General features: G+C 43.5%; 2 protein-coding genes across 3 annotated transcripts; one reads left to right on the forward strand and one right to left on the reverse strand.

The window, feature by feature from the left end:
- The first annotated feature begins 3,269 nt into the window (after nucleotides 1–3,269).
- On the forward strand, nucleotides 3,270–82,386 carry pitrm1 (pitrilysin metallopeptidase 1). Its single transcript, XM_068014886.1, has 27 exons — nucleotides 3,270–3,392; nucleotides 5,756–5,858; nucleotides 13,534–13,640; nucleotides 19,132–19,283; nucleotides 20,476–20,590; nucleotides 20,672–20,768; nucleotides 21,437–21,597; nucleotides 26,743–26,869; nucleotides 30,188–30,276; nucleotides 31,664–31,792; nucleotides 32,007–32,120; nucleotides 32,796–32,892; nucleotides 38,879–39,013; nucleotides 40,611–40,749; nucleotides 42,362–42,478; nucleotides 43,400–43,532; nucleotides 43,679–43,799; nucleotides 46,617–46,693; nucleotides 47,064–47,229; nucleotides 51,076–51,176; nucleotides 55,176–55,305; nucleotides 57,570–57,641; nucleotides 58,602–58,714; nucleotides 59,807–59,932; nucleotides 61,630–61,775; nucleotides 72,723–72,825; nucleotides 81,630–82,386. Exons 1-27 carry the CDS (start codon nucleotides 3,337–3,339, stop codon nucleotides 81,721–81,723), a joined length of 3,120 nt encoding a protein of 1,039 aa, XP_067870987.1. The 5' UTR covers nucleotides 3,270–3,336; the 3' UTR covers nucleotides 81,724–82,386.
- A 3,111-nt stretch (nucleotides 82,387–85,497) lies between these two features.
- Nucleotides 85,498–239,985, reverse strand: LOC137349379 (ATP-dependent 6-phosphofructokinase, platelet type-like). 2 transcript variants are annotated; one of them, XM_068014901.1, is made up of 22 exons: nucleotides 239,673–239,985; nucleotides 212,451–212,524; nucleotides 201,704–201,781; nucleotides 191,889–192,078; nucleotides 183,290–183,455; nucleotides 177,621–177,665; nucleotides 177,403–177,511; nucleotides 174,334–174,429; nucleotides 167,488–167,580; nucleotides 166,083–166,208; nucleotides 160,899–160,963; nucleotides 150,973–151,042; nucleotides 145,264–145,410; nucleotides 134,982–135,052; nucleotides 132,211–132,298; nucleotides 126,692–126,844; nucleotides 122,112–122,276; nucleotides 109,949–110,010; nucleotides 108,474–108,585; nucleotides 98,122–98,221; nucleotides 88,973–89,078; nucleotides 85,498–86,142 (listed from the first exon to the last, which is right to left on the reverse strand). In XM_068014901.1, exons 1-22 carry the CDS (start codon nucleotides 239,779–239,781, stop codon nucleotides 85,986–85,988), a joined length of 2,382 nt encoding a protein of 793 aa, XP_067871002.1. In that variant the 5' UTR covers nucleotides 239,782–239,985; the 3' UTR covers nucleotides 85,498–85,985. The 2 variants fall into 2 exon arrangements, with proteins under 2 accessions (XP_067871002.1, XP_067870991.1); XM_068014890.1 differs by lacking the exon at nucleotides 174,334–174,429 and adding an exon at nucleotides 173,961–174,056 and having other exon boundaries at nucleotides 239,673–239,984.
- Between the last annotated feature and the right edge of the window lie 48,373 nt (nucleotides 239,986–288,358).

Raw genomic sequence — 288,358 nt, forward strand, 5'->3', positions numbered from 1 at the left:
GAAAGGTTTCTTCTGTTTATTATTGCAGTGAAATCAGAAACACATTTTCTTCTCAGATTTACAATCACTTCGACAAATTTGCTACAAAAAGCAAACTGAGAAATTCTTCTATATAAATAAATCATAAAAGCATTTAAGGGGAAGCCAGATAAGTACATGAGGGAGAAAGCAATAGAAGGATATGTTGATAGGGTGAGATGAAGTAAAGTAGGGGGAGCCTCGTGTTGGAGCATTAACACCAGCTTTAACCTATTGGGCCAAATGGCCTGTTTCTGTACTGCAATATTGTATGTAATTCTATACAAGTAAACATAATGGAAAATGCTGGAAATTTGCAACTGGCACATAGGGACAGGTGGGGATGTGGTAGGAATATGGAATTAGTGTAGGATTAGTATAAATGGGTGGTTGATGGTCGGCACAGACCCGGTGGGCCGAAGGGCCTGTTTCAGTGCTGTATCTCTGAACTGAACTGAACATTAACATCCGACAATAGAAAATGTAAGTTCACTTTGCATGTAGAGCCCATTCAACACATCTGCTCTCACGCCCACATTTCTGTCTTAGGCCTGCTACAGTGTTTCAGTGAACATCAACGCAAGCTCAAGGAGCAGCACCTGAGCTTTCTATTAGGCACTCTACAGCCTTGCGCTCTCAATCTGAATTCAACAATTTCAGAGCACGGCTGGCCTTCTTTATATTTTTCTATTTTCTTGATTATTTTATTTTTTAACCATGTGCCTGGTTTTCATGTGGACAGAGCTGCTCATTATTCCGCCATTAAGACTCTCTCTGGACTTTGTCCTTCACCACAAGCATTAACACTTTCTTTGCCTTTGTCCCAGCATAGCTTTGGTATTTAACCTCTCCTGCCCTCTGCCCTATCACACACCTTCCCTTTTGTTCTCTTCTCCACCACCCACCATCCTTCACTTGCTTAAAACCTAATTCTTTTCTAACCTTTGCCAGTTCTGATGAAAGGTCACAGACCTGAAACATTAACTCTGCTTCTCTCGCCACAGATGCTGCCTGACCTGCTGAGTATTTCCAGCACTTTCTGTTGTTATTTCAGATTTCTAACATCCGCAGTATTTTGCTTTTATTTCCGTCTCTCTACCTCACTTTCCTCCTTTAAGACAGTCCATAAAACCTACTTCTTTGACCAAGCATTTGGTCATCTGACCTAATATCTCATGTGGCCCGGTGTCATATTTTGTTTTATAATGCTGCTGTGAAACATCTTGTAAAGGCCTGCTCAGGTCACGAAAAAAGAAACCCGACCTGAACCCAACAGAACCACATCGGACTCGAGCACGACCTGGCCCGTGTCCCTCCATTTTTTTCCGCGCCTGACCCGACCCGAGTCTGACCCGACCCGACCCAAGCCTGACCCGAACACCGGAATGTTCACTTTACCTACCTTCCCATTCCGAATCTGCAGGAAGCTGCAGCATAAGCTTGATGACATCATAGAGACGCTCACTTGCTCACTACGCAGACTCAGAGTTTCCTTCCTTGATAGCCCGGACTCCCAGCTCAGGTAGGCTTTTCAACTTTTGACACTTACCAGCAGAGCAAAATGCAATACTTACTGTGTGTGTCTGACCCGGACCCGGCCCGACCCGAATCCAAAAGCCGGGCCTGGAAGAGCCACCCGACTCAACCCAAACCCGACACATGTTGTTGGGTCCCATCGGGTTCGGGTTGGGTAGCAGGCCTTTATCACCTTGGGAAGTTTAATTATGTTTAAGGCACAATATAAATAAGTTGTTGTTGTAAGTTAATTTGTTTTGCACGGGCTGGATTTTACGACGGGCAGATGGGAGCTGGCCACCAACGTAAAAGTCGGTGGTGAACCCGCATCCGCCCAGCCCGGGGATCCAACCCACATTTGACATCTGCTTGAGGGAGGAAGTCCTGCTTCATTTAGCTGCTGGCTAATCACCAGGCCGGCAGTTCTTAGTCCCAGCAGCGCCACAGGAGCGGTGGCCACTACTGGGACTGCAGTCCAGCCGAGGACATGGAGCCAGGACCGAGGTAAGTTTGGTTTGCCTCGCTGGGCAGATCGTTCGCGGCCCGGTGAGGCAAGGGTGGTCTTTTGGGGAGAAGGGGGGGTCTTGGGTCCTGGGGGTGGTTGGGGAAGTGGAGGGAGCACTCAATCGGGCACTCTGTTGCCGATTGTCAGGCCCCCCCCCATACCCGGTGTACCGGAAGGCTGCCCGGTACCACCTTTCACGTCTACCTGACACCCGCTTGCCACAGGTAAAATACCCATGGAGCCGGGCGAAGGCCCTTAAGTGGCCACTCAGGGCCTCGATTGGTCTGGGGCGGCGGCCAGTTTCTTGCCCTCCCGTGGCCCGCATAACGTGGGGCAGAGGCAGGAGGGGCCAGGAAGGCCTCCCGGAGCCTCCCGCTCCATTTTACGTCACCCCTACGCCTCCATCCGGATCACTGGGGTGGTGTAAAATTCTGGCCTACATTTAATAAAACATCTAATAACCCTTTTTTAAATTATTTCATGGGATGTGGGTGTCGCTGGCTAGGCCAGCATTTATTGCCCATCCCTAATTGCCCTTGAGGTGGTGGTGAGCTGCCTTCTTGAACTGCTGCAGTCCATGTGAGGTAGGTACACCCACAGTATTACACCTACACTTTAAAAAGGTATCAACACCGGACCTGCATTCTATAGGTTCAATATGCATGTATATAGTGCCTTTGTGCATCCCCAATTTTAATTGCTCCACCATTGCTGTGCTGTCAGCTGCTGCGGCTGGGATGTTTCACTATGCTAACAACAAAAAGTACAAATTGCATTTATATCACACCATGAACATAGTCAAACGTCCCAAGGTGTTTTGCATGAGTGTTCATAACCAAAACGTGGCACCTTGCCACATGAGGAGATATTAGGACAGGTGAGAATAAAACTTGGTCAAAGAGGTAGATTATAAGCAGCATGTAGGATTATGTGCACAAAGTCTAAATAAAAATGCAAACAGAAAAGAACTGCAGTTGCTGGTAACATTCAGCAGGTCAAGCAGTATGGAAAAGGACAGCAAAGCAGCTGCACTGTGGGATATTCCCCATTTGCTGACAGGCCAACACACACTACACGCACGCGCACAACAGCTCCGCTCGTTACTACACGCCACGCCCACTCCATTGGGAACATCACGAGGAGGCGGGGCAGTCTGCTTCCCCCACCGCAGCCAATCGACGCCGCTGTTCTGAGGGTGGCTCGGACCAATGAGGGAGCTGGATGTTGGTGAGTGTGGTGGGCAGGCTGTGTGAGCCGGTGCTTGGTAACTGCGTGAGGTTTAGGTGCCGGGAAGGAGGATGGTTTTGCGGGCGGCTTGTGTCCGGGTCCTGTTGCAGAGGTTGCGGAGCAGGAGGTGAGGCTGCTCTCAGCTGTCAGTCGCTGGATTTGATCCCGGCTCCCATCTCTTTGCCTGTTGGAGCAGAGCTTGCGCTGTTCCAACCTCAGTGCAGATCGATCTGGGCTCTAGGGCCGCGGGTGATGCCTGGCCCCGGTGTGCAGATCTGCCTGTGCTCTGGCCTAAGCACAGCCTGACCTTAAGGATAGTGATGGCGTGGTTCATTCAATGGGTACAGCTTGGCCCTGGCTGGCTTTAGTACAGCTTGAGCCCAGTAGTACAGAGTGCACTTGGACTATGGTTACATCTTGGCCCAAGCTCTGGGTCGAGTACAGCATGGCCCACCCAGAGGTACCGCCTGGTTTGGGCCCTGGGTCTATGGGTGCAGCTTTGCTTGGGCGCAAATGCACTGGTTATGACCTGGCCCCTAAAGTACAGATCAACCTGGCTGTGGATTTGTTGGGGCAGAGACTTCACTGCTGTGTGCTGGGTAAGTCATTGCTGTCTGACTGGAGCCACCTTTTTTTATTATTTCATGGGATGTGAGCATCGCTGGCTCGGCCAGCATTTATTGCCCATCCCTCGTTTTTTTGAGAAGGTGGTGGTGAGCTGCCTTCTTGAACCGCTGCAGTCCACGTGAGGTAGGTACACCCACAGTGCTGTTAGGAAGGGAGTTCCAGGATTTTGACCCAGTGAAGGTGAAATAGTTCCAAATCAGGATGGTATGTGACTTAGAGGAGAACTTGCAGGTGGTGGTGTTCCCATGCATTTGTTGCCCTTTTCTTTCTAGTTGGTAGAGGTTGTGGGTTTGGAAGGTGCTGTCTGAGGAGCCTTGGTGAGTTGCTGCAGGGCGTCTTGTGGATGGTACACACTGCTGCCACTGTGTGTCGGTGGTGAAGGGAGTGAATGTTTGTAGATGGGGTGCCAATCAAGCGGGCTGCTTTGTCCTGGATAGTGTCGAGCTTCTTGAGTGTTGTTGGAGCTGCGCCCATCCAGGCAAGTGGAGAGTGTTCCATCATACTCCTGACTTGTGCCTTGTAGATGGTGGACAGGCTTTGGGAAGTCAGGAGGTGAGTTACTCGCCACAAGATTCCTAGCCTCTGACCTGCTGTTGTAGCCACGGTATTTATGTGGCTACTTCAGTTCAGTTTCTGGTCAATGGTAGCCCCTAGGATGTTGATAGTGGGGGATTCAGCAATGGTAATGCCATTGAATGTCAAGGGGAGATGTTCAGATTCTCTCTTGTTTCAGATGGTCATTGCCTGGCACTTGTGTGACGCGAATGTTACTTGCCACTTATCAGCCCAAGCCTGGATATTGTCCAGAGCTTGCTGCATTTCTACACGGACTGCTTCAGTATCTGAAGAGTCGCAAATGGTGCTGAAAATAGTGCAATCAACAGCGAACATCCCCACTTCTGACCTTATGATTGAAGGAAGCTCATTGATGAAGCAGCTGAAGATGGTTGGGCCTAGGACGCTACCCTGAGGAACTCCTGCAGTGATGTCCTGGAGCTCAGATGATTGACCTCCAATGACCACAACCATCCTCCTTTGCATTAGGTATGACTCCAACCAGTGGAGAGTTTTCCCCCTGATTCCCATTGACCTCAGTTTTGCTCGGACTCATTGGTGCCATACTCTGTCAAATGCTGCCTTGATGTCAAGGGCAGTCATTCTCACCTCACCTCTTGAGTTCAGTTCTTTTGTCCATGTTTGAAGCAAGGCTGCAGTGAGGTCAGGAGCTGAGTGGCCCTGGTGGAACCCAAACTGAGCGTCACTGAGCAGGTTATTGCTAAGCAAGTGCTGCTTGATGGCACTGTTGATGACACCTTCCATCACTTTACTGATGATTGAGAGTAGACTGATGTGGCAGTAATTGGCCAGGTTGGACCTGTCCTGAATTTTGTGTACAGGGCATACCTGGGCAATTTTTCACATTGCCGTGTAGTTGCTACTGTTACAGCTGTACTGTACTAGTGCAGTGACAATACCACTATGCCACCGCCTCCCCTTAGTCCCTGAAGCAGGTTCTGCACTGGGTATGTTTGTACTGCTTCTCCACAGTGAGTTCTTGCGTATTTTTGATGCTGCCTATCCTAACATGGCTTCACTCCAGCTGTGTGGGTTAGTGGCCCAGCTAGGTCCCAGCTACTATGGTTATTGTATTATGGGACCTGCTCTGCTTTTCATATGTCATCCCAACTTGACTGTTGAAAAGAATTGTTCAGGTTGCAGGCTTTAATTTGGAAAAGTGCCTAAAATTAAATGCATCACTTTATTCTTTAAACCTGCTTTTCATCATCCATTTTACACTTATTTAAGTTATGCTTTCATATAGATTAAGTTTTACTGTCATCCCAACATCCTTTTGCTTAACAGATCTGTCAGTAATTGTTCATGGCGATGGAAGAGCAGCTCTGCGAGAGAGAGAGCCATACAGTACACAGTTGGGGAGAAAATTCATGGGTTTACTGTAAACAAGGTAATTTACTAACTTGTTAACTATTATTCACTCTGAACAATGGAGCTGTATTCTACCAATATAGTAAAACCTTGACAGACTTGTACAGTTAATATCTCTCCATTTTTATTATGCTTTAAAACTGCTGGTTGCATGTAGCCTGAAAACAAATGTCATTTAGAAAATTTGTGAAGTACTGCTCTATTTAAAAGAAATAGGCTTGCATTTATATAAAGCCTTTCATGTCCTTGGGGTAACTCAAAGCACCTCACGGCCAATGAATTACTTTAAAGTGTAATCACTCTTGCTTCTGTAGACACAAACATGGTAGACAATTTGTGCAGAATGAGGCCCATCTACCAGCAGTGAATGACTGGTTAAATTGGTTTTGGTGGTGTTGGTTGAGGGATAAATGATTGGCAGGAAACTGGGAGAACTCCCTACTTTTCATCAAAAAATCGCCATAGGATTTGTTAGGTTCACTTAGACAGTGACTTGTTTTAATGTCTCATCCGACAAATGGCAGCTCTGCCAATGCAGCATTCCCTCAATGCTGCAGTAAATGAAATGTCAGCCTAGATAATGGTGTCAAGTCCTAGAGTAGGAGTTGAACCCACACTCTTCTGATTTGAGGTAAGACTCTGTCACGTAGTCCAATAACCCACTGCTCAGAATGTCAGCGGGACTCCACTCCAAAATTTCTGTCGGGGTTTACTCCCTACGCTGTCTTCTCTCCCAAGACACCCACAAGGCAGTGAGGCTATTTACCCATAGCTGGGAGTCTGTTTCTTGGCACTAGGACAGAATCACACGCCAGTGGGCCTGTAGAGAGCTTAGGAAGTAAACCCTGACAGAAAATCCAGAGTGAAATCCAGTAGGCGGTTACCTGTGTAAGGCATTTGGATATTTCTTGTATTTTTGTTATGCTGTGAGGCATTTGTGAATACGTCCTGTACTTCTGTTCATAAGTAAAATGTAACCAGTTGTGGTGTGGACCAGCGTGTGGAGCTCACCCGGATTGTGAGGACGTGGAGGCGAAGGAGGTCGGGACGAAGGGAGAAAATTCTGACCGAAGACTTCACCGCTTGGGTTCATATTGGACTTTTTAAAAATAAAAGACAATGTAAGTGACCAAGGACCCCCACACATACATACACACAGACTGACAAATCAGGACATGCCAATGATGTGGTAGCCTGGGCTGTTACATCAAACAGCATGTCTACAGCCACACTTGGGGACAATGGCCTTTTGAAATATGTGTGAATGTTTTCCTTGCTTTATCAAGATGCAGATATCACATCCATGGATGGTATGCACCCAAGACCCTCCCCCCTCCCACCCCCCCCTGCTTCTGAGAGCAGGGTATGACACAGCTCAAGGACATTGTTGCTACAGTCAGGCATTATGACTTGGTCAGTCACAGGAAGTCATGCGGAAGAATTCATTTAGCGGATCTGATCACCCGGGAACGAGCTTCTGTTCGCCGGTCTACTAAGCAACTGGTGTAAGTATATAATATTGTTTGGTGAGTTAATAAAGGTGTTCCACATAAAGTGGAAATTGCATCCAAAGTTTGTTTCGTGCCATTGATATTCAGTATGGGGGAGGTGACACCCCCTGTTAAGAGTCTTACACGTGTTACTCATCAGGCAGTTTTCCAGCAGCTTCTGTAGCAGAGCTGGTACAAAACAGTACCTTTTTTTTTGTCTTTCCTTCGGACAATACTAGCAATACCGGGGGTTGTTGGTGGTGGTGTGGGGGGACTGCGTCCTGATGCTTGGGCAACTCGGTCTCCATATTCTATTTGCCCAGGTCTGCGCCCTGGAGAGAATGCACAAAGTTCATGGTTAAACGTTGGCACAACGCAGGAAGAAAGAGTTACTGGTTATCAGCTCTTGCTCGATTGGCATAGAGTAAGTGTGCCAGCGGTTACTTCCGACGGTGGGAGAGATCATTGTATCTCATTGGGTAGCTACCGCCCGCCCCAAGCTAGGCAGCCTCGCGTCAGTTAGGTTCTGTCCACCATGACCTGCTTGCTTCAATGGGTGCTTGGAGCTCAGAGAGCCATCTCGTGACAGGTGGGTCGATAATTGATAAGACGCCAGTCGTTTGCATCGCAAATTGGAACGTTGGAACCATGCGTCTTGGCCTTACTGGTGACCTTTTGCAGGTTGAGGATGCACGCAAGACAGCTGTGAACGACAAAGAGCTTACAAGGCTCAATGTGGGCATTGCTGCGCTGCGAGAAATTAGGCTCGTACAGAGCAGTTCCTTTAAAGAGAAACAGTACACATTCTAATGGCAGGGAAAGCCCAAGAGGCAACACATGACCATGGAGTGTGTTTCGTATTAAAAAACACACTACTTGCGATGATTGAACCCCACCCCCCCCACAGAAGGCTTAGAAAGATTACTTACTCTTTGCTTGTCGACAAGTGCGGGCCCTGTTAATCTCATGTGTATCTATGCCCTGACACTCTACTCCAACCCAGATGTCAAGGATCAGTTTTGAGAGTTATTTGATGCTGCCATCCGTAGAATTCCCAGCACCGAGGGACTGTACCTTCTAGGGGACTTCAAGTTGCTGGAGCTATGATGTCACAATGGACTCTGTGTGACACAAAGCTACTTCCGAGTCAAGCCGTGCCACAAGGTGTGCTGGCAACATCTGAGATCAAACCACTGGCACCAGTTAGACCTTTTCACCAAATGTACCATCCTCAATAGTGTCCCTATCACTCTCAGCTATCACAGCCCTGACTGTGACACTGATCACTCCCTGGTGTACAGCAAGGTCAAGCTTCAGGTCGAGCTACACCACTCCAAAAAGAAAGGTCATTGTCGGATCAACACTTGCTGTACCATTGACCCAAAAAAGACCCTCTGCTCCTCAACATCCTTGATCAGGCTCTTTTGGACAAAAATGCCCAAGGTCAGAGTGCAGTGTCAAAATGGGATCATCTGTGCATCACCATCTATAACTCTGCACTCACTGCAAATGGGAAAAGAGATCAGAGGGATGTTGACTAGTTTGAGGCTTGTTGGACTTAGAGCCAGTTACTGCAACCAAGAGGAGAGCCCTCATGAACTACAAACAAGTCCCCAGCAAACAAAACCTAGATGCTCTCAGAGCTGCTAGAAACAAATCTCAGCAGACTGCTTGGCACTGCACCAGTCAATATGGGTTGAAACTCTGCAACAGCATACAATCTGCTGCTGAATCCAGGGATGCTAGAAGGATGTATGAAGAAATTAAGGAAGTAACTGGCCCAACAGTAACTATATCAGTTCCCTGACGACAAAGATAGGGGTGGTCATCATTGAACCTAGCAAGCAATGGAAAGGTGGGTTGAGCATTACCTTGAAGTCTGCGCAACGGAAACGTTGTCACTGATGTAGCTCAGCGCCATTCCAGACTTCCCTGTTTTCCAGGAGCTGGACAGCTAGTCCACCATAGTAGAGCTCAACAAGGCCATCAACTGTCTTGCTCGTGGTAAAGCCCTGGGAAATGATGGTATTTCACCTGAAATCATCAAAAATGGAAAACTGGCACTGCTGCAGCATCTCCATGAACTTCTGTGTCTCTGTTGAAAGTAAAGATCTGTGCCTCAAGACATGCATGATGCAAATATAGTCACCTTGTACAAAATTAAGGGGGATAAAAGTGACTGCAACAATTACTGAGGTATCTCATTGCTAAGACGGTCTTTTGCTCATGTTGCTCTGACCAGATTGAAGACCCTGGCATAACGCATCTATCCTGAGTCTCCGTGTGGCTTCAGAGCTGGCAGATCGACAGTCGACATGATTTTATCACTTTGACAGTCACGAACAGCGCAGAACACTCTACATTGCGTTCATAGACCTTACCAAGGCCTTCGATCTGGTCAGCAGAGGCGGATTCTTCAAACTGCTACGGAAAATAAGCTGCCCTTTTGAACTCTTGGGTGTCATTTCTTCTTTCCATGAGAACGTGCACAGTTCTGTCAGTTACAATGGAGCAACATCAGGTGCTTTCAAGATCAGCAGTGGGGTAAAGCAGGGCTGCATCCTGGCGCCAACTCTCTATAGCATATTCTTCTCTATTCTGCTATTGAATGCTTTCGGCAACTCAAATGGGGTGATCCCTACATACCAGAGCTCAACTTGGCAAGACAGCATGCCAAGACCAAAGTGTGTAAAGTCCTAGTGCGTGAGTTGGTGTTTGCTGATGACGCTGCGCTGACAACCCATAATGAAGTTCACTTGCAGCAGCTTGTAGATCGGTTCTCCGGGCCTGCAAGGAGTTTGGACCGTAATCAGCGTCAGGAAGACAAAAGTTATGGACCAGGAGGTAGAGACTACATCTTTCATCAGCATCGACAACCTCACTTTGGAGGTCGTCGACAGCTTCACATACCTTGGATCAACAATCACCAGCAATCTGTCTCTCGATGCCGAAATCAGCACCAGAATTGCCAAGGCTGCAGCTGTCATGTGAAAGTTGAGAAGATAAGTGTGGACCAACAGCAAACTAACCAAAATACAAAGCTCCACCTGTACCAGGCTTGTGTTCTTAGCACCCTTTATCGTAGTGAAGCATGGACAACTTATGGAAGCCAAGAAAAACAGCTGAACACTATTCACCTCAGATGGATATTGGGAATCTCTTGGCAGGACAGAGTGCCAAATACAGAAGTACACCAGTATGTAGGGATCCCCAGATGTTTGCCATCTTGAGTCAGCGGTGACTCCGTTGGCTAAGTCATGGCTGCAGAATAGATCAGGGCCGCATCTCCAAAGACATGCTGTATGGTGAGCTTGCTATTGGCACGATACCAACAGGCCGCCCACATCTGCGATACAAGATGTCTGCAAGCAAGACCTTCATTTGACCGGGATCAGTGTCAATGCAGGGGAAGTCCTTGCTGTTGACTGGAGTTCCTGGAGAATGGCAGAGGACAAAAGAAACGACCAGATGGTGGAAAAGAGAGCCCAGCGGAATGAAGAAATATCAGTCGACCTCTGGCCAACGATATTCATCTGTGTCAGCTGTGGAGGGGATTGCCACTCACAAGTAGGCCTCGACAGCCACAACAGGCAATGTTCAACTCAGAAGTGACATACACCCCAGTCGCAGTCCATTGTCTTACGAGATGGACGGATGACTACTACTAGAATGTCAACAGAATTTCATGTCACAGAAGGGAGACTGGACTGCTACAGGATGTTACTGATCATCTGAAGAAAATATGGCATGTAATTTTTTTTGATTAATTTCATGGGATGTTGGGGTTGCTGGCAAGGCCAGCATGTGTTACTCATCCCTAATTGCACTTGGGAAGGAAGTGGTAAGCTGCCTTCTTGAACCGCTACAGTCCATCTGGTGCGGGTACACCCATAGGGTTGTTTGGTAGGGTGTTCCATGATTTTGATCCAGCAATAGTGAAGGAATGGTGATATATTTCCAGTCAATAGCTGCCTCCTATGCTGTATCATTTTATGATTCTAGGAGATCTTTATAAGAGTTTTTTTGAGGCTGGGAGAGGAGTTTGTGTTTCGTCTGTTTGTGCTTTAGAGGAGGCCATCTCCCAATATAGGGTCATTTGAGATCTCGGAAGGTGGCCGTCCCTGCCCTTTTGCAAGTGGCCCCAGGCCCAGGTAAGGGCTCTCTGCTCAGGGTTTCAAGCCATGGCCAGTGGTGGAGCCAGCAATTTTTTTTTTACTCATACATGGGACGTGGGCTTTGCTGGCTATGGCAGTATTTATTGCCCATCACTAATTGCCCTTGAGAAGGTGATGGTGAGCCATCTTCTTGAGCTGCTGCAGTCCATGTGGGATAGGTACATCCACAGTGCTGGTAGGAAGGAAGTTCTAGGATTTTGACCCAGTGACAGTAAAGGAACAATGATATAGTTCCAAGTCAGGATGTTCACCATTCGCCACTCCTCAGATACTGAAGCAGGATGGTGTGTGACTTGGAGGGGAACTTGCAGGTGGTGGTGTTCCCATGCATCTGCTGCCCTTGTGTTTTAGGTGGTAGAGGTTGTGGGTTTGGAAGGTGCTGTCTAAGGAGCCTTGGTGCATTGCTGCAGTGCATCTTGTAGATGCTACCTACTGCTGCCACTGTGAATCAGTGCTAGATGGAGCGAACGTTAGTGGATGGGGTGCCAATCAAGCGGGCTGCTTTATCCTGGATGGTTTCGAGCTTCCTTTGGAGCTGCACCCATCCAGGCAAGTGGAGAGTATTCCATCACACTCCTGACTTGTACCTTGTAGATGGAGGACAGACTTTGAATCAGGAGGCGAGTTACTCGCCACAGGATTCCTAGCCTCTGACCTCTTTTATAGCCATGGTATTTATATGGCTACTCCCGTTCAGTTTCTGGTCAATGGTAGCCCCTAGGATGTTGATAGTGGGGGATTCAGCGATGGTAATGTCATTGAAATTCATGGGGGGATGGTTTGATTCTCTCTTGTTAGAGATGGTCATTGCCTGGCACTTTTGTGGCGTGAATGTTACTTGCCAGCCCAAGCCTGGATATTGTCCAGGTCTTGCTGCATTTCTGCATGGACTGTTTCAGTTTCTGAGGGGTCACGAATGGTGCTGAACATTGTGCAATCATCAACGAACATCCCCACTTTGGACCTTATGATTGAAGGCAGGTGATGATGGCAGAAGAGCTAGAACCTCAAGGGATAGTGGCTGCTTACAGTTGGAGGATCCTTCAGGAAGAGGGTTTGTTTTTCCTTTAAAGCACACATGAGGAAGGCAATGGGAAAATACCTTTTTCCCTAGTGATATTGCTAATTTCTCATGGAAGTTAAAAAAGGGAGGCTCTAATGCGCAACTGAAGAGGAAAGTGCAGGACCGTAAGGTGTGGAGAAATGAACAGAAGACCTGCGCTTGGGCAGATCACCACCACTACTACTTGTCAGAGTAACCTCCAAGCTTGTTCGTGAAGAAAACACTGAGACTTTTGGATGCTTTGCTGGAGACTGTTTATTGCTTGCCACAGAGCTTACTACTCCACATCTAATACGCTCCATCCAGTGCTAGCTGGCTCTTTATATATACATCTGAGTACAATTAACTAATCAGCACCAACTCCTGTTCACCCTATTACCTTCAACTACGAGGTAGTTAACATCCATCAACAGAACTTATTAGACACTAACTACTACCTCTTATATAATCAGGATATATAGTCAGAAGGTTGTGCATTCAAGTCCCATTCCAGAGAGTTGAGCACAAAAATCTAGGCTGCCATTCCAGTGCACGACTGAGGTGTCAGAGGTGCTGTCTTTTCGGATGAGACATTAAACCGAGACCCTTTCTGCCTCCTCAGATGGATGCAAAAGATCCCATAGCCCTATTTTGAAGAAGAGCAGGGATCTATCCCTGGTGTCCTCAATTAACATCACTTTTTAAAAAAAAAAACATTCACATTGCTGTTTGTGGGAATTTGCTGTGTGCAAACTGGCTACCATGTTTCCTACATTGCAACAGTGACTGTGCTTTAAAAATACTTCATTGGCTGGAAAGTACTTTGGGATTTTCTGAGGTCGTGGCAGGGCTTTACTCTTCAGATTATTTTATTCTCTAACTCAGGTCACATTGGTGCTGTCTTTGCAACTAACTTTAAAAGAATTGAAAATACAGTCACACTCAAAATTGCTACATTTGTACGGTAACAATCTTTCCTTCCCACAGGTGACTGCTGTTCCTGATCTCTTCCTGACAGCTGTTAAACTTAACCATGATAATACGGGGGCTCAGTACTTGCATATAGCAAGGGATGATCCAAACAATCTGTTCAGGTGCTTTTATTATTTATCATTTGGAGTAATGGCTCATTTACTATGCCTGATTGTTTGTTTGTTTGTTTATATAGTCTTATTTATTAAGCCTTCCCTGGTGCTCGTTTTTTTTAAATCAACTCTAGACAGTTCAGCAGTACAGAAGCAAAATACTGCAGATGCTTGAAATTTGAAATGAAAACAGAATATGCTGAAAATAGCAGGTCTGGCATCATCTATGGAGAGCAGCGAGTTTATGTTTCTGGTTTCCGAACTTTCAGTCAGTTCTGATAAAAGGTCACCGACCTGAAATGTTCACTCTGTTTCTCTCTTCTCAGTTGCTGCCAGACCTGCTGAATGTTTCCCAGCATTTTTTTATTTCAAGACAGTTCAGCATTTAAAAATAGGAACATAAAAGAAATGACTGATATTCTCTGCAAAAACCTACATGGGTAAAATTTTTACAATTGATTTAACGACAACTGAAGCAGTATTGAAAAAGGTGTGTATATGATGTAGAAGATTTAAGATCTGATTGGCTGTTTGACTTTTGCTGATTATGAAGATTTAGGTTGATTTTTTTTTAATTATTCCTTTCGTGGGATGTGGGCGTCGCTGGCAAGACCAGCATTTGTTGGCCATCCCTAATTACTTTGAGAAGGTGGTGGTGAGCCGCCGCTTTGAACCACTACAGTCCATCTGGTGTGGGTACACTCTCAGTGCTGTCAGGGAGGAAGTTCCAGGATTTCGATCCAGTGACAGTGAAGGAACTACAATATATTTCCAAGTGAGGATGGTATGTGGCTTGGAGGGGAACTTGCAAGTGGTGGTGTTCCCATGTGTCTGCTGCCCTTGTCCTAGGTGGAAGAGGTTGCAAGTTTGAAAAATGCTGTCGAAGGAGGTGTGGTTATTTGCTGCAGTGCATCTTGCATATGGTACACACTGCTGCCACCGTGCATCGGTGGTGGCGGAAGTGAATGTTCAAAGTGGTGGATGGGCTGCTTTTTCCTGGATGGTGTCAAGCGTCCTGAGTGTTGGAGCTGCACTCATCCAGGTAAGTGGAGAGTATTCCATCACATTCCTGGCTTGTGCCTTGTAGATGGGGAGTCAGGAGGTGGATTAATTGCCTCAGAATTCCTAGCTTCTGACCTCTCGTAGCCACAGTATTTATATGACTGCTGCAGTACAGTGTTTGGTCAGTGGTAACCCCCAGGATTTTGATAGTTGGGGTTGGTGGGTGATGGTAATGCCGTTGAATGTCAAGGGGAGATGGTTAGAGTCTCTCTTGTTGGAGATGGTCATTGCCTGGCACTTGTGTGGCACAAATGTTACTTGCCACTTATCAGCCCAAGCCTGAATGTTGTCCAGGCCTTGTTCCAAATGGACACGGACTGCTTCAGTATCTGAGAAGTTATGAATGGTACTGAACGTCATACAATCATTAGCAAACATCCCCGCTTCTGACCTTATAATGGAGGGAAGGTCATTGATGAAGCAGGGAAGATGGTTAGACCTAGGACACTACCGTGAGGAACTCCTGCAGTGATGTCCTGGGGCTGAGATGATTGACCTCCAACAAACACAACCATCATCCTTCGTGCTAGGTATGACTCCAACCAGTGGGAGGTTTTCCCCTGATTCCCATTGACTTCAGTGCAGCTGGGGCTCCTTGATGCCACACTTAGTCAAATGCTGCCTTGGTATCAAGGGCAATCACTCACCTCAGCCCTTTTGTTTATGTTTGGACCAAGGCTGTAATGAGGTCAGGATCCGTGTGACTCTGGTGGAACCCAAACTCCGCATCAGTGAGCAGGTGGTTGCTGTTTAAGTGGCACTTGATAACACTGTTGACACCTTCCGTCACTTTGCTGATGATCGAGTAGGCTGCTAAGGCGGTAATTGGGAGAATTTGATTTGTGCTGCTTTTTGTGGACAGGACATATATTGGCAATTTTCCACATTGGTGGATTCCAGTGTTGTAGCTGTACTGGAACAGCTTGGCTAGGGATGTGGCTAGTTTATACAGTGCAAGTCTTCAGTACTGCAGCCTGGATGTTGTTAGGGCCCTTAGCCTTTGCAATATCCAGTGCTTTCTGCTGTTTCTTGATATCACATGGAGTGAATCAGTTTGGCTAAAGACTGGCATCTGTGATGCTGGAGACCCCAGGAGGAGGCTGAAATGGAACATCTACTTGGCACTTTTGGCTAAAGATGGTCACAAATGCTTCAGTCTTTTGCACTGATGTGCTGGGCTCCACCGTAATTCAGGATGGGGATATTTGTGGAGCCTCCTCCTTTTCGTTGTTAATTGTCCACCGTCATTCATGACTGGATGTGGCAGGACTGCAGAGTTTTGATCTGATCCGTTGGTTGCGGGCTCAATTAGCTCTATCTATTGCATGTTGCCTCTGCTGCTTGGCATGTAAGTAGTCCTGTGTTGTAGCTTCACCAGGTTGACAACCATTTTTAGGTATGCCTGGTGTTGCACCTGGAATGCTCTCCTGCACTCTTTATTGAACCAGGATTGATCCCTTGGCTTGATAATGGCAGAGTGAGGGATATGCTGGATTATGAGGTTTCAGATTGTGGTTGAATACAATTCTGTTGCTGATAGTCTATGGATGCCCAGTTTTGAGCTGTCAGATCTATTCTGAATCTATCCCATTTAGCACGGTGGTAGTTCCACACTAATAGGTATTACAACCAGGTGAGAGTGGGGTCTAGGGCTCCCCCTCTCAGCCACTTCCTGGTTTGACCATAAATCGGGTTTAGTTTTTTAAAACCACCGTGTTTTTAGCTTCCCCTCAGCGAATCCTTGTTCACTGCCCTCTAAATGTAATGGCAAAGAAATCAACCAGACAGGTTTTCTTCGATTTAAACAAGAAAGGTGTAAGTTTAAAACTCTAATTCAATTAAAAATACTAAAAATGCGTGACACGACCATGCTAGGATACGTACGCGATAAACGCACACACAAATAGAGATAGAGGAGGAGAAAGAATTAAAGAGGAGAAGTTTGAAGTAATAGAGTTCAGTTACTCGTTTTGGGATTAGATGTCAAGCCCTTGATTGCAGTTAAGTCTTACAGTTCTTGTTGGGGCCCAGTACACACTTTCACTTATTTAGCTGGTACCTGAAGGCTGCAGGAGTCTTCTCTCTTGAGGCAGGAGTTACTTCCATGGATCCCTGGAACTTTTCAAGAGAGTGAGAGAGATGCTCTTTCTCCAAGTTAGTTGCAGTCTGTTCTCTTTCTGTGTGGCACAATTCAAAAATCTCTAATATAAAAGCAAAATACTGTGGGTGTTGGAAATCTGAAATAAAAACAAGAAATGCTGGAAATACTCAGCAGGGCTGGCAGCATCTGTGGAGAGATAGGTTGTCTACTAATATCCATTATAAGCCCACTGACTCCCACAGCTACCTCGACTACACTTCTTCACACCCTGCCTCCTGTAAGGACTCCATTCCATTCTCCCAGTTTCTCCGTCTCTGACGCATCTGCTCTGATGATGCTACCTTCCATGACAACGATTCTGATATGTTTTCCTTAACCGAGGATTCCCCCCCATTCTCTCCCCCCCCCCCCCCCCCACTGTTGTTGACAGGGCCCTCAACAGTGTCCGACCCATTTCCCCCATCTCTACCCTCACCCCTTCCTCTCCCTCCCAGAACTGTGACAGGGTTCCCCTTGTCCTCACTTTCCATCTCATCAGCCTCCATATCCAAAGGATCATCCTCTGCCATTTCTACCACTACCAAAAGCACCTCCCCCTCCCTTCCCCTGTCAGCATTCCGAAGGGATTGTTTCCTCCGCGACACCCTGGTCCACTCCTCCATTACCCCCACCACCTCGTTCCCTTCCCATGGCACCTTCCCCTGCAATCGCAGAAGGTATAATACCTGCCCATTTACCTCCTCTCTCCTCACTATCCCAGGCCGCAAACACTCCTTTCAGGTGAAGCAGCAATTTACTTGTACTTCTTTCAATGTAGTATACTGTATTCACTGCTCACAATGTGGTCTCCTCTACATTGGGGAGACCAAACGCAGACTGGGTGACTGCTTTGCGGAACACCTCCACTCAAGTCCGCAAGCAGGACCCTGTCCGGTTGCTTGCCTTTTCAACACTTCCCCCAACCCCCCACCCCGCTCTCATGCTCGCATCTCTGTCCTGGGCTTGTTGCAGTGTTCCAGTGAACATCAACGCAAGCTTGAGGAACAGCATCTCATTTACCGATTAGGCACACTACAGCCTGCCGGACTGAACATTGAGTTCAATAATTTCAGAGCATGACGGGCCCCCCATTTTACTTTTATTTTTATTCTTTGTTACATTTTTTTTGTATGTTTATTTTCTTTCATCTTCGTTTGTTCAGTTTGCTTACCCACTGTTTTTTTTCATGTTTGTACTTGCTGCTGTTCAATCTCCAGTCCATTAACACCCTATCTGTACTAATGCTTTGTCTTTCAACATACCATTAACATATTGTTTGCCTTTACTCCATGACCTTCTGATCAGCTAATCTGTGACCTTGTCCAATGTACACCTCCTTTGTTATCTCTTGCCCCACCCCCGCTTTACTTGCCTATAACCTTTTACATTTCTAATATTTGCCAGTTCCGAAGAAGGGTCACTGATCCGAAATGTTAACCCTGCTTCTCTCTCCACAGATGCTGCCAGACCTGCTGAGTATTTCCAGCATTTCTTGTTTGTATTTCAAAAATCTCTAAGTTGGCCTGCAGGTTAGTCATGTGACTAGCTCCTTATTTGGAAAAACCTGCCTGGGTGAAGTTTGTGGATTTTCCCACAAGCTTGGCAGACACACTCAGTTGCTGGGGGGGTGGGGGTAATGCTGGCCTTTTACACATTCAATGTCTCTTGATCAAAATCCATCTGGTTAATTGAATCAGGGTGCAGTTCCATTGTGTTCCTTCCACTGTCTTTTAGAATGCAAATGTGCATCCACGTTTCCAGCCACTGTCCTTTAGGATGAAAATGTGCAGCCATGTTTTCAGCCACTGCTGTGGTCTTGTACTGCTTGCGCGGAGTTTGCAAGTTCTCCCTGTGTCTGCGTGGATTTTCGCCGGGTGCTCCGGTTTCCTCCCACATACAAAGACTTGCAGGTGATAGGTAAATTGGCCGTTGTAAATTGCCCCTAGTGTAGGGAGGTGATAGGGAATATGGGATTACTGTAGGGTTAGTATAAATGGGTGGTTGTTGGTCGGCACAGACTCGGTGGGCCGAAGGGCCTGTTTCAGTGCTGTATCTCTAAATAAAAATAAAAGTAAAAAAAATAAAAAGTTATTTCAAATCCAGTAACGGTTCAAAACTTTCCGCAAGATGAAATTAATATGTCCCATTTTTGGTAGGTGTGGTTTCCACCACATGGGTGAGAGATTAAATGAAGCTTTAGTGAGAGTATATGAAAATCCTAATTTTGTTTTCTTTTAGCAGTAGTATTGTCACATAATTAACTTACATTGAGGTATTATGTGTATTCTTACATTTCAGTGTGCAGTTTCGTACTACACCACTCAACAGTACTGGTGTTCCTCACATTCTGGAACATGTGGTACTTTGTGGGTCTGAGAAGTACCAATGTCGAGACCCCTTCTTCAAAATGTTGACCCGATCACTTGCCACCTTCATGAATGCCTTCACAGGTCAGGACCGATGAATTGTATAGTCATGTAGAGGATGGTGGGGTGGGTGAGTTTGCTCGTGATTGTGATTTGACTGAACAACTTTTGTGATTTTTGTGTTCAGTTGACTGTGGTCTCTTTCTGTATATGTTTTGTAAAGGTAACATTAAATATAGCATTTTCAGAGAAATTACAACATGGAAACACTGTTCAGCCTAATCAATCCAATGTTGGTTTTATCCTCCACACAAGCAGTGTTCCTAATCCTATTATCTTGCCCCTTTCCCATATCCGTTATTTATCTTTCCTTCAACTGTCTATCTAACCTATTCTTAAATGTTGACATGATCCTTGCTTTAATCACTAACTGGGAGTGCATTCTACAGCCCCTCAGCCGTCTTTTTATAAATAAAAGTTTCCGCTCTCTATCCTAAATCTCTGATATTTAGTCTTTTACCTTCAACGACTGGAAACAATCTGTTCCTATTTACTTTTTTTTTTCATAATTTTGAACACCTCCTTGAAATCACCCCCTTTTGATCAAAACCGTCACAATTTTTCAAGTCTGTCTTCATGTTTGTAATTCCTTATATCAGGGAGCACGCTTGTGAATCTCCATTGTGACATGCCTGTTCCTCTATTTCATTAGATTCTGACTTATCTAATATACAGCTTTATATAGTGTGGTGCCCAAAGCCACATAAAGTAGTTCAACTATGGTCATATTAAGATTTTACACAGATTCACCATTCATTATATCTTGATGTTTATGTTCTATACCTGCAATAAAACTCAGTATTCCATTTGCTTATTTTTATTGCCTTGTCCACTTGAAGTATTGCTTTTAATGTGTTGTGAACTTGAACACTCTATTTTCTGCTTTTCCATTCAAAGTAGAATTTTTAATTTTTTTTTAACCAAAATGTATGACCTCACATTTACTGACATTGATAGCTCCATCTATTGATAGGTATCCTGAGTAATCAAATGCCTATGATCATCGAGTGCTACTGTGTTTCTGTAAAATAGCATCCAGCAGTATTATAGACCCTTGCCGTGATCAACAGTATATTAAGTTACTGATGCCTACAAAGCAGGGTGGCTTGTTGAGGTTAATTGTGGATACTAAGTGAGAATGGTGCTGTTAATGTGGATAACTTGGCAACATCAAGGCAAGCTAACAGTTGTGAATTTTTCTTTTGCTCCTTTATAGCTAGTGACTATACAATGTATCCATTTTCCACTCAAAATTCGAAGGATTTTCAGAATCTTCTCTCTGTTTACCTGGATGCTGTATTTTTTCCATGCCTAAGGGAATTGGACTTCTGGTAAAGTGATCAATTTTTTACATATGCATATGGCGATATTTTGTATTGTAGCATTGCATTTCACCTTGTCTTCTGTCACAGGCAGGAAGGGTGGCGACTGGAACACGAAACCCCCGATGATCCATGTTCACCACTTGTCTTTAAAGGAGTCGTGTTCAATGAAATGAAGGGTGTATTTGTAAGTGTTTTGTATAAGATGTAATTTGACTTGAATATTTTTTAAATGTATATTCGTGGCACTGTAATGCAAGATTTAATTTTATAGAGATGTGACCACTGTCGCATGCATTGCAAAGTTTAAAGCTTTGAAATATACTCTGAAAATATTTGCACGAGTTTCTTGTGGAGTTCAATTTAGAGTTCATTTCAGCTACCTGATTATGTTAAAATTTATAGCTGTTGTTCTATCCATTGTTGTGCATTACGGCAGCCAAACATTTTGGGCCTGTGTTGACCATAGTTTAGCAAATTAGCTAATCGTGTATAGAACATCAAATAGGAAAATGCAGCTTATGCTGTTAGAATTTTCTTTGAGGTAAGTATACAGTAGATCGCAACAATGTATTTCAAAATAGTCACCTTTTCAAGTAAAAGATGCAGTGAAGTGCAGGTTTGTATCTTTGATGCCTCATTCTTTCTTGTGCTTAGGATTTGTTGGATGTTTGAGCAATTTTTTAATATTAGATAATAACACTAGGGAAAGTGGAAAAATTAAACACTTTCGTTATCAAATATTTTTGGTGTGCATTTTTTAGTACAAGTCTGTTTCAAGTTTATGCAGATCAGCAAAAAATCTGTTTCCATTTTGTATTTAAACAGAAAATAGCTATATCTCTGTTGTTTCAGGCAAACAATGAGAACCTATATGCTCAGCATCTACAGAACCAGCTTCTACCGGACCATACCTACTCAGTAGTATCTGGTGGTGACCCACTACATATACCCAAGCTTACTTGGGAAGAATTGAAAAGCTTCCATGCTACACATTACCATCCTAGCAATGCCAGGTATAGTAATGCCACTAAATTGAGTGATGTGAATCCTTCATTTAAGGGGAGCTCAAACATTATTTGTATATGATAGTAGATCTTGCTCTTTTCAGAGGGGGAGAATATTGCAGTTGGGATACTGGTAAATTGGACTAGAACAAGAACAAAGAACAGTACAGCATAGGAACAGGCCATTCGGCCCTCCAAGCCTGCGCCGATCTTGATGCCTGTCTAAACTAAAACCTTCTGCACTTCCGGGGACTGTATCCCTCTATTCCCATCCTATTCATGTATTTGTCAAGATGCCTCTTAAACTTCGCTATCGTACCTGCTTCCACCACCTCCCCCGACAGCAAGTTCCAGGCACTCACCACCCTCTGTGTAAAGAACTTGCCTCGCACAGCCCCTCTAAACTTTGTCCATCGCACCTTAAACCTATGTCCCCTAGTGACTGACTCTTCCACCCTGGGAAAAAGCTTCTGTCTATCCACTCTGTCCATGCCACTCATAACTTTGTGAACCTCTATCATGTCGCCCCTCCACCTCCATCGTTCCAGTGAAAGCATTCCGAGTTTTTCCAACATCTCCTCATAGCTAATGCCCTCCAGACCAGGCAACATCCTGGTAAACCTCCTCTGTACCCTCACCAAAGCGTCTACGTCCTTCTGGTAGTGTGGCGACCAGAGTTGCACGCAATATTCTAAGTGTGGCGTAACTAAAGTTCTGTACAGCTGCAGCATGACTTGCCAATTTTTATACTCTATGCCCCGACCGATGAAGGCAAGCATGCCGTATGCCTTCTTGACTACCTTATCCACCTGCATTGCCACTTTCAGTGACCTGTGGACCTGTACGCCCAGATCTCTCTGCCTGTCCCAATACTCCTAAGGGTTCATACTTCCCACCTGTATTAGATCTTCCAAAATGCATTACCTCATATTTGTCCGGATTAAACTCCATCTGCCATTTCTCCACCCAAGTCTCCAACTGCTCTATATCCTGCTGTATCCTCTGACAATCTTCATCACTATCTGCAACTCCACCAACCTTTGTGTCGTCCGCAAACTAATCAGACCAGCTACATTTTCCTCCAAATCATTTATATATAATACAAACAGCAAAGGTCCCAGCACTGATCCCTGCGGAACAGCACTAGTCACAGCCCTCTATTCAGAAAAGCACCCTTCCGCTGTTGCCCTCTGTCTTCTATGACCGAGCCAGTTCTATATTCATCTTGCCAGCTCACCTCTGATCCCGTGTGACTTCAACTTTTGTACCAGTCTGCCATGAGGGACCTTGTCAAAGGCTTTACTGAAGTCCATATAGAGAACATCCACTGCCCTTCCTTCATCAGTCATCTTCGTCACTTCCTCAAAAAACTCAATCAAGTTAGTGAGACACGACCTCCCCTTCAGAAAATCATGCTGTCTCTCGCTAATAAGTTCATTTGTTTCCAAATGGGAGTAAATCCTGTCCCGAAGAATCCTCTCTAATAATTTCCCTACCACTGACGTAAGGCTCACCAGCCTATAATTTCCTGGATTATCCTTGCTACCCTTCTTAAACAAAGGAACAACATTGGCTGTTCTCCAGTCCTCTGGGACCTCACCTGTAGCCAATGAGGATGCAAAGATTTCTGTCAAGGCCCCAGCAATTTCTTCCCTTGCCTCCCTCAGTATTCTGGGGTAGATCCCATCAGGCCCTGGGGACTTATCTACCTTAATGCTTTGCAAGACTCCTAATACCACCTCCTTTTTGATAATGAGATGACTGAGACTATCTACACTCCCTTCCCTAGACTCATCATCCACCAAGTCCTTCTCTTTGGTGAATACTGATGCAAAGTACTCATTTAGTACCTCGCCCATTTCCTCTGGATCCACACATAGATTCCCTCCTCTGTCTTTGAGTGGGCCAACCCTTTCCCTGGTTACCCTCTTGCTCTTTATATACGTATAAAAAGCCTTGGGATTCTCCTTCGTCCTGTTTGCCAATGACTTTTCATGACTCCTTTTAGCCCTCCTGACTCCTTGCTTAAGTTCCTTCCTACTTTCTTTATATTCCTCAAGGGCTTTGTCTGTTCCCAGCCTTCTAGCCCTTACGAATGCTTCCTTTTACTTTTTGACTAGGCTCACAATATCCCTCCAAGGTTCCCGAAACTTGCCAAACTTATCCTTCTTCCTCACAGGAACATGCCGGTCCTGGATACTAATCAACTGACGTTTGAAAGACTCCCACGTCAGATGTTGATTTACTCTTAAACAGCCGCCCCCAATCTAAATTCTTCAGTCCTACCTAATATTATAATTACCCTTCCCCCAATTTAGCACCTTCACCCGAGGACTACTATCCTTATCCACAAGTATCTTAAAACGTACGGAATTATGGTCACTGTTCCCAAAATGCTCCCCTCCTGAGACTTCAACCACTTGGCCGGGCTCATTCCCCAATACCAGGTCCAGTACGGCCTCTTCCCTAGTTGGACTATCTACATATTGTTTCAAGAAGCTCTTCTGGATGCTCCTTACAAATTCTGCCCCATCCAAGCCCCTAGCACTAAGTGAGTCCCAGTCAATATAAGGGGTTAAAATCACCTACCACTACAACCCTGTGACCTTTACATCTTTCCAAAATCTGTCTACATATCTGCTCCTCTACCTCCCGCTGGCTGTTGGGAGGCCTGTAGTAAACCCCCAACATTGTGACTGCACCCTTCCTATTTCTGATCTCCACCCATATTGCCTTACTGCATGACCCCTCTGAGGTGTCCTCCCTAAGTACAGCTGTGATATTCTCCTTAACCAGTAATGCAACTCTCCCACCCCTTTTTCATCCCCCTCTATCCCGCCTGGAGCTGCTAAATCCCAGAACATTTAGCTGCCAATCCTGTCCTTCCCTCAACCAAGTCTCTGTAATAGCAACAACATCATATTTCCAAGTACTAATCCAAGCTCTAAATTCATCTGCCTTACCTGTTTTACTTCTCGCATTGAAACAAATGAACTTCAGACCACCAGTCCCGCTGTGCTGTGCAACATCTCCCTGCCTGCTCTTCCTCTTAGTCTTACTGGCCTTATTTACTCATTCCCCCTCAGTTATTGTACCTGCTGTCTTGCTGCTCTGGTTCCCACCCCCCTGCCACACTAGTTTAAACCCTCCCAAGTGCCGCTAGCAAACCTCGCAGCCAGGATATTTGTGCCCCTCCAGTTTAGATGCAACCCGTCCTCCTTGTACAGTTCCCACCTGTCCCTGAAGAGATCCCAATGATCCGGATATCTGAAACCTTCCCTCCTACACCAGCTGTTCAGCCACGTGTTTCGCTGCACTAACCTCCCATTTCTGGCCTCACTGGCACGTGGCACAGGGAGTAATCCCGAGATTACAACCCTAGAGGTCCTTTCTTTTAACTTTGACTATCCCCACACCTCCCTGTCTCAAACTTTAATTAGTTAGACTTTTACCTTTGTGAACCCTGTGTTTTTGTGATAATTGGACATTTTAAGGTCCAATTTACAGTTTACAACATCCATATGTTCGGTTTGTCAGTGCCTCTAGCTCAATTGAAAGATTTTTTTACACTTATGGATGCTGAACTGAAGCTATCAATTCATTTCCAATTAAGGTGGCATTTTTTGCGGTTTGTCATTCCTGGAGCAGCAGATAGGGATTGTGCTAACGTGGTCTCGCAGTCTACTCTTGCAAGATTGTTTTTTTCAGTTGAAAAAGTTCAAATTATTTATTGGTCCAAATTAGGCAAGTTTAATACAATAGCTTTGCCTAATTTTATTTGCACAATGTCAGTTCAAATGTCTATCTACTGCCTTATGCACTTTTTTTTGCTATTACGTGATTGGTAGCATTTCACCGGCAAGAATAAAACTCTTTATCTGCTTTATAAATGTTTTAAAAGTATATATTTTTGCTTGCTGATCCAGAATGAAGAATCTATGCTGTCTATAGCATTTATGAAAATTATTACTGGTTACAATGCAACTGGGAAATGTCTTAAGAATAAACTACAAAGATAATTAGGAGTATATAATGGGTGTCCAATTTTGCTACTGAATTGCTGATTATCACTGTCATAACAGCACAGACGGAGGCTGTTCAGCTCATCATGTCCATACCAGCTTTCTGGAGGGCAATTCAGTCAATCCCATTCCTCTGCTCTATGCCGGTAACCCTGCAAATTTATTTCCCTCAAGTGCCTACCCAATTTCCTTTTGAAATTATTGATTATCTTCGATTCTACCACCGTCATAGGCAGCAAGATCCAGGTCATTACCACTCGCTGCATAAAAAAAGTTCTTCCTCCCATCCGCCCTTTACCTCTTGCCAAAACCTTAAATATATATGTCCCCTTTGTCCTTTTATCATCAGCTAATGGGAACAGCTTTTCTTTGTCTACCTGATCTAAACCTGTCATAATCTTGTACAGCTCTATCTATTGTAATTGAGTTAATATTGTCGAGTCTTCAAGCGTGCATATCATGTTTCCACATGCATTGTATTCCAAAAGTCTGTAGAAGGTATAGAACTGTCCCCTTTTGGTTGATGTCTTTGTGGATGCGATGATGAGGTTACTCATAATCCACTAATTAGTGTTCTTTAATATGTAAGGCATATATGATGACATTCCTGACAAGTTTTTCACTATATTATGCATACCACTTCTCCTGCAGTACATGGGCAAGTAGCTAACATCTTTAAATGGCTTAACTTCATTATTTTTTTCCTTTGCAGAAGGCATTGCCTCTCAGCTGTGGTATAGTTACGTAAATATTGATGGCAATCTCGTACTTTGCCCTTTAGTAGACTTCAGTTTGGTCTGAACGATGACGGCAAGAATCCAGGCTGTTTGGGGCATCTTAGCTAAGCCCAATCATGTTTTCACTGGTATCCATATAAGTTCATTTCCATCAGATTTCTCCCCCAACCAAGAGATTCTGGAGGCAATTGCGTTATTTCTAGCAGCTCTCTGGTTGAGGTCACAGCATAAATTTCAGATTGAACTGGTAATCTTCCTTGTCTGTTTGACTGAACTTGCTGAGCCATTCTGGGAGCCAGTATCAAAAGTTTCATTCAATTCAAATCTAGGCTCTGCAAATGCATTGATTGCATAATGGCCTGGAAGTCTTATTGGTACAAATTTATCCATTCCAGATTCTTTACCTACGGTGATCTGCCACTGGAGCAACACCTCAAACAAATCCAGGGAGAGGCACTTTGCAAATTCCACAAAATTGAACCTGCTACTTCAGTTCCCTTACAGCCACGGTGGAGTGAACCGGTAAGTAAAGACACCGGGCTGGATTTTGTGCTGGAGCCGAGGCTGCTGGCACTGGGCTGAAAAGGCAGGGGGATTCCCACCTCGGCTTTTTCGTGCCCCCTGGGAATGATCCTCCAGTCTTTTTCAATCAAATTTTCAAGAGCTGGGATCTCCATCCCTTTTAAAGACTGGCAGCTGAATTTTACTGGCCCCTTGACGGTGTGGGTTGGGGGGTGGGGGGGGCGTAAAGTGTTGGGGAGAGGCCCGCCTTGATCTCCCACGTCGAGACTGGCCCGCTGCATATTACTGGTGGTGGTGGGAGGGGCTGGGCCTCGGTGTGGCCCCCGGCCTTCATCTAAATATTTAAATGAACAAAAATCAGATGTAAATGAGCTTACCTGCTGGTGGCAGCCATCCACGCCAATTTTACGGCTGCCCATCGCACCTCATGCGCCTTTGGAACACTGTATAGAGTTCCGAGGTGAGAACCCGGTGGGGAGGGGGAAGGAGGAAATTTTCAGGGCGGGAAGGGTGGGGGAGCAGGGAAACCATTTTTTTTGGCTGTGGGGATGGTGGGAAGGGGTTGAGAGTCAAAGGGAGCAAATTTTGGGGGGTAAAGTTTGGGATATCAATAAAAGTTTATTATGTGGAGAGAGGGCAGTTTAAATATAAATTACCCACTGGTGGGTGGGAGATGGGATTTAGAGTTGAAATAAAATTTATCTTTATTTCCCGGTGACAGGGGCATTTAAATAGTAAAATGTTACTGAAGAGCTTGAAGCCCTTTAAATATGGTGCCGTGCTGGATGCCGTTACCGGGGACACGGCGGCTACCCCTTCTATATTATGGGGGCCGGCTGCTCTATTTAAATGAGCCCCCGTGCGTAATATCGCGGGGTCTCAGTGACGGCACATGCGTGTTGGAAGGCTGCTGAGTTCAAAGCGGCCGCCGCAGATCGCGGCGCGCTAATAAAACTCCTGGTACTCCACCTCCAAGAGCTTCCGGCAAATCAGAGGTTGGCAGCTCAGCAGTATTGGCAGCGCCACCGGAAGCAGTTGCCACTGCCAGTACTGCAGAGGCCTCAGACCCAGTGCTGGAACCCCGGGCCAGAGGTATGTGAGGTGGGGTCGCCGGGGCCAGTCTGGAAGGCACCCGTGAGGGGTGGCTGGGATGTTGTCATGCAGGTCAGGGGTGGGGGGTTCCCAGGGGTAGACTAGTTCCCAGTGTGCATCCTCCGTGAGCCATAAATTGCCCATGAAGAAGGGAAACCAAGCCTGCAGGGAGGGTACTTCGTGTTTGACGGCGTCCGCCCCGAGCAGCGGAGGCATGTCCTGCTGCTGGTAATATCCCAGCGGTGGCAGGAAGAGACCCTTAATTGGACATTGATAGGCCACTTAAGGACCTCAGTTGGCCTCTGGGAAGTTTGCTTGACGATGGGCCCTCTGAACCTCCTGTTGCAAAACTCCATATCCACCCACCCCCTCAGCTGCAGGAGGCCACACAAAATCCCGGCCACTGTCTTGCTGTTTTTGGACTAATGTCTACATTTGCCTGCGTAGCAACAGTGGCTAAACGCCAAAGTAATTCGTTTGCTTTGAAGTGATTGGCTGAAGATGTGAAAGACACTATATAAACGCAAGTTCTTTCTTTACATACAAGATATTAAACACAATATTAATTATACATTTTTATAGTAATTATTTTAAAAAAATTATGTTTTAAAAAACATGGTGATGGTTGGTCACACTCTTCATTGTTGCTTCAATAACCTGAAATTTCTTATCTAATGTCATTGTGGGATCACATCAAGACTGATAGTGGTTCATTGAAAATGGCCACAGCTACCTGGTCTAAGCTTCTGTCCCTCTTAGCTTGCTGGTAGGCCAAGAAATAGGAAATAATTGCATATCTGTTGTAAGCAAATATTCTATGGAGCAAGAAGCAGGCAATGCTTGTTCAATTTATGTATACTGTTCATTTTTTTACATATCAAACCTATCTTGAGAAGGCTGGCAGCCAAAGTGCTTCTAGGCCTTTGGCAATGGCAGTCTATAGTTGACTAGTGTGAAAAATGAAAGTTGTCATGGGGACATGACTGTCCAATTCCCCATGCAAATGAAACATCGAATCCTCAATTAAGTCTCAATCCTCACACTCAATTTTGATCTCATATTAACTGTAACGCACTCCCTTAAACACACTAATTACTGATCTCTGATGTGGCCATTGGTAACTCTACACTAGTGGCTAATAGGTTTTAAATAATTATTTAAGCCAGTATTCAAATACGATACCATGAAGATTAAAAGCAATAAGTAGCAAATTAGCTGATGCAGAAACATTTTACAGAACTGTCATTTTTAAAAAATTTTGCTCAACATTAAAAATTTATACACAAGCATTATATCAGTGGCCCTGGGCATTTGTAAGTGTTGCTTTAGGCTAGCCTTGGCTCAGTGGCAGCATTCTTGGCTCTGAAACAGAAGGTTGTGGGTTCAAGTTCCACTCCAGAGATTTGAGTGCATAATCTAGGCTGATAATTTAGTGCAGCACTGAGGGAGTGCTGCACTGCTGGAGCACTCCTCTTTCAGATGAGGCATTCAGCTGAGGCCCAGGTTGCATACTCAAGTGGATAATTTGATGGCATTATTCATAAAAGGATTTGGGAGTTCACCCAAAAGCAGAACGTCTGCTAATTTATCTTACTGCTGTTCACATTTTTCACTGCTGTTCATGCTGTATGCAAATTGGGCTGTCACTCTTTTCCATATTACAGCAATGTCTGCACTTCATCAGCATTTCCTCTAAGCTGCGCATCAGTCTTAAGGGAACAGTGCAGTGCAAGAAACAAGCCATGCACAGTGATGGGAAATGAGAGGGAACATTGCACATTTAAAGTACTTAATTGGCTGGGAAGCACTTTGGGATGTCCTGAAGTCATGAAAGGCTTTATATAAGTGGATGCTGTTAATATTTAAGTATATAGAAACCTGGAGAGGCCATGCAGAAATGCTTAAGAGAAATTAATATAAGTTGACTTTTCTATTTGATGTAACAATCAAAAATTATGTATTGTGTCCAAATTAACTCATAACTTTTATTCATTGCCATTTATACTTCTGATTTTGGGTGGTTTTGCTACCCATTTTGGTTAAAAAAAAATTAAAACTAGAGAATGTGTAAAATAATGAAGAACGCTGTGAATTGTCATTGGGTGCAACTTATACCAGTGGTAGAAAAAGATTATTAATCTTACCACAAATACTAAATATTTTCTTTTTTTAAAAAATGCAGTGCAATATTTTGATTTTTGTTCTTGCTGTGGTACTTTTTTCTAGAGGGAGTCTCATGTTACTTGCGGGCCCGACTCAATGGCTCCTGATCCTGCCAAACAAACCACGTACAGTGTGAGCTTCTTATTGGGCGAGTAAGCATATTTATAATTCTATTCCTATTTCTTGATTGCAATAAGAAATTAAAATATGCATTCCAGTAAACATTCTATATCGTAACCCAGTTATGATATTGACCGTAACAGGATACATTTCTTCCTTTGAATTATGGCACATAGGGACTGAAGCCTCTTCTCTAATTACATTAAATTGCGCAGAGCATTTAGAATATTTCCATAAATGTATTCTACATTTTCAGTGGTATTATTCAAAGTATTAAAATGGGGCTTATATTCTGTAGCTATTTTTAAAACCAATGTAACATTTCATTGATTAGATCAATGTCATACAAAGAAGTTTCACAAATTAAAGTTCTGTCTTTAATCCATTTAATTTTGTGTCGACTATGATCATAGTACCCAGTGAATGTCCTGGAAGCAATTGCAAATAATTTATCAAGCTTCCAGTAATTCATCGCAAACTGTTGTAAGGAATTGTTTTTAGCCTATTTTAAAATAAATAATTGGAATATGTGCTGACATCTGTAGTCCATCCCTTAACTCTTGTTTGACCTGGACAAATGGCTTTAGAGTTCTTCCAAACATCCTGGCTGGAATAGGGATTGATTTTCATCACAATGGCCTAAGATGTTCAGAAACCCCTTTTTGCTAAGTTGTTGTGGCGAGGAACTGCATGGCCTTTTGTTATTCCTACGTTCCTATGGTGTGAGCAATATCTATAATTTGTGTGTGTTACTGTTTCTTCCCTTTCTTCCCTCCCCACCTCTTTTCCCCCCCCCCCTCCCCCCCCCCCCACCCAACCTGTTTAAAACCTAACCTGGTCAATCTTCTTTCCTTTTTCTGTAGTTCATGCATTTCTGGTTGTACTTTAAGTATATTTTTTTAAAATGTAAAATGCAAGTATGTCTTAGTCTTTCACCCCTATTGTTTATTTTCTTAGTTCCAACCTGCTAATAACATTGCGAATGTTTTTCAGTAATGTAGGTAAAAATGGTAACCAATTTATGTTTGTGATGGTCAATGAAGAAATATTGCCAGGACATCCAAACACCCCTGCTCATCCTTGAATTGTGTCATGGGATCTTTTATGTTCATCTGAGAGATTAGGTGGGGCCTCAGGTGCTGTCTTTTGGATAAGACATTAGACTCAGTGCAGTGCTCACCCTCAGTGCTCACTGAAGTACCTGCCTGGATTATGTGCTGAAGCCACTGGAGTGGGGCTTGAATCTGGCACTTTATTCAGTTGGGAATGTTACCAGTCGGCCAAGCCGATTAAAATTAACTGGTTCTGTGGCACTGGAAAGCAATATGTCAAGAGCATTATTTTCATTTTTCTGAAGAATGTTTGGGTGAAATAGTTTATTATTTCAAATGTATGTTTAACTGAAATGTCTTCCTGTAGCATCACTGATAGCTTTGAAGCATTCACACTGAGTCTTCTGTCATTTCTGCTGATATCTGGACCCAATTCTCCCTTTTACAAAGCTTTGATCGACGCCCGGATTGGGACTGACTTTGCTCCTGTTGTTGGGTAAGTGATGAGTTTTGGTGTATTTGTTCTTGTTTTCGTTTAATTCTCTTAAGCTATAACCATTAGTTTTGTTATAAATAAGATAATTCAATATGAAACAGCTTGCAAAATAGATCTGAAGTTTTAATTTCAAAAGAAATTGCCAAACAAGAAAATACCAGCTCACTTTTGTGATTTCTATGGCCACTTATGGGACATGTGTTTTGTTTTCCAGATATGATGGCAGCACAAGAGAGGCTTGCTTTAGTGTGGGGCTGCAGGGCATTGCAGCACAAGACATTAAAGTTGTGAAACAGATCATCCCCAAAATAATAGATGAAGTAATTGAGTATGTACCTATTCTATAAACTTAGAGTTAATCGTTTAATTACAGTAACACAATGTATTGGAGTTATAGCATGTAATACATAGTGATGCCACATATTAGTATGTTACTTTTCTGTCTCAATTTTCCCTGTTTCAGGATGATGCTGAGAGAGGGCAGTGTCTTCCTTAGTGGAGGAAAGAAGCTTGGAAGAGTAGTTAATCGGTCTTCTCTTCTGCACTTCCTCCTGTCAAACATTATTGACATAAATATGCCATCAGGTCTGCTGCTGTTGCCAAAGAAAGCCTGACAATTGGAGCCTGAAAATCATACATACCTGTGATGGACTCTGTGCTGTGTTATGTTATGAAATATGTATTTGTTACATCTTTTCATATGCTAACCAAGCCCAATGTCCAATATTAGGCAAACCCAACTCTGGCCTATCCATTCAGGCACAGGGACTGTTTCCTGCACCCAGTTCACAAATACAGGTCTGCGCCATTGAATTTCTAGGCATGGTCTGAAAGCAGTAAATGAATGAGGAAGAAAACTGACTGCCTTGACAATCACCGGATAGACTTGATAATTTGTCATGATACAGATTTGACGTTGATGATAGAAAAATAATTATTGTAAAGATTTGCTTGAGTGTTTATTCATGCGATTAAAATTGCATCTGTTCTTTCTAAATAAAAGGAATGGCTTTGAGGAAGAGAGGGTAGAAGCAGTCCTTCACAAGATTGAAATTCAGTTGAAACACCAGACTACCAATTTTGGGCTTGCATTGACATCAGTAAGTTTTTTTTTACCTCTGCCACAGGATGGCGTTCCAACTAGACATTACAACACAGTGTTTACTATGTGTTGAGAATATTTCCAGTCAATGTACCACAAGGTGGTGCTATAATCTAACTAATTTATGGTGAACGCTGTTTAATGGTGCTTAATGTGGTCAGAATGTGTTAATTGTGAAGTGTTGATTAACAGTATTTTAAAGTTGTTGGAATTCATCTTTCAACTACACATTGTAAACTGATGTTCAGTAGCGGTGTGGATACAAAAACTGGTTGAGACAGAAAGCAAAGTAGCAGTAAACATTTTTTCAGACTGGAAAGACGTATAGAGTGGTGTCCCCTACAAGGGGGACTTTGAGACTGCTGCTCTGTTTGATTTATATTCATGACCTAGACTTGTTTGTAGGGCATAATTTTAAAGTTTGCAGGTGACAAAAAGCTTGGAAATGTAGTAAACAATGACGAGGATAATAACAGACTAGGGCATAGACAGACTTGTGAACTGGGCAGGCACAGTGAAGATGAAATTTGATGCTGGGAAGTGTGAAATAATGCATTTTGGAAGGAGTAATGAGAATAGGCAGTATAAACTAAATTGTACAATTTTAAAGCTGATGCAGGAGCATACACAATGCCCATACACACAACTTTGAAGGTGGCAGGGCAAGTTGATAAAACTATTATTTTTTAGAAAAAGCATATGGGATCCTTGACTTTATAAATAGAGGCATGGGGGTCATTTTAACCTCCATGGCAGGTGAAAGGTTAAAAGAAACATGGCCAACCTGCCCCTTCTGGTTTTCAAGGAGATGGGTTGGGGGGCAGGTGACCAACCCATTTTCAGAAGGCAGGTCAGTCACTAAAATATTTTAAGGAGGCTGGATGCCTTTAACTTAGCTTTTAGTTTTAGCGCTTGCAGGCCAGGTTTCTGAGAAACTAGCAACTGTGGGGCTGAATCCATCAAGTAAGTGCCTCCTGAGGTTGTACAACACTGCTTGTGAATAAAACAGTAATCTGAAATGAAAACAAAGTGCTGGAAATGCAAAGCGGTCAAGCAGCATCTGTGGAGAGAGAAGCAGAATTGATGTTTCGGGTCTGTGACCTTTCATCAGAACTAGTCACAGACTTGAAACGTTAACTCTGCTTCTCTCCACAGATGCCGCCTGACCTGCTGAGTATCTCCATCACTTTCTGTTTCTATTTCAGATACCCAGCATCTGCAGTATCTTGCTTTTATTGATAATCTCAAGTTGGGCATAATTTCAAGGTTTGCAGATGACAGAAATCTTAACTGCACAGCTCGGACTTCCCCTCCATCCCCCAAATTCAGACTTGCCTCTGCTCTGTTTGGCTGTTTTCCCACTTGACAGCCAGCTAGACTGTCGATCTTGCTGACTGTGGCTGGGAAACCGAATTGAACAATTTAAAATGGGTTTTGCTGTTAAATTTTCAGGACCTGCAGCCACCAATCCTCTTGTCCTCCCAATCCCTGCTGTCTTCCTACCTTAGTTTTTATCAGGGCTATGGAATGCAAAAGCAAAGAAATTACTGTGTCATGTCCAAATCTGGGCATCAAACTTGAGAAAGGATGTCAAGAGAGATTGCAGAGGAGATTTACCAGATTGATACCAAGGATGATGGAATTCCGTTACGTGGACAGACTGGAGAAGTTGGGATTGTTCTGCTCAGAGTAAAGAAGGTTAAGGGGGCATTTAGTAGAAGTGTTCATAGTTTCAGGGTTTTGATAGGGTAGTTCGAGAAAAACGGATTCCACTAGCAGGACACATGTGCCACCTCTTGCCATGCTTGTTCAACTTGTCTTGCACTCACCAGCCAGCTTGGGGGGGGAGGAGGGGGTAAGAGGAACTCTCACCTTACACAAACTTGTTCTTCCAACATCTCCATGGCTAAATGCAAAAGTATAGGGACATACCCATTCTATTTATATAGTGCATCTAAAATATATATTTTCCTAATATACTTTTATGCAATCTTTATAAAGCAGTAGTGTAAACCTCAGCAGGTGGGGCATGCAAAGTAAACTGACCGGGATAATGCTGCATAAGTAGATCATAAACTCTAGCAGTGCTTCAGTGGATTGAGAAAAAATGTAGTTAGTACAAACTTGGATGACTAATCTTCAATCCTACTGGGTAACAAAATATCTCATTTAAAATTTTTGCATAGGTTTGACTTGACATGGTCCTGTAGGTTTTTTTCGGGAATATGTGGTTTGCCATTAAGGTTCGCAGAGGATCAGTATTGCTTTAAGAATCAGCAAGCCTCGGGAGTTATAGAAAGGTGCATTTTCAGTTGTCTTTAGAAACAGCCATTTGGAGACTGCGATTCAAAGGGTGCATTCTTGCTACCATAGATACAGCCACTGGGAGTGAGTCTCGTGCAATACATTTGTTACAATTCAGTTTTGAACTGGCTTTTAGTGGAAGACAGTTTGTTCTAACAGAACACACAGACAAAGGATACTGCACTGAAACAGGCCCATCGGCCAACCGAGTCTGTGCCGACCAACAACCACCCATTTATACTTTTTTGCTTTTGGACCTCCTTATCTCGAGAGACAATGGATACGCGCCTGGAGGTGGTCAGTGGTTTGTGAAGCAGCGCCTGGAGTGGCTATAAAGGCCAATTCTGGAGTGACAGGCTCTTCCACAGGTGCTGCAGAGAAATTTGTTTGTCAGGGCTGTTGCACAGTTGGCTCTCCCCTTGCGCCTCTGTCTTTTTTCCTGCCAACTACTAAGTCTCTTCGACTCGCCACAATTTAGCCCTGTCTTTATGGCTGCCCGCCAGCTCTGGCGAATGCTGGCAACTGACTCCCACGACTTGTGATCAATGTCACAGGATTTCATGTCGCGTTTGCAGACGTCTTTAAAGCGGAGACATGGACGGCCGGTGGGTCTGATACCAGTGGCGAGCTCGCTGTACAATGTGTCTTTGGGGATCCTGCCATCTTCCATGCGGCTCACATGGCCAAGCCATCTCAAGCGCAGCTGACTCAGTAGTGTGTGTATAAGCTGGGGGTGTTGGCCGCTTCAAGGACTTCTGTGTTGGAGATATAGTCCTGCCACCTGATGCCAATTATTCTCCGGAGGCAGCGAAGATGGAATGAATTGAGACGTCGCTCTTGGCTGGCATACGTTGTCCAGGCCTCGCTGCCATAGAGCAAGGTACTGAGGACACAGGCCTGATACACTCGGACTTTTGTGTTCCGTGTCAGTGCGCCATTTTCCCACACTCTCTTGGCCAGTCTGGACATAGCAGTGGAAGCCTTACCCATGCGCTTGTTGATTTCTGCATCTAGAGACAGGTTACTGGTGATAGTTGAGCCTAGGTAGGTGAACTCTTGAACCACTTCCAGAGCGTGGTCGCCAATATTGATGGATGGAGAATTTCTGACGTCCTGCCCCATGATGTTCGTTTTCTTGAGGCTGATGGTTAGGCCAAATTCATTGCAGGCAGCCGCAAACCTGTCGATGAGACTCTGCAGGCACTCTTCAGTGTGAGATGTTAAAGCAGCATCGTCAGCAAAGAGGAGTTCTCTGATGAGGACTTTCCGTACTTTGGACTTCGCTCTTAGACGGGCAAGGTTGAACAACCTGCCCCCTGATCTTGCGTGGAGGAAAATTCCTTCTTCAGAGGATTTGAACGCATGTGAAAGCAGCAGGGAGAAAAAAATCCCAAAAAGTGTGGGTGCGAGAACACAGCCCTGTTTCACACCACTCAGGATAGGAATGGGCTCTGATGAGGAGCCACCATGTTGAATTGTGCCTTTCATATTGTCATGGAATGAGGTGATGATACTTAGTAGCTTTGGTGGACATCCAATCTTTTCTAGTAGTCTGAAGAGACCACGTCTGCTGACGAGGTCAAAGGCTTTGGTGAGATCAATGAAAGCAATGTAGAGGGGCATCTGTTGTTCACGGCATTTCTCCTGTATCTGACGAAGGGAGAACAGCATGTCAATGGTCGATCTCTCTGCACGAAAGCCAGACTGTGCCTCAGGGTAGACGCGCTCGGCCAGCTTCTGGAGCCTGTTCAGAGCGACTCGAGCAAAGACTTTCCCCACTATGCTGAGCAGGGAGAATCCACGGTAGTTGTTGCAGTCACCGCGGTCACCTTTGTTTTTATAGAAGGTGATGATATTGGCATCGTGCATGTCCTGGGGTGCTGCTCCCTCGTCCCAGCACAGGCATAGCAGTTCATGTAGTGCTGTGAGTATAGCAGGCTTGGCACTCTTTATTATTTCAGGGGTAATGCTGTCCTTCCCAGGGGCTTTTCCGCTGGCTAGAGAATCAATGGCATCACTGAGTTCCGATTTGGTTGGCTGTATATCCAGCTCATCCATGACTGGTAGAGGCTGGGCTGCATTGAGGGCAGTCTCAGTGACAGCATTCTCCCTGGAGTACAGTTCTAGGTAGTGCTCAACCCAGCGGTCCATTTGTTTGCGTTGGTCAGTGATTATGTCCCCTGATTTAGATTTGAGGGGGGCGATCTTCTTGATGGTTGGCCCAAGAGCTCTCTTAATGCCATCATACATTCCTCGGATGTTTCCGGTGTCTGAGGCCAGCTGAATATGACTGCATAGGTGTTGCCAGTAGTCATTTGCGCAACGCCTAGCTGTTCTTTGTGCAGTACTTCTGGCTGCTTTAAGTGCTGCGGATGTTAAATCGCTGGGGGCTTTCTTGTAGTTCAACAGTGCAATGCGCTTAGCGGCTATGACAGGTTCCAGCTCTTCATTATGAGATTGAAACCAGTCTGCATTTCTCTTCGCACTTTTGCCGTAGGTGGTCAAAGCTGACTCATAGATGGCGTCTCTGATGTGGGCCCACTTGGTCTCAGCATCCCCTGTGGGAGTGTTTTGAAGGGCTGTTACAAGTGAATTTAGAAATTTTTGTAACAGCTGTGGGTGAGAAATTCTGCTCGTGTTGATGCGCGGGTGGCCCTTCTGCTTGGAATGATGCAACTTCTTTGGTCTGAGTCTAACCTTGCTGCACACCAGGGAGTGGTCGGTGTCGCAGTCCACACTGTGGAAGCTGCGTGTGATTTGAACACTGCTTAAGGTGGCTCGCCTTGTGACAATGAGGTCTAGCTGGTGCCAACGACGCGATCTTGGGTGCCTCCATGAAACCTGGTGACAGGGTTTAGTGTGAAAGAACGAGTTGGTGATGCAGAGGTTATGATAGGTACACAACTCAAGCAGTCTCTGCCAGTTCTCATTCATCCTTCCAACGCCATAGCGCCCAAGGCAGGAGGGCCATGAGTCATGGTTGGCCCCAACCCTGGCATTAATTATACTAATCCTACAATAATCCCATATTCCCTACCACATCCCCACCATTCTCCTACCACCTACCTACACTAGGGGCAATTTACAATGGCCAATTTACCTATCAACCTGCAAGTCTTTGGCTGTGGGAGGAAACCGGAGCACCCGGCGGAAACCCACGAGGTCACAGGGAGAACTTGCAAACTCCGCACAAGCAGTACCCAGAACTGAACCCGGGTCGCTGGAGCTGTGAGGCTGTGGTGCTAACCACTGTGCCGCCCAAGCAACTTCAAGCAGCATTTTACTGTAAATTTGCAAGGACTCTTAATTTTTTCTATTTTAAATGTTGTTTATATCTTCATAGTGTTTAAGAATTTAGTTATTCTAATTAAACAGTTAATTTGTTGATTATCGACACCTGGTTTGGTTAGCCTCATTCGGGGGTTAATAGATGGTACAATTTGGCTGGGTCTTTAATTTGGAAAGTTTTAAATGATATGTTAGCCAATCTGTGGAGTGACAGGATTGAATTAACAGTGCGTTGGTCCCACCACAATCAGAATCATATATTTTGATTGGGGGCTTTGACGGGAGCAGTCGGTCGTTACAGGCTTTATTATGATTCAAGTTTCTATCAAATATATGTTCTACTTTAATAGTTGTTCCATGATTTCTCTGCTTTGTGCATCTCTGGTATCTAGTATATTGCCACAAACTGGAATCATGATGGCGATCCTGTGGAGATGCTGCAGATTAGTGAAAAGGTGGCTAGGTTTAAACAATCCCTGAAAGATAATCCACACTTCCTACAGGATAAAGTCAAGCACTATTTCAAGGTAAATGCATTAAGTTGAACATTTTCTCCCCATTCTTTTCTGCCAGTTTAGTTGAGATCTCAAGTGGTAACTATTATTATACATGCTGCTCTTAAAATTAAATAGCTATTAAGAATTGGCAGTAAATTTTAACTGTTTCTGACAGTTCATAAGTTGTTTTTAAAAATAATTTTATTTAAGTAATTTTTTTAATGATTGAAGGAACTTGGCATAAGGAGTTACTGTGAGCTGACTTAGGATCTTTGGATACAGCTGTTAACCTATTTCAGCTGCTAACCTATTTCAGCTGCATATTCAGCTTACCTCATATGTTGTGCTCAGCCAGTTTTCCAAAGTGAAGATCACCTATATAAACAAGGGAAATTGTCACTTGAGCTGAATATTCACCTTCATTTGCACAATAAACATTTTTAATTGTTTTGATATTGAGCAGTTTTATTTTCTGTAAATGTTCAGGATTATTTACAGTGGCTTTTTCTTTGTGCTGTTACACCCTGTACTCCAGTTTATTCGATGGGTAATATATTTTGAATCTATGTTGGAATTTGTATATAAATTTGAAATATGCAGAAGCTATGCTTTAAAGCATTATTAAGTTGCTAAATTTCTCAGCTGCATGAATGTTCTGGAACATATATTCTAATTAAATTTATTTTGCACAATGGTGTTTCCTAGAACTTTGTAAAAAGACATTGAAAATATGATGAGCTTTTGTATGTTATGTGAAAGGGAGACCTAAATGCTGACTTTTATTGAATTGACAAATTTAAACAAATCAATATTTTTATTCAGAGGATGTGTATGATGACACTGCCAAGGCTGCATTTAATGTTCTAAGAAGGCGATGGTGGCATTCTTTTGTAGTGATTTTTTTTTTACAACTTAAGGTTGCTTGGCCACTTCAGAGTCAACCACACTGTATGGTGCTGGGGTCACATGTAGGCCAGACAAGGAAGGAGTAGCAGGTTCCCTTCCCTGAAGGTTGTTAGTAAACCAGTAGTTTTTTTTAAAATGACAGAGATAGCAGATTCTATGACCATTTTATTTTTTGTTGCCAGTCCACAAATGACCAGATTATTTGAATTAATTTTCTGAACTTGACATAATAGATTTGAATTTGTGATCTCCAGATTGCTAAGTCTAATACCATAAATACTACACTACTGTATGGTTTCCTAATGTAGTACCATTTAAACCACATGCAGGCATTACTTTTATCTGTAATTTCTTCAAAGACTCCTGTCAAGTTGGTCAAATGCAATCTACCAATTAATTTTTATATCTATGCTGATTAATATTTCTCATTGCTTAGTAATTTCGCCCTGACTGGAATTTCCTGGCTTATCCCTTATCCATTTTCGAGTCCTCCAGTACCGTTTTCTTCTCAAAAGTCATTATTAAAAATTTAAAGCTTAAGCCCCGCTTTCATCAGAATCCTTGGATGTAAGCCATCAGCTCCTGTTATTTTCAAAATAGGTCATTGTCTCACTGTGAAAACTGCATTTTAAAATAAAAGGCATGTATTTCTCAAGAGAAATTATCTCTTGTAATAATCCCAAAATTATTATAGTCATTATTTGTGATTATTGCATTACAGGAAAACCCACACCAACTGGCCTTGTCGATGAGTCCAGATGAAGTTTATTTGGAGAATCAAGCTAAAGTTGAGAAAGGAAAGCTACAAGAGAAAATTAGTTCTCTTTCTATGGAGGAAAAGAAAGAGATATATGAAAAAGGTGTGACTTTTTGTCGAGATTGGGATAATGTTGCCAAATCTAACTATATTCCTAGTTTAGTTTCAAAAATCATATTAAAATTTTATTGAGCTAAACATTTTTTAAATCACTTTCTTCTGGTCCTGAAGGTGCTCTCTTGTACTGGTGCACTTTTGCATGGGTATCAGGAACCCTATAGTACCTCACCTAAGTGGCTGGCCTTTGTGCTGGTCTAGGCTGAGAGTATCAGCAGGCTGTTTAATCCTGGAGGGCACTGTCGTTGAGTTGTTATCACCTGACATCTGCGTGCATACATTGCAGCGGGTGTCACTGATCAGTAGAGCTGCACATCAGTCAAATCTGGGACATACTGGTCTATGGGGTCAAGGACGATACCAGTTATGCCTTTATCCACCAGGCCATTTCGGGGAAGACTGAAGGAAACATTAAAGTTGTGTGCACAGCAGATTACTCATTACAAATTTGGAATGCGTTCCAGGTTTTCTAGTTGGATTCACATTTTGGTTTGTCTTTAGGGCGTTGGCACGGGCTGCTGCAGAAGCACATCAGGTGTTCAAAATGTTGTTTTCCACTAACATTGTATTTTCTTTAATTCATCAACAATTCAGAGTTAACGTACTGCTTTCTGGGCAATGATCAAAAATTGTGTTTAATTGTAGGGTTGCTGGAGAGTAAAGTGTCTCATAGAAAATAGAAAACGTAGAAAATTTATGGCACAGAAGGAGGCTGGTCACCCATGCTGGCCAAAAAAGAGTTATCCACCTTAATCCCACTTTTTGACTCTGTAGCCCTATAAGCTACTTCAATTGCATTTACAAGTAGTTTTTTTAAATGTGATGAGGGTTTCAGCCTCTGCCACCCTTCCAGGCAATGAGTTCCAGATCCTCACCAACCTCCGGGTGAAAGAAATTCTCCTCAACCCCTCTTTAATCCTTCCACCAATTATTTTAAAGCTATGTTCCCTACTTATTGATCTGTCTACTAAGGGAATTAGGTCCTTCCTATCCACTTTATCTAGGCACCTCATAATCTCAAACATCTCAATTAAATCTCTCCTCAGCCTCCTTTGCTCCAAAGAAAACAACTGCAGCCTATCCAATCTTTCCTGGTAGCTCAAATTCTCCATTCCTGGCAACATCTCCTCTGTACCCTCTCTAGTATGATAACATCCTTCCTGTAATGTGACAGGAACGATACGCACTACTTTAGCTATGGCCTAACTAGTTTTTTTTTATACAGTTCTAGCATAACCTTACTGTTCTTCCATGCCTGGACTTGCTGTTACTTGTATAGGTAACACTTTTTTTAAAAACAAAAACTCGTCTCCCACTAAGATATATTGACTCTGATCTGCAGACACTATATCTGCAGGGTTTAAAAAATATATTCCAGTGTACAGTTCAATGAGAAATATGGGACATAGTAGTGGTTCTTGAAGACAATGCTGTTATAAAGCCTTATTCTGAATGATTCCAGCAGTTTGCTTTTGATTATTACTATAGTAAAATGCTTGTTTGTTTTTGCATTTCTCAGAGCTGATGTTTGTAGATTTATTACTGTTCCTCCTCCACATGCACATTGAGTTATTGCACAAATCATTTTATTTCCTCAGGGCTGGAACTGATTGCTGCACAGAGCACACCTCAGGATGTGTCCAGTCTCCCAGCACTCAAAGTTTCAGATATTCAACAGACATTTCCATTGACACCTACAGAGATGGCATATGTAGGTAAGACTGTTAATAACCAGATTATTATGCAGGAACTGCCGTCTTTTAAACCTCCAGTATCGTGCAAACCTTGATACTTTGCTGGTTCAAAATGTGCATGGACAGTCTACCAAAGGCCACACTTGCACTCTGTATGTGCTCCATTATTTCTATATCGATCCTTCAGTAGTAAACCTTCAAGATAGATGAACTCCTTGATCACATCCAATTCAGTTTTGCCAGTGGTGAAAGGTGGTGTAACATGACTTCCCAGGACTGGTCGATACATTACTTCAGTCTCCAGACTAGTAGTAGGCCGTAGATACTTAGCAGAAACTAAAAATCTAGCTGTCATCTGCAGCTCCTTTTTTTAGGATGTGTGCAAGGGTGCAGTCATCAGCATGTGTATGTTTTTGTATAATTTCTTTGGAGAATAGGTGATGATCACAATCTTGATTTTTATTTAAATAGATTATATTAAAACTACATTTTGAATGAAAAGGAACCCCAGAAACAAGGTTATGGCAAGGTTTGAAACCTCACTTAAAACGCCTTATGATAAAAATAGATGACTATTTGATTATGAAAAACCTAATATGAAACTTGAGTGGAACAGATCATGACTGAGTGGACAGAAATCTTATCAATGACAAAAGAGGATACAGAGGCAGCAAGAAAAATGTTAGAGAGTTTGAGTTATGGATAAAGAGTGAAAGTAGTTGACATTGGAAATCAAACAGAACAAGTGACACAGATGTTGGAAGAGAAAAAAGTTTAAATCTTGGGAGATGAACTCCTGTTTTTAAATTTGAAGTAAAATCTTAGAAATAAAGTTGATTTCCTTAGTAAGCTATTATAGGACTGCAAACTGTAAATGTATCTTTGAAACTTGCTATGTTTTGGCTGTAGATAAAATCTTCATTCTGCTATATTTCCTTTTAGGAGGAGAGGTACCTGTTCAGTATTGTAGTCAGCCAACCAATGGAATTGTTTCTTTCAAGGCTTTCACTAGCCTTAACACATTGCCTGAGGAGCTGAAGCCATATGTGCCACTGTTCTGCAGTGTGATTACAAGGTAAGTTAGTGAAGCACCCAGTCGTGCAATGACATAGTTCTACTAATTAAACACTGACGATGTGATTTGTTGCAGGATTTTATAAGTCAGTAATGCAGTTTAAAAATTGACGGTCTGTTCTATTAAAAATGTATTTTCTCATTCAGAATGGGCTGTGGGAGCCTTGACTACAGACAGCAGGATCAGCAGGTTGAGTTGAAGACAGGAGGAATGACTGCTTCACCTAAGATTCTTCAAGATAATGATAACTTGGATATGTATGAACAGGTATAGCGATTAATATATTTTAGTGAATAAATTATAGCAGAAAGTAGTACAGGAGTAAAATAGCCAAGAAAAACTTCACACATCTATCTGTAGTTATATCTCACAATGCTGTGGGATTATTGATGAGGGCTATCCAGTGAATAAAATGTAAGTCCTTAAAAGAAGACTATTCTGTTTCTTCTCTTTGGCCTCCTTGTCTCGAGAGACAATGGGTAAGTGCCTTGAGGTGGTCAGTGGTTTGAGAAGCAGCGCCGGAGTGGCTATAAAGGCCAATTCTAGAGTGACAGACTCTTCCACAGGTGTTGCAGATACAATTGGTTGTCGGGGCTGTTACACAGTTGGTTCTCCCCTTGCGCTTCTGTTTTCCTGCCAACTGCTAAGTCTCTTCGACTTGCCACACTTTAGCCCCGCCTTTACGGCTGTCCGCCAGCTCTGGCGATCACTGGCAACTGACTCCCACGACTTATGATCAATGTCACAGGACTAAGGCTGATGGAATTTGTGGAAAATTATCTGGCTAATTGCAAGAGGAAGTTGATAAATTGGGAAAAAACTGTGTAAAGGCATCCCAGGCATCTTGTGTTTGTTCCCTAATACCTATATTCTTGGATACTTTGTGAGGGTAGTTGTAAGATAAGATGTGACATTAGACTTGTGGTCAGATGATAAGCATAAGGGAAATTGATACTATTTAAAGGGAACTGCACCAATTATAAGTCAAAGGCTGGAATTTTACGTCACCGAAAGAGTGGGATGGGGGTGGTGAGGGTCTGTAAAATGGGGTGGGAGAGTGGGGGGGGGCCCTTCCTGACTGCTGCCGCCTCCTCCGCCATTTCATGCAGGGTGGCAGCAGGAAATGGCCCCGCCCTCCCCAGGCCAATCAAGGACCTTAAGTGGCCAGTTGACGACCACTTAAGGGCCTTCGCCCGCCGACACGGGGATTTTACCCTTGGCCGGCCAGTTGGGCAGCCCAGGCCTGAGAAAAGCCACCTGACAAAAGCGGGCAGCTCTCTGATGGCCTGGGGGAGGGCAATCCTGGTCAGGCACCCTGTGCCTGACGGACAGCTACCCCTGATGCCCCAACCACCCCCAACATCCAGCACGCCGCTCCTCTTTCCCCCCCCCCCCCCCCCCCAATCGACCACCCTTGCCTTGCCAGGGCCCAACCAGTCAACCTCAACGAAGCCCTAAAACTTATCTTTTCCCGGGGCCGTCCTTCCTCCTCTTCGCGAAGCTGGGTTGCAGTCCCAGCAGTGGCCATGGCTCCCGGTGGCGCTGCTGGGACTAAGAGCTGCCAGCCCACTGATTGGCTGGCAGCTCCATTAGGCAGGACTTCCTGTTCAATGAGGTGGAAGTTCTGTCTCAGACCTATTAAAGGCCTGGAGATCATAAAAGCCGGCCTGGATCCCCAGGCGGAGGCGGGTTCGCCACCGACTTTTCGGTCTGTGGATGGCTCCCATCCAAGGGTAAAATTCAGCCCAAAGAAGGGTTGTTGTAATGTTATTATTGATTATACTGCTGAGCCTAATTTTGGGCATTGCATTCTGAAGGATGTGTGATAATTGTTTTAATAAGGATAGTAGGGATGATATTTGGACTTGGGAATTCCAATTTAACTGGAAGTTTTACAAAGTTGATCTTTTCACTGGAAAAAAAGAATTCAGCAACCTTAGATGATCTAGGTCTTTAAAAATGTTGAGAGGCACAAATAATGTATATGGGCGTGCGATTTAACTTGAGCAGTAAGCATAGCCTTAGAAGAAGCAAGTACAAAATTAACTAGTCTGGAGAGCGAGATATGAGGAATCTTTGTTCCTCCCTCCTCTGATGTGGAAAGGTTCCTATTAAAAGCAATTTTTTTTTATGTGGGGGACGGGTGTTGCTGAGAAAGGAAATTGGGTAAATGTCTGGTTTGGAAAGAGTTTTAATACTATATGGATAAGTTTAATCCAAGATCATGAACGCAATGGGTTCAGTGAAATGTCATCTGTGAAAAACAATTGGTTAGAGTTGAATGGATTGAATGTGGAAATGGATAGGTATTCTGGAGAAGTAGAACAAAATGGAAAAAGGGGAAACAAACATTATAAATAAAAGTCAATGGTTCAAATTGTCAGAAGTTTTGATAAGCTAAGTTATATTTTTCTACACTTGAGGGATTTAATTGCAAGTTTTTCAGAGTACAGCAGGATCTTGACTATGTTAGGGTGCTTCAGGGGAAAAAAGCTCATCACATTAATATATAATTAAAATGTTTGTGTCTAGCACATGTTCATTGCATCTCATATCTATTGGGTAAAGTACTTGGATGTGCACTAAGCTCATAAAAGAAGGGTATGAGCTATCCAAAAAAATTCAGTTGAAATTTAGGTTAACTGTGCCTCTTGTAATTGGTCTTGAATTTTAATAATTGCATACATTAATAAAACGTTTTTGGCCTTTACTTGTTTCCTTGAGTTTGTGTTGTTCCAAATAAGCAATGCATTTTTAACTATTTTCTTTGCATTTATACAAGCCAAATTTTTAGGTCAACAATCCCAAAATAATCTTAATAATCTTCATATCGGCCACTTTCTCAGCCTTTTCAATAACCTGTCCTGACGGATCCTTCGGGGGATTTTTTGCTGCCTCTGAACATAAAAAAAAATACCCTACTGCTATTCTAATTGCTTTTCATTCGCATTTTTCCAGCGGCATCTTAGCTTCCTAGTACTATTTTTAGTATTTTACTGCTTTTAAAATTTGTCTCTTTTTCTGCATATGTTAAATGTTTACTGTCAAATCAAAATTTCTCTCAAACTCTTTTCTTTACAATAGGGGGTGTTATTTACTTCTCTGTGTTTGAACAGAAATCTGCCTGACATGATGCAGCTCTGGATGGACATTTTTAACAGGCGAGAACAGATTAACACTTGTATGTTCCAAACGCATGTGGGGACAGTTTGTATTAATGGCATGGTTTTCTTTTGTAGTTCTGACATCATTTAACAGGTACTGATAGTGGACAGATTGGATATAGAATATACTATTATGCTTAAAGTACAAATAGCTTGGGCGGAGAAGAATAATTAAATTATGCCTATCCTACGCAATCAGGCATCTTAAACACTCCTTTTGGATGATGTGCAATTCTGAACGAACACATATTTGAAAGATTCCTATTAAAAACTGGATCTGTAAATTTTAAACATTAAGCTGTTTAAACATTGAACTGTTCTGTGACTGAATAGACTTTGGTGTAAATCACATACCTGCATTTTGCAGCCCACGGTTTGATGATGAGGAACATTTAAGAGTATTAGTCATGATGGCTGCCCAGGAACTGTCCAATGGAATTCCGGACTCTGGACACCAATATGCAGCAGTTCGAGCTGGCAAGTCACTAACACCAGCAGGAAGGCTGCACGAAATGTTTAATGGAATAAGCCAGGTAGGATGACAAACTATTCAATCAATCATTCCTCCTTTATCCACTCCACACCACCACCCCCCCCACCGCCTGGTTTCGCACCCTCACCCCATGACAGGTTTTCTATACACAAGTAACAAAAAAGGCCAATAATTGGCCTGAATAAAACCATTTCTCCCTTTTTTGCTTTTGAATAGTACATAATTATTAATTATTAACATGTTTTCAGCATTAAGATTTATTACCTAATGGTGAAAAATTTGGTGTGAATTTAACTTGCCAAACCGAAACTGAAGTTCACTTATTTCAATTGCTTGATAACCTATAGGTTTGTTGCTCAGCAAAAACCTGTGGAAGCATTATGCTGTAACCATATTAAGTGGATGTAGCTTCTTGTTGCTAGTAATGAGAATTGCACTAATCTGTTATGTAGAGAGTGATCTTAATCTTCAGGAAGTAGACCCAGAAGACTGCATCTGAGGATAGAGGGACTGTGAAGCCAGTCATTTCTTTGCGGTCTCCTAAATTGCTGACTTGAATGATTAGTTTGATGAGATCTGATTAGAGCATCTGTTATAGCGTATCATGCAACTCTTGTCACCTTGTACAGCCTCTGCTATATCTGCAGACCTAGGCACGCTACACAAACTTTAGGGGCTGGTTTTTACCAGCCCCTCAGCGTCATTGATTGTAGCGGGGAGGCCCGTAAAATGCTTGCGGGAGCGGCCCGCCACGCCCGTGACATCGAGAAGGCCCCGCCGGATATTAGTGGTGGTAGTGGCTTTTCATTAAAGTATTAAACTGAGGTTAATTAAAATGCGGATGAACTTACCTGCTGCCGCCGGCCGTCCCATGCCAATTTTACAGTGGAGTTCCGAGGCAAGAAACTAGTGGGGGGAGAATAAAATTATCAGGGCGGGGATGGGGTAGGGAGCGGGGAAACCTGTTCCTGTTGGTTGTGGGGATGATGGGAAGGGGTTGAGGGTCAAAGATGCTGAAGCTCGGGGGAAAGTTCGGAAGTTCAAAAAGTTTTTTTTGGGGGGTGGTGGGGGAGATAGGTCCATTTATGTATTGTGTACCCAGTTTTGGGGGGGGGGGGGGGTGGGGAGGATAGAGGAGATTCAAAGTTAAATTAAACTTTTATTGACATTTTTATCAAATCGGCACCTTTAAATATTGAAATCTCTCCTGAAGGACTTGAAGCCATTTAAAAATGGCACCGGACACCGTTGCCAGGACGTGGTGGCCGCCCCCGGTGACATCATCGGGCGCGGCCGCTCCATCACCTCCCTTTAAATGAGCCACCGCACATAATATTGCGGGGGCTCAGCGGCGGCACGTCCGTGTAGGAAGGCCACCGACGCGCTGATAAAATTCAGCCCTAGCACTCCGAATTCTAAACTCCACAAGATAGAAAAACCTCATCTCCATCCAATTTTCACCAGGTTTGCCTCCATGCTAGCAAATGGCACGCAAAGTCTAAAGAAGGCCTGGAAAAGAGACTGCCAGATTTGGAAGATGAATGGGAAGAACTGTGAAGGCAAATATTCCAGGGCTTTGCATTCAGCAGATTAGGGGAGGCCCAACTCAAAATCATTGACCTAAGTATATTGCACCGCACAGTCCATGTCTTTCTTGTGTCCAGTTCAGAACTAACTTGTACGGCTTCAAGACTGCGATTTCTGGTTCAGAAAAATAGAGTGATCGAATATTCTTAAAAAAAAATTGAACAGCTTCTTTAATTGATAATTTCACAGCAAAATATTTGGAATGTCACAATGTACAAATAAACTGGACGTTTTTATTTCCAAATCAAAAAAAAATTGAAAGCTTGGACTGATGAGTGGCAAGTAACGTCTGTGTCACTCGAGTGTCAGGCAATGGGATTAGAATAGATAGGTGCTGTATGGACACGATGGGCCTGATTCTGTGCTGTATAACTCTATGGCTCTATCTCCAGCAAAAGAGAGCATGATCACCTCCTCTTGACATTTAACGGTTTTACCATTCCCGAATCCTCGAGCACCGATGTCCTGGGGTTCTCCATTGGTCAGAAATGTAATTGGACCAGCTACATAAATACCATGGCTACTAAAGCCGGTCAGATGGTGAGTATTCTGCAGTGAGTGGCTTACCTCCTGACTTCCCAAAACCTTTCTCCCACCAATACAGCACAAGTCAGGAGCGTGATGCAATATTCTCCACTTGCTTGGATGGGTGCATCTACAACAATACTCAAGAAGCTGGACACTATTCAGTCCGCGTGATTGGCATCCCATCCACTGACCTAAGCATCTACCTCCTCCACCACCTGCATACGATGACCGTAGGATGCTCGGCAGCAACTGAAGAAGACTTCTTCAGCATCTCCCAAATCACAGCATTCACCACCTAGAAGGGCAAGGTGAATGGGAACATTGTCACTGTCATGTTCCCCTTCATATCAAATGCTTTCCTGACCAGGGCATGTATTACCATTCCTTCATTGCTTTGTGGGTCTAAATCTTGAAGTTCCCTGCCCAACAGCACTGTGGCAGTACCTTTATCACATGGACTGCAGTGGTTCAAGAAAATAGCCCATCACCACCTTCTCAAGAGCAAGTAGGGATTGGCCATAAATGCTGACCTTGCCAATGAAGCCTATATCCTGCAAAATTTATTTTAATGTAATATAGAAATATTTACAGCACAGAATGAAGCCTTGCAGCCCATGGTATCTGTGTTGGCCGTAAAATAGCTATTCGGCCTAATCCCACTTTCCAGCTCTTGGTCCATAGCACTGTAGGTGACGGCACCTCAAGTGCACATACAAGTGTTTTTTTAATGTGAAGGAGGGTATCTGCCTCTACCACCCTTTTCAGGCAGTGAGTTGCAGACCCCCGCCAACCTCTGCTTGAAAAAAAATTACTCCTCAATCTCCTCTAATCCTTCTACCAATTACTTTAAATTTTTGCCCCCTGGTTATTGACTTCTCTGTTAACAGAAATAGATCCTTCCTACCCACTATATCTAGGCTCCTCATAATTTTATACAATTCAATTCAATCTCCCTTCAGCCTCCTCTGCTACAAAGAAAACAACCCCAGCTTATCAGTCTTCCCTTGTAGCTAAAATTCTTCATTCCTGGCAACATCCTTGTAACTCTTTTTACCCTCTCTCGTGCAAACACATTCTTCCAGTAATGCGGTGACCAGAACTGTGCGCAATACTCTAGCTACAGTCTAACCAGCGTTTTATACAGTTCCAGCTTAACCTCCCTGCTCTTATACACTATGTCTTGGCCAGTAAAGGAAAGTGCCCTGTGTGCCGCCTTGACCACCTTATCTACCTGTCGTCCAACTATCAGGGATCTGCGGAATGCATTCCAAGATCCTTCTGCTTCTCCAGAATCCTGCTATTTATTGTGTATTCCCTTGCCTTGTTCTCCCCAAATGCATTACCACACACTTAGTAGCCTGGGACACGTTTCATCCACGCCTGGTGATTTATCCATTTTCAAGGATGCTAAACATCTTAATATTTCCTCCCTCACTATGTTTATCCCATCCAATATTTCACACTTAAGTACAATGTCTGTTTTGCCCTCCTTATTTGTGAAAACAGATGTGAAGTATTAAGAATCATGCCAATGCCTTGCGCCTCCATACACAAGTTACATCTTTGGTCTCTAGTCTGCCCTACATTTTCTGTGTCTCTTGCTCTTCATGTATTTAGGAAACATCTTTGGGCTTTCCTTGATTTTAATTACCAATATATTTTCATGCCCTCCCTTTGATTTCCTAATTTTGGTTTTTTGTACGTAGGGAATTGAAGGTGTATTTCCAGAAATTTCCAAAAACTTTATGTACAAAATATTCTTCCTCCAAAGGTGCATCACATGAAAAGAATTGCAGAAAAGCCTGAACTCTTGACTGTTCTCCGCAAGCTGCCTCGAATTAAGATGCACTTATTGAGCAATGAGAACATGAGGTGAGTTTTAATGTTTAAAAACACATATTAGCTGATTGAAATAAAGTGTAGCTAACTTTAAATTTACTATTCTCTGGCATGTTCTGATAGGCACAATATACAGTGGTAACCTCACTAAGATCATTTCTGTAAGGCAATAAAAGCCATTTTTATTATTTCACTTTGCAAGAACACTTTGTAGACTTGATCTTCTGAGTTGGAATTTTGTTTTCTTTCTCCCTACAGTGGCCACTTGTGCCAACTCTGGCATTGCAATGGTCCACATACAATTTAGTGGTTATGTTCGTGCTTCCAATACAAAAAATGTAGCACCTCAAAGGTAGTAATCCCTGGTTTATTCCCAGGGCCGCGTGCAAGCAAAAGTAGAAATAGGAAGGTAGGGAGGATCAATGCATGGCTTGAGGCATGGTGCAGGAGGGAGGGCTTAAGATTTTTGCGGCATTGGGACCAGGTCTAGGGCGCAGGAGGCACCTAATTCTGCGGGGAGAAGCTCGCCACGGCCCCCGCCATACAGAAGGCCCCGCCACATATTACCAGCGTAAAGCGGTGGGTCCTTCATCTAAATGTTGGCGGGGGGGCGGTGGCGGTCGCACCAAGGTCCCCTCACCGCTGGTAATATGTGGCGGGGCCTTCTGTATGGCGTTCTTAGTCTGCGTCTAATATGGTATTACTTCCTTCTCTAGTACTATCCAACACACTCCTTTATGCACCGCATTACTCTTTTCTACTTCTCTATGCTGTTGCTCACCCCCCTGCCAATTTAGTTTAAACCCTCCCCAACCACACTCGTAAACCTCCCCGCAAGCACATTGGTCTCAGTTCTGCTGAGGTGCAACATGCCCCTTGTAAGTAGGTGCCTCCTGCCCTAGACCTGGTCCCAATACTCCAAAAATCTTAAGCCCTCCCTCCTGCTGGCGGCGGCCGTCCCATGCTGATTTTATAGCCGCCCCTTGCACGAGTTCCGAGGCGAGAACCTGGTGGGAGGGGGGAGGAGTAAAATTTTTATGGCCGGAGGGGTGGAGAAGCAGGGAAAACATTTTTTTATTGGCTGTGCAGTTGGTGGGAAGGTGTTGAAGGGCAAAGAGTGCAAAGTTTGGGGTTTAAAGGTCAGGACTATCTAAAATGGTTTTTTGGGGGGTGGGGAGAGGGAAATAAATTTAGTCTGTGATCATGGCGGGGGGTGGTTGGAAGTAGTGCTTTTGTGTTAAATTTAATGCTTTTATTGACATTTAAAGTGCTGGTCCCTTTAAAATTTAAAATCAGCTGTCAGGGCTTGAAGCCCTTTAATAATGCCGGTGGCGCCGGATGCGGTTACCGGGGACAAGTAGTCACTATGTCATCAGGGGCAGCCGCCCCGCCCCCTCTATTTATTCAGCCCCCGTGTGTAATATCACGGGGGCTATGCGGCAGCACTTCCATGTTGGAACGCTGTCACGCGCTCAGTGTGCCGCCGCGGTTCGTGACACACTAATATAATCCAGCCCCATGTATGTAAATGCACAAAGTGTGGTGAATTAAGTTGTTGAGCTACAAACACAAATAGTCATGTGGCGATAACAGAAACGTGGCTTAAAAATGGCAAGGACAGGGTGCGTAATATTCAAGGATGCAAAGTGTTAAGAAAAGATAGGGAAGGAAAAAAAGAGAGGTGGAATGGCAGTACTACTTAAGGAAGGCATTGTCGTGTTGGAAATAGAGGATGTCCTTCAGAAGATGAGGATAGAATCCATTTGGTTAGAGTTGTGAGAAAAAAGGATATGATCACACTACTGGTGGTATTCTATAGGCCTCCAAATAGTGAGAGATAGAAGAACAAATCGGCAGGGAAATCACAGAGCTATGCAAGAACTATAGAGTGGGGGATATTGAGGGACTTTAATTACCCAAATATTGGGACAATAGAGTAAAGTGTAAAGTGGTGGGGGGGGGGGGGAAAGGAATTTCTGAAATATGTTCAGGAGAACATCCTTGACCAGTATGTTACCGTTCCAATTAGGAACGAGGCATTGCTTGATCTGGTGTTGGGGAATGTGGTGGGCCAAGTTGGCCAAGTGACTGTGGGGGAACACTTGGGGTAAGAATGATCCTAACGTTTAGATGAGTAATGGCAAAGAGCAAGGACTAGTCTAAAGTAGAACTTCTAAATTGGAAGAGGACTAACTTCAAGGGAATGAGAGGGGATCTAGCCAAGGTAAAATGGAACTAAAGACTGAATGGAAAAACTAACCGAACAATGGGTAATCTTTGAGGAGATGCCATAATCTTCCAATCCTCCCTAGATATGGGGGAGATCCCAGAGGCTTGGGAAGTCATAAATGTGATACCTTGTTCAAGAAAGGCTGTAAGGACATTCCTAGTAACAACAGGCCGGTTAGTTTAATATCAGCCGTGGATAAAGTTTTAGAAACAATAATCAGGGGAAAAATAGCCAGGTACTTGCAGAGGTTTCAGTTAATTAAGAATAGCCAACAGATTTGTAAAAGGCAGATCATTCTTGACTAATCTAATTGATTTTTTTTTCATGAAGTAATTGAGAAGGTTGACGAGGGGAATGTGATGGATGTTGTCTATATGAATTTTAAGAATGTGTCAAAGTACTACATAAAAGGCTCGCTAGCATCATTTAAGGCTCATGGAATAGGATGGTCAATGTAAATGACTTCGATATTGGAATACAAAGTGAAATTTCAAAATTTGCCAATGATACCAAACTTGAAGGTGTGGCGGGATGATAACAATTGACTGCAACAGGACATAGATAGGCTAGCAGAATGGGCAGACCAGTGGTAGATTGAATTTAATAGAGAAGTGTGAGGTGATGCATTTTGGCAGAAAGGATAGGGAGGCGCTTACCCATTGTCTCTCGAGACAAGGAGGCCAAAGAAGAAGAAGAAGATAGGGAGAGGCAATATGGACTGAATAGCACAGTTCTAAAGAGTGTGCAGGAACAGAGGGACCTGAGGGTTCATGTGCATAGATGTTTGAAGGTGGCAGGACATATTGAGAGAGTAATTAGAAAAGCATATGGGATCTTAGTCTTCATAAATAGAGGCATTGAGTACAAAAGCAGGCAAGTTATGCTGAACCTTATAATCTTTGGTTAGGCCCAACTGGAGTGTTGCATCCAATTCTGGTCACCACACTTTAGGAAGGATGTAAGGATCCTTGAGAGGGTGCAGATGAAATTTCCCAGAATGGTCCTAAGGACAAGGGAATTTGGCTACACGGTTAGGTTCGAGAAGCTGGGTTGTTTTCTTTCGAGCAAAGGAGGTTGAAGGGAAACCTGATAGAGGTGTACAGGTTTAGGTAAGGTAGATGAAGAAAAGCTGTTCCCATTAGCTGATCGTACAAGGAGAAGGTAACACAGATTTAAGGTCATGTGCAAGAGGTGTGGGGGGCTGTGAGGAAGAACTTTTTTACACAGCGAGTGGTAGTGACCTGGAACTCGCTGCCCATGAGGATGGTGGAAGCAGAAACAATGAATGATTTCAAAAGGAAGTTGATGGACATTTGAGGGAAATAAAGGTGCAGAGTTATGGGAATAGAGCGGGGGAATGGAACTGACTGGATTGCTTTGTGGAGAGCCGGAATGGCCTCAATGGGCCAAATGGCGGCCTCCTGTGCCGTAATCACTCTATGACCATAAAAGTTGCAACAATTACAATCGCAAAATTACTTGACAATGATAATGTTGTGAGGATGCAAGCAGTTTTAAAAGTTTTGTACTTTTCAAACTGCTGACCATTGGAATCGAAAAAAAACATGCCCTTTAAGTTTATGCTGATTTTAAAAAAAAAGATGCAGATGATGCATTCTTTCTGAGCTTATGTAAAAATTAAATTTCCATCTTGTTTCGGGAATGACAGTAAGAGCTACTTTTGAATACATCACAGAAGACCGCATTTTCTCGTACCAGTTCGCATTGAGCCTATTTTTATATGGGTGAGTGAAGATTAGATTATTGCAGGTATTTCATTTATTCACACTGTCTTGTGATAGATGTGCGGTGAATGCTACTCCTGAAGCCATTCCAGCAGTGTCAAAGGAAGTTGAAAAGTTCATAAGAAATATTCCTGGATTTGGAAAGAAGAAGAAAGACAAGAAACTTATCCGTTCAAATATTACTGAGGTACTATGTTAAGAACATTAAAAGTCTATTGGGAGAAAAGACCATTTGGTCCATCAACTCAGAGGTCTATGATAGAATAATGTACTGGTTTGTAAAGAGGGAGAGGGACTTTTAAATTTGGTCGCGACTTGAATTTTTTTTGATAAAGTTAAATTACTTGCGTATTTAGTTCATTTTGGAATGTGTACCTATATACTCCTTTCCCCTTTCTTTGTGATGACAGTAGAAACTTGATTACTCATCTCGATTACCCAACAGATTTTACAAGGTAAAAGCCCTGTTTGAAACACCACCACCTTGCACAGCCCACTAACCAGAAAATTTAAATTAATTTTTTGTGCTTTGCTTATGCTTTACCATTTAAAAAAAAACTAGAGAACAATTTCTATTATTCACCACGTGAGTGTGTCTCATTTTAACAGACAATGGAGATTCTATTGTATCAGGAATTTAAATTTGTAGAAACTCCTTTAGTTATTTATTGGAAGAAGCCAGCTGTGTATGTCCAGTCACATGCTAGCGAAGAGCATGGTGACATCGAGAGTAATTTTCCCGACCCTATGGAGGCAGGAGGGCCGAGAACGTAGTGGAAAACCCGGTTGGGACGGTTCCCCGATGTGGTCCTGCCTTTGGATGCATTTCCCAGGGGCAGGTTGCCACTGGAATCAGCAACCTGCTCAATGGAGGCCGGCAGGTAATAAAGGCCTCAATTATGGATTATTTTCTAAATGTGATGAAAGTTTGCCGTTGTCGCACGAGCTCCCCCACTGTATCGGGAGCCTGGCTATGCTTCGGGGGCGGCCTCTCAGCAAGAGGTTGGAGGGTCACCAGTGGCTACTGCAAATGGCGGTGTGCCTCCACACTGAGGATCCATGCAGTTCTGTGCCTTGTTTTTTATTCCTCCCTCTGGACCCTTTCATGAGCGCATCCATTTTAAGGTCCCCCTCTTCCTCAGCAGCACTCACCTCTCAGCGAATGCGGACGCAGCCAATTAGTAGGCCACCTCCCGAGGCCAAAAAGCCCGGGCTCGAGACCCACAGATGGGAAATTGCACCCTATAATTTGAGGTTTTTGGAAAGAGTATACAAGTCAAAGGTGAGCTTCAGTATCCCTCCACCTTTGGTATCATAGCTCATAATAAAACTCATCAATTAAGTTTTATATTACTTGAATTCCAGCATAACAGATGTTTGCAAGTTTTTTTTTCTTGAATCCAGCAGAAAGTTTATAGTTCCACATTGACCATTTGCAGTTCTAATCAAGTTAATGGATGGAAGTTGAGTGTAAAACTTTGTGCTGACCACCAAGCTGAAGTATTACTCAAAAGATTCATATTTTGCCTGATGCAACTGACTTTATTCATGTGAAAGCACCAATCATGTTCTTGCCACCTTTTATCTACAGCATCGCTCTGTAAAATGTTTCCGATATGTTGTAAGATAATTATCATTTTAAGGAAGTTGGGTAATTGGCTGCAATGTTTGAAATGAGGCCTTTTATTATTGAGAAGTGAGCATCGACCATAAATGGCTGACTAATCGCTGCTGGTGCAATTAGTGTGCCTTTTATGTGTAAATCAGAGAATGTGGTAGTCCTCTGTTTAACCTTTTGTTTAATTTCATAAACAGTAAAGTGAACTTCATTCAATAAAGTGTCTTCAGTGGAGAGTGGGTTCTTGTTTAATTAGAGTTATAGTTATACAGCACAGAAACAGGCCCTTCGGCCCATCGTGTCTGTGCCGGCCATCAAGCATGTAACTATACTAATCCCATTTTCAAACACTTGACCGTAGCCTTGTATGCTGTGGTGTTTCAAGTACTTATCTAAATACTTCTTAAATGTTGTGAGGATTCCTGCCTCTGCCACCTCTTCAGGCAGTGCATTCCAGATTCCAACCAACCTCTGGGTGAACAAATTTTCCTTAAATCCCCTCTAAACCTCCTGCCCCTTACCTTAAATCTATGCCCCCTGGTTATTGACCCCTCCGCTAAAGGAAAAAGTTTCTTACTATCTAACCTATCAATGCCCCTCATAATTTTGTATACCTCAATTATGTCCCCCCTCAGCCTTCTCTGCTCTAAGGAATACAACCCTAGCCTATCCAGTCACTCTTCATTGCTGAAATGCATGGTTATTTAGAATTTTAGATTACGTTTTTGAATGCAGGTAAGCAAATGTGTTTATTTCAAATTTCAATTTGAAAGATTAATATTTAATATTACTATTTAATTAAAATCAATTTATTTTTATTTATTTCATTACAGAAGCCACTCAATCCTGAAGAAGCTGGGGATGAAATATCTGAAGACTCGAGAGTTACCAAAAAGCTTGTGTTTGTAAGAGTAATATAGTGTTGGCAGGCACAATAACTAATGGAACTTCTGAGAATGTTGGCCTTTGCCCAGATAGATACCAAATATCTTGTGCGTTAACATTATTGGGTCTGGCCTTTATAGTGGATTCATCTGATGAATCAACCCATTGTATATCTTCTTTCAGTAGAAATGACTAAATATTTCTACTATCTTGTTGATAGGCAAACTCTGCTTATGTTACTCCCCTCCATCTTGAGTTGGATACAGCACTTGAAGATAATATTTTTTTTTAAACTGATCTATATTGACGTATACTAGAAAAGTGATCAGTGGTATGCAAGTGCGTCCATTTTTTGATATTGATATTTGAATTTTGAAAAACTAATCCAGAATTAGGTATATATCTGCTTCAGAAATATTAAATCCATAATTTTATACGTGCAATAACATACGACAGAAGAATGACAAAAGACCATTTGGCCTTGTTGTATAAAAATAGTACAGCCTTGGATGTACTACAGAATAGTAATAGATCTCCAACTCAGTTGGTGGTATTCATGAAGCTTCAGTCTAAGCCATTCACAATGCTCTGAACTCCTGAATGTATTGCTGTGGTGATATGTACTCTACATTATATATTATGGTTATATGTTTCACTGTCTATTTCCTGGCAACTGACACAGGTCTTAGTTGTAGTGCCAAATTTTGGGTTTTGTTAACTTATTTTAAAAACCTAGTTCAGGAGAAAACTAGATATAAAAATGGTATTTTAAATTTATACCATTCGGCAATGTTTTTAGTTTAGGTGCTTTCTTGTGAGATTTTTAAAAAACTTTTATAAGTTTGAGATATAAGATGGTGTAGTTGTTTAGTCAGCTAAATGCTCGAGTCCCCCTTAGATACAGATAACTCAGTTCTACATATTTTTGAAACCATTAGAGAAAATTTAATTAAAGCTTTATTGGCTTTCTTTTCTATTAGGAACCCACCTTCAAAGCTTGTCAAATGAAGACCCATTTCCAGCTTCCGTTCCCTGTGAATTATGTGAGTGAATGTGTTCGCACCGTTCCCTACATGAATCCAGACTTTGCCAGGTAAGTTGCATTGAAATTAAATTGCACACATTTGTGTTAAGTTTTAAACACTAGTTTCATATTGGGCTTTGAATATGGATTAAAGTAAGGACTAAAACAAAATGAAGGAGATAAAAAGAACGTGTTTGAAAAACTCCTAAAGCTTTTCACTGAAGGTGAGTACCAGTCTTGGATACATTCAGGGAAAGGAATGAAATTAACATCAGCTGCAGCTGGTTAAGTAACTATATTAGTACATTCAGGGAAGGGAGTGAAATTAACATCAGCTCACCATGGTTTTTAAGCAAATGAATGTATTCAGCGAAGAGAGTAAACTTATAATATCAGCTTCTGGAATGGCTTTGGAGATAAGTTCGTCTAATGAAATGAAAGTTCCAGGTTCAATTCCTGGTCTGTGCTGAGTTGACCATTATCAGCGAGTTGATAGGGGCGTGAAATTTGCTTAGGAAGGAGAATAAAGTCAACTAGATTGCTGTCCACATGGAGAATGGACATTGCAAAAGGTATAACAGGGTCGATGGCCCCATACAGCCCTATCCCAACATGAGTTTGCGCCTTCAGAAGAAAAATAAAAATATGAGGCGATGTTTTTGAGCTGTACTATCCTGCCATCACGAATAGTTTTTTGAGGGGATGGTAAATAACTAAGACATCCATTCCAAATGAAGATGGTTGCTATCATCTCTTGTGTTTTAGGGCCTAAAAACAGGAGGAGGATGGGTTTATTCATCAGCCTCACTTACCTGTCTTCTCTATATCTCTCAATCCCTTCTTTATCTACAAATGCATCACAATTTACTCTTGAACCCTTCTATACTGTCCACTTCAGTGGCCTTCCCTGGTAACCTAACTTATTCCAGCATTTGAGAGATGGGGCAAGAAAGGAAAAATGATGCTAATTAGTGTCTTACTGATTCTTGCCACAGGATACTGATTAATGTAGTAATGAGCTGTGTCACCAGAGTATCTCCATTATTTTCAATGTTTGTATAAAACGTTCCTGTGGGTACTGAATTATCTGATCTAGACAGTAAACTGGTATTTTATATTTGCACTTGAGTACATGTGCTGTTAACTATTTTTTATTTATAGTCTTCATGTTCTTGCACGGCTATTGACGACTAAATTCCTGCACCGGGAAATTCGAGAGAAAGGTGGTGCATATGGAGGAGGTGCCAACCTAAGCCATAGTGGCCTGTTTTCATTCTATTCTTACAGGTATATACATCAGTTACAAATTGACAATTTAGAATAGCAAACATTTGGATAAGTAGAAAACAGAATGAAACATCCAAAGTTTCCTTTTCCAGACTTGTATCAGCTGATCCTTTTTCTGTTTTTTAATTTGAAGAAAATTGATCTTCCGAAGAAGGGTCACTGACCCGAAACGTTAACTCTGCTTCTCTTTCCACAGATGCTGCCAGACCTGCTGAGTGGTTCCAGCATTTCTTGTTTTTATTTCAGATTTCCAGCATCTGCAGTATTTTGCTTTTATTATATTGATCTATTGGGTATTGACAAATCTTTTAATCTGTTCCCTGTCAGATTTGAAAGTATAAACTTAACTTAGAACCATTGAAGTCCACAGCAACGTATGTGACAATTCACCCCATCATGTCATCATTAACTCTTTGAGACAATTTTCCATTCCTAGATTGAGTTTTAATAAATTTTCATTTATCAAATAATTGCATTTATGCATTTTGTCCTTATAACTTGGTCTAACTATCAAATGAGTGGGCTCCACATTTGCTAAAATGCATTTTAAAAAAAAAAGAGGATCCTCAACAATTTAGAAAGTACACTTAATCTTTCCTAGACAGTGCTAAGAATACCTTGATCTGCATGACCACATCTCTGCATTAAAATCATTAAAGATAGACCTGGCCATATGAAATGGACTCAAATGGGTGAAAAGTAAGCCTGCCTGCCGGCCAGCCAGGGCCAATTATTTCTTCAAATTGGATACAGAAGTTAAAGTGAAATATTTAAAATCTAATTTTAACAAAATGCATGGACCATGATTACAAGGCAGGGTAAACTTCCTGATGCCAGTGCACCCACAGTTGCCAACCCTGAGTGGCTGGGGGGTGTGGGGCTGGTGGTCAAGGCTCCCTGCCACAAAGGTACAGTAGGAAAATGGCCCTTGTATATTAGATTGTATAAATGTAGGTTATACTGTAAAGAAACTAATGTTAGAAAACAGTGTAAACATAAGTGAAAGCAGTGGTAAAATTCTGATTAATTTATTTTCTGTTGGTATTGTAGGATTATATAGCAATGAAACTAGTCATAATAAATGAGTAACGTTATTATAAAAGCAAAATACTGTGGATGTTGGAAATCCGAAATAAAAACAAAGTGCTGGAAATAATCAGGTCTAGCAGCATCTGTGAAGAGAGAAACGGAATTAACATTTCAGGTCGATGGTTCTGATGAAAAGTCATTCTGATTGTTTGTCTCGGAGCCACAGTGTGAGCTGAAAGTTGCAGAAAAAATGTGGCTGGCCTAGGGAGCTAGAAATGTCCCAGCAGCAGATAAGATTTAATTGTATAGGATCAAAGCTATTTTGAATCTGAAAAGGTAATTTTTTTATGTATGTTGATCTAAAACTGTTAAATTAGCTAATTGAGTACAAAATGACTGAGTAAATATTCTTGCTATGAAATGCAATTTAGAGAGGCAGGTTAGATTATTTTCTGTTATAAAACTTTATTTCAGTCTTCAAATGCCATGACTATCCAACCTTCTTGTATAGAAACATATGGAACTACAAATTGTCTGAGATGCATTTAGTTTTCATCAGTGAACAAATGTTGATCAGTTAAAGGATATAAACTATAATGAGAAATAGACGCAATTGTAAAATACATAATGAATATATGGGATTATTTCTCCTGAATGAAATTTTCTAGAGATCCAAATTCTCTCGACACAATATCTGCATTCCGAAGGAGTGTGGATTGGGCCAAAGCAGGAAAATTTACACAAGAAGATATTGATGAAGCTAAACTGTCTGTATTTTCAGCTGTGGATGCTCCTGTAGCCCCATCAGACAAAGGTAAAGATGATGTGTTTCCTTGAATGTTATAAGTTGCAGATATTTGTGTCTGTGGAGGGAAAACAAACAGTGATCACATTATTGTATAATGGTAGTTTTCTAAAGGCAGAAAGATGTGACATTTTGAACTTGGAGAATTTTTAAAGGCTGCCAATGGACAGGAATGCATTAGTGAAAGTTGATTAAGAACTGATTCTAGCACATTTGCTGGTCTGTGCTTATAATAAAATCTTTGATTTAAAAAAAAAGTTTTTTGTTTAAAAAAGACATTATCGACATCATAGCCTTAATGGAAACCTGGCTGAGGAGTGATGACACCTTGCTACTCAATGAACCCTCTCTGCCTGGCTACATCTTTCGCCACTTCCCCGCCAAGACCATAGCAGTGGTGTGGCGCATATCACCAGATCACACCTTGGCCTGACCCCCTACTCCTCTGGCACTTTCTCCTCCTTTGAGCAATTCACCTTGTTGCACCCCTCTCCCCTCTCTTTCAAAATCATCGTTCTCTACCGTCCTCCCAGGTTCGGTAAAAGTTTTATCACCGAGATATCGTCACTGCTTTCATCCCTTAGCCTCTGCATTGAGCAATTTCTCATCCTTGGTGATATCAATCCCCAACTCAACACATCATGTTCTCTTCTGAGTTCACTCCCCTTTTATCCTCAGATCTCTCCCTGCATGTAAACTCCCCAACCTGTATTCACGGCCACCCCTTCAACCTTGCCATCTTACATGGTCTTGCTAGTCCCATCGATCAATCACAGATAAGGCTGTCTCCGATTACTTCCTTGTATCACTCTCCACCCACATCCTCCTTTCACGCACTAGCCTTACTTCATTCTGTATTCGTTCCTGGAAAAAACTATCCCCAATTCACTTACAACTGCACTTTCAAAATCTCAACTATCTCGCCTTTGGCCCTCCCTCCATTTGCCACAACATTTCTGCAGCTACTGATCTGCTTAACCATATCCTCACCTCCACCTTTGATGCCCTAATACCCAATTAGAAGGATCCGTGTCTCAATACCCTGGTCGTTCCCCTGAGTATGGTTTTCATCTCCGCATCCTTAAGTCCAAGGGATGCAGACGTGAAAGGTTATGGCGGACAACTTGTTCAGCCTTCCACCACCAGATCTGGCTGGACCACTTAAAACACTATCGTGCCCTGCTGTCGTTTGCTAAAATTGCTCACTATTACAGGAATGCAATGATAACCCCCAGCTACTTTTCTCTACTGCAAGCAGTCATCTTAAACCCCTTTCCCCTGTCCCCTTCATCCTCACCTCCAACTGCAAGTGCATTGAGCTCTTGGACTTTCTTACCCTGAAGATCGAGACCATTTGATCAGCTGCCTCTGTCATGTCCCTCCCTTCTTGCAGTCCACCTGGCCAAGCTTCCTCTAATGCTCCCCCCTGCCCTAGCCCTGAACTCACATCTTTCTCAGTTTCTCTCCTATCTCCCATCATGGCCTCCCCGAGTTCATCTTATCCAGGAGACCCACCTCCTGTTTCCTCAATCCTATTCCCACTAAACTGCTGACCACCCAACTTCCCCTCCTGGTCCCAATATTGTAAATAGTTCTCTCTGTTCAGGTGTTGTCCCCCTATCCTTCAAATCTGCCGTCATCATGCCTTTCCTCAAAAAAAACCATCGTTGCCCTTGCAAAAGACCATCCCATCTCCAACTTTGCTTTCCTCTACACAAGCCTTGAACGTGTTGTCACCTCCATAATCCGTTCCCATCTTTCCTGGAATTCCATGTTTAAATTCCTCCAATTAGGTTGCCACAGCACCGAAACAGCTCATATCAGTCACAAATAAATCCCCAGGGCCTGACCAGGTGTATCCTAGGATGCTATGGGAAGCAAGGGAGGAGATTGCTGGGGACCTGGCAGAGATTTTTGTATCATCGTTAGCCACGGGTGTGGTACCGGAAGACTGAAGGATAGCTAATGTTCTGCCATTATTGAAGGAGGGCAGCAGGGATAAGCAAGGGAACTACAGGCCGGTGAGCCTTACATCAGTGGTGGGAAAGTTTTTGGAAGGGATTCTGAGAGACAGGATTTTATGCATTTGGAAAGGCAAGGTCTGATTAGGGATAGCCGTCATGGCTTTGTGCGTGGGAAATCATGTCACGAATTTGATTGAGTTTTTCGAGGAGGTGACCAAGAGGATTGACGAGGGCAGGGCGATGGACGTTGTCTACATGGACTTTAGCAAGGCCTTTGACAAGGTCCCGCATGATAGGCTGGTCCAGAAGGTTCGAACACATGGGATCCAGGGTGAGCTCGCAAATTGGATACAAAATTGGCTTGGTGATGGGAGGCAGAGGGTAGTAGTGGAGGGTTGTTTTTCAGATTGGAGGCCGGTGACCAGTGGTGTACCGTAGGGATCGGTGCTGGGCCCTCTGTTGTTTGTCATATATATTAATGACTTGGATGTGAATGTAGGGGGCATGATTAGTAAGTTTGCAGATGACACCAAAATTGGTGGTATATTGGACAGTGAAGAAGGTTGTCTAAGGTTACAACAGGATATAGATCAACTGGGAAAGTGGGCAAGGGATTGGCAAATGGAATTTAACGCAGACAAGTGTAAAGTGATGCATTTTGGGAAGTTAAACCAGGGCAGGACATATACAGTGAATGGCAGGGCCCTGGGGAGTGTTGTTGAGCAGAGACCTTGGGGTGCAAGTACATAGTTCCCTGCAAGTGGCAACACAAGTAGACAGGGTGGCGAGAAGGCATATGGCATGCTTGCCTTCATCGGCCGGGACATTGAGTACAGGAGTTGGGACGTCATGTTACAGTTCTCCGTAACGTTGGTTAGACCGCATTTGGAGTACAGTGTGCAGTTCTGGTCGCCGCACTACAGGAAAGATGTGATTAAGCTAGAGAGGGTGCAGAAAAGATTCAAAGGATGTTGTCTGGTTTGGAGGGCTTGAGTTATAAAGCGAGATTGGATAGGCTGGGTCTGTTTTCCCTAGAGCGAAGGAGGCTGAGAGGGGACATGATAGAGGTATAAAAAATTATGAGCGGCATAGATAGGGTAGGTAGCCAAAGTCTGTTTCCCATGGTAGGAGTAACTAAAACGATAGGGCATAGATTTAAGGTGAGAGGGAGGAGGTTTAAAGGGGATCAAAGGGGTAAATTTTTCACACAAAGAATAGTGGGTATCTGGAATGAGCTGCCTGAGGAGGTGGTGGAGGCAGGAACAGTAGCGACATTTAAGAGGCATCTGGACAGGTACTTGAACGAGCAAGTCTTAGAGGGATTTAATTAATGCAGGCAGGTGGGGTTAGTATAGATGGGCGCAATGGGCCGAAGGGCCTGTTTCTATGCAGTACGACTCGATGACAAATGACATACTGCCTGACTCTGACAAAGGTAAACTATACCTCCTCGTCCTACTCAACCTGTCTACAGCCTTTGACGCGGTTGACCGCATCATCCTCCTCTAATGCTTCTCCACTGTCGTCCAACTGGGTGGGACTGCTCTCATTTGGTTCCATTCTTAGCTGTTTAGTTTAGTTTACAGATACAGCATTTAAACAGGCCCTTCGGCCCACCGAGTCTGTGTTGACCATCAACCACCCATTTATACTAATCCTACACTAATTCCATATTCCTACCACATCCTCACCTGTCCCTATATTTCCCTACCACCTACCTATACTAGGGGCAATTTGTAATGGCCAATTTACCTATCAACCTGCAAGTCTTTGGCATGTGGGAGGAAACCGGAGCACCCGGAGGAAACCCACGCAGACACAGGGAGAACTTGCAAACTCCACACAGGCAGTACCCAGAATTGAACCCGGGTCGCTGGAGCTGTGAGGCTGCGGTGCTAACCACTGCGCCACTGTGCCGCCCATTTACGTAATCATAGCCAAAGAATCACTTGCAATGGCTTCTCTTCCTGCTCTTGCACCATTACCTCTGGTGCCCCCCAAGGATCTATCCTTGGCCCTCTCCTATTTCTCATCTACATGCTGCCCCCTCAGCCCCCTCCGAAAGCACAGCATCCGTTTTCACGTACATGCTGACAACACTCAGCTCTACCTCATTGTCGCTTTTCTTGACGACTCCACTGTTGCTAAATTGTCAGACTGCTTATCTGACATCCAGTACTGGATGAGCAGAAATTTCCTCCAGTTAAATATTGGGAAGACAGGAGCCTTTGTTTTCAGTCCCTGCTCCAAACTCTGTTCCCTAGCTATTGAATCCATCCCCCTCCTTGGCAACAGCCAGATTAAGCAAGTCTGTTCACAATCTTGGTATCATATTTAACCCCGAGATGAGCTTCCAACCTCATATTCGTACCATCACTAAGACTGCCTATTACCACCTCCATAACGTCACCCCAGTCTCGGCTCATCTGCTGCTGAAACCTTCATGCCTTCGTTACCTCGAGACTTGACTATTCCAACGGACACCTGGCTGGTCTCCAACATTCTAATCTCTGTAAACTTGAGGTCATCCAAAACTCTGTCTATGTCTAAGCTCGCACCAAGTCCCATTCCCCTATACCCCTGTGCTTGTTGAGCTATATTGGCTCCCGGTCAAGCAACGTCTTGATTTTAAAATTCTCTTCCCTGTTTTCAGATCCCTTCATGGCCTCGCCCCTCCCTATCTGTAATCTCCTACAGCCCCACAATCCTCCAAGTTATCTGTACTCCTCTAATTCTGGTCTCTCGTCCATCCCTGATAATCACTCTACCATTGGTGGCCACGCCTTAAGTTGCCTAGGCCCCACCTCTGGAATACCCTCCCTACACCTCTCCACGTTGCTTTCCTCCTTTACAACACTCCTTAAAACATATCTCTTTGACCAAGCTTTTGGTCATCTCACCTAATATCTCCTTTTGTGGCTCAGTGCCATATGTTTTTTATGTTAAAGGCATAATATAAATATAAGTTGTTGTTTATCCTCAAATAGATTGGGCAAAATTTTGGAAGCCTGCCAATGGCGGGAATGGAGTCAGTGTGCTGATTTGCCGACCCAGTTCCACATCCGAGCCATTTTTAAGAAGGCCAGGATGAGCGGGCGGGGGGGAGACGGCCGCAAGCGGCGAACATAAGCACATAAATAGGAGCAGGAGTAGGCCTTTTGGTCCTTCGAGCCTGCTCTGCCATTTAATAAGATCATAGAAAGTTTATGGCAAAGAAAGAGTCCACTGAACACATCATGGTCTGTGCCAGTTGAAAAACGATCCACCGATTCTAATCCCACCTTCCAGCATTTGGTCCTAGCTTACGGCACTTGAGGTGCTTATCCAGACACCTTTTGAATGAGTTGAGGGTGTCTGCCTCAACTGCCTATCAGGCAGTGTATTCCAGATCACCATGACCCTCTGGGTGAAAATGTTTTTTCTCATCTCCCCTCTAATTTTTCTACCAATCACTTTAAATCTATGCCTCCTAGTCATTGACCTCTCTGCTAAGGTGAATAGACTTTTCGCCTCCACTCTATCGTATCAGATCTCCCCACAGCCTTCTCTGTTCCAAGGAGAACAATCTCAGCCTATCCAATCTTTTGTCATAGCTGCATTTTTCCAGTCCTGGCAACATCCTCGTAAATCTCCTCTGTACCCTCTCTAGTGCAATTACATCCTTTCTGTAATGAGGTGACCAGAACTGCGCACATTTCTCAAGTTGTGCCCTAACCAATGAGTTATACAGTTCCAGCATAACCTCCCTGCTCCTGTATTCTATACCTCAGTTAACAAAGGAAAGGATTCTATACGCCGTTTTAATCACTTTACCGACCTGTCCTGCTACCTTCAGGGACTTCTCAGTATTTTCCTATTAATCGTGTATTCCTTTGCCTTGTTTGACCCCCCCAAATGCACCACCTCACATTTATCCAGATTGAATTCCATTTGCCACTTTTCTGCTCATCTGACCAGACCATCGTTATTTTCCTGTAGCCGACAGCTATCCTCCTCGCTATCTGCCACATGGCCATTCTTTGTGTCGTCTGCAAACTTCTTGATCATGCCCTCTATATTTACATCCAAATCGTTAATATATGACAGCAAAAGCAGGGGACTCAGTACTGAGCCCTGCGGAACGCCACTGGAAACAGCCCTCCTGACACTAAAACAGCCGTCAACAATTACCCTTTGTTCCCTGCCACTGAGCCAATTTTGTATCCACCTTGCTGCATTTCCCTGGATCCCATGGGATTTTTTTTTAACCAGTCTGCCATGTGGTACCTTGTCAAAAGCCTTGCTAAAATCCATGTAGACCACATCAACTGCACTACCCTCATCTATCATCCTTGTTACTACTTCAAAAAAATTCAATCAAGTTTGGTCAAACAAGATCTTCTCTTAAAAAATCCATGCTGACTATCCTTGATTAACTTGTGCCTTTCTAAGTGACAGTTTATCTTGTCTCTCAGAATAGATTCCAATAATTTGCCCAGTACTGAGGTTAGACTGATAGGTCTGTAATTATTCAGTCTATCCTTTGCTCCCTTTTTAAACAGATGTACAACGTTAGCAATTCTCCAGTCCTCCGGCACTATACCTGAATCCAGTAAGGACTGGAAAATGATGGTCAAACCCTCTGCTATTTCTGCTCTTCTTTCATCTGGCCCTGGTGATTTATCAACTTTCAAGGATGCTAATCCCATTAATACTTCCTCTCTCCCTATGTTTATCACGTCCAATACTTCACACTCTTCCTCCTCAACTACAATATCTGCATCGTCCCCCTCTTTTGTGAAAACAGACGCAAAGTATTCCTTAAGAACCATACCAATATCTTTCGCCCCTAGGCATCGGTATCCTTTTTGGTCTTTTATGGGCCCTACTCTCTCCTTAGTTATCCTCTTACTCTTAATGTATTGATAAAATATCTTTGGGTTCACCTTGATTTTGCTTGCCAATATTCTTTCATGTCCTCTCTTTGCTTTCCTTATTGATTTCTCCCCTCCACTTCCTATACTCCCCTCGGCTCTCTGTAGTATTGAGTTCTTGGTGTCAGACGTAAGCTTGCCTTTTCTGTCTTATCTTATCCTGTAGGCTTCTTGACATCCATGGGGCTCTGGATTTGGCCACCTCACCCTTCTTTGTGGGAACATGTTTACCCTGAACCCCTTGAATCTCTCCTTTGAATGCCTCCCACTGTTCTGACACTGAGTTACCTTCAAGTAGCTGTTTCCAGTCCGCTTTCGCTAAATCACTCCTCAGTTTAGTAAAATTGGCCTTGCCCCAATTGAGAACTCTAACTATTGTTCTACCTCTGTCCTTTTCCGTAATAATGTGAAAACTGAATTATGATCACTACTACCAAATTGCTGTCCCACTACCACTCCTTCCACTTGCCCATCTTCATTTCCTAAAACTAAGTCTAAAACTGTGCCCTCTCTTGTTGGACTTGCTACATACAGGGCAAAAAATATCTCCTGAATGCACCTCAAGAAGTCTGCTCCCTTCTCCCCTACTATTGCTACCCTATCATTCTTGCACTTCTCAGAGATTTGCCTACATATCTGTTCTTCTACCTCCTTCTGACTGTTTGGGGGTCTATAGTACACTCCCAGCAGTGTGATTGCTCTTTTTTGTTCTGTAGCTCAATCCACATGGCCTCATTTGATGAACCTTCCAACATATCATCCCTCCTCACAGCTGTAAAGTTCCCTTTGCCACTCCCCCTCTTTTCTTATCCCCCTCCCTATCGCATCTGAAAACCCTGTGATCAGGAACATTGAGCTGCCATTCCTGGCCCTTCTTAAGCCATGTTTCTGTAATAGCTATGATATCATACTGCCACGTGTCTATCTGTGCCCTCAGTTCATCTGTTTTATTTGCTATACTCCTTGCATTGAAATAGATACCCTTGAGCACTGCCAAACTTTATTTTATTTTCTAACCCTCGTTTCCTCTGTCTTCCAGACTCGTCCATTAATTTTCCACCTTACATTTTAATTTCTGATTTTGTCTCAGTTGAGTCTACCTTCAGGTCCCCATCCCCCTGCCAACCTAGTTTAAACCCTCCCCAGCAGCACTAGCAAAATGTCCCGCAAGGAACTCGTTCCCAGCTCTGTTCAGGTACAACCTGTCTGGCCTGTACAGGTCCCATCTCCCCCAGAGCTGTCCCAATGTCCCAGGAATCTGAAGCCCTTCCACCTGCACCATCTTTCCAGCCACACATTCATCTGTCTTATCCTTCTATTTCCATGCTCACTTGTGTGTGGCACTGGGAGTAATCCGGAGATTACTACTTTTGAGGTCCTGCTTGCTAATTTCTTATCTAGCTCCCTAAATTCTGACTGCAAGACTGCATCCCACTTTCTACCTATGTCATTGGTTCTGATGAGGACCACAACTGCTAGCTGTTCACCCTCTCCCTTCAGGATGGTCTGCAGCCGCTCAGTACCATCCTTGACCCTGGCACCAGGGAGGCAACACACCATCCTGGATTCACGTCTGCGGCCACAGAAACACCTGTCTGTTCCCATGACTATTGAATTACCTATCGCTATGACTCTTCCAGTCTTCCCTGTACCCCCCTATGCAGCTGAGCCACCCGTGGTGCCATGGACTTGGCTCTGGCTGCACTCTCCAGGTGAAGCATGACTTTGCTCAGTATTCAGAACTGAATACCTGTTGGAGAGTGAGATACACTCGGGGTCTCCTGCACTACCTACCTCATTCATTTTGACTGTCTGGTCGCCCATTCCCTCTCTCCCTGCATACTCTTAAGCTGTGGGCAGACCACATCTATAAATGTGCTATCCACGTAGCTCTCATCCTCATGAGTGCACTGCAGTGTCGCCAGCTGCCACTCAAGTTCCAAAACCCGGAGCTCTGATTGTGGCCTTGACTCCACTTGCCTGTCCCCCATAACCCTTGACCCCCTTGTAGATCAAAAATCTATCTGACAGCCTTGAATGTATTCAATGACCCAGCCTTCACTGCTCTCTGGGGAAGAGAATTCCAAAGATTAACTGTCCTCTGAGAGAAAAAATTCCTCATCTCCTTAAAAGGGAACCCCTTAATTTGAAACTGCCCCCTCGTTCTAGGTTCCCATATGAGAGGAAACATCCTCTCAGCGTCTACCCTGTCAGGCCCCCTCAGAATCTTGTATGTTTCAATAAGATCACCTCTCATTCTTTTAAATTCCAATGAATATAGGCTCAATCTGCTCAATCTTTCCTCATAAGACAACCCCTACATCCCAGAAATCAGCCTAGTGAACCTTCTCTGACCTGTTTCCAATGCAAGTATATTCTTAAGTAAGGAGATTAAAACTGTATGCAGTACTCTAGGTGCAGTCTCATCAATGTCCTGTACAGTTCTGGTAAGACTTCTCTGCTTTAGACTCCATCCGCCTTGCAATAAAGGACAACATTTCATTTGCCTTCCTAATTACTTGTACCTGCATACTGACGTTTTGTGATTCATGTACAACGGTACCCAGGACCTGCTGTATTGCAGCATTCTGCAGTCTCTCTCTATTTAAATAATAATCTGCTTTTCTGTTCTTCCTGCCAAAGTGGACAACTTCATATTTTCTCACATTAAACTCCATCTGCCAAATTTTTGCCAACTCGCTTAACCTATCTATATCTCTTTGCAGACGCTTTGTGTCCTCCTCACAACTTGTTTTCTTACTTATCTTTGTATTATCCACAAATTTAGCTACAGTACACTCAGTCCCCTCGTCCAAGTCATTAATATAGATCGTAAATTGTTGAGGCCCCAGCATTGATCCCTCTGACGCTCCACTAGTTAAGATTTGCCAATCTGAAAATGCGCCATTTATCCCAACTCTCTGTTTGCTGTTAGTTAGCCAATCCTCTATTCATGCTAATATATTACCCCGAACACCTTGAGCTCTTACCGTGTGTAGTAACTATGTGGCACATTATCAAATGCTATTTGGAAATCCAAATATACTACATCCTCTTTATCTACCCTGCTTGTTACATCCTCAAAGAACTATTTCTCAAACAGTATTTCCCTTTGATAAAATCATGTTGACTCTGCCTGATTGCATTATGATTTTCTAAATGTCCTGCTACTACTTCCTTAATAATGAATTCTAGTATTTTCCCAATGACAGATGTTAAGCTAACTGGCCTATAGGGCTGGATTTTTGTGCAGGAGGCAGGGCTCCTGGCGCCAGACCAATAAGACAGGGGAAAGCTCGCCTCTGCCTTTTCATGCCCCCCCTCCCCCCACCCACCCACGGAGCGATCCTCCTTTTTGTTTTGCTTAAGTATCCCGCGCTGGGATCCCCATGGCTTTAAAGATGGGGATCTCGCCTCCAGGAGCTGCCGGCTTGCTCTCTTTTGCTATTTAAGCACCTCCCCTCCCCCCCCCACTTCGCGGACATGCAATGCAGGCCGTCCTGTCGAAGGGTTCCGCAATGGCGGAATTTGTATTGTCAAAGATTTTTTAAAGTGCTGAGAAGGCCGCTCCATCTCTCTCTCTCTCCCTTACCTGCATCGGCAGGCTGCAGCCTTCTATTGGCCCTCCAACATCTTAAGGACAGCAGGCATGCCCTGTGGCCATTAATTGGCCAGTCCAACAAAAACTGAGTTGGGTACGTTACGCCCGCACCGGATAGGGTTGGGACTCAGAAATGATCCCGACGTCAGGGTCCTGACCCCAAAACAAAAATCCTGCCTTATGTATCTGCCATAGTTCAGCAGGTCTAACAACCTCTGAGGATGCTTTTGTTTGCACAGTATGTACGTTGTAGAATTAAATATGAGTACTGTTACAAACTTCTTTTGATAGTTGCAGTGCATAGCAATGGCAGAAAATAGTTACAAAATTTGGGTGAATGATTTTAAAAGGCATATTTTAGAATTACCAAAAACTTGGGTAACAAATGTGACAACCAAACACAGTGACAGACCTGTAAAGAAGGGCATTTGGCAACATAAATTATGTTTATTTTTGACTGTTCTGCTTTGATCAACAGGATTGGACCGTTTTCTATATGGTATCTCGGATGAAATGAAGCAGAAAAATAGGGAACAGCTTTTTGCCGTTGATCATGATGACTTGGTAGGAGTAGCCAACAAGTGAGTATCTTTAAAATAACTATTATATCAGAATGCTAAAAAGACACAAAACCACATTTTAAGTGTTGTTTTTCTAGAACAGAAAAGTTGAGCACCCTATGAGCTGTAAGTTTCAAAAGAAAATTCAAGCAAATTTTGTCCAGATTTCTTTTGATGGTTTCTTTTGAGTTTAGCTTTCAATTTAGTACAAACCTTTTAAATGCTTATACAAAAGCAAAATACCATAGATGCTGGAAATCTGAAATAAAAACAGAAAATGCTGCAAATACTCAGCAAGGTCAGATAATATCTCAGTCATAGAGTTTCACAGCACAGAAACAGGCTCTTCGGCCCAACGCGCCTGCGCCGACCATCAAGCACCTGTCCTAACTAATCCCATTTCCCCGCACTTGGCCCATAGCCTTGTATGTTACGGCGTTTCAAGTGTTCATCTAAATACTTCTTGAACGTCGTGAGTGTTCCTGCCTCTACCACGTCTTCAGGCAGCGTGTTCCAGATTCCAACCACCCTCTGGGTGAAAACATTTCTCCTCAACTCCCCTCTGAGCTTCCTGCCCCTCACCTTAAATCTATGCTCCCTAGTTATTGACCTCTCCGCTAAGGGAAAAAGTTTCTTCCTATCTAACCTATCAATGCCCCTCATAATTTTGAATACCTCAATCAGGTCCCCCCCCTCAACCTTCTCCGCTCCAAGGAAAACAACCCCAGCCTATCCAGTCTGTCTTCATAACTGAAATGCTCCAGCCCAGGCAACATCCTGGTGAATCTCCTCTGCATCCTCTCCATTACAATCACATCCTTCCTATAGTGTGGTGACCAGGACTGTGCACAGTACTCCGACTGTGGCCTAACCAGCATTTTATACAGCTCCATCATAACCTCCCTGCTCTTATATTCTATGCCTCGGCTAATAAAGGCAAGTATCCCGTATGCCTTCCTAACCACCTTATCTACCTGTGCTGCTGTCTTCAGTGATCTATGGACAAGCACCCCAAGGTCTCTCTGACCCTCTGTACTCCCTAAGGTCCTTCCATCCATTGTACATTCCATTGCCTTGTTAGACCTCCTAAAGTGCATCACCTCCCACTTCTCAGGATTAAACTCCATTTGCCACTGCTGCGCCCATCTTAACAGCCCATCTATATCGTCCTGTAGTCTAAGGCTTTCCTCCTCACTATTTATGACACTACCAATTTTTGTATCATCTGCGAACTTACTGATCATACCTCCTGTATTCACGTCTAAATCATTAATGTACACTGCAAACAGTAAGGGTCCCAGCACCGATCCCTGCGGTACCCCACTGGTCACAGGCCTCCATTCACAAAAGCAATCCTGTACCATCACCCTCTGCCTCCTTCCACTAAGCCAATTTTGAATCTAGTTTGCCAAATTACCCTGGATCCCATGGGTTTTTACTTTCTTAACAAGCAGGGAAAAAAAAATCAGTGGACACTTATGCTTGACTAATGATTTGATTTATTTTGGACAGTAATTTGTTAATTCAGAAGAGCCAGCACAGATTTATAAAAGGCAGATTATGTTTGATTAATGATTTAATTTATTTTTGATTAAGTAACAGGGAAGGTTGAAGAAGAGAAAGCAATGAATGTTGTATTTATGGATTTTAAGAAAGCATTTGACACAGTACCACATAAAAGGCTGTTTAACAAAATTGAGGTTCTTGGAATAGGAAGATGAGTGTCAGTTTGGATAAAAAATAGCTTAAGGACAGAAAAGGGAGAGCTGTGGTAAATGGTTGTTTTCCAGACTGGAGGATGGTGGACACTGGTGTTCCCCAAGGAGTAGTGCTGGATCCACTGCCTTTATTGATATATGTAAATGACTGGATGTTGGAATACAGAGTAACATTTCAAAATTTGCTGATATTTGGAGTTGTGGCAGAAAGCGAGGATGATACAAATCAACTACAACAGGACATTACTGGGCTAGCAGAATGAGATGGAATTTAATAGAGAAGTGTGAGGTGATGAATTTTGGCAGAACAGTTAGGGAGAGGCAATATAAACTAAATGGGACAGTATTAAAGAGTGTACATAGACAGAAGGACCTGGGAGTTCATTTGCATAGATGTTTGAAGGTAGCAGGACATATTGAGAGAGTGGTTAGCAAAGCATATGAGATCTTCATCTTCATAAATGGTGATATTGAGTACAAGTTAATGCTGAACCTTTATAAAGCTCTGGTCAGGCCACAACTAGAGTATTGCGTCCAGTTTTGATCACACTTCAGGAAGGATGTGAGGTTCCTTAAGAGGATGCAGAGAAGATTTACCAGAATGTTTCCAGGGATGAATGATTTTAGTTACAGGGTTAGGTTGGAGAAGCTGGGGTTGTTCTTGTAGCAAAGGAAATTGAAGGGCAATCTGAGAGATATACAAGATTATGACAGGTTTATATATGGTAGGCAAAGAAAAGCTGTTCCTATTAGCTGATAGGACAAGGGGACACAGATTTAAGGTTTTGGGTAAGAGATGCCGGGGGAATGTGAGGAAGAACTTTTTTATGCAACGAGTGGTAATGACTTGGAACCTGCTGCCTATGCAGGTGGTGAAAGCGGAGACAAATGATTTCAAAAGGAAATTGGATGAGCATTTGAGGGAAATAAACCTGCAGGGCTATAGGGATAAAGCGGGGGAATGGAAATGACTGGATTGCTCTACAGAGAGCTGGCATGAACTCAATGGGCCAAATGACCACCTCCTGTGTCGGAATGACTGACACGATGAAAGAACAGAAGGGAAGGAAGGTCTGTGATGGGGTTAAAGGCAGGACAGATTAAATGACATAAGGATTAATGGTGCAAGGAAGAAGGAGATGGTAATGGAACAAGTAAAGAAACAAAAGATCGTCTAGAGGAGGTGTAAATGTGAATAATATCGTTACCAATGGCTCCAGTAGGAAAGAAAAAGGGCGAAGTGCTTATGATGAGAAATTGTTGAACTCCGTGTTGTCTGGAAGACTGTTAAGTGCTTTATTGAAAGATGAGATGCTGTTCCAATGAATGAGGAACATGATTTGACTCTCATCAACCGGGAGGGATTATGGAATATCCTCCTCAAATTTGGCTGCCCGGAGAAATTCGTCACCATCTTCTGCCTACTGCACATCGACATGCAAACTGTAATCCTTGCTAACAGATCTGCCACTGATCCAATCCGAGTGCAAACAGGCGTCAAGCAAGGCTGTGTCATTGCACCAACACTCTTTTCCATCTTCTTCGCTGCAACACTCCACTCCATCTCCTTGAAGCTCCTTGCGAGAGTAGATCTACTCTATAGGATGAGCGGGATACTATTTAACTTATGTTGCCTCCAGTCCAGAACCATGGCCACTCCATCGTCTGTCACCAAGCTGCAGTATGCTGACTACTTTTGTGTATGCGCACGCTCAGAGGTCGAGTTCCAAACTCTCGTCGAAGCATTCACAGACAGAGGCATGTGAAAGAATGGACCTTAAGCTAAACATGCGGAAGACAAAAGGTCCTCTACCAGCCTGCTCTCACAATGCAACACTGCCCCCCCAACTATCAAGATCCACAGCAAATCACTGGATGGTGTGGATCACTTCCCGTACTTTGGGAGCCTCCTCAGTAAAGGCAGACATCAATGATGAAACTCAGCATCGCCTCCACTGTGCTAGCGCAGTCTTTGGTTGTCTGAGGAAAAGAATGTTTGATGGCAAAGACCTCAAATCTGGTGCCAAGTTCATGGTCTACAGGGTGCAGTATTACCTGCTCTCCTGTATGCATCAGAAACATGGACACTGTACTGCAGAAATCTCAAAGCCGTGGAGAGATATCACCAGTAGTTCCTCGGCAAGATCCTGCAAATTCAGTGGCAGGACAGGCACTCCAATATCAGTGATCTTTCTCAGGCCAACATCCCCAGTATCGAGACACTGGTCGTGGCTAGTCAGTTAATTTGAACGGGCCACATTGTCTGCATGCCTGACACAAAACTCCCAACATGAACTTTCTACTCCGAGCTCCGTCACGGCAAGAGGCTTCCAGGAGGGCAGAGGAAATGCTACAAGGATGTCCTCAGAGCCTCCCTGAAAAAATGTGACATCTCCACTGATTGGTGGGAATCTCTTGTCCAAGACAGCCCAAAATAGAGAAGAAGCACCCGTGAAGGTGCCAGCCAGTTTGAACAATGTCGACTTGCCCAGGCAGTGACCAAGTGCGTTCAGAATTTCAAGTATCCCATTCACTCGCCTCACCAAACACCATCTACCCCATCTGTGGCTGAATGTGCGGATCCAGAATTGGACTATTCAGTCTCCTAAGGAACCACAACCCTGGAGAGGAAGAAAGTCATCCTCGTTCCTGAGGGACTGCCTAAGAGAAGGAGAGAGAAGGGAACATGAGGCCAAGGTCAGATTGTGGCAGAGAATTAGAATAGCAGGTGACTGAAAGTTCAGGGTCGTGCTTGCAGACTGAACGGAGGCGTTCTGCAAAGCGATCACCTAATCTACATTTTTTCCCCCCCCGTCTCGAGGAGAAACTGCATCATGTGCATTGAATACAGTATACCAAGTTGAAAGAAGTATGTGCAAAGCACTTCTATTCACAAGCGTAATCCTGAGCTTCCTGCTGCCTGTCATTTTAATTCTCCACCTCACATCCACTCTAATCTCTTTGTCCTTAGCCTTCTACACTGTTCCAAAGAAGCTCAATGTAAACATGAACAGCACCTCGTCTTCCAGTTAAAAACATTGAGTTCAACAATTTCAGATAACTGCTTTCTTTCTGACAGCAGCTATTGGTAATGATTCTGCTTTCTGCGTTTACAGCTCCTTGACACCATCCTTTGTTTCTTTTAGTCCCATTACCATCCCTTTTCTGATTTTGCTGGTGCTGTTGGGAAGGGTTTAAATTACTTTGGCAGGGGGATGAGGGCCTGAAGGTGGACTCAGTTGAGACAAAATCAGGAATGAAAATGGAAGGCAGAAAATTTATGGATGAATCTGGAAGAAAGAGAAAAGAAAGGTTAGAAAATAAAAAAAGAGTTTGGTATTGCTCAAGGGTATCTATTTCAATGCAAGGAGTATAGCAAATAAAGCAGATGAGCTGAGGACACAGATAGACATGTGGCAGTATGATATCATAGCTACTTTATAGAAACATGACTTAAGGAGGGACAGGAATGGCAGCGCAATGTTCCTGGTTACAGGGTTTTCAGATGCGATAAGGAGGGGGAGTGGCAATTTTGGTCAAGTAAACTATTACAGCGATGGGGAGGGATGATATGTTGGAAGGCTCATCAAATGAGGCCATATAGAATGAGCTACAGAACAAAAAAGGTGCAATCACACTGCTAGGAGTGTCCTATAGACCCCCAAACAGTCAGAGGGCGATAGAAGAATAGATATGTAGGCAAATCTCTGAGAAGTGCAAGAATAATAGGGCAGTAATAGTAGGAGATTTAAACTACCCCAATATTAACTGGGATAGTTTTAGTGTGAAAGGAATTGAGGGAGCAGAATTCTTGAAGTGCATTTAGGAGCACTTTTTTGGCCAGTAAGTAGCAAGTTGAACAAGAGAGGGCACAGTGTTAGACTTAGTTTTAGGAAATGAAGATGGGCGGGTAGAGAGGGTGGCAGTGGGAGAGCATTTTGGTGGTTGTGATCATAATTCAGTCAGTTTTAAGATAATTATGGAAAAGGACAGCGATAGAACAAGAGTTAGAGTTCTCAATTGGGGAAAGGCCAATTTTACTAAACTCAGGTGTGATTTAGCGAAAGTGGACTGGAAACAACTACTTGAAGGTAAATCAGTTTCAGAGCAGTGGGAGGCATTCAAATTAGAGATTCCAGAATGAACATGTTCCCACAAAGAAAAGGGTGTGATGGCCAAATCTAGAGCCCCATGGATGTCAAGGAGCTTATCCTTTATTAGCCAAGGTATAGAATATAAGAGCAGGGAGGTTATTGTGGAACAGGCCAGTTAGTCTAACCTCTGTAGTGGACAAATCATTGGAATCTATTGTGAGAGACAGGATAAACTGACACTTAGGAAGGTACAGGTTAATCAAGGGAAGATCTTGTTTGACCAACTTGATCAAATCTTTTGAAGAAATAACAAGATAGATGAGGATAGTGCAGTAGATGTGGTCTACATGGATTTTAGGAAGGCTATTGACAAGGTCCCACATGGCAGGCTGGTTAAAAAGATAAAATCCCATGGGATGCAGGGAAATGCAGCAAGGTGGATACAAAATTGGCTCAGTGGCAGGAAACTAAGGGTAGTTGTTGATGGGTGTTTTTGCATTCGGAGGGCTGTTTCCAGTGGCATTTTGCTGGGTGTCTGCTCTTTGTGGTATATATTAACGATTTGGATGTAAATGTAGGGGACATGAACAAGAAGTTTGCAGACGACCCAAAGATTGGCTGTACGATAGATAGCAAGGAGTATAGCTGTAGGCTGCAAGGAGATAGTGATGGTCTGGTCATGTGAGCAGAAAAGTGGCAAATGTAATTCAATCTGGAGAAGTGTGAGGTGATGCATTTTGGGAGGTCAAACAAGGCAAAGGAATACACGATTAATGGGAAAATACTGAGAAGTGTAGAGGAAGTGAGGGACCTTGGAATGAATATCCACAGATCCCTGAAGGTAGCAGGAGAGGTCGATAAGGTGGTTAAAAAGGCATATGGAATCCTTTCCTTTATTAGCCAAGGTATAGAATATAAGAGCAGGGAGGTTATTGTGGAACTGTATAACTCATTGGTTAGGCCACAACGTGAGTACTGTGTGCAGTTCTGGTTGCCTCATTACAGAAAAGATGTAATTGATCTAGAGAGGGTACAGAGGAAATTTACGAGGATGTTGCCAGGACTGGAAAAATACAGTTTGAGGAAAGATTGGATAGGCTGGGGTTCTCCTTGGAACAGAGAAGGCTGAGGGGAGATCTGATTGAAATGTACAAGATTTTAAGGGTCCTGGATGGAGTGGCGGTGAAGAACCTATTCACCTTAGCAGAGACGTCAGTGACTAGGGAGCATAGATTTAAAGTCTGGAACACACTGTCTGAAGGAGGCGTTGATGCAGAAAACCTCAACTCATTCAAAAGGAGTCTGGATATGCACCTCAGGTGCTATAATCTGCAGGGCTATGGACCAAATGCTGGAAGGTGGGATTAGAATAGGTGGATCGTTTTTTGGCTGGCACAGATACGATGGGCCAAGTGGCCTCTTTCTGTGCCTTAAACTTTCTATGATTTAATCTCTTCTGCCTCCCATCCTTTCACAGACCTTCCCTTCTGTCCTTTTCTCCCCTTCCACTATTCCCTGCCTCTGCACATGCTTAAAATCTGTTGCATCTCTAACTTTTTTCCAGTTCTGATGAAAGGTCATCAACCAGCAACTTTACCTTTTAAATCCTCACGCTGCTAGAAGATCCAGGTTGGGTTCAGTTGCCTTGGTCTGTCGTTCATGGGTTATTGTACAGGTGGATCACCTAACTGTTCAACCAAAAAAAATCCGGGGGGAGCAAGAGAGGAAAATCTATGACAAATTATGGAATGCCCCATTAGTTAGTCCTGCTCTGTAGAAGACAGGGTATAATTTTAATCCATGCTGATTATTGTATGCACCATCACATCTGCACACTGATGGGAAACAGGAGACTGGAAAGTTTATAATAGATGCAAGAGCAGAACTGTGTTTGGACCAACTTAAGAATGATTTGCCATACTGTCCACCACAGTGACCCTGATGTATACTAACCACGGTGATTCCCCAATTAGATTCAACGGCAAACAATAATTTACATTTCCAATCTTCCACACAAGTTTCTATGGGAATGTTTTTTTAGATTTCTAGTTTTCATCTGATACTGAAACACTTGAATGCAGGAAGAATACTATAACTGTAATGAAAACGCTATACAATCAAAGTTTCTGATCACCCTGTCTTTCCATTGGTCATGTTGTTTCTTCTCATTTTACTTTAACCTGAATTCTAACTGCTATGACCAAAATCCTTGCAGTAACTTGCATCCCTCCACTAAGTTTTATTATTCTTCAGGACAGTGAGCACTGTGGTTCCAAGCTAACAATGATTGGGGTCCCATTTCCTGTTCTGCATAGTTCAGGATAATCCTGTATGTGTGAGAAATTAAATAAGTGAGCAAGACCTTTTTGACTACCTGCTCTCAACATGATCATCCTCATTCTGCCAAACATAATTCAGTCTCTCTATACAAAACTTTTAACGAGACTGCTTCTCAGTTCTCTTATTGCCCTGCTGCTGCCTAATGTTGTCCAATTTAAATTCTGGTGTGGTAATTCTCTTTGTTGCCACTTGGGTTTTCCTGTTGTCTCTTTTACTGAAAAGAATTGAACATGCAGTCCACAATGCAGTCACCTAAGATGAAGAGAGGGAAGTCCCACTTGTTCAAAACAGCCACATAGTGAATTCTTAAAGGGGCAGGCCAGGGTTGAAACAGTATTTCTGTTTTTATCTGGAGGTTAAACAGTCTCGAGAATGAGGGAGTCAGTGCCCAGAATTGTAGTAACAGCATCCCTTTTCTCATACAGTATAAATTGTTGTTCGCTTTGAGATTTGACATTCTTAGGTCTGTCCTGATGAGTGCAAGACAAAAAGCTTCAACAGCAGGTCTCTTAGCAATACTCAAGTTCTGTACTACCATGTGACTGTGGTAACATTCATGTGCTCTGATGTTTAAGTTAAATAAAACTTTTTTTCACACTCCAGTTAATAGAGGTAACTTTAATTAAAGTTAATGTTTCTATTTTCAATATTTGTTTTTTTTTCAATATGTTAGGTATTTAACAACAGGACACAGCACATGGGGAGCTGCAATTTTAGGACCTGAAAATGAATCTATTGCCCGAGATCCAACTTGGGTACAGAGATAATACTCTAAAGGGAGAGCTATTGCTAAGGGATGTTAACCCCTCATTCTCCTGAAATAATGCAGAAAACAGAATCAGGATGGATTCAACCGAAATGTTAGTGTCTCCATGTGATGATGCTCTCTCTGCAGGAGGTGAAGGTGGTAACAGCAGTATTCCATGATCTAAAATCTGCTCAGTGCTTTTGTGAATGAAACAATGAGTAGAAAATCCTTGTTACCTCAATTGTACTGTACCAGAATAAATATGGATTCCGTATGTGTCCCATGCTAGATGAAAGAGGGTGTTTACAAGCAAAGTTTGTAGCGCTTGAAGAAATATAAGGAGCATAGTATTTACATGTAATTTTGAAGGAATAATCATGCCGAATGTGTTTTCTCCGCAATTACGACGTGAAAAGTTAATTCTGTACCATCTCCTTTGCAAGAAGAGATGTGGAGAAAGCCCCCAAAACTTGAATCTATTTAAATACAATTTGACATCTGGTATTCACTGGAACATTTTGTACAAAGCATTGTTTCTAGTGAGATTGAGACAGCTGATCTGCTTGAGACATTCAAATTGGTGATTGCTGAAACTTGTATTTTAGAACCTTTGTATTTTTACTGATCCAAATTAAACCTTTTACATGATGGGGTGTAAGAATAAAAGCTGCTGAACAATGTTTCACTCATGTATTCAGTAGTCTAATTTGTCTGGAAGTGTTGTAATGGTTTTTTCATACCATTATGTGGAAGCTTAACCTTTGTCGACATTCTTCATGGATCAAAGGTAAATTGATCCCATTGTGCCTATTAGACTTGTGCTATAACCTGATGACCACCTAAGCCCAGTACAAAGGCAAAATACTGCAGATGCTGAAAATCTGAAATGATAGAAGATGCTGGAAATGCTCAGCAGGTCTGGCATTATCTGTGGAGAGCGAAAGACTTCATATTTCAGGTCAATTACCTTACATCCCTTACCTTTTTCCAATTCTGTTGTAAGAGATTTTAAACAAGTACAAAGGCAGGCAACCGGAAGCTCGGGTTATGCTTACGGACTGAGCGGAGGTGTTCTGCAATGCGATCACCCAAGTTATTTTTTTTTTCTTTTTTCTTGTTTGTTTGGTTATATTTTAGTTTTTTTATTTTGGTTAGTTTGTTTCTACTGTGCCTACCCACTGTTCCTGTTTTTTTTTAATTTAATGTTTGTGCTTGGAATGCTTTGTGCTTTGCAATCAATTCACACCCTCTCTGTACTAATGCTTTGTCTTTCAGCACACCATTAACATATTGTTTGCCTTTATTCCATGACCTTCTGGTTGGTTATTCTCTGTGACCTTGTCCTATCAACACCTCTTTTGTTATCTCTTGCCCCACCTCCCAGCTTTACCTGCTTAAAACCTTTTATATTTCTAATATTTGTCAGTTCTGAAGGGTCACTGACCTGAAACGTTAACTCTGCTTCTCTCTCCACTGATATCGCCAGACCTGCTGAGTATTTCCAGCATCTGCAGTATTTTGCTTTTATTAAGGTGGATACAAAATTGGCTCAGTGGCAGGAAACGAAGGGTAATCGTTGACAGCTGTTTTAGCAACTGGAGGGCTGTTTCCAGTGGCGTTCTGCAGGGTTCAATACTGGGCCCCCTGCTCTTTGTGGTATATATTAACGATTTGGACATAAATGTAGAGGGCATGATCAAGAAGTTTGCGGACGACACGAAAATTGGCCATGTGGTGGATAGCTGTAGGCTGCAGTAAGATATTGATGGTCTGGTCACATGAGCAGAAAAGTGGCAAATGGAATTCAAGCTGGAGAAGTGTGAGGTAATGCATTTGGGGAGGTCAAACAAGGCAATGGAATACATGATTAAATGGGAAAATACAGAGAAGTGTAGAGGAAGTGAAGGTCCTTGGAGTGAATGTCCACAGATCCCTAAAGGTAGCAGGACAGGTCAATAAGGTGGTTAAGAAAGCATATGGAATCCTTTATTAGCCAAGGTATAGAATATAAGAGCAGGGAGGTTATGCTGGAACTGTATAAATCATTGGTTAGGCCACAACTTGAGTATTGTGTGCACTTCTGGTCACCTCATTACAGAAAGGATGTAATTGCACTAGAGAGGGTACAGAGGAGATTTACAAGGATGTTGCCAGGACTGGGAAAATTGCAGCTCTGAGGAAAGATTGGATAGGCTGGGGTTGTTCTCCTTGGAACAGAGAAGGCTGATTTCTGATTGAAATGTACAAAATTTTGAGGGTCCTGGATAGAGTGGAGTTGAAGGGTCTATTCACCTTAGCAGAGCGCTCAGTGACTCGGGGGCATAGATTTAAAATGATTGGTAGAAAAATTAGAGGGGAGATGAGGAAAAGCATTTTCACCCAGAGGTTGGTGATGGTTCAGAACTCACTGCCTCAAAGGGTAGTTGAGGCAGAAATACTCAACTCATTCAAAAGGAGTCTGGATTTGCACCTCAAGCGCTGTAATCTGCAGGGCTACGGACCAAATGCTGGAAGGTAGGATTAGAATAGGTGGATAGTTTTTCAGCCACACAGACCAAATGGTCTCTTTCTGTGCCATAAACTTTCTATGATTATCCTCTAGGTTGTGCCTTTTAGATACCAACATAATTGTTCAATTGATTGCAGTAGCCCTCAACTGGCTATTGTACCTGATTAGGAGCTTAAATCTTTTCAAAGCAATGTGGGTTGAAGGTATTAACACTGTATGAGCAACATAACGTCAAGGCAGCTAAAAAACTAGTATTTCTGGAAATTTCAGTCTGTTATTTAGATCTTGATGACTGATTTTACATTACTACAGGAACTTAACCTTGCAAGAGTTAGTTCCAAAATGGCAATACAATAAATTATTTCAGTAATTCCAAATATACCATCTTGGGCTACATTGAAAAATACTGTAAAATGTGGACATTAAGGGTAGAGTTTCCACTTTGAGCGCAATCAGGAAATTGTACCCAAAGTTGTGCGGGTTGGCTTACAGTTCAAGTTTGATAAAATTGATTTGCATAATCAAAAATGTAAAATCTTCAATGAACCAGTGCAACAGAATGTAATTGCTTCCTTTTCTCAATTAAAAACAATCCTTGAAGTATTTAAGAGTGGTAATCTGGTGCAAGTGGGTTTCACAAAAAAATAAACATTTTTAATGACTGTGTCCAGTCCGCCACTGAGTAACCTCACTGAAAATAACTTTCCAAAAACTATACGCCAACGAAACTTAACAGTAGACCAGTCAATTTCATAGTAAATTAAGTTTTTTTTGATATGAAATCTTTTGAATTTGCCTAAGAGTGTTTGTGTGCCTAAGAAAATGGGCACAATTTGAAGGGCCTTCCCTAGCCAGTGCAAGCAGCAGAAACTTGAATTTTCGACATGTGGGCATGACTGGTTTAGGGACAGGGCCCGAACCAAGTGAATTGAATCATAAACCCGTGTAAAAGATCATGGAAAACACAAAGCTAAGTGGCTTGGGGCAGTACTTGTGTTTACAGTTCCACAATCTTTCATGCTGGTTCAGCCCTGATTGCCCCTTTGTTCTTGATTTCCCCCATCAGAGGAAATAGTTTCTCTATATTGACCTTGTCAAATCCTTTTAACTGTTTAAATACCTCGATCAGATCACCCATACATCTTATACGCTCGAGGGAATACAAGCCAAGTTTTGCAACCTGTCCTCACAATTTAACCCTCTAAGCTATTCTGTACAGTCTTACATTAGTAGTGTGTGTTACCTTGTGCATATGTGTATAGACAAAGTCAGCAGATACAAGTCTGTAGAACCAGCCGCAGCAATTTTATTTAACGCTGGAGGGAAAATAAACAATATATTCACTTCGCTACAACACGTTTATTGTGTTGGTCACATAAATATATCTTCAGATTTTTCACAAAATTATACTATCTCTTCTACACATGATCCACACAATAAATATATTATAGAAATGCTGTGCAATGAAAAGCAATATATTATGCTGTGTGTTTTCTTTTCTCCATGCAAGCATGATTATTTATTTTTTATGGACTAACAAAATAGTGACAAACCAACTGTTCCACTTTGTACTAGTAGCTGGAAATAGCTAGAGCAGATGTGTAGGAAAGGTTACAGGATGCCTGCTTTTATTTCCACATTAAATGATGGTACAACACACTTAACCATTACAGAACAAACTGGAAGTTAACTTTATCCTCTGCTGGACAATATAAACACTGCTGCTCTCACGCAACTTGAGCCAGATGCATACATTTTGGGTTTTATCGGGCCTACATAGCAACGCTGTTGGGAAAGTTTTGCATATGGTGTCGGTCGACATGCTCCATTTGGCCAGCATCAGACATGTCAAAGCTGATCTTATATTTGGCTAGAATCTTCATCAGTGAGCGGAGCTTTAACCACCATTGCTCCTTTGGAATTCGATGCCTGAAAATACAAATTGGAATCTTAAACTTCAAATCCGATACTGTTCACAAAAGGTGGTAGCAATTAAGTATTGGACTGTAAAGCTACATCCGCCACACTAAGCTTCCTCCTACTCTTCTTTATCTAACCCCATCAACATATTCTAAGTGGCTAAAATGTTTTAACACAGACTCCAAATACATAAGGAACATTAGTCAACTGTGTGCAACACAAGCTCTTAGTATCCCTCAGAATTTTGAACAAAGGATCTGTTCTATCGGATACGGTCTAATTTTAAGCATTGCAGCTTACAGGGAAGGTGACATTTGAATATTTAATGGTTTGTTAGGCTGGAACAGGAATCCCCTGTAAAAAAAAATATAGAACTCGTCATTTTGTAGTCAAGTGACCAATATCACACAATATGACGCCACAGAATCTTACAGCACAGAAGGAGGCCATTGAGCCCACTGTGCCTGTGCTAGCTCTTTGAAGCAACTGTCCAATCAGTCCCACTCCCTTGTTCTTTCCCCATAACCCCACAAATTTTTCTTGATTGTGTTTCAAGGGTTTCCATTTTTTGTTAAATTTTGAGAATTTGTCTTTTAAAAAATGAAAAGGAATTTTGGGTTTTTTTTTTTAAAAGGAAGGTTAGCAGAAGGTTTGGACTGAGTTTGACCTGTAAACAGTTACTGGAAGGCACCTATTTGCAAACACTGCAGGGGTTGTTTTTGTCTTGGAGAGATGTTTACAAAGAAGTGATAAGCCAAGATTTATGGTTGTCAAGAGGCTGATCTCTGCAAAAAAAAATGTTTCAATTTGAACTGTTAAAAAAGCCAGTTGCTGCTTTACCTGTGAGAAGACAGCTCATATATTTCTATTGAAAGGAAATCCTGCATCAAGTGTTTTTCCTATTTTCTCCTGTGTTTGAAGAAACCTTTGCAAGTCGAATGTGTGGGCACTGGAACCTTGTTGCTGCCTTCTGCTGCAAGACTTATTTGGAGCCTTCTATAGCTGCACTCTTGGAAAGCCTACCCAAACTGATCTTCAACATCGCCTGGAAGGAACTGGTCTGGGAAGATCCTAGTGACAGCTGCCTATTCGCATTTGGGATGCCTAACCAACACAAAGAACATCTTTCCATATCTTCTTTTCAGCCGAAGTGTTTTGTTTTCTGTTTCTTTAATGATCATTAAACAAAAATCTCTTATTTTTCCCCAGTTAACTGGTTGTGTATGTAGATGTGTATTTGTGTGTGAGGGCTAGGATAAATAAGGGGCTTTAATATTGCAATTTATGCATATGTTTTACTTCATTATTGGTTAAGACATGGTTTATAATACACTAATAATTTCTCTGTTTATTAAATAAACCTGGTTGGGGTGTTGTATTCTGGGGAAAATATGGTTGACCATATTGGTAAGTTGGCAAGTTTAAATATCTGTTGTGACCTGTGGAGAAGTGGGACTGAATTAACAGTGCATTCTTCCTGCCTCGGTCATAACAAGTGTTTTTCCAATTCCCTTTTGAAAGTTGCTACTGAATTTGCTTCCAGGCAGTGGGTTCCAGATAACAACTTTTTAAAAAAAATAAAGCCCTAAATATGATTAACAGTGATCACAAACGTATTTTTACTGAGATACAACAAGATCCACCTTCACTGCCTGGAAAATAGAATAAATTGGATGGTCTTTTTCTCTAACTTAAATAGTCACCTGGATTTATTTTCTATAATATGTACATAGTATTATGTAACTCAAAATAAAACAAATGGCAGTACAACCCCCAAATAAAGCAATAAATTATAATTATATAACACCTTTAACATAATAAAATGTCCCAAGGAACTTCATATGGCAGAATGGTAGCATAATGATAATGTTACTGGACTAGTAATCCAGAGGCCTAGACTAATGCTCTAGAGACATGAGTTCAAGTCCTACCATAGCAGCTGGAGGAATTTAAGTTCAATTAATTAATAAATCACTAATTGATAATGATCATGAAACTACTGCATTGTTGTTAAAAACCCTTCTGGTTCACTAATGTCCTTTTAGGTGCAGAAATCTGCCGTCCTTACCTGGTCTGGTCTACATGTGACTCCAGATCCACAGAATGAGGTAGACTCTTAACTGCCCTCTGTAATGGCCTAGCAAGGCACTGCGTTGTAGATGGCTCAACACCATCTGCTCAAAGGCAATTAGCGATGGGCAATAAACACTGGCCTTGCCAGTGACATCCACATCCCAAGAATGAATTAAAAAAAGCTAAATTTGACACCAAGCCATGCAAGGAGATACTAGGACAAATGACCAGACAATTGGTCAGAGGTAGGTTTAAAGGAGGAAAGCAAAATTGAGAGGTTTAGGCAGGGAATTCCAGTGCTTGGGCCCAGGAGGCTGAAAGCACAGCCACCAATGATGCAGCATCTAAAATCAGGGATGCACAAGAGGCCAGAATTGGAAGAGTGCAGAGAGAGGGAAGGCTGAGGCCACGGAGGGATTTGAAAAAAAGTATGAAATTTTTTTTTAAAATCAAGCATTGTTGAACCGGCTGCCAATCTAAGTCCAGCAAGTGCACTTGTGATGAGTGAATGGGATTTGGTGCAAGTTGGGGCACAGGCAGCAGAGGTTTGGATGGGTTTAAGTTTATGTAGGAAAATAGGAGGCTGGCTAGGAATCCAGTCTAGTCAATAGTCAAGCCTAGAGATAACAAAGGCATGGAAGAGGGTGTTGACAGATGAGCCAAGAGTGGGGTAGAGTCGGGTGAAGCTATACGGGTGGAAAAAGATGCTGCATATGCAAGATTCCCCAACAAAGCTGAAGTCTCACAGAGTGATAGTCATACTTACTGAAAATCAGACTCTCTCTTTAGCTCTTCTACAGGCTGGAACACCAGGCTACGTCTGCGCATTCCCAGTAAACAGGCAGTGTCTCGACTATTTGCAAATACTTTGCCTGCATATTTAAAAAAAATATAAAATAAATCAAACAAACCACATATTGATTTTGTTGAAATTCATAGTTTATGTTTCTAAATGGAAGAAGATTTGGAGAGTTTTTAAAAAAAATCAAGGTAGCTAAAACACTAGCAAGTTCTACGCTGGAATGGATTATCAATAGTTGACGCATGCAAAACATAATCAATCTGTTACTTTCAAAATGTGAATTGCTGGAGCCAGTACTGTAACTGCATTCACTCATCAACCACATCGAAGTCAAATCTTAGAATTTTACATCCTGCTGTCCCCTGGTCACTCCAAGTATTTGAAGTATAATATCACCTGGCATAACAACAAAAGATAGCAGCAGGAATAGGCTGTTCAATCCCTCGAACCTACTCTGCCATTCAATCAGATCATGGCTGATCTTCGACCCTAACTCCACTTGCTCTCCCTATCCCCATATCCACTGATTCCTTTAGCGTTCAAAAATCTATCGACCTCAGTCTTGAATATACTTAAGAACTGAGTATCCACAGCCTCCTAGGGAGGAGAATTCCAAAGATTCACATCACTGAGTGAAGAAATTTCTCCTCATCTCAGTCCTAAATGGCTGACCCCTTATCCTGAGATTGTGATCCCTAGTTCTGGACTCTCCAGAAACAGCTTCTCTGCATCTATCCTATCATGTCCTCAAAATAATTTTCTATGTTTTAATGAGATAACCTCTCATTCTTCTAAAGTTGAGAGAGTATGGGCCCTTTCTACTCAATATCTCCTCAGTACCTCAGTCGGGCTGTGCACGTGAACACAGGAGGTTCTAGGTTAAACAGTTATGGGAAAAGAAGTGTTAGAAAGTAAATTCTAGTCATTATGTAAAATTTATGGTCGGGGGGCGGGTAAGAAAATGAGTCTACATTTAGTCCAAATGTATTTTCAGTTTTGTACATGCCATACAATTGCATGTGTTACCATGCATTTACTAGTTGATGTAGGTGAACTCTGGTCAACCACTAGGAGAGTGACACCTCTGAGGGCTGACCTCCTGCTTTTATATTGTCATTGGGCACTGCTCTTTTTGTAAGTCCAATAAGGGCACAGAGGATGCTAATGTTATGACATGCTTCTCCTGACTACAGACAGAAATAGGTCAATAATGGAGGCTTCAAAGGACTTACCTACCTAATGTGTGGAGAGTAGGAAATCTCAAGGGAAAAAAAAAACAATGCTGCAGAAAGAACAGCTTCCCGCTGACCCAGGTCATTTGGCCACCTGGGAACATCAAATCATGAAGTGCACAGTGGGCAGTTATTGACAAGAAGTCATTCCGACTGTTTGACTACTTGTGTTGCAGTATATATACAGATACTATAATAGCTCAGTGCAATCAGCGGGATGGATGAGGAACCACCATGTCTGACGGCAGATCGCAAGACCTTGGGCCCGAGTTGCAATTGGTTCTGTTGAGGTCAGATCAATATTATTCAGGTGCCATTAACAGAGGGAGAACCAACGTGCAGATAACCAACCACCCGCCCCCCACTTTCAAGATAAAATCATTTTGTGTGGGTGCAACAGATCCAGTGGAATCACAATCAGGTGGCTCAGGAGCAGCTGTTTCTCTGGACTGAAAATTACAGATGTCACACTATAGACTGCTGAATCACTTTAACTGAACTGGTCTGTTTGGTTCGGGGGTGGTGGTGAGAAATAGGACAGTTGGGAGATAGAGTACCAAAGTTGTCTTCAGTAATACACTGGGCCAAAATCTATGTCATATGGCAGGAGGGCCTTCAATAATGCAATGAGCATGCTGACGATAAATAAAACTGTAGATGCATGGAGATTTATCTTAAGGATTTTGTGTTGATTATTCATTCATGTGGCTAAATGTCATAACAGCTGGCCACACTTTTAAAAAATGTTTTTGAGTCCTGGACAGTCTTTCCTAACTGGGAATGGAAGCCTTGTTCAAGGCTAAAAAGCCTGTAAGATCCTATTGACAAGTCATTTGCTGAAGCTGGGACAGGATCATACAGCTGCTATGAATCAAGAATCTCTCTCTGCTTAAAAGCTGCTGCTGCTAATATCTCATTCTTGTACAATATCCAATGGGTGGTAATATGATTGGAGCTTTAAAAATAATTAAATAAAGGTTAAACTCAGACGCTATCCACCAAGGAGGAATGAATTATAGTGATTTCCCCATTCCTGACAGAGAACTGCTTTTTTTTTCAAAATAGTGCACACCTTTTGCTGTTAACTTCACTGAGAACACACAACCAGAGCCACTAAGGAAAGAACTGGTCAATGCCAGAAATGTACTGAAGTTCTAGGCCTACATCCGAATATCTCTGAACACTGTTAATGAACAGAATAGCGTTCATGGAGCATGACACAGGTTTTAAAATGTAACACACAATAAGTTCTTTAATGGCAAATAACTGTACATATGTTCCGTTCTAGCATATTCACTGAATTGATTTAGAGCCCGAAACATTTATCAGTTTTAAAAGAAAACACAATCAAATACCACTAAATAGTTAGAATTTTAAGATGGCACGATGCCTATAATTTCTTCCAACAGTAACTCTGATTAGGGAACCACTAATATTGAACCATTAACCTCAAATGTAAAGTGACCAAAACATCTGCAATGTTTGGATTGACAGTTTAAGCATATAGACAATACAGGGAATTAATAAATCTGTCACTATCTTATCAATAAACAAAATTCATTACCTTCATCTATGCATTCCACGATGCCAGCGAGAGAAGCAAAATAAGACAAAGCAAGGGACAGGTTAACGTAACCATCTTGTGTCACACAAACTTTCCAGAGAATAATATAAGGTTTACACACTAACTATTTGAGCTAATGTTTAAGGGAAACCAAACTAAAACTACAAGTTAGGATCACCCAGTAGTTAAAATGTTAAAACTCAACAGGCAGATGGAATGCTACTCCCATTTCGGTAGATTTCTGACCATGTTGTTGAATTGAGCAGGCCTTACTAGAGGATCAACATTTGCATCTTGAGGGCAAGAATAGTATATGGGCTCCCTGGCCCTATTTCAAATTGTGCCTCCTGCCAAATGATGTGGCATCAGTTGAAGTCATGGAAGTTCACAGCTCAGAACATTCCGCCTTCTAAGTTGTAAGATGTTCTGACATGGTATGCAACCGAAAAGCCATTCACTGGACAATTTGTCTAAACTCTAATTCCAAAAGAAATTTTTTGAATGTTTCTTCAGAAGAATTTAGAAATCTAACTTGCACAGTTTGTCTAAATAAAATGTTAGCAGTCCATGGTGATGCAAGAAAGTACAGCACAAACTCGCTACATCTTTTAGGGTGTATAGCAATGATGCGGCACTCTTCATCAACCCGCTGGTACACTGCCAATGCATCATCTACCCACTAATATTTAGATCCTACCTCCAAATCATAAATGGAGCAGTTATACTTGTGATGCAGAACGCCTAAATCAAGGTAGTACTTCAGGGTCCTCACATTTTGCAAGTCTTAAATATACAGCAAAAAGGACATTAGTGTAGTAATTTGTCCTCCTCACAGTGGCACTGTCAGCTGATGGCAAGTGCACTTCCATTGAGTAAAGGCGGTGGCTTACTCATCTCTCTGCTACAAACCACAACTGTGCAAAGTGGTTTTGTTCTTCCTCTCTCGGCGACATATATGGAAACTGGGATTATCATCTTGTTCTTGTTACAATCTGGCTAAACTCTCAGCCCACCCATGCAGGCCAGCAATGTAGTATTCAGATCAACAGTTCTACTGATCTTCCTTTGACATCGGGGAAGTCTGCGCCCAGAGACATTCACAAGTGTTACTTCTGAGCTAATGTAGTTATTTTGGTTTTACCATCACTGCTCAAAATCCACTAGAAGCAGGTTTGCACTACATATGACAAGTAAAGGCTTCTTCCAGTATGAGACCAGACATCCATTCAAAAAAGTATGAAATTCCGCCCCAATGATTGAATTTTCATTATTACAGGGTTGAGGTGGGAAGGCACCACTAATTTTACCTCAGATCTGATTCTAATCCCCAATTCAGCAGAATACAAATCACACCCTATTATCCCTTCTGACTGAGGTAAACCAACCTAATCCTCAACCATTGAACTTTGTTCGAGGTTTTGACTCCTGCATATTAGTTTGCTGTCTAGTGCCACTGGTGCACTATCATCATGCAAAGCCTTGTGAGCCAGGTGCAATAAATATCCTGCCCAATTACACTCGAGTGCCAGAATCAACATATTAAAACTTAACTGGCTTCACTAACAGCTCCCTGGTCTCAGCTATACTATATTACTCACTTGATGAAATTCCAGTGCTATCTTTAATACACTAGTCCATTGGAACTGATTGAATATAATCCTCTCTTTGTGTAAAGAATAGTTTGAGGCATTCAGGTTATTTTTTTGAAACAGTAACACTGTGTTAAGTACTATGATGCAGGCCAACTCAAGAGGATTACACAGATTTTGTGCATTTAAAATGAAAATTATTAATTTAATTTTAATGAATGTTGTGCTTTAAATAAGAATATTTTGCTGTAGAAAACCACTCTAAAATGAAAAATCACTAATTAATGAAGGACAAAAGTATCTGAGCTGGGAGATTGAGATCCTTATGATTTTTGTTGTACAGAGATCTTTCAGAGGCCTTCACAATATTTTCTTTACAGAACTGCATACCTGATATAGTGACATGACAGGTATCAATGTATCACAAGTTCTGGGAATGATCTTTTGGTTCCAAGCCAGCAAATTCTACATTCCTTCAAAGTGTGACCAACCAATATATGCAGATTTATTTTTTCCTTTATTCACCAGCAGATTTATTACTTTGGCCAAAGATGCCTTTACCAACACATTTCATTTTAGTTATGCATAACCCAAAGGAGGTTACTACTGTACAGATTTGCCTGCACACATCGTTGTGTAGTAGGTGTTCTAGATGTCATAAAAAAGCAGTGAGCTTTGATCTTGGAATAACTAAATAAAAACTACTAGAGATCTGAAGAAGTTAAAAGGAAGACAAGGTGAGTCAGAGACTTTGGGAGACACATTTGGAGGCCTCAAACATCCAGGACTTAGTGTCCACCATGATTGGATTGCAGAACACCAAAAACAGACATTAATGACAGGTTTGAACCCTGTCCTTACCTGGTCTGGCCTATATGTGACTCCAGACCCACAGCAATGTGGTTGACTCTAAAATGCCCTGTGAAATGGCTTAGTAAACCACTGAATTGTATCTAACCACTACAAAGTCGATAAAGAATGAAACCGGACAGACGACCCAGCATTGAGCTAGGCACGGGAAATGACGGCGACAAACCCAGTCCTGTCGACCCTGTAAAGTCCTCCTTACTAACATCTGGGGGCTGTGCCAAAGTTGGGAGAGCAGTCCCACAGACTAGTCAAGCAACAGCCTGACATAGTCATATTCACAGAATCATACATAACAGAAGATGTCCCAGACACCACCATCACCATCCATGGGTATGTCCTGTCCCACCGGCAGGTCAGACCCAGCACAGATGGCGGCACAGTAGTATACAGTTAGGAAGGAGTTGCCCTGGGAGTCCTCAACATCAACTCTGGATCCCATGAAGTCTCATGGCATCAGGTCAAACATGGCCAAGGCAACCATTGCCGATTACCACCTACCATCCCCCCTCAGCTGATGAATCAGTACTCCTCCTTGTTGAACACCACTTGGAGGAAGCACTGAGGGTGGCAAGGGCACAGAATGTACTCTGGGTGGGTGACTTCAATGTCCATCACCAAGAGTGGCTCAGCAGCACCACTACTAACTGAACTGGCCGAGTCCTAAAGGGTATAGCTGCTAGACTGGGTATGCGGCAGGTGGTGAGGGAACCAACAAGAGGGAAAAACATACTTGACCTTATCCTCACCAATCTTCCTGCTGCAGATGCATCTGTCCATGACAGTATTGGTAGGAGTAAACACTGCACAGTCCTTGTGGAGACAAAGTCCCATCTTCACATCATGTTGTGTGGCACTACCACCATGCTAAATGGGATAGGTTTCGAACAATGCATAAATGGGCATCCATGAGGCGCTGTGGGCCATCAGCAGAATTGTACTCAATCACAATCTGTGACCTCATAGCTCGGCATATTCCTCACTCTACTATTACCATCAAGCCAGGGGATCAACCCTGGTTCAATGAAGAGTGCAGGAGGGCATGCCAGGAGCAGCACCAGGTCTCCCTCAAAATGAGGTGTCAACCTGGTGAAGCTACAACCCAGGATCACGTGTGCCAAACAACGTAAGCAGCATGTGATAGACAGAGCTAAGCGACCCCACAACCAACGAATCAGATCTAAGCTCTGCAGTCCTGCCACATCCAGTCTTAAATGGTGGTGGACAAATAAACAACTAACTGGAGGAGGTGGCTCCACAAATATCCCCATCCTCAATGATGGGGGAGCCTAGCACATCAGTGCAAAAGATAAAGCTGAAGCATTTGCAATAACCTTCAGCCAGAAGTGCCGAGTTGATGATCCATCTCGGCCTCCTCCTGAAGTCCCCAGCATCACAGATGCCAGCCTTCAGCCAATTCCATTCACTCCGCATGATATCAAGAAACGACTGAAGGCACTGGATATTGCAAAGGCGATGGGCCCTGACAACATTCTGGCAATAGTACTGAAGAACTGTGCTCCAGAACTTGCCGTGCCCCTTGCCAAGCTGTTCCAGTACAGCTACAGCTTTGGTATCTACCCGGCAATGTGGAAAATTGCCCAGGTATGTCCTGCACACAAAAAAGCAGGACAAATTCAACCCGGCCAATTACCTCTACATCAGTCTACTCTCGATCATCAGTAAAGTGTTGGAAGGTGTCGTCGACAGCATCACTTGCTGAGCAATAACCTGCTCAGTGACACTCAGTTTGGGTTCTGCCAGGGCCACTCAGCTCCTAACCTCATTACAGCCTTGGCTCAAACATGGACAAAAGAGCTGAACTCAAGAGGTGAGGTGAAAGTGACTGCCCTTGACATCAAGGTTGCATTTGACTGAGTATGGCATCAAGGAGCCCTAGCAAAACTGGAGTCAATGGAAATCAGGGGGAAAACTCTCCACTGGTTGGAGTTGTACCTAGCGCAAAGGAAGATGGTCATGGTTGTTGGAGGTCAATCATCTAAGCTCCTGGACATCACTGCCGGAGTTCCTCAGGGTCATGTCCTAGGCCCAAACATCTTCAGCTGCTTCATCAATGACCTTCCTTCAATCATAAGGTCAGAAGTGGGGATGTTCGCTGATGATTGCACAATGTTCAGCACCATTTGTGACTCCTCAGATACTGAAGCAGTCCATGTAGAAATGTAGTAAGACCTGGACAATATCCAGTCTTGGGCTTATAAGTGGCAAGTAACATTCACGACACATAAGTGCCAGGCAACGACCATTTCCAACAAAAGAGAATCTAACCATCTCCCCTTGACATTCAATGGCATTACCATCTCTGAATCTCCCACTATCAACATTCTGGGGTTACAATTGACCAGAAACTGAACTGGAGTAGCCATATAAATACCATGGCTACAAGAGCAGGTCAGAAGCTTGGAACCCTGCGGCGAATAACTCACCTCCTGACTCCCCAAAGCCTGTCCACCATCTACAAGACACAAGTCAGGAGTGTGATGGAATACTCTGCACTTGCCTGGATGGGTTGCAGCTCCAACAACACTCAGGAAGCTCGGTACCATCCAGGACAAAGCAGCCTGCTTGATTGGCACCCCATCCACAAACATTCACTCCCTTCACCACTGACGCACAGTGGTAACAGTGTGTACCTTCGACAAGATGCACTGCAGGAACGCACCAAGGCTCCTTAAACAGCACATTCCAAACCTGAGACCTCTACCACCTCGAAGGACAAGAGCAGCAGAATAATGGGAACATCACCACATGCAAGTTCCCCTCCAATCCACACATCATCCTGACTTGGAACTATATCGCTGTTCCTTCACTGTCACTGGGTCAAAATCCCGGAACTCTCTTCCTAACAGCACTGTGGGTAAACCTACCCCATATGGACTGCAGCGGTTCATGAAGGCAGCTCATCACCACCTTCTCAGGGGCAATTAGGGATGGGCAATAAATGCTGTCCTAGCCACAGATGCCCACATCCCACGAACAAATGAAAAAAACAAGCAGCAGGAAGCTTAATGGCACAGTGCACTGGGAGGATGCATGGTTTTAGCTATGTATGCTCTAGCGTATAGGAATCTGCATATTCAAGCACCCAGCATTTCACTGCACACATCTGGAAGCCCACAAGTATTGGCCTTTGCCAACCTTTGCCCAAGCCCTCAGGACGTAGGTAAACAGAATGTGTCCTTAAAGAGAAAATGCGCTCATTCCACATTGAGTCATTAGAAATTCTACTTTTGCACATTTCTCAAGTAGCTTTGTTTGGTGATGAAGTGTGCTGCTAGGCTTTTAAATGTCAGATACTCCTGGCTGACAAACAAACATATAGGAGAGTACTGATTTAGGTGACACTGTGCTTTAAGTGGCTAAAGAATGCAGCAATGAAGAATTACACATTTTTAGAAAGATTGCAGAATGCAATGAGTCTCAATTTTAACAGTGAGCATGTAAGGAGGAAAACCATACAGGACAGAGGCGAAAGTTCAGAAGACCAAGAAAGGCCATGATACTGGGAAAGAGACAGCACAAGAGAGACAGAATGGAAATGGTGGAGAGCAGAGCTGAGAAAGCATTCATTTCCTTCACAAGGTCACAACAATGACTTCCTCAGATCATGATGAAGGAAGTATCTTCAGTACTTTCATGATTATCATACTATTTAAAACATTTAATATAATGCTTAAAAATCCATTTGTGGTGTAAGCAGAAAATGTAATTCTGCACACGTTACAGTTTCATTTAAAACTAAATTTTAAACTACAAATTAATAAATTGGCCATACAATATACTAAACAATAAAATCTTGCATTCATTACAAACTGGTCTTAAAACTGTGTTTCCTACTACCTTGTCTGTAGGATTCTTTTAGCTTCGTTGAGATCCATTGCATGGCTTTGGCAGAAATCTTAGTTCCAAAGTTTCTATCAAATGGAGATGGTGATCCACCCTGGCAATCGTAAAAATATGACACCAATTAGTATTGTTTCAGAACAGAAATTCTGTAGAGTATGAAGACTCAGTCAGATTCCTTTTACTTTAGGCTTATTAAGGACGAAAACCTTAACCAAGAATTACTAACCATATGCAATGATATTTTAACTCTCTCCACTAAACCAACATTTCTACCTTCTGACTAAATGGTGGAGGGGTTGGGGGTATACTTATACTGCATCTTTTCTATAGGTTTACTAAGTAGGATAAATTCTTTTTGTTTTTCTCTGCAAGTCCATTCTAGACAGTGGCTCCTTTTTTCATTTGTTAATGATGTGGGCGTTGCTGGAAAGTCCAGCATGTATTGCCCATCCCTAATTGCCCTTGGGAAGGTGGTGGTGAGCTGCCTTCTTGAACCACTGCAATCCATCTTATGTGGGTACATCCACAGTGCTGTTAGGAAGGGAGTTCCAGCATTTTGACCCAGCAACAGTGAAGGATCGGTGATATATAGTTCCAGGTCAGGATGGTGTGTGGCTTGGAGGGGAACTTGCAGGCGGTGGTGTTCCCATGCATCTGCTGCCCTTGTCCTTCAAGGTGGTAGAGGTTGCAGGTTTGGAAGATGCTGTTGAAGAAGTGTTGGTGAGTTGCTGCAGTGCATCTTGTACATAGTACACACTGCTTCTACTGTGTGTCGGTGCTGGAGGGAGTGAATGTTGAAGATAGTGGATGGCATTCCAATCAAGCGGCTGCTTCGCCTTGATGATGGTATTGAGCTTCTTGAGTGTTGTTGGAGCTGCACCCATCCAAGCACGTGGAGAGTATTCCATCACACTCCTGACCTGTGCCTTGTAGATGGTGGACAGGCTTTGGGGAGTCAGGAGGTGACTTAGAATTCTGAAAATCTCCTTCCAGATCTCCTACAATATCCAGCTTCCACTGAGTTGGCACGTTCAGTTGATTACAGAATGAACTTGTGTTGAAGTAGTTATGGGATGCCTCATGTTCCAGCAAACTATTCCACCCAGACCATTGGATTCTAAGAGGCTCTTGTGAAATTTGTAGTTGGAATCACAGTTCCTAATTAAGTTTTATAATGACTTCACAGACTCCTGGATATCACATTGATTACTTGGCTCCCTCGTCATTGTGATTCCTTGGTGTTGGCCTTTATGAATCCAAGATCCCCTGTCTGAATACAGAATGACCAACCTTAGAGTTTTTAGCTCTCCTGATACTTTGCAGTATTTCCTCACCAACTCTGAGGCATTTTAGCTATTGTTTTTCTTTTTATTAATACTCCACAATTATTTTGCACACTTTGGGCTGAATTTAGTGAGCCCATTGTGGGTCCTGGTGGCGGACCTGGAAATAGGTGCTGTTCTCGCTAGTCACGTGGGCAGCCGGTCCACCGTGATCATGAGCCACGGGGGGCTGCCAATCACGCAGCTGGGGTGGGATGCAAGATGCCGAATATGGCAGTGGATGACTCTGGAGCAGGTGCTGCCGCCATATTCAAAGCCCTGCCAGCCCTGCTTGCATTGCTGCCTTGGACTCATTTGTAGCTTGCTGTTCATTGCGGACACTGTTTTGGAGTGACTCCTGGACACCTCCTCACCCCCCCCCCGAGGATGGCAGAGGCAAGACACAGGGTGGCCCCATGGTTTATCAATGCCTCCCTCCAGATTCTCCTCCAGACTGCGAAGGAAAGGCGGGAGGTCCTTTTCCTTAGTGATGGCAAGAAGAGGTCCTCCTGCCTGACCAAGCAAGCCAGGATGTAGATCGCTGAGGAGCTCAGCAGCCATGGGGTCACCCCCACCTCGCAACCCCCCAGACATGGGTTCGGTGCCGCAACAGGATCAATGACTTCTTCGTTCTGCCAAGGTGACTGCTCCATAATTCTGTCCTTTTTAGTGATTACAAGTAGCTACGCAGGAGGAAGCAGGACATGGGGAGGCAGGCACCACAACGGCACTGGCAAAGGGGGTTAGGTATCATCTCATCCTGACAGAAGCATGCCTGCACCTCGGCCACAGGCCACCTTCTTTCACAGCTCACCCTCATTAACTCCCCTGAGAGCAGATGGGAGCATGAGCTACATAGGAAACCCAGTAGGGGATGAGGGGTTGCCACTAGTAGAACTTTCATGTTGATCTCTCTGCGAAGTATGAATATCTCCTCTTTCCAGTTGCAGGACAAGAGGAGCCATAACAGGAGTGAGACAGCCCATTATGCAAAAGTGATTATTCTATTTTGCATTAATTGTGAGCTTCTGACTTCCCCTTTCCCCCTTAGTGAGTGCCAATGTAGGCACAGCCCTCATTTTAATAGGCTTTCCCATGGGCGATAGCGCATGGTTCAGCTTGGCGCTAAGCACAGAACACAAATAGAAAGAAAGCGACAGACTGCACGCATTGAGGTGAGTCTTCAATGTTTTCACTTGTAGCAGCCATCAGGGTGGCTGGCAGTGGGTAATTATGAGATTGTCTCTAGCCTCATTCTGCCTAGCCTCCAGTGCACGGGATTCAACATCCAGTGCTGCCTGCTCATCTCCCTCCTCTGCATCCTCCTCATCGGTGAGGGAGCATCATTCAATCACGTTCTCGTCATGTAAGGCCTACCCCCTCTGCAACGCAAGATTGTGCAGAGCACAGCAGACCACAACAATACACAAAGCCATCGGTGGGGCATACTGCAGGGCTCCATCCGATCGATCTAGGCAGCGGAATCTCTTCTTCAGCAGCCCAATGGCCTGCTCGATGGTCGCTCAGGTGGAGCCCCGGCATGTGTTGTATCTCTCCTCTGCTGCATTGCGAGGGTTCCTCACAGGTGGGAGAAGCCATGTCTTCAATGGGTAGCCCTTGTCCCCAAGTATCCATCCCTGAAGGCAAGCGGGGGACCTGAACAGCTATGACTGTCAAAGTATGTAGGCATCGTAGCTGCTTCCTGGGAAGCAAGCACACAACTGTAAGAAATGCTTTCCATGGTTGCAGTCCAGTTGTACATTGTTTGAATGGAAGTCTTTCCTATTGAACGCAGCTGGCTGATCTGTTGGAGCCTTGATGGCCACGTGCATGCAATCTATCACACCTTGCACCCAGGGAAATCCAGCGATGGCCCCGAATCTGATGGTCCTCTCAGCTTAACTGTCAGTGTCGGTCCAGTAGTGCACATAGTTGCCAGCCCTCTTGAACAGGGATTTGGTCACCTCCTTAATGCAGCAGTGGTGGGCTGCTGCATGGGAGACCCCACACATGTCCCTGGTGGATCCTTGGAATGATCCAGACACGTAAACGTTCAGTGCCACTGTGATCTTCAGGGCCACTGGCATAGGGTGACCCCCAAATCCCATTGTTCGCAACTCGTCCTGCAGCAGGGCGCATAAGTCGGTGACGGACTCTCTGGAGAGCCATAAACTTCACTGACAATGCCACTTGGACATTTGGAGGTAGCTGATTCGGGTCCGGTACACACTCTGGCGCAGGTGGGCCCTTCTTGGCATGGCCGGCTACTGCTGCTCTGGACGTGGAGCTTCATGGGAAGGTACAACTGCCTCCTGGACCTCCCTCTGTTGGAGACACTTCATCATGCCACAGGGGTGCAAAAAGGCAGGGCGTTGGAGACCCATGCCAGGTGATCAGTGCAGAGATGACCTTGCCTTGGCAGCTGTACCTTTGCTACTTCTCTAGGGAGACACCCTGAAGGCCCTCACTGCTCACCTTTGCTGATAGCCGACCCTCTCATCCAGCAGTATGGGCACCCAACCCTCTTCCCCAACAGTTTGGACACCCGATACAGTCACCCAAACCCGAGACCCGGCTCAGCCGGCACTCCCACCCGAGACCCGGCTCAGCCGGCACTCCCACCCGAGACCCGGCTCAGCCGGTACTCCCAAGCGAGACCACGACCCACCCCCCCCACCCTTGCAGAGCAGCTGAGACCAAGCCCCCTACCCCCCTCCCCAACTCTTGCAAAGCACGCAGCACCGCACGTCGACAATGTCCTCAGCTCTCTGCTCTTCCCCTATGCAGTGCTGGCTGTCACGGATGCCTAACCATCACGGCACTGAGGCCTTGCCTCAGTGTCGCCAGCTTTCAATGGCCGGGAATCTAAAGGCACCTGTGGGCTGTCTGTTGTCAAATAAATTCCAAGACCCAGCCCCCCAGCCCCCACCCCAACTGAATAGCAATGAGTTAGACGCAAATGTATTAAAATTAAGTGTTCAGCAATTTAAATTGCAGTCCCGTCGAGTTGGGTCAGCAACGCTGCTTTGGTGACTTCCCACCACTGACTAAATCCAGAACCAACGTCATAGAACTATAGAACAATTACGGCGTAGAAGGCGGCCATTCAGCCCATCGTTTCTGTGCTGGCTGAATAAATTAGCCGCCCAATCTAATCCCACCTTCCAGCACCTGGTCCATAGCCTTGCAGGTAACAGCACTACAGGTACATATCCAGGTACCTTTTAAAAGAATTGAGGGTTTCTACCTCCAGCACCGTTCCTGACAGTGAATTCCAGACACCCCATCACCCTCTGGGTGAAAAAGTTTTTCCTCATGTCCCCTCTAATCTGTGTCCCCTGGTAATTGAGCTCTCCACCAGGGGAAACAGGTCCTTCCTGTCCACTCTTCTAGGCCCCTCATAATTTTGTACACCTCAATTAAGTGTCCCCTCAGCCTCCTCAGTTCCAGGGAAATCAACCTTAGCCTATCCAATCTTTCCTCATAGCTGCAATTTTCAAGCCCTGGCAACATTCTTGTAAATCTCCTCTGTACTCTCACCACAGTAATTATGTCCTTCCTGTAATGTGGTGACCAGAACTGTACGCAATACACCAGCTGTGGTGTATCCAGTGTTTTATGCAGTTCCTGCATTGCATCCCTGCTTTTGTATTCTACACCTTGGCCAATAAAGGAAAGCAATCCATATGCCTTCTTCACCACTCTACCTGCCTGTCCTGCCACCTTCAGGGACCTGTGGACATGCACTCCGAGGTCTCTCACTTCTTCTACCCCTCTCAATATCTTCCCATTTATTGTGTATTCCCTCACTTTATTTGCCCTCCCCAAATGCGTTACCTCACACTTCTCTGGATTGAATTCCATTTGCCACTTTCCCGTCCACTCAACTAAGCCATTCTGAAGTTTATGGCTATATTCTTCACTATTAACAACACGGCCAATTTTTGTGTCATCAGCAAATTTCCCAATCATGCCTCCCACATTTAAGTCCAAATCATTAATATATACCACAAACAGCAAGGGACCCAACACTGAGCCCTGTGGACCGCCACTGGAAACAGCTTTCCATTCGCAAAAACATCTGTCAACTACTACCCTTTGTTTCCTGTCCCTGAGCCAATTCTGGATCCAACCTGTCACATTCCCCTGTATCTCATGGACTTTCATTTTACTGTCCAGTCTGCCATGCGGGACCTTGTCAAATGCCTTACTAAAATCCACGTAGACCACATCCACTGCACTACCCTCATCAATCCTCCCTATTACTTGCACAAAAAACTCAATTAAGTTAGTAAAACATGACCTTCTCCGAACAAATCCATGCTGACTGTCCCTGATTAATCCATGCCTTTCTAAGTGGCAGTTTATCCTGTCACTCAGAATTGATTCTAATAATTTACCCACTACCGAGGTCAGACTGACTGGTCAATAATTATTTAGTCTATCCCTCGCACCCTTTTTAAACAATGGTACAATGTTTGCAGACCTCCAATCATCTGGTACCTCACCTGTATCTAGTGAGGATTTGAAGATGATCCTCAGCGCATCCACTATTTCCTCCCTGGCTTCCTTTAACAACCTGGGATGCAATTCATCTGGCCCTGGTGATTTATCCACTTTCAAGGATGTCAGACCCTCTAGTACTTCCTCTCTCATTATGCTTATCATAACTAATATTTCACACTCCTCTTTTACTACAATGTCTGCATCAACCCTCTCCTTTGTTATGACAGAGACAAAAAACGCATTAAGATCCTTGCCCACATCTTCTGCATCCATGCATAAGTTCCCTTGTACATCCCTGATAGGCCCTACCCTTTCTTTAGTTATCCTCTCTGCTCGAAAGCCACACTGTGCCTCAGGGTAGACACGCTCAGTCAGCTTCTGGAGTCTGTTTAAAATGACTCGAGCGAAGGCTTTCCCCACTGTGCTGAGCAGGGAGATTCCACGGTAGTTGTTGCAGTCACCGCGGTCACCTTTGTTCTTATAGAGAATGATGATATGGGCATCGCGCATGTCCTGTGGTACTGCTCCCTCATCCCAGCATAGGCAAAGCAGTTCATGAAGTGCGGAGAGTATAGCAGGCTTGGCACACTTGATTATTTCAGGGGTAATGCCGTCCTTTCCAGGGGCTTTTCCGCTGGCTAGAGAATCAATGGCATTACTGAGCTCCGATTTTGTTGGCTGTTCGTCCAGCTCATCCATGACTGGCAGAGACTGGGCTGCATTGAGGGAGGTATCAGTGACATCATTTTCCCTGGAGTACAGTTCTAGGTAGTGCTCCACCCAGCAGTCCATTTGCTTGCGTTGGTCAGTGATCGTGTCCCCTGATTTAGACTTGAGGAGGGTGATCTTCTTGATGGTTAGCCCAAAAGCTCTCTTAATGCCATCATACATTCCTCTGATGTTTCCGGTGTCGGAGGCCAGCTGTATACGACTGCATAGGTGTTGCCAGAAGTCGTTTGCACAGCGCCTGGCTGTTCTTTGCGCGGTGTTTCTGGCGGCTTTAAGTGCTAAGGATGTTAACTCACTGGGGGCTTTCTTGTAGTTCAACAGTGCAATGTGCTTAGCGGCTATGACAGGTTCCAGCTCTTCAAAGTGAGATTGAAATCAGTCTGCATTCTGCTTCTCACGTTTGCCAAAGGTGGCCATTACTGAGCCATAGATGGAATCTCTGATGTGGGCCCACTTGGTCTCTGCATCCCCTGCAGGAGTGTTTTGAAGGGCTTTTTCAAGAGAATTGAGAAACATTTGTGACAGCTGTGGGTAAGAAATTCTGGTAATGTTAATGCGCAGGCAGTCTTTCTGCTTGGAGTGGTGTAACTTCTTTGGTTTGAGTCTAACATTGCTGCACACCAGGGAGTGGTCGGTGTCGCAGTCTGCACTGTGGAAGCTGCGTGTGATTTGAACACTGTTTATGGAGGCTCGCCTTGTGACACTGAGGTCCAGCTGGTGCCAACGACGTGATCTTGGGTGTCTCCATGAAAGCTGGTGACAGGGTTTAGTATGAAAGAACGAGTTGGTGATGCAGAGGTTGTGGTAGGTACTCCAGCATTCTCTGTCCATTCTCATTCATCCTTCCAATGCCTCTTTGCTGACAATGCTGCATTAACATCCCACATGGAAGAGTGGCATCGACAGGCTTGTGGCTGCCTGCAACGAATTTGGCCTAACCATCAGTTTCAAGAAAACAAACATCATGGGACAGGACGTCAGAAATGCTCCATCCATCAACATCGGCGACCACACTCTGGAAGTGGTTCAAGGGTTCACCTACCTGGGCTCAATCATTACCAGTAACCTGTCTCTCGATGCAGAAGTCAACAAGCGCATGGGAAAGGCGTCCGCTGCTGTGTCCAGATTGGCCAAGAGAGTGTGGGAAAATGGCGCACTGACACGGAACACAAAAGTTCGAGTGTTTCAAGCCTGTGCCCTCAGTACCTGGCTCTACGGCACCGAGGCCTGGACAACGTATGTCAGGCAAGAGCGACGTCTCAACACATTCCATCTTCACTGTCTCCGGAGAATCCTTGGCATCAGGTCCCAGGGCCATATCTCCAGCGCAGAAGTCCTTTAGATAGCCAACATCCCCAGCATGTACGCCCGACTGAGCCAGCGGCACTTGAGATGGCTCGGCCATGTGAGCCGCGTGGAAGATGGCAGGATCCGCAAGGACGTATTGTATAGCAAGCTCGTCTCTGGTATCAGACCCACCGACCGTCCATGTCTCCGCTTTAAAGACATTTGGAAACGCGACATGAAGCCCTGCGACATTGACCACAAGTCACGGGGGCCAGTTGCCAGCGATCGCCAGAGCTGGCAGACAGCTATAAAGGTGGGGCTGAAAAGAGGCGAGTTGAAGAGACTCAGCAGTTGGCAGGAACAGAGACAGAAGTGTAAGGAGAGCGCCAACTGTGTAACAGCCCCAACAACCAACCTCACCTGCAGCACCTGTGGAAGAGTCTGTCACTCTAAAATTGGCCTTTATAGTCACTCCAGACGCTGCTCCACAAACCACTGACCACCTCTACGCGCTTACCCATTGCCTCTCGAGATAAGGAAGCCAAAAAAGAAAAGGTATCTTGCTCTTAATGTACTGATAAAACATCTTTGTGTTTTCCTTGATTTTACCTGCCAATAATTTTTCATGTCCTCTCTTTGCTTTTCTAATTTCCTTTTTTACTTCATCCCTGCACTTTCTATACTCCTCTAGACTTTCTACAGAATTAAGATATTTGTGATCATCATAAGCTTTCTTTTTCTGCTTTAACTTACCCTGTAAGCTTCTCGATAACCGGGGGCTCTAGATTTGGCAGTATCACCCTTACTCTTTGTGGGGACATGCCTATACTATACCTGTAGTATTTTGCTTCTGAATGCCTCCCACTGGTTTGCCACTGATTTTCCAGTCCACTTTCGCCAGGTCGCCTCTCAGTTTCATAAAATTTACCTTCCCCCCAATTTAGAACCTTTGCTCCTCTAACTATTATGGTCACTAACTCCAAAATGGTCACCCACTGTTACTTCATCCACTTGCCCAGCTTCATTACCAAAGACTAAATCTAGAATTGCGCCTCCTCTCGGGCTTATTGGACGTTGGATTTCCAGGTTGACGTGTCCGACATGATTCTGCAGCACCCCCCACCCCGCCATGTCACCATTCCCACTCCAAAAATCCACACTAAATTCAGCCCTTCATCTTTCTGAATATGGTTCCTTATTTCACAAAAGCACAACTCTGTGATTGGAAGGCCCAGGATTGTAATGTCTGCATAAATTCTGTTCTCTTCTTCAAATGCATTTTTATAAGCTGCAGTTTGATTTTTCGGTGGAGTTTTTTGGGGACAAGATTCAGCATCTGATTTGAGCTTTACAACACATTTCCTTTCTATTTTCCTCAAGATCTTGAGATTTCTTGAGCTTCTGTCCTCCCAGAGTCTATCGTGTCAACTTTTGAGCTAAACTCTAAATTCCAGCATTGATTTTCTTAATCACTGAGGGCTGTAACCAGTCTCCGGTGTTACATTTTTTTATTATTTTTTATTACATTGTGCGCCTAATTTTATCCAAATGGACAGGTTCTTTTTTGGTTCTGAAAGTTTTTTTTCCCTTTTTATCCATAAACTGAATCAGAAACCACAGTGACATCAATTTAGCTTCCAGATGCTTATCCAAAAATCTGATCCTTTTCACAATAGTGTAGCACCTTCAAGAAAAAAAACCTTAAATCTCTTCAAATATTTCTCTCATAAAACAGATCGTTCCACCAACATTTGCATTATTTCCTTCCTTTGAGGATTCCCAACATGGGGCCACTTTGCTGACCACCTGCTTTGTTCTTGGCTGCATTGTTTGATCTTTTCAAAGTTCCCCCATCGATTTTCCCAATTCCCTTGTTCAAGTTGATCTGAAATGATGTCTTTGTTCACAAGCTCAACAGTAAAATACAATAGTAACCTGCAAAACTTTCCCAGTCTGAATTAAAATTTCCATGTCTGGAAATCAAATTCCTTTATCAGTTGAGTTGTATGACAGCATATTCCAAAGTCTACTACTTGGGTCAGCCTCCCATCTTTCCACTGAAGCTTTACTTTTTCCTTTCCTTGCAGGGTGTTTTATTTTCTTTGTTGAGGTGTATTTTCACATCATATGCTTAATGCCATGCATAAAGATCAATTAATCAGATTTCTCTTACTTGCATTTAACAGGTTCATTAAGGGGAGATCACAAAGAATTATTCACAGCATGCAGTGACATTCAGACGTCCTCTCCTGTCTTCACTGGGAAGTCATGCTTGCTTTCTTACAACTGGTAGTTAATTCTACGCAGAAGATTAAAATGTGACAAGCAAAAAGGTCATACAGTAGTAAATGTGGAATTGTGTAATTGAAGATCCACTGTGTAGTTGCCATCATTCATCAGAACTGCAATGCATAGTTAAAATGAAGGATTTCATTGAAAACATTAAAGCGCTCGAGTATAATAGCTTAATTTTGAGTATAGCAGCCAAATTCATATTTTTACCTGTTGCATATGGCCCAGGACATTTTTCCGGCAGTCAAACACACCCTTCCCTTCTTCGCTGTATAACTGATAGATGAAGTCTGTTGTATAATTTTCACTGCTGTTTTCATTTCTGTAACATACACAAAAAGATGAAAGATTTTCCTCCCTTAATTTTAATTCTAATTCAAACTAATTTCACTATGCCTCAGCCCAAACACAGAAAAACACTTTGCATTGTACCAGCAACATTTCCCCCCCCCATCCCCCACCACTTCTAATACCTATGGCGTCTCTGGGGTTTGGTGGGAGTTGCATGGGAAAGAGTGAAAGTCTTTCAGTAAGGGTTATCTAATTACAGTATTGATAGAAGCAAGGGGCCTCCTACGAAGTTTTCAAAACAAGGGATTAAAAAGATGCGAACATTCCCATATCTTTCAGATTTCTCTACATAATACATGCCTGGCCTGTCAGTGACCATTTTAAATTCATAATTCCTCAACAAAAAGAAACAGCCGTTTTGTATTCATCCCGTCAAAACTTTCAAATATCTTCACATTATGAGGTTAACAATTGAAAGTAACACTTGTGTTTACTTCCGAATATAAGCAATCTTATTTATAAAAATATGAGTAGTAGGCCATCGCGTCTGGTTAATATTCAGGTTTTCATCTCCCAGCAGTCACTGAATATATCACTGCTTTATAACGCTCTGTGCAACTCTTATGAAATGGGATTGACTTTAAAAAGTACTGAAGTTGTGATACTGGTCCACACTTTGCTGGTGTTCCCAGTTAGTCAGACCTTTCCTCTCAATCTTCAGCTCAAATTGTTTTTGTGCTGCAGATTGTGGGAAGTGTGAGCTAATAACGGCATTGGTCACCTGGGACTTTGGTGAATGATGGGTCCACGGTCTACCTTTTAACCAATATGATTTAAGGATTGAGAAGGAAACAGAGGAATGGTAGAAAGGGAAATAGGATGGATTACAGTCAAATTAGGTACAGAAAGAGAAATAAAGAGACGGAAAGAAAGATTGGATTGACAGGGAAAAGAGGCAGAAAGAAAAAGTTAAAAAAATAATTAAAAATTTTCTATGAACAATTTAATGCCAGCAGGAATGGGGACGCCACAGTTTCAATTGTTACCTTTCTGGGCCAGAGAGGCTGAATGGCATTGTAAGAACATAAATCTCATTAGGAGAGTACTTCCAATGTCAAGTGCCAGCCTGAACCAACCCAAAGTGATGAGCTCAAATGGTCACAAATGTACACACACAAATGTAGCAATTTCTTGAAACTCGTGGCAAGCTGCTGTTTTCATGAAGCTAACAACGGAGCAGCACAAATTGTCCAGCAATTTGTAGTGATTTGCAATTCACACAGTTTCACTTCCTTGCCCTGAATTGCTGGAAGATTGATACACTAATGATGTCTTTCACATTAAACTCAGCACTATTTTGCCTGAAAATACTGGCCCATTGATGCAATTCTCACCTGAGCACCAAACCCCGTTGGATGCTTGTTTTCATCTTTGCTGTCAAATGTTCTACATTGGACTGAGAAACAAAAGTTGATATGCATAAGATTAATGTCACATTTTAGGCTTTTTGATCACTTTTTCAAAGAAACAATTTGGAAATCACTTAATATTAGACTTTAACACAAAGTGTATTCACACAAGTTTAGATGGGACAAAAGGCACCAAAAGTCTTTCCCAAAGACTGTAAACACCAAAGTAAGCTTGCCTTGGTAACTGATAAACACTGGACACTCAGTAGTTGGTAGGGTAGAACTTTGCTTCCAGGCATAAACAGAGATGTTTGACTGCTTTCTTGATCTAATTCATCTTTTTATTTTAAACCATATCAGTAACTGGGTAAACATTTAAATATGTGTTGTGACGCATGGAGAAGTGGAACTAGAGAAAGACTGTGCACTCTTCCTGCCTCGGTCATAATATATAATTGGGGGCTCATCCGGAATAACCCAAAAATGGAATTCTGATGAGTAAGTGAAGACCTCCTCACAGACCTTAGGACGAAGAATGGACAGTAGTTCACCAGATAGTGGTACCGCCCAAGTATCGCCGGGAATTATTAAGGATAGCCCGTGAAATTCCTATGGTGGGACATGTAGGAATCCGGATGACCCAATCACGTAGAAGTCAACATTTTTACTAGCCAGGTCTTTACAAGGACGTGATGAGGTTTGTAAAATGTGCCATACGTGCCAGATTGTGGGAAAACTGCAACCTGTCATAAAACCGGCATCTCTAATTCCCATACCAGTTTCTGAGGAACCATTTAGTAGGGTGTTGGTAGACTGTGTGGGACCTTCACCGAAAACAAACGTGGGACATCAATATATACTCATTCTTATGGATATGGTTACTCGGTTCCCAGAGGCCATTCCCTCGAGAACAATTTCTGCTAAGGTAGTGGTAGAAAAGTTAACCCAGTTCTTCACTCGATATGGATTACCAATTGAGATCCAGTCGGAATCAAGGTTCCAATTTTAAGTCTAAAATTTTTCAGGAAGTTATGGATAATTTGGGTATAACATAGTTAAAGTCTTCAGCATACCACCCACAGACACAAGGGGCTTTAGAACAGTACCATCAAACCCTCAAAACGATCATCAGGGCATACTGTGATTGGGATAAATGGCTAGAATTTCTTTTGTTTGCCACTAGGGATGCACCTAATCAGTCTACCGGTTTTAGTCCTTTTACATTGGTTTATGGACATGAAGTAAGAGGTCCTCTAAAACTAATCAAAGAAAGGTTTTTAGAACAGAGGGACAAATCTTCGTGTTAGGTTACGTATCCGTGTTCCGGGGACGGCTCACAAGAGCCTGCAAAGTGGCTCAGGAACACCTGAAAGCTTCCCAAACAACCATTAAGAAATGGGCACACAAGCATGCCAAAACCTGAACATTTCAACCAGGGGATGAGGTCTTAGTATTGCTGCCTTTACAGGGTGAATCACTGACAGCATGGTTCAGTTGACTATCTAGAGTAGTAAACATTATTGGTGAAGTAAATTATTTGATTGACACCCCAGATGGCCAGAAAAAAAAATTGGCTGTGTCACATCAATAGGTTGAAACAATATCACCGCCAGGATATGCAAGAACAGGTATGACAGGTAGTAGGGCCAGTGAAGGATGAAAGGGATAGTGAGGATGAGGCAGAAGGAGGCCTAGACAATTCTCAAATTGAACCTCCTATCCGGTTAGCTAATACTGAACTGTTAGGGAGATTCGACAATATGCTTCCATATTTAGATGCAGAACAATGAGATGACCTAAAAGGCTACTCACAGCATTTAAAGGAGTCTGTAGGGACAAACCAGTTTGTACAACCTTAGCCGTACATGATGTGGATGTAGGAGAATCTTCCTGTATGAAACAACATCCATATCGCTTAAGTGCAGAGAAACAGGCCCAGGTGAAAGCAGAATTCCAACACATGTTGGAAAACCGTCTAACTGAATCCAGTCAAAGCACCAGTTGTGGTGGTGCCTAAACCTAACAGTTCAACTAGATATTGCATAGACTACAGAAAGGTTGCCGCAGTAACAAAGGTAGACTCCAACCCAACTCCTCGTTTGGAAGACTGTATTGACAGAGTTGGCAGTGCCACGTTTTTTACCAAAATAGGTTTGTTAAAGGGATACTGGCAGGTTCCTTTAACACCCCGAGCTAAAGAAATATTCCGAAGAAGGGTCACTGACCCGAAACGTTAACTCTGCTTCTCTTTCCACAGATGCTGCCAGACCTGCTGAGTGGTTCGAGCATTTCTTGTTTTTATTTCAGATTTCCAGCATCCGCAGTATTTTGCTTTTATTAAAGAAATATCGGCCTTTGTCACACCAGGTGGTCTTTTCCAATGCCAAGTGATGCCAATTCAGTCTAAAAAATGCCCCAACAACTTTCCAGAGATTAATAAACCAAGTGGCAGCCAGTGTTCCTAACTGTCTGGTTTACCTTGATGATGTGCTGGTATACAGTGACACTTGGAAAGACCACATGGAACAACTAGAAGTTCTGTTTAGAAAATTGTTGTCAGCTGATTTGGTGGTAAACCTTACCAAAAGTGAATTTGCAAAAGAATGGCACATGACAATCCAGCAACCTCCATACAAATTAACCTCAGAGATATTTCCTGTCCTGTTTGAAAATGACTGACTCGGGGCTTACTCTAGCTGAGGATGTATTCACTTCTGCATCATTTAGTAAAGTCTGGCTTTCTGAGATACAGAATCCTGAATAAGGCAAAAAAAGCCAAAAAATTATGAACTGAAATTGCATTCTTTGATGGATGATCTTTGTATCTTTACTCGATGGCATAGAGAGCGCAGAAGGCAATCTTTGAAATATATGGGCTTATGATGTTGCCAGTTTGGGCACCATGATCTTAGGAGTAGTTCAACTGATTGTTTGAAGCAGAATACACTCACCTATAAGCATCTGTTAGCACAATTAAATTATATGCAAGGCTGTCAGTGGGAGGGATGACAAGCAGAGATGACTGTTTACTGTGGACTTAAGAAAGGATAGTAAAAATAAACAAAGCACTTGTGTTTTTCCACTGCCTTTTCTGAAAGCACTTTGTGCTAGTGGTGTAATAATGATTATAAATCCTACTTTTTGCACATCCTTTCTCTACACATGTTTGAAGAGTCAGAGTGCAGTGGAAGAAGCTTCTTCCAAATCACTCTGGACAGTTTCAGTGCAATCCCAGACTAGGAGAGAGAGGGAGATTATTATTAGTGTGAAATGGAGTCTGAATTTATTTTATGGAAACACCTTTTGCTCTTTTCTCTGATAGTTTTAAGTATTTCAAATTCTAAGCTTCACTATGGATTTGGATTCACAACCCCTGTTGAAAAGTAAGCAAGACTGTCCAAGATGTGCTCCAGGGGCAGTCACTGGGTGTTCAAAGTTTGTTGAAGCATTTAAAAAATATTTAAAGTTTTAAAAAATTTAAAAGTTTTTAAAAGTTTATAACAATTTTTTTAAGCTTGTAAAAGTGTTTCAAAGTAGTTATAAGTTTTAAGAAGTGCTCCAAGTGTTTAAAAGTATTTAAAATCATGGTGAAACACTCATCAGCTATTGAGCTGAAGTCTGATCTCAAGGGTGTGTTTTCAGCTCATGAGGGCATGGTATGGTTTTGTTGGCACTGTGCCTCACTGCTCGGCCTCACAGATGCATTTCACATTGGAGCATGCTGCAGCAAGAAGTGGAAGTTCTCGCTGCAGCCGAGGAACTAGGTAAGGTCATATGCAATGCTTCGCCACTGACTGCAAGATCTGGGCCAATCTGAAAACATACCCTTGAGATCAGTCTTCAGCTCAATAGCTGATGAGTGTTTCACCGTGATTTTAAATACTTTTAAACACTTGGAGCACTTCTTAAAACTTATAAATACTTTGAAACACTTTTACAAACTTAAAAAAATTGTTATAAACTTTTAAAAACTTTTAAATTTTTAAAAACTTTTAATATTTTTTAAATGCTTCAACAAACTTTGAACACCCAGTGACTGCCCCTGGAGCACATCTGAGACAGACTTGCTTAATTTTCAACAGGGGCTGTGAATCCAAATCCATAGTGAAGCTTAGAATTTGAAATACTCTATAATTACTGAACATAAGAACATAAGAGATAGGAGCAGGACTAGGCCATTCAGTCCCTCAAGCCTGCCCCGCCATTCAATAAGATCATGGCTGATCTGTCCCAGGCCTCAACTCCTCTTTCGGGCCTGCTCCGCATATGCCTCGACTCCCCGAAATTTCAAAAATCTATCTACCTTCTCCTTAAATACATCTAGTGACCTGGCCTCCACAACTCTCTGAGGTAAAGCAATCCAGAAATTCACCACCCTCTGAGAGAAGAAATTCCTTCGCATCTCAGTTTTAAACGTGTGACCCCTTATTCTGTAACAATGTCCCCTAGTTTGAGATTTCCCCACCAGTGGAAACATAGGCCGGAATTTTACGGCGCCCCAGCGGGTTGCATGGTGGCGTGGTGGCGGCGTAAAATTGAGAAGCAGGCTCCGTGAGTCCTAACCGCCCAGAATCCGCCTCCGATCAAGTTTACGGAGGTCCGGTGGGGGGCGGGGGGGTGAGAAGCAGCCCGCCCGCCCAAGGCCAATCAAGACCCTTAAGTGGCCACATAACAGCCACTTAAGGGCCCTCGCCCACCTCCACGGGTATTTTACCCGTGGCAAGCGGGTGTGCCGGGGATCTGAAAGGCCACCAAGCTATAGCTGTCGGCCTTTCCAGACCCTGGGGGGGCCTGGCAATCAGGGTGCCCGATTGAGGGCCGCCCCCACCTCTGAACCCAGCCCCGGTATCCAAGATGCCCCCTCCCCCCAAACGTCCCCCCTAGCCTCATCAGGGCATGACCGATTCCCCCGGTGAGGCTGCCCGAACTTACCTTCTGTCCCGGTTCCATTGCATCCTCCTCGGTCAGCTGGGCTGCAGTCTCAGCAGTGGCCACCCCTCCCGGTGGCACTGCTGAGACTAAGAGCTGCCGGCTGCTGATTGGCCGGCAGCTCACTGAGGCGGGACCTCCTCCCTCAAGCGGGTGGAAGTCCCGACTCGGTCCAATTAAAGCCTGGGGATCCGTGAGATACGGGACGGATCCCCAGACTGGGCGGGAGCGGGATCGGCACCGACATTTAGGTCGGAGTCCGGCTCCCGTCCGCCCAGCGTAAAATTCCGGCCATATTCTCAACATCTACCCTGTCAAGCCCCCATAAAATCTTATATGTTTCAATAAGATCACCTCTCATTCTTCTAAACTCCAATGAATAAAGGCCTAACCTGTTTAGCCGTTCTTGATAAGACAACCCTTTCATCCCAGGAATCAGCCTAATGAACCTTTTCTGAACTGCCTCCAATGCTAGTATATCCTTCCTTAAATACGGGGACCAAAACTATACGCAGTACTCCAGATGTGGCTTCACCAACACCCTGTACAGTTGTAACAAGACTTCCCTATTTTTAAACTCTAACCCCCTCGCAATAAAGGCCAAAATTCCATTTGCCTTCCTAATTACTTGATGCACCTGCATGCTAACTTTTTGTGCTTCAGGTACATGAACACCCAGATCCTTTTGTACTGCTGTATTTTGTAGTCTTTCTCCACCTAAGTAATAATCTGCCTTTTTATTCTTCTGACCAAAGTGGATGACCTCACACTTTCCCACATTGAACTCCACCTGCCAAGTTTTTGCCCACTCACTTAACCTATCTATAACCCTTTGCAGATTCTGTGTCCTCATCACAACCTGCCTTTCCATCTATTTTTGTATCGTCAGCAAATTTGGATACACTACACTCTGTCCCTTCCGCCAAGTCATTAATATAGATAGTAAATTGTTGAGGCCCCAGGACCAATCCTTGTGGCACCCCACTAGTTATGGCTTTCCAACCTGAAAAAGACCCATTGATTCCGACTGTGTGTTAGCCAATCCTCAATCCATGCCAACACATTACCAATACCCTGAGCTCTTATTTTGTGCAATAACCTTTTATGTGGCACCTTATCGAACGCCTTTTGAAAATCCAAATACATCTACCGGTTCCTCTTTATCCACTCTGCTTGTTATATCCTCAAAGAACTCTAACAAATTTGTCAATCATGATTTCCCTTTCATAAAACCATGTTGAATCTGTTTGATTGCATTATGTTTTTCTAAATGTCCTGCTATTATTTTCTAGTATTTTCCCAATGACAGATGTTAAGCTAACTGGTCTATAGTTTCCGGCTTTCTGTCTCCCTCCTTTCTTGAATAGGGGTGTCACATTAGTGGTTTTCCAATCCGCTGGTACCCTACCGGAATCCAGTGTGTTTTGGTATATTATGACCAATGCCTCCACTATCTCTGCAGCCACTTCTTTTAAAACCCTTGGATGCAGGCCATCAGGTCCTGTCGACTTGTCTGTCTTTAGTCCCATCAGTTTGTCAAGCACCTTTTCCCTCGTGATAGAGATTGTTACAAATTCCTCCCTCCCATTTACACCTTGCTCATCTATCATTGTTGGGATGTTTATAGTGTCCTCCATCGTGAAGACCGATGCAAAATATTGGTTTAAATTATCTGCCATTTCCCTGTTCCCTGTTAGTAGTTCCCCATTCTCATCCTCTAAGGGTCCTACGCTTACTTTAGCTACTCTCTTCCTTTTTATATACCCGTAGAAGCTCTTACTTGTTTGTTTTTATATTTCTTGCCAACTTACTCTCAATCAATTTTCTCCCTCTTCATTAGGTTTTTAGTCATCTGCTGCTGGTTTCTCAATATTTCCCAATCCTCTGGCCTAGCACTAGCTTTCACCGCTTTGTATGCCTTTGTTTTTGATTTGATACTCTCCTTAACTTCCTTTGTTATCCACGGGTGGTTCATCGTTCTCATCGAGTCCTTCCTTCTGACTGGAATAAATGTTTGCTGAGTGTTATGAAACATCTGCTTAAAAGTCTGCCACTGCTCATCTACTGACTTTCCCTTTAGTCTATTTTCCCAGCCCACTTTAGGCAACTCTTTCTTCATACCTCTGTAATTGCCCTTGTTTAAGTTGAAGACACTGGTTTAAGACCCGGGTTGCTCACCCTCAAACTGAATTTGAAATTCTACCACGTTATGATCGCTTCCCCCTACAGGATCCTTAACTACGAGATCACTTATTAATCCTCCCTCATTACGCATTACCAAATCTAAAACAGCCTGTTCCCAGGCAGGTTCCACAATGCATTGTTCTAAGAAACAATCCCTGATGCACTCTACAAATTTGTCTTCCATGCTACCTTTGCCAATTTGATTTGTCCAGTCTATATGTAGATTAAAATCACCCATGATAATTGCAATGCCCTTCTTACACGCCTCCATTATTTCCTGATTAATACTTTGTCCTACAGAGAGGCACCTCCTCGGGGGCCTATAGACCACTCCCACCCGTGATTTATTTCCCTTGCTATTCCTTATTTCCACCCAAACTGATTCTACATCATGATCTATTACACCTATATCATTACTCACAACTGCACTAATCCCTTCCTTTAATAACAAAGCTACCCCACCTCCTTTTCCATTCTGCCTGTTCTTCCGGAATGTTCAATATCCTTGAACATTGAGTTTCCAGTCCTGGTCATCCTGCAACCACGTCTCTGTGATAGCTATCAAATCATATTCATTTATTTCTATCTGTGCTGTCAGCTCATCTATCTTGTTACAAATGCTACATGCATTCAGATAAAGAGTCTTAAGCTTTGACTTTTTACCATTTTTACCTACTCTGGTTCTAATTCCTGCTGTACTCTTATGCTTGTATTCTCTGTCCCTTCCTGTCACACTCTAATTAATGTATGCCCCTTCACTACCCTGCACCTCTGCTCTCTCGTTACTTTTCGACTTTCTAAACTTCCCTTCAATTGAACCCTCCCCCCACTATTTAGTTTAAAGCCTTATCTACAACCCTAGTTATTTGATTCGCCAGGACACTGGTCCCAGCATAGTTCAAGTGAAGCCCATCCCAACAGAACTCTTTCCCCAGTACTGGTGCCAGTGTCCCATGAATCGGAACCCATTTCTCCCACACCAATCTTTGAGCCAAGCATTTACCTCTCTAATCTTATTTACCCTATGCCAATTTGCACATGGCTCAGGTAGTAATCGGCGATTATTACCTTTGTGGTTCTGCTTTTTAATTTAGCTGCCTGATGTTTCTGCAGAGTATCCTGTAGACAGACACACTGCAGTCACAATACGCCAGTGGTGGAAGGGGGCTGATTAAGCTAATGGATGAAGAGCTGATCAAGCAAACTCCTGGACGGTGTTGAGCTTCTTGAGTGCTGTTGCAGTTGCATCCATCCAGGCAAGCAGAGAGTATTCCATCGTGCTCTTGACCTGTGCCTTGCAGGTGGTGGAGGCTTTAATTGTCACATAATACCCAGCCTCTGCCCTGCTCTAGTAGACAAGGCATTTATCTGATTATGCTTAGTACTCGAAATGACAACTTCTGTGGAGATATATTTGGTATAATGCAGGTATTAAATCCATGCCAGATATCACAGGTTTGTTGTCAGTTAGTTTCATTACTTCTATTCCTTGAGATTTCATGTAGGAGGTATTGGTTTATAATGCACTACTTAAAATATCATTATCACTGGATAGGTTAAAAAAAACTTAAATTCAGCTCTTAAATTACTGCACTAATTGGCAAAGATTTAGTGGAAGAAATCAAGCAAAGGAAATATATATAAATAAAGGAGCCTGCTCTGACCTGGTCTGGGCAGGGGAGGGCGCAGGATGGGCCAGCAAGTGGTTAGCATGTAAACTAGTGCAGCATTATGATTACAAACCCATCGCAGAAAAAGACTCAATTACAGCTTCTGTATCATACTATAATGCTTTTATATCTATTTGACAAGTATTTGCCATGCTTTAATAATTCCACTGTATGTTTAAAATACTAAAATAACAATGCACAGAGTAAGCAACAAAGCTTCTAAAACTTATGTAAGAAATTATAGACAGATGCAAGATTACCAGAACCTACTGAATGATAGCAGAAATGTTATAATTGTTAACATTTGATTCTCCCCCCTCCCCACCACTTTTCCTCCTTTTCTTCCAATTTTCTCCCTCCTTTCCTTCTTTTTTTGAAAGCTACTTGCTGGGAAATGGGTCCACAAAGACCAGCTAGAATTTCATCCAAATGCTAATTCTTCCATGTCCGAGTCAAAACAGTGAATGGCAACAGGATATTTGACTGTATCTGTGTATTGTGCATCACGACCATGTCCTCACTGGCGAGGCACATAAGTACACTTCCAGAAAGGAGCACTGGTAGCAATCAGGAACAAAAAAAAAATCACAGACACTTTACCCCTTCCCAATTCAAAGTGCTGAAGCCACTGTTAGTTCCTCTACCACCATTACAGCAGAGAAGAATTGTTGTTTAAGTAAGTATTCAAGTCTTCCAAAATCAGATTATTCTTCACTAATCCTTAGAAAATAATTTATAAAACAAATACAAAGAACGATACAGCAAAGAAGGAGGCCATTTGGCCTCTCATGTCGGTGCTGAATCTTTGAAGAGTTATCCAATTCATCCCACTCCCTTGTTCTTTACCCATAGCCCCATAAATTTCTCCCTTTCAAGTATATATTGTAATTCTCTTCTGAAAGTTACTATTGAATCTGCCACCACCACAGGCAGTGCATTCAAAATCAGAATAGCTTGCTGCATAAAAAAATCCTCATCTCCCCTCTGGCTTTTACACTAATTATCTTAAATCTGTGTCCTTTGGTTACTGACCCTTCTGTCAGTGAATACAGTTTCTCTCCACTACATAGTCAAAACCCCTCATAATTTCAGGTTACATAATTACATATTCAGCTTGTAGTTCTATAGCTTGAAGGAGTTTCTAGAGGACATTACAAGTAGATGGTGCACTGTTACAGAACTTTACTAACCTCTTTTAAATGGGAAAGAATAAGTACAAACATTATGTCAGCTGATAAGCAGAACACTGCAGTATCTCAGGGCTAAAGTGTCAAAAAATAATTTTTTTAAAACATTATTTGTATTTTGTATTCTAGGATTATTATTGTAATAAAAACAATGCCTAATGTCAGTGGCTTTTACTAATAGCTGTGTTTGTTTCAGAACCTGTGAGAACTTGCGTTATCATCCAGTCAAAGAAGATCATTTTCCTGGAGTTGCTTTTAAAATTGAGCTTGTACAATCAACTTTGAAGTAACGTTTCAAGTTCTTCAAAATGAAATTATATTGTAAATAACTAAAGCTTTCTCTTCCAATAATGAAAAAAGGAGTATGCTTACAATTAAACTCATTTCGACTTTTTATTGTTGCTCATCTTTCTACCCAACCACTAGGTGGCACTAATTGGCACAGGATGAAGAAATGGTCCATTTTGTAAAAACGCTTACTTTCCATTCCCGCCTATTTTACCAATTTGAGCACTGGAGATTATGCACAATTTCGTCACAATACTTTGCAGTTTCTGAGCACCATGGTATATTAAGAAGCCAGGCACAGCAAACTGTAAATGTTACTGTACTGTAAAAAGAAAATGGAATCTAATTATGGATAACTAAGAAAGTAATACTACAAGATCTGAGGCAAAACTTCAAGAATCAACCTTGATTGAACACAGCAAGGATAAAAAGAATGGATAAAGATCTTTCAAATGCTATGATACGGACAACGTAAGCAGATTTTAAACAATAATCACAGAACCAGAGGCCACAAAATAAGCAAGCTTCAAAGAAGACGACACAGATTAAAATCCCCCTCCGACTGTGAAGCAGATATGCAGATTGAGTTGAAAAACACTTAATGCTATATTGATCAATTCTTAAAAGGAGCTGAATCAATATAATAAGAACAGGATTGAAAGATAAGCATTAGTATAGTAAAGAAAAAGATTCATGTGGGTTTTCCCAAAGGACAACTGAAGGAATTCCCCTTTGTGAATATACCACTTGCAGTAGTGCAACTGAAATTTTTTTTTTTATATACTGTCAAAAATTGAGACTTTGTAGAATATTTTCAACACTTCTGAAGGAGGGAGGTATATCACAACCTTTCTCTGGCTGGTCCTGATTGTCATCTGCCATTGTGGCACTGCAAAGCAATAACCAAATTCCTTATTTAGCAATATGCTGTTCTCCATTCACGTCTTAAATGGAACTGATTCTTTCCATGATGTTTTCAATGCAATTCAAAGAACACTCTGATATGACAACAGCTACTGAAACAAAGGTTAAAAATAGACTAAGTGTATCCAAGCACATAATGTGGATGGTGATATACGTCACAAGTCATTTGATGAGACTCCATATCTTGTGTACACCAGAACCATGAAAAAAAGAGAAATGGGGTGGAGGGAGGGCGAAGTAATCATTCAACATGCTAAGGTCATGCCCTCTAAGCTCTGTATATTTATATAAAATAGCATTCTAGATCACACACACACACACACACATACACAGACACACGCACGCGCACGCACACACTTGCCTGGATGACTGCAGCTCCAAGAACACTCAAAAAGATTCATACCATACAGAACAAAGCAGCCCACCTTGATTGGCACACAAATCACTCCCTCCAACACCACCGCACCATGGCTGCAGTGCATACCATCTACAAGATGCATTGCAGCAAATCACCAAGGCTTTTTTGACAGCACATCACAAAGCTGTGGCCTCTGCCCCCTTGGACAAGGCCAGCAAGTGCATGGGAACACCATCACCTGTAAGTTCCCCTCTAAGTATCCGCCATCGTTACTTGGAAATATATTGCTGTTTCTTCAATGTCATTGGGTTAAAATCCTTGAATTCCCTATCTAACAGTACTGTGGGAGTTCCTACACCACATGGACTGCAACGTTTCAAAAAGGCAGCTCACCACCACCTTCTCAAGGGCAATTAGAGATGGGCAATGAATGCTAGCTTTGTCAGTGATACCCATGATCCCATGAACGAATAAAAAAAGACATGGATAGATACATATCTAAAATTGTAAAACCCACAAAAGCTTTCAAAAAATTATAACTAGGAAATTGTAATGAACACAACTCTTGAAAAATAAATGTCTATTTCCAAAAAGAAAATAAAACAGACCTGCAACTCGCGTATATCAAATTTCTCCTCATAGATGTAGGCAACATCAGCACCAGCAGAAAGGCCACTCATGCTTGCCAGGTAGCCACAGTAACCTCCCATTGTCTCAATAATGAACACACGACGTTTTGTTCCACTTGCTGATTGCTTGATACGATCACATGTCTAACAGGAAAATATCAAGTCAGTATAATAAACACAAATTAAATTGAGCAGAATAGTTCATAATCAATTAAATTTGTTTTAGCATCCTCAGTTATTCATCTGTTAGTGTGATTACAGAAAGCATTTTTAACCTATGAAATGCCAGCAACATTCAACATTCCTCAAATACACCAGTATAGTTTACTTGTTATTAAAAGAAATGTTATTTGTTGTTTACAGATGGACAAGATTATCGACTAGTTTTGTAAGTTAGTTACCTGGAATGTTGTTTTCATGGGTTAAATATTTTGCTGGACATGAATTCTAGGATTTGATTGTTTACTATAAATTATTCAAATTTTACTCTTAACAATGGAATAATTACGCTCACTTCAGCACTGTACATTGCAACATAGGCAAATCGTTTTATACAAGAAATATTCGTTTCACTACAGAATTAGGAGCACATGTTTACATTTTATAACATATGATATTTATGATATCAAAGGTAATTTTTGGTCCTTAGTTAATTACTCAATTATTGGTTTTTCCATTAAATTGCAGAAAATTTGCAAAGCACGTTTAGTGACAATAATTCAGTAAAGGGTCCAGATTTTTGTCATCCTCACTTCAAAATAGAGAACACTTTAAAAATAGTCATCCTCCAGTAAAATTGCACTTTCTAGGCAGAACAGAAGAAAAATCTGAAAGCAACAGTGGAAGCAGCATGCGACACAAACACTGCCATAGAGGATTACTTGAAGAATTTTGCAATGCCAAGTATACAGCACATTATGTGTAGATCCACAGTAATTATTATGCAGCTAGCATCATCATAACTGAAACTGAAAAAGGTGAGACCTACCTGCACAATGCAGTTGACAGAAGTATCAGCACCAATACTTAAATCACTACCTGGTATATTATTACTTATGGTAGCAGGCACAAGACACATTGGGATGCAAAACTCCTCAAAGCAGGTGCGTGCACGATGTAATTGCAGCAAAGATTCAAATGCCTGAATTTCCAGAACAGACATGATTTAGCTTTTTTTAAGTGCAGCTTAATACCATATTGCTTTATACGTGAGGAAAGATTTGGCTTGGCATTGGAAAACATAAACTTCAAGCACAAGTGCATGCAAAGCAGTTCCAATCAATACCTGCATAAGAATGCTCACACTGGCACATACAGCCTGAAGCAAGTTTGAATTAAAGTCAACACAATACAAATTTTGAGTACCAGTAAAGTCTGCAGGAAAAGATGGGAGAGACACATAAATAATTCGACACCCAATCAGGCAACACTTCATCATAATCTTGAAACTTAAATAAAAGAGGAAATGTAATATTAACATGGAATGAGTAATTGACAGGACTTGCCTCACTTAGAATTTAAAATGGGGTTATCGAAACTTTAGCAGATGCAAATTGTATGAACCCTTTTCTAATAATTAAATAATCAACAATAACAACTTGCATTTATGTAGCAGCTTTAACACAGGAAAACATCCCAAGGCACTTGGGCGTGTAACTGGGCAAAGATTTACACTGAGACAAAAAAAAAAGAGATATTAGGGAGGGGTAAGTAAAAGCACAGTTAAAGATGTGGCTTTTAACAAGGATCTTAAAAAGAGAAGGGGAAGAGATTTAGGAAGGAAATTCCAGAGTATAGGGCCTAAACTGCTGAATAGACAGTAACCAAATGGTGGGGTGAAAGGAGTGAGGGATGCATAAGGGGTCAGAGTTACAGCAATGCAGAGCTCTTGGGAGGTGTGTATGGCTGGAGGTGGATATAGAGTCAGGAAAGGGCAAGATCAAGGAGGGATTTGAACATGTGGAAGAGAATTTTAAATTTGAAGCATTGATGGACCAGCAGCCAATGTAGACCAGGCAGCACATGGGTGAGTAGGACTTGATGAGGGTTAGGACACCACCATAGCTATTCAGTCTAAGCCAGGTCTAAGTCAAGCATTACACCAGTGTGTGAGTGTAAGACAGAGACAAGCTAAGGATACTTAGCCTCATTTCTTTATTAATCCGGCTAAACATGAACAAGGGGTACAGAAAACTGCATGATTTTTAATTCTGCTCTTTTTTTTCTTTTCTCAATGAAGACAGCCAAGGACAAGACAAAGCAAGCAATTAGGAAGGCTAATGGTATGTTAACCTTTATTGCAAGAGGATTTGAGTACAGGAGTAGTGAAGTCTTGCTTCAATTGTATAGAACCTTGGTTAGACTGCACCTGGAGTACCATGTGCAGTTTTGGTCCCCTTACCTTAGGAAGGATATTATTGCCATAGAGGGAGTGCAACGAAGGTTCACCAGACTGGTTCCCAGGATGGTGGGAGTCCTGTGAAGAGAGATTGGGGAAACTGGGCCTATATTCTCTAGAGTTTCAAAGAATGAGAGGTGACCTCACTGAAACCTACAAAATACTTAAAGGGATGACAGGGTAAATGCAGGTACAATGTTTCCCCTGGTTGGGGAGTCTAGAACCAGGGGTCACAATTTCAAAATAAGGCAGAAGCCACTTTGGACAGAGATGAGGAGAAAGTTCTTTACTCAGAGGGTTGTGAATCTTTGGAATTCTCTACTCCAGAGGACCGTGGAAGCTCAGTCATTGAGTATGTTTAAAGTAGAAATTGACAGATTTCTAAATATCAATGAGATAAAGGGATCTGGGGATAGTGTGAGAAAAAGGCATTGAAGTGAATGATCAGTCATGATCGTATTGAATGGCGGAGCAGGCACGATGGGCTGAATGGCCTGCAACTATGTTTCTGTGTTCCTGTGGAACAAAATAACAGTGCCTAATGTGATTGGCTTTAAGGATCATAAAGAAAAACCATCATTGCATAGAAAATGTGACTGAGCTGGGTGGTGATTTCAGAGACATTTAACTTGATACTGCTGCAGAAAACTTCAGACAAAATAAAGCTTTACTGTTTCGATGATTGATCTACTCCCGAAGTTTTAAAGGTTTTTCTTTTTAGGATGTTGCCGATCTGTGTATTTCCTATTGTTGGAAGGTACACAAGCAATAAATATCAATTTTAATGCTTCTAAAGATTTAAGCTTAATGCTACCGCAGTTTCTGGAAAATGACAAAATGTTGCCTTGTTAGCACATAAACTATATGTGGCAGTTAATATGCAGAATTTTTTTTTTAAACCATTAATGAAAGTTATAACAGGCAAAGAGTTGATGCAGAGACAGATATTAAAAGTTTTTCTTAAGCTCCACTGCATGCCTCAGTTAACCTACCTTGAACATTATCCACTAGCACTAACAAGAGTCATACTGTTGTATACACCACAAAAATCACCAGTATGTTTTGGGAAAAGCAAAGGAGGACTTCAAGTTTTTGAATTATCTAGTTACCTAACCACTTGGATTCCACAGAAAAGACTGATAGGATGAGAAGATATTAGAGAGAAAAATACTATGGAGAGAATAAACTTTTTGGACAGAATCGACTGCTATCTGACTGGATCAGCTGTGCTGCAGTTGGCAGCACTCTAGCTTCTAAGTCACAAGCTTTCAGATTCAAGTCTCACTCCAGGAGTTGAGCAAACAAATCAAGGTTGACACTCCTGTGCAGTAGTGAGGGAGTGCTACACTGTTGGAGGTGCCGTCTTTCGGATGAGACATTAAACCGAGGCCCAGTCTGCCCTCTCAGTTGGACGCCACAGATCTCATGGCACTATTTCAAAGAAGAGCAGGGGAGTTATTCCCAGTGTCCTGGCCAATATTTATCCTTCAATCAGCATCACAAAAACAGATTATCTGGTTATTATCACATTGCTGTTTGTGGGAGCTTGCTGTGCGCAAATTAGCTGCCGTGTTTCCTACATTACAAACTTTGAAAGTCCTTTCACTAGCTGTAAAGTGCTTTGAGACATCTGGTGGTTGTGAAAAGTGCTATATAAATGAAAGTCTTTCTTTCTATGTCAGAGCAATGAGCTAACTGGATTAGGTTAATTCTGCTTTGAAGGTATCCTGAGTTATTGTAAATGAACTCCTACTATTCAGAAGCACAAGATGAGAAATTGTAGTTTACTGGTTTTCAACTAAATAAAGACTCATCAACATTACTTCAGAACTGCCAAGAACAGGAAAACAGATCGAAGACTTTTCAAAAATCAGTTTCCCTGGCAGAAAAGGCATTCAAGTTTAGAACCTCATGCTAATTGAAAAAGGCTCTTTCACAGAAGAAATTAGTTTGTTCATTTAAAATTAGAAAGCTAACAGCCAACTGTGAAGCACAAGTCAACAAGATTAAAAAGGATGTCACTTTACACTTGTGAGGGAAGCTAGTGGTTTTGAACCACAGTATGAATTCTGCTGGTGCTAGCAGATAACAGATGCAGTTGAAATGATCTCTTTGGACCATTGCGTTAGAATTGTAATCACACATTCCTAGACAGACTTACATCGGTTATAGCGTTGAGGGCAGTATCTGCACCAATGCTGAAGTCTGAACCAGGCACATTGTTGGAGACAGTGGCAGGAACCATAACCATGGGGATACAGAACTCGTCATACTTGGCACGTGCAGCTGACAGTTCCAAAAGTCCCAGGTAGGCCTGGAGGGCACATCCAGATTAGCTTGTATGCACAATAGTTAAATTAGAAACATGGTAAGGGCCGATGGGAGAGCCACCTATCACTTGCACTCATACACGAGCTTAAAAAATACTTAACATGCATATTATAAACAGTTACATTTTGCATCTATTTTCACCATTTTAGGCTCCCCCTGCAGCCACCCATCACTATTCTTCCTCCTTCAATCAAGAAAGCCAGGTTCGGCCAGCAATATGGACATTGCCATGGGATTCACCAATAACCAAACATGAGTTGTCAACAGGAGGTATGATGCTATGGGGAAAAAATTGACCAACCACTTTTCATCGTCCTAGGGCACTCGCTGCTCTACGGCAGCGAGGCCTGGACAACGTATGCCAGCCAAGAGCGACGTCTCAATTCATTCCATCTTCACTGCCTTCGGAGAATACTTGGCATCAGGTGGCAGGACTATATCTCCAACACAGAAGTCCTTGAAGCGGCCAACACCCCCAGCTTATACACACTACTGAGTCAGCGGCGCTTGAGATGGCTTGGCCATGTGAGCCGCATGGAAGATGGCAGGATCCCCAAAGACACATTGTACAGCGAGCTTGCCACTGGTATCAGACTGCGGTCTTGTAGATTATGCCATCACCTGAATTGTTTGATTAAACTCCTCCCTTGAAACACATTTTTGTATTCTATACACACATTCTATAATCAAAATAAAATTTCCATCACACTAGAACAACAGAAAATGCCCTGGACACAGCCCTTGCAATACATGTTAATTTTTCTGATTAAAGATCAAAATGATATGAAATTATGGGACAGCGAAAGGGACAGTTACAACAAATGACAAATTATAACGTTTGAAAAGATCACCATCCCACTATTACTTTATAAGATTGAGCCATCAAGGCAGTAAAGATCAACAGGCCCTCAGCAAGGTTTATTAACCTTTATTAACCTTCTCCATGTTGCTGAATTCAGTGATGTTGCTGTTGAATTGGGCCAGTATGGAGCTTTTCTTTCTTTTGGGCCTCCTTATCTCGAGAGACAATGGATACACGCCTGGAGGTGGTCAGTGGTTTGTGAAGCAGCGCCTGGAGTGGCTATAAAGGCCAATTCTGGAGTGACAGGCTCTTCCACAGGTGCTGCAGAGAAATTTGTTTGTTGGGGCTGTTGCACAGTTGGCTCTCCCCTTGCGCCTCTGTCTTTTTTCCTGCCAACTACTAAGTCTCTTCGACTCGCCACAATTTAGCCCTGTCTTTATGGCTGCCCGCCAGCTCTGGCGAATGCTGGCAACTGACTCCCACGACTTGTGATCAATGTCACACGATTTCATGTCGCGTTTGCAGACGTCTTTATAACGGAGACATGGACGGCCGGTGGGTCTGATACCAGTGGCGAGCTCGCTGTACAATGTGTCTTTGGGGATCCTGCCATCTTCCATGCGGCTCACATGGCCAAGCCATCTCAAGCGCCGCTGACTCAGTAGTGTGTATAAGCTGGGGATGTTGGCCGCTTCAAGGACTTCTGTGTTGGAGATATAGTCCTGCCACCTGATGCCAAGTATTCTCCGAAGGCAGCGAAGATGGAATGAATTGAGACGTCGCTCTTGGCTGGCATACGTTGTCCAGGCCTCGCTGCCGTAGAGCAAGGTACTGAGGACACAGGCCTGATACACTCGGACTTTTGTGTTCCGTGTCAGTGCGCCATTTTCCCACACTCTCTTGGCCAGTCTGAACATAGCAGTGGAAGCCTTACCCATGCGCTTGTTGATTTCTGCATCTAGAGACAGGTTACTGGTGATAGTTGAGCCTAGGTAGGTGAACTCTTGAACCACTTCCAGAGCGTGGTCGCCAATATTGATGGATGGAGCATTTCTGAAGCAGCCAGAAGTACTGCACAAAGAACAGCTAGGCGTTGCGCAAACGACTACTGGCAACACCTATGCAGTCATATTCAGCTGGCCTCAGACACCGGAAACATCAGAGGAATGTATGATGGCATGAAGAGAGCTCTTGGGCCAACCATCAAGAAGATCACCCCCCTCAAATCTAAATCGGGGGACATAATCACTGACCAACGCAAACAGATGGACCGCTGGGTTGAGCACTACCTAGAACTGTACTCCAGGGAGAATGCTGTCACTGAGACTGCCCTCAATGCAGCCCAGCCTCTACCAGTCATGGATGAGCTGGACATACAGCCAACCAAATCGGAACTCAGTGTTGCCATTGATTCCCTAGCCAGCGGAAAAGCCCCTGGGAAGGACAGCATTACCCCTGAAATAATCAAGAGTGCCAAGCCTGCTATACTCTCAGCACTACATGAACTGCTATGCCTGTGCTGGGACGAGGGAGCAGTACCCCAGGACATGCGCGATGCCAACATCATCACCCTCTATAAAAACAAAGGTGACCGCGGTGACTGCAACAACTACCGTGGAATCTCCCTGCTCAGCATAGTGGGGAAAGTCTTTGCTCGAGTCGCTCTGAACAGGCTCCAGAAGCTGGCCGAGCGCGTCTACCCTGAGGCACAGTGTGGCTTTCGTGCAGAGAGATCGACTATTGACATGCTGTTCTCCCTTCGTCAGATACAGGAGAAATGCCGTGAACAACAGATGCCCCTCTACATTGCTTTCATTGATCTCACCAAAGCCTTTGACCTCGTCAGCAGACGTGGTCTCTTCAGACTACTAGAAAAGATCGGATGTCCACCAAAGCTACTAAGTATCATCACCTCATTCCATGACAATATGAAAGGCACAATTCAACATGGTGGCTCCTCATCAGAGCCCTTTCCTATCCTGAGTGGTGTGAAACAGGGCTGTGTTCTCGCACCCACACTTTTTGGGATTTTCTTCTCCCTGCTGCTTTCACATGCGTTCAAATCCTCTGAAGAAGGAATTTTCCTCCACACAAGATCAGGGGGCAGGTTGTTCAACCTTGCCCGTCTAAGAGCGAAGTCCAAAGTACGGAAAGTCCTCATCAGAGAACTCCTCTTTGCTGACGATGCTGCTTTAACATCTCACACTGAAGAATGCCTGCAGAGTCTCATCGACAGGTTTGCGTCTGCCTGCAATGAATTTGGCCTAACCATCAGCCTCAAGAAAACGAACATCATGGGGCAGGATGTCAGAAATGCTCCATCCATCATGGAGCTTTGCTGGCTCAGAAACTTTATTAAGTCAACTCCCAGCTGGATGCTAATCTAGGAATTTCCCTGTGGAGCTTCTCACTAACGCAAATAGCATCAGAACTGCTCCAAGCTACATGTTCAAAGACCTAAATTTGTGAACATCAATGGGCGGAAGGGGGGAGGGAATGGAAAATGAGAAATTAGAAAGATAGCCTTCCAAGATATTATTCAGCAGATTGAGCTCAGCGGAACATATCTGAAGTATTCCATTTTGCATAGTGCAAATTTTAAACAAACATGATAATTTTAAACAGAACTCAGTCATCCATTATCATTTAGTACATTTCTAGCAACTGTTCCTAGCTTTAGGTAAATTGAAACAAGCTCTTTGGTTAATTACCTAGTGGAAAAAATACAACATCATTGTAAAGAACAGGCTGCTCAATATATTTCAAGTATGGATAGTGGAATTTTCAGATTGGCTAGTCATATGCCTAGTGATGAAAAACCTATCCCTGTCTGATTCGTACAACATTTTACCACACTTTCATCATTAACTAGCAGAATGCAAATAGAATTGTTTTCAAGCTCTTTTCCAACAAGATACTTTCTTTACTTACAAAGACAGTTCAAAAGTTAAACTATTTGAGGCAGAAATATATTTCATTCCTATTTTAATATTGCATCACAAATTTATCTATTTGCAATATAAAATCTATGTTTAAATATAAAATTAACTTGTTAAAAACATACAGCGCTGCTAATTCTATATCCAACTTTAAAATGGTACTTTTAAACCTATCTGTAGATGTGCAAAAATTGACATTTTGGAGGAAAACAAAAATGCATGTTTCAGTATCAATGGATGAATTTAGTTTCCCCCAGGCGTTGGGGGTCCATGGTGGGGGTGGCCTGAAGATCGCTCTGGAGGAGGTCTGCCGCCGACCCTGACGCTGTGAGGGCTCAGCCCGATCTTCATGGAAGCGGAGAGGCCTCGTAGCCGCCCCCCGCAGCTTGGCAACAGGCCTGACATTTACATAATTAAATAAATTTGCATACCTGAGTTAACTGCATGCCCGCCACCGCCTCTGGTCCCAATGCGATCTTTGTGCCGCTGGTCGACACTCCCGCGCCTTCCGATTCCCATCCAGGGAATCGAGGCGCCATGCTGGTTGGGAGGGGGAAGCAGGTAATTTTTTCTGTGCAGGGGCGGGGGAAGCAGTGATAAAGTCTTCTCATTGGTGGTGGGGATGTTGGGGAGGGGTAAAGTTTAAAGCTTATGCATTTAGATGGGGGGGGGGAAAGGTCATCTGTAAAAGGAAAGTGTTTTGGGCTGGAGAGGGCAACCGTTCAATTTTTTGATCATTGTAGGAGAGTGCTGTGATAAAGCCAAAAGTACTGCATCTAACTGTTTTTATTATTGCCTTCCAAAATCTTAAAATCTGCCGGAAGGGCTCGAAGCCCTTTAAAAATGTCGTCAGCGCCTGCAAAAAGGAGCTGATGCCATTGCCACAGGCAGACAGGCTGCCCCCCTCCACATGATGGGTGGCTGTGGGTCGCCCAGTCCATTCAAAAGAGCCGCTGCACTGCAGATTGTGGCGGCTCACCAACATGCTGTCGGCGCAGGCCGGGCACTGCTTGCTTCGCCTGCCGCCGACTTTGGCGGCGGCAGATGATGATTCTGGCCAATGACTATTGTTTTGATCAGTTACGATTGCTTTGAAAAATTGCAGGTCTTCTAACACGCTCAAAATATTTAATAAAGGTACATTTTTTACACCTAACAGTATTTTAGCTGCTGTGCGTATTACACTTTTGCAACAAGATGTAGGCAAATTGATGGATGGGGCTCATCACCCAAGTTGGTCGATTCGAGTACAGCACACGACTACTTATGTGACATCAAGGCCAGTCTCTGCTGACATAGCACTCAGCAGGGTCAGTAATCCCAGCGAAAGTGCCTCCTTTGGATTGTATGAAGTTTGGGAAGAGATTTGAAGATCACAATTTACGAATAAGTTAAAAGCTGCACTATTGGAATCAGTGTAACTGTTTTCAGGATGAGATTGTTTTAAAGAATTTTTGTTCTTTGTTTCACTAAAACCAGAGTATCATGCAGATTTTTTTGTATATTTAGCAAAGTTAGCGAGGATTATGCTAAGAATTACATTTCATTTTCAAACATCTCTACAGCATTTTAACATGTTTCGGAATCTCGAAGAAATACAGAACGTACCTCAAAGCCGCCAATCAGCAGAATAGCATTGATATTATGTAAACGTACTTGCTCAGCAATAGCCTTTGTATTCTTTGCAGGAAGGGTACTGTGAAGTATGAACAAACGAAAGATGCATCAGAAATTGGGGAAACTGATTCATATCCAGTTGCAATGAATAACATGAAGGACATTTGTACATTTTGAGATGCATACTGAACTTTTATATTTTGGTGAAATAAGCAATAATTCAAATATGGCTCAAAATATATATATATTAGTTTGGGGGAGAGGTTGAAAGATATCAATTCGGCAGAGTGACAACATACAGCCCACCTAAAGTCACGTCAGGAGACCTGAACCACTTTCAGATTCAGGAGTAATTTGAACACAACTGCAACTGACAAGTTGAGTGAGTGGGCAAATGCATGGCAGATGCAGTATCATGTGGATAAATGTGAGGTTATCCACTTCGGTAGCAAAAACAGGAAGGCAGATGATTATCTGAATGGCTATAAACTGAGAGAGGAGAATATGCAACGAGACCTGGGTGTTCTTGTACACCAGTCGCTGAAGGTAAGCATGCAACAGGCATGCAAAAGGGCAAATGGTATGTTGGCCTTCATAGCGAGAGGATTTGAGACGAGGAGCAAGGATGTCTTGCTGCAACTATACAGGGCCTTGGCATGGCCAAACCTGGAATATTGTGTGCAGTTTTGGTCTCCTTATCTGAGGAAGGATGTTCTTGCTATAGAGGGAATGCAGCGAAGGTTCACCAGACTGATTCCTGGAATGGTGGGACTGACGCATGAGGAGAGATTGAGTCGGTTAGGATTATATTTCCTGGAGTTCAGAAGAGTGAGGGAGGGATCTCATAGAAACCTATAAAATTCTAACAGGACTTGACAGGGTAGATGCAGGAAGGATGTTCCCAATGGTGGGGGAGTCGAGAACCAGGGGTCATAGTCTAAGGATACGGGGTAAACCATTCAGGACTGAGATGAGGAGAAATTTCTTCACCCAGAGCGTGGTGAGCCTGTGGAATTCGCTACCACAGAAAGCAGTTGAAGCCAAAACTTTGTATGTTTTCAAGAAGTAGATATAGCTCTTGGGGCGAAAGGGATTAAAGGATATGGGAGGAAAGTGGGAACAGGTTACTGAGTTGGATAATTAGCCAAGATCATAATAAATAGCAGAGCAGGCTCGAAGAGCCGAAGGGCCTACTCCTGCTCCTATTTTCTATGTTTCTATGCAACTGGCAAGTGACAAACAGGCACTCGACTGCAGCTCCAGCTAATGGATCCGGACTCACCTATACAGGCATCAAACATGGGCTGAGAGTATTTTTTTGGAGCTAGGAGGAGAATTTCTGTCTTTCTTGATACATAAAAATAAAAATTAAAAGAAAATAGAGGTCTGGGTTCCTTTTCTTTTGTGGCCACCTTAAAGCTCATATAGGCCACTCATTGCTTGGTACACCCACCCTTTGTACTTCAAAAATGCCATCAGGGTCCTGTAATGTTGTAAAACACTGTTTTGAATATAGCAACAGCTTCCCACCTGAAAGAGGAGGGTTATGCACCCATTTATATGCCCAAAATTGTATCAGGCAGGCCTTGGGCATCCAAGATTGGTCAAGGCTCCACCCAAGAACATAAGGACACAAGTAATAGGAGCAGGAGTAAATCACATGGCCCATCAAGCCTGCTCCACCATTCAGTACAATCCTGGCTGATCTTAGGCCTCAACTTCACTCTTCCGCCCTCTCACCATATCCTTTGATTCCCTAAGACACCAGTAATCTGTCTACCCCAGCCTTACATGTATTCAAGGCCTGCTACCCGACCTGAACCCGTCGGGACCCGATGACGTGTCGGGTTGGGGTAGGGTTGGGTCGCTCTTCTGGGTCTGGCTTCGGGCTCGGGTCGGACACACACGGTAAGAATCGCAGGTAAGTGTTAAAAGTAAAAAATCTACCTGAGCTGGGAGTCCGGGACGTCAAAGAAGGAAACTCTGAGTCTGCGCAGTGAGCGAGTGAGTGTCTCTATGACGTCATCACGTTCATGCTGCAGCTTCCTGAAGATTGGGAGTCGCAAGGCGGGTAAAGGGAACATTCTGGTGGTCGGGTCGGGCTCAAGTTGGGTGCGGGAAAAATTGGAGGGACTCGGACTGGGTTGGGCTCGGGTCTGACGTGGTCCTGTCGGGCATTTGCCGTGTTTTAGATTCCTCGACCAGGGAAACAATCAGCCCATGCACCCCCACCAATTTTCCTCTGTAGTCTGCTCTTCAGGTTAGAAACAGTCATGGCAACAGTTGAAAACCTTCTCCATTGTCTTTCAATACAGATTAAGAATGAGCATTCCTTTTGCATTAATTTAAACATATCTGACTTGACACCAACTTCTAAACTGTACATACCTGACAGTAAGGGTCATACTGTACAGAAATATTTTATATTTTCCTTCAATAATTACAAAACCCTAATGTGAACTGAAAACATAAAAACTTATTTCAGTGGACAGGCATGGTCAGGAATTATTTTCTTACAAGCAAGAACTTTTTATTTGTGAACAGACCACCCAAATTGCAAAAGCAAAAATTCAGTAGACTCAAACTTCCATCACTATTTACTGATTTGAACAGATCCTTTGCAATGATAGAAAAGTCCATTTGAAACCACATCACAATCATGCTGTCTCTATTTCTCAAACAATGGCATTTAAGGATACTGATTTATATTTCTATTCACTCTAGATTAAATACATAAACACCACTGTTAGCACTGTATTTACCGTTTAGTACCCAATAGGGATCCACCTTGGCCTGTCCAGCCTCCAACATCGCCCCATTTAATTTCTTTGATCTGAAGGAAGGAGAGAAAAGAAGTCATTGTAATATATTCCGTGCCTCTTTTAAAATTGATTTCTTCTTTTCCTAATCTTTATTTTTGTTTTCCCGTCTGCAAACTCTCTTGTCCCAGTTGCGAGGCACAGCATGGAACTTGCTGCCATTCTTCAATCTGTTGTTTAGAAACCAGTTATCAGTTGCATGAAATAGGCCCAAGGCTGAGCTGCCCTACGAGAAAGTCACCAGGCCTCTGCTCAGTATTTACTTGGACTGAGTTTGTAAACTTGCTTCGTCTCGTGGGAAATCTCAGGCATCAATATATGTTCTCTTATTCTGTGGTACATCAGGTCATTAAACAACTCCATGTGTAGGTCTTCATCCAAAGTTCTCTTCATAATAGATTGTGCTAAATTTTATGCAGCCAGCCGGGCTCCTGATGTAGCGTCAAAAAGGTGAGGAGAACCCTGTCTCGGCCGATTGGGGGACCCCCCCCCACCCCGCTGCATTTTATGCTGCTCGGATAATTAACCACCCAGCGCCAGGGTCCCCGTCCCTTTAAGACCACCACTGGGAGCAGTGGCCACTGCTGGAACTGCAGCAGACCCTTAACCAGGAGTAGCCATGGAACTTTGGAGGGGAGATAAGAGGGGGCAGGCTCACTGGGACCAGTCAGACAAGTCCTGACGAAGGGTGTGGGTGGTTGGGCTGTTGAGGACAGTTGACTGGGTGGTGACACAGGGGCAGCCTCTGGTGCTGGGGACCTTGCGTGGGCCACAGATTGTTCAAGCAGAATGCACCCCCCCCCCCCCAATCCCCCCCCCATCCCCCATGCTCACCAGCCCACGAGGAGGCCGCCTGGAGTTACTGGGCGGCCTCTGCACATGGCGTCCTTAGACTTCCCCGCCTGATTAAATTGAACGGAGTCCGGAAGGTGACAGGCACTCCCACCTTGCCTTGCCTTGCAATTTTATGGACCCTCGCACCACCCTGCCTGTTGCTAGAGGGCTAATAAAATTCAACTCATTGTTTCAGTTAAGGCAGTGCTGCTAGCTACAGTTATGGAGTCCCATGCTTGTGACAACACTACATATGCAAATGAGCCACTCAGACCTTTCAAGCTCCATCCCAGAGTAAGGTTCATTTTGAGTCTGAAAAGTAATGAAGTAATCCACTTGAAAATCAATTTACAAAAACCAATTCTACATCTACCTGAAAGTATACTTAAATAATGTGCTGCATTTGAAGGTCACCTAAGCCACAACTGGGTCTTTCAAAAAATTTATGAATTTGAAATCTGTCCAACAATTGTTGATGTCAGCAATCACCACCCCACATTCCCCCTTCAACACCGCCGCGCCCCCCCAAGTCATTATAGCCTTGGGCCCCTTCAAACATGCCGTCTATACCTCTCTTTTATATTAATGGAACAACCCAACTCTGACTCAAAGGCACTCAATGATAAGTAATTGACTTAAAATAGTCAACTGTTCTTTAGGAAATGGTTATTGATCCATGACACAGTCAAGGACAGGTTCAAGGTTGAAATCCAGGGTCAGATTTAAATAGGCTGTGGAGCTGTATGGCAAATCTTCCACTCAAACATTACATCGGAATAAGAACCACAGCAAGACACAAACCTTTCTCCTACTATTGCCATCTACCTTTATAAACGGATGCACTTACAGATTTAAGTAATCCAGAGTATACTCGTAATAACAACATTTCAATTAAACTAAGTGGCAATGTCAAGCAGATCAAATCTAAAATGGCACAGCAAAGGAAAGGCTTACGAGGAAAGCTGCTGGACAACAAGCATGTTGATTATGTTAAAGTGAAAGCTTAAATTATTTCAGCCTCCCTAATCAGTTGAAAGAACAGGAAGCCCTTTTCTAGGTTTTCTTTAGGCAAACTGCCTTTTTTGCCTGAAGCAATTTGTATCCTAATGGCAGTCTGCCTGTTCAAACTAGTACTGAATTCAAATTCTCAATACTGTGACATGTAAAATATGTGGCATCAGTAACAGGGATTGGAACACTTTAGTTAAGCATGGTTAGATACAGAGTAAAGCTTCCTCTTGTTCTACTCCAACAACGTATCCTAACTCCAACCACAAATTAACACACATTCTGCATCAATGTCAACTTCCACTCTTGTACCAGGTAACCTTACAGCTTTGTAAGCGAATCTGCCAATTCAGTATTAATTTGTGCTCAGCGGCATGTTACTTTTTCTTTGCTCTTGGAATGTGGGTAACCCTGCAACAGGAGTATTTATTTCCCATCCCTAGTGACTCAAAGGGTATTAAAAGTCAAAAACAATATGTAACTCACGTCACAGCGATGCCAGACTGAGCATAGGTGGCAGGTTCCTTCACTGAACGACCTTGGTAAATCTATTGGGACTTTATAATAATCTGGCAATTTTAATTTGGGTGTCAGTCCTCAAATTAACAAATTTATTCAACTCCATTTCATAACTTGCCAAAGTGGAATTTTGAATTCACAGGGGGTAAAAAGTGGACCTCATTGGATTCATTTTACAGGCGTAAAATGACCGCAAAGGCCAATTTTGGGTACTGAAGTTCCAATGCCCAAAGGGCATCCAAAACACGCAGTAGGCTCCTTAGATTTGCAAATAAAGGGTCTAAAGCCTGTTTTCGACACCCTTGCCAAAATTTGATGCTGCAGAGCAGAATTCTTTATTGGTTGCTGGGTGACAGCCAACAAAAGGTAAATTTTAACGCAGCGTTGCTGTGAAACCAGGAGGAGCAGCAGCGCTCTCCTGACTCCAAAGCATTCCAACTTCACTGCTCCCCGAACACTGACGCTCATTCCACTGTCACCCCCAACCCTGCACCCCACCCCACAAGCTAAACTGTAAATTTCTGCTCCTATCTGCACAGCCTAGAGCATCTCCTAACCTAGCATGATCTGCATATTTGAATATAACAACTCTATTTCTTCATCCATATCATTGATATATATATGGTTAAAACTTTAGACTCCAGTACAGATGCCTAGGAACACCACTAGTCACATCCAGCCAATCAGAACAGCATCGCTTTAAGCCTACTCTCTTGGTGTTAACTCCCAATCGATTATCAACTCATGACACAAGGTATATTAAATACAATTCAATTCAGCTTCCTGGCCCAATTTGACTTTCAATCACACATCAGCCTCTCTGGTAGGGGGTATAAAAATGCAGAATGATCAGGCTAAACATGAAATATGACAGAAGTTTCCTCTGTTTAATTATATAACTATATTTTCAAAGTATGTAAAAAGGCTGCAGTGAATGATTTATTGCTGTACATATGAAAAAAAATTGGTCGGGATTAAAGGATCTCTACTAACACTATAACTGAGATTCATTAACATTAAGCTGACACACCATATATCTGAAGGGAAAAAAATTGCAGGGCTACAGGGAAAAGGCAGGGGGGGAAGGGGACAAACTGAGTTGCTGTTGCAGAGAGCTGGCACAGACATGACAGGCTGAATGGCCTCCTTCTGTGCTGAAACCATTCTATCATTCTATATATACATACATATGCATGTGTGTGTCATCATTTAACACTTTAGGTGAAATGTTTTCTCTGTATAGATGCCTCTCATTTGGCCATATGCACCTGCATGTGGATACATTCACATTCAGTTAGTAAAGAGTAAATGCTTGTCATCACTTTCAGCTAATCTAAAGCAATGGACATCAAACTGTTTTCAATTTAAGGCATTATTCATCTCAAATTTCTTCTGACCTTTTTCTCGCCACCTCAAGATTATGGGGCAGCCAGGTCCTACGCAATACTGATGCTACTTTGAAAATAGCTTCTAGGGGATGCACAGAAGTAGCAGAGTCAGACGATTGTTCCTCTAATAAGTAGCTGACATCAGCACTGTGCGTGTAAACTTATTCCCCACCGTTTCAAGACAAAGCACCTCACGTCTCTAACGTTCTGCATTAATATTTCACCCTAAAATGGCCAATTTTAAGTGTTCTAACTGCGGGAAAATAAACTAAGTTGCAGTCACGAAGTGACATCTTAATATTCAGTATAAAGTATTAATTTAAATCAACTCATTATGACATTGCCAGGATACAAGTGTTACTATTAGTTATCAATAATGCAACTGATGATGTGGATTGCTCCAGTACTTTATATTTTCAGCACCTTTTATGGATCTAAACTTCTGCTGTTTAGACATCAATCTGATGATAGAGTAAAATCAGGGGCGGAGAGGAGCAGAGTGGATCTGTGGAGAGAACACCGAGAACCTATAAATCGAACCCGAGGATCGAGGCCCAGTCTCTTACCTTCCGGGAGCGGAGCGCAGCGGAACTGTGTGAGAGCAGTCCAGGCATGCCGGAGTTTGAAAAAAAAAGTCAACATTGACATCACAAGAAAGCTGCAAGGTGATTGGTTGGTAGCTGGCTTAGTAACTAAGGTAAGAAAGGTCTACAGTTTATTTTCATGTATAGTAAGTAGTGTTTTTTAGGGAGTTCTGTAGTAAAGAGGATCAGGGAAGAAGGGCCCTAGAGTAATTGATATTATTTAATATTAAGCATCTTCCAAAAGGTTTAATTTAAAGGGTTAAGTCATGGCAGGAGAGCTCAAAGCCGTGGTGTGCTCCTCGTGCTCTAAGTGGGAAGCCGGGAACAATTCCAGTGCCCGGACTAGCATGTGAGCAGGAAGTGACTCCAGCTGCAGCTCCTGGAAGCGCGGGTTTCAGAGCTGGAGCGGCAGCTGGGGACACTGTGGAGCATCCGCGAGGCAGTGAGTATCGTGGATAGCACGTATAGAGAGGTGGTCACACCGCAGGCTCAGACGCCACAGGCAGGAAGGGAATGGGTGACCACCAGGCAGAGCAAGAGGACTAGGCAGGCAGTGCAGGAATCTCCTGTGGCTATTCCGCAGGCTCAGACGCCACTGGCAGGAAGGGAATGGGTGACCACCAGGCAGAGCAAGAGGACTAGGCAGGCAGTGCAGGAATCTCCTGTGGCTATTCCCCTGCAAAACAGATATACTGCTTTGGATACTGTTGGGGGGAATGGCCTCTCAGGGGAAAGCAGCAACAGCCCAATTGGTTGCACCACGTTTGGTTCTGCTGCACAGGGGAGGAGTAAAAAGTGTGCGAATGCAATAGTTATGGGGATTCAACTGTAAGGGGAATAGATAGATGTGGCCGCAAACGAGACTCCAGGATGGTATGTTGCCTCCCTGGTGCTAGGGTCAAGGATGTCTCAGAGCAGTTACAGGACATTCTGAAGGGGAATGGTTGTGGTACACATCGGTACTAATGGCAAAGTTAAAAAAAAAGGATGAGGTCCTAAAAGCAAAATATAGGGAGCTAGGAAGTAAGTTGAAAAGTAGGACCTCAAAGGTAGTGATCTCAGGATTTGTACCAGTGCCACGTGCTAGTCAAGAGTAGAAATAGCAGGATATATCAGATGAATACGTGGCTGAAGAGATGGCGTGAGGGGGAGGGTTTTAGCTTCCTGAGACATTGGGACTGGTTCTGGGGGAGGTGGGACCAGTACAAACTGGACGGGTTACACCTGGGCAGGACCGGGACTGATGTCCTCGGGGGAGTATTTGCTAGAGTGGTTGGGGAGGGTGTAAGCTAAAATGGCAGGGGGATGGGAACCTTTTCAAGGAGTCAGAGGAGGGGGGGATCAAAGACAAAAACAAAAGACACAAAGGGGAATAAGAAAAGTGATAGGCAGAGAAATCAAGGGCCAGAATCAAACAGGGCCACAGTGAAAAATAGTGGGAAGGGGACAAGTAATGTTAAAAAGACAAGCCTTAAGGCTTTGTGCCTTAATGCGAGGAGCATTCACAATAAAGTGGACGAATTAATCGCGCAAATAGATGTAAACGGGTATGATATAGTCAGATTACGGAGACATGGCTGCAGGGTGACCAGAGATGGAAAATCAACATCCAGGGGTATTCAGTATTTAGGAAGGACAGACAAAAAGTAAAAGGCGATGGAAGTTGCATTGCTGGTTAAAGAGAAAATTAACGCAATAGTGAGGAAGGATATTAGCTCTGACGATGTGGAATCTGTATGGGTAGAGCTGAGAAACACTAAGGGGCAAAAAACGTTAGTGTGGGTTGTACATAGACCCCCAAACTGTAGTGGTGATGATGGGAATGGCATTAAACAGGAAATTAGAGATGCATGCGGTAAAGGAAGATCTGTAATTATGGGTGAATTTAATCTACATATAGATTGGACATATCAAATTAGTCACAATACCGTAGAGGAGGAATTCATGAAGTGTATACGGGATGGTTTTCTGGACCAATACGTTGAGGAACCAACAAGAGAACAGGCCATCCTAGACTGGGTATTGTGTAATGAGAGGGGAATAACTGACCATCTAGTTGTGCGAGATCCCTTGGGGATGAGCGACCATATTATGATAGAATTCTTCATCAAGATGGAGAGTGACGTAGTTGATTCTGAGACTAGGGTCCTGAATCTTAATAAAGGAAACTACCGAAGGTATGAGGCACTATGGATTGGGAAACATTACGTAAAGGGATGACGGTGGATAGGCAATGGCGAACATTCAAAAAGCGCATGGATGAACTGCAACAGTTGCTTATCCCTGTCTGGCACAAAAGTAAAATGGGAAAGGTAGTCAAGTCATGGCTTACAAGGGAAATGAGAGATAGCATTAGATCCAAGGAAGAGGCATTCAAATTTGCCAGAAAAAACAGACCTGAGGATTGGGAACAGTTTAGAATTCAGCAAAGGAGGACCAAGGGATGGATTAAGAAGGGGAAAATAGAGTACGAGAGTAAGCTTGCGGGGAATATAAAAACTGACTGTAAAAGTTTCTATAGATATGTGAACAGAAAAAGATTGGTGAAGGCAAATGTAGGTCCCTTACAGTCAGAAACAGGGGAATTTATTATGGGGAACAAAGAAATGGCTGACCATCTAAATGCATACTTTGGTTCTGTCTTCACAAAGGTGGACACAAATATTATACTAGAAATGTTGGAGAACACAGGGTTTAATGAGAGTGAGGAACTGAAGGAAATCAGTATTAGTAGAGAAATGGTGTTGCGGAAATTGATGGAATTGAAGGCCGATAAATCCCCAGGACCTGATAATCTACATCCCACAGTACTTGAGGAAGTGGCCCTAGAAATAGTGGATGCATTGGTGGTCATCTTCCAAGATGCTATAGACTCTGGAACAGTTCCTACAGATTGGAGGGTAGCTAATGTAACCCCACTATTTAAAAAGGGAGGGAGAGAGAAAACAGGGAATTATAGACCAGTCAACCTGACGTCGGTTGTGGGGAAAATTCTAGAGTCCATTATCAAAGATTCTATAGCAGAGCACTTGGAGAACAGTGGTAGAATCAGACAGAGTCAGCATGGATTTACCAAAGGGAAATCATGCTTGACAAATCTACTAGAATTCTTCGAGGATGTAACTAGTAGAGGTGATGTGGGGGAGCTGGAGGATGTGGTTTATTTGGACTTTCAGAAGGCTTTCGACAAAGTCTCACATAAGAGATTAGTGTGTAAAATTAAAGCGCATGGGATTGGGGGTAGTGTATTGGATAGAAAATTGGTTGGCAGACAGGAAACAAAGAGTAGGGATAAATGGGTCTTTTTCTGAATGGCAGACAGTGACTAGTGGGCTACCGCAGGGATCGGTGCTAGGACCCCAGCTATTCACAATATATATTAATGCTTTTGATGAGGGAACTAAATGTAACATCTCCAAATTTGTAGATGCCACAAAACTGGGTGGGAGGGTGAGTTGTGTGGAGGATGCAGAGAGGCTTCAGGGTGATTTGGACAGGTTGAGTGAGTGGGCAAATGCATGGCAGATGCAGTATAATATGGATAAATGTGAGGTTATCCACTTTGGTAGCAAAAACAGGAAGGCAGAATATTATCTGAACGGCTATAAACTGAGAAATGGGAATATGCAAAGTGACCTGGGTGTTCTCATACACCAGTCGCTGAAGGTAAGCATGCAGGTGCAACAGGCAGTAAAAAAGGCAAATGGTATGTTGACCTTCATAGCGAGAGGATTTGAGTACAGGAGCAGGGATGTCTTGCTGCAATTATACAGGGCCTTGGTAAGGCCACACCTGGAATACTGTGTGCAGTTTTGGTCTCCTTATCTGAGGAAGGATGTTCTTGCTATAGAGGGAATGCAGCAAATTTTTACCAGACTGATTCGTGGGATGGTGGGACTGACGTATGTGGAGAGATTGAGTCGGTTAGGATTATATTCGCTGGACTTCAGAAGAGTGAGGGGGGATCTCATAGAAACCTATAAAATTCTAACAGGACTTGACAGGGTAGATGCAGGAACGATGTTCCCGATGGTGGGGGAGTCCAGAACCAGGCATCACAGTCTAAGGATACGGGGTAAACCTTTCAGGGCAAGATGAGGAGAAATTTCTTCACCCAGAGAGTGGTGAGCCTGTGGAATTCGCTACCACAGAAAACAGTTGAGGCCAAAACATTGTACATTTTCAAGAAAGAGTTAGATATAGCTCTTGGGGCAAAAGGGATCAAAGGATATGGGGCAAAAGCGGGAACAGGTTACTGAGTTGGATGATCAGCCATGATCATAATGAATGGCGGAGCAGGCTCGAAGGACCGAATGGCCTACTCCTGCTCCTATTTTCTATGTTTCTAACTGATCAATTGCAACTCGTCCGAGAAATGAGGTAGTTTCATCTGTGACCCAGAAAACTATGCCTTTGTGGATATCGGATGATCAAGAAGCATTATAACCACTGATAAAACATTTGAATATATACCCAATCATAACTGCATCAATAGTTCATTTTAGTTTGATTGCTACTGTGCACATTCCACATTAGAGTTAATTTATACAGTGCTCAAATAAAGGAACAAGTGGTTTGAAGGTGGAGAACCAGACCTCAAAGGCGTAAAGGCGTATGGGTGTTAATGTGGCTTTTGAAATGATTATGCAGTCAGCTTACCACGTTGCAATGCAGCACTGCACCCATAAGGTATCAGGCAATGTTGAAGTTTGATTCTATAAAAGTGAGACTCATACATATGCCCTCAAAATATATTAGGGGGTGCTTAATTCAACCTTATAAATGTATGAAGGTTGTTTTAATACCTTAAACAAGGTATTACAATCAGTTTATGATTGAACAAGCAGCATCTTCTGTTATAGATATTTTCACATGATGGAATGGATTTTCAGAGCGGCAGCAGGCAGAAAAAATGACAGCCCGCACGTGCAGGCCACATGCCGCAGAGCCGCTGCGACTGCCTGCGTGGTGGCTTATTTAAATAGCTGGGGCAGGCCACCCCACCCCAATCACGTGGAGAGAGCGGGCTGTCCATTGCCGGCAATGGCTTCAACTGCCTGTGCACAGGTGCTGTCGCCACTTTTAAAGGACAGCCAGCCCTGCTGCCCAATTTAAACTTTAAAAGATACACCCCCCCCAAAGTTTATTAAATAAAATTCTAATGCCCTTTTCCCACCCCTCCAATAATAATTACATAAACGATTTGCCCTCTCCTTCCCAAAACACTTAACTGTCAAATCTGACCTTTCCCCACCAGACAGCACGAAGTTTAAAGTTCACCCCTTCCCACCATCCCCTACACTCATTACTTTTTTTTGACCCCATCCCCCCCACCCACGCCCCACACTGAAAATCTTAACTTCCCACCAGTGTCACGTCTGCTTGCCCCAGACAGGGAACTGAAAGCATGGGAGTGCCGGCCACCGCTCCGAAGAAAGCAGCGGGCTCGGAAGATTGCTGGTAAGTCTTTTTCAATGTATTCATCTCCTTGATTTAAATATTTAGATTCAGTTCCTGTTGCCCAGCGGCAGGGTAGGGGGCCGCCATGGAGCCTCACTGCCGCCGTGAGGATCAGGCTGGGCCCTCCCGACGTTGGCCTCCGTGGCGGACCTGTGTCGGAACCATCTTCTGGCCCCCCCAACACCATGGAGCCCGACATCCAGTAAAATCCAGCCCAATATTTTGAAAATATAGTCACTGGAGCTGACTTAGGTATATACCTAAGATAGTTCCAAACCTTCTCTTGCATAGTTACAAGTCTACAAACTTGCCCAAAAATGAGAGATACCACAAACCAGTGTAATTCATTCCCTTTTCTTTGGAATGCACGCAAGGCTAGACTTTATTTTCATGTGGATTTTTAAAATTGTTTTAGACAATTAGGTAATTCACCTGCCCCTGTAGAAATCCATCAAACCCATCAGCTACTGCCAACATTCTGTGACCTAGGGAGATGCCAGTTCTCACTGCAGAACGAACAGCTGCATTTATACCAGCCGCTGGGGCGCCCACATTAAGGATTGCCACATTGAAGTTGCTCTGTGGGTAAAAGGAGATGGAAGAAAGGAGATTAGGTTGGAGATTCAGTTTTGACGCACAGGACACTATACAACGTGACAATCTATTCCAGCACTTTTAGAAGACCCATATCCATCACACATTTTTCAGTTTCAGAAAACCATCATAAAATATTACAAAGTATGTACAGCACAAAAACAGGCCATTTGGCCCAACAGGTCCAGGCAGGTGCTCCACAGGAGCCTCCCCCCACTCTTCTTCATCCAACCCTATCAATATATCCTTCTATTCCATAAGCTGATGGAGGATTTCAGTCTTCTGAATGTTGAGTGTAAGTCCCATCTTCTCATATGCCTCAATGTATAAATACATCGACGATTCTCTGAAGATCCCTTTCCGACACAGCACTTACTGCAGCATCATCAGTGTATTGCAGCTCAATGACTGAAGTCGGGGTGGTCCTAGTTTTTGATTGGAGTCGCCTGAGAGTAAATAGTTTATCATCCATTCAATAAATAAGTTACACTCCAGCAGGGAGCTCGTCTCCAATCAGATGGAACATGGCTACCAGGAAGATCAAAAAAAGAGTTGGGGCGATGACACAACCTTGTTTAACTCCTGTCTGAATCTCAAAGGGGTCTGGAATGGATCTGTTGCTAAGGTTATCATCATGAAGCAGGTGAAGGATGGTGATGAATTTTGGAGGACATCCATACTTCAACAGAATCTTCCAGCGTGCCTCATGAATCGTGACGCACTTAAATATAATGTATAGGTTAAACAGACAGATAAAGCACACGACCGTGACAGGTGAGAACAGTTTACCGATCCCAGATAGTGAACAGGCAAATGAAGCTGATTTCTGCAGCTGGAGGTGGTAGTCTCTTGTCTGTTCTGTTCACAGTCTTCTCCTCTTTGTTCTTTGTCTTCTTGAGCTGTCCAAGGTGTCAGGAGGTTCTTTCCCAGTCTTCTTCACCTGACGAGAACTGACCCTTTACTACCAGCATGCGTTTATACACTTTGTTTGTACAGACTGGCCGTTTAACTTATCTCAATCACTTGTTTGATCCAATTTGGCCAATGACCAGAGGATAGGTACCAAAGGTGTAACCTCCCCCATCCAACACTCTGGCTCAAGGTCAGTTTATGGCTTATGGCATGCTGGGCGTCGTTTGTTAACTCCTGCCCTTGTATAGATAAGAGGGTACATAGCTCCATAGGACTCCCTCCCATTGGCTTAGGAATGTCTATAGTGTCCATTGGTTCTATATGGTCCCTTTGGGAATGCAATACTCCTTGGCCCTTGTCTTTGTTTGCACCAGTTATGTCCCTGACTGCTAAAAACTGTTTCTCTGTCTCTTCCTGAGAGGGAGAGAGAAAATAAACAGCTTTCTGCCAACAATTACAATACCATGCCGACTAATTCTATAATAACTATAATATTCCTAAAGGTGCTATTTCTTACAATTCCTTTCCCCCTCATGTGGTTATCTAACTTCCCCTTAAATGCATCAAAGCCATTTTCCTCAATTACATCTTGTGGTAGCAAGTTTCACATTCTAACTACTCTGTAAGTAAAGAATTTTCTTCTGAATACTCTATTGAATTTCTTTGTCTGAACACTCTGGGCTGAATTTTGTGGTGGCAGGACGAAAAGACAGGGGGAACTCTGCCTCGGACTTTGAGTCTCCCCTACCACCACCCTGGTGCGATCTTGCGTTGTGCCGGCACGTAAGTGGCCAGCGGCAGAATCCCTGTCCCTTTAAAGATGGGGATCCCGCCTCGAAGAAATGCTGGCCAATCAGAGTGCCGGCAGCTCAGTGGTATCAGCAGCACCACTGAGAGCGGTGGCCACTGCTGGTACTGCAGAGGCCTTGGACCCAAGCCCAGCGCTGGAGACCTGGATCTCAGGTAAGTGAAGCAGGGTCACGAGGGCCAGTCCAGAAGGCCCTGGCGGGGTGGGGGGGTGAGTGGTGGAAGGGTGGGCGTTAAGTGCAGGCGGAGGCGGGGGGGAGGGTCCAGGGAGGTGGAGTTTTTCCTGGCAGTTTGGCCACTGAGGAGCGACCCCGCCCAAACCCACAGGGTGGATGCCTTGTATTACTGGGTGACCTCCCCACATGGCGGAGGCCCCCCACATGCTGCTCCTTAAATCCCAGTGGCAGAGGGAAGAGTCTCTTAAGTGGCCGGTAATAGGCCTCTCAAGGGCCTCAATTGGCCTCTGGGTGGATAGGCCGTCGGCGGCCAATCCTGCCCCCCGGCGAAATCACTTGTGACGGGCCCTCCCCCCCCCCACCCCACCCGCACCGACCCCGTCTCAGGAGTTGAGGCCATAAAATCCAGCCATCTGTGTCTACATCAACCATGATCATACTGAATGGCGGAGCAGGCTCAATGGGCCATATGGCCTACATTTTCCCCTATTTCTAATGTTCTTATCTTCTATCAAAATCTTTTATAATTTTAAAGACCTCTATTAGGTCACCCATCAGACTTCTCTTTTCAAGAAAAAAAAGACCCAGCCTATTCAACTGATCCTAAGAGGTATAGCTCCACATTTCTCACTTCTGGTACCATCCTTCGAAATCTTTTTTGGACTCTCTCCTGTGCCTCTGTATCGTTTTATTATATGTCAACCAGAATTGCATGCAGTACTCACGGGGTAATCTTACCAAGGTTCAATACAAATTTAGCATAACTACTTTCCAATTCTAAGCCTCTGGAAATAAACTTTAAAATTGTGAACGGCTAACATCACTTAAAGGTAGCCTGCACTACGTAAAGCTTTCCTGCTTCTCTTAAAGGGGAGGTACATCATAGATGGAACAGGTGCTGGAAGTCATTGTAAAAGGGATTTGGGCATGGGAAATGATCAATAATGCCACAACATTGCAGACAGCCGGCTCCGAGATGTTCCAACAGCACTGGAGGCCATGGTGCAGGAGGTGGAAAGGAGGAGAGATGCCAACTATCCAAAGAAGGGCAGGAGTTACTCCAGACAAACATTGCAAAGGCAGGAGGATCAGATTGCAGTCACGGACAATGCCAGGAGTCTAGTCTGGAGGACCTGGATGCAGTGCAGCAAAAAGTTCAATGACCTCACACGAGTAGTCAAGATCAGTGAATGTATCTTCCAATGCCATATCTACCAACTGCACTGCTAGCCTCACACACTGCTCAGTACCCCACATCCTCATCACTCACCTAGCAACAATCTCTATCAATCACATTCATACCCAATATTCACAGCTTCACTTTCCCCTCAAACACTGGGAGGCGGTGGCGAAGTGGTAATGTCACTGGATTAGTAACCCAAAGCCCCAGGATAATGCTCTGGGGACTTGGGTTTGTATCCCACCACGGCAAATAGAACTTGAATTAAAAATAAATCTGGAATTAAAAAAGATAGTCTAGTGGTGACCATGAAACCATTGTCTATCGTTGTAAAAACTCATCTGGTTCACTAATGTCCTTTAGGGAAGGAAATCTGCTGTCCTTACTTGGTCTGGCCTATTGATGACCCATTCCATCACTTTTCTGATAATCAGGACTAGACTGATAGGGCAGTAATTGGCCGGGTTGGATTTGTCATGCTTTTGTGCACAGGACATAGCTGGGCAATTTTCCACATTGTTGGGTAGATGCCAGTGGTGTAGCTGTACTGGAATAGCTTTGCTAGGGGTGCGGCAAGTTCTAGAGTACAAGTCTCCAGTACTATTTCCGGAATGTTGTCAGGGCCCATAGCCTTTGCAGTATCCAGTGCCTTCAGCCATTTCTTGATATCACATGGAGTGAGTCGGATTGGCTGAAGACTGGCATCTGTGATTTTATTTCGAGATACAGCACTGAAACAGGCCCTTCAGCCCACCGAGTCTGTGCCAACCAACAACCACCCATTTATACTAATCCTACATTAATCCCATATTCCCTACCACATCCCCACCATTCTCCTACCATCTACCTACACTAGGGGCAATTTACAATGGCCAATTTACCTATCAACCTGCAAGTCTTTGGCTGTGGGAGGAAACCGGAGCACCCGGCGGAAGCCCACGCGGTCACAGAGAGAACTTGCAAACTCCGCACAGGCAGTACCCATAACTGAACCCAGGTTGCCGGAGCTGTGAGGCTGCGGTGCTAACCACTGCGCCACTATGCCACCCCTTGGGCACAGCTGGGGACCTCAGGAGGAGGCCGAGATGGATCATCCACTTGGCACTTCTGGCTGAAGATGGATGCAAATGTTTCAGCCTTATCTTTTGCACTGATGTTCTGGGCTCCCCTATCATTGATGATGGGGATATTTGTGAAGCCTCCTCCTCCTTTCAGTTGTTTATTTGTCCATCACCATTCATGACTGGATGTGGCAAGACTGCAGAGCTTAGATCTGATCCGTTGGTTGGGGGAATCGCTATCATGTCTATCATGTGCTGCTTCCACTGTTTAACATGCATGTAGTCCTGTTTTTTAGCTTCACCAGGCTGACACCTCATTTTGAGGTATGCCTGGTGCTGCTCCTGGCATGCCCTCCTACACTCTTCATTGAACCAGCGTTGATCCCCCGGCTGGATGGTAACGGTAGAGTGGGGGATATGCCGGGTCATGAGTTTACAGATTGTGGTTGAATATAATTCTGCTGCTGCTGATAACCCACAGCGCCTTATGGATGCCCAGTTTTGAGCTGCCAGATCTATTCAAAATCTATCCCATTTAGTACGGTGGTAGTGCCACACAACACGATGGGTTACTCTCAATGTGAAGACAGGACTTTGTTTCCACAAGGGCTATGCGATGATCGCTCCTGCCAATACTGTCATGGACAGATGCATCTGCAACAGGTAGACTGGTGAGGACGAGGTCAAGTAGGTGTTTCCCTCTTGTTGGTTCCCTCACACTTGCTGCAGACCCACTCTAGCAGCAGATGCATGGGAACACCACCACCTGCGTTCCCCTCCAAGCCACACACCATCCTGGCCTGGAACTATATCACCATTCCTTCACTGTCGCTGGGTCAAAATCTTGGAACTGCCTTCCTAACAGCACTGTTGGTGTGCCTACATCCCAAGGACTGCAGCAGTTCAAGAAGGCAGCTCACCACCACCTTCTCAAGGGCAATTAGCGATGGGCAATAAATGCTGGCCTAGACAGCGAAGTCCACATCCCCCAAACAAATAACAAAAAAGCCTTGAGCCTTTTCCCTAGTTTCTATTGAACAGAAAACTCTAACCATGTCATATTCGCATACTCCATCTCAGAGATTCTATCAGATAGCAATGAAACAAAAAAATACCAACTTGGTTACTAACGCAATTCAAAACATTGCAGGTGGAACAGGCTTGACTTTGTGCTAAGATGTAAAATGGATGATAACAAGTTGTCAGCTCATTTTACATTTTTCCCGACTTATATATCTATTGAGCTCACTGGAAATGAAAATCGGTATAGATATAAAATGGGCTGCTGCCTCACTATCATCTGTATTACACTACAACACAAAGCCAATAATTGTGCATAGCTCCGAATTACTGTTGTCCTTAGAAATGGTATTCTTATGCCACTGTGATTCTCAATATAATGTGGACTTACAGGAGGCTGCTCTCCTTCTGGTTTCTTGTGTGCCAATAACTTATACGTGTTCAAATTGTTCTCAAAACTCCTGCAGACAGAAACAACAAAATGTAAGCATAGACTAAACTCATATTTCAAGACTAGATTTGAAAGGTTAGTCAACATTATTGTTGTCTACTATATCGTGATTACATACAGTGTGTTGTGAATTAAAAAGAACACATTACATTAACAATGAGAAAAATGAGAAAAAAAGACTGATTACGGATAATGCTTGACCTAATTGGAAAATAGAAGTCGCATTTTCTAATATAATTTTAACATAGCAATAAACACCTACATCAATAGAATAAAACCACAAACTAGGCCAACTATTAGCCAGCAGATCCATAAAATTTAATTAAGGTGCCATTTTCAGTTATTTAGTTTTTCACTGTTCATTTTAGACCAGACTTTAATACTGTCCAGTTTTGAGAATGTGGATACTATCAACATTAACAACTTGCATTTATATAGCATCTTGAGCATTGTAAAATATTCCAAGGCACTTCATATGAGCTTTATCTAGACAAAAATTGACACGTCAGACAAGTGGCTAAAATATTGATGAAGGTAGGTTTTAAGGAGGGTCTGAAAGGAGTAGGTGCACACAGATTTAGAGGAGGAATTCCAAAGCTTAGGGCCTAGATGGCCGAAAGCACCATCGCCAATGGTGGGTTAAAGAGAGTGATAGATGGACAAGAAGTCAGGTTATGAGGAATGCAGAATTCTTGCAGGGCTGTAGGAGGTTCTAGAGACATGGAGGGGTGAGACTATGGAGGAATTTGAACAAAAGGATGAGAATTTTAAAATCAAGGTACTGGTGAACTAACAGCCAATGCAGGTCAGCGAGTACAGGGTTAATGGTTGAGCAAAATTTGATGTAGGTTAGGATAGTTAGCAAAGTTTTGGATGAGTTTATGGAAATTGAATTCTGGCTGGAAGAGCAGTGAAATAGACGCATCTGAAAGTAACAAAAGTATGAAGGTTCCAGACGTTGAAGCTACTGGTCATAATGGGGAGACAGTGGCATAGTGGTAATGTCACTGAACTAGTCATCCCGAGGCTCAGGCCAATGCCCTGGGGGCACAGGTTCAAATTTGACCATAGCAGCTGGTGGAATTTAAATTCAATTAATAAATTCAATTAATTTTTAAAAATCTGGAATTGAAAGCTAGTATCAGTAATAGCGCCATGAAACTATCAATTATCGTAAAAACCCATCTGGTTCACGAACGTCCTTTACGGAAGGAAATCTGCCGTCCTTACCTGGTCTGGCCTACATGTGATTCCAGAGCCACAGTAATGTGATTGACTCTTAACTGCCCTCTAAAATGGCCTAACAAGCCATTCGGTAGTCAAGGGCAATTAGCGATGCGCAACAAATGCTGGCCTTGCCAGCAATGCCCACATCCCATGAAGAAATATTTAAAAAAAGGAGGGGATATGGGTTTGGAAGCTATTCTCAGGGTCAAATAGGATACCAAGTTTGCAAGCAATGTGGTTCAGCCTGAGACACTAACTAGGGAGGGAGATGGAATTTGTGGCGAAAGAATGAAGTGTGTGGTGAGGACTGAAAACAATAGCTTAGATCTTCCCAACGTTTAATCGGAAGAAATTCTGGTGCATCTGGGACTGAATTCTGAACCAGCAGTCTGACAGCATACAAGCAGCAAAGAGTTAGAGAGAGGTGGTGGTGAGGTAGAGCTGGGGGTGTCGTCAGTGTACATGTGGAACCTGATGTCAAGTCTTCTATTTTATGTAAAATGAGTAGTTTCACCTTATCAATACATCATGTTGCATAATAAACCAGTAAGCACTTATAGCAAAATTACTGATTAATCCCAAACCAGAGTAAAGTTATATGAATTATATTGCATCCTTGCAAAGTTTTCAACAGACACAAAGAAAATTTTTATTGGCAATATTTGTGCATAATAAGTGATGTGACAAAATGCAAGCCACCTTCTCCATGAATAAACTGATGAAACACAAGACACTGAGCATTTACAGGATAGAGAGTCTGTACCAAATTTCCAAATCTTTGACCTTTGAAGGAGGTATTGTTACTATGTCATGCAATCAGGAAGTAAGGACTGGCATAAAGGAAAACAAACAGCACCGGACACACATTTAATTAAAGAACCCGGCAAACAGGTTTGTTTTTATTATTTTCACACATTAATAAAACCTGTAGCTGGCTTAATGACACATTGCTTTACAATAAATATATAGGTGACCCTGAAAACCTGAAGACCACACAAATTAAATTGCTACTGAAACCACACCTCATTAACTGGCCTTCAAAGGACTTAAAGGACCTCTGAAAGATAATGTGATAAGTTCTGTGGGGGAAACCAGCTGGTTTATTCCAATATGGTGCAGTTTTTTTCAAATTGGTTTTGTGACTTGGGCAATGCTGTCAAGACAGTATTTATTGCTCATCTGCTGGAATTTAGAAGAGTAAGAAGCGACTCAGAGTCATAGAGTCATAGAGTTTTACAGCACAGAAACAGGCCCTTCGGCCCAACGCGCCTGCGCCGACCATCAAGCACCTGTCCAACCTAATCCCATTTTCCCGCACTTGGCTCGTGGCCTTGTATGCTATGGCATTTCAAGTAGACTTGATTGAAACATACAAGATCCTGAGGGGTCTTGGCAAGGTGGATGTGGAAAGGATGTTTCCCCTTGTCAGAGAATCTAGATCTAGGGGTCACTGTTTAAAAATAAGGGGTTGCCCATTTATGACAGAGATGAGGAGAAGTTTTTCTCTCAGAGGATCGTAAGTCTTTTGAATTCTCTTCCTCAGAAGGCGGTGGAATCAGAGTCTTTGAATATTTTTAAGGCAGAGGTAGATAGATTCTTGATAAGCAAGCGGGTGGAAGGTTATCGGGGGTAGGTGGAAATATGGAGTAATCAGTTCAGCCATGAACTTATTGAATGGCGGAGCAGGCTCAAGGGGCCGAGTGGCCTACTCCTGCTCCTAATTCGCATGCTCATATCCCTGGTTGCCCTGTGGGTAATAAATGTCAACCACAATGTAGACCAGACCAGGTAGGCATTGGTGGGTTCCATTTCCTGAAGGGTATTAGTGAACCGATTAGGATTTTTATCAAAATCCAGCAGGTTGTTTTCTGAAATAAAAACAGAAAGTGCTGGAAACACTCAGCAGGTCAGGCAGCATCTGTGCAGAGAAGCAGAATTAACGTTTCAGGTCTGACACCTTTCATCAGTTCTGCCTGACCTGCTGAGTATTTCCAGCACTTTCTGTTTTTATTTCAGATTTCCAGCATCTGCAGTACTTTGCTTTTATTGTAGGTTGTTTTCTGAGATAGCAGGATATGAATTCCCATCCTTTGGTTGTTAATCCAGTATCGTAATCACTAGGCTACTGTACTTGTCAACTGAATGGCAATCCAAGTGCATATGACAACATTCAATCACAGCACCGATGTATCTGTGTAGTCTCTAGGTAAACCAGAACTGGGCAATTTCTCACAGCAGATATATGTCTTGTGTATGAGGTGGAGGGTGTCAATTGTAGCTATTATGTCCCTAGATCTTCTATGGTAGACCTTCTAGCTGGTATTTGTTCAATCCAAAGGAGGCTTTTGGAAGCCCTTCACACAGTTAAAATTATCATGTTCTTAACAGTAAAGTTGTTATCTACATGAATCCTGGATGCTGTGACTTGTTGTTCCTTCTCCTTAGTCAGATGAATCACTATTTCTGTACCTATATCTTGCTTGTTTGTACAAATGGTTCTGCCTTATGCAATAATTCAGCAGCACATGGTGGATTCACCTGCAGGGATATAAAAAGTTCACATGTGAATTTAAGATATTTCAAGCTATCCACAATATTAAAGATGACAGTCACTACTTTATTTGCTTACAGCACAAAAAAGTGATTTTGTTGTGGAGATTTTACAACTAAAACCCTATTAATTTATAGTTACAAAAATAGTTAGCTGACGTATTCTACTTACCAACTCCAGAGCAGACTCCCATTAGAAATTAGCATCATCCTTTCTTTCTCAGGTCATTTCTTTGGTGAAATTTTGCTTTACTGATGAGCATGCCTTTCCCCACTTTCATTTTGTTGCAAATTTCAGTCTCCAATTCTGCAGGTTTGTACAAATAATCCTCTATTCAGTGGCCCTCCGTCATTGATGAACTGTATCAATTTAAGAACACACTCCTTTTTGTAACATCACGGTACACAAGCAGCAGAGTTCTCGTCCAGGAAAGTGTAGCTGAGAGTATTTAGTCTTAACTCCCATTTTTCACTTGAACTACCCTAAGAAGTTGCAATCTTGCATAGGTGAAGAGGCTCATTTCCCTTGGTAAATGTTGGAAATGTGAATAATTTCAACAAGCTACTCACTGGATGTCATAACTTAACCTAGCAGAAAATTAAAACCCAATGAAGCCAAATGAGGCACAAATCAGTTCAGTGATAACTGCAGGAGATGATCATCAATCTATTTTAATTGCATTCACACTGACACTCAACACACAAAATGGACTGGCATATGAAATATCCCCTCCAGTATCAGAGTTAAAGAAAAACTGGTTATCAAATAAAAAAGTCGCAAAAATCTTCATTAAATGTTATATAAAAGTGTGAAGTGACTTCAAAGAGGACAGAAACCTCCCATGGAGCAAAAGCAGCATGAACCCTCACTCAGTGTCTCAGCAAGTAATCCAACGATTTGTGTCAAGCACACAACCAAAGAGAAAAAAGATAAGGGATTGAAGAAAAAAAGAAAAACTGGCATACACCCAGCAATGATAACATTCAGTTTTAGAATGTTCCAACCAACATGACTTTAAACTTGAAATTAATCACAAAGAATTAGTTGCATTGTCTAAAGTTAATTTTTTTGGCACACATACCAAACAGCAAATTGTACTTAAATCTGCCAAACTAAATCTTCCAGAAAGACATATCCTAAATATTAATGGAATTTATTCCGCACAGATCAAGTACTTCTACTGCAAGATCGTGCAGTGAATAAACCTAGGATGTAGGTCATAGAGTCTTAGAGCCAGTGTTCCAGTAAACATCAATGCAAGCTCGAGGAACAGCATCTCATTTACCGATTAGGCAGCTACAGTCTGCCGGACTGAACATTGAGTTCAATAATTTCAGAGCATGACAGGCCCCCCTTTTTATTTTTTTCGTTATTATTTCTTTTTTATTTGTTTATTTTAGTTTGTTTCTCCTGTGCCTACTCACTGATTTTTTTCATGTTTGTACTTTGGGCCAGGGCTGTTCATTTTTCTGTCAATTAACACACTCTCTGCACGAACGCTTTGTCTTTCACCACACCATTAACATACCGTTTGCTTTTGCTCCATGACCTTCTGGTCAGTTATTCTCTGTGACCTTGATCTGTCAACACCTCCTCTGTTGCGCTTCTGATACACCTTCCTTTTTCCTCAACCGAGGATTCTCCCCCACTGTGGTTGACAGGGCCCTCAACTGTATCTGGCCCATTTCCCACACCTCTACCCTCACCACTTCCCCTCTCTCCCAGAACCGTGACAGAGTTCCCCTTGTCCTCACTTTCCACCCCACCAGCCTTCACATCCAAAGGATCATCCGCCACGTCCAGCGTGATGCCACTACCAAACACATCTTCCTCTCCTCTCCCCTGTCAACATTCTGATGGGATGATTCCCTCCGTTTCGCCCTGGTCCACTCCTCCATTACCCCCACCACCTCGTCCCATTCCCACGGCACCTTCCCATGCAATCGCAAGAGGTGTAATACCTGCCCATTTACCTCCTCTCTCCTCACTATCCAAGGCCCCAAACACTCCTTTCAGATGCTGCCAGACCTGCTGAGTATTTCCAGCATTTATTGTTTTTATTAACCTAGTATGCATATGGGGTATTGTGCATTAGCTGCACTTTTGACTACCTGCATCGACTAGTTATAAAACTGAAGGCCACTAGATAATAACTCATTGAGCACAAATCAAAAGATGCAGGAGGTAAATTCAGTAGCCCCTGAAAAAGGCGTGGGAATCGCAATATGCAATTAATCCACACTTGTCGATTGCGACCTGCTCATTTCAATGATTTCAGCATCCAACCAGGATTAACCGGACTAGTGATTGACTGACGCATCATCAGGGGCCAATGTAGTGAGAGGCTAGTACCATTTAAAGCTAGCCTGAACTGCTTGTAGCTATAATGCATCTCTTAAAGCAGAGGTGCATTGTGGCTGGAGCAGATGCTGGCTGTCCTGCAGGAAGTGCATCTGACCTGGGAAACAATGAAGAATGGCACAACATGAGACATAGCAGGCTCCAACGTTTTCAGGTGCTGTACTGGAGGCTTTGGTGCAGGATGTGGATAGGAGGACAGATGTGCTTTATCTGCAGGGGAACAAGAGACCCTCCGGACACATGCTCAAAAGATAATGGCAGGATAGAATTGTGGTGGTCAATGTCAGGAGTCAAACCTCGAGGATGTGGATGCAGTGCCACGTCCAGGTTAGTGAATGCATTTTCAAATACCATATCCTGCATCACTAACCTCGGCTATTCTTCAAATTACCACTCTCCCATCACTCGCCTACAAACAATCTTCATCAGGAGTTATTCCCAACATTCATGTGCTCCACCGCAGCTTCACACACTTAGCACTGATGCAAGCCTCACACCCACATCTTATAGCTTGCACACACTGCCAGTTATTCAACCATGACAGCCACGTCAACCAAACAGATTGCACCAGACTTACGAGCACACTTCCCTGTCTCCTGCGGGACAAGGTGGGCACACAACCAGAAGTAGCAGCAGCTAACCGGAGTGGGGGGTGCTGGGGGCAGGTGTGCCAACATGTTTCTACCCACATGGAGGACACAGTATTTGTTGTTATTGGGATAGTTATTGCTGGGGCCATGGCTGAAACCATCATAGATAATGGTATCCTCATACCTAATCCTACTCCTCACATCCCATCTCCCCCTCCTCTCATATGCCCTTCTGATTTACAACTGCAGATGGTATAAATGTACACCTCTTACTTCACCTCCTCCCTCAGCATATTCTTACCCCTTGCTCCTTTCAGATACAACCTGGCCAGGCACAGGAGGAACATCAAGAAGATGATACACTGTCACTCACTCTCACACTTGCAGCCTCCAGCTCAGATACTAACACTGTGTGTAATTTAGAGGCAGGATCTGCTTGTGTGAAGACGAGTGGCATGCAGCCAGGGCAAGGGCAAGGATTGCACAGGCACTGACTCACTGGATGGTGAGGTTGCAGATGATCTCTGCTGCAGATGACTTAGATGAGCACTTTGGTAGGGCAGGCTACAGAAGAAGGCTGATGCGTATGCACAATGAAATGCTTGGTGATTGGTAAGCATGCGGTCAATGTCAAGGAGCATTGAGGGGTCCAGGACCAACTGACACAGGACTTTGTGCAGAGCTTGGAGCTCATCCTTTCTAGTGTGCAAGCTGTAGCCAACTCCATTGGCACACTTAAGACTCAACGATGAGTTTGATGGCCGATGTACCAGCTTGTGCAGCACAAGCAGCAGCCTCCCAATGTTTGAGTGCTGCAGTGGAAGGGCAGACCATGGTCATGCAAACTCAACTTGTTCTTATGCACGCTGCCATTGTGGCTGTGGATTGCAGTGTGAAAAGGGGCTTGCAGGGTGTCAGAACAGTCCAGCAATCTGTCCTCCAACAGATTACTAGGATAGCTAAGGCACTGTCCAGGAGAGTGGCAGTAGCTCCATGGAGCATAAACGTGCTGTCCTCTCTCAGGAAGTCAGCATTTGTGCTCCCACCCCTGCCACTTCACAAAGAACAAAGAATAGTACAGCACAGCAACAGGCCATTCGGCCCTCCAAGCCTGCGCCGATCTTGATGCCTGTCTAAACTAAAACCTTCTGCACTTCCGGGGACTGTATTCCCATCCTATTCATGTATTTCACCAGTGCCCTTTCTGTTGCCTATCAGCCAGCGAGCTCAGACTGTTGCCGCCCATAATGAGATGGTGTAGCCCACAGCCAGGCCTTCTAAGTCCACAGCTGCTTCAGTTTATCATCCAAGGCCACCTGCAGTCTCCTCCACTGAAAATCTAGCCTTTCGCTAGGGCATGCTGCAGCCAGTGGGGTAGCAATGCATGGGAGAACCAGGACAGGCAAAGGAACACACAAAGGTCATTAGTTTATTTTTATCTGCGATATGGAATGATATTACTTATAAATTTGGTTTGTAATTTTTTGTAGTGCCTTTGACTTGCACATTGTCGCTAAGGAGACGTTGCGATGGAGAGTAACAGATGGAAGATATGGTGTGGTATCATTGGTGAATGGAGAATTGGGGTTACAGTTACTGGTATCTCACTCAAATGACTCCTTCAGGGACAGCCTGGACAGAAAAGAGCTGAATTAGATTGCTTTCTCTCTTCCTCCTTCCCGCTCCTCCTCCTCAACTGTTCACCATATAGCTGGTTACAAGGGCTGGCCTCTCAGGATGGCATGGTTATGCAACAGGCAACAAGCCACTAGAAATCTTGACACCTGCTCTGCCAAGTCCTACAGGGCTCCTCCAGAGAGGTTGAGGCAGCAAACGCATTGTTTCAGCTGGGCTGCTCTATCACATTTCATGTGGTAACATGGCTTTCATTGTATGCATTTACGCACCTGAGTCATGAACCATGTCATCTGTGGACAGCCCCTATTACCATCCTCTGGTTTGTCATGGTGGCCCAAATGCAGCTGGCACAGCAGACTGCCACAGGATGAAACCATCGTGGCTGTTGCTAGAATATCAGACACTGACATACATGATTCTCTGCCAATGATCACACACCAAATGGACATTGAGGGAATGGAGTCCCTTTCAATGGCACCCTGCTCCACGGGGAAGCAATTCTAGAAAAGATGTGAGCACTCTCTGCCTGTTGGCTTCAGGCAAGAGAAAATGAAATGTAGCTTGACTCTCTCGATTCAATTAGAGCTATCAGCTCCCTTATCATACGGTGAGATGTTGCAAATGTCTCCAATTACAGCCTGGAAGGAGCCAGATGCATAAAAGTTCATTGCCATAGTCACCTTCACAGCCACTGGCAAAGTGGCCCTTGCCCAGCTTTGAAGTTACAGTTGTGGCAGCAGCAGGTGGCAGATTTCAGTTGGGGGCGCCACTACTGAAGTGCAGACATCTCGTACATTGTTCCTCATGGAGGTTCAGGCAAGAGAATTGCTCTCTGAACACCTTGGCCATATAAAGCCTTCTGCTAAGAGCCCTTCTCCCCCTCCTCATCCAGAAGCTTGTCCTGCTCTGTGTGGCCTCTGTCCATTCTATAAATCACACTGTATTCCAAGGAGAATGCCTATTAGTGCACCCATGTCTGGGAGCAACTGTTTGCACAGAAGCCTTGAAGTCAGCACAAAATCCTCAAGCACCTGCCATACCACTCTCTGTAGGCTTTGGCAACCTGAAACAACTGTAGAAAGCACCAAACACTTGTATAATCGTAGCAACAACCAAAAGAAAGCAAGCAGCAAATAACCTGAAAGTAGCTAATGATACGTTTAAATAGCACTGATGTACGGGCTCATCCTGCTGCTGAATACACATTCAGCTGTCTGAGGTTAAGAGAGGGCTTTAGACGGAGTGTTGAACTCCAAAATGGCAGTGTTGGCATCATATCAGAGGTACACATTGATTGACGTCATGTTCTGCCTGCTCTGCATACTTCTGGTGAAAGTTCACTGCACATGCACCATCGCCCTTACCAATATGGTGTCGGGCATAATTCGCCTCACAATAGTTTGTGTGCACCGTGAATGCCATTTTGGTGTTCCATGGGCACTTGTAGCACCCAAAAAGTGGAAGCTAATGATCCCAATTTCTTGCCACAGTCTTCTTACCTGCCTCGCAGTTTCACTGCATCAGCAAACCTTCCTTCATCCATGGCTTTTTGTACTTCCATTGTCTAAAATAGTGTTTTAAGGAAATAAAATTTACAAGTTACAAAATCTAAACTATTACAAACACTATTACTACAACTACAACTTACATTTATAAAGCATCTTTAACCTGGTAAAACTTCCCAAGATACCTCACAGAAGCGTAATCGAAGTAAATTTGACACTGACATTAGGAGATTTTAGGGCAGGTGCCCAAAAGCTTGCTTAAAGAAGTATGCTTTAAGGAGTGTCCAAAAGGAGGAAAGAGAGGTCGAGAGGCAGAGAGGATTAGGGAGGGAATACCAGAGCTTAGGGTCTTGGCAGCTGAAGGCACAATGTAATAATGGAACAATTAAAATTAGGGATGCTCAAGAGGCTAGATATCTCAAAGGATTGTAGGGTTGGAGGAGATTACAGAGGTAGCGAGGGGTAAGGCCATGGAAGGATTTGAAAACAAGGATGAGAATTTAAAAATTGCTTAACCGGGAGCTAATGTAGGTCAGCGAGCACAAAGATAAGGTGTGAATGGGACTAGGTACTAGTTAGGACATATGCAGCAGAGTTTTGGATGACCTAAAGTTTATGGAGGGTAGAACACGAGAGGCCAGCCAGTGTGTTGCAATAGTCTATATGTAACATGGATGAGGGTTTCAGTGGCAAATGAGCTGAGGCAGGGATGGAGTCAGTGACTAGGAAACCGAGTTTGTGGCAGGGACTGAAGCCAATAGCTTTGGTCTTGCCAATATTCAGTTGGAGGACATTTTTGTTCATTCAGTACCAGATGGTGAATAAGCAGTCTGATAGTTTAGTGACAGTGGAGGGGTCGAGAGAAGTGGAGGTGAGGTAGAACTGGGTGTCATCAGCTTCCATGTGGAAACTGTTGCAGTGTTTTTGGATGATGTCATCAAGGGGCATAGGAGAAATAGGAGAGAGTGCCAAGGACAGATCTTTGGGTGATTCCAAAGGTAATGATGCAGGAGTGGGAAAAGAACCTATTGCAGTTGATTATCTGGCTGCGATAACAAGCAAAGGCCTTTCCACCCAGCTGGATGACAGAAGAAAAGCACAGGAGGAGAATGGTATGGTCAACTGTCGAAGGCTGCAGAATGGTCCAGAAAATTGAGGGGGGGGGGGGGTGTCAGTCACAGTCACAAAGGATGTCGCTTATGACTTTAATAAGAGTGGTTTCAGCATTGTGGCAGGTTTGGAAAACTGATTTGTGGGATTCAAATATCGAATCATGGGAAAGGTGGGCACAGTTTGGGAGATGACAACATATTCAAGGTCTTGAGAGGAAAGCGAGGTTGGAGATGGAACGACAAAGGTGAATTTTTTGAGGAGAAGGGTGATGGCAGATTTAAAGGGCAGGAGGAAGCATTAATATCAGCTAACATGGTGCTCAAGGAGGGAAGTTGGGTGATCAACAGTTTGGCTGGAATAGTTTAGTTTAGTTTAGAGATACAGCACTGAAACAGGCCCTTCGGCCCACCGAGTCTGTGCCGACCATCAACCACCCATTTATACTAATCCTACACTAATCCCATATTCCTACCACATCCCCACCTGTCCCTATATTTCCCTACCACCTACCTATACTAGGGGCAATTTATAATGGCCAATTTACCTACCAAACTGCAAGTCTTTTGGCTTGTGGGAGGAAACCGGAGCACCCAGAGAAAACCCACGCAGACACAGGGAGAACTTGCAAACTCCACACAGGCAGTACCCAGAATTGAACCCGGGTCGCTGGAGCTGTGAGGAGTGGGAGATCAGGAGGTGGGGCTCATTGACAAGATGAGCTCAGACACAGCAAGGTATGAAATGGGATAGATACTAAAGAAAGATGAGTTCAGGGCTAAGGCAGCAGGGAACATTAGGGAAATTCTGGCCAGGTGAGTTAGGGGAATGACAGAAGTGGCAGAGACAGCTGAATGGATGGTCTCGAGCTTTGGGACAAAAAATTCCATGAGCTTCAAGCACTTATTGTTGGAGCTGAGGCAGGGGAGGATGATTTAAGAAGACAATTCACGGTGAAGAGAAATCAAGGGTTATCAGTGCCTCCCTGGATGACCTCGAAAGAGTGAGCAGTTTTAGCGATAGACAGTGGGACCCAATAATGCTTTATGTGGTCCAGTCTGATCTTTCAAATCTGAATTCTTCAGAGTTAAGGGAATGGTCATGAGGGGCATGCCAATGGGAGTAACAAGACTGAGACAGCACAATGGTTTTAATGGGGATAAGGGCACCAAAGGTGGTGGAGAGGGTGTGATTTAGCAAATCAGTAGTTGTAGAAATACCATGATGAATTGTGGCCCAGAGATTAGGCAGTTGGGAGCTGTTGAAAGTGGAGAAGTAAGTGGCTTGAATTTTTTTCAGGGGTAAACCTAGAAAGAGGTGGAGATAGAAGAGGGAAGGGGAATATGGGGAGAGAGCGATACAAGGAAATGATCAGAGATTGCCTTATCAGTGCTAGTTACAATGGGAGTAGCAAGGCCACGCAGGATGGCAAGATCAAGGGGGTGATCGTGACTATGGGTTGGAAAGTTTATATGGAGGGAGAGATTTAGGGAGAAGAGGAGGGCAAAAAATTCAGGGCAAGACGTGTTGAGATGGAGGGTGAAATCACCGACGATGAGAAGTTGCTTAGTGCAGAGGCTGAGGGAGGAAAAGATATCTCAATGAGAAACTTAGTGGGATACTTGGGTGGGCAGTACAGAACAAGGATTTTAATCCAGAGATGTGAACTGTGGAAAAAGATGAGATGTTCAAAGGAGGAGAAGTTGCCAGAGGAGTAGGGAGAAAGATTAAAGGTGTGATTTAGAGATAAAGGCTGCACCACCACCGCAGTATTGAGCAGGGCAATTGGTGGAAGATATAACCAGGCAGGAAGGCTTCATTAAGGAGAAATGTATCGCAACAGTCAGAAATCAAGACCACAAAGTCAATGAGATTACACCAAGCTATACATCTTCCTTTTTAAAGGGAAACATGCTTTAAAAATTTCAAGGAACTTTCCATTTTTTGTTTCTTAATCCAATTGCTCACTGAGGGAAAATATAATTGAAAGTCTTTTCCTGTACTAAATCTAAGCTTAGGCTTTCTCTAGGAAAATACATTAAAGTTATCTACAAAGTAACAAACTCCCTCTGCCATTGAGTTTTTATTTGAATAAAAAAGTTAAGGGGAGTGGGAAAGAATATGGACACAAGCGCTGAATTCCAGAGTTGAGCTGAGAGTGACTGCCCTTGACATTCCAGAAGCTTTCATAATTATTTTATCTAGTGCTAGCCCTCAACTCACCATGTGAGCTTAATTTTCCAACTAGTAACAGTGGTATTTGAACTCCGAACCTTTGGATTATTAGTCCAGTACCAGAAGCACTTGGCTACTGTACAATACTAAATGATTCAGTGCTCCCTAGGAATGTTCTTTACATTGTTGAGGTTTCAATTCCCTGCACCAGAGCAGGTCTATCGTCTTGGCAGGCTGGCTGACTGAGACTGGAGCAATATCTACAGCCAGAAAAGTATTTCTAACATTGAGTAGCCGATTTTATGGGTAATGTTGGTGATTTCTTTCTGTGGAATTGTCTGATTGGTGTGGTAGGTACTTAATGCTATTTCTAGTTGTATAGTGAAACCAAGGAAATAAATGTGAAGACTTTTTTAAAGGATTTAACTGGTTGGTTTCTTCTGTTTTCCTGTTCAGAATAGTCACTGGGGAGACCAAATTGGGCGACCGCTTTATGGAACACCTCCAGTCAGTCCGCAAGCATGACCCTGAGCTTCTGGTGGCCTGTCATTTTAATTCTCCAACCTGAAGCGTTAACTCTGTTTTTTTGTCCACAGATGCTGCCTGACCTGCTGAGTATTTCCAGCATTTTCTGTTTTTATTTTAATTCTCCACCTTGCTCTCATGCCAACATCTCTGCCCTCGGCCCACTGCAGCACTCCAGTGAAGCTCAACGCAAGCTCGAGGAACAGCACCTTATCTTTCAATTAGGCACTTTACAGCTTTCTGAACTCAACACTGAGTTCAACAATTTGGGCGGCACAGTGGCGCAGTAGTTACAACCACAGCCTCACGGCTCCAGGGACCTGAGTTCAATTTTAGGTACTGCCTGTGCGGAGTTTGCAAGTTCTCCCTGTGACCGTGTGGGATTTCGCCAGGTGCTCCGGTTTCCTCCCACTGCCAAAAGACTTGCAGGTGATAGGTAAATTTCCCATTGTAAATTGCCCCTAGTGTAGGTAGGTGGTAAGGAATATGGGATTACTGTAGGGTTAGTATAAATGGGTGGTTCTTGGTTGGCACAGACTCGATGGGCCGAAGGGCCTGTTTCAGTGCTGTATCTCTAAATAAATAAAAATTTCAGACTGTGATTTCTGCCCCCATTTTGATTCCTTTTCTTTGCATGTTTCGGCCTTGATCTTATTTTTTTATTTTTTTCTCTTGCTTTTGCTTTCAGACAGCAGCTGTTCATTATTCTGCCGACACCTCCTCTGGGTGCATCTTTCGTTTCTTTAGTTTTCCCATTAATACTTTCTTTGGCTCTGTCCCACCAACTCTTTTGTCATTTAATGTCTCTCATCTTCCGCCTTATCACAGACCTTCCTTTTTGTTCTTTTTCCACCCTTCTCCATTTGACCTACTTAAAACTTATTACATTTCTAACTTTTACCAGTTCTGATGAAGGGTCATTATCCTGAAACGTTAGCAACTCTGGCAGCATCTGTGGAGAGTTGAGTATTTCCAGCATTTGCTGTTTTTATTTCAGATTACCAATATTTTGCTTTTGTCACTCATTATACACTCTAGGTCATTGCATGCAATGATATTCACACAAATGATTAATGATTAAGACATCAATACTGCAAGTGTGAGCAGTTGTTTACAAGTGATTCCTGGAATTCATTCTGCCACATATAAAATATTCAGAAATATTCACGTTTCAATTAGATCAAAGTAGCAAACATCTGCTGATGAAATAATCTAAGCATAAATAAAAACTTTTTTTGAAACCTAAGCTTTAAAAAAAAAACTTTGCATCGCAATCTGAGCTTTTCTTGCAATGCTGCCAAACAAGATCATCTTGCATGGCCTAGGCCTGCCTGTAAACAATGCTATTGACTCACATTCACTACTTACCATCTGTACGCACTCCATTAGGGGAACTCGGATGGCCTGGTTCCCAGACAACGACACAACACAGGCTGGAGTCTCTGGTGAAGCTTCTAACAAGGCAAGTACAGCTTCTACTCCCATTCTGCTGGCCTAGATCATAGAACAAACACAAATGCAAAAGCAACTGACATCACTGCAATATATTTTTTCATAATGAAATTGCAGTAAGAAAGCACCTTTTATATCCTCAGAAAATCCAAAGTACGTAACAGCTAATAAATTACTTCTGAAGGCAGGAAATTTGCAGGACTATGGGGGAAAAAAGCAGGGGAATGGGACTAATTGGATAGCTTTCAAAGAGCTGACACAGGCATCATGGGCTCAATGGCCTTCTTTTGTGTTGTATCATTCTATGCTAAGTGACATTTTATAGGCAAATGTGTCAGAAATTTCTGAACAGCAAAGATCCACAAGAAATAAGATAATGTCCAGTAACCTGTTTTGATAATGTTAGTTGAGATATAAATGTTGAGGCACTACACCTCTATTCTTTGAATCTCATGTCCAGTTGACCATGCAAATGAGGTATTACTTTAATTCCTCAGTGAAAGAAAAGCATTCTCCCAGTACCGCACTAGAGTGTCAGTCTTGGTTATGTGCTCAAGTCTTGAATGAGACTTGAACCCAAATCTTCTCAGTTAGAGATGGCAGTACCACCACTGAGACAAACTGACACTAAAAGTGATGGTTATGAAGAATATTTCAACTTGATCTATTTTTTTTGAGAAACCAATTGCGCAAGATACCATGAAGGTTGTAAAGAACCAGAGGTGAGTCAATCAGGGAACAATTTGTTGATGCCAGCTCCTCAGTTTTGAAATGGAACACTATGGTTGGTTTGGAGGACACATCATTTTATAATGTCAGAAGTATTGTGCCAAAAAAAAAATCTACTTTGTCAGCAGTACTAGGCTAGGCTTATATTCCCTTATGTAAAGATTCAGGGGTGATCCAACTGAGGTGTTTTAAGATGAATAAATGAGTTGATAGTTTCTCTCTATCTACCGTATTTCCTTTGGTCAGGGAATATAAAACAGGGGATCATAACCTTGTCAGGAAGCATGCCTTCACACAAAGGGTAGTGGAAATCTGTAACTCTCTCCCCTGAAAAGCTCTTGAAACTAGGTCATTTGAGCAGGTCAAAACTGAGATTCAGTTTTGTTGGGCAAGGGTATGAAGGGTTATAGAACCAAAGGTGGAATGGCAGATGGAGCCAAAATGCAGATCAGCCATATCTAATTCAATGGCAGAAAAGGCTCGAGGAGCTGAATGGCCTGCTATTCCTAAGTACTTTTTTTTTAGAGTACCAGTATTCAATCTCTCTCAAACTACGCAAGTTTGTACAAGAAAGATGGCTGAGTTTACTTACCAGGATTCGATCAAATGCAGAAGGTGTACCTCCTCGTTGGACGTGCCCTAAGATGGTCACACGTGTGTCAAAACCCAGCCGTTTGACTACGAGCTGTCAGAAATTGTTGTAAATATAAAATTATCTGTAACAGACTTGAGAGATGAAACTGACAGAATCAAGAGCAGAGCTGTTAAGAGAGCTAGTATGAGAGAAGGAAAACCCACTAGAATAAATTTGTATGCTTTTGCTTCACCCTTGCACAATACATATATGTTTAAGGTTTGCCTCATTATAGCACCATTTTCTATTTGACAATTTTGGTACTCCCCCAATAACTAAAACTAAGCTAAAGCTTTTTAAGTTGCCAGGACAAAAGCTTGATGGTTGTTGAATTGGATTTTTATGGATAGGATTGCATGATTATAGCCTAAAAGTCTAATTTCATTTGAAAGTGGAGATACCACTTTGCCAAGAGCAGCCACATTCTATGAAACACTCCTGTCATGGTGAAAAAAGCCTATTAGTTCTGTTGACATTTCTTCAGTTTACTGTCAGTTCGTTTACCTATTTTACTCGATTTGATTTCTATAAATTCAGTGACATCCGGTCTTGCAATGGGGGCTTTGATGAACGATTTTTGAGCCACTGCAGCTACAGTTTTTGTTACAATGCCAAACCATCGACAGTGTGCCATTGCCCATTGTGAATGTCTGATAATCCCCAAGACCCCTATCCTCTATTCTTGGCAATTCTTAAATGTCTTCAGCACGTGATTAACGTCATAGTAGGAAGGCCTCTGGTTACCTGGGGTTCTTTGTCACATCCGTTTGTTCATGGTGGTGGACAATTAAACAACTAATGGGAGCAGGAGGCTCCATAAACATCCCCATCTTCAATGATGGGGGAGCCCAGCACATCAGTGCAAAACACAAGGCTGAAGCATTTGCAACCATCTTCAGCCAAAAGTACTGAGTGGATGATCCATCTCGGCTGAATCCTAAGGTCCCCAACATCACAGATGCCCAGTCTTCAGCTAATTCGATTAGTTCCATGTGATATCAAGAAACAGCTAGTGCACTGGAACTCAGCAAAGGCTATAGGCCCTGATAACATTCTGGCTGTAATGAAGACTTGTGCTTGAGAATAGCCATGGCCCCAGCCAAGCTGTTCGTATATAGCTAATACACTAGCATCCACCCAACAATGTGGAAAACTGCCCAGGTATGACTTGTCCACAAAAAGCAGGGTAAATCCTATCCAGTCAACTACTGCCCCATTAGTCTACTCTCAATCAACTAAGTGATGGAAAACTTCGCTGACATGCCACCAAGTGGCACATACTCACCAATACTTCGTTCGGGTTCTGCCAGGGTCACTCAGCTCCTGACCTCATTACAGCCTTTATCCAAACGTGGACAGAGCAGCTGAATTTCAGAGGTGAGATGAGAGTGAATGCCCTTAACTTCAAGGTAGCATTTGACTGAGTGTGGAATCAAGGAGCCCTAGTAAAATTGAAGACAGTGATGGCCACAACTCACGAATGAATAATAAAAAATAAATCATCATCCCTGACTAATCTTGTTATTATCGCTTCTGAAGACTGCCTCTCAATCAGGCCTATTGAGCTTATTGTATACATGTCTTGGACATGTGAAGATAACATCTTTACTGAGAGCCCAATGCAATACCTTTCTGATGTGATGTACAATACTCTTCACTCCATTTGATTTCCTTAATATATTTGTTGTTCTTAAAATTTCAAATAAAAACTATAAAACAATTGAGCGAACAGAAAACCTAAAGTTACAAAAAGATTTTTATCAATTTTTTTTATTCGTTCAGGAGATGTGGGCATCGCTGGCTAGGCCAGCATTTATTGCCCATTCCTAATTGCCTTTGAGAAGGTGGTGGTGAGCTGCCTTCTTGAACTGCTGCAGTCCTTGGGGCGTTGGCAAATCAACAGTGCTGTTAGGAAGGGAGTTTCAGGATTTTGACCCAGCGACAGTGAAGGAACGGCGATATAGTTCCAAGTCAGGATGGTGTGCAGCTTGGAGGGGAACCAGGTGGTGGGTGTTCCCATGCATCTGCTGCCCTTGTCCTTCCAGGTGGTGGAGGTTGTGAGTTTGGAAGCTGCTGTTGAAGGAGTCTTGGTGAGTTGCTGCAGTGCATCTTGTAGATGGTACACACTGCTGCCACTGTGCGTCGGTCGTGGAGGAAGTGAATGTTGAAGGTGGTGGATGGGGTGCCAATCAAACAGGCTGCTTTGTCCTGGATGGTGTCGAGCTTCTTGATTGTTGTTGGAGCTGCACCCATTCAGGCAAATGGAGAGTATTCCATCACACTCATGACTTGCGCCTTGTAGATAGTGGACAGGCACTGAGGAGTCAGGAGGTGAGTTATTCTGGCAGAATTCCCAGCCTCTGACCTGCTCTTGTAGCCATGGCAGGTCCAGTTCAATTTCAGGCCAATGGTGACCTCCAAGATGTTGATAGTGGGGGATTCAGGGATAGTAATGCTATTGAACGTAAAGAGATGGTCAGATTCTCTCTTGATGGAGATGGTTATTGCCTGGCACTTGGGTGACGTGAATGTTACTTGCCACTTATCAGCCCAAGCCTGGATGTTGTCAGGGTCTTGCTGCATATGGACAAGTCTGCTTCAGTATCTGAGGAGTCGCAAATGGTGCTAAACATCATACAATCATCAGCGAACATCTCCACTTCTGATGTTATAATGGAGGGAAGGTTATTGATGAAACAGCTGAAGATAGTTGGGCCTAGGACACTACCATGAGAAATTCCTGCAGTAATGTCCCGGGGCTGAGATGACTGACCTCCAACAACCACAACCATCTTCCTTTGTGCCAGGTATGACTCCAACAAGCAGAGAGTTTTCCTCTGATTCCCATTGACTCCTGTTTTGCTAGGACTCTTTGATGCCATACTCGGTCAAATGTTGCCTTGATGTCAAGGGCAGTCACTCTCACCTCACCTCTGGAGCTCAGCTTTTTTGTCCATGTTTGAACCAAGGCTATAATGAGTTCAGGAGCTGAGTGGCTTTGGTGGAACCCAAACTGAGCATCACTGAGCAGGTTATTGCTGAGTAAGTGCGGCTTGATAGCACTGTCGACGACACCTTCCATCACTTTGCTGATGATCTTTAGTAGACTGATAGGGTGGTAAGTGGCTGGATTGGATTTGTCCTGCTTTATGTGCACAGGACATACCTGGGCAATGTTCCACATTGCCGGGTAGATGCCATCGTTGTAGCTGCACTGGAACATCTTGGCTAAGGGCACGGCTAGTTCCGGAGCACAAGTCTTCAGTACTATTGCCGGAATGTTGTCAGGACCCATAGCCTTTGCAGTATCTTCAGTAAGGCGTTTGATAAGGTTCCCCATGGTAGGCTGATGGAGAAAGTGAAGTCGCATGGGGTCCAGGGTGTACTAGCTAGATGGATAAAGAACTGGCTGGGCAACAGGAGACAGAGAGTAGCAGTGGAAGGGAGTTTCTCAAAATGGAGACGTGTGACCAGTGGTGTTCCACAGGGATCCGTGCTGGGACCACTGTTGTTTGTGATATACATAAATGATTTGGAGGAAAGTATAGGTGGTCTGATTAGCAAGTTTGCAGACGACACTAAGATTGGTGGAGTAGCAGATAGTGAAGGGGACTGTCAGAGAATACAGCAGAATATAGATAGATTGGAGAGTTGGGCAGAGAAATGGCAGATGGAGTTCAATCAGGGCAAATGCGAGGTGATGCATTTTGGAAGGTCCAATTCAAGAGTGAAGTATACAGTAAATGGAAAAGTCCTGGGGAAAATTGATGTACAGAGAGATTTGGGTGTTCAGGTCCATTGTTCCCTGAAGGTGGCAACGCAGGTCAATAGAGTGGTCAAGAAGGCATACGGCATGCTTTCCTTCATCGGACGGGGTATTGAGTACAAGGGTTGGCAGGTCATGTTACAGTTGTATAAGACTTTGGTTCGGCCACATTTGGAATACTGCGTGCAGTTCTGGTCGCCACATTACCAAAAGGATGTAGATGCTTTGGAGAGGGTGCAGAGGAGGTTCACCAGGATGTTGCCTGGTATGGAGGGCGCTAGCTATGAAGAGAGGTTGAGTAGATTAGGATTATTTTCATTAGAAAGACGGAGGTTGAGGGGGGACCTGATTGAGGTGTACAAAATCATGAGAGGTATAGACAGGGTGGATAGCAAGAAGCTTTTTCCCAGAGTGGGGGATTCAATTACGAGGGGTCACGAGTTCAAAGTGAGAGGGGAAAAGTTTAGGGGGGATATGCGTGGAAAGTTCTTTACGCAGAGGGTGGTGGGTGCCTGGAATGTGTTGCCAGCGGAGGTGGTAGACGCGGGCACGATAGCGTCTTTTAAGATGTATCTAGACAGATACATGAATGGGCAGGAAGCAAAGAGATACAGACCCTTAGAAAATAGGCAACATGTTTAGATAGAGGATCTGGATCGGCGCAGGCTTGGAGGGCCGAAGGGCCTGTTCCTGTGCTGTAATTTTCTTTGTTCGTTGTTCTTTTGTTCTTCTATCCAACGCCTTCAGCCACTTCTTGATATCACATGGAGTGAATCGGATTAGCTGAAGACTGGTGATGCTGGAGACCTCGGGAGGAGGCTGAGATGGATCAAGAATACAACTTGAATACAACCAAGTACCTTGCCAGGCCATTTCGGAGGGCAGACAAGTACATTGCTATGGGTCTGTAGTCACAAATAGGCCAGACCGGGTAAGGATGGGAGATTACCTTCCCTAAAAAGGACAGAAGTAAACCACATGGGTTTTACGATAATCCAGAGTTTTCATGGTAACTCTTACTGTTATTAGCTTTTTATTGCAGATTTTTAAAAATAATTTAAATATTGAACAATCTAAAATTCCAAACTAATAAGCCTGCTTCTAAAATTGGTTTCAATCCCCTTGCCCACAAAAAGAGCTTCACTACCTCATTACTTTACTTTCATAGCTATGCAAGCAATCTCAAAAGTTATCTTGCATGTAATAATGTTCTTATTTTGCTTTTTCGTTTAATGGACCAAATCACATTACAGTAGGGTAGGGGAAGTGTACATTACATGACTCAACCATAAGCTAGTGAACAAAATACAAGGCAGGCAAATTGATTCAGTGCACATGTTAATATAGTTGTAAAGATACAAGCAACATCATCACAGACATGGTTAAAAAACCTGCAGCTGCTTAGTCAAAAGTTGCATCAAAGCACAGAAACATAAGTCATAAAACATGCCCATATTATATATGTTTAAAAGTCTAATTAAATGGCAGGAATAGAAGCCTTATCAGTTATCCTGTTAACCAATTTTTCTTTTTGGAAAGTCCGCTTAACCCTTTTTATGGTAAGTTGGAAGAATATTGCTGCTACCTGGCTAAAGCCACCGATTTAACATCTGTAACCCGAGGAAACTAATCCTTTCTACATACCCTTCAGTTTGATGTGTTGCCTTTTGATAGAGACAGATGAAACAGACTTATTACTCCATCTGCTATCAGAACTGACACGCTAAGGGGTGAAATACCCAAGAAATGTTTCATATTTCAAATCATTTACTTAAAATTAGCATATACACCAATTAAAATTTGGTATAACTTCAAGCTGTAAATTGGATATTCAGCAGCACCAATAACAAGGCAGCTACCAAACAGAAGTACACATCTCTGGAGTTCAACTCCTGCAGGACCACATTATGCCTCGATTATAGTACCCAGGAACAAAACATCCCATGACCTAGAAATTCCAAAAGGATTACTGGGAATGAAACAGCTCCCATGGTGCACTATAAATTACAACAGTAATTTCATTCACACTGTAGAAATTAAATTTTTGTTTAAAAAAATGAATTTAAAAAAAAAATTATGTTTTGGATGTACGCAAAACCAATAATCCCAGAGGAAGAGAACATTAGGAGTTCAGTGGTTATAGAAGGTGCACAGGCCCCTTTCCCCAATCTTCCAGGCAAAATAAAATGTCATACTTCCTGTCCCTGACCCTCCCTCACAATACACAGGATGTATGTTGGAGGGAGGAAGAGAGGAGAACAGAGGACATTTTTGTATCCTGGCAAATGACAATGCCAAACTGCATTTTGTTATGAGGTTTTTACATATTTATCGCATGCAGTATTTTGTTTTGAAAAAGTTTCTCGATTTTGATTCAAGATACATGCAAGTGCAATTTCAAGCCTATTCAATCTGTACCACTCATAACTTTCTCCATAATCTTCTCAATGATATTGCAATATATAAATATCCCATCACACAACAAAAAGGAAAAAAAAACAGCAAATACTAAAGGAAACAGCATGGTTCAAACTCCAGATTAAAACGCTGGTGAGGATTAGTGCATGCGGCAGTAATGTTGCAATTACACACAGATGCAAGCAGGAAGACAGTGGCATTGCAGGAGTTGGTCAGGGCAGAGTTGTACCACAAGGCCAGTACTCACATCCTTAATTATGTCAGAGGTTATAGGTTTGTTGTAACAATCTATTGCCCCTTCGGATATAATTATGATATTCAGTCTTTTCTTTCGCGCACGGTTCTGGGAAGAAAAATAAAGAATACATGACACTACATCTAAATTCAGGCATCAGAGCACATTCTGCCATTATAGCTTCCTTCCCAGAAGTCTTCTTGTAAGATGGAAATCCATGCAAACTCTCCATTCAGTGATTTCTTTTTGAAAGAAAGAAATTCTTTTAATATCTCATGATGTGAAAGTGGTAACTGTAGACTACAGAACAGAAGAACACACCAGAAGTGAAACTACTGGCAGCTTATGTGCTCCACCTTTGCCTGCATTTTTTCCAGGTACTCACATCCTTAACCATATTAGAAGAAATTGCTTTTCCTTGTTTGTCAATGGCTCCTTCTGCAACTATGATAATGTTCAACCTGGTGCCCCTGGAACGGTTCTAAAGAATGCAGAAAGAAATACTGGAAAAATGAACACTGTTATTTTAAAAGATAAGCACCACCAAAAGGGTAGATTTTCCAAGGCTGTTCCATCAAAACCTTTAATTTGATTCTATATGGTTTGAAGTTGCATGTGCAGCATTAATCTTTTGTTCAGGTAGTTCAATAGAGTTTTCATTGATTTATTTCAGGAGTTAATGCCATTGTTAACAGCAAAGATAGGAATTTCACACAACTGTATAAAATTCACCATAATCATCATTCACTGCAATTTCTCAATCAGCAACTAAAATTAATTTTTTTTACAGCATTTCTTAAAACAAAGGTACTGTAGTAAAGATGCCAGTTTTGAAGGAGTGTTGTCCAATTTACACAAGGTTAATAGTTGGAAAAGCTTTAAGAACTTTGCAAAAACCAGAATTTGGCTGAGGAACACAGGTTGGCTGCTTTTAAAGGTTCTGTAGAATTCAAAGCCAGTTAACAGCTAAACCAGAAGCAATTCTGTATTTAACAATGGAGCACAAGATGACATCCCACAAGGACCCAACATGAAAGTTTCCCCATCTTGACTGGGCGATTAGGAAGTGTGAAAAAAAGAGATTAGGCTATTCTCACAGTATAGGAGGAGAGGGAAACAACAGAAAAATAAGTAATTAAACTACTGGATGTCACCTCAGGCAGTTCCTCAAATATCTTCTGGACCTAACGGATGCCTGCAAAATACATTAACAAAGTACCTTGCAACAGGTTAACACTCTTATTCCATTAGGTCATGATTCACTGCAGAAGAGCAAAAGGAAGCACAAGAAATTCTAAACAAAAAGTATTTAAAGTTGAGGGTACAAAGGTTAGGTTATCAACCATAGTGGCAGAATTAGATGGCATGAAAACATTTGGTAAGAAAAAAATGTATTTTGGGAAGATAAGTTGTAGAAGGTGAAATGGAACAAAATGCAGGATTTCCCATTCAGTCTAAGCAAGCTATTGGTGAGGGAAAATGGGCAGGAATCAATGGTTAGGGAACATGGTTTATTGCAGGAGCTGAAAGTGAAAGCATTGGTCTTTTTAATATTCAACTGGAGTGTGAAATGATAAAAGGGGGTTGTAAGGGCAAAGGAAGTTGTGGAGTGGTACAGTTGGGAGTCATGCACATAGATTCTCCCAGAAACAGTAGCAGGGGGCACATTATGATCTCTCTGGATTAATAATACATTTGTCATTATTGCGATCTTGTGATGTCACCAAGAGGTAGTATGTGAATGGGGAAGAGGAGAGTGCCAAGGAGAGATGATCAACAATTGAAAGAGACTTTGTAACAATAAGCATAATTATGAAATGAAGATGAATGACAATGGATATCTCGAAAAATGAATTGCTTGGGATAATCAATGGAGGTTAAAATATATTGTGAAGCAGTATTCATTTGAGGGATTCAGATGGCCTCCCAGATCATGAAAGTAACTCAATGGATTACAAAATACATCTGAAGCTACAGATAAGATTAACTCCTTGGCTTTAGATGTCTATCTAATATCTCTTACTGGCTTTATCATATATGATCACAAAAAGTTGTGTTTCTAATTTATGTTGTTCTGCAGCTGTAAAATATTTGTGCAAAAGGTTAGTGGCTTTAGGACAGAAATGCACGGGACTTTTGAAATTACTTTTCTTATCACAGGTGTCTGATGGAAACTTTGAAATGCTGTATGCAGTAGTATTATATAATACTGGACAAAGATGATTACCAGTTGTATAGCTTAGAATCTGACAATATATTACATTATGCAAACGAACTAAGATCTCTGTAAAAAGGCACTGTTCCCCCGGCATTTTTAGCAAAAAAGTTAGTGTAACTACAAAGCAGTATTTCCTCATTTTGTACTTAGATTGACTTTTTCACTAGTTATTGTCAGGAAGAGATTCACATCTCAACTCTCAATTACCAGCAACCAAAATCTTTTGTCAATAGCAGAAAAAGCACAGCTTCAATCATAAAATGAAAAATGTGAATATCAGCTGCTCATATTCTGATCCTGTGGTTTATGTTACCCAAGATACTCACTGGCGTCATACCTTGTAAGATATTCCCAACGTATTGGCTATCCTATATACAGTTTAGAATGGACACCCATTTCAAATGCAGTGGGCTGAATTTTATCAGCCCCCCCAATGTCGGGGGTCGTGGTGGGGGGGGCCTGGAAAATACCTCCGGGAGTGGTCCGCCATGGGCCTTGACACAGAGAAGGCCCCACTCCATTTTAATGGCAGCGGCAAGGCCTCGTGGCGCCCCCACCCCGCTGCATGGCGATGGAGACTTAATTTAAATACGTAAATAAATTTTAACGAATGACTAATGACTTACCTTGTAGCGACGGCCATCCCATACCGATATTCCGGCTGGTTACCGGAGCTCCCAAGTCTTCGGATCGCCGTTTGGAGAGCCAAGGCGGAATACTGGTGGGGAGGGGGGGGGGGCGGGGAAATGAAGCACTCAGGGTGACGGAGTGGGGGCTGGGGGGTGAATCTCTTCCTATGGTTGCGGAGATGGTGGGAAGGGATTGGGGGGGGTCAAAGTTTATATAGTTGGCGGGGGGAGGGGGGAGAATTCGAGATCTGAGAAAAAAAATTTGGGGGGGCAATGGGAGAGGGGATTACAATTGCAATTAAAAGTTTACCTTTTTTTCCAGACAGCAGGGCCTTTAGAAATGTAATTCTCACTGAAGGGCTTGAAGCCCTTTAAAAATGGCGCCAGTGCCCGCAGACACCGTACCGGGGATGGAGCGCCCGCCCCCTCTACATCACTGGGGGCAGGTGTTCCGCCCCTCCATATTAATGAGCCATGTTCATGAGAATGGCGGCAAGCTGTAAAAATTCGCCCAGTGTTTCTACAAAGGTCTCGAATTTCTGAAATGCTTTATTGAACTTAGTTTCACACAATCAGCAATGTCCTGCCTCACTCTGTAGTGTTTTACCTCGGAGAGTTTCTGGCACATTTGATCCTCCCAGCCATCTCCTGGAGGACTTTCAGGGATGAACACCCAGTCTGCACCACAGGCCAAGGCACTTACAAGAGCTAGGTACCTAAAAGGAAGACATACTTCATTAAATTTCAAACTATTTTTTAAAAAACATTTCCAATAACTTCAATCATGTTGATTTTAAAGCTACCAGTCAAATTATCATTGCTCACCCACAATGTCTACCCATCACCTCCAGCACGAATGTTCTCTGATGGCTGCAAAAGAATGTTGAAAGAAAGAATTAGTATTAACTACTTTCGAGTACAGGAGCAAGGATGTCTTGCTGCAATTATGCAAGGCCTTGGTGAGGCCACATCTGGAGTATTGTGTGCAGTTTTGGTCTCCTTATCTGAGGAAGGATGTTCTTGCTATGGACGGAGTGCAGCGAAGGTTCACCAGACTGATCCTGGGATGGCAGGAGTGACGTATGAAGAGAGATTGAGTCGATTAGGCTTGTATTCGCTAGAGTTTAGAAGAATGAGGAGGGATCTCAGAGATCTACAAAATTCTAACAGGACTAGACAGACGAGATACAGGAAGGATGTTCCCGATGGCAGAGGAGTCCAGGACCGGGGTCACAGTCTAAGGATAAGGGGTAAGCCATTTAGGACTGAGTTGAGGAGGGATTTCTTCACTCAGAGAGCGGTGAACCTGTGGAATTCTCTACCACGGAAAGCTGTTGAGGCCAAATCATTAAATATATTCAAGAAAGTGTTAGATATAGTTCTTAGGGCTAAAGGGATCAAGGGATACAGGGTGAAAGCGGGAACAGGTTACTGAGTTTAGATGATCAGCCATGATGGTAATGAATGGCGGTGCAGGCTCAAAGGGCCGAATGGCCTACTCATGCTCCTATTTTTCTATGTTTCTATATCTTCACTCACATATCTATTTCCACAACTTGCAACAACCTGTTGTAAAAGCTTGAAGATTGTTATTATGTATTAAAAGTACTTTATAAGCTTTGAAAAAATCTTTAAAATATTTTTCCATATTAAAAAAAGATTGTACTGCCATTGCCATAAAGATAATGTTATCTCTCCCACACCAGCAAAAAGTGCACATCTCAAAAGAAAAGTGCTGCTGTGCTTCCCTTTGAGAAAAGGGTGATACTGATTAAGGCTCTTACATTCTGATTTGATCTATACCAAAGTGTTGAAAAAATCCAGAGCAGACAAGAATCAATTTTGTTACACAGACAATGGTAAAAGACACATGGGGCTGGATTTTCAAATCAGGGTTGGGAACCCGATGTCTGAATGAATTCCGGGTCCTGACCCCACACCTCAGCTGCGTCACTCTTGCAACGCTATTTTTAAACATGTATGCCGTAATTTTTTTAAAATATTCTTTCATGGGATATGGTCATCACTGGCAAGGCCAGATTTGTTGAGCATCACTAATTGCCCTTGACAACTGAATGGCTTGCTAAGCCATTTCAGAGGGCAGTTAAGAGTCAATCATATTGCTGTAGATCTGGAGTCACATGTAGGCCAGACCAGGTAAGGATGGCAGATTTCCTTCCCTAAAAGGGCATTAGTGAACCAGGTGGGTTGTTACATCAATCAGTGATAGTTTCATGGCACCATTACTGAGACTATCTTTCAATTCCAGATTTTTATTAATTAATTGAATTCATTAACTGAACTTAAATTCCACCAGCTACCATAGTGGGATTTGAATCCATGTCCCCAGGGTGTTAGCCTGGGACCCCAGCTGACCAGTTCAGTGACATTACCACTATGCCACCGTAGACCAGGGAATAACATTTTAATTAAAAAGGCCATAGCTGCCTGGCTGCGATCATAGAGGGGCAACCCCTCCACTGCACTGCCAGTGGCTGCAGCCCGACCACCTGGGTGGATGCAGGGGTGGAGGGGGTACCTAGTGGAATGAAGTGCGGCCCGTACCAGGAGGTTGTCTTGTTTAATTGGCCGTGTTTCTGGACGCAGTGTGCAGTCTGCCTGTCGACTGGAAAATTCCAGTTGGCGCGGGAGAAGGGTCTCAATAGGCCCCGTAATTATTTCAATTGGCTATCCCCCGCTTGTCGGCTAATAACAGTTCTGCATCCAACCCAGCCTTCTCAAAAATGGTTCGTGGGCAGGATGGTGCTGGTAAACTGGCATGGCAGCTGGTGGTGGGAAATTCCTAGTCTGCCTGCCTCCAGCCCCGCCCCAGGTTTCAGAAAGAGCACCTTGTAGCCACTATTTTTTTTTAGAAATTGCATCGGTGTAGACAAACAGCACACTATATTACAACGAAAACATAAAATACTGGAATCATTCAGCAGGTCTGGCAACATCTGAGGAGAGAGAAGCAGAGTTAATGGTCAGAATTTTACATTGAGGCGGTGGCCCTGCCCACTGGCTAAGAGGTCAGGGGCAGCACATCTGCCAGGCCTGGAAGCCACGCAGCAATTTTGCGCGGCCCAGGCCCTTAATTGGCAACAGTCAGGGCTTCTGCCCCTTTGAGACAGGAAGTCCTGCTTCCAAGAGCTGCCGGCCAATCAGAGGGCTGGCACCGTGCAAAAAGGTAAGTAGGGTTTGGGCTTTGCCTGGGACAATCAGTTGGGCCCTGGCGAGAGGGTGGGGGTTGGAATCTAGGGGGTAGTTTTAGTGGGGACGGCCCATGCTGCTGGGGGGCACTCGGTGGGGCACAGGGTGCCCGATCAGGAGGGCCACCACCCCCCCCATCCCGCAACGAGGCAAGTATTATTGGGCGGCCTCCACCGGTGCTGGAGTGCCCGTCCACCGCTGATGGAGGCCCTTAAGCGGAGAGAAACTGTTCCCACTCATGAAAGGATCGAGAACGAGAGGCCACAGATTTAAAGTATTTGGTAAGAACAGCAAAAGTGATATGAGGAAAAACTTTTTCATGCAGCGAGTGGTTAAGGTCTGGAATGCGCTGCCTGAGAACGTGGTGGAGGCAGGTTCAATTGAAGCAGTCAAAAGGGAATTAGCCAGTTATATGAAAAGGAAGAATGTGCAAGGTTATGGGGAGAAGGCAGGGGAATGGAACTGAGGGAATTGCTCTTTCGGAGAGCCAGTAAGGACACAATGGGCTGAATGGCCTCCTCCTGCACTGTAACGATTCTGTGAATTAATTGGCCACTCAAGGGCCTCAATTGGCCTGGGGTGGGCAGGCCATTTGCCACTTCCCCTGCCACTGGTAAAATAGCAGCAGGGTGGGTAAGCGATAGGAATGGCGCCCCGTCCTCCCACTTGATTTTATGCACCCGCCCCTCCATCCCCCTGCCCGCTCCTGGGGGCGGGGGAAGATCGTAGAATACTGGCCGCTGTTTCAGGTCTGTGACTTTTCATCAGAACTGGAACACTACATTATAATCAGTTTCTCTGTATTTGAGTGAGCTGTACTGGGAAATTAAAGAAAGAGCTACAACAATGTAGAGCTCCATCCAGCAGCACTAAACAGGAACAGAAGGAAGTTACCACATCAAAATGGTATTACAAAGTGTGGAGTAATTTTAAAATCCACAGCTAGTGCACAAAACCTTAAGCTACCATTGGAATATTGTAGCCAGTTTTGGTGCACTCCGTAAAGAATAAAAAACAAATGTAATGCTTTTGTCAGGCAGCTTTGGTCAGGCCTGGGCTGCCCTAACGGCCAAGGGTAAGATCCCCGCGGCGGCAGGTGAAGGCCCTTAAGAGGCCGTCAATTGGCCACTTAAGGCCCTCAATTGGCCTGGGGCAGACGGGCCGTTTCCCGCCGCCGCCGACCCACATAAAATGGTGGCGGAGGTGGGAGTGGTTTGGGAAGGGCCCCCCCGAGCCTCCCGCTCCATTTTACGCGCCCCCCCCCCCCTCCCTCCCCACTTGTGCTGCACTGAGGGAGGCGCTGCCCTTTTGAACAGACATTGGACCAAGACCCTGTCTGTCCTCTCAGTGAATAAAAAGATGTCACGGCACTATTGGAAGAGAAAAAGGGGGAGATTTAGCTCGGATGGCAAGGGGATGATGGGGGAGAGGGGTTTTGGGGCAAAAAGCAGCAGAAGCAACTGAACAAATAGACTCAATTATAATGTCACAGAAGCTCCTTGCACTTGTTGGAGGTAAAGGGGGAGGGGGCAGAGTAAAGAGGTTTATTGCGTCATCTGGCAGTGCATTATTTTTGCTCCTAGGTCCTAAGGCAGGTAAACAGCACTGATTACAGTAACTCCTCTCCTAGTATAATGGAGGTGAAGGTCCAGAATTTCGATGGAAGTTGTTCCGATCTCCCACTGGTATAAACCAATTGTCAAACTGGTGTAAACGACAATTAGTACTGTTTGGTCTGAGGATTCACTGAACTTTCACTAAAGTTGCAGCAGGAGATCAGACAACCCTTTGCAGAAATACAGAGCTCAGAATTATAAAGGGAACACTCAACCATACAGATGTTGCAAATTTCAAAGCATCATAGCAGAGGAAGAATCTTATGCTGTACATACAGTGAAGTCCAGTCACACAATATTCTGGCCTATAGTGCATTGGATGGGATCTATGCACCACAGCAAGAAATTGTGTCATGCAAATCATTGGTGTCTTTTGCAATTGGCATTTAAAAAAAAAAGATAAAATAGGCCTGGAATTCTCTCGTGGTTCTCACAGTCTCCATTTGTAACTCCATTGAAAGAGTGGCAGAGTCCTGCAAAAAACAGCAGACACTTGGCATAACATGGTTACATTGGGCCTCCTTTTTTTGCGGGGGTGGAGGTTTCGGTAGGTCGCCCACCAGAGTTAAAGCAGGAGGCCCCCTGTGGACATTTGGGGCCTACAATTACTCTCAGTTCTAGAGCATTAGATATTTTAGACACAAGGGGACTGGATTTTCAAATCAGCGTTGGGAATCCGATACCTGGATGAATTCCGGGTCCCGACCCCAGGCCTCAGCTCTGCTGCTCCTGCAATGATATTTTTGAATATACATGCCCTAATTGGGCAGGAGGCAAGTTGGGCGTCGAGCATCTCCAAGAGGCGGGAGCTGCCTGCCTGGCACCGGCAGCAAAGACAGGCAGGGAGCCATGTTAGGGGCTGCCACTGCCTTGCCGAAGGGAACAGGCAACTCCTTACAGGTCCAGCAGCATCAACGAAGGTGAAAGGGGCCCATGCAGGAAAAATGAAGGTTCAGCACTAGCACAGGCTATTAAAAAGGTCAATTAAAAAGCAGTTTTAAGACAAAGACAAATAAATTTTGTTTGGCCCCGCGCCGAACCAGTCAGCTGTGCACTAATGCGCACCGAACTGTTCGGGTTTGCCGAAATAAAGTTTAAAAATTCCACACAGGCCCCTTAACAAGCTCCGTAAGGAGCTTCAGAGGCCGTTAACTGGTGGCGAGCGGGTTTCCCGTTCCCTCCACACGCCGCCATATCTTTGAAAATTACCAACTGTCCCAGAGGTGTTGGGAGCCCGAGACAACCTCCAGGTCTGTGATTTTGAAATCGCACCAGGTCCCAACCGCATGGCACTTGTGGGGAAGAACAAATGTAGAGGCCATCAATATAAGTTAGTCAGCAAAAAAATCAAATGGGAAATTCAGAAGAAACATCTTTACCCAGAGAGTGGTGAGAATCTGGAACTCGCTACCATAGGAAGTTGTTGAAATGAATAGTTAGATGCATTTAAGGGGAAGCTCGATAAGCATGAGAAGGAAATAGAGGTTTATGCTCATGGAGTTAGATGACGAAAGATGGGAGGAAGCTTGAATGCAGCATAAAAACTGGCATGGATTGTTTGAGCCAAATAGCCTGTTTCTATGCTGTATTTTCTATTTAATTCGATGTAATTAACTCATCAGCAAACAACCAGGTCTAAATGCAGTTTTCTTTCTCTCCTAGATTTACCTCTGAGCAGTGGTCATGATGGCATCCACCACTTCAATAATACGGTGCAAAGCAGAGTCTGTACCAATGGTCATATCTGTCCCGCAGAAGTCATTGTCGATAGATCCGACCATGCCTACAATATTTAAATGACTGTACTTATGAGCTTTTGCTTCATCAATTTTACCTAAGCAGGGCAAGAAGGAAAAAAGTGTTACAAGAAACCATTTGAACACCTCAATAGTCAGGACCAACAAATCCAAAAGCAAGTAACTCAGTGCAATTTTCATACACTACATCAAAATAACACACAAACATACTGACAGAGAGATTATACACATTGTGAATATAAAACAATGAAGTCTGGTATCTTTGGGTTGAATCTTTTATTCCCAAAACAACAGATGGATTGGAGGCATGTCACATGCTAAATTGCAAATAAAATATGGAACAGGAACCACGGGAAGCAGGTTGATCATTTAGATATTGTAATGAGACTGCATACCTTCATTTTTTTTCCGTTTCATGCAAGGCCAGCATTTGTTGCCCATCCCTAATTGCCTTCGACAACTGAGTGGCTTGTTAGGCCATTTCAGAGGGCAATTAAGAGTCAACCACATTGCTGTGGGTCTGGAGTCACATGTTGGCCAGACTAGGTAAGTACAGCAGATTTCCTTCTCTAAAGGACATTTGTGAACTAGATGGGTTTTTATGACTATCGATGATAGTAATGATGCCATGAAAACTGTGACTAGGGGCTGTATTTTAACCGCGGAAGTATATTACGCGTGGGGACTCATTTAAATGGAGGGGGCGAAGCGGCCGCCCCTGATGGCGTAGAGGGGGTGCCCGCTGCGTCCCCGGCAACGGCGTCCGGTGCCACCGCTCAGGCACTGGTGCCATTTTTAAAGGGCTTCAAACCCTTAGAAGTAATTTTAATTCTTAAAGTGATATTGTGGTGCATTGTGTGTGAAAATTGAAACTCGACCCCTCACCGCAATGTTTGTTTTCAGGGCAATATGAACAAAATGAATTTTATTCCCAACCCCAACCTCTTCATTTTTGCCCTTCAACCTCTTCCCACCATCCTCACAACCGTTAGGAATAGTTTTCCCCGCTCCCGCCCACTCCCATCCTGATAATTGTATTCTCCCCACCCCCCCACCCTCCTCCCTACTTAATTATTAATTAACTGAATTTAAATTCCACCTGCTGCCGTGGTGGGATTTGAACCCATATCCCCAGGGCATTAGTCTGGGCATTTGGATTACTAATCCAGTGACATTACCACTATGCCACCGTCCCCCCTAAACAATGTCAGCCAGGTTTCCCAGACCTTCGAAAACTCAGCAGCTTAAAGAAGACTAGAAGGGCTGAATCCATGAAAATGAGTGCCTTTATAGCACTACTTGTGGGCCAGAAGCAGCAGGAAGGCCCAACAAGCTACTCAGTAAGCCACCACCCCATGCACCTTTCCCCATCCCAACTGACAGTGCTATCTAACGGTATTTACTCACCAATAACCTGCTCATCAGAGTTCAGTTTGGGTACTGCCAGGAACAATCTGCTCCAGATCTGATTATAGCTTTGGTCCAAACATGAACAAAAGAGCTGAATTCCAAAACTGAGGTGACAGTGACTGCCCTAGACATTACAGCAGCATTTTGACCGACTGTCAGCAAGGAACCAGAGTAAAACTGCAGTCAATAGGAATCAGGATGGAAAACTGGCTGGAGTCACACCCAGAATAAAGGGGCATTGCTGTGGTTGCTGGAGGCCAATTCTCCGAGCCCCAGGAGACCGCTGCATCATTTCTTCCTAGCAGTGTCCTAAACTGAACCATCTTCAGCTGCTTCACCAATGATCTTCCCTCCATCATAAGGTCAAAAGTGGGGATGTTCGTTGATGATTGCAGTGTTCAGTACCATTTGCAACTCCTCAGATAACGAAGTAGTCTGTGCCCATATGCAGAAAGACCTGGAGAACATTCAGGCTTGGACTGATCAGTGGCAAGTAACATTCGTGCCACGAGTGCCAAGCAATGACCACTTCCAACAAGAGATTATAAGCCCCTCCCCTGACATTCAACGACATTACCATCGTCAATTCCCCCACCATCAACATTGACCAGAAACTGAATTAGATACTGTGGCTACAAGAGCAGATCAAAGGCTGGGTATTCTGTGGCAAGTAACTCACTTCCTGACTCCCCAAAGCCCAACACAGGTGGGCAGGACCAGATTTCTGATTTGTTCTCAAAGGTAACTAGACACGCCCAACAGTCCTGGGATTGCTGCAGTGTTCCAGTGAACATCAACGCAAGCTCGAGGAACAGCATCTCATCTACCGATTAGGCACACTACAGCCTGCCGGACTGAACATTGAGTTCAATAATTTCAGAGCATGACAGCCCCCCATTTTACTTTCATTTTTAGTTGTTTTTTCTTCCTTTTTTTTACATTCTTTTTTACATTTTTTACAATCTTTTTTTGCATTTATTTCATTTCATCTTAGTTTGTTCAGTTTGCTTACCCACTGTTTTTTTTTCAGGTTTGCACTTGCTGCTGTTCAATATTCAGTGTATTAACACCTAATCTGCACTAATGCTTTGTCTTTCAACACACCATTAACATATTGTTTGCCTTTGCTCCGTGACCTTTTGGTCAGCTATGTGGCCTGGTCCAATCTAGACCTCCTTTGTTATCTCTTGCCCCACCCCCACCTCACTTGCTTATAACCTGTGACTTTTCTAATATTTGTCAGTTCCTAAGAAGGGTCACTGACCCGAAACGTTAACTCTGCTTCTCTTTTCACAGATGCTGCCAGACCTGCTGAGTGGTTCCAGCATTTCTTGTTTTTACGCCCAACAGTTTGTCTGGAATCTGAAATTTGATCTTGGCCCTGTCGAGTAATTCAGGGTCTTTGCAAAGTGTAATTTGATCCAGTCAGTGTCACTTGCACTACCAAGCACAGACAAGGCACAGAGCTAACACTACAGTTTTCAGAGAACACACTTCCAGGTTAGGAGCACACATGACACTCACACTGCCAGTTCAAATAGGATGTGGGGAGATCATGGAGGAATTTCAACATGAGGATGAGAATTTTAAAATCGAGGTGCTGTTGGGCTGTGAACCAACGCAGGGGGTTATAGGTGAATGGGATTTGCTCTGAGAGTACACGCACTTTTTAAAAAATTATAGGTTTCCAACCTTTACAAATCCCCTCTGATCCCTTCCCAGCTCCCCATATATTTTAAAATTCTCAACCATGTTTTCAAATCCCTCCATGGCCTCGCCTCTCCCTAACTCTGTAATCTTCTCCAGTCTCATAACTCTGTTCTCTTAATTCTGGCCTCTTGAACACCCCCAATTTTACTTGCTCCACAATTGGTGGCTGTGTCTTCAGCTGCCCGTGCCTTAAGCTCTGGAATTCCCTCCCGAAATCTCTCTTTCCTCCTTTATGAAACTCCTTAAAACTTACCTCTTTGACCAAGCTTCTCTTCACCTGCCCTCATACCTCATGTGGCTTGGCGTGAAACTTTGTCTGATAATGCTCCTGTGAAGCTCCTTGGGGCATTTTATTTTGTTAAAGGTGCTATAAAAATACAATATGTCAGGGCCAATGTCTCATTTGAAGCACTCTAACAATACCGTACTGAACTGTCCTTTTAGTTGTGAAGTTCTGGAGCAGGATTTGAGTACTCGAACTTCTAGCTCAGAGCTGGGAGCACGCCAAACAGAATTAAACAGACAAGTTATGCTGCTCACTGGCACTTGAAACCATGAGCAGTAATTTGATCAAACTGTCTGTTTTAAGTTGACAGCTGCACCAGTTATCCTCAGAAATTATCTTTCCATACTTTCAGAAGTTCACTTTTTAAGCACCTCCACACAAGATCAGGGGGCAGGTTGTTCAACCTTGCCCATTTCAGAGCGAAATCCAAAGTACGGAAAGTCCTCATCAGGGAACTCCTCTTTGCTGACGATGCTGCTTTAACATCTCACACTGAAGAGTGCCTGCAGAGTCTCATCGACGGGTTTGCGGCTGCCTGCAATGAATTTTGCCTAACCATCAGCCTCAAGAAAACGAACATTATGGAGCAGGACGTCAGAAATGCTCCATCCATCAATATTGGCGACCACGCTCTGGAAGTGGTTCAAGAGTTCACCTACCTAGGCTCAACTATCACCAGTAACCTGTCTCTAGATGCAGAAATCAACAAGCGCATGGGTAAGGCTTCCACTGCTATGTTCAGACTGGCCAAGAGAGTGTGGGAAAATGGCGCACTGACACGGAACACAAAAGTCTGACTGTATCAGGCCTGTGCCCTCAGTACCTTGCTCTATGGCAGCGAGGCCTGCACAACGTATGTCAGCCAAGAGCGACGTCTCAATTCATTCCATCTTCGCTGCCTCCGGAGAATACTTGGCATCAGGTGGCAGCACCGTAATTCCAACACAGAAGTCCTCGAAGCGGCCAACATCCCCAGCTTATACACACTACTGAGCCAGCAGCGCTTGAGATGGCTTGGCCATATGAGCCGCATGGAAGATGGCAGGATCCCCAAGGACACATTGTACAGCGAGCTCGCCACTGGTATCAGACCCACTGGCCGTCCATGTCTCTGCTTCAAAGACGTCTGCAAACGCGACATGAAGTCCTGTGACATTAATCACAAGTCGTGGGAGTCAGTTGCCAGCGTTCGCCAGAGCTGGCGGGCAGCCATAAAGGCGGGGCTAAAATGTGGTGAGTCAAAGAGACTTAGCAGTTGGCAGGAAAAAAGACAAAAGCGCAAGGAGAGAGCCAACTGTGTAACAGCCCCGACAAACAAATTTTTCTGCAGCACCTGTGGAAGAGTCTGTCACTCTAGAATTGGCCTTTATAGCCACTCCAGGCGCTTGCTCCACACAGCACTGACCTTTGGAAAATAATCAGCACTGACACGGGGGCTGGATCTTGTTGTCCCCCGTGGTTCCGTGGCTGAGGGGGGTGGGGAAAGGGCCTGCAGATGGGTCCAGATGAGGCCCGCCATGGACCTCGACGCAGGGAGGGCCCGGCCCGGCCTGATTCTCCAGACGGCAGCGAAGCTCCATGGCAGCCCCCAATCCCCCTGCCGCTGGGCACCAGGACCTCAATTTCAATATTCAAATGAATAAAATTAATGAATTTACATGGACTTACCTGCAATCTTGAGGGCCTGCCACGATCTTCAGCGCAGCGGCTTCCGTGCCTTCAAGTCCTCGTCCGGGGAAAGGCGGGGCAAGACTGGTGGGGAGGGGGAGGAGGTAAGATTTTCAGAGTGGGGGGGGGGGGGGGGGGTGTGGGGAGACGGGGATCAAGTAAATGAGTGTAGGGGATGGTGGGAAGGGTTGAACTCCAAACTTTGTGCAGTTTTTGGCGGGGGGGGGGGCGCGTGGGGAGATGGTCGGATGCAAAAGGTAAGTGATTTTTTGGGTGGAAAGGCAAATAGTTAATGTAATTGCTATTTTGTTATTGGGGGTGGGAAAGGGGCATTAGAAATCTATTTATTTAATTTTGGGGGGGTTTCTGTCTTTTAAAATTTAATTTAAGCAGCAGTGCTGCCCTTTAAAAAGGGCGCCAGCACTCAGGCAGCTGATGCCATTGTCTGGGATGGAGAGACCCCCCTACGCCGCCCTTCATGAGATTGCAGGGGTTGGGAGGCTGCCCTGGTTATTTAAATGAGCCGCAGCGCTTAAGATGGCGGCGGTTCTTTGACATGCAGCCATGCATGCAGAACGCCATTTTTTGAGTTCTTAATATCCTGCCCAAGGGTGCCATGTACTAATCAATATAAGTAAATGTGAAAGTACAACCATGGCCGGGATTTCACGTTGGGCGGACGGGAGCCTGCCACCAACTGAAAAGTTCCCACCTCGCGTGATGGAGGAAGTCCCGCCTCATTGAGCTGTTGCTGCTTTCCCCTGGGAGGCCATCCCCCCAACAGTATTCAAAGCCGTATATCTGTTTGAGAGGGGGATGGCCACATCAGGGGACTCATGCACCACCTACCTGCGCCTGCTACTCCGCCTGGTGGAGTCTGCCTGTGCAGCCATTACCTGTGGTGAGACCACCTCGCTAAATGTGCTGTCCACGACATCCTCAGCATCGCAGATGCTCCAAAGTGAATCCACCCGCAGCTCCAGCTCCGTAATGCGGGTAGCCAGTAGCTGCAGATGGATCCACCTCCTGCACACGTGGTCGTCAGGGACACTGGAAGCGTCCCTGATTTCCCACATAGCGCAGGAACAGCATATCCCTCCTGCTATGAGTTACCTTTAGATTAATTAGTTACTCCCTTTAAAAAATACTAATTACAATAGAGGCCTTGTTCTACTCCAAACACTACCCACTACAATCTAAAGCCCTTCATAAATTATACTAATTAAAAAAAAACACACTTTAGCAGTACTAACCTTATCACTTATAAGGTAGGTTTAAAACAAGAACTCTCCCCTGCTTTTTTAAAGCTATTTCCAGGCACTAACAGCTGCTACTCACCAACCAATCACCTTGCAGCTTTCCTGTGATGTCACGGTTGACTTTTTTTTCCAAACTCCAGCGCATCTGGACTGCTCTCCTCACCGTCCCCGGAAGGTAAGTGACTGGGCCTCGATCCTCGGGCTCAATTTATCCTCTTCTCTCGCTTGGCGTTCTCCCCACAGGTCTGCTCCTCTCTGCTCCCAGAAGGTAAGTGACTGGGCCTCGATCCTCGGGCTCAATTTATCCTCTTCTCTCGCTTAGCGTTCTCCCCACAGGTCCGCTTCTCTCCGCTCCCGGAAGGTAAGCAAATGGGTATCAATACATCTATGTACTTGTGAGTTGTTGCACCAAACCATAAATATCGTAGGACATGGAACTGCCTTAAATTTACTTACCTTCTATGGCAGTAAACCAGCGGTTTCTAAGGATTATTCTTTAAGTTCTTCATTAATGACACTATCATATTTCTTCTCCATGTCCATGTCATTTTAAAAAAATTTTCATGGGATGTGAGTGTCGCTGGCAAGGCCAGCATTCGTGGCCCATCCCTAGTTCCCCTTGAGAAGGTGGTGGTGAGCCGCCTTCTTGAACCGCTGCAGTTCATCTGGTATAGGTACACCCACAATGCCGTTAGGGAGGGAGCTCCAGGTTTTTGATCCAGTGACAGTGACGGAACAGCGATATAGTTCCAAGTCAGAATGATGAGTGGCTTGGAGGGGAACTTGCAAGTGGTGGTGTTCCCATGCGTCTTCTGTCATTGTCCTTCTAGGTGGTATAGGTCGCAGGGTTGGAAGGTGCTGTCGAAGGAGACTTGGCGACTTGTTGCAGTGCATCTTTTGTATGGTACATACTGCTGCCACTGTGCACCAGTGGTGGAGGGAGTGAAAGTCTATGGTGGTGGATGGGGTTCCGATCAAATGGGCTGCTTTGTCCTGGATGGTGTCAAGCTTCTTGAGTGTTGTTGGAGCTGTACTCATCCAGGCAAGTGGAGAGTATTCCATCACATTCCTGACTTGTGCCTTGTACATGGTGGACAGGTTTCAGGGAGTCAGGAGGTGAGTTAGTTGCCACAGAATTCCCAGCTTCTAACCTGCTCTTGCAGCCACAGTATTTAGAAGGCTGCTCCAGTTCAGTTTCTGGTCAAAGGTAACCCCCAGGATGTTGATGGTGGGGGATTCAGCGATGGTAATGCCATTGAACGTCAAGGGGAGATGGTTAGATTCTGACTTGTTGGAGATGGCCATTGCCTGGCACTTGTGTGGCACAAAAGTTATTTGCCACTTATCAGTCCAAGCCTGATTATTGTCCAGGTCTTGCTGCACATGGACAGGGACTGCTTCAGTATCTGAGGAGTCGCGAATGGTGCTGAACATTGTACAATCATCAGCGAACATCTCCACTTCTGACCTTCTGATGGAGGAAAGGTCATTGTTGAAGGAGCTGAAGATTGTTGGGCCTAGGACACTACCCTGAGGAACTCCTGCAGTGATATCCTGGGGCTTAGATTTTTGGCCTCCAACAACCACAACCATCTTCCTTTGTGCGAAGTATGACTCCAACTAGTGGAGAGTTTTCCCCTGACTCCAGTTTTGCTCAGGCTCCTTGATGCCACACTAGATCAAATGTTGCCTTGCTGTCAAGGACAGTCTCTCTCATCTCACCCGTTGTGTCAGCTCTTTTGTCCATGTTTGGACCAAGGCTGTAATGAAGCCTGCAGCCCAGTGGCTCTGGTGGAACACAAACTGAGCATTGGTGATCAGGTTATTGCTGTATAAGTGCCACCTGATAGCACTGTCGATGACACCTTCCATCACTTTGCTGATGATCGAGAGTAGATTGATGGAGCGGTTATTTTCCAGATTGGATTTGTCCTGCTTTTTGTAGACAGGACATGCCTGGACAATTTTCTACATTGTAGGATAGATGCCAGTGTTGTACTCATACTGCCAATTTTAATATTCGGTCACCTTTTACATAAAAGATTTCATACTAACACTATCACTATATGCAAATAAAGACATTTTCATAAGGATTATCATTACGCAGAATGCTAATGTACATCATACACATCAGGCCTGCTGAAGGAAAATCCACAGAACCTCAGTACAAGACCTACCTCCTTCAATGAGTTCCTGTAATAGTCCTGTCCACTCTTCACGGAAGAGATTTGCACCAGTTAAGCTACCATCTCCACCAATCACACACAGATTTGATATCCCATGCATTATGAGATTGTGGGCAGCCCGAAGACGACCCTCACGGGTACGGAACTCCTTGCAACGTGCACTTCCGATAACTGTCCCACCCTGAAAACAAAGCACAAAGGTTTCTGGTGATCTTCCTCCAATGTTATAGTGGGAGCTCGGAACAGCCACGTAAGAAAACTCCAAATGACTGCATTCAATATGTACTTGGGGAGTTGAATCATTTCATCAACTTAACTGCCGTTTCCCACTGTGAGTCACATACTATAGAGTACAGAAGAGATTTAAACAAGGAATAAGAAGGGCAAAGCGAGAGTATGAGAATAGACTAGAGGCTAAAATAAAACAGAACCCAAAAGTCTTTTAGGTACTCACACAAATAGTAAAAAAGTGTCAAAGGAAGGGTCGGGCTGATTGGGTATCAATAAGGAGATATAATTGTGGAGGCTGAGGGAAATGGTGAGATAATAAATCTTTATTTTGCATCTGTCTTCACTTGAGAAGAGGATGCTGCCAATGTAGCAGTAAAAGGAGGGAGACAGTAGCAATATTAGATAGGACAAAAATAAAGAGCAGGTACTTAAAAGGGTGGCAGTCCTCGAAGTAGAAAAGTCACCTGGTCCAGAAGAGATGCATCCTGGTTACTAAAGGAAGTAAGGGTGAAAACTGTAGAAACTCTGGCCATTCAAACATACGAACATACAAATTAGGAGCAGGAGTAGGTCACTCGGCCCCTTGAGCCTGCTCTGCCATTCAATAAGATCATGGCTGATCTGACTGTAATCCTGACTCCCGCCTACTCCCAATAACCTTTCACTCCCTTGCTTATCAAGAATCTTCCACAGTCTTCCAATTCTCCTTGGATAAGAGGGTGGTGCCAGAGGACTGGGGGATTGCAAGTGTTACACCCTGTTTTTTAAAAAAGAAAGGTATAAACGCAGCAACTAGAGGAAAGTTGGCCTAATGTCAGTGGTGAGGAAACCTTTACAGAGAATAATCTTTGACGATATTAATTGGCATTTGGAAAAGTATGGGCTAATAAACGGAAGTCAGCACAGATTTGTTAAAGGTAAATCATGTTTGACTAACTTGATTGAGTTATTGGAAGAAACAGAAAGGGCTGGTGAGTGTGTTGCAGTTGATATTGTGTATATGGACTTTGACAAAGTACCACAAAATAGACCTATTAGCAAAATTAAAGCACATGAGATTAAAGGGACAATGGCAGCATGGATACAAAATGGCTAAGAGACAGAAAAAGAGTAGTGGTTTTTCAGGCTGCAGGGAAGCATATAGGGGTGTTCCCAAGGGGTCAGTATTAGGACAACTGATCTTTTGATATATATTAATAAAGGATCCTCTAGACAAGAGTGATCATAACATGATGAATTTCACAGTCAGTTTAAGGGTGAAAAATGTGGGTCCATAGTGTCTGTTATGAGATTACTTCTATTTCCTTTTTTAAAGTATGTTATGAACATGCATTCATCTGGAATCTTGAAGCAGCTGAACTTCGTGTTTTTTTTTAAAAGGAAGGTCACCAGAAGGTTTGACCTGAGAGTAAACAGTCACTGGAAGGCATCTGTTTTCAAAGAACCCAGCAGGGGTTGTTTTAGCTTGGAGAAATATTTGAAGAGAGGTGACAAGCCAAGATTTGTAGAGATCATGAGACTGGTGATCAGGTTATTGCTGTGTAAGTGCCACTTGATAGCACTGTTGATGACCCCCTCCGTCACTTTGCTGATGATCGAGAGCAGGCTGATGGAGCAGTAATTGGCCAGATTGGATTTGTCCTGCTTTTTGTAGACAGGACATGCCTGGACAATTTTCTACATTGTCGTGTCGATGCCAGTGTTGTACTTATATTGCCAATTTTAATATTCGGTCACCTTTTACAGAAAGGTTTTCATATTAACACTATCACTATATACAAAAAATAATTTCATAAGGATTATCATGCTGGAAAAATTTTGTTTCATTCTGAACTGTTATTAAAAAGCAAGTTCGTATTTGGCCTGAAACAGAAGAATTTAGCTGAAACTCTATCAGCCCTTCTTTCTCTTGAAAAGGAATCCTGCATCAAGGGTGTTCCTAATTTCTCCTGTATTTGAAGAAAGCCTGCATGATTAAAGAACTTGCATGTCAAATATGTGGAACTGAAACCTATGTTGCTGCACTTCTGCTTTAAAACCCAACTGAAGCCTTCTGTAGCTGCGTCGCTTAGAAGCCTACCCAAACTGATCATCAACATCAACTGGAAAGAACTGTTCTAGGAAGATGCCATTGACAGCCGCCTACTCATCTTTGGGACACCTCACCAAAACAAAGGACTTCCTTCCATACCTTCTTTTCAGCCGAAGTGTTTTTTTTAATTCCTTCTATTTCTTTACAACAGCTGTAAACAGAAATCCTTTTTTTCCCAGTTAACCGGTTGTGTATGTATGTATGTGTATGCGTGAGGGCTAGGATAAATAAGGGGCTTTATTATTTCAATTTGTGTGTATGTTTTGTTTTATTATTGGTTGAGACCTGGTTTATAATAGACGGATAATTTTGCTGTTTATTAAAGAAACCTGGTTGGTGTGCTTTATTCTGGGGAAAAATAGAGTATATGATTGAGTGTTTCAGTAAGTGGGAAAATTTATATATATGTTGTGACCTGTAGAGAAGTGGGACTGAATTAATAGTGCACTCCTCCCGCCTCGGACGTAACATGTCTTAAACTTAAATAAAGGCAATTACAAGGATATGAAGACAGATTTGGCTAAAGTGAACTTGGAAAATAGGTTAAAAGGTCAGACAGTAGAGAAGCAGTGGCAGACATTTAAGGAGTTAGTTCATAACTCTCAACAAAGATATATTCGATTGAGGAAGAAAGACTCAACCAGAAGGAGGCACCATCCGTGGCCAACTAAGGAAGTTAAGGTTGATATCAAATTGAAAGAAACGGCGTACAATGTTGTGGTGATTAGTGGTAGGCCAGAAGATTGGGAAAACTTTAGAAACCAGCAAAGAATGACTAAAAATAAAAGAGGGGAAAATGGAGTATAAGAGATATCTAGCAATAAATATAAAAGCACAATAAAACAGTCTATAAATATATAAAAAGGAAAAGAGTAGTTAAAGTGAGCATTGATCCCTTAGACAGTGAGACTGGGGAATTAATAATGGGAAACGAGGAAATGGCAGAGGCTTTGAACAAGTATTTTGTATCTGTCTTCACAGTGGAAGACACAAAAAGCAGCCAAAGAATAGTTGAAAATCAGGAGGCAAAAGGGAGGGAGGAACTTAAAACAGTGATGATCACTAGAGAAAAAGTAATGGGAATACTATTGGGACTAAAGACTGACAAGTCCCCTGGACCTGATGGCCTGTATCCGAGGGTCTTAGGAACATAGGAACATTGGAGCAGGAGTAGGCCATTCAGCCCACCAAGCCTGCTCCACCATTTAGTTTAGTTTAGTTTAGAGATACAGCACTGAAACAGGCCCTTCGGCCCACCGAGTCTGTGCCGAACATCAACCACCCATTTATACTAATCCTACACTAATCCCATATTCCTACCAAACATCCCCACCTGTCCCTATATTTCCCTACCACCTACCTACACTAGTGACAATTTATAATGGCCAATTTACCTATCAACCTGCAAGTCTTTTTAATTAGATCATGACTGATCATCTGCCTCAATGCCACTTTTTCGCATTATCACATCCCTTGATGTCATCAGTATCTAGAAAGCTATCGATTTCTGTCTTGAACATGCTCAATGATTGAGCTTCCACAGCCCTCTGGGGCAGAGAATTCCTAAGATTCACTGCCGTCTGAGTGAAGAAATTCCTCCTCATCTCAGTCTTAAATGGCCCACCCCTTATTCTGAGACTATGTCTCCTGGTTCTAGACTCACCAGCCAGGGGAAACATCCTGTCATGCCCTGTAAGAATTTTGTAAGTTTCAATGAGATTACCTCTCATTCTTCAAAACTCTAGAGAATACAGGCCCAGTTTCCTCGAACTCTCCTCATAAGACAATCCCACCATACCAGAGATTAGTCTGGTGAACCTCCGTTGCACTCCCTCTATGGCAAGTATATCCTTCCTTAGATGAGGAGACCAAAACTGTATATAATACTCCAGGTACGATCTCACCAAGGCTCTATACAATTACAGCAAGACATTTTTACTCCTGTACTCAAACCTCCATGTGATGAAGGCCAACACACCATTTGCCTTCCTAATTGCTTGCTGCACCTGCATGCTAGCTTTTAGTGACTCATGAAGGAGGACACCCAGGTCCCTTTGGACATCAACACTTCCCAACCTCTCACCATTTAAGAAATACTCTGTTTTTATCCACCAAAGTGGATCACTTCACACTTATTCACATTATATTCCGTCTGCCCATTCACTTAGCCTGTCCAAATCCCCTTGAAGCCTCCTTGCATCCTCCTCACAACTTACATTCTCTCCTAGTTTTGTGTCATCAGCAAATTTGAAAATATTACATTTGGCCCCCACATCCAGATCATTTATATAGATTCTGAATAGCTGTGGCCCTCGCACTGATCCTTGCGGTACCCTACTAGTAACATCCTGCCAACCTGAGAATGACCTGTTTATTTCAACTCTCTGTTTTCTGTCTGTTAACCAATTTTCAATCCATACCAGTAGATTACCCCCAATCCCATGTGCTCTAATTTTGTTTACCAGCCTCCTGTCTGAGGCCTTATCAAAAGCCTTCTAAAAATCCAAATACACCACATCCACTGGTTCTCCTTTATCTATGCTACAACTAACACCCTCAAAAAACTCCAACAGGTTTGCCAAACAAGATTTCCCTTTCATAAATCCATGTGCCCAATCATATCATTATTTTCTGTGGCTAGTCATAACATCCTTTATAATAGATTCAAACATTTTCCCGACTACGGACGTCAAACTAGCAGGCCTGTAGTTCTCCGTTTTCTTTCTCCCGCCCTTCTTAAAAGTGGGGTTACATTTGATACTTTCCAGTCTGCAGGAACCCCTCCAGAATCTAAAGAATTTTGAAAAATAACCACCATTGCATCCACTATCGCTATAGCCACCTCCTTCAACACTCTGAGATGTAACTCAACTGGTCCAGGGGATTTATCAACCTTCAATCAAGTTAATCTTTCGAGTATTACCTCTTCATTAATACTCATTTCTTCAAAGAGCAAAGAACAGTACAGCACAGGAACAGGCCATTCGGCCCTCCAAGCCTGCGCCGATCTTGATGCCTGCCTAAACTAACACCTTCTGCACTTCCGGGGCCCATATCCCTCTATTCCCATCCTATTCATATATTTGTCAAGATGTCTCTTAAACGTCGCTATCGTATCTGCTTCCACCACCTCCCCTGGCAGCAAGTTCCAGGCACTCACCACCCTGTGTAAAAAACTTGCCTCGCACATCCCCTCTAAACCTTGCCCCTCGCACCTTAAACCTATGTCCCCTAGTAACTGACTCTTCCACCCTGGGAAAAAGCTTCTGACTATCCACTCTATCCATGCCACTCATAACTTTGTAAACATCTATCATGTCGCCCCTCCACCTCTGTCGTTCCAGTGAAAACAATCCGAGTTTCTCCAACCTCTCCTCATAGCTAATGCCCTCCAGACCAAGCAACATCCTGGTAAACCTCCTCTGTACCCTCTCCAAAGCCTCCACGTCCTTCTGGTAGTGTGGCGACCAGAATTGCACACAATATTCTAAGTGTGGCCCAAGTAAAGTTCTGTACAGGTGCAACATGACTTGCCAATTTTTATACTCTATGCCCCGACCGATGAAGGCAAGCATGCCGTATGCCTTCTTGACTACCTTATCCACCTGCGTTGCCACTTTCAGTGACCTGTGGACCTGTACGCTCAGATCTCTCTGCCTGTCAATACTCCTAAGGGTTCTGCCATTTACTGTATACCTCCCAACTGCATTAGACCTTCCAAAATGCATTACCTCACATTTGTCTGGATTAAACTCCATCTGCCATTTCTCCGCCCAAGTCTCCAACCGATCTATATCCTGCTGTATCCTCTGACAATCCTCATCATTATCCGCAACTCCACAAACCTTTGTGTTGTCTGCAAACTTACTAATCAGACCAGCTACATTTTCCTCCAAATCATTTATATATACTACAAACAGCAAAGGTCCCAGCACTGATCCCTGCGGAACACCACTAGTCACATCCCTCCATTCAGAAAAACACCCATCCACTGTTACCCTCTGTCTTCTATGACCGAGCCAGTTCTGTATCCATCTTGCCAGATCACCTCTGATCCAGTGTGACTTCACCTTTTGCACCAGTCTGCCATGCGGGACCTTGTCAAAGGCTTTACTAAAGTCCATATAGACAACATCCACCGCCCTTCCCTCATCAATCATCTTCAGTTCCTCATTTTCACTATTCCCTTGGTTCCTTAGTATTTCTGGGGTATTTTTGTATCTTCTTAAAGGAAGTGGCTGCAGAGATAGTGGATGCATTGTTTGTAATCTTCCAAAATTCCCTAGATTTTGGAAAAGTTCCAGCAGATTGAAAAACCACAAATGTAACACCTCTGTTCAAGAAATGAGAGAGACAGAAAGCAGGAAACTGTAGGTCAGTTAGCCTAATGTCTATCATTGAGAAAATGATAGAATCTATTACTAAAGAGGTAGTAGCAGGACATATAGAAAATCACAATACAATCAAGCAGAGTCAACATGGTTTTATGAAAGGGAAATTGTGTTTGTCAAATTTATAGAGTCCTTTTGAGAATTTAACAAGCAGGGGTGGATAATGGGAAACCTGTAGATGTCGTGTATTTGGATTTCCAAAAGGCATTTGATAAGGTGCCACATAAAAGGTTACTACATCAGAGAAGAGCTCATGGTGTTGGGGGGTGATATATTAGCATGGATAGAGGACTGGGTAACTAACAGGAAACAGAGTCAGGATTAATGGGTCATTTTCAGGTAAACAAACTGTAATTAGTGGAGTGCCAAAGGGATCAGTGCTGGGGCCTCAACTATTTACAATCTAGATTAGTTACTTGGATGAAGGGACTGACTGTATTGTAGCCAAATTTGCTGAAAATATCAAGACAGGTAGGAAAGCAAGTTGTGAGGAGGATAGAAAGAGTCTGCAAAGGGATATATATATAGGTGAAGTGAGTGGGGGGAAAATTTGGCAGAAGGAGTATAATGCGGGAAAATGTGAGGTTGCCCAATTTGGCAGGAAGAATAGAAAAGCAGAATATTATTTAAGTGGCGAGAGACTGCAGAATGCTGAGGTACAGCGGGACCCAGGAGTCCTTGTACATGAATCACAAAAACTCGTCATGCAGCTACAAGTAATTCGGAAGGCAAATAGAAGATTGAGAGGTGATCTTATTGAAACATATAAGATTCTGAGGGGGCATGACAGGGTAGATACTGAGAGAATGCTTCCCCTTGTGGAGGAATCTAGAACTGGGGCCATAGCTTCAAATTAAAGGATCTTCCATTTAAGACAGATGAGGAGAAATTTCTTCTCTCAGAGGGTCGTTAGTGTTTGGAATTCTCCGCCAGCAAGTAGTGGAGGCTGGGTCATGAATATATTCAAGGCTGAGATGGGTAGAATTTTGATCTGCAAGGGAGTCAAGGGTTATGGGGGGCAGGCAGGAAAGTGGAGTTAAGACCACAATCAGATCAGCCATGAGCTTATTAAATGGCATAGCAGTCTCAAGGGGCCAAATGGCCTACTCCTGTTCCTGTTTCTTAGGTTCTTAATGACCTAGACTTTGGTGTACAAAGCATAATTTCAAAGTTTGCAGATGAAATGAAACTCAAATAAATAAACAATAAGGAGAATCGTAACAGCCTTCAGGAGGCCATAGACTGGTAAAATGGGCAGAGGAAAGACGATATGAACTAAACGGTACAATTCATTAGGCAACACAGAGACCTGGGGGTGAATGCACACAAATCTTTGAAGGTGATGGGACAAGTTGACAAGGTTGTTAAAAGAAATGGGATCCTTGGCTTTATTAATGGAAAAATGAAGTACAAAAGCAAGGAAGTTATGCCAAACTTTATGACACTGGCTAGGCCTCAGCTGGACTAGTGTGTTCAATTCTGGGCACCACACTTTAGGAAGGATGATCAGGCTTTGCAGAGGGTGCAGAAGTGATTTACTAGAATAGTACCTGGGATGAGAAACTTCAGTTATATGGAGAGGCTGGAGAAGCTGTGGCTGTTCTCCTTCGAGCAGAGAGGGTTAAGAGAAGATTTGATCGAGGTATTCAAAATCATAAATGGCTTTGATAGTTTCTCCTTGTTTACTCTGTTTCCATTGGCAGTAGGGTTGTTAACCAGAGGACACAGATTTAAGGTGAACGGCAAAATAATTTCTTGTGATCTGGAATGCACTGCCTGAAAGGATGGAGGAAGCAGATTCAATAGTAACATTCAAAAGGGAATTGGATAAATACTTGGAAGGGAAAAAATATCCAGGGCTATGTGGAAAAAGCAAGGGACTGGGATGAATTGGATCGCTCTACCAAGGAGCCGGCACAGGCATGATGGACTGAATAGCCTCTTTCTGTACAGTGTCATTGTACAATTCTATGATGAGAGGCAGTTCCACACCAATTGTTCAATTCTAGAATTAAGGTTCACTCCAGCTCAATTTTCATGGGAACACTGAAATGGAAAGAAATCTATCACTCCGCCTTCACAGATGGGAACCATGAGTTTTAATGAAGGGTCACACCCAAAACCTGTTTTACTTCTCTTTCGGATGCTGACCAACTGTTGTATTGTTTTCTTTATACAAAGAAACAAACAACAGTATTCCTTTCAAATTGATCCTATATGGTATACTTCAATATGGTGTGACTCCAGCCATCTCTAATTAGCTTGCATTTTCTGCTATGTAGTATATACTGAATTTTCTCAGTAAGAATCCATATAATTCTTAATAAATGCATTAGTATGATTAGCCCCTCCAAATTAAAGGCCTGCGACCTGACCCAAACACGATGGGACCCGACGACATGTGTCGGGTTCGGATCAGGTCGGGTGCATTTCTGGGTCCAGCATTCAGGCTCGGGTCGGGTCGGGGCTGGGTCAAGGTCAGGTTGGACACGCTCTATCACAACCTCAGGTAAGTGGCTCCAATGTTAATGTATAATTTTGGACTAGAAAGGTAGTTTTGTTACAGTTATTTTAAGCTTGTGCAGATCAGCAACAGAGTGAAAAACGGAAGGTAGGTTAACTGATGCTCGGGTTGGGCGCAGGAAAAAATGGAAGGACTCGGGCCGGGTCGGACTCGGGTTGGATATGGTTCTGTCGGGTTTTGGTCGGATTTTGTTTGCAGACCCGAGCCGGCCTTTACTCCAAATAGCATCAATGTCTAGACAGCAACAATCAGCAATTGGCAAACCTAGAGTCCTGATGACACTGAAATACTGCTAATTGAAAAACTATAAAGCATCCTGCATCAGCTGTAATTGCCAGATTTAATGAAATCAATGGTACCAGTACACAAAGTATTTAGTGGTAATGAAATAACAGCTCAGCCTTTAGTTTTTGAATGCTGTCCAAGCACTCATTTTTCTTATGTAACTCAGAATGCGTTTTTACATACTTCTATTTGATGAAAGCTTTGGACACCCTCCCAGTCAGTCATAAATTCCATAAAAGGAGCTCTATCTTCTATCTCAAAACATTGCACTATATTCACTTACCACTTGTAGGATACTGGAGACATCTTCCCACTTTGCTTCAACAATATTTTTCCCACCATCCACCATCCCCTGGTAACCCTGTAAGAGAATGAAAAATAAAGACATGGTTGCAATTTAATTAATCCAGGCAGTTTCCAACATCACATGGAAAGCATTCTGGATCAGTTTTTATAATGCCAAAACATGCATAACCTTTGCGGTGAATGTTATTTGCAACTTGCAATCACAGGAACTACAGCTGCTGCATTTTAAATCAGCTTTCATTTGATGTCTTTATTCACGCTATTTATCTATCCTTCAGCCTGCTTGCTGCTACTCTGCCGGATGACAATAATCTGGGTTTCCAAACTTTAGAAGTGGGACCCACAGTCACAGATAAGAAATCAGATAAGAATTTATAATATGTTTGTAATGCGTTGCTGTCATCTCTTCTCTCTATGCCCTCCTGTTGTCTAAAAAATCACCTCCTCCCAGGCCTTCACCACTGGTGCATAGAATCATTTGGTTACAAAGCATGGCAGAAGTCTGGCAATGATTCTCCCTTCAGCATTGGGAGCAACCTGTTCTCTTTCTCTGCTAATTGCAGTATCAGCGAAAACTAAGAATGAGCCTATGCTGCATCTCTCCATGCTCTATACACTGGTGTTCAAGATTCACCACCATGTTACCTACACAAAAGGTCGAGAAAACAAAATGGAGAACAAAAACAATGTTTTTTTTTAAATTCACTTCATACCAAAAGTATCAGCCACTGCAATCATGCTGTGATGATGAATAAGTGGTCAAAGTTATTCAAGTCATTTCAGGCCTCCAGCAGTCTCTGGATTCATTTGAGAAGCTCCAAAGTACAAAGCCGATCAGCATCACATCTTGCAGCCTGACAAGTACAAATATACTTCTGATCTGTGAACTAGAGGCCCACTTTATCAGAAAAGATGCAAATCTAAACAATTTACATTTGAACTGTAAGCAAGCATTCTGAGGTTATATTTGGAAGCAGTTTTTCAAACCCAAAATTACTCTGAAATTAATTTTGAATTGGACAAGGAATAGCTTGAGGGTTTGAAACATTTCTGAAACAAAACCAGCAAAATTTAGCTTAAACACAGGAACCAAAAAAAAAACATTCAATTTATCCCTTAAAGACATAACTGGCAAACAGCTTTGGTAGGTACAGAGAAATGAAGTATGAAGAGAAAACACAGTATTCGCTTTCCGCTTTTCACTAGAGTCTTTTCATGCTGAAGATATAAAGTTAATTGATTAAACTGCTTTCGGGTAGCAGCTAAATACAATAGTAATGGTATACTACTTAGTTTCCACAGCTGGACTCAGTGTGCAAACAATATTTCAGGCTCAACTTTCAACAGGCTTATCGCAGTACTTTTTTGCTTTGTCTTTACTTCCTCCCTGCTCTCTCTACCACCCCACCCCCTCAAAAAAGTGTAACTGTTTTCCCACGCCAGTGTATCAGTTGAGATTAAAACTGAACTTGCAGGAATCTACCTGACCCACTGTGTGTTGGGGCCACTACTGTTTCTAATTTACACCAAAAACCATGGGCTTCAATATTAACCCCCTACAACAAAGAGAGGGCTGGGGTTGGTTATAAATGGAAACAGCCCCAACAACTCTGTATGCATCTGCTGCCATTTTTACAGTGGCAGGTTTATGGTGTCCCAGTGAAGTTGGAAAGATGGGATGCTTAACATATTAATTAATTCAGGCTCTCACAGTGCAATTGGGATTTAAATTTAACTGCTGCTGTCCAAGTTTCCCAGGACTTGGGGAACCCAGCATTGCAAAGAAGACAGGAGTTGCTGGCTCAAGAACAGGGTTGTCCAACCTCCTCTCTCTCTTATCCTCTCTCTCTGCCCTCGTCTCTCTCTCTCTCTGTTCCCCCCCCTCTCTCTCTCTCTCTCTCTGCCTCTCTCTGTTCCCCACTACTCTCTCTCTCTGTTCACCCCTCTCTCTCTCTCTGTTTGTTCCCCCTCTCTCTGTGTTCCCCCCCCCCTCTCTGTGTTCCCCCCTCTCTCTCACTCCCCCCCTCTTCCGTCTCTCTTGCCCCCCCCCCCTCCCCCACCACTCCCAACAGTTGCAGGGTGCGGGAGTGCTAAGCAAAACAGCTTTGTGGTTGGTCAGTTTTTGTTTAAATCGCAAGTCAGTTTCACAGCTGAAAGGAGCTCAGAGTGGGAACAGCAGTTTCTGAACTTCGGAAAGATTCAGGGTTTTCCGGCGTGTTCCGATCTCTCAGGGAATCAAGGGAATTGGAGAGCAGGCAGGAAAGTAGAGTGGGGATAGAAGATCAGCCACGATCGTACTGAATGGCAAAGGCAGCTCGGGAGCCAAATGGTCTATCTACTCCTGCTCCTATTTCTTGTGTTATTTTCATATGTTCTTCTCTTCCTGTACAAATTGGAGGTTGAATTCAGAAAGCCAATGTACATTGGTCAAAAAAATGATACCAAACTACAGGAGAAAGTAAAATCAAAACTCAGACAAACAGGAATTAGACAAAATATATAAGTGCAAAGTACTAGACATAGGAAGGAAAATTGGGTATTGTGTACACTATGAATGCTGCTTAAATAGCTAGGGAAGTAGCTGAAAGAGATATTGAGGAGTCCTGGCAGATTCAATGCAACAACATGTCCAATCAATGCAAAGCCACTAGAATGTTGAACTATATAACAGTAGAATACAAATCAGAAGAAGCTGTGACCAAACTGTCTAGTTGCTTTGGCCAGACCAAACCCTAAATCAGTGTTTAATTCTGCTTGAAAATATAAGGGAGATATTCAAGTGTTGCAAACAATACAGAGAGGATTCAAAGGGCTGTAAGCCCTAATCTTGGAAGTCTGAGTTATGAAGTGAGGCTGTAGAAACTTGGGCTTTTTAGCCTCAAAAGAAAGCAACTGAGAGGTACACAAATTATAAACTATATAGAGAAGATAAACCTGAAAAATTAAATTGAATTGCAAGAGAAAAAGACAAGAGGCCAAAGGTTCAAACTAGTTAATAGTTAACTTAGGATGAATATCAGAAAGTTCTTCTTCACACAGAATCATCAACACATAGCATGCACTTCCCTGCCAAATACAGTAGTGAAGGCAAAAGCCCCAGAATCATTTCAGAATCTATTAGGGTGCAGTAGCATAGTAGTAATGCTAATGGACTAGTAATCCAAAGGATTCAAATTCAAATCTCTCTGTGGTAGTTCAAGAATTTGAATTAAGTTTTAAAAAATAAATCTAAAAATAAAAAGCTGGTATCCGTAAAAGTGACCATGATAGCAAACCTAAATGGTTCGTTATCTCCTATGAGGGAATGAAATCTGGCATCCTTCGTCAGTCTAGCCAAATCCACACCAACGTGGATTTCACTCAACTGCCTGCTAAAGTAGCCTAAGCAAGTTACTCAGCTGTACCAAATTGGTACAAAGATTAACAAGACGTTTACCACATGGATAACAGTAGTTCAAGGCGGTCCACCGCCATATTCTCAGAGCTTCATTTTTGTTATAGCTACTAAATTTCCACAAGACTTTGATTACACATTGGCAGGAGCAGTATATGCAGTTCAGGATACCCACAATATAGGAGAGATATTAGAGCATGAATAGGGTATCTTGAAGATTCATTACTACAAGAGCTGTGTAAAGAAACTTACTTCACGGAAACAGAAAAAAAGTTACGGATAGAATCTAAGAGCAAATAGTGATGCATCGTTTCCACTGTTTGGCAAATCATTAATAAAGAGGAGTAGTCACAGCTATCATTGGAACAACTAAAGGAAAAAGATTTGTGTATCAGATGCACAGCTATAGAAATCTGTAATTTTCATAAAATTGGACCTTATTTGTGCATATCTGATTCAGAATAATAATTAAAATAGTTTCCAGAAAGTACTGAACCTGAACTCTCCAAGATTCAAAACTCAAAAATCCAAAGAACTTTTAGGACAAATATTATGCCAGAAAGACTATAGCAGCCTCAGATCTTCACATCAATCAGTACACTGACAGATTCATTGCAGTCTCCTTGAGTCTGCATGACCTTCAAACTGTAGCAGGTGCTGTTTCAATAACTTGAACCAATGAGAACATATAGCCTAAGGAGGAGATTAAATCTAAGAGGGATTCATACAGACTAATTTTGCCCATAATGTGGGTATCCAGAACTGTACATACTTCTTCTGCCAAGATCTAATCAAAGTCCTGTGGAATTGACAATAATGAACGCCTGACCTTCTTGAACCACTGCAATCTGTGGTGAAGGTCTTGTTTAATTAAATTAAAGCCCATGGGATAAAAAGAGTAGCAGCACGGATACAAAATAGAGTTGCGGCGAATGGTTGTTTTCCAGACGGAAAGGAGGCATAAAATTACAGGCAGCGATAGCGAAATGACAGAAACATTAAACAATTATTTTGCTCCAGTATTTATCAGGAAGGCGCATCAGGTGGACATGATATTGGAAAATGTGATTATAAATGGCATAACTGCATTTAAAATAAAGGAGGAGAGGTATTAAATAAACGAATCAAACTCAAAGAGGATAAAATCTCTGGTCCGGACGGATTGCATCTGCACATTTTAAAAGGAAAAGATAGCAGAGGCGCTATTCTTTGGCCTCCTTGTCTCGAAAGACAATGGGTAAGCGCCTGGAGGTGGTCAGTGATTTGTGCAGCAGTGCCTGGAGTGGCTATAAAGGCCAATTCTAGAGTGACAGACTCTTCCACAGGTGCTGCAGATAAAATTGGTTGTCTGGGTTGTTACACAGTTGGCTCTCTCCTTGCGCTTCAGTCTTTTTTCCTGCCAAATGCTAAGTCTCTTCGACTCGCCACGCTTTAACCCCGCCTTTATGGTTGCCCGCCAGCTCTAGCGATCACTGGCAACTGATTCCCACGACTTGTGATCAATGTCACAGGACTTCATGTTGCGTTTGCAGACGTCTTTAAAGCGGAGCCATGGACGGCCGGTGGGTCTGGTACCAGTGACGAGCTCGCTGTACAATGTGTCCTTGGGGATCCTGCCATCTTCCATGCGGCTCACATGGCCAAGCCATCTCAAGCGCCACTGACTCAGTAGTGTGTATAAGCTGGGGATGTTGGCCGCCTCGAGGACTTCTGTGTTGGAGATATGGTCCTGCCACCTGATGCCAAGGATTCTCCGGAGGCAGCGAAGATGGAATGAATTGAGACGTCGCTCTTGGCTGACGTACGTTGTCCAGGCCTCGCTGCCGGACAGCAAGGTACTGAGGACATACTTAATACAACATACTTAATAATTCATTAGAAAAACGTGTAATATCAGAGGATCGGCGCATATAGCTAATGTTATACCTATGGTTAATAAGGAAGATAGAACATGTCCAGAGAACTATAAACCTATCAGCTTAGCATTGATAGAATGAAAAATAATGGAATCCCTACCAAAACAGAAGATAGAAAAATATCCAGAAACCAAAATAATGAATAGTCAGCACAGATTTTAAAAGGGAAAATCTTGCTTGACCAACCTCATTGAATTAGTTGAAGAGGTAACAGAGCATACACAAGGGAAATGCAGTAGATACAATTTATCTAGATTTCTAAAAGGTCTTTGATAAGGTGCCACATAAAAATAGATTAAGGAATACGGTCAGAGGAGGGGGCAAGTAGCAGATAACTAGCTGGCTATAAAGGTAGAAAGTGGAGAGTAGGAGGAAGGGTAGCTATTTAGAGTGGCAGAAGGTGGGAAGTGAGGATCAGCTTTGGGACCACTTGTTCACAATTTAACGATTTCAACTTTGGAATCAAAAATAAAATTTCTAAGTTTGTAGATGATATCAAATTGGAAGAGAACTTACACTGAGGACTGCAATAAGTTATAAAACACTAATAAACTTGTAGAATGGATGTATAATTGGCAAATGAATTACAACATTGAAAAGTGAGAGAATTATTTGGTAAGTAAGGTGGTTGCATATTACTTGGAAAATTAGAATCTAGAGGGGGTGAAAGAGTAAAGGGATCCAGGAGTACAATTGGCAAATTACTAGAAGTTACAATGCAGGTCTATAAGGCTATAACAAAAGGAAATAATGCACTAGGATTTATTTCTAGAGGGACAGAATTGAGAAATAGAGAAGTCATGCTAACGCATTAAACCATGGTTAGACCACACTTGGAGTATTGTGCATAGTTCTGGTTGCCATATTATAAAAAGGATATAGAGGCACAGGAGAAGGTGAAAAAAAGATTTACAAAGATGATACCGGAACTGCGAGGTTATACCTATCAGGAAAGGATGAAAGGCTAGTGTCTTTTTTTCTTGAGAAGAGAAGGCTGAGGGGTGACCTAATAACATCTTTAAAATTAGGAGAGGTTTTGATAAGAGTAAACACAAAGAAAGTGTTTCCATTTGTGGCAAAGAGCAAAACTAGTGGCGGTCAATATAATATAGTCACCAAAAAATCAAATGGGGAATTCAGAAGTAACTTCTTTACCCAGAGTGTTGAGAATGTCATACTTACTACCATAAGCAGTAAGAGAGGTGAATATTATAGATGCATGTAGGAAAAGCTAGATAAGCACATGAGGGAGATGGGAATTGAGTATTCTGCTGTTAGAATTAGATGAGGAAGGATGGGAGTAGCTCAAGTGGAACATAGAAATGAGCATGGACTGGTTGGGCCAAACGGCCTGTTTCTATGCTGTACATTTTATGTAATTCTATGTACGCACTGATGTACCAAAGTGTTGGGACCACTGTTGTTTTTGGTGTGCATTAATGTCTTGGACATGAGGGTACAGGCCACATTTCAAAATTTACAGATGACACAAAACTTGGAGTGTACTGAACAGTGAGGATTATAGTAATAGGCTTCAAGAGTACATAGACAGGCTGGTAGAATGGGTAGACGAGGGTCAGTTACGAGGGGTCACAAATTTAAGGTGAGGGGCGGGAGGTTTAAGGGGGTCTTGAGGAAGAACTTTTTTACCCAGATGGTCTGGAATGCCCTGCCTGGGAGGGTGATAAATGCAAGTTGCCTCACATCCTTTAAAAAGTACCTGGATGAGCACTTGGCACGTCATAACATTCAAGGTTATGGGCCAAGTGCTGGCAAATGGGATTAGGTAGACAGGTCAGGTGTTTTAATACAGATTCGTTGGGCCGAAGGGCCTCTTCTGCACTGTATTATTCTGTGATTCTGAATTCTGAGGTGGGTGAGCAGAAAAGGGGAGAAGGAGTTAGTTAAGTTTCCCTCACCTGACACCATGTTAGAAAGTATACATTGTGTGGCAATAAATGCTGGCCTAGCCAGCGACGCCCAAATCCCAAGAATGAATAAAACAAATTTTGTGGAGAGGAGCGAACTTGGCCGTTATAGCTTCCATCATCAAACAGCCCATCAACACAAAGTCTCCCATGTGAAAAGTTGTTTGATCAAATAAGACAGAACTGAGTGCTTGCAGCAACATATTCCACAGTATGTCAGCACCTTCAGAAGCGGGAAGGGAAGGAAAATAGGAAAGAAAAGCATTACATTCTGTTCAAAGCTTAATAATGCGGTGACCAAAATATTCACGTTTTGGGTTTCCATCTGCTGTGTTCTCCTTTTTCACATCATATACTTGATCCAACTCGTCATCTTCTACTCTCTTCAACCTCACCATGATTTCTCAATTTAAAAACTAATAAAGTACAAACTCTTGGAGAGTTCTTTTAAAAAATGTCCATATGTATAAAATGGCCCAAATTTTGCAGTCAGCAGCAAAGGAATGGTGTTCGACGTTCACTACGCTGAAAGTTGTCCAGACTTTTTGTGGCCTTTTGAGCATCAATGTTTTAGATTTTTTTTTTAGATTTAGATTTAGAGATACAGCACTGAAACAGGCTCTTCGGCCCACCGAGTCTGTGCCGACCATTAAACACCCTTTTATACTAATCCTACACTAATCCCATATTCCTACCACATCCTCATCTGTCCCTATATTCCCCTACCACCTACCTATACTAGTGGCAATTTAGAATGGCCAAATTACCTATCAACCTGCAAGTTTTTTGGTTGTGGGAGGAAACCGGAGCACCCGGAGGAAACCCACGCAGACACAGGGAAAACTTGCAAACTCCAAACAGGCAGTACCCAGAATTGAACCCGGGTGGCTGGAGCTGTGAGGCTGCAGTGCTGACCACTGCGCCACTGTGTTGTCAGGTGCCTGATCCAGCACAACACCCTCTACAGCAGATCTACAGCAAGTGTAAGCAAGGGCAACCAACAGCGCGGCTCTTCAACCAGATTGAAGAATCTTCAGACAAGCAGAGTCTGAACAATGGGGCTGGATTTTATGGGGTCCCCGCTGCCGGAAACGGTGGCGGGGGGGGAGGCATATAGATTGCTACGGACGATGCCAGCCACCAACCCCGACAGGGCCCAGCCCGATCTCAACAGAGGTGGAGAGGCCTCGTAGTGGCCCGCCTCCCGCCACTTGACGATGGGACCATGATTTACATATTTAAATAAATTATCTTACCTGAATTAACGAAGGTCCCGTTGCCTCCTGAATCCCTGTCCAAGAAATCGAGGCGCGACACCAGTGGGGAGGGGGAAGGAGGTAATTTTCTCCATGCGGGATGGGTTCTGAACATGGTAGGTGTTGCGGGCCGGGGGGAGGGCAGGAATGTTGTGTAATGCCATTGGGGGGTTGGGAGAGAGCATGGAAAGACTTTCCTATTCATTTTTATTCACTGTAAAATAACTGGCCCTTTAAAAATTTCACTTGTCATCTAGGGTTCTCAGCCCTTTAAAAAATAGCGTCGGCACCTGCGCAGTAGCAGTGGATGCTTTTGCCAGGGACAGCTCGCCCGCCCCCTCCACATCATCTGGGTGTGGGGGGTGGGGCAGGGGTGGGTGGCTGACCCGGCCATGCTAATGAGCCGCTGGGTTTAGAATCACGGCGGCTTCACGACGTGCGGCTCCGTGTGTGTGGGCTGCCACTTTTTCACCCGCTGCCTATTTCGGTGGCGGGCTTTTAAAATTCAGCCCATGAAGTGTAAATAAGAATATGAAATTCATTGTATAATCATGTACAGAAAGCAAAATAATTTGAGGGAAAATAAGATGTGATTAAGAGTCAGATAAGGATAAAGCAAAAATAAGTTTAACTGCTTTTAAAATCTCCAACAATAATTACATTCTGAAGTTATGATACTCCGTACCTATAAAATTTAATTTTCAGTGCCAGAGAGGTTTCTTGGCAGTAATTAAGATTTACCACACTGTTAAAAATTCACTTACACCTGAATGCACCAGCCCTAACTTTTTCTGTCTTGTTTCGCAGGCACTATAGCTGCATGGCCATACATAGGAACATAGGAGTAGGCCATTCAGCCCATCGAGCCTATTCAATATGATCATGTCTGATCATCCACTTCAATGCCTTTTTCCCCACACTATCCTCACATCCCCTTATGTCATTTGTATTTAGAAATCTGTCAAGCTCTGCTTTAAACATACATGGATTTTAATGCCAAGCATACCAGTAAGGTAGCGATGTAACACAGGAGGACCAGGGCTAATCAGACAGCAACTTTCAGACTTCCTCATTTAACTGTGCATGTGCAGACTCCAGATGTTGCTTTACGATTTACTCGATAAGAATGTTTCTGCACCAGTAACCTCACCACTAATCTTAACACCAAGTTTGGGCCATTGTGTTGCAGGAAGACTGACAGTTTCAGACACTGTGGCTGGATTTTAAGCACCCGTTGCTGGGAGTGGTGGCGAGTGAAAAAATGGCAGCATGTATGTGCGGGCCGCCCGCAGCTATGCCGCTGCAATCTCCTGCTCAGCAGCTCATTTGAATACCCCAGTCGGCCTGCCCCCCACCCCACCCGCCCAATCACGTGGGGGGGGGGGCGGACTTTCCGATGCCGGCAATGACATCAGCTGCCTGTGCCCAGGCACTGGTGCCATTTTTAAAGGGCAGCTAGCCCTGCTGCCTAATTTAAAATTTTAAGGTGAACCCCGCCCCCCCCCCCCACACTGTTCCCACCAAAACTCTTAACATCCCTTTCCCACACAACGATAAAATTAAGTATCTGCCCTTCCCCCCCAAAACACTTACCTTACAGATATGACCTTCGATCCCCCCCCACAAACTATACAAAGTTCACAGGTCACTCCTTCCCACCATCCCTTCCACTAATTACAAGAGTTTGACCCTGTTCCCCACCCCTTTGCACTAAAAATCCCACGTTCTCCCTCTTCCTGACCACTGCGGTGCCTGCTTTTCCCAGACAGGAAAGCGAAGGTGCAGGAGCGCCAGCCGCCACTCCGAAGATCACGGCCTGACTGTAGGATCACTGATAAGTTTATTTAAATTTATGCATTGTGCTCATCTCAATATGGTAAGCCAGGTCCTGTCGCCCAGCAGCAGGGGAGCCACAACAGAGCCTCGCCGCCAACAGAAGGATCAGGCCCGGCTCTCCCGGTGCTGGGCTCCGTGGCGGGCCGCTACCGGAACGATCTTCCCACCACCCCTCCGCCCTCCCCACCACAATGCCCGACATCAGGAGCTCTGTAAAATCCTGACCTTTTTGATATCTGTCTTAACCATTTTATGACAGTAACTGTTTATTAAAAAAATGAAGAATCGTATGATTAGAATTTTAAAACGTGAAGTCATCACATATTGCCTCATTCTGTGTTTTTAATAACTCAAAAGAAACGACACAAAGAAATTTTAAAAAGCATAAACAAACCTCATGGATGAAATAGACGTTGCTTCCAACATAAATTCCCATACGCACAACAGCACGGACAGCTGCATTCATACCTATGGTAATAAAATGAAATCAGACATGAGCATCACCGTGAACGAGCTTTCAGTACCAACAAAACCAGCAAATAAAAATGAAATGTGATAACTCATTTAACTCAACAAGTAGATAACTTACCCAGGAATACCCTTAACATTTCAACTTGCTTTTTCATGTCAAAGCACATATTACTGACAGGCATTACTGCAGTTGGTGTGTTGAGGACCACAAGGTTATTGTAACAAAGTTTAGATTTGAATTGAAGAGGAGCACAGGAGAAAATTGTTCTCATAGCAGAAATAATAGCTTCATCTTTTGAAAAGTTAACTGCAGTTGCTCCTCAAATGAAAGATTTCAGGAAGCCATTTATTCATATGCACTGATTGTTTGGGCTTGATGAACTAGCTATTTCTAGGCAGATAATCCCAAAAATCTCAGAATCACAGAATTGTTACAGCACAGAAGGAGGCTATTCAGCCCATTGTGTCTGCACCAGCTCTCCGAATCAGCAATTCACCGAGTATCATTCCCCCGCCTTCTCCCCATAACCCTGCACATTCTTCCATTGCAGATAACGAGCTAATTCCCTTTTTAATGCCTCCCATTGGTTTGCCACTGATTTTCCTTAAAGTAGCTATATCCAGTCCACTTTCGCCAGGTCATCTCTCAACATTTGTCTTCCCCCAATTTAGAACTTTTACTCCTGGTCTATCTTTGTCTTTTTCCATAATAATGAGGTCCTGTAGGCTGAGTTTAGGGAATTAGGAAAGAGATTAGCAAGCAGGACCTCAAAGGTAGTAATTTCCAGATTACTCCCAAGGCCATGTGATAGTGAGTATAGAAATAGGAGAATACATCAGATGAATGACTTGATGGGCCGAAGGGCCTTTTTCAGTGCCGTATCTCTAAATAAATAAATGCTAAATTTAATTGTATTGTGGTCACTATCTACAAAATGGTCACCCACTGCTATTGCATCCATCCACTTGCCCAGCTTCATTTCCTAAGACTAAATCTAGAATTCTGCCCCCTTTCGTTGGGCTTGTTACATGCTGCCTAAAAAGGTTCTCTTGAATGCAGTTCAAGAATGTTGTGTCCTCTGTGCCCTTCACACTGTTTGTATCCCAGTTGATAATAGGGTCGTCGAAATCCCCAACGATTATTGCCCTATTGCTTTTGCACTCAGAAATTTGCCTACATATTTGTTCTCTATCTCCCGCTCACTATTTGGGGGTCTATAGTACATTCCTAGTAGTGTGGCTGCCCCTTTTTTATTTCTGAGCTCAACCCATGTGGCCTCATTTGATGATTCATTTAGCTGTAATCACAGCTGTAATTGATTCTTTCACCAATAATGCTACACCCCCTCCTTTTTTATCCTTCTCTCTATCCTGCCTGAAAATTCTATATCCAGGGATGTTGAGCTGCCATTTGTGCCCCTCTTTAAGCCAAGTTTCTGTTATCTATCTGTTAACTATCCCCAACAGCACTAGCAAACCTTCCTGTAAGTTTTTTTTGATTATTCATTTCATGGGATGTGGGCGTCGCTGGCTAGGCCAGCATTTATTACCCATCCCTAATCCCATATTCATCCCGGTCCTGTTCAGGTGTAGACCGTCTGGATTGTCCAGGTCCCACCTTCCCTAGAACCAGCCCCAATGCCCCAGAACTCTGATGCCCTCCCTCCTACACCATCTCTCCAGCCATGCATTCATCTGATGTATTCTCCTATTTCTATACTCACTAGCACATGGCCTTGGGAGTAATCTGGAAATTACTACCTTTGAGGTCCTGCTTGCTAATCTCTTTCCTATTTCCCTAAACTCAGCCTACAGGACCTCATACTTTTTTATACCGATATCGTTAATACCAATGTAGACCACAACCTCTTGCTGTGCACCCTCGCCCTCCAGAATGCTCCGTCGCTGCTCGGTGATATCCATGTACCAGGGAGGCAACATACCGACCTGGAATCACGTCTGCGACCACAGAAATGCCTGTCTGTTCCCCTAACTATAGAATCCCCTACCACTATTGCTCTCCCCTCTTTTCTTCTCCCTCCCTGCACAGCTGAGCCACCCATGGTGCTCTGGTCATGACTCTCACTACACTCGTGAGAGGAACCCTCTCTCCCATATCGATTAGAAAGTGGGATGCTGTATGCTTTATTAGCTGCTCTCTCAACCTGTCCTGTCCGCTTCAATGACTTATGCACATATACCCCCGGGTCCCTTTGCTCCTGCACCCCTTTAGAGTTGTACTGAATTTCATCAAAACCTAAATCTGAGATCTGAGGAAGTAAGAACTTGGACATATTGTGTAGTGTTCATCAATTCTCAAAGTTAGGATTGCAAATGAACTCAAAACCACATTCACATCCTTATTGCACAAATATATATATTTTGAAATGTTCAAACACTTCAACAATAAGTATTCACTAAACATGATTTGTTTAGCAGGAAACCTGTCAAACAAGATTATTTTAGCTTAGTAAAATTTAGAAATATAACCAGTAACAAAATGAAAATTAATACTTATTTTAAAAACTTTAGAAAACAAACAGCAAGTTATTTATTCACTTTGTTCCATATGAATTGTACATATAGCAAGAAGAAACGTATTCATTTCTTTGAAATTATTTTAAGTATTATCTGCGTATAGTGATCAAGCAACACTTTGGAGCATGCAAGTATATTCACAGCAACACTGCAGGAAAATATAAATTATAATTGACAAATGTTTCCCAATCATAAAATCATAGAAAGTTTAAGGCACAGAAAGAGGCCACTCGGCCCATCGTGTCTGTGCCAGCCAAAAAATGATCTACCTATTCTAATCCCACCTTCCTGCATTTGGTGCTTAACCCTGCAGCTTACGGCACTTGAGGTGCATATCCAGACTCCTTTTGAATGAGTTGAGGGTCTTTGCCTCAACTACCCTTTCAGGCAGTGACTTCCAGACCATCACCACCGTCTGGGTGAAAATGTTTTTTCTCATCTCCCCTCTAATTTTTCTACCAATCATTTTAAATCTATGCCCCCAAGTCACTGACCTCTCTGCTAAGGTGAATAGACCCTTCACCTCCACTCTATCCAGGACCCTCAACATTTTGTACATTTCAATCAGATTTCCCCTCAGCCTTCTCAGTTCCAAGGAGAACAACCCCAACCTATTCAATCTGTCCTCACAGCTGCATTTTTCCAGTCCTGCCAACATCTTCGTAAATCTCCTCCGTACCCTCTCTAGTGCAATTACATCCTTTCTGTAATGAGGTGACCAGAACTGCACACAGTACTCAAGTTGTGGCCTAACTAATGAGTTATACAGTTCCAGCATAACCTCCCTGCTCTTGTATTCCATACCTCGGCTAATAACGGAAAGGATTCCATATGCCTTCTTAACCACCTTATCGGCCTGTCCTGCTACCTTCAGGGATCTGTGGACATGCACTCCAAGGTCCCTTACTTCCTCTACCCTTCTCCGTATTTTCCCATTAATCGTGAATTCCTTTGCCTTGTTTGACCTCCCCAAATGCATCACCTCACACTTTTCCAGGTAAAATTCCATTTGCCACTTTTCTGCTCATCAGACCAGACCATCAATATCTTTCTGCAGCCTACGCTATCCTTCTCGCTATCTACCATACGGCCAATCTTTGTGTCATCCGCAAATGTCTTAATTATGCCCTCTACATTTACATCCAAATCATTTATACCACAAAAAGCAGGACTCCCAGTACTGAGCCCTGCAGAACATCACTGGAAACAGCCCTCCAGTTGCTAAAAATGCCATCAACAATTACCCTTTGTTTCCTGCCACTGAGCCAATTTTGTATCCACCTTGCTGCATTTCACTGGATCCCATAGTATTTTTTTTATGATTATCTTATGATTTCCTGAGCAAGACTTTTGTATTTCCTAACAAACCATCTCCATGTTAATGTCAAGCTCCAACTTGCTCCCTAATACTTATTGTCAGCTTGACTTTGTTGTAGTACTCTGGCTTCAAAGTCAAAATGTTACAGATTGAATTCCCAGTCCAGGGGCTTGACCATGTAATTGAGGCTGACAATGACAGTACAGTAATGAGGGATTACTGTATTGTTGGAGAAGTCGTTCTTTGGATGAGATGTTAAACCAAGGCCCCACCTACATTTTCTGCTAGCTCAGTTGGGGTGAAGGATCCCACAGCACTATGTGAAGGACAGCAAGGAGTGCTCCAAAAGCAGTTAATTTCACTTTGGACACAGGCAGAAAATGAGCAGTTACGGATCGACTGTCGATATACACCTTGCCCGATTTTCCTTTTCATTGATCTATGTGTAAAGTGCCAATGTGGACATAACTATCAACATCCTGGGGCTTACCATTGACCAGAAACTGAACTGGAATGGCCAAATAAATACCGTGGCTACAAGAGCAGGTCAGAGGCTAGGAATCCTGTGGCGAGTAACTCACTTACTGACTCCCCAAAGCCTGTCCATCATCTACAAGGCACAAGTCAGGAGTGTGATGGAATACTCTCCACTTGCCTGGATGGGTGCAGCTCTAACAACATTCAAGAAGCTCAACACCATCCAGGACAAAGCAGCCTGTTTGATTATTTGTGGACGGGGTGCCATTCACTCCCTCCACCACCAATACACAGCAGCAGTAGTGTGTACCATCTACAAGATGCACTGCAGCATTGCACTAAGGCTCCTTAAACAGTACCTTTCAAACCCGCGATGTCGACCACCTAGAAGGACAAGGGCAGCTAATGCATGGGAACACCACCACCTGCAAGGTCCCCTCCAAGCCACACACCATCCTGACTTGGAACTACATCGCCGTTCCTTCACTGTCGCTGGGTCAAAATCCTGGAATTCCCTTCCTAACAGCACTGTGGGTGTACCTACCCCACATGGACTGCAGTGGTTCAAGAGGGCAGCTCACCACCACCTTCTCAAGGGCAATTAGGGATGGCCTGGCCAGCAATGCCCACATCCCCATAAAAAACGAATAAAAACAAAATCCTTCAACCAACACCACCGAGAAGGGGCTATTCAGTTTATTGCTGTATATGAGATATTACTATGCACAAAATCACTGTCATATATACCTACGAAACAAAGTTCCTATACTTCAAAGTAATTAATTTCATGGGAAGTACATTTGGAATGTTTGAGAGACATAATAAAGTATTTTAGAACTTTACTAAAGTAATATTTTGAATCACCATCTCTCTAGTGTCTTCACAGAGTAAATGTAATTATTAATCAAATGACCTTGTGTTCAGGTTTGTTGTTAGAAACTTAAAGTTTAATAACAAATATCAAACTAAACAAATACACAATCACCTATCTCCTCCATCCCTATCCCCCTGGCACAACTTATCTTTCCAATTTAATGAAATGTTCTCTTCCTAGAATTTCTGAAATGCCTTTTCTTTTCCCTCTCCATCCACATCTCTCACGAATGAATTTAGAACTCAGGTCTGCTGTTCTTGTATAGAAATAGTTACATTTGACAACGACACTCTGAACAAACATAAATTCCATAGATGACACAGAATTCAACACAATTGTAGTGACTGTGGATAAGACAATCAAGTGCTACCTTCCCTATTTTCAAAAATTAAAACTGTACTCAAACGTAAGTAACTAACAACTACCCACTTTTGGCGACATCATAAAAATATTTTGTATACTTTCAACATTTAAGTACAGAGTGCTGAATAGCAATATATGTCATACCCAGTCTGGAAGAACAAGTTACTGGCCCAGCACCAGTAAACAAAATGTATCAATTACATTTAACTTGAATGTCCGACTGGGCACTTTCCTACCATATCCATCATAGACAAAGGCTAATAGTTGCCCATATGCATTAGAACTACAATTCCCTCAAAATTACTCTCAAAAATTGGATCAATATTTGGCACTTGTGAACTTTAAGCACTGCTGCTGAGTCAGAGGCCTTTATAAAAATTCTTTGGTTGTGGGCATCGTTGACAAGGCTGCATTTATTGCCCCGAGTTGCCCTGAAGAACAGTGGGCCTTTTCCTAGAACCACTGGTATCAAGCTTTGACAACTAAGTGGCTTGTTTGTCCTCTTCAGAGTCAACCACATTGGTGTGGGACTAGAGTCACATAGGCCAGACCAAGGAAGGACAGCAGGTTTCCTTCCCTAAAAGGACATTGGCGAATAGTTTAGGGCTTTACGACAACTTCATGGCCATGATCACTGAAGCCAGCATTTTTCTTTACAGATTTTTTAAAACTGAATTCAAATTCTCAAATTGTCATGATGGGATTTGAACTCACTTTCTCTGGATTATTAGTCCACTAATGTAACTACTACAGCACCTACTGTATTCTGAATTTTAGCAAGACTAAGCACTTTTACAAGCTCAAGATTCTTCTAAATTCGAATGAATCAATTTGATCTATTCTCCACCTCCCAGCCCATCCCCAATAGAACTTAGGAAATTGGTGCCATCTTTCTTATTAAATGCTTAGTCTAAATAACCTGACTTGCTACAACTCAAATTAATCTTATTGCATACCAGAGCACATGAATGCTAAAGTGATAAGCCCAGGACTTAATCCAGTAAAGCCCTCATCTATCCAAGAGTCCTAAGGCAACAGCCTTAGATCCAACTGGCCAATATGTCATTAGAATTCACTGACAAGGCACTGCTCAATTTCAAGCTTGTCGTTAAGGACTGTCCGAATTTTACATTTCCAAGGCAACTGAAAGGGAGATTTGGATGTTCTCTACACAAAAATACAATTCATCTCATGTTTCAACTCAATTCATCTATTTTGCCTTACGTGCTGCGAAATGAAAGATCTACCATCTACTACTTCTTTTTAAATAAAAGTAGCTTAAGCAACAATCCTCTTACTCCAGGATATACACAGTACACTCATGGTGGATGGACTAAATAATTCTTTTGATAGAAGACACTAATTATAAACACCCAAAACTAATGCTTTAGTCATGCTGTCAGTGCACAAAATTGCCAATACATCTTTACTGAAACTATCCAGCATTGTAACCTGATGTGGCCCTTGCACAACACAATACAAAAAGAATAGTTACAGCTTTAAATATCTGATTTAAGTCAGTCATTTTCATCAGTGTAATACAAACAAGAGTGTAGACATTCCGTACACTTCTGAAACTGAACTTATTTTATTAAGCCCTTTAATCTTCCTAGTAGAAATCTAAATGGCAGAAGAATTATTTATTTAAAAAATAGAAGCTAACAGAATCATGTATTATTCTAGCAGCAGTGATCTAGGAAACACTCAGAGTTATTACATTGATTTGTGTTCTCCAGTCATTCAATGGCAGGCAGGCCTATGTTTGTCTACTCTATAATTTAGTGTATTTACTGCAGAGTGTATTTTTCTTCTGCTGTGACTCTTGGTTTCATTACTCCGCCAGAGCTGGCGGGCAGCCATAAAGGCGGGGCTAAAGTGTGGCAAGTCGAAGAGACTTATCAGTTGGCAGGAAAAAAGCCAGAAGCGCAAGGGGAGAGCCAACTGTGTAACAGCCCCGACAAACAAATTTTTCTGCAGCACCAGTGGAAGAGCCTGTCACTCTAGAATTGGCCTTTATAGCCACTCCAGGCGCTGCTCCACACACCACTGACCACCTCCAGGCGCTTACCCATTGTCTCTCGAGATAAGGAGGCATAAGAAGAAGACTGCATAGTGTATTTTTCTTCTGCTGTGACTCTTGGTTTCATTACTATCCTTTGGCGTCCTCTCCTGAAGGTGAGAACTCATAATGGGGTTCTGTTCCAAGGGCACTGATTGCCTGTATTATGTCCAAATGGTCATTCATCATGCATGAGCCTTGACAGTAAATGTTGGAAGTTTAACACATGTGTGACCGAGACATAAAAAAAGTGCAGCCAAAGATTATTCAATCTGATAGCAATTTTGTTTCATAAGCAAATATCGATATGAGGCATACAGGCCAATTATAGAAGAGAAAGAAAACACTTGTATTTATCATATATAGAACCTTTCACAATGTCAGGAAGACTCAGTATAGTGCTTGTCATGACCTCAGTACATTCTTATAGCCAATGAAATACTTCTGAAGTGTAATCACTGTTGTAGTGTAGGAAGCATGGTAGCCAGTTTGTGCACAGCAAGGTCCCACAAACAGCAATGAGATAATGACCAGATCATCTGTTTTAGTGCGGTTAGCCGAGTGATAAATGTTGGCCAGGCCAATGGGGAGTAGTGTCCCAGGATCTTTCATATTTACCTGAGGGGGCAGACAGGGCATCATTTTAATGTCTCATATGAAAAGTGGCACCCCCACTGATGCAGCAGCCCCTCAGGACTGCACTGAAGGGTCAGTCTAGATTCCACACTCAACTATCTGGAATGCAGCTTGAACTCAATCTTCTGACTCAGAGGCAGAGTGCTACCACTGAATCACAGATGAACAGCTCAAACACCTTAGCTCAAACCACAGAGGGGATTATCAGTCAAGTGTCCGCTTATGATCAACTTCCAAGAAATCCCAATGGAAGCATCACTTTGCCACAAAACAAAATTACTGACCCACCAACAAAATTGGTCCTGCCAACATTTCCTTTCAAACTGCACCATTTAGCTTATATTGTCTCTCCTCATTCTTTGTTCCAAAATACATCACTTCACAACACATTTTAAACAACTTTGTACAACAATTTCCAGGTATCACAATTCAGAGTAATGTTCTTTATCTGCAGAAAATAAACCACAGAAGTCCAAGGGGACAATGACAAAATAAAGACTCACACTCATCTAGTGCTTTCATAACATCAAAGTGCTTTACAGTCAAATAAGTACATTTGAAGTGTAGTCATTTGTTGTAATGTGGCACTGGTGTTCTGAACATTCATGCTGAAAGTTGAGTCAGATTAGTGGATTGAGTTATAGGAAAAGTGGCCTCAATACAGTTATTGGTTAAAAGATTATTGCACAATTGCTGCTACACCCACCTCAAAATACTGCATTTAGAATTATCTGTTTCACTATTTTCTCATGTTGGTGAGCCTGTCACTGCAGTACTTAACACTGAAAGTATGTTGAATTTAGTAATGTCTCAAATAACACTTGTATGCTTTTAGGTTTAGATTAATACATTTTTCATCTTCATTGTTGAGATATGACAGAATCTCTTCATACACAAAATATATTCCAAGTTGCATGATCAACTAAAGAACACTACACAAATCTGCATTCATATATGAGTCATTCAGAAAAGTTGTAGCGATTAATCAGAAGGGTTCAAATGAGTGGATCCAAGAAAATATTTTTACACTGACATCAGAACAGAGATTTGCAGGCTTAAAGCACTAATGGAGGAAGGGAGGAGGGATAAGGAAATCATATGCGAATTGTTTGTCATTTTTCTTTCCAGCTGAAGGGGTGGTGGATAAATATCAAATCGATTGCTGAAATGGAGGCAAAACTGGCTTGGTACTTTCTCAGCTCTCGACATTGGTGAGTGTCTGTGAAAATCCTTTGAATGTGACTAGAATGTTGAGCAGTCTAATGGTATCACTCAATTTGGTGAGTGAGGTCTGTCCAAATTTGGTTCACGGTGACAAGGCTGCACCAGTTCATGCACTTGATGAGAATTAGATCACCCTGCAAGAAGAAATGCCTCTAAGGTAATCGAATGGCAATAATCTCAAACCCATTCACATGCAGAGCTTTTATTTACATGTTAGTGACCGTTTATCTCTTGGCTTCCCTCGTAAAGACAACTGCAACCACAGTAAAACTTCTGTTGCGTGCAACCTTTCTTATCCATTAGGGTTTAATTAGAGTAGTTCTGCTTCAGCTGTTAACAAATGAATGGCTACAAGCAGATGATAAGTAGGGGTCACATTTTTTCCATTAGCTTGAATTCCTGCTACCACTATATTTAGTTTGGGGCCGGCAAATATATTCTCCAAAAGTCAAGACGACACAAACGAATGCATGAACTGTAACTCAGGAGAGCGGGTGGTAAGAAAAGAATAGTCCAATTTATTATTTTTGTATGTATTTATGGCAAATTACCAATGTGAAGAACTAGTAAAGGAAGGGAAATATTAAGGATAATGACCAGCATTAAAAAAATAAAAGTTACATGAAAATAGGAGGAGCATGTGACAAATTCAGAAAATGCCACTTTATTTTATCCATTCTCTATCTCCCCACCCCATCCATTTAGATTTGTAGACCAGCAGGTCAGAATCAGCTGCTTGTACCACCCCAAATAAAATGCAAAAATATTGTTGCCACCCTACAGAATCGACACTTCTGAGTGAGTTATAAATTGTTTCACATCAATCTTACATGTCAAGGTAAGGGTAGAGACGAGAATAGATAGTCTTGTGATTCATACATTTTATCTGAACTCTGGGAGTAGAATGCAACCCTGCCAAGATAGATAGATGATACAGAAGGGATGAAAATGTGTTAATGGCCTGGAGTTTGTGATGTGGCGATGCAAGGGAGCTCGCCGCTGACCACGAAGTACGTCTCGCTGGGAGAATTTCACCTCCATCGCCTTGCAGTGGTACTGCAACTGATTGTAGTGTTCTTTATTGGGAATTCACAGCGTAGAGCTGGAGTGATGTCATCAGACATCCGACAATAGTACTGAAGACCTGTGCTCCAGAACTTGCCATGCCCCTAGCCAAGCTGTTCCAGTACAGCTACAACACTGGCATCTGCCTGGCAATACGGAAAATTGCCCAGGTATGTCCTGTACACAAAAAGCAGGACAAGTCCAACCCGGCCAATTACCGCCCCATCAGTCTACTCTCAATCATCAGTAAATTGATGGAAGGTGTCATCAACAGTGCCATCAAGTGGCACTTGCTCAGCAATAACCAGCTCAGTGACACTCAGTTTGGGTTCTGCCAGGGCCACTCAGCTCCTGACCTCATTACAGCCTTGGTTCAAACATAAACAAAACAGCTGAACTCAAGAGGTGAGGTGAGAGTGACTGCCCTTGACATCAAGCCAGCATTTGACCGAGTATGGCATCAAGGAGCCCTAGCAAAACTGAACTCAATGGGAATCAGGGGGAAAACTCTCAGCTGGTTGGAGTCATACCTAGCGCAAAGGAAGATGGTCGTGGTTGTTGGAGGTCAATCATCTCAGCTCCAGGACATCATTGCAGGAGTTCCTCAGGGTAGTGTCCTAGGCCCAACTATCTTCAACTGCTTCATTAATGGCCTTCCTTCAATCATAAGGTCAGAAGTGGGGATGTTCGCTGATGATTACACAATGTTCAGCACCATTCGCGACTCCTCACATACTGAAGCAGTCTGGATAGAAATGCAGCAAGACCTGGACAATATCCAGACTTGGGCTGATAAGTGGCAAGTAACATTCACGCCACACAATTGCCAGGCAATGATCATCTCCAACAAGAAAGACTCTAACCATCACCCCTTGACATTCAATGACATTACCATTGCTGAATCCCCCACTATCACCATCCCAGGGACTATCATTGACCAGAAACTGAACTGGGTTAGCCATATAAATACCGTGCCTACAAGAGCAGGTCAGAGGCTAGGACTCCTGAGGTGAGTAACTCACCTCCGGACTCCCCAAAGCTTGTCCACCATCTACAAGGCACAAGTCAGGGAATGGAATTCTCTCCATTTGCCTGGATGGGTGCAGCTCCAACAACACTCAAGAAACTTGACACCATCCAGGACAAAGCAGCCTGCTTGATTGGCACCCCATTCACAAACATTCACTCCCTCCACCACTGGCGCACAGTGGCAGCAGTGTGTACCATCTACAAGATGCACTGCAGAAACGCATCAAGGCTCCTTAGGCAGCACCTTCCAAACCTGCGACCTCTACCAACTAGAAGGACAAAGGCAGCAAATGCATGGGAACACCACCACCTGCAAGTTCCCCTCCAAATCACACACCATCCTGACTTGGAACTATATTGCAGTTCCTTCACTGTCGCTGGGTCAAAATCCTGGAACTGCCTTCCTAACAGAACTGTGGGTGTACTGACCTCACATGGACTACACTGGTTCAAGAAGGCAGCTCACCACCACCTTCTCAAGGGCAATTAGGGATGGGCAATAAATGCTGGCCTGGCCAGCAACGCCCACATCCCATGAATGAATAACAAAAATAAAAATCAGCCCAACAAGCCAATCACATTAAAGGATTTTTACCGACAAACAGGAAACAAAATGCATTAAAATAAAAATGTTTGCATAGGCAAATTAAAGTTTGAGACAGAGACATGAAGGAAGAAGCTGAGACATCCTGAAAAACCTTGTTAAAAAATTATTTAAAAAATATACTAATCAATCATTTAACAGCACTCCACGATTACAAAATTACATTTTCAGGGCCAGTTCAGTTGCTCACCAAATTTTATCAATCACATCACCGTTAAAAACCCAGTTACACCTGATTAACAAGATGTGCCTTGTTCAAGGAGTTTCAAATTGGGTGATGTAGGGACAGGAAAGTTGAAATTCTCGCTGATCTCAATGATTGCTGGCTCTGTGGTTGAGAGGCCATGGCGTACAGCCTGTGGGTCCACAGCACAACCTGTGTTGGAGCCCTGAGTGACAGATTATAATTTCAGAATATCCGCACTAATCCACGCATGCCCGACATTCTGAAGTTGCAGGCAGTATCAGACGGGTAATGAAGGTGAGCACTGACAGTTCACTATCAAGCCCTCCTGCAAAATCCGCCCCCCTTTATTTTAGTGGGAATTCTGGTTCCTTTGACTCTCCCATGCACATTTCAAGAGCCTAAAGTATGGAAAGCCACCAACAAAAGAATACTGACCCAAACAAGGGACTCTAATCATGGAAATTGTTCAGCAAGAAGGATTATGTAGCTATTTTTAGTATGCAAGAGAACAGTGAGAGCAGACTCAAAGGGCTCATGGGTAAGGGGGCCTAAGGGGCTTATCAAACATAAACTACTTTCCATCTTTCCTTCCCTACATAATCTGGACTGTGTTGTTTTTATGGTAAATAGCTTGCAGTACATTAACAGAAAATTTCATTTACATGACAAATTGCAATGTAATGATTCTCTTAGGACAGACTGACCCGCATGTTCAACTGCTGTTCACATGAAGCCTTTCTCCACTTTGGCATTCAAAGTTCTGGTTTGAATAGATTCTATGTCCATTAAGACCTGGTTAGTGCATCTATGCATTGTAAACAGCAACTTGCATTTATATAGCACCTTTAATGTGGTAAAATGTCCTAAGCGACTTCACAGGAATGTTATCAGATGAAATTTGACACCGGACCATATAGAGAGATATTCAAATAGATGGTCAAAAGCTTGATCAAAGACGCTATTTCAGGTATTGTCTTAGAGGAGAGAGAGGTAGAGAGGCAGAAGGATTTAGGGAGAGAATTCCAGATCTTAGGGGCTAGGCAGCTGAAAGCACTACCGCTAATGGTGGAGAGATGGAAATCGGGGATGTGCAAGATGCCAGAATTGAAGGAACACAAGAGATTCCAAAAGGTTGTAGGCCTGAGGAGGTCATAAAGATAGGGAGAGGCAAGACATTAGACGGATTTGAACACAAGGATGAAAATTTCAAAATCGTGGCACTAATGAGACAGGAGCCAATGTAGGTCAGGAAGCACAAGGGTGATGGGTGGACGGGACTTGGTGCATTGAAAGGGAGGCGGTATTAGCAGTTTTAGCAGGCTTAAAAGTAGATAAATCCCCAGGCCCAGATGAGAGGTATCCCAGGCTGCTATGTGAGGCAAGGGAGGAAATTGCAGGGGCTCTGACACAAATTTTCAAAGAAGTGCCAGAGGACTGGAGGACAGCGAATGTGGTACCATTATTCAAGAAGGGTAGTAGGAATAAACCAGGTAATTACAGGCCACTGAGTCTAACATCAGTGGTAGGGAAACTACTGGAAAAAATTCTGAGGGACAGGATCAATCTCCACTTGGGGAGGCAGGGATCAATCAAGGATAGTCAGCATGGCTTTGCCGGGGGAGATCATGTCTAACAAATTTGACTGAATTTTTTGAGGCGGTGACTAGGTGTGTAGATGAGGGTAAAGCAGTTGATGTAGTCTACGTGGACTTCAGTAAGGCTTTTGATAAGGCCCCGCATGGGAGATTGGTTAAGAAGGTAAGAGCCCATCGGATCCAGGGCAATTTGGCAAATTGGATCCAAGATTGGCTTAGTGGCAGGAAGCAGAGGGTGATGGTTAAGGGTTGTTTTTGTGATTGGAAGCCTGTGACCAGTGGTGTGCCGCAGGGATTGATGCTGGGACCTTTGCTGTTTGTAGTGTACATTAATGATTTAGATGTGAATATAGGAGGTATGATCAGTAAGTTCGCAGATGACATGAAAATTGGTGATGTCGTAAATAGTGAGGAGGAAAGCCTTAGATTACAGGACGATATAGATGGGCTGGTAAGATGGGCAGAGCAGTGGCAAATGGAATTTAATCCTGAGAAGTGTGAGGTGATGTATTTTGGGAGGACTAACAAGGCAAGGGAATATACAATGGATGGTAGGACCCTACAAAGTACAAAGGGGCAGAAGGACCTTGGTGTACTTGTCCATAGATCACTGAAGGCAGCAGCACAGGTAGATAAGATGGTTAGGAAGGCATATAGGATACTTGCCTTTATTAGCCGAGGCATAGAATATAAGAGCAGGGAGGTTATGATGGAGCTGTACAAAACACTCGTTAGACCACAGCGGGAGTACTGTGTACAGTTCTGGTCGCCGCACTATCGGAAGGATGTGATTGCATTGGAAAGGGTGCAGAGGAGATTCACCAGGATGTTGCCTGGGCTGGAGCATTTCAGCTATGAAGGCAGACTGGATACGATAGGGTTAGTTTTCCTTAGAGCACAGAAGGCTGAGGGAGGACATGATTGAGGTATAAAAAATTATGAGGGGCATAGATAGATAGGAAGAAACTTTTTCTCTTAGCGAAGGTGTCAATAACCAGGGAGCATAGATTTAAGGTAAGGGGCAGGAGTTTTAGAGGGGATTTGAGGAAAACAAATTCAGCCAGAGGGTGGTTGGCATCTGGAACACACTGCCTGAAGGGGTGGTAGAGGCAGGAACCCTCACAACATTTAAGAAGTATTTAGATGAGCACTTGAAACGCCATAGCATACAAGGCTACGGACCAAGTGCTGGAAAATGGAATTAGAATAGATAGGCTTGATGGCAGGCGCGGACACGGTGGGCCGAAGGGCCTGTTTCTGTGCTGTATACCTCTATGACTCTAAGCTTGAATTTTGGATGAGCTCAAGATTATGGAGCATGGAAAGTGGGAGTTTGACTCAAATAGTTGAGTCTTGAGGTAACAAAGGTCTGGATGAGTGAGATGGGCGATATTAGACAGGTTGAAGTCGCGGTCTTTATGATGGAAAGTATACAGGGTATAATAAAGTAGTTATTAAAAATGGATATCAGTACTGAATTAGTAAAATGTAATTTAGTTCAAATCCATTTTCTGGTTCCTTTAAAGGGAAACAAAACACATTAAATAACAAACATAATTAAGAATAAAATCACATAAAAGAAAGTCAGAAACAAATGAAAGAAACATAGGTAGCATAACTCAGCAATATTTTAGTTCTCTGACAACCAATATTCTGATCTTTTGAGATCTTTCTTCTGGAGGTGGGTAGGGAAATCATAAAATAGAGGAAAAAAAACACTTCTCTAAATATGGGCAAATAAGTGGAAAGAGAAACATTTGGGTGCAACTATTGACCACATTGGAAACAGTCAATGTGAAGCTGTTGTCGACATGTGTTCACCCAAGGATGAAGCTGCAACATGTTGCATTGCAACACAAAATTGAAGAGAAATTCAACTCACTGTTGAATTCATTACAGCTAAGTGTGAGGTCATTCAGGTTGGACCAAAAAATGATAGATACGTGTTTTTTTTTTAAATACCGAGAGCTAGGAACAATGGAAGTCCAAAGACATGTCCTCAGATCACTCAAATGTGGTGGTCTGGTACAAAATAAATCTAGGACAAGGGGAACATTACCTTAAAATCAGAGTCAGGCCATTCAGGAGAGAAGTTGGGAAATACTATTTCAAGCTAAGGGTGGGAGAAGTGTGGAACACTCTCCTGCACAAAAGCAATTGATGCTCGTTGAAAAATCAGGGTCAGGCAACATTTCCTGCCCCTTTGACACGCGAAACCTACCTGATGTAATATTCAGGTGGGCCTGCAAATGATCGAACAACGAGGAAAGCAAAATGGAGAGGTTTTGGTAGGGAATTCCAGTGCATGGGCCCAGGAGGCTGAAAGGATAGTCACCAATGATGGAGCATCTAAAATCAGGGATGCACAAGAGGCCAGAATTGCAAGAATGCAGAGAGAGGGAAGGCTGAGGCCAAGGAGGGATTTGAAAATAAGGAAAAGGGGTTATCAAGATAGTGTGGGAAAAAGGCATTGAAGTGGATGATCAGCCATGATCGTATTGAATGGCAGGGCAGGCTCGATGGGCTGAATGGCCTACTCCTGCTCCGATGTTCCTAACCCACACACTGAAACAAGCAAGAGGCTGCTAAATATGTGATTCAGGATGCTATGCCTGCTGTCGGACCCCAATTACAAAACTCTGGTCTGCCCAGTCCTAGGTGTAATGGGCCTGAAAGGAACTGCTAGAGGCCACTCATTTAAAAAAAAACAAGAAATTTGGGGCTTTTATTTTGGTGGACCCAGGAGAGAATTGCTCTTTCTGGGCCCACAAAACAACCTTTGGACAGCTGCCGTCCATTCAAAGCCCCACCCACTACGATCACCTTACCTCCTCACCAGATCCGACCTGTCAGCCAGCTTTGGCGCATGAATTGGCTGGGTTCCTGTCCTCCCACAACCGATGAGTTACAGCAGGGAACTTGTTTGGCTCCTGCTGCTTGCTGGCAGCATTTAAATAGGCCCGAGATCCAAAATTGGACCTATTTCAACACAAGTCAGACCTCTCACCCAATGACTCAGTTCAGCTTTTCAACTGTAGTGTTGTCAAAAAGCTATAAAATACTGTGCGCAATTTTACATGCCTCAACTTCAAAAAAGCATTGGCCGGGATTTTATCCCAGCGACAGCAGTCCCGACGACGGTCCAGTAGGTGGAGGACACCCAGCCTCAGCCCTTCGTCGAACCCCTGGTACATTTTTCCACAGTGGGTAGCCAATTAACTGGCCATCGTCAGGGGCGCTGTCCCCTTAAGGGACATGCTCCCACCTCCAGAGCTGTTGGTCATTTGGAGAGTTGGCAGCTGTTCTGTACCAGCAGTGTGACCGGGAATGGTAGCCACTGCCAGTATTGCAGGAGGCCTTCAGTGAACAAGATGTCAGAGATCCCGGGATGCAGGTAAGTGGGGTCAGGGACACCCTAGCGAAGGGCGGAGGAAGGGTTGGTGATGATGGGGGGGTGGGGATCTTGCCGGGGAGGCGGGAGTGGTGGGGCCGCCCTCTGGGTCCACGGATAGCCCCCAAAAGGAGGGACACACCTACCTGCCTGTCAGGAGTCCTCCACCCGGTGGCAGGCCCCTCCGTCTTCCATTAAATGGGAGTGGAGGCAGGAGGCTATCCTTAAGTGGTCATTAATTGGTCACTTAAGTGCCTCAATTGGCCTGATGTGGGAAGACCGTCCTCGGCCTTCCCCGCTCCAGACAAAATAGCAGAGAGCCAGGACACCGTCACGCACTCCACCCCTTGCCATTGTGTGTGCCCCCACCCCTCCACCCGCTCCCCACCCCTGCTGCTGTTCCCTCCCCAACAGCAGAATAAAATCCTGCTCATTAATGCACTGACTTGCATTCATAGAAGAGGGTGACCAAGAAGATCTGGAGACTTTTAGTCCCACTTCAGAACAGAGATCTAAGAATTGACCTTATTAACCTTATTTTCAGCTCAAATGATGTGGCCATTCGCTAACTTGGGCCATAATCACAGAAACAAAACATCATGAATACATGTGGGTCTCAAGCAAGACTAAAGATCAAAATATATTTTCTCCCCATAGATATGCAGGACAAATTTCCAGAATAGTTATTATTAACCATATTTTTTCAATAATTGCATAAATATGGGCTTAAGGATAGAAATAAAAGGTTATAAGGATAGACATAAAATATCAAGCTCTCTATGTATCAAGACTTCTAAAGTATTTTTGAACCAAGGATAAATCGCTGTGGAATACAACCAGTTTCATGCAGAACCTCCCACCACCCCCACCTGCCATGACTGAGGCACATTAATTTTGTCATATAAACATTGATTTGAAAACTATTGAAGTGAAGAAAGGACTTGTTTAAAAAAGAAGTCACCAGGCCCTTGGCTGGAAAGACATTTGCATACTAACAGCCAGTGCTTGGAAGGACAAAGGGGCTATTCCCTGCTCCAATTTAACCCACAACGGCCTTTGAGAACCAGGTATTGTGTATAAGAAGAGTCATTCCAGGGTCGGTTAGGACCAGAGAATCCACAAACAGATGTGGTCAGACCAGCTAGTCACATGACTAACCTGCTTGGCAACCTGGGTTTTTCTGAATTGTACAAACAGTTTGAACTCGGAGTGTTTGTTTGCTCCTGGACTGAAAAGACCTCTCCTGGCTGGCTCACCGCAGCCTCTCCTGTCTGCTCCCATCTCTTTCTCACGGAACTCCAAATCCACTGAAGGCATATGAACCCCAAGAGAGAAATGTCTCCTACAGCGAACAAGGTTTAAGAAGAATACTGAGCCCCAACGAAAATCAAGATCTACCTACAATTAAGGACTCTACAGTGAGCTCGAAGATCCGTAACAATAAACCCTCTTCAGAGATTGCCTCAAGCTTTTCCACTTTATTTCTTCTGTTCTGCTCTGTCTCTATCTGCATGTGTGTATCGCGTATGCATGCTAGCATGGGCACGTCGTGTATCCGTAAGCGTTAACCGAATTAGAGTTTAAGTTTAATAAATTTCAACCTTTCTTCTTTAAACCTAAGAAAACCCGTTTGTGCTGGTTTCTTTGCCTTATAATTGGAAAGCAGTGAACAAGGATTCACCAAGGGGGAACTAAAAACACAGTGTGTTTAAAATAAAACCCTGTTACGCTAAGACCAGGTGAAGGCTGACAGGGAAGCCTAGACCTCCTTTCTCACCAGATCGTAACACCAGTCAGAGTTACTCATAGGCTTCCGAGCTCAATTACTATTCTGCAGCTTGCCTCAGTCTCCCTACAATCAGGGAGAAAACAATAAGTTTTTAACTTCTTAACCATTTTCTGTGGTTGGTTGACTAACACACAAGACTAAGTAGGTGGTTGGGGGAAGAGAGAATTGAGAATAGGGAAAATTATATAAAGTTTGTGGCGGGAATAGGCTTGATCAGCCAAGTGACTGTTTTTTATCCCACACTTAAATATTATGAGTCAACCCATGCAGCACATATGCCCACCATAAAGACTGATTCAATACGAGCTAGTTAGTTAGTTAGTTAGAGATACAGCACTGAAACAGGCCCTTCGGCCCACCGAGTCCGTGCCGACCATCAACCACCCATTTATACTAATCCTACTCGAATTACATATTCCTACAACATCCCCACCTGTCCCTATATTTCCCTACCACCTACCTATACTAGGGGCAATTTATAATGGCCAATTTACCTATCAACCTGCAAGTCTTTTGGCATGTGGGAGGAAACCGGAGCACCCGGAGGAAACACACGCAGACACAGGGAGAACTTGCAAACTCCACACAGGCAGTACCCAGAATTGCACCCGGGTCGCTGGAGCTGTGAGGCTGCGGTGCTAACCACTGCGCCACTGTGCCGCCCACTGCGCCACTCTGGCAGAGACCCAGAAACAAGGTGCCAGACTATGTCTTCATCTAAGGAAAGCTGGCTGATGCAGATAAACTGTCCCTTTGCCGTCAAAAAATGAAAAAATCCAAATGTATAAAAGAAAAGAATGCATCAATCAACAGATGAAAGATATTCCCTTTAGTGCACATGAATGTTGGCACATTCAGTACACATCCACCAGCATAGCATGTGTCCAAATTTAGACAAGTACTATGCACTTCCTAATAAGCGATTCAGAAGTAGCTCTTCCAGAGAGGCCTGGAAACAAATGCATCAGGGTATGCACATCAAAGCAATGACTTCACTGTAGTGATGACAATATGGATCTGAAATGGATCACACTTCACTGCTGAAAGAAAATAATCTATTACAATAATTATGGACCAACAGAATGTGCAAATATCTGGTGTTTTATAATGGTAGCAACCTTTTAGGAAAGGAATCAAGATTTCTGCTCGTGTTCCAAAATACATACATATGCTATAGAGTTTAATAGTGCCATTATATTAGACCACAGCAAAACCTCATTTCACTCTCTTTCAAAAGAATATGCTTGACTTAAAATTCAAAAGTATTTAGTGAACCACACCAGCAAAAGGCAAGAGAATCAATAATCAGAGCTTTAACTTAGAGAAAATACTGTTAAGTTTTACAGTGTTCTGTTTTCCACTGCATTATCAGTAGTGTTTCATTTTCATTGAATGTTACATTAGCCACACAGTCATAATTTATTTGATTAAATTCATTTAGTACACAGTGCAGCTGGCTGCAAAGTACAACTCTCTCCACCACCCTAATGTGACTCAGCTCCAAATTCAAAAGTAAACATCCTACTAAAGCAGCATCACATTTCAATTTCTCACAGCAGCCCATGTTGGGGTGTCTCTGAGAGAATAGCGATTCAGTAACAAATTAAGGCAGTTCTGTGTTCCCATGCCCTTGTAACAACACTGTCAAAACTGATTTCATATAGGACTCTTAGAACTAGCAGAGATGAGTCCTGTGTCCCAATAATAAGGACTTAATACAGACCCAAATCCCAGAGGTGAAAGAAAGGACTTGCATGTCGAGTGCCATTCACATCTCAAAGTGCTTCATAACCAATTAATTACATTTGAAGTATAGTCACAGTTGTAATGAAGGGAAATACAGCAGCCAATTTGTGCACAGCAAGATTCCACAAACAGCAATGAGATAAATGTCCAATTATATAGTTATGGTGATGTTGGTTGAGGAATAAATGTTAGCCAGGACACCAGAGAGACCTTCCACTCTCTTCTTCGAAATAGTGACATAGGATCTTTTTCGTCTACCTGACATGGAGTTTAATATCTTATCAACGTTGGCACCTCACACAGTGCACCATTCCCTCAGTACAGCACTGATAAGTATGGAATCTTGGCTGACAAGTCCTGGAGTGCACCTTGAAGCCATGAGTCATAGAGTCATGTACGGCATAAGAGACCATTCAACCCATTGAGTCCATGCCGGCTCTCCATGGAGCAATCCAGTCAGTCCCACTCCCCCATTTGATCCCCATAGTTCTGCAAGTTTATTTTCTTCAAGGGCCCATCCAACTTCCTTTTAAAATCACTGATTGTCTCTGCTTCCACCACCCTCGTGGGCAGCGAGTTTCAGGTCATTACCACTCGCTGCATAAAAAAGGTTCTTCCTCACATTTCCCCTGCACCTCTTGCCCAAACTCTTCAATCTACATCCCATAGTCCTTGCACCATCAGTTAATGGGAACAGTTTTTCCTTGTCTAACTTATCTAAACCTGTCATAATCTTGTACACCTCAATCAAATCTTCCCTCAATCTCCTTTGCTCCAGGGAGAACAGCCCCAGCTTTTCCAACCTGAGCTTGTAACTAACATCCCTGGAACCATTCTGGTAAATCTCTTCTGTACCCTCTCAAACACCCTCACATCTTTCCTAAAGTGTGGTGACCAGAACCAGATACAATACTCTAGTTGGGGCCTAGCCAGAGCTTTATAAATGGTTCAGCATAACTCCCCTGCTTTTGCACTCTATGCCTCTATTTATGAAGCCCAAGATCCCATATGCTTTGCTCTCTCAATATGTCCTGCCACCTTCAAAGATTCATGCACTGCACCCCAGGTCCCCTCTGTTCCTGCACACTCTTTAGAACTGCGTCAATAAGTCTATATTCCTTCACCCTATCCCTTCTGCCAAAATGTGTCATCTACCACTTGTCTGCCTATTCTGCTAGCCTATATCCTGTTGCAGTCAATTAGTATCATCCTCATTGTTTACCATTCCTCCACGTTTGGTATCATCGGCAAATTTTGAAATTATGCTCTGTATTCCCATGTCATTTATATATAGCAAAAAAACAGTGGTCCCAGCTCTGAGCCTTGGGGAACACACTGTCTACCATCCTGTAGTCTGAAAAATAACCATTTACCACAACTCACTGTTTTGTGTCCTTAAGCCAATTTTTTATCCAATTGGACACTGACCCTCCTATTCCATGAGCCTCAATTTTGATAGCCATCCTTTTATGTGGTACTTTATCAAACACTTTATAAAAATCCATATAGACAACATCCACCACATTTCCTTCATCATCCTTCTCAGTTACTTCAACAAAAAGAAATAAATCAGATTAGTCAAGCATGATCTGCCTTTTACAAATCTATGCTGGCTATCCTTAATTAACTCAAATCTCTCCAAGTGACTGTTGATTTTTGTCCCTGATTATCGTTTCTAAAACCTTACCCACACTGATGTTAAACTAACTGGTCTGTAGTTACTAGGACTGTCCTTACACACTTTCTTGAATAAGGGTGTCACATTTGCCAATCTCCAATCCTCTGCCCACACCTAGGGAAGATTGGAAGATTATGGCAAGTCCTTCTGCTATCTCCACCCCCACAACCTTTAACAATCTGGGATGCAAGCTATCCAGACCAGGTAACTTATCTATACTAAGCATAACCAGCCTTTTCAGTACCTGCTCCCTCTGAATTTTTACCCTATCCATTGCCTCTACTCTCTCCGCTTCGACCGATATTTTGTCAGATGCCACTTCCTTAGTAAATACTGATACAGAGTACTCATTAAGTATTCTAACCTTGACCTGTACCTCCAAGCATATATTCTCTCTTTGTCCCTAATAGGCCCCATTCCATCTCTTACTAATTACATGCTGGTGGAAGATTTCTGGGTTCACTTTTATATTGACTGCCATTCTATTCTCATGGTCCCTCTTCGCCAGTCTATTTTCCTCTTCACCTCCCCTCTCAACTTAATGTGTCTAGCCTGGTTCTCACTTGAAGAATTTACCTGACATGCATCATGCACCCTCTTTTGTTGTTTGATCATGATATTGTGACTCGGAGACAAGAGTGAAATTTCCTAACTTCCTGGTTTTCCCCGACTAAAATTAATTGTACTAATTTAAACAGCTATCTATTCCATTCGCGATTATTTCAACTCAGTGACCAGAAAAGTAGAATTCCCCGCTACCACAAGAATCTTCATTGCTCTCCCGAAGATAATCTGTACCACAGTTTCATAGATATTGTCAGCCTCTAGCACCTCACCCCTGTGGCCACGTTTTATGTACAAGTCCAGACAGCAGGGCTGAATTTTGGCTCCGGGTGCGGGAAACAAAAGTTGGGACTGTTTCCAGGTCTCAAGCCCGCCCCGGGGGAAACAGTCACTCATTGGGATTTTTCCCAGGGCTTCCCTTAATTGACCTGGAGACAGGGTCTCTGTCCAATTAAGGATAATGGGCGGGCTGTTGAAGTTGGAGGGCCAGATGCCGTCCAGCTGGAAAGGAGCAGCGGCTGCCGTGGAAGGCAAGTAAGGGGCACATCAACATGGAGGTATCCTCTCTCCAACTTTTTAAAATCTTTATTTAAAAAAGAAATTCAGCAGCCAGGCCACGACTGTGGAAGGGAAGGGGGAACATCTGCACAGACACCGGGAGGGCCTCTAGGCCTGCCTGGAGCGCTGATCCCTTGGGTCTACAACCGAGTGCCCACCTCAAGGCATCTAAACTGGCCTCCTTTAATTGGACTTAATTAGGCCCTTAACAAGGCCAATCAGCTACCCGCTACATGCGGGCAGGTAGCCCTGCTGGCCCTGATCCTGCCTCTGTATAAATGGCCCGGAAGTGGGATGGAGCTGGGGAACTGGCACGCCAAACTTTCAGCCCTGCCTGCCTCCAAACCCTGCTCGGGCAGGGGCCGAAATGTCAGCAGGTTGTTTAACAGCTATTCCTGATTCCGATTTACCCAGTACTCAGGCATATACAATCTTTCTGAAGGGATACCTGGATATGCTCAGAAGAAGTGGGAAACTTGAACAACTTTTCTCTCCTTACTCTCAGGTGCCAAAGTGAAATCTTTGGCCTTAGCCAAATGGGTACCATTACAGCATAGTTCCATCTGCTTCAAAGATATTCATAAATATGTTTGCCTTTAAGAACTCAACAGAGAGTAACTGTTAATTGCCTAAACATATATTTGTTGCTTTTAAATAATGAATTTTTCACAAGACACTCGAGCAGGAAACCTTTCATTAAATTGTCTGTTTGTGGAAAAATGAGAGCCTTTCAAGGTGTTCACATAATGGTTACAATATTCTCACCACTGATGAAAGCGATAAACTCCAAGGTCACCCCTTTGCAATAAAGACGGGTGAGATTAATTGGCGTCTGGACAAGTACGACCACGTAAATAAACTAGAGAAGGAAAAAGGAGACCCGTATGGCAAATAAAAGATGCTGGTAGTAACACTGCAGAGAGAAGGGGGTAAACCATCCGGAATAAAAGAACAAAAGCAAAATACTGTGGATGCTGGAAATCTGAAACAAAAACAAGAAATGCTGGAATCACTCAGCAGGTCTGGCAGCATCTGTGAAAAGAGAAGCAGAGTTAACGTTTCGGGTCAGTGACCCTTCTTCGGAACTGACAAATATTAGAAAAGTCACAGATTATAAGCAAGTGAAGTGGGGGTGGGGCAAGAGATAACAAAGGAGAAGGTGCAGATTGGACCAGGCCACATAGCTGACCAAAAGGTCACGGAGCAAAGGCAAACAATATGTTAATGGTGTGTTGAAAGACAAAGCATTAGTCCAGATTACGTGTAAGTACACTGAATATTGAACAGCAGCAAGTGCAAACCTGAAAAAAAACCTGAAAAAAGTGGGTAAGCAAACTGAACAAACTAAGATGAAATGAAATAAATGCAAAAAAAGTTTGTAAAAAATGTAAAAAAGAATGTAAAAAAAAGGAAGAAAAAATAACTAAAAATGAAAGTAAAATGGGGGGCTGTCATGCTCTGAAATTATTGAACTCAATGTTCAGTACGGCAGGCTGAAGTGTGCCTAATCGGTAGATGAGATGCTGTTCCTCGAGCTTGCGTTGATGTTCACTGGAACACTGCAGCAATCCCAGGACAGAGATGTGAGCATGAGAGCAGGGGGGAGTGTTGAAATGGCAAGCAACCGGAAGCTCAGGGTCCTGCTTGCGGACTGAGCGGAGATGTTCCGCAAAGCGGTCACCCAGTCTGCGCTTGGTCTCCCCAATGTAGAGGAGACCACACTGTCAGCAGCGAATACAGTATACTACATTGAAAGAAGTACAAGTAAATCGCTGCTTCACCTGAAAGGAGTGTTTGGGGCCTGGGATAGTGAGGAGAGAGGAGGTAAATGGGCAGGTATTACACCTCCTGCGATTGCAGGGGAAGGTGCCGTGGGACGGGGACGAAGTGGTGGGGGTAATGGAGGAGTGGACCAGGGTGTCGCGGAGGGAACGATCCCTTCGGAATGCTGACAGGGGAAGGGAGGGGAAGATGCGACTGGTAGTGGCATCACGCTGGAGGTGGCGAAAATGGCGGAGGATGATCCTTTGGATATGGAGGCTGGTGGGATGAAAAGTGAGGACAAGGGGAACCCTGTCAAGGTTCTGGGAGGGAGGGGAAGGGGTCGGACACGGTTGAGGGCCCTGTCAACCACAGTGGGGGGACATCCTCGGTTGAGGAAAAAGGTCATATCAGAAGCACCGTCATGGAAGGTAGCATCATCAGAGCAGATGCGTCGGAGACGGAGAAACTGGGAGAATGGAATGGAGTCCTTACAGGAGGTAGGGTGTGAAGAAGTGTAGTCGAGGTAGCTGTGGGAGTCGGTGGGCTTATAATGGATATTGGTAGACAACCTATCCCCAGAGATGGAGACAGAGAAGTCGAGGAAGGGAAGGGAAGTGTCAGAGATGGACCATGTAAAGGTGAGAGAAGGGTGGAAATTGAAAGCAAAGTTGATAAAGTTTTCTAGTTCGGGGCGGGAGCAGGAAACAGCACCGATACAGTCATCAATGTACCGGAAAAAGAGTTGGGGGAGGGGGCCTGAGTAGGACTGGAACAAAGAATGCTCGACATATCCCACAAAAAGACAGGCATAACTAGGACCCAAGCAGGTACCCATAGCGACACCTTTTACTTGAAGGAAGTGCGTGGAGTTGAAGGAGAAGTTCACTTGATGCAGCCCGACAGCATCATGAATGATTGATCCACACCCTCAGACGCCACTGAACTGAGGTCCACGGGGATGTTGCCTTAAGAAGTTTTGTTGGAATTTAGATTTGAAGGGGATAAAGTGACCGGCCGCCCTTAACACTCCTCAGTAACCCCTCCCCGGAGATTGACGCAGAAACTCCGACCCGCAGTGGCATGGTGTGGAGCACGTACACTGCTCTTCCGTATCACAGCATCTTCAAACCAACGGGACTGAAATGGAGCTTGAGCAACATCTAAACCCGCAAATACACAACCAGCAGAGTAAATTTTAAAAAAACACTTATTACTAACGTTTCTTTCAAAAAAAATCGACAGTAAATCTAATCAGATTTCTCTAAATCTTCTCTATATAAAAAGACGGTCACGGACATGTTGCCAGGGTATCATGTACCTGGCTGCAATGTTCTTTTTCAAACATATCAACTCATGCTGAAAGGATGTTTTTCAAAGGGGGGGGAAAAAACCAGAAAAATAGGAAAGTTTTCAGGATGATAAAAAGGTGGATGTAAAAGACTCCAGAAGCGAAAGCAACGCAATGCGGTCCGGAGCATGCAAGATGAGGAAATGCAGCTCTCTCTCTCTCTTTCCATTCACCGAGCGGGGTGGCTGGGTTTATCCACAGCTTTTAAAACATACGAACACTTTTTAAAAAAAATAAACATTTCCAATCACAATGATTGTGATCCCGGGGGAGCCTAAAGGTCTGCGAGATGCTTCACTCCTCAGCCACAACAACTCTCCCCTCCTGTATCTTTTTACCTTGCGCATCCCCTCCGCTGGTCAGGACGCCGATGGCTTTGCCGCTTCCTGAGAGATTCTCCAAGAATTTCTTGTCCGTCTGCGACATGTCTTCACTGGATGGATCCATTCTTGCATTTATTTTAAAATTAGAAAATAAAACTTAAAAAGGAAACCGTTGTCAAATAAAAAGTGTGTGCGTGTGGGTGGTATTTACAGGACAGCGGGTGTGCTGTATGTGCGCTGAGCCCAGATGTTCCTCCTGCTGAGACTCCTGATTCTCACGCTCCACTGCCGGCTTCAGCGCTGCTGCCACCCCCTCCCACCTCTCAACCCAACCTGACAACCACCCATTGTGCCGTCAAGAGCGCAGAGAGTGACAGCCAGGTTAAGCCTATGGGCGAGCAGCCATTCCCCAAACCGCACCAATCAGACGGCGCGGATGAACAGAGAAGGGGCGGGCTGAGAGCGCTTTCCAAGTTAGGTTGCGTCCCAGTCGGCCTCAACCATTTCTTCCGCTTTATTGCTCTCCCCAGTCGTAGGTGGAATTTCCGCGCGAACGCCGCCCAGTCCAGGGGGAATGGACAGACAGACCTGCTTGCAGAGTGTGAGGTGCAAGCTGAAGTAGGGGCAGGCTCAAGATGGTCTTTTCCATTTCAAAGTGTTTTTATTTAGTAAGTGCAATTTTTTCAAAGTCCAGGTGCATTTAGGTTCTGGGTCAGCCACTTTCCTCAGTGCATCCTGCTCGTGTCCACAGGATCACCGCCAACCCATTGTCACCTTGGGGACAGACTAGAGCTCTAACTTTGGAAATGTAGCTGTCCTTTTGTGTTAAACAAAGGAAGGTTGAAAGTGTAAGCAAACAACATCAAACAGGTTATGTACTGATAGTCCTCCCGGGGGCCACTCGAACAAGTTGTTGGTCGGGGTAGTCCTTGTTAGTGAGCTGCCTGGAAACTTAAATAAAATGTAACCCAACCATTTTTTTCCCATTGATTTCACCTGGAGATATTAATGTTTTCAATGATTTTCTTCCAAGAAATAAAGAAGGCGTTTATTTATATAGCACCTTTCTCACATCCTCATGACGTCTCAAAGCACCTCACAGCCAGCAAATTTTTTAAAGCATAATTCCTGTGTTTTTGCTTGCAGGCAACTTGCTCTTATCAACTTACAAATAGCAGAGATGAATGACAAGAAAACCTGTTTTTGGTGATGTTTAAGAGACAAATGTTAGCCGGGACTCTGGGCAAACTTAAAAAAGTGCCATGGGATTTTCAACACTGTTAATTTGAACATGCAGCTTGAGCCTCAATTTAAAATCTTGTTCAAAAGACTGTACCTTGATGTTATGATCAGGTGAGGAAGGGTCGAAGGGCTCCCCTCTTGTCCATCCCCTTGTTTGACCTCAATGTTTATTTTTTTTATGTGAATGTGCTTGCCAATTCAGTGAGTACTGTTTATGTGCTGTGATCATAAAAGAACCAATCAGACAGGTTTTCTTGAGTTTAACAAAGATAGAGGTTACCTGTATTATACTTAAACCGATCTATGTAAAATAATAAGCTATGCTCCAATTTTCACACACACAAATAAATAGGTTACAGAGTGGGGAAGGATAAATTGGCCAGATTAAGACTCCGGAGCAATAAAAAGGGGTATACAGTCTGTGGAGTTTGATAACTCATTTTCTTCTGGCTGAATTCGGTAGTCCTGAGGTTTCTGGCTTGTAGAGGTGGCCAGCAGATTCGGGGTTTTCCTGGAGAACAACAATGCAGATGGTTTCCTTCATGGGGTCTCTGTCTGCAGCAATGATGGGCTTGTCATATGATAGCTCAGTGTGTATTCCCTCTTGCAAATGAATTAGTTCATGTCTAGGAATTCCCTTCTCTCAATCAGGGTCCCATTGTTCAAGTGATTTCCTTGAAATGGTTCAACACCACCAGTTTAATGTCCCAAGTGTTCGTCTTTAAATGTCCTATTAATGGAGACTGGCCAGGTGATGCACTCCAGACTTCCCAAGTCATTGTTCTGCAAGGGACTGGCCAGAAAATCTGACTACCTCTCAATGCATTGGAATGTTGGGGATTTTGATGCAAATTTTGATGGCCATTTTAGCTGCTAGCAGTCATCTTTCTTAAAATTTTAATTCAAGTTTCCAGCCAATGGATTAAAAAATCATCATTAGGCATAGCACATGTTCCTGACACTTGACAATTCAGTACTCCCTTCCTACTGCACTAAAGTGTCTATCTAGGTTATATGCTCAAGTCCTGTAGTGGGACTTGAACTCTAGATCTTCTGGCTCAGATGTGCAAGTGCTTTCATACAACAACAACATGTTGCACTTTTAACAGAGGCATTATAAAACAAAATAAGATTCTGAGCCATATAAGGAGATATTAGGGCAGATGACTAAAAGGTTGGTCAAAGAGGTAGGTTTTAGGAAGTGTCTTAAAGGAGGTAAGTGAGGTAGAAAGGCAGAAAGGTGTAGGGATGGAATTCCACAGCTTACGGCCCAGGCAATTGAAGGCATGACTAACAATAGCGGAGTAATTAAAATCTGGGGTGCTTAAGAGGCCAGAATTAGAGGAGTGCAGATATCTCTACGTGGAGCTGCAGGAGATTACAGAGTTAGGCAGGGGCAAGACCTTGGAGGGATGCGAAAAGGATGAAAATTATAAAATTGAGGTATTGTCTAACTGGGAACCAGTTTAGGTCAGTGAGCACGGGGTGATGGATGAATGGGATTTGGTGTGAGCTCAGATATGGGCAGCAGAATTTTCAATGAGCTCAAGTTTATAGAGGGTAGAACCTGGGAGGCCAGCCAGGCGTATGTTAGCATAGTCAACTCTTGAAAGTGTTCAGCAATAAATGAGCTGAGGCGGAGTTGGGCGATGAAACAGGTAGAAATAGGCGGTCTTAGTGATAGCGTGGATATGTGGTCAGGAGGTCATCTCGGGGTCAAACATGACAACTAGTTTGCAAACAGTCTGGTTCAGCCTCAGCCAGTTGCCAGGGAGAGGGGTGGAGTCGTTGGCTAAGGAGCAGAGTTTGTGGCAGGGACCAGAGAGAAATGCTTTGGACTTCCCCGATACTTAGTTGCAGGAAAATTCTGCTTATGCAGTACTGAATGTCGGACAAACAGTCTGACAATTGGACGACAGTGGATGGGTCAAGAGAGGTGGTGGTTGTAGTATAATCTAATATAGGGTTGTTACTGGGCAGAATATGGAAATAGCCTGTGAGTGTCATCACAGGAAGGGATGTAACAGAACGTGTATAGAACCTCGTGTAGAATGTAAGTAGAGGCCATAGATGCCAGATGTATGTAAATAAACTCCTGTTCCTGTAACTGTCAGTCTCTTAGATATTCTGTTCTAAGCCTTAATAGTATCAGCATCTTATATGGAGGCAATGGTAAACTGAAGACCTTTAAAAAAAGTAGCTGGACAGAGCCAAGCAGAGGGTGGTCGAAATAGGTCTGAAGGTTTACTAGGTACTGTACTGCATCGGGTCTCGTGCAGAAACCAGACAAGGAGCAGTTTAGTACGTTATTATATGCAATGGGGGAGTATGCACATTGCACAAGACATAGACAAAGAGAAAACTACGTATGAAGAAGTCATTAAGGCGCTGAAGTTTTACTTTAATGTAAGGAGAAACGTAATCGTCGAGCGTGCCAAATTCAATCAGCGTTTTCAGCAGAGAGCAGAGAGTATTGATTCATTTATCAATGACTTATATAAACTCACTGAAGATTGCGAATATGGCAGTTCATGGGAAGAGCAGATTAGAGACAGGATTGTGGTCAGAGTAGCGGACAATGCTCTCTCAGATCATCTGCAGCCGAGTGATGATCTTATGCTAATCAATGTGATTTAGTTAAGCAGGCACGCAGAGGTTAGAAAATGTAACCGTGTTGTTGCTCGAGGGAACAGGGAGAATCCAATCTCGAAAGTAGCAGACTCCATTGAATACTTAAAGAAAGCAAAAGCGAAAAATGGTGATCAAAGACAGGAAAGGCGGGAAGAGCAGCTAAAGGTAGCAGCATCTAATTGTGGTTGAGTGAGGCTCCGGCAGGAAAATTGCCCAGCTAGAGAAGAGGAGTATTTCTTATATAAAGAGAGGGGACACTTCCAATTGGTATGCTGCAGCAAAAAACCAGGGCTGCAAAATATAAAAGGGAATCCAACGAAAATAAAAAAAGTTAACAAAGTACAGGATGTACAAAATGTTGAATTACCGTTTCTAGGAGAAATCCACATAGCAAGTGAAGATTCCTGGAAGGCAGAAATTCTTGTAAGAGGCTATTGGACAATATTCCAACTGGACACTGGAGCAGCAGTTTCAGTACTGGCAGGCATGAACCATGGCTGAAGAAGATAAGCATTAAATCTACAGGTAAAAGACTGTGGACCTGGAGGCATCGAGTTGAAGGTAATGGGCGAGTTGAAAATGATTCTGAGTTACCAGGGAAAAGAAATTCCTGAGATATATATTATCAAGAATCAGAGTTGTTCACTCCTGAGCAGAAAGACTTGTATTGATCTACAGTTAATCTGTAGAGTCGAAGAGCTTAAAGGTTTAGAGGAACAACCAAGGAATTTTAGGGCTGAATCCTCCAAATTATTCAAAGCATTGGGCAAGCTAAAAACAGCAAACCAAATCACTTTGCGAAAGAATGCAGAACCATTGTGTTTATTGTCATGCAGGTCCCTACCTGCCAAGCATGAGGCATATTAATTTTGCCACATGGACATTAAATTTCAAACTGTTGTTGAAGTGAAGAAAGGACTTGCTTGAAAAAATTTCCAGATCTTGGCTGGAAATATATTTGCATATTAACAGACAGTGCTTGGAAAGGACAAAGAACCATTCCCTGACACATTCAACCCACAATGGACTTTTGATCACCAGACATTGAAGGTGGGAGAACTCGCATTCCAGGTTGACTGCTAAAATGGCCGAATACACAAACGGACATCGTCAAACCAGCTAGTCACGTGACTAACCTGCTGGGCAACCTGAGTTTTTTGAATTTGTACAAACAGTTTGGGCAGAAAGCAGAATGCTCCTGGACTGAGAAGATCTCTCTCCTGTCTGCCTGCTCCCATCTCTTTCTCACAAGCCACTGAAGACACATGAACCCCAAGAGAGAAAAGTCTCCGACAGCGAACAAGGTTTAAGAAGAATACTGAGCTCCAATGAAAAGCAAGATCTACCTACAATCAAGACTTTACAGTGAGCTCGAAGAACTGTAACAGCAACTCTTCAGATATTACCTAAAACTTTCCACGTTATTTTTCTTCTGCTCTTTTCTGTCTGTATTTGCATGTGTGTATTGCATCTGCATGCTAGCCTGGACGTGTCATGTATCCGTAGGCGTTAACCGAATTAGAGTTCAAGTTTAATAAATTCCAACTTTTCTTCTTTAAACGTAAGAAAGCCTGTTTTTGCTGGTTTCTTTGTCTCATAATTGGAAAGCAGTGAACAAGGATTCACCTAGGGGGAGCTAAAAACACGGTGTGTTTAAAATTAAACCCTGCAACAGTAAGACCAGTTGAAGGCTGAGAGGGATCCCTCGACACCTTTCTCACCGGGTCATAACATTATATACACCGAGAAAATTTCTGCATCCACTCCAAGAAAAGTTAAGAAAGAAATCGAGTTAATGACCCATCAAGGAGTCATTTCTCCTGTTATAAAACCTGCAGGATGGTGCTCAGGTATGGTTCCAGTGAAGAAACCTAATGGCTCCATTCGAATTTGTGTAGACCTCACACAACTGAAGAAGGCGGTGGAGAGAGAAATAGATCCAATGTCATTAGTAGATGAGAGTTTGGCAAAGTTAGGGAAAAACACAACTTTCAGTAAAGTAGACGCTAACATTGGATTCTGGCAGGTACCTTTGAATGAAAAATCTAAACCATTGACGACTTTCATAACACCATTGGGAAGATTCTGTTTTAATGGATTACCATTCAGAATTATGACAGCACCAGAAATTTTTCAAAGAACCATGCCGTGAATCCTGGAAGGATTAGATGGGGTCATCTGTCACATGGATGATATGCTGATCCACAGTGCCAATCAGCAGGAACACGATGCGAGATTGCGAGCTGTTTTGTAGAGATTGGACGAAGCAGGTCTCACATTGAATGAGAAATGTGTCTTTTCACAACAAATGGTGAGATTTCTAGAACATATTATTGATGGGTCAGGCATAAGAGAAGGTCCGCAAAAAACGAAAGTCATAAAAGACTTTCCAGAGCCTAAAAACATCACAGAGTTGCAAAGATTTATGGGCATGGTCAATCAGGTGGAGAAGTCTCTATCGAATCTAATCATGATAAATGAACCATTATGACAGTTGTTAAGAAATTACAAGGCCTGGTGTTGGAGCAAAGTCCAACAAGAATCTTTGAAAAAGTCAAGAAGATGCTAGTTTTTTCAGAGGTATTAGCACATTATGACCCAAAGTTACCCACAATCATAGCAGCAGATGCATCAGCACCAGGGCTAGGTGCAGTCTTATTTCTGGTACAGAGAGATGGGAGATGCCGACCTGTATATTTTTACCATCTTATTCATTGACAGGAATAGAACAAAGATACGCAGTTGTAGAAAAGGAAGCATTGGCAACAACTTGGACATGTGAGAAATTTTCTGACAATTTAAGATTAAAACAGATCACAAACTCTTATTTACTCTACTAAATGCAAAAACAGAACTAACAAAGTTACCAAGAGTACAGAGGTTTGGATTAAGATTGATGAGAGTTGACACTAAAACCAAATATGTTCCAGGGAAAGAGCAAATCAGAGCCAATGCGTTATCACGTATTTCATCAGCAGGACCTGAAGAAGGCAATATTTTATTTCTTGATGAAGTAGAAGTGTTTACTCTGACAACAACAGCAACTTTACCTGCCACAGCTCAGAAATTGAGTGAAATCAGGAATGCTCAAAAAGATGAAGTATGTGCAGCAATCGGAAAATATTGTTTGCATGCCACACAAATAAAAACAGAAAATGCTGGAAATTCTCAGCAGGTCTGGCAGCATCTGTGGAGTTAACGTTTCAAGTCTGTGACCTTTCATCAGAACATGCTATACAGCCTAGTTTAAGGCCATATTATGAACAAAGGGGTCATCTGAGCATTGTCGATGATTTATTGATCTACACTGAGAGATTAGTTATCCCGAGGATACTAAGATTTGAGATCTTGGAAAGATTACACCAAGGACATTTGGAAATAATGAAGTTCAGAACCAGGGCAAGACAGTCAGTATGGTAGCCTGGTATATCAAAATAAATTGAAGAGATGATATCGATGTGTATCACGTATGCTATCACTCATCATGAGACGAAGGAACCACTCATGCCATCATCGTTTCCATCTAGACCATGGGAGCATCTATGAATGGGTCTTTTCGAGCATAAGGATAATATATTCTTAATCGTGATTACTAATTGAGGTGGAGTGAAGTAAAGCAACTACAAGGTCAGAGTTCATAAGCTGTAATCACATCCTTGAGAGAAATCTTTGCTATGCCTGGAGTTCCAGATATTGTGACATCTAACAATGGGCCACAATTTGTGAATGAATACTTCAGAGAGTTTACAGAAGCATAATTCACGTCACTAGTTCGACAAAGTACCCTCAGGCTAATGATAAAGCACGGAGAGGTATAAGGACTGTGAAAGTGTTATTAAAAAAGAATAAAGATCTTCAACTAGTTATCTTCTACGTTTTTGATTGACACCACTTCACACCGTCTGTTCTTTATTACAAGAGCTTTGTTAACCCCCAAGCCTTCACTATTATCTAGTCTGGTTATTAAAGAGGGTTGAAGAGGTTTAAAGTCAGATTGATGATAAGCCTGGAAGAATGGTTTAGCCCCATTTGAATTGTTGATGGGAAGAAGGTTGAAGATCCAACTTCCTATACTTCCAAGAACACTCAAACCACAAGTGTGTGCAGAAGATTTGGAAAAAGTGAGGGAGAGAAAGGATAGAGGAAGATCTATTCAATCAGAGAATTATGACAGACGTCATGGAACCAAAAGACAGACATACAACCTGGAGAATCAGTTTGGCTTAGAGATCCGAGAAGGTATGCAGAAGTGATAGAACAATCACCATATCCACGATCATACATTGTCCAAACTGACCAAGGGATGATCAGATGAAACAGAGTGTAGAAGTGGTGACACAAAAGAAGCAGCAAATACAAGAGGAACAATCATCTCAAGAAGTTGATGAACCAATAATGCTGCAATCAGCCATCAACACAGAGGACAACCCGAGTGAAGAACCTGAGTCATCAAATAGTTCTATTGAAGTACAAAAGAATAAGAAGGTCGAACTAGAAGACTCAAAACCTCAAACCCCTTCTAAAGAGAGAAGAACGCGTTATGGCAGACTTGTAAAAATGGCACAGCAGTTAACAATCTGAGAAGAGAAATCAGAAATTTGGTGGGGGGAGATGTAGTATAATGTAATATAGGGTTGTTACTGGGTAGCATATGTAAATAATCTGTGTGTCATCACAGGAAGTGATGTAACAGAACTTGTACAGAACCTCGTGCAGAGTGTAAGTGGAACAAAGAACAAAGAATAGTACAGCACAGGAACAGGCCATTCGGCCCTCCAAGCCTGTGCCAATCTTGATGCCTGTCTAAACTAAAACCCTTTGCACTTCCGGGGTCCGTATCCCTCTATTCCCATCCTATTCACGTATTTGTCAAGATGCCTCTTAAACGTTGCTATAGTACCTGCTTCCACCACCTCCCCCGGCAGCAAGTTCCAGGCACTCACCACCCTCTTTGTAAAGAACTTGCCTCGCATATCCCCTCTAAACTTTTCCCCTCACACCTTAAACCTGTGTCCCCTAGTAACTGACTCTTCTAGCCTGGGAAAAAGCTTCTGACTATCCACTCTGTCCATGCCACTCATAACTTTGTAAACCCCTATCATGTCGCCCCTCCACGTCCGTCGTTCCAGTGAAAACAATCTGAGTTTATCCAACCTCTCCTCATAGCTAATGCCCTCCAGACCAGGCAACATCCTGGTAAACCTCTTCTGTACACTCTCCAAAGCCTCCACACCGATAGTGTGGCGACCAGAATTATATGCAATATTCCAAGTGTGGCCTAACTAAGGTTCTGTACAGCTGCAGCACGACTTGCCAATTTTTATACTCTATGCCCCGACCGATGAAGGCAAGCATGCCGTATGCCTTCTTGACGACCTTATCCACCTGCGTTGCCACTTTCAGTGACCTGTGGACCTGTACGCCCTGATCTCTCTGCCTGTCAATACTCCTACGGGTTCTGCCATTTACTGTATACTTCCCACCTGTATTCGATCTTCCAAAATGCATTACCTCACATTTGTCCGGATTAAATCCATCTGCCATTTCTCCGCCCAGTTCTCCAACCGATCTATATCCTGCTGTATCCTCTGACAATCCTCATCATTATTTAATATTTGATTATTTATATTTATAATTTATTGTAGAAATCTAGCACTAGGGACCACATAATGAAGTGTATCATAATTTAGTAAGGATTTAATAAGTATTTATTTATTTTATTTCAATTAACTAATTAGTGATAGAAATGACAGTTAGAGGGGTGAAGTGCTTCACCTGTGAGATGTGGGAAGTCCGTGATGCTTCCACCGTTCTGGGCGACTACATCTGCAGGAAGTGTACCCAGGCGGCACAGTGGCGCAGTGGTTAGCACCGCAGCCTCACAGCTCCAGCGACCCGGGTTCAATTCTGGGTACTGCCTGTGTGGAGTTTGCAAGTTCTCCCTGTGTCTGCGTGGGTTTCCTCCGGGTGCTCCAGTTTCCTCCCACATGCCAAAGACTTGCAGGTTGATAGGTAAATTGGCCATTATAAATTGCCCCTAGTATAGGTAGGTGATAGGGAAATATAGGGAAGGTGGGGATATGGTAGGAATATGGAATTAGTGCAGGATTAGTATAAATGGGTGGTTGATGGTCGGCACAGACTCGGTGGGCTGAAGGGCCTGTTTCAGTGCTGTATCTCTAAAAAAAAAAGAAGTTGCAGCTCCTCACAGACCGCATGGATCAGTTGGAGCGGCAACTGGATGCAGTTAGGAGCATGCAGGTGGCGGAAAGCATCATAGACAGGGGTTTTAGAGAAGTGGTTACACCCAAAGTGCAGGCAGATAGATGGGTGACCGCTAGAAGGGGCAGGCAGTCAGTGCAGGAATCCCCTGTGGCTATCCCCCTCTCTAACAAGTATACAGTTTTGGATACTGTTGGGGGGGATGGCCTGTCAGGGGAAAACAGCAGCAGCCAGAGCAGTGGCACCACGGTTGGCACTGTTGTTCAACAGGGAGGGACAAAGCGCAGAAGAGCAATAGTTATAGGGGACTCTATAGTCAGGGGCACAGATAGGCGCTTCTGTGGACGTGAAAGAGACTCCAGGAAGGTATGTTGCCTCCCTGGTGCCAGGGTCAAGGATGTCTCTGAATGGACAGAAGGCATTCTGAAGGGGGAGGGTGAACAGCCAGAGGTTGTGGTACACATCAGTACCAATGACATAGGCAGGAAGAGTGATGAGGTCCTGCAGGGGGAGCTTAGAGAGTTAGGTAGTAAGTTAAAAAACAGCACCTCGAGGGTTGTAATCTCTGGATTACTCCCTGTGCCACGTGCCAGTGAGGTGAGAAATAGGAAGATAGTGCAGCTAAACACGTGGCTGAGCAGCTGGTGTAGAGGGAGGGTTTCAGATATCTGGACCATTGGGATCTCTTCAGGGACATATGGGACCTGTGCAAGAAGTACGGGTTGCATTTAAACTGGAAGGGCACTAATATCCTGGCTGCAAGGTTTGTGAGCATCACTCGGGAGGGTTTAAAACTAGTGTGGCAGGGGGGTGGGAACCAGAGCAGTAGGACAGCTAGTGAAGTAAATAAGGCCAGTAGGACTAAGAGGAAGAGCAGGCAGGGAGATGTTGCTGAGCACAGCGGGACTGGTGGTCTGAAGTGCATTTGTTTCAATGCGAGAAGTATAACAGGTAAGGCAGATGAACTTAGAGCTTGGATTAGTACTTGGAAATATGATGTTGTTGCTATTACAGAGACTTGGTTGAGGGAAGGGCAGGATTGGCAGCTAAATGTTCCAGGCTTTAGAAGCTTCAGGCGGGATAGAGGGGGATGTAAAAGGGGTGGGGGAGTTGCATTACTGGTTAAGGAGAATATCACAGCTGTACTGCTGGAGGACACCTCAGAGGGGTCATGCAGCGAGGCAATATGGGTGGAGCTCAGGAATAGGAAGGGTGCAGTCACGATGTTGGGGGTTTACTACAGGCCTCCCAACAGCCAGCGGGAGGTAGAGGAGCAGATATGTAGACAGATTTTGGAAAGATGTAAAGGTAACAGGGTTGTAGTGGTGGGTGATTTTAACTTCCCCAATATTGACTGGGACTCACTTAGTGCCAGGGGCTTGGATGGGGCAGAATTTGTGAGGCGCATCCAAGAGGGCTTCTTGAAACAGTATGTAGATAGTCCAACTAGGGATGGGGCCATTCTGGACCTGGTATTGGGGAATGAGCCCAGCCAGGTGGTCGAAGTTTCAGTAGGGGAGCATTTCGGGAGCAGTGACCATAATTCTCTAAGTTTTAAGGTACTTGTGGATAAGGATAAGAGTAGTCCTTGGGTGAAGGTGCTAAATTGGGGGAAGGCTAATTATAACAATATTAGGCAGGAACTGAAGAATTTAGATTGGGAGCGGCTGTTTGAGGGTAAATCAACATCTGACATGTGGGAGTCTTTCAAACGTCAGATGATTAGAATTCAAGACCAGCATGTTCCTGTGAGGAAGAAGGACAAGTTTGGCAAGTTTTGGGAAGCTTGGATAACACGGGATATTGTGAGCCTAGTCAAAAAGAAAAAGGAAGCATTTGTAAGGGCTGGAAGGCTAGGAACAGATGAGGCACTTGAGAAATATAAAGACAGTAGGAAGGATCCCCAAAGACACATTGTACAGCGAGCTCGCCACTGGTATCAGATCCACCGGCCGTCCATGTCTCCGCTATAAAGGCGTCTGCAAACGCGACATGAAATCGTGTGACATTGATCACAAGTCGTGGGAGTCAGTTGCCAGCATTCGCCAGAGCTGGCGGGCAGCCATAAAGACAGGGCTAAATTGTGGCGAGTCGAAGAGACTTAGTAGTTGGCAGGAAAAAAGACAGAGGCGCAAGGGGAGAGCCAACTGTGCAACAGCCCCGACAAACAAATTTCTCTGCAGCACCTGTGGAAGAGCCTGTCACTCCAGAACTGGCCTTTATAGCCACTCCAGGCGCTGCTTCACAAACCACTGACCACCTCCAGGTGCGTATCCATTGTCTCTCGAGATAAGGAGGCCCAAAAGAAAGAAAGAAAAGGAAGGAACTTAAGCAAGGAGTTAGGAGGACTAAAAGGGGTCATGAAAAGTCATTGGCAAACAGGATTAAGGAAAATCCCAAGGCTTTTTATACATATATAAAGAGCAAGAGGGTAACCAGGGAAAGGTTCACCCATTCAAGGACAGAGATGGGAATCTAAGCATGGAGCCAGAGGAAATGGATGAGGTGCTAAATGAGTACTTTGCATCAGTATTCACCAAGGAGAAGGACTTGGTGGATGATGAGCCTAGGGAAGGGAGTGCAGATAATCTCAGTCATCTCATTATCAAAAAAGAGGAGGTGTTGGGTGTCTTGCAAAGCATTAAGGTATTCTACCCTGGAATACTGAGGGAGGCAAGGGAAGAAATTGCTGGGGCCTTGACAGAAATCTTTGCATCCTCATTGGCTACAGGTGAGGTCCCAGAGGACTGGAGAATAGCCAATGTTGTTCCTTTGTTTAAGAAGGGTGGCAAGGATAATCCAGGAAATTATAGGCCAGTAAGCCTTACGTCAGTGGTAGGGAAACTATTAGAGAGGATTCTTCGGGACAGGATTTACTCCCATTTGGAAACAAACTTATTAGCGAGAGACAGCATGGTTTTGTGAAGGGGAGGTCGTGTCTTACTAATTTGATTGAGTTTTTTGAGGAAGTGACGAAGATGATTGATGAAGGAAGGGCAGTGGATGTTGTCTATATGGACTTTAGTAAAGCCTTTGACAAGGTCCCGCATGGCAGACTGGTGCAAAAGGTGAAGTCACACGGGATCAGAGGTGAGCTGGCAAGATGGATACAGAACTGGCTCGGTCACAGAAGACAGAGGGTAACTGTGGATGGGTGTTTTTCTGAATGGAGGGATGTGACGAGTGGTGTTCCGCAGGGATCAGTGCTGGGACCTTTGCTGATTGTACAATATATAAATGATTTGGAGGAAAATGTAGCTGGTCTGATTAGTAAGTTTGCAGACAACACAAAGGTTTGTGGAGTTGTGGATAATGATGAGGATTGTCAGAGGATACAGCAGGATTTGGATCGGTTGGAGACTTGGGCGGAGAAATGGCAGATGGAGTTTAATCCGGACAAATGTGAGGTAATGCATTTTGGAAGGTCTAATGCAGGTGGGAGGTATACAGTAAATGGCAGAACCCTTAGGAGTATTGACAGGCAGAGAGATGTGGGCGTGCAGGTCCACAGGTCACTGAAAGTGGCAATGCAGGTGGACAAGGTAGTCAAGAAGGCATTAGGCATGCTTGCCTTCATCGGTCGGCGCATAGAGTATAAAAATTGACAAGTCATGTTGCAGCTGTACAGAACCTTAGTTAGGCCACACTTAGAATATTGCGTGCAATTTTGGTCGCCACACTACCAGAAGGACGTGGAGGCTTTGGAGAGGGTACAGAGGAGGTTTACCAGGGTGTTGCTTGGTCTGGAGGGCATTAGCTATGAGGAGAGGTTGGAAAAACTCGGATTGTTTTCACTGGAACGTCGGAAATGGAGGGGCGACATGATAGAGGTTTACAAAGTTATGAGCAGCATGGACAGAGTGGATGGTCAGAAGCTTTTTCCCAGGGTGGAAGAGTCAGTTACTAGGGGACATAGGTTTAAGGTGAGAGGGGCAAAGTTTAGAGGGGATGTGCAAGGCAAGTTTTTTACACAGAGGGTGGTGAGTGCCTGGAACTTGCTGCCAGGGGAGGTGGTGGAAGCAGATACGATAGCGACGTTTAAGAGACATCTTGACAAATATATGAATAGGAAGGGAATAGAGGGATATGGGCCCCGGAAGTGCAGAAGGTGTTAGTTTCGGCAGGCATCAAGAATGGCGCAGGCTTGGAGGGCCGAATGGCCTGTTCCTGTGCTGTACTGTTCTTTGTTCTTAATATCCGCCAGATTTACCTAAATAAACTCCTGTTCCTGTAACTGTCAGTCTCTTAGATATTCTGTTCTAAGCCTTAATAGTATCAGAATTTTACAGTGATGAAGTAGAGATGAGTGCCGTTAACGTACATGTGGAAACTGACGTCTATTCAGATGAGGTCGCCAAAAGGCAGCATGTAGAAGAGAAAAAGACAGGGTGTGGATAGATCCTTGGGGGACTTCACAGGCAACTGTGCATGAGCAGGAGGAGAAGTAATTGAAGGTGATTCTCTGGCTATGATTGGTTAGATGAGAATGGAACCAGGCATGTGCAGTCCCACCCAGTTGGACGATGATGGAGAAGCATTGGAAGAGGATGGTGTGATCAACTGTGTCAAAAACCATTGAAACAAGCTGGCCCTTAAACTTAAAAAAAAAGAGCCATGACCCTGCATCTTGAATCACCTCATGATACCTTTTCTCCAAGTCCAAAATTGGCCAGAGTTGAAATCTCACAGCCCCACTGTACAAGTGTCATATCTGACATGAATGTCCACAATGTATTCAGCTAGGGAGAACATCTGAACTCGTCTTCGAATCATAGCATGGTTACAGCACAGAAGGAGGCCATTTGGCTTGTCCTGTCCATACTCGCTCTCTGCAAGAGCAACTCACCTAGCCAGTCCCCTGCTTTTTCACCGTAGCCCTGCAAAATGTTTTCTGTTCGGATAATTATCCAGTTCTCTTTTGAAGGCCTCATCTGAATCTGCCTCCATCACACTCTCAGGTAGTGCATTCCAGATCATAACCACTCGCTGCATCAAAATGTTTTTCTTCTTTTGCCAATCACCTTAAATCAGTGTCCTATCGTTCTGGATTCTTCAGTCAATGGGAACAGTTTTTTCCTATCTACTCTGCCCAGACCCCTCATGTTTTTAAACACCTCTATCAAATCTCCTCTTAATCTTCTCCTCTCCAAGGAGAACTGACCCAGCTTCTCCAACCTAGCCACGGAACTGAAGTTCCTCAACCCTCGAAACATTCTTGTGAATCTTTTCTGCACCCTCTTTAGTGCCTTAACATCGTTCCAAAAGTGTGGTGCCCAAAACTGGACACAATACTCCATATGAGGCCAAACCATTGTTCTGTACAGGTTTATCATAACTTCCTTGTTTTTATACTCTCTACCTGTTTATAAAGTCCAGGATCCCATATGTTTTATTAACCACTTTCTCAACCTGCCCTGCAACCTTCAACAATTTCTGCACATATGTCCCCAGATCCCTCTGCTGCTGCACTCCCTTTAGAATTGTACCATTTAATTTATATTGCCTCTCCTCATTATTCCTACCAAAATGAATCACTTCACACTTTTCTGCATTAAATTTCATCTGCCACCTGTCTGCCCATTCCACCAGCCTGTCTCTGTCCTCTTGAAGTTTATCATTATCCTCCTCACAGTTCACAATATTCCCAAGTTTTGTGCCCTCTGCAAATTTTGAAATTGTGCCCTGTACATCGAAGTCAACCTCATTAATATAGATCAGGAAAAGCAGGGGTCCCAACACTGACCCCCGGGGAACCCCTCTATATACCTTTATTCCAGTCTGAAAAACAACTGTTCACAACTACTGTTTCCTATCACTCAGCCAATTTCATATCCATGCTGCTACTGTCCCATTTATTCCATGGGATCTAATTTTGCTGACAAGCCTGTTATGTGGCACTTCATCAAATGCCTTTTGAAAGTCCATGTACATCACATCAACCACATTAACTTCTCTGTTACCTCATCAAAAAACTCAAGCAAGTTAGTTAAACATGATTTGCCTTTCACAAATCCATGCTGGCTTTCCTTAATTAATGCTCATTTGTCCAAGTGACTATTAATTTTGTCCCGAATTATTGTTTCCAAAAGCTTTCCCACTACCGCGGTTCAACTAATTGGTCTGTAGCTGCTGGGTTTGTCCTTACACCCTTTTTTGAACAAGTGTGTAACATTGGCAATTCTCCAGTCCTCTGGCACCACACCTGTATCTAAGGAGGATTGGAAGATTATGGCTAGCACCTCTGCAATTTCCATCCTTACTTCCTGAAGTATCCTTGGATGCTTCTCATCCAGTTCTGATGACTTATCAACTTTAACTACAGCCAGCCTATCTAAAACATCCTCTTTATCAATTTTTAGCCCATCCAGTGTCTCAGCTACCTCATCTTTCACCATGACTTGGACAACATCTTTTTTGGTAAAGACAGATGCAAAGCACTCATTTAGTAGACATGGGTAGGAATGGATGTTGCAGGTTCCGGGATTTAGATGTTTCAGTAAGAACAGAGAAGATGGTAAAAGAGGGGGGGGTGGTGTGGCATTGTTAATCAAGGAGAGTATTACAGCGGCAGAAAGGACGTTTGAGGACTCGTCTACTGAGGTAGTATGGGCCGAGGTTAGAAACAGGAGAGGAGAGGTCACCCTGTTGGGAGTTTTCTATAGACCTCCGAATAGTTCCAGAGATGTAGAGGAAAGGAAGGCGAAGATGATTCTCGACAGGAGCGAGAGTAACAGGGTAGTTGTTATGGGGGACTTTAACTTTCCAAATATTGACTGGAAATACTATAGTTCGAGTACTTTAGATGGGTCAGTTTTTGTCCAGTGTGTGCAGGAGGGTTTTCTGACAAAGTATGTAGACAGGCCAACCAGGGGCGATGCCACATTGGATTTGGTACTGGGTAATGAACCCGGCCAGGTGTTAGATTTAGATGTAGGTGAGCACTTTGGTGATAGTGATCACAATTCGGTTAGGTTTACCTTAGCGATGGGCAGGGACAGGTATATACCGCAGGGCAAGAATTATAGCTGGGGGAAAGGAAATTATGATGCGATTAGGCAAGATTTAGGATGCGTAGGATGGGGAAGGAAACTGCAGGGGATGGGCACAATCGAAATGTGGAGCTTATTCAAGGAGCAGCTACTGCGTGTCCTTGATAAGTAGGTACCTGTCAGGCAGGGAGGAAGTTGTCGAGCGAGGGAGCTGTGGTTCACTAAAGAAGTTGAAGCGCTTGTCAAGAGGAAGAAGAAGGCTTATGTTAGGATGCGACGTGAAGGCTCAGTTAGGGCGCTTGAGAGTTACAAGCTAGCCAGGAAGGATCTAAAGGGAGACCTAAGAAGAGCAAGGAGAGGACACGAGAAGTCATTGGCGGATAGGATCAAGGAAAACCCAAAGGATTTCTATAGGTATATCAGGAATAAAAGAATAACTAGAGTTAGATTAGGGCCAATCAAGGATAGTAGTGGGAAGTTGTGTGTGGAATCAGAGGAGATAGGGGAAGCGTTAAATGAATATTTTTCGTCAGTATTTACAGTGGAGAAAGAAAATGTTGTTGAGGAGAATACTGAGATTCAGACTACTAGGCTAGATGGGATTGAGGTTCACAAGGAGGAGGTGTTATCAATTTTGGAAAGTGTGAAAATAGATAAGTCCCCAGGGCCAGATGGGATTTGTCCTAGGATTCTCTGGGAAGCCAGGGAGGAGATTGCAGAGCCTTTGTCCTTGACCTTTATGTCGTCATTGTCGACAGGAATAGTGCCGGAAGACTGGAGGATAGCAAATGTTGTCCCTTTGTTCAAGAAGGGGAGTAGAGACAGCCCTGGTAATTATAGACCTGTGAGCCTTACTTCGGTTGTGGGTAAAATGTTGGAAAAGGTTATAAGAGATAGGATTTATAATCATCTTGAAAAGAATAAGTTCATTAGCGATAGTCAGCACGGTTTTGTGAAGGGTAAGTCGTGCCTCACAAACCTTATTGAGTTTTTCGAGAAGGTGACCAAACAGGTGGATGAGGGTAAAGCAGTGGATGTGGTGTATATGGATTTCAGTAAGGTGTTTGATAAGATTCCCCATGGTAGGCTATTGCAGAAAATACGGAAGTATGGGGTTGAAGGTGATTTAGAGCTTTGGATCAGAAATTGGCTAGCTGAAATAAGACAGAGGGTGGTGGTTGATGGCAAATGTTCATCCTGGACTTTAGTTACTAGTGGTGTACCGCAAGGATCTGTTTTGGGGCCACTGCTGTTTGTCATTTTTATAAATGACCTGGAAGAGGGTGTAGAAGGGTGGGTTAGTAAATTAGCGGATGACACGAAGGTCGGTGGAGTTGTGGATAGTGCCGAAGGATGTTGTAGGGTACAGAGGGACATAGATAGGCTGCAGAGCTGGGCTGAGAGATGGCAAATGGAGTTTAATGCGGAAAAGTGTGAGGTGATTCACTTTGGAAGGAGTAACAGGAATGCAGAGTACTGGGCTAATGGGAAGATTCTTGGTAGTGTAGATGAGCAGAGAGATCTTGGTGTCCAGATACATAAATCCCTGAAAGTTGCTACCCAGGTTAATAGGGCTGTTAAGAAGGCATATGGTGTGTTAGCTTTTAGTAGGGGGATCGAGTTTCGGAGCCACGAGGTCATGCTGCAGCTGTACAAAACTCTGGTGAGGCCGCACCTGGAGTATTGCGTGCAGTTCTGGTCACCGCATTATAGGAAGGATGTGGAAGTTTTGGAAAGGGTGCAGAGGAGATTTACTAGGATGTTGCCTGGTATGGAGGGAAGGTCTTACGAGGAGAGGCTGAGGGACTTGAGGTTGTTTTCGTTGGAGAGAAGGAGGAGGAGAGGTGACTTAATAGAGACATATAAGATAATCAGAGGGTTAGATAGGGTGGATAGTGAGAGTCTTTTTCCTCGGATGGTAATGGCAAACATGAGGGGACATAGCTTTAAGTTGAGGGGTGATAGATATAGGACAGATGTTAGAGGTAGTTTCTTTACTCAGAGAGTAGTAGGGGCGTGGAACGCCCTGCCTGCAAAAGTAGTAGACTTGCCAACTTTAAGGGCATTTAAGTGGTCATTGGATAGACATATGGATGAAAATGGAATAGTGTAGGTCAGATGGTTTCACAGGTCGGCGCAACATCTAGGGCCGAAGGGCCTGTACTGCGCTGTAATGTTCTAATTCTAATTCTAATTAGTAGCTCAGCCATGCCCTCTGGCTCCATGTGCAAATCTTCTTTTAGGTGCCAAATTGGCCTCACTCCTCCTTAATGTTGTTCTCAACTGAAGTCCTCACACACAATTTTCAACAAGGCTCACAGAAAAATAATAGTGAGGGGGAACCATCGTTGGTCTTCTCCCCCTCATTAGCTGCAGACTGAGGCCAATTGAAGCACCCCAACATCACAGTGACAAAGACTCAATACAAGTCGAAAATCAAATTTGTGACTTTCCTGATCTCTGTGTCCCAGTTATGTGGCAGATGGTGCATTTACCCACAGCCATTCGTAAGTTTAATGCCACGTTGCACTGCAAACATTGCAGCAGAGCCCACATTTTTAAAAATTCATTCATGGGCTGTGGGCGTCACTGGCTATGCCAGCATTTATTGCCCATCCCTAATTGCCCTTGAGAAGATGGTGGTGAGCTGCACACAACATTCAGTGATTCCTGCTCAAAATGTGCATATGGGGACGTCAAATAAGGAATGTTTTACTACAGGCCCCTCCACAGTCAAATGACCTGTTAATTCTCACTGTCCAGGATTACACATGAATAATGTCCAGTTGGGCAACGCATCGTTGTAAGAATAGAAAAGCAGAACATTTTTTAAAAGATGTGAAAATTGTAAATGTCGATGTTCAAAGAGACTTGACTTGGACAAGGAACACAGAAAGTTAACATGCAATTACAGCAAGCAATTAGGATGGCAAATGGCTTGTTGGCCTTTATTGCAAGGGAATTGGAGTACAGGAATAAGGGCGTATTGCTACAATTGCAGAGTGTTTTGGTGAGACCACATCTGGAATACTGTGTGCAGTTTTGGTCTCCACATTTAAGATATACTTGCATTGGAGGCAGTGCAGCAAAGATTCACTAGATTGGTCCCTGGGATGAGAGACTAAGTAAATTGGGCCTGTATTCTCTGGAGTTTAGAAGAATGAGAGGTGATCTCATTGAAACATATCAGACTCTAACAGGGCTGGATAGGGTAGACAAGGCAAGGGAATATACAATGGATGGTAGGACCCTAGGAATACAGAGGGGCAGAAGGACCTTGGTGTACTTGTCCATAGATCACTGAAGGCAGCAGCACAGGTAGATAAGATGGTTAGGAAGGCAGATGGGATACTTGCCTTTATTAGCCGAGGCATAGAATCTCGGAGCAGGGAGGTTATGATGGAGCTGTATAAAACGCTAGTTAGGCCACAGCTGGAGTACTGTGTACAGTTCTGGTCGCCACACTATAGGAAGGATGTGATTGCACAGGAGAGGGTACAAAGAAGATTCACCAGGATGTTGCCTGGGCTGGGACATTTCAGCTATGAGAGACTGGATATACTATGGTTGTTTTCTTTCGATCAGAGAAGGCTGAAGGGGGACCTGATTGAGGTATACAAAATTATGAGGGGCGTAGATAGGGTCGACAGGAAGAAACCTTTTCCCTTAGCGGAGATGTCAATAACCAGGGGGCATAGATTTAAGGTAAGGGGCAGGAGGTTTAGAGGGGATTTGAGGAAACATTTTTTCATTCAGAGGGTGGTTGGAATCTGGAACACACTTCCTGAAGGGGTGGTAGAGGCAGGAACCCTCACAACATTTAAGAAGTATTTAGATGAGCACTTGAAATGCCATGGCATACAAGGCTACGGGCCAAATACTGGAAAATGGGATTAGAATAGATAGGTGCTTGATGGCCGGCACGTACACAATGGGCCGAAGGGCCTGTTTCTGCGATGTGTAACTCAATGACTCTATGACTCAATGACTGAGAGGTTATTTCCTCTGGTTGGGGAATCTAAACCACAGTCTCAGGATAAGGGGCCGATTATTTAGAACTGAGATGGGGAGAAATTACTTCACTCAAAGGATTGTGATTCTTTGGAATTCTCTACTCCAGAAGGTTGTGGATGCTTCATCGTTGAATACATTTAAGGCTGGGATAGAAGGAATTTTGGTCTCTCAGGGAATCGAGCAAATGGTGAGCGGGTGGGAAAGTAGAGTTGAATCCCAAGATCAGCCATGATCATTTTGAATGGCAGACCAGGCTCGATGGGCATGTGGTATACTCCTGCTCCTATTTCTTGTGTTCTTGTGTATCAGAGGGTGACCCATTCCACAAAGCCACAGACCAGCATGAGTGAACACTTTTGGGACAAGAGGGGAGAAAAAGAAAAACAGTAATATTTCCTGCTTATCTGCATTGTTAAGGAAAGATGTCTTAAAGCAAAACATTTTACTTTTAAACGTCCCTGATGACTGATAAGGGATTCCAAATCTGGCATTATTGATTTAGCTAGTCACTTTTTCACTATTTTAAGATTTTATAAAATGTACAAAAGTTATTAAAATAATTGTATTATGGAAGGGAGTGTTCCAGGCAGCACCAGGGGTCATATAATGAGAAACCGAGAAGTAGAACCAAAGTCCCTGCTCTTGAAGGAGGGTCAAGATGCTTGGAATGAGGGGAGAAGCTGTGAGGGAGATTCAGGTCTTGTGGGAACAATTGTAGAACTCACAATAAAGAAAAGAGAGGCAACAAGAGAGACCAGTCCAAAGATAAAACCGCTAATTAAAAAAAGAACACTCTGTTAAAAATTCAGGTGTAAACACAGAGCTAAGAACCCAATGGACACAACTGCTTGTATTTTTTGAGAACACCCATGCAAAATTCTGCCTTTCCCCATTCATTAGCACTGCTTGTCAGCAATATGGTCACCATTGCTTGCTTGCATTTCTCTCAAAACCCATGTCATTAGTACTTGGTGCGATGTTGCTTGAGCATTCATGTCACATTACACTGGGGCACATATGATATCCCACAATGTTCATTGTTAAATTGCGAAAATCTTTGGCATAAGTTAATAGAAGCCAAAGTAAAGGGCCTGTTTTATGCATAGTGTCACCCAATGGTAATACAGTTACAGATTGTAATTCACTGAATACACGGGCAGCTGGGATTAGATTGCCATATGGATATTAGAGTTTTTTATTTTTGATATTTCTGAAGTATTTTTGTGCAACATTTAAGTTTATTAATCATCTGTCCAAGGTCGTCATGTTTTATTTTGTTTTCTTCTGCACTTCATAATGTTGCAAGTCATCTAGTGCCGTTCCTACTGTCTCACTTCTGGATGGTGTTGTCCTAGAGTTTTACAGGCCATACCCATTCTATAAAAAGCACAAGGGAAGAATGATCAAGTGCAATTATTTCATAACTTTTGTCATTTTATTGCATTGAAAAATAATAATTCTAAATCTAAATCTGCAAATGGTAAACTAAAGTGAGAAATGCCAAAACTCATGTAGTGATGATTATTAGGTGCTTTAAGAACATGCAATTTTGTAATATTTTTTAAAATGATCTTTATAACTGCTAAAAAATTTGTAAACTATTTTATCCCTTATATATTTTTCTAAAAGTTCTGTTTTTACAATCCTCATCTGTGATTTGTACCTGGGGCCTCATTTCAGGCGCCTTTTGTGTGATGCAATATTTGCTTGTGCCTGACGTTGCCCCGGCCCCATCTCTAAGGCAGCCAAATTTCCGTTGGATAGGTGGGCACCACACGTTAGTATTACTTTTAATTGGAAGCTTGACAGTAGCGGGCTTGCAACAGTTTAAAGAGGCATTACTGTTTCAAGGTGCAAAGGTCAAGCCCAAGATGTTATATTCACAATGAGCTGATTCTCTGGAACTCCTGTTGGAAAAATTGTGGCAGCGAAGTATAGCCTTCTTTTCTCTTTTCCCAGGTTTCTGGGTGTACCGATGAATGACGCAGGCTGTGTTATTGGAGATAGGCAGAAATATAAAATATCAATGGCAACACAGTGGGCATATGTCCAGTGCTGACAGTAGTTTAGAGCAATGATATGAGTTAAGACTACGTGGCATGCATACATGTACACACACAAAATGCTTCAATTGCTTCTCATGAGCATCCATTTTGCAGTAGGCTAATTCACTTAAAAAAAAATTCCGAAGCAGTTCCAGGGATATCCTCAGTTTCCATTTGCCCTGGTATTGTGTGTCCCAAAAAACCAATAAATTTATGACTGTTAAGTTCGATGCTGCTGATTGCCTATCTACTGTTGTGGCAAACTTAGAAACATAGAACCATCGAAAAGTTAAAACCATAGAAAAGTTATGGCACAGAAAGGGGCCATTCAGCCCATCGTGTCTGCCCCGGCTGAAAAAACTAGCTGCCCAATCTAATTCCACCTTCCAGCAACTGGTCTGTAGCCTTGCAGGTTACAGCATTTCAGATGCAGGTCTAGGTACCTTTTAAATTGCCTCCACCACTGATTCGGGTGGTGAATTCCAGACACCCACTACCCTCTGGTGAAAAAGTTTTTCCTCATGTCCCTTCTAATCCTTCTACCAATCACCTTAAATCTTTGTCCCCTGGTAATTGATCTCTCCACTAGGGGAAACAAATTCTTCCTGCCCCTCATAATTTTGTACATCTCAATTAAGTCACCCCTAAGCCTCCTCTGTTCTAAGGAAAACAACCCTACCTGATCCAATCTTTCCTCACAGCTGCAACTTTCAAGCCCTGGCAACATTCTTGGAAATCTTCTCTGTACTCTCTCCAGATAAATTATGTCCTTCCTGTAATGTGGTGACCAGAACTGTACACAATACTCCAGCTGTGGCCGAACCAGCATTTTATACTGTTCCAGCATTACATCCCTGCTTTTGTATTCTGTAGCTCGCCAATAAAGGAAAGCATTCCATTTGCCTTCTTCACCACTTTACCTACCTGTCCTGCCACCTTCAGAGACCTTTGGACATGCACTCCAAGTTCTCTCACATCTCCTACCCCTCTCAATATCCTCCTGTTTATTGTGTATTTCCTCACTTTGTTTGACCTCCCCAAATGCATTACCTCACACTTCTCAGGATTGAATTCCATTTACCACATTTCCCCCGACTCAACCAAACCACTGATATCATTCTGGAGTCTACAGCTATCCTCTTCACCATCAACTACACGGCCAATTTTTGTATCATCTGCAAAATTCCCAATCATGCCTCCCACATTTAAGTCCAAATCATTAATATATACCGCAAACAGCAAGGGACTCAACACTGAGCCCTGTGGAACGCCACTGGAAACCACTTTCCATTCGCGAAAACATTCATCGACTACTACCCTTTGTTTCCTGTCACTGAGCCAATTTTGGATCCAACCTGCCATATTCCCCTGTATCCCATGGGCTTTCATTTTTCTGACCAGTCTGCCATGTGGGACCTTGTCAAATGCCTTACTAAAATCCATGTAGACGACAACCACTGCACTACCCGCATCAATCCTCCTTGTTAGATCCTTAAAAAAATTCAATCAAGTTAGTAAGACACGACCTTCCCTTAACAAATCCATGCTGACTGTCCTTGATTAATCTGTGCCTTTCTAGGTGATAGTTTATCCTGTCTCTCAGAATTGATTCTATTAATTTACCCACCACTGAGGTCAGACTGACCAGCCTATAATTATTTGACCTATCCCTCGCACCCTTTTTAAATAATGGGACAACATTCGCAGGCCTCCAATCCTCTGGTACCTTGCCTGTATCTAGTGAGGATTTGAAGATGATCCTCACAGCATCCACTATTTCTTCCCTGGCTTCCTTTAACAACCTGGGATACAATCCATTCAGCCCTGATGATTTATCCACTTTCAAGGATGTCAGACCCTCTAGTACTTCCTCTTTCATTATGCTTATCATATCTAATATTTCAGACTCCTCCTGAATTAAATACAATTGGTATGGATTGGTAGAGGACCTTGGATTTCCTGGTATTCAGGGTAAGTCCCCTGCTCTCATAGGCTTTGATGAATACGTCAACTATCTGTTCTAGTTCTTTTTCAGAGTGACCACGAACTTATGTGTCATCAGCATACTGTAGATGGATGATGTTTATGATCTTAGCTGGGCATCCATATTGCTTTAGCACGTTCCAAAGGGCAGTTCGTTTCAATGAGTTGAAGGTTTTTGTAAGATTGAAGAATGGTGTGTACAAAGGGGTTTTCTGCTCTCTGCACTTTTCCTGCTGTTGGCATGCTGTGAAGATCATGCTGATTGTTCCTCTGGTGGGTTGGAAGCTGCACTGGGGCTCTGGAAGCACCTCCTCTGCAACTGGCAGGAAGCAATTAAGACATATCCTAGCTAGGACTTTGGCAACAGTTGAGAGCAATGCTATGGCCTGCAGTTGCTTCAATTCAACTTGTCTCCTTTCTTGAAGATTGTGATCATCATGGCATCTGGTAGGGAAACTATTGGAGAAAATTCTGAAGGAGAGAATCTATCTCCACTTGGAGAGGCAAAATTTGATTAGGAATAGTCAGCATGGCTTTGTCAGAGGGAGGACATGCCTAACAAATTTGATTGCATTTTTTGAGCATGTGACTAGGTGTGTAGATGAGGGTAGTGCAGTTGATGTAGTTTACATGGATTTCAGCAAAGCCTTTGACAAGTTCCCACATAGGAGACTTATCAAGAAGGCAAATGCACATGGGATACAGGGTAACTTGATAAGGTGGATTCAAAATTGGCTTAGCTGTAGGAGACAGAGAGTGATGACAGACGGCTGTTTTAGTGACTGGAAGCCAGTGTCCAGTGGCGTACCACAGGGATCTGTGCTGGGTCCCCTATTGTTTGTCATTTATATAAACGACATAGACGACTATGTGGGGGGTAGGATCAGTAAGGTCGCAGATGACACAAAGATTGGCCAAGTGGTTAACAGTGAGGTTGAGTGTCTTGGGTTACAGGAAGATATAGACGGGATGGTCAAATGGGCAGAAAAGTGGCAGATGGAATTTAATGCCGAAAAGTGTGAAGTGATACACTTTGGGAAGGAGTAATGTGACACGGAAGTATTCAATGAATGGCCTGACACTGGGAAGTTCCGAGGAACAAAGGGACCTTGGCGTGTTTGTCCATAGATCTTTGAAGGCAGAAGGGCAGGTGAATAGGGTGGTGAAAAAGGCATATAGGACACTTGCCTTTATCAATCGAGGCATAGATTACAAAAGCAGGGAGGTCATGTTGGAGTTGTACAGAACTTTGATAAGGCCACAGCTGGAGTACTGTGTGTGCAATTCTGGTCGCCACATGATAGGAAGGATGTGATTGCATTGGAGGGGGTGCAGAGGCGATTCACCAGGATGTTGCCTGGGATGGAACATTTAAGCTATGAAGAGAGGTTGGATTGGCTTGGGTTGTTTTCGCTGGAGCAGAGACTACTGAGGGGTGACCTGATCGAGGTGCACAAGATTATGAGGGGCATGGACATGGATAGGGAGCAGCTGTTCCCCTTAGTTGAAGGGTCAGTTACGAGGGGTTACAAGTTTAAGGTGAGGGGTGGGAGGTTTAAGGCGGACTTGAGGAAGAACTTTTTTACCCAGAGGATGGTGACGGTCTGGAATGCCCTGCCTGGGAGGGTGGTAGATGCAGGTTGCCTCATATCCTTCAAAAAGTACCTGGATGAGCACTTGGCACGTCATAACAAAGAACAACAAAGAACAAAGAACAGTACAGCACAGGAACAGGCCATTCGGCCCTCCAAGCCTGCGCCAATCTTGATGCCTGTCTAAACTAACACCTTCTGCATTTCCAGGGCCCATATCCCTCTATTCCCTTCCTATTCATGTATTTGTCAAGATGTCTCTTAAACGTCGCTATTGTATCTGCTTCCACCACCTCCCCTGGCAGCAAGTTCCAGGCACTCATCACCCTCTGTGTAAAAAACTTGCCTCGCACATCCCCTCTAAACTTTGCCCCTTGCACTTTAAACCTATGTCCCCTAGTAACTGACTCTTCCACCCTGGGAAAAAGCTTCTGACTATCCACTCTGTCCATGCCGCTCATAACTTTGTAAACCTCTATCATGTCACCCCTCCACCTCCGTCGTTCCAGTGAAAACAATCCGAGTTTTTCCAACCTCTCCTCATAGCTAATGCCCTCCAGACCAGGCAACATCCTGGTAAACCTCCTCTGTACCCTCTCCAAAACCTCCACGTCCTTCTGGTAGTGTGGCGACCAGAATTGCACGCAATATTCTAAGTGTGGCCTAACTAAGGTTCTGTACAGCTGCAACATGACTTGCCAATTTTTATACTCCATGCCCCGACCGATGAAGGCAAGCATGCCGTATGCCTTCTTGACTACCTTATCCACCTGCGTTGCCACTTTCAGTGACCTGTGGACCTGTACGCCCACATCTCTCTGCCTGTCAATACTCCTAAGGGTTCTGCCATTTACTGTATACCTCCCACCTGCATTAGACCCTCCAAAATGCATTACCTCACATTTGTCCGGATTAAACTCCATCTGCCATTTCTCCGCCCAAGTCTCCAACCGATCTATATCCTGCTGTATCCTCTGACAATCCTCATCATTATCTGCAACTCCACCAACCTTTGTGTCGTCCGCAAACTTACTAATCAGATCAGCTACATTTTCCTCCAAATCATTTATATATACAACAAACAGCAAAGGTCCCAGCACTGATCCCTGCAGAACACCGCTAGTCACATCCCTCCATTCAGAAAAACACCCATCCACTGATACCCTCTGTCTTCGATGACCGAGCCAGTTCTGTATCCATCTTGCCAGCTCACCTCTGATCCCGTGTGACTTCACCTTTTGTACCAGTCTGCCATGCGGGACCTTGTCAAAGGCTTTACTAAAGTCCATATAGATAACATCCACTGCCCTTCCTTCATCAATCATCTTCGTCACTTCCTCAAAAAACTCAATCAAATTAGTAAGACACGACCTCCCCTTCACAAAACCATGCTGTCTCTCGCTAATAAGTTTGTTTGTTTCCAAATGGGGGTAAATCCTGTCCTGAATAATCCTCTCTAAATGTTTCACTACCACTGACGTAAGGCTCACCGGCCTATAATTTCCTGGATTATCCTTGCCACCCTTCTTAAACAAAGGAACAACATTGGCTATTCTCCAGTCCTCTGGGACCTCACTTGTAGCCAATGAGGATGCAAAGATTTCTGTCAAGGCCCCAGCAATTTCTTCCCTTGCCTCCCTCAGTATTCTAGGGTAGATCCCATCAGGCCCTGGGGACTTATCTACCTTTATGCTTTGCAAGACACCCAACACCTCCTCCTTTTTGATAATGAGATGACTGAGACTATCTGCACTCCCTTCCCTCGGCTCATCATCCACCAAGTCCTTCTCTTTGGTGAATACTGATGCAAAGTACTCACTTAGCACCTCGCCCATTTCCTCTGGCTCCACACATAGATTCCCATCTCTGTCCTTGAGTGGGCCAACCCTTTCCCTGGTTACCTACCCTCTTGCTCTTTATATATGTATAAAAAGCCTTGGGATTTTCCTTAATCCTGTTTGCCAATGACATTCAAGGCTATGGGCCAAGTGCTAGCAAATGGGATTAGATAGACAGGTCAGGTGTCTTTCATGCATCGGTGCAGACTCGATGGGCCGAAGAGCCTCTTCTGCACTGTATGATTCTGTGATCTCTAAATTCACTTGGAATTTCTTTATTCAGCCAGAGCTTCACTATTGGGCATGTATCTGAGAGATCAGTATGTCTCCTCTATATTTCAGTACTTCCCCAGGGATATTTCCAGGGCCAGAAGCTTTGTTGTTTTTCATCTGGTTGACAGAAATTATCACGTCATCAAGTTTTGGATCATTGTGCAGCTCACTTCTGATTGTATGTTGTTAGAGGTTCTCCAGCAGGTGCATGCCCACCGTGGAGTTCTTCAAATTGCTCTTTCCAGCGGGTGTTGATACTGTCCATGTCTTTGAGAACAGTCTTGCCATCTTTGGATCTTATTAGTGTTGGTCCGTGTGTTTAGGGTCCGTAAATCACTTTGGTTGTTTTGAAAAAGGTGCGCATGTCATGCATGTCAGCGAAGAGTTGAATTTGCTCAGCCTTCTCTGTCCACCATTTGTTCTTTAAATCATGGGTTCTTCTTTCAACATCAGCTTTGGCTGTCTGGTGGGCAAGTTTCTTTTTTGTGGAGTTTGGATCCTGTTGCCAGGTTTGGAACGCTGTCCGTTTACAATCGATGATTTTGCGTGTTTCTGTATTGCTCCTATCAAACCAGTCTTGGTGACTTTTCGCATTGTGTCCGGGGATTTCGTGGCATATATGAGCGATGATGGATTTCAATGATTGCCAGTCATCTTGGACGAAGCTTGATGGCGTGACCATCCATTCCTGTAGTTTCTGATCGATTTGTTCTTGAAGTTGTTTGATCTTGGTGTCATTTGACAGGCCAAAAACCTCAAACGTTTCCATAACTGTCGCAGCTGCCAGTTCCATTTAGGGGCCCCTCAAGTGCCAATACTGAGTGAGTGAGTCTGAATCTGTCCAACATTCATCAGCCATAACCGTGACACGTTTAGGGCAGAATTTAGTTTACCCGTTGCGGGTCCTGGTGGCAGACCTGGAAGTGGGTCACCACTTGTCACGTGTGCAGCCCACCACGATCAGGCGGTGAGCGGCCAATTATCATAATGGAGGCATGGGACCCGGCCAATCACCTGCTGGGGGAAGGGGGAGGAGGCGAAGTGCCAATTGCATCATCAGCAAAGACAATGGAGGTGCTGGCGTCATCTTTAAAGCACTGCCAGTACTGCTTAAACTGCTACTTCACTGACCCGAAACGTTAACTCTGCTTCTCTTTCCACGGATGCTGCCAGACCTGCTGAGTGAATCCAGCATTTCTTGTTTTTGTTTCAGATTTCCAGCATCCGCAGTATTTTGCTTTTACTTCACTTACTGACTTTGCTGCTGCTTTGCCTTTGATGAAGTTTTGCCATTGCTGCTGCTGAACTGCGACCCCCTGCCTGGAGTCCCTCTGCTGCTGTGCTGCTGACCCCCTGCCTGGAGTCCCTCTGCTGCTGAACTGCTGTGCTGCTGATCCCCTGCCTGGAGTCCCTCTGTTGCTGAACTGCTGTGCTGCTGACCCCCTGCCTGGAGTGCCTCTGCTGCTGAACTGCGACCCCCTGCCTGGAGTCCCTCTGCTGCTGAACTGCTGTCCTGTTGACCCCCTGCCTGGAGTCCCTCTGCTGCTGAACTGCGACCCCCTGCCTGGAGTCCCTCTGCTGCTGAACTGCTGTCCTGTTGACCCCCTGCCTGGAGTCCCTCTGCTGCTGAACTGCGGTGCTGTTGACCCCCTGCCTGGTGTCCCTCTGCTGCTGAACTGCGACCCCCTGCCTGGAGTCCCTCTGCTGCTGAACTGCTGTGCTGCTGACCACGGACTCAGAAATCCAGGAGCTCTCCGGACCAAGCAAGCATGGATGGAGATCGCTGAGGAGGGCAGTAGCCATGGAATCACCCAACGCAACTGGGTTCAGTGCTGCAAGAGGGTCAACAACCTCCTGCCAAGGTGACTACTCCATAACTCTCTCCTTTTTAGGGATAGCAAGTGGCAATGCAGGAGGATGCGGAACATGGGGAGGGAGGCACTACAACTGTGCTGGCAGAGAGGGTTAGGCATCACCACATCCTGACAGATGCATGGCTGCAACTCGGCCACCAGTCACCTTCTTTCACAGTTCACCCCCGTTATGGTCAGGTAAAGAGGGGTTGAAGGGCTTCCCTCTTTTCCCTCTCCCTGTATGACCACAACAGGTTTAATTCTTTCTTATAGTAGATGTACTGGCCAATTCAGTAGGTGTTTGATTACTTACTTTTTATGATGACAACATGAACCATTAGACAGGTTTTCTTGAGTTTACCAAAGAAAGAGGTTACCTTTATTGTACCTAAGCTGAACTAATGAAAATAATAAACTATGTGCCAACTTTCACTCACACACACACACACACTAGAGGTTTACACACACACAAATAGGTTACAGAGTGAGGAAAGGTAGATTTGTTGATTTAGAGTCGATGGGAGAAAAAGGGGTATACAGTCTGTGGCGTTTGGCAATCCGGCTGGCTTCTAGCTGAATTTGGTGATCCTAAGGCTTTTAGTTCGAGGAGGTAGATGACTGGTTCAGTGAGTCTCTTGGAGACAGCGATACGGATGATTTCCTTCAAGGGGGTTTGTGATTGTAGCCGGGGTATGCAAAGGTGGTCAGTCAACAGGCAGAGTTCGAATCTTGCAAGCTGAAATGGAGAGCGAGGGATCCCCACTTGGGTCTGCATGTGTCAGAGTCCAGAAGCTTTTCCGTTCTGCTGCAGAGAAACATAAGCTTAAAACCACAGATGACAAGGGGCTTGTCACTCAGTGATTCAAACATAGCAGTTAGCAGTATTTTTCCTTGCTAAAAGAAAAAGAACAAGCAGTTCCCTTAAACTTCTTGGGTCTTGGTTCTTGCTGGGGAATGAGCAGACATTTTGTCTCCCTCTTCACAGGCCTTGTAATGTAGGATACAGTGTTGTAAATTAGGTGGCCATTCTAAGATGCCAGCAAAGTCATCCTTCATCTATCCTCTATTAAATTTCTTCAAAAAATATAAATTTATATCTCCAGTCAGTGGATTAAAGAAAATGATTATTCAACAAAGCAAATTGGTGTGACGTCCCCATTAACTCCCAAGTGTGGATGGGAGCATGAGCTATATGTGATATCCTACTAGGGGACAAGGGGCTGACACTAGCAGAACTGTCACGTTGATCTCTGTGCAAAGTTTGACTATCTCCAGTTTTCCACTTGCAGGACAAGAGGGCCCACAACAGGAGGGCGGCAGCCCGAGCTAGTGACAGAATCCCAGGTCTTTGGCCTCTCTCTACAGCCGAGGAAGAGATGTTAGAATTGGCAGGTACCCAGGCCGGCCGCGCTATTTCCGATGGAGATACTGGAGTTTCCACACAGGAGAGAGAGAGGATTGGCTTCCATCGACATGCAGTTCACTTCTGGAGACCCACAACGTCTATGGTTGGGATGATGAAATCTGCACAGCCTAACCCACACATGTTTCTTTTTTCTCATGCAGGTCGGCATCCACAATAGAATCAACCAGAAGGGGGCCAGACGCCCACCTCTGAGGAGGAGGACAACTTAGAGGATGCACCTTCCACCAGCGCAAGTACTTTCACTTTGGTGGCTGTAGAATCAGGGTCACAAGCTGGTGAGCACACCGCAAACACACGCGAGCACTGGCTGAGGCTGAGACAGACGACTGTGGGTGGCCAGGTCCATGCTGAGCCCCAGACTGATGTCAAGACTCTGGTGTCAACAGCACAAGGCATGCTGGAGTTGCAGACAGAGGTAAGGCAACATCTGGTGGAGATGCCAGAGGCAGTGTGCAGCCCTGAGCAGACGATGGAGGAGTTCATCCATGACATGAGTGCTGCCATGTCTCAAGCATTTGAGCACGTGGCTTCCTCCATGAAAAGGTTGGCGATCCTCATGGAGAGCCAGATCCCAGAAATGCTTGCAGACCTGCACCATCACCTTAGCCATGGACTCACTGCAGCAATGGCAAGGCGAGAGAAGAATGAGGCACCTGGAGTCTTCTCCAGTTCTTTGTCTTTCTCTGGTGTGCAGGCAGGTTCAAGTGAGCCTTGAAAGCGAGTAGGAGAGGCTGACCTGCACAGCTGGGGGCTCCCCTCAGGGTGCTCCAAGTGTGGACACTGGCTCCTCAGCTCCTCCGCCAGTGAGCTCAGTTCCAGTAGCTGTGACGTCTGAGAATCAGTGCAGGAAACCCTCATGCAGCTGGGGCACTCCAGGCCTCAGGTAGCCAAAGGGAGTTTAGAGAGAGAAAAAAAGAACTACTCACCAACCAATCACTTACTTGCTTTCCTGTGACATGACACATTGATTTTTTTTTTCCTGCTTTTTTCGAATGCAAGCACTCTGACTCCCGCTTACTCCCTCCCGCCGCTTTTAGATCATAAGAAATAGGCGCAGGAGTAGGTCACTCGGCCCCTCGAGCCTGCTGCACCATTCAATAAGATCATGGCTGATCTGATTGTGGCCTTAACTCCACTTTCCTGCCACTGCCTCCCCACACCGTTCCCCACCGTTGCCCCCTATAACATTAAACTCCCTTGTAGATCAAAAATCTGTCTAACTGGGGTCTCTGGCACTGATTTCTTTCAGACTTACTCACTCTCACTGATTATGGTCCTTATTTCTTCCTCATTCACACTTTTTCTACACTGCTGTTCCTACTCCGAGACATCACAAAAATATTTGAACACTTAACTTTCGCGAGCCTCTTCCCTTGCCTTCTGTAATCATTGGCATTAGCGTCAATTTCAAAGTTACCAGTTATAGCGTCTTAAATGTGATTTATTTTAGGCAGAAATATGTGTGTTTGCTCACGAGTTGGCACATTGTTAAGGTTCACTGAATATAATAAAAGAGCCTTATTGAAGCAGACGTCATTTCCCTTAGGCTTCCATTTCTTCTACAATTTAAAATGCAGGTTTAGTATCCCCGAACATTGTCTCCAGATTTTTCTCACCCATTTCAGTGTTCACTGAGCTTTCTCAAGTTGATAAACAAGAGAGATAGTTCAAAAACGTGGAAGCAGTCCTTTTTTGAAAATCAGGACTTATATTTTAACTGTCTTCTCTCTGGCTGTCAAATTCTGATCAGCATCCGCTCTAGCTAACTGGAATTAAAATGATTTTAAAATTTATTAACCATCATACCATCACGTGTAGTGGCTAAGTCACATTCACAAGAATGCTCCCTCAGCTTTCATCGATATACAATTCGTCCTGTTGTGATTACATACTTAAGTGATTCTACCGACATTAGACTTCAAAATGTCTTGTTCTTTAACACTTAAAAATGCTATATGAATGTCTTTTCACATTTTTGAGTACCACTGGCCTGGTAAAAGGCAAGTTCAGGACTGATGTTAAGAAGCACTTCTTCATGCAAAGAGTGATGAATACCTGGAATAGGCTTCCGTGTGGGGTAGTGGCAACAAAAACTTTAGAATCATCCATGAGTCAGCTAGATGCTGTGATGAGGGGGTGAGAGAGCGAAGGACTATAGGTTTCTATGGAAGGAGGAGCTAAAAGAGCTGTATAGCCTCTTTCATCCATACCTAGCTATCTCTGTGATCCTAACTGGTGACGTCTTAACCTTTGAACTACATCCAACCCATCATTTTACTTCATCACTGGGAAGGATCAGATTCTGTGCATCATGAAACAAGAGCAGGAAATGCTGGAAATACTCAACAGGTTAGGCAGCATCTGTGGAGAGAAAAACAGATGAAAGGTCGCAGACCTGAAACGTTAACTCTGCTTTTCTCTCCACATTTGCTGCCTGACCTGCTAAATACTTCCAGCATTTTCTGTTTTTGCTTCAGATTTCCAGCATCCGCAGTATTTTGCTTTTGTATGTCTGCCTGCATCATATTTGTCTCTCAGAGACAAGATCCTTTCACTTCTGTGAATTTATTGGCTTGTCTCCAATCCTAATAATGACAGTGATTCTTACTGGCACTAATGGACAGGAACACAACATTTTCTGAGCTTTGTGGAAAAATTCAACTGTTGCCAATATTGGATTATAAATATATATCTGATGACAGGCTGTTACTGGAAAAATATTGTAACATCTTTATTTCTTCTAACAGCTTTCATTCAATATCCATTTTAGAAATTTCTTTCAATTCTGGTGATGCTGTTTTTGCAGGATCTTCACCTTTGTCAGATTTACAATTTTCCTTCTCCCCATCCTGCCTTTTGAGCACCAGGAAAACAAATTGTACAGTATTGTTGATTCTCAGGGTGACATTCAATTTTAGTGACTAAAAATATCTGAGCCAAGCCTCTTGGCCTAAAACGTGCGTTTAAGTGCAGGTCTCTTTATGAGAACTGCCATATAGCTTTGGTTGTCTCTAAAGGTCAATTTGCAGTAATCGCTTCAAAGTGGCGTGGTAAAAACAAATTGCAGACAAATACCAGAAGCAAAACGCTGCATTTAAATTGCTGATATAAGTTTCACCAAAAGAATCACCAAGCTCCCTTTAAATTCAAATTGGCCCTCCTTGTAATGTTCACTCTATACTGGTGGCTGTCAGGCTGTCACGAACTGTGTACTCCTGATTATGTACTGATTTCTATAGCAGTATAACTTATTGTAATACATTGTACTAGCCCTCACCTGTCCTATCCCCAGTGGTGCCTGAGCAACACATTTTAGGCTTAGACCCAGTGATTAGGTTCACTGCCTAATTTCACCTCTTAATAATCCTTGCACACCAATACCACCAACAGTGGTGATTGAGAAATATACTCTTATGTCTTAATCACAGCTGTCTGAAGTCAATTTTCAAATACACTATTGTGTTGTTATGAAAGGAAATGACTGGAAAAATATTCCTGTTTGAGTCATGAAGGAGCTTGGCTATTGCATTCCTCTAAATTTTCCTCTTCTGTTCATCCTAAACTTCAAGTATCCTAGATGCTGGTATTAGAGACAGGTAGTAAGTGGTGTGGGTGGCTTCCACTTTTCACCTCCCAACTGACCGCAGGTAGAGTTTTGTTAAAAATGGTGTGTTAGTCCCTGACTGTTTATATGGTCAGATAAACAGACAAATGACAAGTTTTCTCATAGGTTAAAAAAGAAAGACAACTATTTATTTTTAAACAATTCCCAAAATGGTTGCAACCTCACCCACACACACATTCACTCATACATGCACACACAAGAATAGATAGATAGAGAGAAAAGAGTAGGTTGCAATTAAATTCCAAATTACTGTGCCAGAGTCTGTTGCTTAAAAAACCTTCAGAGTTTCTTTCGGGAGGAAATTTTACAATGGAGTTGCAGACCTGAATGTTCCTTGTCTTGGAGTTGCTGAAGTGTTGTAGTCTTCTGTGGTTAATACTCAGCCCAAAGTTGGTGGTGTGACTCCTTTACATTCCCAGATGGAGAGTCTCAAAGCCACCTTGCAATTTCTCCACTGCAGTGGCTGTTCAATTCGTTATTCAGCAGGGTTCTTAGGGCCCTCTACCCTGGTGTGACCATACAATGCTCCAGGATATGGAAACCATTGCTATCTGTTGGTGTCTGTATGGGGACCATTCTGTTGCAATGGTGCTACTTCACACCTATTCATTTTGGTTTGGGATGTGGCATCAGTCGAAGAACCTTTGTTAGTCCCATTTCTGTAGGTAGAAGTCATTAACATGAAATTGGCTTCTTTTCATTTCAATATATTTTCCCCAAAGTTAATTCAGATGCAGTAAATGAGTTTCATCATTGCAGACAGCCTTATTTATTGACAGTACAGGAGGGGGGGTCACCTGACCTCTCCTCCATCTTGTCTGTAGCCTAACAGTGTCCATTTTCTTGTAGCTTAGTTCAAACAATTGCCTTTTGTTTCATAATTCCGCCAGTTCATTTTAATCTTCATCACTGCTCCTTCCACGAGCGTGACACTGGACTGCTCCCAGCAGCCTCACTTTGTTGAAATTAAGACTTGTCACATAAGTGTGAATTTTGTGATTAAATATATCCCATAAATAGAATCAAACAACTGGAAAGAAGTGTTTAATATTATGAAAAGATGGGACAGGGTAGGTGGAAGCTGAAATAAAGCAGAAAGTGCTAGAAATACTCGGCAGTTCTGGCAGCACCTGTGGAGAGAGAAACAGAGTCCTTGCTTTGAGTCGGATATGACTCTTCTTCAGGCTTCCCGAAACATCAACTCTTTCTCTCTCTACAACCACTTCCAGACCTGCTGTGCATTTCCAGCACTTTCTGTTTTTATTTCAGACTTCCAGCATTAGCAATATTTTGTTTTCATTGAAGATGGAAGATGACTGTTTCCAGCAATTAAGGGCTCTAGAATAAGGAGCCATGGATTAAATGTAAGAGAGAACAGAGGACAGGGGAAACCTCTTCACATAGAGAATTGTAAGGCTGTTCACTACTGCCCAGAGGGAAATTATGCTTCTTACTATAATGCGATAAAAATGTATTTGTGGGAGCTTTATTTTTGCATCCTTCTTCTTACTACAGAGAGCTTTTTCTGACTTTTATTCAAAGAACTGTTTGCAGTCACTGTACTCCAATCAAATTAACTCTTTCTTAAAATTCACTAATGGGATGTGGGCATTGTTGGCAAGGCTGGCATTAGTTACCCATGAGAAGATGGTGGTGGATCTTCTTAACCGCTGCAGTCCGTGTGCTGAGGGTACTCCCGCAGTGCTGTTATGGAAAGAGTTCCAGGATTTTGATGAATGAATAGCGGTATCTTTCTAAGTCAGGATAGTGTGTGACTGGGAGGGCAAGTTGGAGGTGATCTTGTTCAATATGGATTCAACTAGTCGGTCCCAGCAGAGACCCTAAATGATGATCGAAAGTATCAGGTAAATCTGCACTCTTGCTGTGGAGCTTCACCCACTGGGGGAGTAAATTGGGAATTTGGCACATAGGGCAACATACCCATTTCCATTATGGATAGAAATCCTAGTGACCATCATGCTCAAATCCCCCCTTTTGGACTCCAACTGGTCAAAGTGCTTTTCGAACATTTGCCCTTTATATATAACTCAGTGTAACTGACTCAGGCAGCCCATGGAGTCTGGCGGGAGCAACAGAATTAGGATGTGCTAAAAATAAGTATTTTCTTTCGTTGACCAAGGAGAAATAAGAAATATTAAAACACAAAGTTAGAAACAGTAGTTACTTGAATCTCCTGGAGCTTTGGCAGTGAGTATGTAATCTGTCCAATTTAAAATATGCAATTTTAAAAATGGATATAGGTCTATTGCATGTCAAATCTATTTTGATAATTCCCTTAATGAACTTGGGGATGTGCTAAAATGGTTCTTGGAAAAAGTGGTGAAAACTATTTGTTCACTCATTTGAATTGATATCATGATTCTGCCCTCTACTGGCCTCTGCAAGTAACTTGACCTCACTGTCCCTTTCTGTGATGAAAAATATTCTGTAGGATCAACCTGGCTGTTAAGGCTATTTCCAAAATATTTGGGTGATAAATGCTGGATAATTAAGAAGGGAAATCTTTTGGAAGGGATGGCCTTTTCTCATTCTCAATCTCAAAAAACTGTTATAGCATTAATTTACCACCCAAGCAACATCACATAATTTATCAATTTTTGCAAATTAGATTTTAGGATGTTCTGTAAGTCATTAAATGAACACATCAGTGTTAAATAGATGCAAATGAGACTTCTGACTTCAAACATATTAATAGACGATAATACTGCAGATGTAATGCTGCAAGTAGAATCTCCAGGCAGCAGGAATCAACAGTGTAGGTGATCATGCTTGTTGTGGTGGAGATGCTGAGGAGGAGAGTTATTCTTTTGCTTTGAAATCAGCACAAACCCACCATGATCAATGCCAATACAATGGAAAGTAGATCACGGTGAAGTATTAAACAGCTAAACTGATCTTTTAGAATAGAAGACAATAACAGGATAGCAGGGAAAAAAGGTTCAATAATGCCAAGAAACATGTCAAGAAGAAGATTGCAATTAACTGGGATGACATTTTCCTTCTTTCCTCTGTCTGAATTGTTCTGTATTATCCTTGAACAACAATGCAGCAGGCATCCCACAGTGCTGCACAGAACAGAGTCATCAGATCCAGTTGGTTTGAATGGCCCTACATTTGATGGTCTTAGGTTTGCCAGCCCTGCAGGATTGTCCTGGAGCTCCCAGGAATTAAAGATTCATCTCCTGGACATCGTTGTAAGCAACCCGAGAAAAGAAAATAATACAGGCACTAAATAATTTATGTGCTATTTTTTCTTTCTTTGAAGACTTCCGCTTATTAGCATAAAAATATTGGAGATGGGTAAAGCAGGTTGTTTGACTGACAGTCATTGAAGAGTCCGTTTGCTGTTCAGTTGGGAAGGCGGTGCACCACGACGATAGAGGAGCCAGGCAACCACTGTGGGGAGCATGGGACGGGGCAGTCGGAGGTGGGAAAGTCATGTGATGAAACCTCCAGGAATACCGCCAATCAGAAGAGCAAAGTGAAGAGTGATAACAGCATAAGGGAGCATAGAATGAGAAAAAGCCATTTGACTCATAAAGTCCCTTCATTCTACAGAATATGCTGGGCCCAAAATTCTGCTCTCCAGGATTCCACCTTGTGGAGAAAGGCCAGGAAATTCCTGAGGTGGAGAGGGGCGAAAGAGTGGATTTTTTGCTCACCTGCATTACCACAGGAATTTTTCTGAGGGAGTTCTTGGACTTGCAGAGAAATTATGCCAATTATAGGCCTCAGAAGAATGAATGCCAACTAAGCTGGTCCCCGCTATGCCCAGGTAAGACCCCACAAGTTGTTGCCACAGGTGATCAATCAGGACTGATTACCTACAACAAAATCACTTGATATCTTCTATTCAAAAAAATAAGAGTTCTGGTAGGCCCTTCTCAAATCTTTCTCTCCTGTTGGAGAGATGGACCTTCTCCGAGCATGCAAATGAGCCTGGCCCCACAATCTGGGATAGGTTCTGGGTTTCCTTACCTGGACTTGATAGAGCCGATGGCTGAGGAGATGGTGCAGGAGGGAGGGCTTTAGTTTCCTGGATCACTGGGTCTGCTTCTGGCAAAGGTGGGACCTGTACAAGTTGGACGGGTTGCACCTGAACCGGAACGGGACCAAAATCCTTGCTGGGAGGTTTGCTAGTGCTGTTGGGGGGAGTTTAAACTAATTTGGCAGGGAGAATGGGATACAGAGTGGAGGTACAGTAGGGGGTGATGCACAGCCAAATATAGAAGAGAAATTAAGTCAGTCTGGAAGGCAGAGCAAATATAGACCTATTAAGGCACAAGTGAAAAATGCAAGGCTGGATTGCATCTATTTTAATGCAAGGAGTCTTACTAGTAAGGCAGATGAATTGAGGGTGTTGATTAGCATCTGGGATTATGATATTATTTCTATCACAGAGACATGGTTGACGGAGGGGCAGGACCGACGGAGGAGTGGGCCGAAGGGCCTGTTTCAGTGCTGTATCTCTAATCTAATCTAATCTAGACTGGCAGCTCAATATTCCAGGGTATAGAATCTTGAGCCGTGACAGGGAAGGGGGTAAAAGAGGAGGTGGCATTGCACTGTTGATCAATTACTGCGGTAAGGAGGGATGATATCTTAGAAGGTTCCTCAAATAAGGCCATATGGTAGAACTTAAAAACAAAAAGGGGGCAATCACTTGGCTGGGAGTGTACAACAGGCCTCCAAAGAGTCAGGGAGAGATAGAGGAGCAGATATGTAGGCAATTTTCAGAGAGGTGTAAAAATAATAGGGTAATAATAGTAGGGGATGTCAACTTCCCCAATATCAACTGGGATAGTCTTAGTGCAAAAGGCTGAAAGGGGGTGGAATTCTTAAAGTACACACAGGAGAGTTTTTTGAGCCAGTACATAGAAAGTTCTACAACAGAAGGGGCAGTACTGGACCTAAACCTAGGGAATGAAGCTCGGCAAGTGGTAGAAGTGTCAGTGGGGGAGCATTTCGGGGATAGTGACCATAACTCTGTAAGATTTAAGGTAGTTATGGAAAAGGACAAAGATGTACTGGAAATAAATGTACTGAATTGGGGGAAGGCCGATTTCAATACGATAAAACAGGATTAGGCCAAAGTGGACTGGGAGCAACTACTTGTAGAAAAGTCTACATCAGACCAGTGGGAACCATTCAAAGAGGAAATACTGAGAGTTCAGAGCCAACATGTACCCTTTAAGGTGAAGGGTAGGACAAACAAGTCCAGGGAACCCTGGATGTCAAGGGAAATAGAGGATTGGATTAGGGAAAATAGGAGGCATATGGCAGATTCAGAGTGCTGAAAACAGCGGAGGCCCTAGTGGAGCATAGAAAGTGTAGGGGGGGTACTTAAAAAAGTAATTAGGAGAGCGAAGAGGGGACATGAAAAAACACTGGTGGGCAAGATAAAGGAAAATCCCAAGGCATTTTATTAGTAAATTAAGGGCAAGAGGATAACCAGGGGAAGAGTATGGCCCATTAGGGCCCAAAGTGGCAATCTGTGTATGGAGCCGGAGGACATAGGTGAGGTTTTAAGTGATTACTTTTCATGTGTGTTCACTATGGAGAAGGATGATGTAGCTGTAGAGATCAGGGAGGGAGATTGTGATATACTTGAACATATTGACATTGAAAGGGAGGAAGTATTAGCTGTTTTAGTGGGCTTAAAAGTGGATAAATGCCCAAGCCCAGATGAACTGTATCCCAGGCTGTTATGTGAGGCAAGGGAGGAGATAGCAGGGGCTCTGACACAAATTTTCAAATCTTCCCTGGTCACAGGAGAGGTACTAGAGGACTGGAGGACAGCGAATGTCGTATCATTAATCAAGATGGGTATCAGGGATAAACCAAGTAATTAGAGACCGGTGAGTCTAACATCAGTGGCAGGGAAACTATTGGAAAAAATTCTGAGGGACAGAATTAATCTCCACTTGGAGAGGCAGGGATTAATCTGGGATAATTAGCATGACTTTGTCAGGGGGAGATCATGTCTAACTAACTTGATTGAATTTTTTGAGGCAGTGACTAGATATGTAGATGAGGGCAAAGCAGTTGATGTCGTCTACATGGACTTCAGTAAGGCTTTCGATAAGGTCCTGCATGGGAGATTGGTTAAGAAGGTAAGAGCCCAGGGGATCCAGGGCAATTTTGCAAATTGGATCCAAAATTGGCTTAGTGGCAGGAGGCAGAGCGTGATGGTCGAGGGTTGTTTTTGCGAGTAGAAGCCTGTGACCAGTGGTGTACCGCAGGAATCGGTGCTGGGAACCTTCCTGTTTGTAGTGTACATTAATGATTTAGATGTGAATATAGTAGGTATGATCAGTAAGTTTGCAGATGACATGAAAATTGGTGGTCGTAAATAGTGAGGAGGAAAGCCTTAGATTACAGGACGATATAGATGGGCTGGTAAGATGGGCAGAGCAGTGGCAAATGGAATTTAATCCTGAGAAGTGTGAGGTGATGCATTTTGGGAGGACTAACAAGGCAAGGGAATCCACAATGAATGGTAGGACCCTAGGAAGTACAGAGGGTCAGAGGGACCTTGGTGTACTTGTCCGTAGATCACTGAAGGCAGCAGCACAGGTAGATAAGGCGGTTAGGAAGACATATGGGATACCTCCCTTTATTAGCCGAGGCATTGAATATAAGAGCAAGGAGGTTATGATGGAGCTGTATAAAACGCTAATTAAGCCACAGCTGGAGTACTGTGTACAGTTCTGGTCACCACACTGTAGAAAATATGTCATTGCACTAGAGAGAGTGCAGAGGAGATTCACCAGGATGTTGCCTGGGCTGGAATATTTCAGCTATGAAGGGACACTGGATAGGCTGGGGTTGTTTTCCTTAGAGCAGAGAAGGCTGAGGGGGGCCCTGATTGAGATGTAAAATATTATGAGGAGCACTGATAGGTTAGATAGGAAGAAATGTTTTCCCTTAGCGAAGGTGTCAATAACCAGGGAGCATAGAGTTAAGGTAAGGGGCAGGAGGTTTAGAGGGGATGTGAGGAAAAAAATTTTCACCCAGAGGGTGGTTGGAATCTGGAATGAATTGCCTGAAGGGGTGGTAGAGGCAGGAACCCTCACAACATTTAAGAAGTATTTAGATGAGCACTTGAAACACCATAGCATACAAGTGCTGGAAAATGAGATTAGGTTAGGTGCTTGATGGCTGGCACAGATACGATGAGATGAAGGGCCTGTTTCTGTGCTGTGTAATTCTATGACCCTATGGACTTAGGCACCACAAATGACAATCGCAAACCCAGTCCTGTTGACCCTGCAAAGTCCTCCTTACTAACATCTGGGGGCTTGTGCCAAAGTTGGGAGAGTTGTCCCACAGACTAGTCAAGCAACAGCCTGACATAGTCATACTCACCAAATCATACCTTACAGACAATGTCCCACCAGCAGGACAAACCCAGCCGAGGTGGCAGCACAATGGTATACAGTTGGCAGGGAGTTGCCTGGGAGTCCTCAACACCGACTCCAGGCCCCATGAAGTTTCATGGCATCAGATCAAACATGGGCAAGGAAACCTCCTGCTGATTACCACCTACTGTCCCCCTCAGCTGATCAATCAGTACTCCTTCATGTTGAGCAGCACTTGGAGGAAGCGCTGAAGGTGGCAAGGGCACCGAATGTACTCTGGGTGGGAGACTTCAATGTCCATCACCAAGAGTGGCTCGGTAGCACCAATACTGATCGAGCTGGCTGAGTCTTAAAGGGTCTGCAGCAGGTGGTGAGGGAACCAACAAGAGGGAAAAATATACTTGACCTCATCCTCATCAATCTGCCTGCCGCAAATGCATCTGGCCGTGACAGTATTGGTAGGAGTGACCACCGCACAGTCCTTGTGGAGACAAAGTCCCGTCTTCACATTGAGATACCCTCCATTGTGTTGTGTGGCACTACCACCGTGCTATTGGGGATAGATTTCGAACAGATCTAGCAATACAAAACTAGGCATCCATGAGGCACTGTGGGCTATCAGCAGCAGCAGAATTGTATTCAACAACAATCTGTAACCTCATGGCCCAGTATACTCCCCCACTCTACCATTACCATCAAGCTGGGTGACCAACCCTGGTTCAATAAACAGTGCAGGAGGGCATGCCAGGAGCAGCACCAGGCATACCTCAAAATGAGGTGTCAACCTGGTGAAGCTACAAGCCAGGACTATTTGTGTTCCAAACTGCATAAGCAGCATGCAATAGACAGAGCTAAGCAATCCCATAACCAACGGATCAGATCTAAACTCTGCAATCCTGCCACATCCAGCCGTGAATGGTAATGGACAATTAAACAACTAACTGGAGGAGATGGCTCCACAAATATCCCCATCCTCAATGATGGGGGAGCCTAGCACATCAGTGCAAAAGGGAAGGCTGCAGCATTTGCAAAAATCTTCAGCCAGAAGTGCCAAGTGGATTATCCATCTCGGCCTCCTCCTGGAGTCCCAAGCATCACAGATGCCAGTCTTCAGCCTATTCGATTCACTCCTCATGATATCAAGGAACGACTGAAGGCACTGGATACTGCAAAGGCTATGGGTCCTGACATCATTCCAGCAATAGTACTGAAAACCTGTTCTCCAGAACTTGCCGCGCCCCTAGCCAAGCTGTTCCAGTACAGCTACAACACTGGCAACTACCCAGCAATGTGGAAACTTGCTCAGAAATGTCCTGTATACAAAAAGCAGTACAAGTCCAAACCAGCAAATCACTGCCCCATCAGTCTACTCTCAATCATCAATAAAGTGATGGAAGCTGTCGTCAACAGTGCCATCAAGCACCACTTCATAGAGTCATAGAGAGATACAGCACTGAAACAAGCCCTTCGGCCCACTGTGTCTGTGACGACCAACAACCACTCATTTATACTCATCCTACATTAATCCCATATTCCCTACCACATCCCCACCATTCTCCTACCACCTATCTACCTACACTAGGGGCAATTTACAATGGCTAATTTACCTATTAACCTGCAAGTCTTTGGCTGTGGGAGAAAACCGGACCACCCGGCAGAAACCCATGTGGTCACATGTAGAACTTGCAAACTCCGCACAGGCAGTACCCAGAACCGAGCCCAGGTCACTGGAGCTGTGAGGCTGCAGTGCTAACCACTGCGCCACTGTGCTGCCCCCATGCTTAGCAATAACCTGCTCAGTGACACTCTGTTTGGGTTCCGCCAGGGCCATTCAGCTCCTGACCTCATTACAGCCTTAGTTCAAACATGGATGAAACAGCTGGACTCCAGGGGTGAGGTAAGAGTGACTGCCCTTGACGACTTACCAGGGGGAAGCAATGGGGTACAGGTCTCTGGCACAGAGTCTGTCCCTGTTGCTCAGAAGGGAAGGGGGAAGAGGAGCAGAGCATTAGTCATTGGGGACTCCATAGTTAGGGGAACAGATAGGAGGTTTTGTGGGAACGAGAGAGACTCACGGTTGGTATGTTGCCTCCCAGGTGCCAGGGTTCATGATGTCACGGATCGTGTTTTTGGGATCCTTAAGGAGGAGGGGGAGCAGCCCCAAGTCGTGGTCCACATAGGCACCAACGACATAGGTAGGAAGAGAGATGGGGATTTAAGGCAGAAATTCAGGGAGCGAGGGTAGAAGCTTAGAGCGAGAACAAACAGAGTTGTTATCTCTGGGTTGTTGCCCGTGCCACGTGCTAGCGAAGCGAGGAATAGGGAGAGAGAGGAGTTGAACACGTGGCTGCAGGGATGGTGTAGGAGGGAGGGTTTTTGTTTTCCTGGATAATTGGGGCTCTTTCTGGGGTAGGTGGGACCTCTACAAACAGGATGGTCTTCACCTGAACCAGAGGGGTACCAATATCCTGGGGGGGAGATTTGCTAGTGCTCTTCGGGGGGGTTTAAACTAATTCAGCAGGGGGATGGGAACCTAAATTGTAGTTCCAGTGTACAGGATGTTGAGAGTAGTGAGGTCAGGGATAAGGTTACAAGGACGCAAGAGGGCACTGGCAAGCAAGAACTTGGTTTAAAGTGTGTCTACTTCAACGCCAGGAGCATCCGGAATAAGGTGGGTGAGCTTGCAGCATGGGTTGGTACCTGGGATCTCGATGTTGTGGCCATTTCGGAGACATGGGTAGAGCAGGGACAGGAATGGATGTTGCAGGTTCCGGGATTTAGATGTTTCAGTAAGAACAGAGAAGATGGTAAAAGAGGGGGGGGTGTGGCATTGTTAATCAAGGAGAGTATTACGGCGGCAGAAAGGACGTTTGAGGACTCGTCGACTGAGGTAGTATGGGCCGAGGTTAGAAACAGGAGAGGAGAGGTCACCCTATTGGGAGTTTTCTATAGACCTCCGAATAGTTCCAGAGATGTAGAGGAAAGGATAGCGAAGATGATTCTCGACAGGAGCGAGAGTAACAGGGTAGTTGCTATGGGGGACTTTAACTTTCCAAATATTGACTGGAAATACTATAGTTCGAGTACTTTAGATGGGTCAGTTTTTGTCCAGTGTGTGCAGGAGGGTTTTCTGACACAGTATGTAGACAGGCCAACCAGGGGCGATGCCACATTGGATTTGGTACTGGGTAATGAACCCGGCCAGGTGTTAGATTTAGATGTAGGTGAGCACTTTGGTGATAGTGATCACAATTCGGTTAGGTTTACCTTAGCGATGGGCAGGGACAGGGATATGCCGCAGGGCAAGAATTATAGCTGGGGGAAAGGAAATTATGATGCGATTAGGCAAGATTTAGGATGCGTAGGATGGGGAAGGAAACTGCAGGGGTTGGGCACAATCGAAATGTGGAGCTTATTCAAGGAGCAGCTACTGCGTGTCCTTGATAAGTATGTACCTGTCAGGCAGGGAGGAAGTTGTCGAGCGAGGGAGCCGTGGTTCACTAAAGAAGTTGAAGCGCTTGTCAAGAGGAAGAAGAAGGCTTATGTTAGGATGAGACGTGAAGGCTCAGTTAGGGCGCTTGAGAGTTACAAGCTAGCCAGGAAGGATCTAAAGGGTGAGCTAAGAAGAGCGAGGAGAGGACACGAGAAGTCATTGGCGGATAGGATCAAGGAAAACCCTAAGGCTTTCTATAGGTATATCAGGAATAAAAGAATGACTAGAGTTAGATTAGGGCCAATCAAGGATAGGAATGGGAAGTTGTGTGTGGAATCAGAGGAGATAGGGGAAGCGTTAAATGAATATTTTTCATCAGTATTTACAGTAGAGAAAGAAAATGTTGTCGAGGAGAATACTGAGATACAGACTACTAGGCTAGATGGGATTGAGGTTCACACGGAGGAGGTGTTAGCAATTTTGGAAAGTGTGAAAATAGATAAGTCCCCTGGGCCAGATGGGATTTATCCTAGGATTCTCTGGGAAGCCAGGGAGGAGATTGCAGAGCCTTTGACCTTGATCCTTTTGTCGTCATTGTCGACAGGAATAGTGCCGGAAGACTGGAGGATAGCAAATGTTGTCCCCTTGTTCAAGAAGGGGAGTAGAGACAGCCCTGGTAATTATAGACCTGTGAGCCTTACTTCGGTTGTGGGTAAAATGTTGGAAAAGGTTATAAGAGACAGGATTTATAATCATCTTGAAAAGAATAAGTTCATTAGAGATAGTCAGCACGGTTTTGTGAAGGGTAGGTCATGCCTCACAAATCTTATTGAGTTTTTTGAGAAGGTGACCAAACAGGTGCATGAGGATAAAGCCATGGATGTGGTGTATATGGATTTCAGTAAGGCATTTGATAAAGTTCCCCACGGTAGGCTATTGCAGAAAATACGGAAGTATGGGATTGAAGGTGATTTAGTGCTTTGGATCAGAAATTGGCTAGCTGAAAGAAGACAGAGGGTGGTGGTTGATGGCAAATGTTCATCCTGGAGTTTAGTTACTAGTGGTGTACCGCAAGGATCTGTTTTGGGGCCACTGCTGTTTGTCATTTTTATAAATGACCTGGATGAGGGTGTAGAAGGGTAGGTTAGTAAATTTGCGGATGACACTAAGGTCGGTGGAGTTGTGGATAGTGCCGAAGGATGTTGTAGGTTACAGAGGGACATAGATAGGCTGCAGAGCTGGGCTGAGAGATGGCAAATGGAGTTTAATGTGGAAAAATGTGAGGTGATTCACTTTGGAAGGAGTAACAGGAATGCAGAGTACTGGGCTAATGGGAAGATTCTTGGTAGTGTAGATGAGCAGAGAGATCTTGGTGTCCAGGTACATAAATCCCTGAAAGTTGCCACCCAGGTTAATAGGGCTGTTAAGAAGGCATATGGTGTGTTAGCTTTTATTAGTCGGGGGATCGAGTTTTGGAGCCACGAGGTCATGCTGCAGCTGTACAAAACTCTGGTGAGACCGCACCTGGAGTATTGCGTGCAGTTCTGGTCACCGCATTATAGGAAGGATGTGGAAGCTATGGAAAGGGTGCAGAGGAGATTTACTAGGATGTTGCCTGGTATGGAGGGAAGGTCTTACGAGGAAAGGCTGAGGGACTTGAGGTTGTTTTCGTTGGACAGAAGGAGGAGGAGAGGTGACTTAATAGAGACATATAAGATAATCAGAGGGTTAGATAGGGTGGATAGTGAGAGTCTTTTTCCTCGGATGGTGATGGCAAACACGAGGGGACATAGCTTTAAGTTGAGGGGTGATAGATTTTGGACAGATGTCAGAGGTAGTTTCTTTACTCAGAGAGTAGTCGGGGCGTGGAACGCCCTGCCTGCAACAGTAGTAGACTCGCCAACTTTAAGGGCATTTAAGTGGTCATTGGATAGACATATGGATGAGAATGGAATAGTGTAGGTCAGATGGTTTCACAGGTTGGTGCAACAACAAGGGCCTGTACTGCACTGTAATGTTCTATTCTATTCTATATCTATATCAAGGCAGCATTTGACCGAGTATGGCACCAAGGAGCCACAGCAAAACTAGGGTCAATGGGAATCAAGGGGAAAACACTCCACTGGTTGGACTCGTAGCTAGGACAAAGGAAG

Source organism: Heterodontus francisci, chromosome 2, assembly GCF_036365525.1.
Source record: "Heterodontus francisci isolate sHetFra1 chromosome 2, sHetFra1.hap1, whole genome shotgun sequence".
NCBI lineage: Eukaryota > Metazoa > Chordata > Chondrichthyes > Heterodontiformes > Heterodontidae > Heterodontus > Heterodontus francisci.

Excerpts from the sequence above, each read along its gene's own strand:
- LOC137349379 (XM_068014901.1), bottom strand. The coding sequence starts at position 239,781 with ATGGATCCATCCAGTGAAGACATGTCGCAGACGGACAAGAAATTCTTG. Across the intron at positions 183,456-191,888 it reads ACAGGAACTCATTGAAGGAG|GTAAAATTGATGAAGCAAAA; the intron begins GTAGGTCTTGTA and ends TGCCCTGCTTAG. Across the intron at positions 174,430-177,402 it reads TGTGCCAGAAACTCTCCGAG|AACCGTTCCAGGGGCACCAG; the intron begins GTAAAACACTAC and ends TGCATTCTTTAG.
- pitrm1 (XM_068014886.1), top strand. The coding sequence starts at position 3,337 with ATGGTTTTGCGGGCGGCTTGTGTCCGGGTCCTGTTGCAGAGGTTGCGG. Across the intron at positions 39,014-40,610 it reads AAGTCAAGCACTATTTCAAG|GAAAACCCACACCAACTGGC; the intron begins GTAAATGCATTA and ends ATTGCATTACAG. Across the intron at positions 58,715-59,806 it reads ATGAATCCAGACTTTGCCAG|TCTTCATGTTCTTGCACGGC; the intron begins GTAAGTTGCATT and ends TTTTATTTATAG.